Genomic DNA, 280806 nt, shown 5'->3' with positions numbered 1-280806 from the left:
AGGTGGGAGAAGAGAGTGTTGTAAAGCAGGACATACAGAGAGCTCTGGCCATTCTGTACAGCGGTGTGGAGAAGATGCTTTTTAGCTATGCCAAGTGTCAGACGTGCAACAGTGAGGGTATCCAAGTATAAACTCATTCGCTTTGGAAGAACTAGGAGTGAGGCAGAAGAAGCATTTCATGTTTCTAAGTCCAGATGGAAGACCTGAGCTCATTAATTATACCTATGGGGAATAGGGTTTGGCAGGGTGGGAGTGAGGGTTAGAGAACTCATTATTTCCCTGGAAGAAAAAGAAAGACAAAATTACAAGGTAATGGAAGGTCGAAATTATAGATAACTTCTATTTTAATTATGTATAGGCCGGGCGCGGTGGCTCACGCCTGTAATCCCAGCACTTTGGGAGGCCGAGGCGGGCGGATCACGAGGTCAGGAGATCGAGACCATCCTGGCTAACACGGTGAAACCCCGTCTCTACTAAAAATACAAAAAATTAGCCGGGCGTGGTAGTGGGCGCCTGTAGTCCCAGCTACTCGGGAGGCTGAGGCAGGAGAATGGCGTGAACCCGGGAGGTGGAGCTTGCAGTGAGCCGAGATCGCGCCACTGCACTCCAGCCTGGGCGACAAAGCAAGACTCCGCCTCAAAAAAAAAAAAAAAAAAAAAAAAAAAATTATGTATAGTAATACTAATGTAGTGAACAATAGCAAAATAGGTGCACAGGTCATTTTAGAATGGTTTATACCACTAATACCTTAATTTTAGAAGGTATAGCTATGAAATAGTGCAACTTATTTTAATATTTCAACTGAGTGTTGTCCTAAAGTAAACTTGGGGAAATTATTTTAGCCATGTTGACCTTGTTAAAAAGATTTTTAGAACTCTTTCTTAGGTATGATGGTTGTGGATTTTTAAAATTACTATTTAAAAAATAACTTGGCTGGGTGTGGTGGCTTATGCCTGTAATCCTAAGACTTTGGGAGGCCAAGGCAGGTGGCTCACTTGAGGTCAGGAGTTTGAAACCAGCCTGGCCAACATGGTGAAACCCTGTCCCTACTAAAAATACCAATAAATAAATAAATGTAGCCAGGTGTGGTGGTGGGCACCTGTAATCCCAGCTACTCGGGAGGCTGAGGCAGGAGAATTGCTTCAACTCGGGAGGCAGAGGTTGCAGTGAGCTGAAATCGTGCCACTGCACTCCAGCCTGGGTGACACATCTCACAACGAAACAAAACAAAAAAACCTTTTCTTTGTTTAAAAAAAAAAAAGATGCTTTGTCATTACAGAAAAACAGAAAATACAGATTAGCAGAATCATTTAAACTAAGTTTAGATAGTCACTAAGACCTTGCTGTGTATCTTTACAGAATCTCTTGTATCTGTCTACACACACACACACCCCCCACAGTGTTTCTTCCTTTGTTTTTATAAAAATTGAACGTACTGAAACACTTTTGAATCTTTGCAACTAATTCTTTAGAATAACCCCAATGATGTGATAAATCTTTATCTTTAGAGAATGATGTTTTAAAATTGCACAGTGCTATACACAGCCAAGACTGAAGAATAAAGTAGATGATGATCAAGCTTTGTATTTTTAATCAGACTTCTCTTGAATCTGTTCTCTCTCTGGATTCCCATTGCCATTGACCTAATCAAGGCCCTTAACATCTCTAACCCCAATTATTTCCGTAGCCTGGCAACTGGTCTTGCCTTCAGTTTCTTACCTGCTCTAATGGCCGCCAGAATGACCTCTTCAGAATATGTAATTTCTTGCCAGCCCTTTGTTTTAAAATACCGTAGTAGTCTTTCAAAGCCTTAATGCTAAAAATTTTCCCCCTAGTGTGGCATTCAGCTGAATTCTTTTCAAAAGAAGGCATTTTCTTAATGTCCTAAATAGAATCATTCCTTTCTTTCTGTTCCCAGATCATGTTGTACATACTTACCTTTATAGACCTATTACATTACATCTTAGTTTTTTGTTCCCCAAATAAGTCATGGCACAGAGGGGAAAGACTATGTCTAATTAGTCCTTGAGTCCCCACATGTAGCACACTACCTGGAGTATGCTGTTGAGGAGGCACTCAGCAAACTCAGAAGAAACGAAACAAGATGTTTTATTGAAGTGGTTTGTACAGGGGCTCTGAAATCTTTTCCAAAGATAAATTATAAAAATGCTCTGAGTGATGGACTATACTCATTCAGATGATTTGGTCTTGATATTGCTTCTTTAAAATCTTAATCTTCTAGAGCAGTGCTATCAGTAGAACTTCCCATAATAGGGGAAATGGTCTGTATCTGCACTGTCCGATATGGTAGCCAATAGCCTCATGTAGTTTTTGGGCACTTGAAATGTATCTATTGTCAGAGGAATTGAATTTTTAATTTTAGTTCATTTATGTAAGTTGTATTTGAACAGCCACATGTGACTAGCGGCTACCATATTGGACAGTAAATTTTAGAGCTGCATCTCAGCTGTAAAAGAGCAAGTCCAAATTAGTGGCGCACTAATTAATGAGCCTCATTGTATCTTAACCTCATTCTTCAGAATACATGCAAACAAATGTTCACCAAAGTAGTGAGAGCAGGTTTAAAAGAGCTCTGATGAAAGCCTGAAAGGCTAAGTAACTTCTTCATTTTTTATTGTTTCTTTTTAAATATTGTATTCACAGAAGTTTGCATTTGTTGGTGAAACCACATTTAGCTGTATCTTGATTTGACCAACTCCTATAGAGGAGTGACCTAAATTAGAAGAAAATGTTAGTAACAGTAAAAATTGAGGTGGCTGTGTGTGTTTTCCAGTTGGTTTTGGATGTCCTCTTTAGATATTTTCAAAGGAAATGCTAATTAAAGAGTTCTAATTAGTTCTAATGCTAATTAAAGAGTGCTTGATAAACTAGTTCTATAGAACTGCCACATGTGAAATTCTAATGGTCTGACCTGGATATACTGATAACTCTTCTAAATCTTAACCCCAATTTTACATTTGTTTTCTACGCAAAACCAAGAAAAACGACAACAACAACAAAAGAGTAAATTGTACATCAGAAGTATCCTATGCATGATGTACCTATTTAAATGTTTATTGAGTCTAAGTTAACTTGTGTATTCTAAGGCTGCTGAAGTCATCAAAACAAGTCAGAATGGCATATACTGCTATTCATTTTTACCTTTTGTCTTGCTAAGAGCACCCTGATTTAATTTAACATAACAGCATGCTCAAATAAAAGTGATTTCTTTTCTGGACTTTCTCGCAGCTAGGGGTGGCCATGTAACATTATTCTAGCCAATGAGGTGTATGCTGACATTTTAGGGAAAGTATTTGCTACCTTTATTCTGCCTGACATGAAGATATGATATGTCAATGTGGTGTTACAATCTTGTAACAGGAGGCTGCAAGCATAAGGATGAGTGTCAAAACACTAAGGACAGGGTGATGGAGAGAGAAAAGGAATCTGGAACAGTCCTGAAATTGTAGAACTGTAACACCAGCTTGGACTGCCTATATCTGGATTTCTTTTTTGTGAGACAAATGAATTCCTATCTTGTTTAAATCCATATTAGTTCCCCTGTCATTTGCAGCTAAACAAATTCCTGTCACACTTAATGCACGCGCATACGTGCACATGCATGAGTGCACACACACACATACAAACCCATAGTTTTTTTGTCTTAGTTCATCCCCAAACTAATCAGTTGGTTAAAATTCTACTGGTTTAACCTGTTGTTTCAGGCACAGCTTTAATCGAGTAGAATAGCTATCTTCTTGTCTCAATTCTATGATTAATAGTAGTTCAGGAATTACAATAACCTTTATAAAAACATGAATTTTCTTCTTCAGAGTTGGAAAAGATGCCTCTACACTTCAACTCAAAGTATTAGAAAGAATAAAATTAGGAATTCTGAAAATTGACTTTAGTCTTGGCTCTTCCAATTTTTAACTAATTATGTGGCTTTGGCAAAATCACTGTATTTGAATTAATTCACTCAACGTTGCATGAGTGTTGTGGAAAAAAGTGAAAAAACATGCAAAAGTGCTTTGTGAACTATGCCACATTTTAATAAATCCAACTTAATGAGCACTGTTGGTTAATAGAAACTGTGCTAAGCACTTTCCATGGATTTGTTCATGTCTTCTCAGAAACCTGCTTTTAGTATTACTATAGAGTAGGGACTCATTCCCATTTCATAGATGGGCAAATTAAGGAAGTATACCTAGTAAACTGTTCAGATTCATCTCCATACTTGCCACAAAGCATAGACTAGCTGTACGATAAATCTTTATGGGAAGAATAAATGTTCATTTTATTTATTTTGCTATCCTATAATTGCATACCATTTAGGGTATTATAAACCCATAGTTTATAATTTGGCCACATAATAAAGGACTGCTATTGGAGGCCTACTCAGCACTTCCCTGTTGTCCAGCATCCTAACAGAACATTTTCTACTAGAGATACTGAAATAATCAGCTTTTACTGAGGTAAAAATCCAGTCTAAGCATCTTTGGCTAATAACTTCTCTTGCCTACAGAGGGTTTTGAGGACATATACAAAGGATCCCTAGTCTTTAGCACACTTCCTAGCCTTCAGGCTCAACAAATATTGTTGAATGGGTAGACGTTAAATGCTTCACAGATACTGCTTTTGGGGACCCTGCAACTATTAATAGTATTATAATCATGCTGTGGTCAGTAGGGTGCATTCTGGAAAGATTTTAATAAATCTTGTATTCTTTAAACACATCAGGTATTGGAGTTTATTTACTTTTTAGTTTTTTCTAGCTTTATTGAGATATAATTGACAAATAAAAATTGCATAGATTTGAGGTATACAATGCAGTGTTTTGATATATGTATATCTTGTGAAATAGTTACAACAATCAAGCTATTATTTCCATCATCTCACATAATTACCTTTTTGTGTGTGTGGTGAGAGCATTTAAGACCTACTCTCTTAGCAAATTTCAAGTATACAATATAGTATTATTAACTATAGTCACCATGCTGTTCATTAGATCTCCAGAACCTATCTGCTATGGTTCGAATGTGTCCCTAAGAGTTCATATGCTAGAAACTGACTCACCATTGTAGCAATGAGACTTTTAAGAGGTGAGTAGGCCATGAGGGCTCTGTCTTCAGGTATGGATTGATGCTGTTATCGCAAGAGTGTATTTGTTATTGCAGGAGTGGGTTTGCTATCATGAGAGTGCGTTTCCTTATGGAAGATTCAGTTTAGGCTTCTTTTGCCTCTTTCTCACTCTTTCTCACCCTTCTGTCTTCTGTAATGGAGTGACTCAGCAAGAAAACTCTCACCAGATGCTGGCACCAGAACTTTTAGCCAATACATTTCTGTTCTTTATAAATTACCCAGTCTGTAGTATTCTGTGATAACAACACAAAACCAAAGGCATTATTTGTCCTGCATAACTGAAACTTTCTACTTTTTAATCAACATCTCCCCATTTTTCCTGCCTCCCAGGCCACGGAAACCACCCTTTCTACTCTCTGCTTCTATGAGTTTAACATTTTTAGATTCCATATATAAGTGAGGATCATGCAGTATTTGTCTCTTTGTGCTTAGCTTATTTTACTTAGCATAATATCCTTTAGTTTCATCCGTGTTGTCCCAACTGACAGGATTTCCTTCTTTTTAAAGGCTGAATGACATTCCTGTGTGTATGTGTGTGTGTGTGTGTGCTTGTCTTTATCCATTCATTCATCCCTGGACACATAGGTTGATTGCATGTCTTGGCTATTGTAAATAATGCTGCCATGAACATGAAAATGCAGATATCTCTTCAAGATACTGATTTCATTTCCTTTGCATATCTGTCTATTAATAGAAATGGGATCGTTGGATCATATGGTAGTGAGGAACTTCTATATTAATTTCCATAATAGTTGTACCAATTTCCATTCCCACCAACAGTGCATAAGGGTTCGCTTTTCTCCATATCCTCACCAACACTTGTTATCCTTTATCTTTTTGATAATAGCCATTCTCTTTTTTTTTTTTTTTTTTTTTTTGAGACGGAGTCTCACTTTGTCTCCAGGCTGGAGTGCAGTGGCGCAATCTCGGCTCACTGCAACCTCCACCTTCTGGGTTCAAGCGATTCTCCTGCCTCAGTCTCCCAAGTGACTGGGACTACAGGCGCACACCACCACACTCAGCTAATTTTTGTATTTTTAGTAAAGACTGGGTTTCACCATATTGGCCAGGATGGTCTCGATCTCTTCACCTCGTGATCTGTCCGCCTCAGCCTCCCAAAATGCTGCAATTACAGGCGTGAGGCACCGTGCCCGGCCAATGATAGCCGTTCTAATGGGTGTGAGCCGATATCTCATTGTGGTTTTTGATTTGCATTTCTCTGATGATTAGAGATGTGAGCATTTTTTTAATATAACTGGACATTTGTGTGTCTTGTTTTGAGAAATGTCTTTTTAGATCCTTTGCTCATTTTTAAATCAGGTTATTTGTCTTCTTGCTATTGAGTTGTTTGAATTCCTTATGTATTTTGTATATTAACCCCTTATTAGATGTATGGCTTGTAAATAATTTTTCCTACTCCATAGGTTGTCTCTTCACTCTGTTGATTGTTTCCGTTGCTATGCAGAAGCTTTTTAGTTTGATGCAATCTCATTTATCTATACTTGCTTTTGTTTCTTATACTTTTGGAGTAATATCCAAAAAATTCCTTTCAAGACCTATTTCAAGATTTTCCCCTGTATTTTCTTCTAGTAGTTTTACAATTTCAGGTCTCACATTTAAGTCTTTAATCCATTCTGAACTGATTTTTGTAGATGGTGTGAGGTTAGGGTCTAATTTTATTCTTTTTCTTTTTTTTTTTTTTTTTTGAGATGGAGTTTTGCTCGTTTCCCCAGCTGGAGTGCAATGGCGCGACCTTGGCTCATTGCAGCCTCTGCCTCCCAGGTTCAAGCAATTCTCCTGCCTCAGCCTCGCAAGTAACTGAGATTACAGGCATGTGCCACCACTCCTGGCTAATTTTGTATTTTTAGTAGAGATGGGGCTTGCCATGTTGGTCAGGCTGGTCTTGAACTCCTGACGTTAGGTGATCTGCCCACCTCGGCCTCCCAGTGTGCTGGGATTATAGGCGTGAGCCACTGCACCTGGCCTAATTTTATTCTTCTGCATGTGAATATACAGTTTTCTCAGCACCATTTACTGAATAGATTAACTTTTTCTCATTGTGTATCCCTGGCACCTTTGTCAAAGAACAATTGACTTTAAATGAGTGGAATTATTTCTGAAGTGTCTATTCTGTTTGATTGGTGTATATGAATGTTTTTATGCCAGTATCATACTGTTTCAATTTACTATAGCTTTGTAGTATATTTTGAAATCAGGTAGTGTGATGCCTCCAGCTTTGCTCTCCTTGATCAAGATCACTGGCTATTTTGGTCTTTTGTGATTTCATGTGAATTTTAGGATTGCTTTTTCTATTTATGTAAAAAATGCCATTGGAATTTTGATAGAAATTATATTGAATCTGTAGATTGCCGTGGATAGTGTGGACATTTTAACAATGTTAATTCTTCCAATTCATCAACATAGGATATCTTTTCATTTATGTGTGTCTTCTTCAATTTCTTTTATCAGTGTTTTATAGTTTTCACTGTACAGAATTTTCACCTCCTTGGTTAAATTTCTTCCTAAGAATTTTGTTGTTTTTGAATGGTATTGTAAATGGTATTGTTTTCTAAATTTATTTTTTAAATAGTTAATTGTTAGTCTACAGACTATTAATTTTTTATGTTTATTTTGTATCCTGCAACTTTACTAAATTTATTAGTTCTAAGATTTTTTGTGGAGTCTTTAGAATTTACTATACACACCATCCCTTATGATGGTATTACTTATTAATTTTTGACTTTACAATGAATTTATTAAGATATAATCCCATTGTAAATAGAGGAGTTTATGAATTATGATGGGTCATCTTATGATTTTTCAACCTTTTGATTGATTTATTGGCACATAACTTGATGCATTCCAACTTAGAATGTTTTCAACTTACCATGGGTTTATTGGGATGTAACCATGTTATAAGTTTAGGAGCATCTGTATATAAGATCATGCTACATCCAAACAGAGAAAATTGTACTTCTTCCTTTCCTATTTGATGAATTTTGTCTTCATCTTGTGTGATTGCTCTGATCAGGACTTCCAGTACTATGTTGAATAGAAATGGTGACAGTGGGCATCTCTGTCTTGTTCCTGATCTTAGAGGAAAAGCTTGTAGCTTTTCACCATTAAGTATGATGTTAGCTGTGGGTGTGTAATATGGCCTTTATTAGGTTGAGGTACATTCTTTCTATACCTAATTTGTTAAGAGTTCTTATCATAAAAGGATTTGAATTTGGTCAAATGCTTTTTCTGCATCTATTGAGATGATCATATGATTTCTATTCCTCATTCTGTTAATGTGGTATATCACATTTATTGATTTGCATATGTTGAATGATCCTTGCATCCCAGGGATAAATCCCATTTGATCATGATGTATGGTACCATTAATATGCTGTTGAAGTTCATTTGCTAGTATTTTGTTGAGGAATTTTTGTATCTATGTTCATCAGGGATATCGGTCTATATTTTTCTTGTAGAATCCTTATCTGGCTTTGGCTTCAGGGTAATGAAGACCATAAAATGAATCTGGAAGTGTTCCCTCCTCTTCAAATTTTCAGAAAAGTTTGAGAAAAATTTATGTTAATTATTCTGTAAAAATTTGATAGAATTTACCAATGAAGCCATCAGGTTCTGGGGCTTTTTTTGTTGGGAGGTTTTTGGTTGCCGATTCAATCTCCTCACCCATTATTGGTCTGTTCGCATTTCCTATTTCTTCATGTCTTCAGTCTTATTAGGTTGTATGTTTCTAGAAATTTATTCATTTCTTCTAGGTTACCCAATTTGTTGATATAGAATTGTTCATTTTAGTCTCTTATGATCCTTTGTATTTCTGTACTATCAGTGTAATGTTTACTCTTTCATTTGTGATTTTATTTATTTGAGTCTCTTCTTCATTAGATTTGTCAATTTTATCTTTTCAAAAAGCCAACTCAATTTCATTATTTTAAAAAAAGTTTCTTGTCTCTATTTTATTTATTTCTGTTTGTATCTTTGTTATTTCTTTCCTTCTGTTAACTTTTGTATAGTTTGTTCTTCTTTCTAGTTCCTTGAAATTTAAGGTTAAATTGTTTGAGATCTCTTTTTTTTTTCTTAATATAGGCAGTCAGCACGACAAACTTCCCTCTTAGAACTGCTTTCATTATAAGTTTGGTATATTGTGTTTCTATTTTCATCTCAAGATTTACTTCTAACATTTTAAAGAATTTCTTCTTTGAATCATTGGTTGTTTCAGAATATGCTAATTTCCACATATTTATGAATTTTTCAATTGTTTTCCTGGTATTGATTTTTAGTTTTATACCATTGTGGTTGCAAAAGATAATTTAAATCTTATATTTGTTAAGACTTACTTATCTATTTTGGAGAATATTCACAGAACATGCACTTGCAAAGAATATGCATTCTACTGCTGTTGGATGGAATATTCTGTATATGTCTGTTAGGCCCATTTGGTCTATAGTGTTGTTCAAGCCCTCTGTTTCCTTAGTGATTTTCTGTACAGATGATCTATGCATTGTTGAAAGTGGGGTATTGAAATAATCTACTATTATCAAATTGTTATATGTTTCTTCCTTCAGGTGTATTAATATTTTGCTTTATTTACATTTAGATGCTCTGATGCTAAGCACTTATATGTTTATAATTGTTATATTCTCTTGATGAATTGACTCCTTTTTCATTATATAATGACTTTGTTTGTCTTGTTACAGTTTTTGACCTATAGTTTATTTTGTCAGACATAAGTATAGCTACCCTGGCTCCCTTTAAGTTACTATTTGCATGGTATATCTTTTTCCATCTCTTCACTTTCAGTATATGTGTTGTCCATAAACCTAATGTGAGTCTATTGTGGGCAGCATATAGTTGGATCTTGTGTTTGTTTTATAAAATTATTCATTCAGCCATCTATGTCTTTTGGTTGGAGAATTTAATCCATTTAAAATTAAAGAGTTATTGATAGATAAGGACTTACTACAGGTTGAGTATCCCTAATCTGAAAATTCAAGATCCAGAATACTCCAAAACTTGAAACTTTTTGAAGGATGACATGATGCTCCAAGGAAATGCTCAGTGGAGCATTTTGGATTTGGGATTTTCAAATTAAAGATTCTGAGCTGGTATGTATAATGCAAATATTCTAAAATCCAAAAAAAAAAAAATCTAAAGTACCTCTAGTCCCAAGAATTTCACATAAGGAATACTCAACCTATACTGCCATTTCATGAATTCTTTTCTGTTTTTTAGTTCCTTTGTTTTTTTTCATTCTCTCTTGCTGTCTTGTTTTGTGATTTGATGGTTTTGTATAGTGATACGCTTTAATGTCTTTCTGTTTTGTGCAACTACTACAGGTTTTTTTCCTTGTGATTACCATGAAGCTTGCACAAGACATCTTATAGTTATAACAGTCTACTTTAAGCCAGTAAGAGCTTAACTTTGCATGCAAAACCTCTACACTTTCTCTTTCCCCTGCTCATAATTTGTTATTGATGCCACAATTTACATCTTTTTTACATTGTATGTCTATTAGAAAATTAGTGTAGCTATAGTTATTTTTAATACTTTTGTCTTTTGACTTTTATACTAGAGTTAAAAGTGATTTACACACCACCCCATTACAGTATTACAGTATTCCGAATTTGACTATATTATTATCTTTACAATGAATTTTTTACTTTTGTATATTTTAATGTTACTAATGAACATCCTTTCATTTCTGCTTGAAGATTTTCTTTAACATTGCTTATAAGGCAAGTGTAGTAGGAAGAAAATCCCTCAGCTTTTGTTTGTCTTTATCTCTCCTTCATTTCTGAAGGACAGCTTTGCCAGGTGTAGTATTTCCGGTTGGAAATCTTACTCATCTTATTCTTTCAGTACTTAGAAATATGATCTCTTCTTTCTGGCATATGAGGTCTCTGCTGAGAAATCCACTATTAGCCTGATCCACTGAAATCCCTTTTATGTGACAAATTGCTTTTCTTTTGCTGCTTTCAAAATTCTTTCTCTTTGATTCTTGACAATTTGATTATAAGGTGTCTCAATGAATATCTCTTTATGTTTAATCTATTTAAAGTTCTTTGGGCTTTGTAAAGCTGGAGGTTCATTTCATCCACATATTTGGGAAGTCTTCTGTCATTATTTCTTTAAGCTTTCTTCACTCTTTCTCTGCTTCTATTTGAGTCTCTCATAGTGCATATATTGGTTTGCTTGATGGTGTCCCATAAGTCCTGTAGGCTCTTTTCATTCTTTTGTTGTTGTTGTTCCTCTGACTGGATAATTGCAAGTAGCCTGTTGCTGAGCTCACTGATTCTTTCTTATGCTTGATTTTGCCAGCTTGTTGAAACTTTCTATAGAATTTTTCAATTGGATGATGTTTCTCAGCTCCAGATTTTCTGTTGGGTTTATTTTGGTGTGGCTTCAATCTCTTTGTTGAACTTCTAATTTTGTTCATGAATTGTTTTCCTGATTTTGTTTCGTTATCTATCTGCATTCTTTTGCAGCTCACCGAGCCTCTTTAAGACAATTATTTTGAATTAATTGTCAGGCAGTTTGTAGGTTTCTATTTGTTTAGGATCAGTAACTGATACTTTATTTTGTTCCTTTAGTGTTGTATGTTTTCTTGATCTTTTTGGCCTTGCTTTGGTGTCTGGCATTTGAAGAAGTAGGCATGTCTTTCAGTCTTTACAGACTGGCTTCAGCAGGGAAAGTACTTCACCAGTCAGCCCATCCACAGATTCTGGGTGGGCTGACCGAAAGGGTCTATTGGTGGGCTTCATACTAGAGTCCCCGAGTGGTCTGAACTGGTGACGCTTTCCATGGGTGGGTGGGCCTGGTGCCTCAATCCATGGAGACTGGCCTGGTACTGGTACTAGAGTCTACTGGAGTGAACCTAGTGACTAGATCTGGGAGGATGGGCCTAGAGCTTGGGTCCAGGAGGGCAGGCCTGGAGTCTAGGCTTGTAGGGGCTGACCTGAAGCCTATGTTAATGGGGGCTGAACTGGCACTGAGTCAGGCCTTGATTCTGAGTCTGTAGAGGCTGGCCTGTGGCTGGGGTGGGCTTGGAGCCTGGGTCCTCAGAGTCTCAGGGGGCCAGTGTAGCCCTAGTGTTCACTGAGGCAGGCCTAGTGCTGGGGTTTGCAGTGACATTTGATGCTCATTGCACTCTTCTTCCCCGCTCACAGAGGGCCTTTCTATCCATACTACACTACTCAGGCTACTACTACTTGGGGGTGGAGTGATATAGGTAATGTGAAACTGTCCTTTCTACTCTCTCCAGTGCATCCTTCCCCATCTCTATGCTCCACCATGTGCCATAATCTCTCAACTAGATTTTCCAGCTACTGTGAAGGTATTCTCATGTATGGATGGTTGTTCAAATTGATGTTTCTGTGAGGAAACTAGTGACGGAAGCTCCTATTCCACCATCTTACTGATGCAACTCTGGAGTTTACTTTTTAAAGAGCAGGCAAATATGAGATTGATTTCCAGTATCACTATTTGGGCAAAGGCATTGATATTCATGAGATGCACTCACATGGTAAATCTCCACAAAAAAAAGGAGGTACTTTAGGCCTTTCTGGGGCTACTCCATTTCTATTATATTTTTCTTCAAAGGAGGCTGATGTACTGAGTTATTTCATCAGCCACAGGATAACAGGATCCTGTGGTAGAGGATTGCCCACATGAGGACACCTTCCAGCATGTCAAGGAGTTCCTGGCTTCATGGTCTATGCTAATGCATTCTAATGATCATGGACCGCTATTTCCTATCTTTGACCCTTCCGTTCACTGTGAAGGAAATTTTCTTAGTCACAGAATGCTAAATGGCACTAAAATACCTATTTTTAAAAAATTGCTACCAATATAGAGGTATTAATATATCAGTAAAGAAGCTCATAGTGAAAGTCCAGAAGTTCCATGATGATCTTGAAACTTAGATGCTTTTGTAATTTATACTGATTATAAACCTCTTTTGGAAACACATTTCTAAGGAGAAATCTGAATTCTTGGTGATGTCCGTAACAATTTATATTGTTAGATTCTTTTATTCATTGCTGCTGATGAGACATTTGTCTATAAGCCCAGAAAAGCCAGGCTGAAGGTCAGTGCCCTCTGCTATTTCCCACTGTAGATATTGTGCCACTGAAAGTTTTACTTTTAGAAGGTTTTCCTGACCAACTTTTTCTAATGGGCAAAAGCAATAAATTAATCACTAATTGACTAACATTATTGATCACTTACTGTATAGTAGGCCACATATTTGACTTGGTTCCTAGGATATGAGAATTAATGAAACTATCCTTAAGAAGTATTACAGTACAGTGCAGTGGTCCTCAGACTTTTGTGTGCAGCAGACTCACTTGGGTAGCTTATTAAAATTTCTACTTTTAGACTTCACCCAGAGACTAGGGCTGTCAAGCTGAGAAATTACCAAGGGAGGATAAGGGAGATGGTGGCCTTCACATTGTATTCTATGAGAAGGGTGCTCCCTGAAATGTCATGTACTGTTTGTGTGAATGTAGAGTCTGAGAAATATGGGCTTTGTGATGTCTTCCCATCATCAATTTCTCCATCTCTTGGTGCATATACATCCCCCAATTCCCACCCAATGTGCTTTAGAAGAAGATGTCTCCATGTCTGCTTTTAAGAGGGCACATGGCTCAAAGTAAATCTGTGCAAGTACGTCTCTTGAGTGATTCGCTCAGGAATGGGAACTTGACCTAATTCAGGTTAGCAAGATGTGAAGTGTTTTTCCCGGAACTTTTAAGGCAGGTTGCTTCCTTACATAGAGAACTTGGAGGAACGAGCTCTTCTCTCTTCCAAGATGTGGTGGAGGAAGCAAGTTCCCAGGGAATTGGGGATAGTTCTTTTCAGAATGAAGCTGATGCCATGGAGGGCAGAGAGGAAGAAACAAAAGGAACCAGATGTGTGATGATATTGATGAGCTAGTGAACCCCTTTGACTCATTAAGTCCTCTTTCTTTGAAGAAAGAGTTTGAGTTTTGTTATTATTGTTGTTGTTACTTGCAACAAAATAAGCCCTAGCTGGTATGGCAACTTTGGGAGTGGGCCCAGAAATCCTAATTTTTAATAATCTATTCCAGGTGATTCTGAAGTAGACGGTGGTAGATCTAGTCTAATATATTTGGCCAGAATTATTTTCAGAGAGTAGTGGTGTTTACTTCATAATCTTAGTTTTGAAGACTTTTAAGGAGAACACATAGGTTAATTAAAACATTTAACTAAATTATATTTAATGAATTGTATTTTGATGGATTGAGTCATTTGTCCGTAGTACATCTGCCAGAGATAAATGCTTTTGAAAAAAATCCTACATTTTCTGCTTTTCTATCATAAGACATGATTTGATTGCAGCCACAGTGACCCCAATTATATATTTTTTATCTGTTGAAGTGGAGAAAATGGGCTCTAAGTAATCATTACTTAGTGAAAATTGAACTGTCATCTCAAATTGTCAATACTCAGATTAGAAAATGTAAACAAAACTAAGTTCCTTTACTCTTCAACTCCACACAAGTGAAAATGCTGCATAAAATTTGATAGGCACAATTATCATCATTTTACCCTTTCAGATGTCAGCTCATTCTATTGATCTAGATTCTGTTGATGTAATAGTTAAATATTAAAATTTAATGAATGCCAGTTAAAAATGGACCCCCCAAAATGTATTGTTTATTAACCTATATCTTAAAGGATTAGGCATAAAAAGATTTTATAAATGACAGTTCATGAATATTCTTAATGTGAATTGAATTAATATTCATTTACTTGAAGCTGCTCATTATATCTGTGATTAACCTTTTACCTTCCTAAAGAGATGATGTTTTATAAGGAAAAGACATAAAGGGAAAGGGATTAAAATAATCTTAAAATAGTCTCATAAAGGGCTGGGCGCGGTGGCTCACACCTGTAATCCCAGCACTTTGGGAGGCCGAGGTGGGTGGATAACTGAGGTCAGGAGTTCGAGACTGGTCTGACCAACATGGTGAAACCCCGTTTATACTAAAAATACAAAAATTAGCTGGGTGTGGTTGTGGGCACCTGTAATCTCAGCTACTAGGGAGGCTGAAGCAGGAGAATCGCTTGAACCCGGGAGGCAGAGGTTGCAGTGAGCCGAGACTGCACCATTGCACTCCAGCCTGGGCGACAGAGGGAGACTCCATCTCAAAAAAAAAAAAAAAAAAAAGTCTCGTAAAATTCCAACCTGCATTTTATTTTAATTTTTTTCGAGACAGAGTCTCATCTGTCCAGGCTGAAGTACAGTGGTGTGATCTTGGCTCACTGCAACCTCTGCTTCCCAGGTTCAAGTAATTCTACTGCCTCAGCCTCCTGAGTAGCTAGAACTACAGGCACCTGCCACCATGCCCGGCTAATTTTTGTATTTTTAGTAGAGATGGGGTTTCGCCCTGTTGGCCAGTCTGGTCTTAAACTCCCGATCTCAAGTGATCTGCCTGCCTCGGCCTCCCAAACAGATGGGATTACAGGCATGAGCCACCATGCACCGCCCCAACCTGCACTTTTAAAAGACCTTCATTCCATTAAATAAAATAATGTTATATGATTCTAAAACCCTTATCTGTGGCAATGAGTCTCTTAATGACTGTTTGAGGGAAAAATTCCACTGGTCAATACAGTAGGCAGAATTTCTAAAATCATCCCCCAAGATGTTATATCCAACTACCCAGACCCTCTGCATGTGATGAGATTCAGTCCTGTGATGGTGTTGTATTATATGGCATAGTCAACCTTAAGATAGGGAGAATATCCAGGTGGGCCTTGTCTAATCAGATAGGCCCTGAAAACAGGAACGCTTTCTCATGCTGCCAGCAGAAGTCAGAGAGATTCTTAGTGTGAGAAGGGCTCCCTGTGCCATTGCTGGCTTTGATGACAGAGAGAGCTACCTGAGAATGTAAGTGGCCCTAAGGAGCTAAAAGAGAGGCCCCTGGCTGACTGCCAGTCAGGAAACAGGGATCTCAGCCCCACAGCTGCAAGGAACTGGATCCTGCCAACAACCTGAATGAGCTTATAAGTGGGTTCTCTCTAGAGCCTCCAGATAAAAGCCCAGATGGCCCACACCTGGGCCTCAGCCTTGTGAGCCCCTAAGTAGAGAAACCGGTGAAGCCTACTTCTGACCCACAGAACTATGAGATCATGAATGTTTTTTTTTAATTAATCTACTTAATTTGTGATTTTTTTACACCATAATAGAAAACTAATATAGTCAGGAAAATTATGAGCAAAACATTCACGGTAGAAGGGATCTCAGAGAGCTTCTAACCACTGGTGTCCTTGACAAAGAAAGTCCCTAGACACAGTAGACAGTGTGAAACCCAAGCTATTTCAAAGCTCTAAGAAGCCTAAATTAAGTCATACAATTATTAATCAAATAGTGCTGTACAGACCTACTTAACCTTGATAGATAATCAAGTTTCTTTGTTTTTACCCTCACTAGAATGTAAGCACCACTTGGGCAGGGATGTTGACTCTTCTGTTGACAGTTATCCTTAATGTCAAGAACAGAACCTGATACCCAGTAGGCATTCAATAAACAAATACATAATTAGGGCCAAAATTATATCATCAGTATGATAACAATACATTATTCAACTGTTAACAATTACTTATGCTTGAATTCATTAAAGAGATAATAATAAACTTCTTTGAATGTGTAAATGCAGTTAGATTGGCCAAATCATTCAAAACATAGGCTTCATGGGTAGGAAAAAATAACAAAAGGGACATTAGTTATTAATTTGTGTTTTTTTTGAAAAACATTTTGTCCATTCCCCCTTCTAAAAATCCAGATGAGGAAACTGAAGCCAAGTGAGGTTAAGTAATAAATATGTAACTGTTAGCTAAATTGTGGTACTGGTTCTAAATGTTTGTGATAGAAAGCCATTTAATCAAAATGAATCTGTCCACATTCGAAACTGATGGGTGCTGCTGCTAAATCAACTGTGGGAAGAAAAAGTGAAAACAGACTAAAAAAAGCAGGCTTCAGAGCCACAGTTACTGGAACACAAACTCCATTCCATTTAGTTTAATTAAACCAAACTTAGCAAACATCTATGATATGAGATATTAATAGACACTCTGGGTTATGAGGATGAACAGACATGCCCAGATCCTCCAGGATTTCCAGTCTAGGAGGGGAGCTAAGGCATGAACCCAGGTAAATGCAATACAAGGTAGAATGTGAAGGGTACTACTGGGGGGTACAAATAAAGAACTATGGGAGCAAAACTGGTGGAGAGCTTTTTTGTAGCTGGAAAGGTGGGGAAAAGTTTCACAGAGGAGGTGTCATCTGTTGCCCTGGCAATGGCACTGAGTGGAGTTTCCTCTAAAGTTTATTTACATTGTACAGAAGAAATGTCACATCAGAAACTTGTCCCTTGAGGCCAGGCATGATGGCTCACGCCTGTAATCCCAGCACTTTGGGAGGCTGAGGCGGGCGGATCACTTGAGGTCAGGAGTTTGAGACCAGCCTGGATAACGTGGTGAAATCCTGTCTCTACTAAAAAATACAAAAATTAGCTGGGCGTGGTGGCACGCACCGTAATCCCAGCTACTCAGGAGGCTGAGGCAGGACAATCGCTTGAACCTGGGAGGCAGTTTGCAGGGGGCCAAGATTGTCCACTGCACTTCACCCTGAGTGACAGAGTGAGACTCAGTCTCAAAAAAAAAAAAAAAAAAAAAAGAAAGAAACTTGCTTCTTGAATTCTTGTTTCATCACTGGTCTGAAATCTAAACAGAAGGAAAACCAGCTGTAGAATTGCTATGTTCCAGAAATAAATATACAGAAACTTCTTAAATTGAAAGTTACACTCGATTTGTATTCTACTGAATTACAATTACAAGCACTCATAAATGTTTATTTCCTTGTAATTCATTTCTTTGTTAGATACAATGATGCTTAATTCCACCTTGTGGTTAACGTGGAGGATGGAGCATTCTGAGAATGTGAGAACATACAGCACTAATTTATTAGGATAGCTGCTTTCTGTCTGAGATGAATCCCATCTCCAATCCCATTTGTATTTTGTAGTTTTTTCTCTCCAGGCCAGGCAATTAATCCTTATGCTCCTTAGCACTCTGGCACTTAGCCTCTGTTTCAAGTGTTCTTTTTACATTTGTTGAATGTTTCCTCAAACTTAAATACCGAATTGAGTAAAATGCATGGAAAAATACAAAGATATGTGAGAAATATGTTATTTTTTAAAAAGTTACTTTCGTTATTCATCTGGAACTGCACCTGTGGTGTATAGTAATCTTGGTTACATTGCCCTCTAGTGGTGATAGTACGGTATAATGTGCAAGAAGCATTTCCTTTTCAGTAGTCATCTTATTAACATTTATTGAATATCTGCTGTGTAGGTAGGCTCTGAGGATATTGAGACAATTAAGAAACAGTTCCTACTCTTGTTGATTTCTCATTCTAGCAGAAGATGCATTTCAGCATAGCACGTGTGAAAAGGAACTATAGCAGGAGTACGTACAAAGGTCTATGAGTGCTCTGGGGAAGGAATAATTAATTCTCTCTAAGTGCATCCAGAAGGGCTTTTCAAACACATTACACTTCAGCAGCACCTTGGAAAGTGCATAGGAGTGTTTCAGGTATTCTGTCTTCAAGAGACCCATCTCACATGCAATGGCATCCATAGGCTCAAAGTAAAGGGATGGAGAAAAATCTCTCAAGCAAACAGGAAAAAAAAAAGAAAGCCGGTGTTGCTTTTCTTATTTCAGACAAAACAGACTTTAAAGGAACAATGATCAAAAAGACAAAGAAGGGAATTACATAATGGCAAATTCATACTCTCAGACCACAACAAAATAAATATAGAAATCAATATTAAGAAACTGCTGAAAACCACACAATTACATGGAAATTAAACAATCTGCTCCTGAATGACTTTTAGGTAAACAATGAAATTAAGGCAGCAATCAAGAAATTATTTGAAATGAATGAAAACAGAGATATAACATATCAGAATCTCTGGGACACAGCTAAAGCAGTGTTGAGAGAAAAGTACAGTGCCTTCATCACTAAATGCCTACATCAGAAAGTCAGAAAGATATCAAATTAACAACCTAATATCACAACTAGAGGAACTAGAAAAGCAAGAGCAAACTAACCCCAAAGCTAGCAGAAGAAAAAAAAACAAAATCAGAGCTGAACTAAATTCAGATGTGAAAAACCATACAAAAGATCAGTGAAACCAAAAGTTGGGGTTTTGAAAGAATAAATAAGAGTGATAGACCACTGGCTAGATTAATAAAAGATCCAAATAAACACAATTAGAAATGACAAAGGTGACATTACCATTGACCCCACAGAAATAAAAAAAAAAATCCTCAGAGACTATTATGAACACCTCTATGCACACAAACTAGAAAAGCTAGAAGAAATGGATAAATTCCTGGAAACATACAACACCCACCCCCCGCCGCCCCAAGATAGAACCAGGAAGAAGCTGAATCCCTGAACAGACTAATAATGAGTTCTGAAATTCAATCAGTAAGTAAAAAAAAAAAAAAAAAAAAAAACCTACCAAACAGAAAAACTGCTGGACCAGATGGATTCACAGCTAAATTCTACCAGATGTATAAAGAAGAGCTGGTACCAAATCCTACTGAAACTATTACAAAATATCGAAAAGGAGGGATTCCTTCAAACTCATTCTAGGAGGCCAGCATCATTCTGATACCAAAACCTCACAGAGACACAACATATTTAACTATCACAATCCAATTGATTTGTTGTATTTGCTTACATTGTGGGTGAGTGTCTTTTCTTTGTGCTGTGAAGAAGCTTGAGACTATTTCTGGCTTCTGGGAGTCCAGTCAACACCTGTGCAGACTCTTGGACTATGCTGAGCTCAGCCACCATTCAGCTGCATACCTTAGGCAGTTTCTTCTGATATGTAAATATTTTTCAGGTGTGTGGAATAGGGGACGAGTGAAAGGGTGAGCGGAATAATCGTCTATGACTTAAGATCCTTCCCTCTGCAAAGGCAGCATCCTGTAGGGAAGCGAACATGGGTTCTGGAGGCAGACAAAGCTTAGGTAAAATCCTGGCTCTGCCACTCACTGTGTGATATTGGAAGATGTTTTGGTTTATCTGAATTCCAATTTTCTTATCTGTAAAAAGGAGATACTAATACCTATCTCCAGGATTGCTGGAGGGATTAATAAAAGTATATAAAAAGCACCTGGCACAGCGAACGTACTCTGTAAAGATTAATTACCTTCCCAAGTCCCCTTAATCACTGAAACAAGCTTAAGCTATACCAAACATCCACTTAAATATAGGTACAATGAAACAAATTTTATATGTGTTCCATTTTGCCAAAACTACCTAACATCTAGGAAGGGTCTTACGATCTGAAACTTGATCTCATCTGTCTCATCACATTGGATCCTCACACAACCATGGGAGGGAGGGTATCTTAACATCTTTCACCCACCACTTACTGAGAGTCTGCTCTGTGCAAAATAAAATGGTGGGATTAAAGCACCCAATAGATGCCCTCCAGACACCCCACCCACCCCTAGTCAGGTAGGAAGAGGCGGATGATAAAACTAGATACGATTCAGCTTAATAAATGCCATGGAACAGATAAACGGAAGGTACTAATGGGGCACCGAGCAAGGACAACTAATTAAAGCTGTTCTTGAGGTAAAGTGGGCAGGTAAACGGAATCAGGCAGAATAAGTAAGAGTTTATCTGGTGGGAAAAGAGAGGAAGGGTGCATGTTTTGGGGGTGATGAAAGTGAGGAAGTGAGGGAGAGAGCTGTGCAGACAACAGATGGAGTCGACCTTTCTGTGAAGAGAAATCCCAACTTCCTGAAGACAAAAAGTCCACATTTGTGATCAAATGAGTCTCTAGGTCATCACACTTTGGTCATTTATTTATGTGTATGGTGGACATAGTGTTATGGAATGGGCTTTGTAGCCCAGGCAACTGGAGCTTCTTAGAAAAACTAAGTTACTTCTAACTGAAGTAACAGCCATGCTCCAGTTAAGGCCTGAATGAAAATCATGAGTTAAATCAGCAGTGTTTCTAATTCTAATCAGACAAGCAATAATTGTTTTTGGAGTTATGGTGTCTATACAATTATTTCATATTTTCAGATATTCCTGTGATTTTTTTTTTCCTAAAGAAAACCATATGTGTTCCAGACTATTAAAACTGCCTTTAAAAAGTGGGGAAAGTTTCTTAGCTAACCATATGATATACTTATTCACTCTGTCTTTGCCCATTCCAACCATGCAACCTGCTCTTCGGCAGATGAGGCTGTCTTGGACTTACTCCCCATTTTCTCAGCTGAAAAGACAGCTCTCAAAAATCAGAATGCCAGTACAATACCCCCACCCTCTATCCTTGGCTTTGCTTTATGTGGTTTCGGTGACCTGAAATCGACTCTAGTCTGAAAATACTAAATAGAACACTTCAGAAATAACCAATTCATAAGTTTTTAACTGTGCACCATTCTGACTAGTGTGATAAAATCTTGTGCCATCCTGTTCTGTCCTGCTCTGATGGGAATCCTCCCTTTGTCCAGCATATCCACCCTGTCTATGTTACCTACCTGTTTGCCACTTAGTAGTTACCTCGATTGTTGCTGAATCACAGTGCTTGTGTTCAAGGTCAGTAGTAGCCTAATGCTAAGTCACAATGCCTACGTCATTTACCTCACTTCATCTCATTGCATCACGCACACCACATTTTATCATCCCACATCATCACAAGAAGGTGAGTGCAGTACAATAAGGTATTTTGAAAGACAGTGAGAGACCTCATCCACATAACTGTTTAATGGTATATTGTTAGAGTTGTTATATTTTATTATTAGCTATTGTTGTTAATCTCTTACGGTGTCTAAGTTATAAACTAAACTTTATCACAGATACGTATGTACAGGAACAAACATAGTGCACATAAGTTTCTGGACTGTCTGCGGTTTCAGGCACCCACTGGCGGTCTTGGAACGTATGCCCCGTGGATAAGGGGGATTACTGTACTGTAGTGAGATAAAGGAATACAGAGCTTCCAAGCCCGGATGGTGACAGTTGTGCTACAAGATGCACAGCAGATTTTCTCTCTCCCTAACTTGGGAAGGGTTGAATTCTCTAGCCTTGATTACTGGCATGAACAACCAAACATTTACATTTTTAGAGTCTTTTTTTGGGTGAATGTTTGGTGTGTAGAACTCTTCCTTCAAGGATAATTTTAGCATGAAAAGTGCACCAAATTATTTCATATCCTGACAAGTTTCAAAATATGAGTGGGTGAGTAAGGAAGAGGGTTTATTCATGCTCAGGAAATAACAATGGTGTCAGTACAATCCAAGAGGTTTGGAAAAAGTGTACATACACATGTACACAATCACACACACACATATGCACTCTCACTTCCCAGAAAATTGAAATTAATTTTAGCACATTGAAATTATGTTACTTGGGTGTTTCTTTTAAATGCCAAGGAATAAATTACTTTGGCATTATAGACAAACAGTTCTAATCCACAGAAAAGAAGGCATAGAGTTTGGGCTTACAAAGTATTATAGCAGAATTACTGTTGCAAATGCAACATCTTTCCCCAATATACCACCCCCTTCTTTCCTGGGGCTTTCCCTCATGGAACACCAAAATATCAATAGGGCAAGTAAGGTAGAGATTCAGGGTATATACCAATTATCCTGTGTGGTTGCAGAATACACATTTGCAAGGGCAAAATGAAACAGCCCGAAAGAATAAGTACACATCTAATTTGCAGAAATAATTACTCATATTTTCTGGCATTCCTCATTCTTCTCCTTTTCATTTTTTCCTCCTACCTCCCAAGTTTTGAGAAAAGAATACAAGATGTAGTTTTTATGTACAATACCTTCCCAGGTGGGCTGCCACTGCCCTTGGTAGCAAGTAAAATAGTAGACTTGAAGTGACTGCTCTATTTCGGTATATTTTGCAGAGTACAAAACAACGTAAGATCTCAATTTAATAGTTCTACGCACTTACATAATGAGAGTTAATCTACTAATACATACAAGTTTAAATCGGGGAAATTTCATTTCTAAATGACAGGGGAAAGTAGACTATCTCTTACAATTTGAGAATTCACACCTTTTTTCTTTGACCTCAGTTCCTGACATATACATGGTAGTAAAATAAAAACGACCCACACTCCCACAGCATGGAGATGACTACCGTATGCACACATCACATGCATGACCTTGGGAGGGCCGTGGAGAGGTGGTCTCCAGGCCAAGGCTGCAAGTTTGCCCACGCACTGTGTGTTCTGGCACTTGGCTGGAGTGGAGCACCGCTGCGTGTTCTACACTTCACAGCCCACAGCTTTAAAGCAGGAGCAAAAAGAAGCAAATGGAAGTACACTGGAACTAGGAAGAATAGCCTCCCCCTCTGACAGCATCCCCCAGTACCTGCATTGATAAAGCTTAACAGTGTGTTTGCTGCAAAGGAAAAATGCTTAAAGGGTCCAGTTGTGTTATCCCAGAGCAGGTAATGAGGAGTGTATTTGGAGGTGAGGGGCAATAAATTGATAACTGGTCTACCACCCAAGCAGAAGGGAGGAAGGAAGGCTGCCCAGACACTGACTTTGGATGACTTGAGGAAGGCCAGTTTCACACAAAAGCAGGCTTCCTTTCTCTGGTTTCCCAGGGCAGAGGCTCTGAGTCCCTGAGAACTCTTAGCCCCTCATTATCTAGCCTTGGAAGCCTAATTTGTCTGGAATATCTCTCTCACAATTCCCATTTGCTCAGTCACTTACCAAACTTTTAAAGAACTTCCCACAAGGTGGAAAGAAAACAAAAAGTGACTCTCCAATGCTTGTGATCTGTGGGGCCCGAGGAACCTGAGCCCTGGCAAGACCCTCTTTTCCTCCTTTGGTTAGAGCAGGTACCTTCCCAGGCACACTGGAGATCCTCAGAGCCACTTGCTGGTCCTTTGCCTCCTAGGCCTCTCCCATATCAAATTCTCCAGAGCTGCTCTTCTCCACCTTCCCTATATCTGCAGTTTCCTAAGCTTTACTCCAAGGCCCCTCTCTTGGTAGGTGACCTGGCCGTCTATTTTATCAAGATTTCAGGCCAAATGGTTTCACTTTCTTAGACTTCTCTTTCCTCTATCTCAAATGTTCTTCTTCTTCTTCTTTTTTTCATCCTTGAAGAAGAAATACTCCTCCTTGTGGTGCCCACCACAGCCCTGCCGAGTGGACAGTGGGCAGGATCTTGCCTTTGAGCCACAGATGATTACAATATGACTCAAAGCTAGACCATTTTTTTGGCCAAGACTGGAAAATCTAGTTCTCCCATTGAAAAATTAAATAAACGCAAAGATGATAAGTAACTCCTATCTACAGGCTTGACCCCAAAACTGCTGTGGAGTCAGGATTGTGACTGACCATCTGGGCCACACGCTAGGGAAGCAGAGAGTAGAAGGAGGATGAAGCAGGGAAGCAGAGACCAGAAGAAGAAAGTCTGTGGCCCCAGAGTGAACAAGATGGTGGAAATGGCTTCCAAAGCACTGTCCAGGTCCTGTGAGGCTGCATCTCCAAACTTGGCTTCTGGAAAATTACTTAAATTATGTCAGTATCTTCCAATTTTCACTTGTGCTAGTTCGAATGAGTGTCTTTTTAAGGCTAATTTTCTGCTTAGTCTCTTTCTTGGCCAAGGTTCTCGACCTTGACATTATAAACATTTTGGGCAAGATAATTTGTTGTTGGGAGAGGTGTGTCCTATGATTGCAGGTTGCTTTAGCAGAATCACAGGTCTCTGCCCACTAGATGCCAGCCTCTCCCCACAACCCTACCCCAGTTCTGACAACCAAAAATATCTCCAGGATTCCCAAGCCTCCATCCAGGAGGATGTCAAGAACTGGGGGGCTGCCCTGCTCTGTGCAGTTTGGAGCCTTGGAGATGCAGTGGGCAGGGAAGTTAGGTGTAGGGCTTTGGCCTGGTGAACAAGTAGGGCACAGTAGGGGCTGCTCAGAGTGTGGACTGAGTTTTTCTGGTATTGTGTGTGTATGCTGCCTTTCTTTTCTAACCAATAGCTGGTTTTGCCTGTGACACCATGCTCAGTGCTCTCTCTATCCCAGCTGCCCACTTGAAGCATCGCAAGGTTTGAAGTTGGCATTTTAAAACAAGGCAGAATTCAGAAGAGAGCATAGGTGAGGCTACTTCAGGAAGCTATGGGGCTGAAGTTTTGGGGCACTGTACCAAGAAGGGCCTGAATGCAGATAAGAGTCTGAGATGAGATCAGTTCAGGTGGAGCTGGTTATTGAGATCCATTGAGATCTGGGAAGGGGAGCCTGGATCTGACTGCCCTAGTAGGACTCGGAGCCAACCAGTGAGATGATGAAAGTGTTTCATGAATATCACTTTAGTAGGGAGAGGGAAGACCCAACACAAAAATCAGAGCCTCTCCATAGCTGGAATGTGAGATAATGAGGGTTAGAATGATGACGGTGACAAGAGAAATTGGCAGAACATGATGACAAATTTGATAGTGAGAATAAAGGAGAGGATTAAATAATAGGTTACAAAAGAAAAGAAGCTGTGTGGGGCTGTCTCTAATCTATTGAGGTGAATACCTTGAAGGGCAACCTGACAGGCACTGCCGCTGTTAAGAGCCCAAGTCTGCCTGGGAAGAAAGATGGGTCTAATCTAGGGTGCCTTTTCTTCTGTTCTTTAACTTGAATATGATGCAGTATGAATGCTGAGGCATGTGGCTCAGGCAATTCACAGAGGTTTCGCCCGAGAAGCCAGCTGGCTGCCAACACACAGTACAGAGTGACATTCATTTGTGGTGAATTGGACACAGCGATGGGTCTGGCTTTAACCCTGTTGGCAAGATGAGTTTTTCTCTCTCCCCCATCTCCTTTCCCAGGACCATGGCGCACACCCAACTGCCCTCTGGGGTCAGGCGTGCACTAAGTGAGGATAAGAGAAAGGGGTCTTTTTGTCATGCCAGACCAAAAGAGCTGTAAACTGTCTGTAGCTCTATCACAGGGGGCTGGTGGGGGGTGTTGGGGGAAGAAAAGAAAAGCAGATGGAGTGGCATGATTGACAACAACTTCAAGCCAAGGAGGGGAAGAGATAAGATCAGAGACTGGGAACAGAGCGGTTTAATAGGCTGAGAGGTGGTAGGGAACAAGGAGCATTTGATAAATGAGAGCGGCTCCCCAGGGCACTGGGAGAGCGGGGACGGTGTGGGTGGCCCTGGAAATTGCAGACAAAGGCCAGGCAGGGGTGGAGCTCTAGGGAGGGTAGACACTGTTGGGATCAGAGCAGGAAGTTACTGTTCTGAACATTCTTCTGTATGTGAGACTGATCAGCTCCGCTTTCATTTGCACCGTGAGAAACTGCTTTTCAGGAGAGACCTGTAGTAACCAAAGCCACAGAAATAAAAATGTAAGCGTAATGCCAATGTATTGATTTTGTAATGAGAAAGAGCTGTCAACAGAGCAGCGTGCTCATGTCAGCAGATCTGTCAATTATCTCCCTGCAGGCAAGCCACAAGGGATGCCAAATTATGGCCAGAAGGTTGTAGATAAGCTCAGAACCAGAACAAGGGTAGCAGCTACATAATTCACGGCAGGGATGCAACCTGCACAGAGATCAACTATCTTCTGGACAGTATTTAGGTGACCCCAGCAACTTTTGCAACTTTAAATTTTCCCTTTTTATTGTCTAGGCCACTGAAAACTACCTGCATCTAAATTTACTGGGGAATTTAAATATTCAGATTCCAAGGTATCATTCCAAACTTTTCAGAATCAAAATCTCAAGGGAGGAGCCCTAGAATCTACATTTTTCATAAACTCTACAGAATTTATGAAGGCTAACTGTAGTTTTAGGCTAACCATTCACTTTCTTTTCAGTCTTTTCTCAAGTGGAGTACATTTGATTCATGAGTTTTGTCCAGTTGAACTAACTCTATGAGGTCTGGGGAGATAATGGCACATTCCTTCTTCTCTTTGGTTCTAATCCATTAAATGATAAATACTAAAAGGTAAATGAGAATCTAAGTGTCAGTTGTTGGTTTGTTTGTTTGTCCGTTTAGTGTTTTGGTTGAGATGGGGCCTTACTATGTTGCCCAGGCTGGTCTTGAACTCCTGGGCTCAAGGTCTTCTCCTGCCTCAGCCTTATCAAAGTACTGGGATTACAGGTGTGAGCCATTGTGCCTGACCTAAGTGTCAGTTTTATTTAGTAGTCACTGGTCATGCTTAGATTGACAAATGGGCTGAGGCCTCTCAGCTCTCTGTTAGGAGTTAGATCTTGGGGCTTTTGCAGGCCTGAAGCTGGAGAATGGTAGAGAGGCCCTGCCAGGGGGGATTTTTTGCACAGAGAGTGGAGATAGGGCCAGTTACCTATGCGTAGGTCCAGAGGAAGTGAGAGATAAAATGCCAAAGCTATGGTAGAATGTGGAAACACTGCCTTGTAGACAGGTGTGACCTTGTGACTTCCTCTTCCTTCTTTGCTGTCCCCAAGAGGGGCCAGTGCTGATAGAGTTCCCCTATAGAATCCCATGGAAATTCTACTTCCTGGAGCTACTCTAAATTGGATTCCACTTGACTTCTCCATTAATTTTAGACCTTACATAGTTTGGATATTTGTCCCTGCCACAATCTCATGTTGAGCTGTAATCCCCAGTGCTGGAATTGGGGCCTAGTAGGAGATGTTTGGATCATGGGTTGTGGATCCCTCATGGTTTGGTGCTGTCTTCATGATAGCAAGTGAGTTCTCATGCGATCTGGTCATTTAAAGGTTTTGGCACCTCTCCCCCTCCTCTCACTTGCCCCTGCTTTCACCATGTGAATTTCCTGCGTGTGCTTTGCCTTCTGCCGTGATAAAAAGCGCTCTGAGGCTTCACCAGAAGTTGAGCAAATGCCAGCACCATGCTTCCTGTAAAGCCTGCAGAACCGTATGTCAATTAAACCTCTTTCTTTTTTTAATTGCCCAGTCTCAGGTTTTTCTTTAGCAATGCAAGAACAGCCTAATACAAGACATCGCTTCTCCAGCCCAGTTTTTGGCTTAGCTCTTTCCTCCAGCTCAGTTTCTCCCATTGTCTCGAGTGAGGACTCCTGTTTCTCTTCTGCCATCAAGGAAGTATACTCAGGCTCTGACCCTTCAGCCACCCCTCTAGGAAGACCACTAGTAATGGTTGGTGGGGGGTGGGGGGTTGGGGGGCAGTGGGGAGCTGGGCACAGGCTGGACCTTGTTCTCAGTCACCTCTTCTTGGCCTCCTTCTGAAGCTACCTTCCCGATGATGGAGAGTTGGAGAACGATTCTTCAGTCAAGGGAAGAAGGCGACTTGTACTTGCTCCCTAGACTCTTCAAAAAGCTCTGTCAGTGGTTTTGCCACAACATTCAAAGTGAGCCTCAGGAAGACAGGGCCTAAATCAGCCTGAAAGGGTCAGGATTGTTCTCCACAGATGCTCTTCATGATGGAGTAGGAGCAGAGCTGCCCAGTGTGCTTGTGCAGCTTGTGGGGCAGCCCACTGTAGAAACTCACTGGTCAGTGGGGAGAAGGATGCAGTGTGCCTGAAATAGAAGGGCATGTTTAGGAAACTGCAAAGACTTAGATAGAGCAAAAGCCAGGAAACAAGTGGTGTGAGTCAAAGCCAAAATGTGGACAGGGGTTGCATTCTGATGGATATTCTGTTATCCCAAGCTAGAAAGTTTGGGTTTCATCCTGTGGTCAGTGGTCTCCAAAGTGGTTCTATCCAACCCTCACTGGGGATGTGCAAGGTGAACTACTGGGGTGTGGAAAGAAAACCTAAATGCAATTACATTCATTTGAACGAAATCAATCTTACCGGGGTATCTTGTGTTATCTGTTTCATCTAAAAAAAGTAAAAATAAAAGAAACATTCCTAAACTAAAATGTATAGATTGGCCATGGCCCTCTCACTTAGTCCATCTGTCCAATATGTCACATAGAGACCAAGAAGTATCATGAGTGAAGAGTGAGGGTTGGAGCTCGTAACCCAGAGCTCTCATTAGTTCCTTTGGTCTTTGTTTGCTTTCAGCATATAGCACATATTAAAATTTATATTGCCTGGTTAAATGGACTTATTGATTATATTCTGTCTAAACTAACTTTAAAAAATGGGTACATGGCTTAATATAATGTTGCAAAGAAATTACAGATTACTAAAAAGCTTTTTTTTTTTTTTTGCAAAATGGGCTGAGATACAAATAGCTCACAGCAAATAGCTTTTAACTATATGAAAAGATATTCAGTCTGGCTCACAGCAATAAATGCAAATTAAAACCACACAAAGATACCACTTCCCACCTATCAGATTGGCAAAAATCCAGCAGTTTGACTCAGTACTCTGTTGGTAAGGTTGTGGGGGAAGCCAGCACTCATACATTGCAGGGGGAAATGAAAAAAGGTACTGTCTCTATGGAGAGGATTTTATATTATCTAGTATAAGCAGATAAACCTGAAATATTTTGTCAAACCAGATAGAAGGGAAACTATCAAAGACTACTGGGGCCATGTCAAAAGGGTGGAGGAGTCATCTTGAATAAGCTCCACTGATCAGAGATAGGACAAATCAAACATTAACAAGAATCATAAGTGCAATGGATTGAAATACATGAAATATGTTTAAATCCATGAGTTCATAGTGATACAAAAAAATCTTTGGTTACATTTGGAGAATGATAGGGGAAAATCACTATTTTGAAAACTGGTAAATGAAAGGGAAAAATAAGCAGTTATCCCCCTTTTCTTATAAAATTCCTATTCCTTGCAAAAAATACTTGCAATTAAGAAGTATGTTTATAGAATATTTAGTCTACTAAGTGAAGAAGGCATGATAGAATTATAATATAGTCATGAAGAGAAGGTTGTCTTTTTACATGTATTCTAGCTAAGAAATGAAGAAAAAATGATAGAATTAAACACGGATTACAGAAATAAACATCATAATGGATCAGTGAATTTATGCAATGATCATCCAAGGCTACTAGTATCACCAACTGTGCATACTGGTAGAGTTACACACCACCCATGAAGTAATTTGATTAAAAAGAAAGAACTTGAATTTGATCAAATGTCTATATATGATTACCAATTCATGGGAAACATAGGTGACAGACGAATCTGTTAAATGACACCTAACCCCTGAGCAAAATGCAAGTGGTAAAAAAACTCGATAGGATAAATAGTTGTTTCCTTAACATATAAATTGCAGAGAAAGAGAGAGCTAGAGGAGCGTACAAATTAAAAGATACTTAAGAAAGAGATGACCAACCACAATATATGCACATTATTTGGATGCTAATTGTCTTAGTCCATTTTCTGCTGCTATAATAGAATATCACAGACTGGGTAATTTATAAAGAACAGAAGTTTATTTGGCTCATGGTTCTGGAGGCTGGGAAGTCCAAGAGCATGGCACTAGCATCTGGCAACAGTCATCTCATGGCAGAAGGTGGAAAGGCAAACAAGCATGCAAGACAGAGACAGTAAGTGAGCTGAACTCCATTCTTTTATCAGGAGCCACTCCCATGATAAGCAGCACATTTCTGCAGTAAAGGCATTAATCCATCTATGAGAGTGGAGCCTTCATGACAATTTACCTCTTAAAAGTCTCATCTCTTAATACTATCACAGTGGCAATTAAATTTTAACATGAGTTTTGAAAGGTACCATATCAGTGATTCAAATAAACACAAAAACCAAAAAGTTGGAATTAATCAAAAAAGTTTGAGGACTGATTGCATATTCATGGTATTAAGAAGTTATTGTTATGTTTTTGGGTGGGATAATGAAGCAGTAGTTTGTTTTATGGGTATACATACTGAAAGAATTATAGATGAAATAATATAATACCTGGGATTCACTTCAGGATAATCCAAGGTGAGAGAGGGCACTGTGAGAAGTAGGTGGGAGTACAGATAAGACAAAATTGGCTGTGAACTGACAATTATTGAAAATGAGTAAGGGGCACATCAGGTTGATTTTGTGATCTCTACTTCTGTGTGCAAATGAATTTTCCTATAATTAAAATAGATTTCTGCAAACAAAACACAGATTGAAGATAGTAAAATAACACAAATACCAAGAACAAGAAAATGACGGAGCTGACATATGTACTCTTATATAAGCTATTTGTCAGCCATCTAACAAGGTAAAGACTATAGCTTAATTAGAGGTGACACAAAGCTAGGGGAAATCATCTAAATTAACAAGAGCATTTGAAATATTTTTAAGGATGAACCCTGCAATTGTGTCTTAAGACATCAGCTAATAATAATACGACAACTTACTGATTAAAAGCATATTGAAAACTAAAACTCTAAAAGTATTCAAGCACTTCTATCCCTGGCCATGATGGAGGGCCAGGGATTGGACTTATTCTCCTGAGTGAAATGACCAAAAAACAGGCAAAATATATAAATCGGTGACTTTCAAACACTGAACAACAGGCAATGCAAGACAGTCATCCCTAGAAGAAGAGAAACAAATAAGGCGAGCCCTATAATTATCCCAACTTACGGCTTAGAGACAGTTTTTGGGCCACTGAACAGAAAGGACATCCCAAATAGAGCCTGCAGACACCCTGCATTCAGGAGACGTAGTTGAGATTCCAGAAAGACCAGTGTGGCTAGATTTCACAGGGCAAAGTCCTGAAGAAGAGCTTTACAGAATCAGACCTCTGAAAATCTGTAGAGGAGTCCTTCCACCTTTGACTGAGAATTTATCAGGACATGTGTGTGAGGAAACTACCAGAAGCCACCAGAAAGAAGAGAAAACAATTCTTGGACCTCCCAAAGGGCTTGAAATAGTTTTCTTTCCCCCACACTGGGATAGAGAAATCTCTGAATACACAGAGCATCAGGTAGAGCACTCAGAAGGGTATTGTCTCAGTAGTGGAACCAAAATAGCTGTAGACCATGGTTTCTCATTCTTGGCACTATTGACATTTTGGGCCAATAATTATTTGTTGTGGGGTGCTGTCCTGTGCATTATAGGATATGTAGCAGTATCTTTAGCCTCCACCCACTAGATGCCAGTAGCACTCCCCTTACCTCCCACCAGTTGTAACAACTGAAAGTGTCTCCATACACTGCAAAATGTTGCCTCTGGTTGAGATTAATTACTGAGACTAAAGCCTGCTCTAGTTCTACCTAACAGAGCTTAAAATCAAGGCACAAAAGGATTAAACTGTTTCTAAGAAACTCAACAGCATCCCAGAAAAAAGTTTAGAAAAGAACACAAAACAATCTAGCATGCCAAAATATAAAATTCACCATACTTGGCATCCAATAAAAAAATTCCGTACATGCAAGAAGCAGAAAAGACAATCTACAATGAGGAGGAAAATCAATTAATTAGAAACAGACTCAGAAATAACACAGATGATTAGATTAAGAGAGAAGGATGTTAAAATATACACGATTAATACATTCTATTTGTTCAAGTAAATAGTAATATGAGCAGTTTTAAGAGACACATAGATGATATGAAAATGATGCACAGTGAACTTCTAAAGATGAAAAATACAATATCTAACATGACAAGTACACTAGATGGGATTAATAGCAGATTAGGTGCTTCAGAAGAAAAAAAATAGTGAACTTGAAATTTTAAAATGAAAACCGTACCATTAAAACATTGAAGAGTATCGGCCAGGCACAATGGCTCATGCTTGTAATCCCAGCACCTTGGGAGGCCAAGGTGGGTGGATCATGAGGTTAGGAGATCGAGACCATCCTGGCCAACATGGTGAAACCCTGTCTCTACTAAAAATACAAAAATTAGCTGAGCATGGTAGCACGTGCCTGTAATACCAGCTACTTGGGGGGCTGAGGCAGGAAAATCGCTTGAACCAGGGAGTCTGAGGTTGCAGTGAGCCGAGATCATGCCACTGACTCCAGCCTGGTGACAGAATGAGACTCCATCTCAAACAAACAAACAAACAAAAACATTAAAGAGTATCAGAGTTTTGGAACAGCTTCAACTGACTTACCATATACATGATTAGAGTCTTGAAGAAGAAGAAAGGCTGAGGGTAAACATTTTTGAAGAAATAATGACTGAAAATTTTCCAAATTTGATGAAAACTAAATATCTAGAGATCCAAGAATCTCAATGAACCATAAGAAAACAAAAGATGAAAAATACCACACCAAGGGACACTCTAATCCAGTCAATTAAAACAAGTGATAAAGAGAAAAGTCTTAAAGAGCAAGAGTAAAAACACACATTAAATAAAGAAGAACAAAAGCAAGAATGACAGCAGATTTCTTGTTGGAAATAAAGCAAGTAAAAAAAAGGCAATGGAATAACATCTTTAAAGTACTGAAAGAAGAAAGCTCTGTCAACTTAGAATTCTATACTCAGCAAAAAGATTTTAAAAGTGAAAGCAAAATAAAGACTTTTTGCAGGCATAAAAAAAACCTGAAAAAAATTACCATCAGTAGACCAGCGCTACAAGAAACCTTAAAAGAATTCTTTCAAGGTAGAAGGAAAATAAAACCAGATGGAAGTCTAGATCTACCCAAAGGAACAAAGAGCACCTAAAATGGTAATTATGTGGGTAGTGCAAAAGGCGTTTTTCTTATTTTAAAATCTCTTTTAAAAGATCAAGATATTATTTTATGAGCCAAAAGCTTCTTTTTCCAAAATCACTTTAAGATAACATTATTTTATTTCACAATTACCTCATTCTTTAAACATTTCTGTTTTTATGTTTTATTATGTATCACTATTTCTTTCTGGTTATCCATGCACATTATTTATCAACAGAAAAAACACAGGAGTTGCACGTTCATCTTTTTTTATGACAAGGATAAATAATCAGATAAATAATCAAAGTCTTGGAGATGACTGCTGTGGCCTATAAAGACAATAGGAGTGTCTCGAATAGTGACATAATATTATTTTATTATTTAATTTGGCTTTTAGAAAAAAATCACTGGGGTTAACAGTATAGACAATTACTTGAAATCGTCTATATATTGGGGAACTTGAAATGAGATTAAACTGTTGTGCTGAATGTGAGCTCTCAAAATCTGAGGTCATTCAAGAACCCTAAGCTGGCTATACAATATTAGATTTTGGTGACAAAGTAAAGCAAAAAAGACATGTGTCTTATCCTGGATAATTGTTTCTGATTGTCCACAACAAAGATAAGCCTTTGAACTATTGAAGATTTTTAACCACCTTAGAAATGAACTAGTGCTCACTTTATGGATTTGGAAACTGAAGCCCACTGAGATGAAGTTACTTGCCTAAAATCACACTGTAATTTAATTGGATTGCAGTTGGCAATCATTCACCTTATGTAGTAGTCTGTGAGGATACTGACACACATGAATTTCTTTTTTTTTAATTATACTTTAAGTTTTAGGGTACATGTGCACAACGTGCAGATTTGTTACATATGTATACATGTGCCATGTTGGTGTGCTGCACCCATTAACTCATCATTTACATTAGGTATATCTCCTGATGCTATCCCTCCCCCCTCCCCCCACCCCACAACAGGCCCCGGTGTGTGATGTTCCCCTTCCTGTGTCCAAGTGTTCTCATTGTTCAATTCCCACCTATGAGTGAGAACATGCGGTGTTTGGTTTTTTTGTCCTTATGATAGTTTGCTGAGAATGATGGTTTCCAGCTCCATTCATGTCCCTACAAAGGACATGAACTCATCATTTTTTATGGCTGCATAGTATTCCATGGTGTATATGTGTCACATTTTCTTAATCCGATCTATCATTGTTGGACATTTGGGTTGGTTCCAAGTGTTTGCTATTGTGAATAGTGCCACAATAAACATACATGTGCACATGTCTTTATAGCAGCATGATTTATAGTCCTTTGGGTATATACCCAGTAATGGGATGGCTGGGTCAAATGGTATTTCTAGTTCTAGATCCTTGAGGAATTGCCACACTGTCTTCCACAATGGTTGAACTAGTTTACAGTCTCACCAACAGTGTAAAACTGTTCCTTTTTCTCCACATCCTCTCCAGCACCTGTTTTTTTCCTGACTTTTTAATGATCGCCATTCTAACTGGTGTGAGATGATATCTCATTGTGGTTTTGATTTGCATTTATCCGATGGCCAGTGATGGTGAACATTTTTTCATGTGTTTTTTGGCTGCATAAATGTCTTCTTTTGAGAAGTGTCTGTTCATGTCCTTCACCCACTTTTTGATGGGGTTGTTTGTTTTTTTCTTGTAAATTTGTTTGAGTTCATTGTAGATTCTGGATATTAGCCCTTTGTCAGATGAGTAGGTTGCAAAAATTTTCTCCCATTTTGTAGGTTGCCTGTTCACTCTGATGGTAGTTTCTTTTGCTGTGCAGAAGCTCTTTAGTTTAATTAGATCCCATTTGTCAATTTTGGCTTTTGTTGCCATTGCTTTTGGTGTTTTAGACATAAAGTCCTTGCCCATGCCTATGTCCTGAATGGTACTGCCTAGGTTTTCTTCTAGGGTTTTTATGGTTTTAGGTCTAACGTTTAAGTCTTTAATCCATCTTGAATTGATTTTTGTATAAGGTGTAAGGAAGGGATCCAGTTTCAACTTTCTACATATGGCTAGCCAGTTTTCCCAGCACCATTTATTAAATAGGGAATCCTTTCCGCATTGCTTGTTTTTCTCAGGTTTGTCAAAGATCAGATAGTTGTAGATATGTGGCATTATTTGTGAGGGCTCTGTTCTGTTCCATTGATCTATATCTCTGTTTTGGTACCAGTACCATGCTGTTTTGGTTACTGTAGCCTTGTAGTATAGTTTGAAGTCAGGTAGCGTGATGCCTCCAACTTTGTTCTTTTGGCTTAGGATTGACTTGGTGATGCGGGCTCTTTTTTGGTTCCATATGAACTTTAAAGTAGTTTTTTCCAATTCTGTGAAGAAAGTCATTGGTAGCTTGATGGGGATGGCATAGAATCTATAAATTACCTTGGGCAGTATGGCCATTTTCATGATATTGATTCTTACTACCCATGAGCATAGAATGTTCTTCCATTTGTCTGTATCCTCTTTTATTTCATTGAGCAATAGTTCGTAGTTCTCTTTGAAGAGGTCCTTCACATCCCTTGTAAGTTGGATTCCTAAGTATTTTATTCTCTTTGAAGCAATTGTGAATGGGAGTTCACTCATGATTTGGCTCTCTGTTTGTCTGTTATCGGTGTATAAGAATGTTTATGATTTTTGCACATTGATTTTGTATCCTGAGACTTTGCTGAAGTGCTTATCAGCTTAAGAGGATTTTGGGCTGAGATGATGGGGTTTTCTAGATATAAAATCATGTCATCTGCAAACAGGGACAATTTGCCTTTCTCTTTTCCTAATTGAATACCCTTTATTTCCTTCTCCTGCCTGATTGCCCTGGCCAGAACTTCCAACACTATGTTGAATAGGAGTGGTGAGAGAGGGCATCCCTGTCTTGTGCCAGTTGTCAAAGGGAATACTTCCAGTTTTTGCCCATTCAGTATGATATTGGCTGTGGGTTTGCCATAAATAGCTCTATTATTTTGAGATACATCCCATCAATACCTAATTTATTTACAGTTTTTAGCAGGAAGGGCTGTTGAATTTTGTCAAAGGCCTTTCAAAAAATCAACGAATCCAGGAGCTGGTTTTTTGAAAAGATCAACAAAATTGATAGACCGCTAGCAAGACTAATAAAGAAGAAAAGAGAGAAGAATCAAATAGATGCAATAAAAAATGATAAAGGGGATATCACCACTGATCCCACAGAAATACAAACTACCATCAGAGAATACTATAAACACCTCTATGCAAATAAACTAGAAAATGTAGAAGAAATGGATAAATTCCTGGACACATACACCCTCCCAAGACTAAACCAGGAAGACGCTGAATCTCTGAATAGACCAATAACAGGCTCTGAAATTAAGGCAATAATTAGTAGCTTACCAACCAAAAAAAGTCCAGGACCAGACAGATTCTCAGCCAAATTCTACCAGAGGTACAAGGAGGAGCTGGTACCATTCCTTCTGAAACTATTCCAATCAATAGAAAAAGAGGGAATCCTATCTAACTCATTTTATGAGGCAAGCATCATCCTGATACCAAAGCCTGGCAGAGACACAACAAAAAAAGAGAATTTTAGACCAATACCCCTGATGAACATCGATGCAAAAATCCTCAATAAAATACTGGCAAACCAAATCCAGCAGCACATCAAAAAGGTTATCCACCATGATCAAGTGGGCTTCATCCCTGGGATGCAAGGCTGGTTCAACATACGCAAATCAATAAACGTAATCCAGCATATAACCAGAACCAACGACAAAAACCACATGATTATCTCAATAGATGCACATGAATTTCTAGTAGCAAAATGACTCTTGGTTGTGATATCCTCAGGGTACCTTGTCTGCTGTGCAAAATATTGGTCACTAGGTGGCAATCCAGATGACAGCACCACCAGATCCTATGATTTCTCCAGTTTTGAATATCCATTTAAAGCAAGCTAATACTATTCACTCTTTGTTTGCATAAAATAAAGGAATTGCCTAAAAATTTACCTGGCTGTGACAGAATTAAATAAACATGATATTCAAGGATTGATAACAAACAGAAAAAATACTTGTAAACACATTTAGGAAGGAATGTTGGTTTGTTTTCTACAGTGGCATCCTTTTTGCAAAAACTAAACAGTTTAAAATTCAGATTACTCATAGACGTCACATAGAATCATCCAATTTCCCCATTTAGCACAGTTATAGGTGTTTACCTTGAACTGGCCTACTTACCACAGGAAGAGTTTTCCAGGTCCAGTCTACCTTACAAACGTCTCATAAATCTGTCACCTCCTCACCATCTCTACTGCTGATTCCCAGTCCAACTCTTACTATTGCTCTCCTGGATTCATACACATCCTCCTAATTTGGCTTCCTGCTTTCATTCTTAACCCACTTCAAACTCATTTCCCACACTGTTGTCTAAGTAGTCTTTTGAAAATATGAATCTGGTCAAGTTAGTCCCCTGCTGAAAATGCTTAATAGGGATTTCTGGGTTATTCACCACCAAGAAAATTCAAAAAGTGACTCTCATAAGTTACTAACACTATCAGTTTATCAAACAATATTATTTGGAATGACGCTAAGAGGCAGAAGCATGGGGCTACGCCCCTTACTTCATAGACAGGAGCATTTGACCCTGGGACAAGAGTGTTGGGGGGGAATGGGGGTGTGAGGATGGGTGGGTGACTGTGGGGAGAGAGAGAGAGGGAGACATCACCTCTATTATACAAGAACTACTTTCAGGCTACCAGACTCATGTACATTCTCCCTTCTCCCCACACAGAGCTGCAGTTTCTGATACTGTGAGATGGCTGGGAGCAATTATACTTGGCATGTGAAGTTGGTAGTTGCAAGGGACTGAATCTGAAAGAAGTGTTTCTGGAAGGGAAAGAAATATAGAGGGTTTCAAAGAATTCTGGAATATAGTCCACTTCTCATGGAAAGATAATCAGGCAAAAAGATCAAAAGACATCTCCCAAGGACTGCAAATTTATAGCAAGTAAAAGGCATAAAAATTCAGAAAGTTATCTAGGACATAGCCTTCTAGGTTCTGAACAAAGAGGAGGATTTTGATGGTAACCATGTGAATGGTAAGGGAAACAAGGAGAAACTATAAGTTTCCCTGTTTGTGCACAAATGCTAGGACTCAATAGAACTTTCTTTTTTTTGACATGAGTAAACTTAAAACAAACACAACACACAAATGTTTCCTAGCTTGAAAGATGGTAACATAACACTCTACAGGCTGAAAAGAACTAACTTTTGATAAAGACCTACTTCAAGGAACTAGTTAATTTTATAAATAATCTATTTTGTACTCTTAAAATGTGAAGAATGTGGACCTCCTTCCTTCTTTTTGAATAATTAGGGTAATAAATGAAACTGAAAAGGGAAAATGTTTTCATTTACTCTGATCTCCAGACCCTTGTAATAACACTATAGTTTGGCAGTCTGTGCAGACCAGATGCTGATAGACACTCAGTCTCTTCGGCTGTATTCAGAAAATGACAGAAGAACACACAGCTGAGTGTAACAATGACATTCATATTTGAACAAATTTTTCTGTGTGAATCTTTTCCTAAATAGAATAGGCAGTTAGAAATCATATAAAAATCACATAAGTACTAGTAACAGAAGAATGGAAGGAAAGAAAGAAAATAATAACTATCATCATTTAGCATATAAGACAAAGGAAAATACCAGAAATGATTGTTGAAAGCTTCTAAATGGCAAGAAGTGGAATAAAATGTGAATCACAAATCCCACTGTAATTGTATTAATAATGCACAGTCACAGATTAATTTGTAGTTCTTTGGCTTTTTTTTTTTTTGTAACTTTACTTCCTGGGAAGGAACAAGAAAGAAATCCTCATGACACTCGTGCTTTAGCCAAAAGTAAGAATCCCAGAACTAAATTCTGTTCTTTATCCTGCCATTAACCTATAAAACCTTTTGAGTCCAGATTTTTTATTATTTCACTAGGACAGGGGTAGGGTAGGGGCTGGATTTGCCTAGAGTGGTGACATGTTAGTGCTAACATCTAAAAAGATGTTAATGCCTGGTTCTTGTGAGTATTCATGACTTAGGCTTAGTGGTGAAGTTAATCTCATAGACCAGCAGGATGTCCTTGGTACTCACAATTCTGAAAATTTCCTGTCTACAGACTTGTTTAAATTCAACACTGAATGCTTCCTTTGGCCGGTCTAACTTTACTGTTACAATACTACCATATAGACTGCCATGTCCCCAGTACAGTAGTTGGATTGCCAACTTCCCAACATTTAGTCACATGGCTGAGTGTTGGAGGACTGGGTGTCCTATAGAGTGATATTAACACATAAATATAAATAGATGACAGTCTATTTAAAGCACAGGTAGATTACCAAGAAAATATCCAAACATATAAACTAAATCTATCTAATCTGTTGTTACCAATGACCTGAATAGGTTTATAGTGGGTCTAGAAAGTTTCAACAACAAACTATTGGATCCCACTTAAGTTTTCAACACCCATAATTCATGACGTGTAAACAGCATGCTGCCTTATCAGTAGTCACTAGATGAGAAGCTTTGTCTTCAAATAGGATATGGTGTTTTGATTCTCATCAGGAGGACTAAATTTCAGTAGCAGCTTGTTTCTAAAAGTACCCTGTACTTGAGTTGTGTAAATCTGTCCCTGTTATATTACAGGGAGCAAAGGGGGTGGGGGTGGGGTGATTCAGGCATACAGGAATAGGAAAGAACAGTGACTTCTTAGAAATGAAAACTTGAAATAAAATCCTTTGAGTCAACAGGGAAGATGTTACAATTGTGTGCATTTACACATATGCAAATCTATATTTAGAGATATGATTCACAGCCAGGAATAGAGACTTTAAATTCATACCTTACAAGATGCCTTCTTTTCCAGTTCTTCATGTATCAATATGAGAAAATAGGTGTTTTTGTTCCTTGTGACGTTATAAATTATGCCAACATTATCCTTCACAGTCTCTAGTAAGTTACAGAATCTCAAGATTTTGGTCCAAAGTACATTCATAAAGTAACTCTGGATTTACAAATTCATCACATCTTGAATGCAACAATGATATTTTACACATTGACATCTTACAATGTAGAAGTTCCTGTCTACATTGGAAGTCTGCAATTGATTTTGTTTTCCTAAGATGACTCATCCATATCCCAAAGGTGTTAATTTCACCAGATCCTTTGTGAATGGTTCTCATTCTGAGTCTGTTTGGAATCTGTAGGGAATGAATTCAACCTAAGGAAAGCCAAAGAGGCCATACCCAGGACACTGGACTTGTTTAGGTCATAACTAAAAAGTGGAGCATATGTAGGGTCAATGAAGGAGTTCAGAACTCACTGCAGAGCTGACTAAGGCAAAAGACTGGATTGAACTTAGCCTGGACTTAAAAAATCCCTGGATTCTGCTTTAGGCATATTGTTACCCATGCCTTCTCAGGTTCTTTTGGCCAAGAACCAATCAACCAGTGACTGGCTTATACACCCATGAAATCTCTGAATCAGTGTATATCTCAGGATAGCCCTATGGTTACCACCACATCATTATTATTACTATTATTATTTCATTGTTATGAGTTCTTTTTTTAAACTATACTTTAAGTTCTAGGGTACAACCTGCAGGTTTGTTACATATGTATACATGTGCCATGTTGGTGTGCTGCACCCATTAACTCATCATTTACATTAGATATACCTCCTGATGATATCTCTCCCCCTCCCCCCACCCCACAACAGGCCCTGGTGTGTGATGTTCCCCTTCCTGTGTCCAAGTATTCCCATTGTTCAATTCCCACCTGTAAGTGAGAACATGCGGTGTTTGGTTTTTTGTCTTTGAGATAGTTTGCTGAGAATGATGGCTTCCAGCTTCATCCATGTCCCTACAAAGGACATGAACTCATCTTTTTTTATGGCTGCATAGTATTCCATGCTGTGTATGTGCCACATATTCTTAATCCAGTCTATCATTGTTGGACATTTGGGTTGGTTCCAAGTCTTTGCTATTGTGAATAGTGCCACAATAAACATATGTGTGCATGTGTCTTTATAGCAGCATGATTTATAATCCTTTGGGTATATACCCCGTAATGGGATGGCTGGGTCAAATGGTATTTCTAGTTCTAGATCCTTGAGGAATCGCCACACTGTCTTCCACAATGGTTGAACTAGTTTACAGTCCCACCAACAGTGTAAAAGTGTTCCTATTTCTCCACATCCTCTCCAGCACCTGTTGTTTCCTGACTTTTTAATGATCGCCATTCTAACTGGTGTGAGATGGTATCTCATTGTGGTTTTGATTTGCATTTCTCTGATGGCCAGTGATGGTGAGCACTTTTTCATGTGTTTTTTGGCTGCATAAACATCTTCTTTCGAGAAGTGTCCATATCCTTCACCCACTTGTTGATGGGATTGTTTGTTTTTTTCTTGTAAATGTGTTTGAGTTCTTTGTAGATTCTGGATATGAGCCCTTTGTCAGATGAGTAGATTGCAAAAATGTTCTCCCATTCTGTAGGTTGCCTGTTCACTCTGATGGTAGTTTCTTTTGCTGTGCAGAAACTCTTGAGTTTAATTAGATCCCATTTGTCAATTTTGGCTTTTGTTGCCATTGCTTTTTGTGTTTTAGACATGAAGTCCTTGCCCATGCCTATGTCCTGAATGGTATTGCCTAGGTTTTCTTCTAGGGTTTTTATGGTTTTAGGTCTAACATTTAAGTCTTTAATCCATCTTGAATTAATTTTTATATAAGGTGTAAGGAAGGGATCCAGTTTCAGCTTTCTACATATGGCTAGCCAGTTTTCCCAGCACCATTTATTAAATAGGGAATCCTTTCCCCATTTCTTGTTTTTCTCAGGTTTGTCAAAGATCAGATGGTTGTAGATGTGCAGTATTATTTGTGAGGGCTCTGTTCTGTTCCATTGGTCTGTATCTCTCTTTTGGTACCAGTACCATGCTGTTTTGGTTACTGTAGCCTTGTAGTATAGTTTGAAGTCAGGTAGCATGATGCCTCCAGCTTTGTTCTTTTGGCTTAGGATTGACTTAGCAATGTGGGCTCTTTTTTGTTTCCATATGAACTTTAAAGTAGTTTTTTCCAATTCTGTGAAGAAAGTCATTGGTAGCTTGATGGGATGGCATAGAATCTATAAATTACCTTGGGCAGTATGGCCATTTTCACAATATTGATTCTTCCTATCCATGAGCATGGAATGTTCTTCCATTTGTTTGTATCCTCTTTTATTTCCTTGAGCAGTGGTTTGTAGTTCTCGTTGTAGAGGTCCTTCACATCCCTTGTAAGTTGGATTCCTAAGTATTTTATTCTCTTTGAAGCAATTGTGAATGGGAGTTCACTCATGATTTGGCTCTCTGTTTGTCTGTTATTGGTGTATAAGAATGCTTGTGATTTTTGCACATTGATTTTGTGTCCTGAGACTTTGCTGAAGTTTCTTATCAGCTTAAAGAGATTTTGGGCTGAGATGATGGGGTTTTCTAAATATACAATCATGTCATCTGCAAACAGGAACAATTTGCCTTCCTCTTTTCCTAATTGAATACCCTTTATTTCCTTCTCCTGCCTGATTGCCCTGGCCTTCAGGGCCTTCAGAACTTCCAACACTATGTTGAATAGGAGTGGTGAGAGAGGGCATCCCTGTCTTGTGCCAGTTTTCAAAGGGAATGCTTCCAGTTTTGGTCCATTCAGTATGATATTGGCTGTGGGTCTGTCATAAATAGCTCTTGTTATTTTGAGATACATCCCATCAATACCTAATTTATTGAGAGTTTTTAGCATGAAGGGCTATTGAATATTGTCAAAGGCCTTTTCTGCATCTATTGAGATAATCATGTGGTTTTTGTCTTTGGTTCTGTTTATATGATAGATTACGTTTATTGATTTGCGTATGTTGAACCAGGCTTGCATCCCAGGGATGAAGCCCACTTGATCATGGTGGATAAGCTTTTTGATGTGCTGCTTAATTTGGTTTGCCAGTATTTTATTGAGGATTTTTGCATCAATGTTCATCAAGGATATTGGTCTAAAATTCTCTTTTTTTTTTGGTTATGTCTCTGCTAGGCTTTGGTATCAGGATGATGCTGGCCACATAAAATGAGTTAGGGAGGATTCCCTCTTTTTCTATTGATTGGAACAGTTTCAGAAGGAATGGTACCAGCTCCTCCTTGTACCTCTGGTAGAAATCGGCTGTGAATCTGTCTGGTCCTGGAGTTTTTTTGGTTGGTAGGCTATTAATTGTTGCCACAATTCCAGAGCCTGTTATTGGTCTGTTCAGAGATTCAACTTCTTCCTGGTTTAGTCTTGGGAGGGTGTATGTGTCCAGGAATTTATCCATTTCTTCTAGATCTTTTAGTTTATTTGCGTAGAGGTTTTTATAGTATTCTCTGATGGTAGTTTGTATTTCTGTAGGATCAGTGGTGATATCCCCTTTACCATTTTTTATTGCATCTATTTGATCCTTCTCTCTCTTCTTCTTTATTAGTCTTGCTAGCGGTCTATCAATTTTGTTGATCTTTTTGAAAAAACAGCTCCTGGATTCACTGATTTTTTTTGAAGTGTTTTTTGTGTCTCCATCTCCTTCAGTCCTGCTCTGATCTTAGTTATTTCTTGCTTTCTGATAGCTTTTGAATAAAATCCTTGAAAAAAGATTAGATGAATGGCTAACTAGAATAACCAGTGTAGAAGTCCTTAAATGACCTGATGGAGCCGAAAACTATGGCATGAGAACTATGTGATGAATGCACAAGCTTCAGTAGCCGATTCAATCAACTGGAAGAAAGAGTATCAGTGATTGAAGATCAAATTAAAGAAATGAAGCGAGAAGAGAAGTTTAGAGAAAAAAGAGTAAAAAGAAACGAAGAAAGCCTCCAAGAAACATGGGACTATGTGAAAATACAAAATCTATATCTGATTGGTGTACCTGAAAGTGACGGGGAGAATGGAACCAAGTTGGAAAACACTCTGCAGAATATTATCCAGGAGAACTTCCACAACCTAGCAAGGCAGGCCAACATTCAAATTCAGGAAATACAGAGAACACCACAAAAATACTCCTTGAGAAGAGCAATCCCAAGACACATAATTGTCAGGTTCACCAAGGTTGAAATGAAGCAAAAAATGTTAAGGGCAGCCAGAGAGAAAGGTCAGGTTACCCCCAGAGGGAAGCCCATCAGACTAACAGCATATCTCTCTGCAGAAACTCTACAAGCCAGAAGAGTGTGGGGGCCAATATTCAACATTCTTAAAGAAAAGAATTTTCAACCCAGAATTTCATTTCCAGCCAAACTAAGCTTCCTAAGCAAAGGACAAATAAAATCCTTTACAGACAAGCAAATGCTGAGAGATTTTGTCACCACCAGGCTTGCCTTACAAGAGCTCCTGAAGGAAGCACTGAATATGGAAAGGAAAAACCGGCACCAGCCACTGCAAAAACATACCAAATTGTAAAGACCATTGACACTATGAAGGAACTGCATCAACTAAGGAGCAAAACAACCAGCTAACATCATAATGATAGGATCAAATTCACACATAACAATATTACCTTAAATGTAAATGGGTTAAATGCCCCAATTAAAAGACACAGACTGGCAAATTGGATAAAGAGTCAAGACCCATCAGTGTGCTGTATTCAGGAGACCCATCTCATGTGCAGAGACACACATAGGCTCAAAATAAAGGGATGGAGGAAGATCTACCAAGCAAATGGAAAAGAAAAAAAGGCAGGAGTTACAATCCTAGTCTCTGATAAAACAGACTTTAAACCAACAAAGATCAAAAGAGACAAAGGCGGCCATTACACAATGGTAAAGGGATCAATTCAACAAGAAGAGCTAACTATCCTAAATATATATGCACCCAATATAGGAGCACCCAGATTCATAAAGCAAGTCCTTAGAGACCTCCAAAGAGACTTAGACTCCCACACAATATTAATGGGAGACTTTAACACCCCACTGTCAACATTAGACAGATCAGTGAGACAGAAAGTTAACAAGGATACCCAGGACTTGAACTCAGCTCTGCACCAAGCAGACCTAATAGACATCTACAGAACTCTCCACCCCAAATCAACAGAATATACATTCTTCTCAGCACCACATCACACTTATTCCAAAATTGACCACATAGTTGCAAGTAAAGCACTCCTCAGCAAATGTAAAAGAACAGAAATTATAACAAACTGTCTCTCAGACCACAGCGCAATCAAACTAGAACTCAGGATTAATAAACTCATTCAAAACAGCTCAATTACATAGAAACTGAACAACCTGCTCCTGAATGACTACTGGGTAAATAACAAAATGAAGGCAGAAATAAAGATGTTCTTTGAAACCGATGAGAACAAAGACACAACATACCAGAATCTCTGGGACACATTTAAAGCAGTGTGTAGAGGGAAATTTATAGCACTAAATGCCCACAAGAGAAAGCAGGAAAGATCTAAAATTGACACCCTAACATCACAATTAAAAGAACCAGAGAAGCAAGAGCAAACACATTTAAAATGTTACCACCACATTATATCAGTTACAAATATGCATCATCATGGAAATTGTGGGGTTACTTTGCAAAGGAAAAAAAATCAAATAAATTAAAGACAAAAAACAAAAGGTAGGAATATGAGCAGTTAATGGAGTCCTAAATAATGGAATCTCGAGGGATTAGAGCACGACTAGTTATTCCTTATGATCAGGAACACACTGAGAAAGGACATCTGTAGTCAACCTTCTAAGTTTGTAGGAGATATTAACTTGTTTGAGGGAATGAAATGTCAACCAGTGAAGATAATCACAAGCCTCACAAGAAAATTAGCAGCAGAGTGTCAGCAAGGGTGAATGTGAAGTGGAGTGTGAAGAAATATAATGATTCAAATTTTGATTATGAGCATGAATGTTAAACTATCAGATATGCTCACAGAAGTCCTAAAGTCACTCTGACCTAGTAAATAGCTTTACTATTTACTAATGAAGGCTGGCTGGTCATCTTTGGGAAGATCTCTGGAAGCAAACTGAAAAGAATATGATCTTCCCTGGTTTCAAAACCCCAATTCATCTGTATCTAGAAAAAAGGAAACATAAATGATCATTATGACAAGAAAAATCAATAGTACTAAAGCAGGTCCAAAGAAAGGCAATTGGAAAAGTCCAGCAGATGGGGAAATATCTGGACAGTTTGAAAACTGTACTCTGATTTGGATATCTCAACACTAAAAAGAGATATTATCTTTGTCTATGAATCTGTTAGATAAACATTAAATATGGATAATGATTTGTTTCCAAATTCCTGGAATACCAGATACCACTTGAAATGCTACTAGTAACAACAATGACAATGATGACGATGATGATGACAATGACAACAATGATGACAGCACATAATTTTGTGCTTGATAAAGAATTCATACTTAGTGAATGCCTGTTGAATGACATGGGTCATTTTTTTTTCATATTTCCTAATATCTCAGAAGCTAAGCTTCCAGGACCTCCCTCAGGGAAAAAGGAAGACTTTTCTGGACCTGTTTAGACTCACTTTGTCATTGAATCAAGTCTCCCAGTGCAGTAGGCAGCCATGTACTGCAGCCCAAGACATCCCAGTCCTCTCGTGTATTTAATGGTGTAGGATGGAGTTTGTTCATTTGGGAAATGGGAGATTCACAGTTTGGTTATTGCAATTCAGGGTTCCCAGGAAGCAGATCCAGTGATTGAGACTGACATTCAGGAGATTTTGTAGGACCTTTTGATGTCAATGCCTACGGAAGGAAGGGAAAGTAAGCAGGATTGGGCCAAGAGAGAAGCTGACCTGTAATGCAGTCTCAACAGATGACTTAGCCAACTATACAGGGAGTTATGGAGACAGAGTAAAAGTACAGAGGTATCTCAGGAGAAACTTTATTCACCATGTTAATCAGTCATTAGATGTGAGGCCCCTTGTGAGGGAGATGTGATCTTGGTACGGTAATTTCCTTCAGCAGAGGCAATCCCCACAAAGGGCTAAAGGTGGAGTGCCAGTAGCAGTCCCAATATCTGGGGGGTAATTGGCCCTTCGTTCTCCAAGACAGACCTTGGAAGCATATCCCACTGTCCCCCATACTGGCCTCCCTCTTGACCTCCAGTTCCCATTTCTGATTTACATGGCTGAGCAGCAAGAGGCTACTACTAAGGCTCTGTTTAGTGAAAGACAATGGTTTAGTTGCCAAGTACAAGACCAGCCCTTGGGGAAATCAAGGAGCTGACAGATCTGCCATCAGTGGTCCTGGCTTCCCTTCCCAGACTCCTTTCTCCCTTTGCAATACTTTTTCCTTTTCCTGCTCCTCCCTTCCTTGCCCAGTGCACTTCTTCTCACCTCCCCCTACCTCTACCATACACACCTTTCCAGTGGAAATAATTGGATAATTTCATTCACCCAAACTTGTCAATGACAGGACTAGATTTGCATTTCAATTTAAAACAGAGTCTTAGGCTAAAAGAGTGAAACCCTTTGCAATTTCAGGCTGTCTTGGGTGAGGAGAACACTTTCCTGAATCTTAAGAATGAAGTGGTATAGGGAGCCATCATTCCCTTGGAAAGTTAAGTGTGGTCCTGCAGAGAGCTTATAAAAATTGGTGTGGATGGGGCCAGCAAGAGAAAGGAGAAAAATAATCTTTTTGTGGAGGTTCTTGCCTGCCAGGCATGATTGACAACTGCTGACAAAAGCAAGAGCTGGATCCCTCAGAGCGGTTACTGCTGCTGTCTAGCAACTCAGGCTAAAGAATCAAAGCAGAGATTTTTCTATCCTGAACTAAGAATCTGTCCCTGGTCAACTGCAACCAACTGGTTAGAATAAATCCAAGTAGACAGATGGAGAATCCAGACCTCTGTTAAAATGAGGATGGTGAACTAAAGATGGCATAGAACTAAAGACAGTTTACTAGTCTTCTTTCCCATCAATGATCCCAGCTGTTCTACCTGCCAGTATTCCACTTTTTACTGGTAAGAACCTTTGATACCCTAAAAGAGGACTTTAAAAAGGAAGAATCTTAGAAGATTTTATTGATACATTGCAACCCTCTGTTGTTTCAGGCTGGGCAACTTTCTCAAAGATCTTATGTACTCAAACATGTCGTAAAATTTGTGCCTTTACAGCTCCAACTAATCCTATCTTATTTGGGAAAACTCATCTGTCCCTTTAATAGTTCTTAACTTTTACCATCACCAACAAATTTGGTATTGTGTTTTGAAGTGTTACCTATGTTTTACGTATCAGTGGGTTCTTTCCTAGAAGAAGCATGTGTAAAACAAGTGAGTTACTGAAGGAGTAGATTTGAAAAAATATTTCCAGCTGGATTCACTGTCAATTCTGCTTCACATTGTACCTCTTTATTTTCAGTATAATTCTTCCGTACCACTAGTAATTTTTTTATATTCCATTTGAATGTAAATTCCATAAAGGCAGGGATTTTTTGTTTCTTTGTTCCTAGATGTATTCCTGCACTGAGAATGGTGCCTGGAATGTAGTTAGGGAATCAGCAAATATTTGTAAAATAAAATTAATATTTCCTGTTACCATCTAAAGGCTGGAAAATTCTCAAGCTGCCTTTTGGCTTCTCAGAACATCTTATTATATCGCATCAAAATGAAACTGTCTTTGCTCCAATCTCTCTATTTGCTGATAATGACATAACTATTAGTTCTTTTGGTTTAGTATATTGGAAAGAGTCAACTAGGAGTTATGATTTTCAGGATTAATCAATAATTAGCTGGAGGAACATTGGGAAAGTCATGTAAATTTTCTGGGTCATTGTTTGTTCACCTGTAAAAGGTGGTTTAACGATGCCTTTATGTCGTAGGATTTTGAATTGGATCAAATGGCATAGCAAACAAAAAGTTTAATGGTTAAAAGCAAGAACTCTTGATCCAGACTCAAATCCTACCTTCTCCACTTTCTAATTGTATGACCTTAGGCAAGTTATTTAATCTTTATAAGCTTTAGTTTCCACATATGTGAAATGGAGATAATTATAGCACCCCTCCCATAGAATTACGGCGTAGATAAAAATAGTCAATATATGCAAAACACTTAAAACAGTGCCTGCCACATAAAAGTTCCCATAATGAATGTCAGGTATTATTACTATTAAATGTAAAACACTCTTGGAAAATTGTGAATTGCTGTACAAATGGAAGGTAATTAGATTGCCATTTTAACAGGTCATTGATGGCTCAAGCTAAAATGAATGACTAATGCTGAAATTTTAGGCCCTGTGATTAGCAAGGAATGAGCGATTTGGCATCTCTCAAATTGTACCTCATACTTGGCTATGTATTCTGCCTATTCGCAGAGCTGGCCTGTGGTGTCCATGTACAGGGAATTAACTGCTACATTTATTCACAGTGACTTTGCCTTTCTGAGTTCTGTCGTCATCTACCTGTGTTGATGTTGGATGACTCAATTAACTGAATTGATTCTGAGTTTTGTCACTTGCAAAATGGGAGCAATAACAGCTTACTGCCTTTTTCAGAGGGTGAGTGAGAGGCCCAAATAAGATATTCACTATTCAAATATGAGATAGAGTCATTTTTTGCTGATTCTCCCTGACATTTTGATAGAACTTTAACTGTCCTGCTCTACAAAAATAGTGGGCTGTTCAAACACCTTTTCTATCTAGACTCCCCTTTCATCAAAGTTGAAAACAGACCCAGTAAGTGGTCCAAGAAGCTACAGCTCAGTTCAAATAGACTGTATGGGCAGGGGTAGTAGAGAAAGGCTTACAGACTAAACATTCAGGCTGAATGACCAATCTTAGAACAGTAGAGTGTTTGCAAATAGCCAAGTGGCTTAGTTTGGAAAGTTTAGTATATTAAACTCCTTACTGAATTAATGCATTTACATTCTTATTATGGTCCAGAAATATGAATTTTATAGGGTTTGGAAACTGGAGGTAGAATATGGAAGAGATTCAGGAAATGTCATTATTATTATTATTGGGATAGAGTCTCACTCTGTCACCCAGGTTGGAATGCAGTGGTGCGATCTTGGCTCACTGCTACCTATGCCTTCTGGGTTCAAGCAATTCTTGTGCTTCAGCTTCCCGAGTAGCTGGGACTATAGGAACGCACCACTATGCCCGGCTAATTTTTTGTATTTTTTTTTTTTTAGTAGAGATGGGGTTTCGCCATGTTGGCCAGGCTGGTCTTGAACTTCTGGCCTCAAGCAGTCTGCCTGCCTCGGCCTCCCAGAGTGCTGGGATTACAGGGATGAGCCACTACGCCTGGCCTGTTTTTATTTTTGTTTCAAATCCTGGTGAACTTCTGCTTTTGGCTATGATGGAATAACTGGTATTGGATTGTTCCTCCTGTGGTAAGCAATCATAAGACTGGACAAAATGTGTGAAGGAACTGTTGTCAAACATTGGAAAACAGGCAGTACAAACCATGATCCCTGAGAGAAACTCATGAGGTAAGTCCCACGCTGGTGCAGCTTTCTGCCTAGGGACATTTTCCCAGCCACGGTGCAGGGAGTTGTGATCTAAGCAAAGTATAGTAGTCCTGCTGAGCTGAGGAAACCTAGATCAGAGTTTGGGGTATCTGAAGTGCCTGGAGTCTGCAAAGTAGGGCACCAGAGTCGAGAAGCAACACAGAATAGTGGGGAGGTCTTGAAGGGACTTCTCCCTAAGTTTTTGGCTGAGGATTGCAATCATGTATTCAGCGAAAGACTGCACAAGGCTTACCACGCAACTGCGAATAAGAGCAGAGAAAGTAAAGGTTGAGAAGAACTAAGTAATGCTGGAGATCCTCCGCAGCCACAGTGGAGGGACATCATTAACATCTTGTTACCACCTCAAGAATCCAGCTTTGACACCACAAGGGCCACGCCCTAAGAGTAATGCCCCATGCCTTAGGGTAAAGCCTGCTTTCTCAATCTTCTATACAAAAGCCTAATATCAATCTTTCACAAGATGCACAGTTGAGGAGCTTTCCACACATCCACCCCAACAAAATATAAAGCCAAACCTACACAAGTTCAAGGTGGTCAGCGAGAAATTGATCTGCCTGTGAGAACAAAAACAAGATTCTTTCTCAGAAGATAACAGAATGCAGAGTTTCTACCATGTATTATGAACATTACCCAATATACAAAAAGATTACTAGAATGTAAAGAAACAGGAAAATGTGATCCATAGTCAAGAACAAAAGAAATCAATGAAACTATGTCTTAATGAGTGAGTAGATAGGGAATTTCAGCAGAGAAATGGAAATATATATATGAAGCAGCTATTATCAAACATTGGGAAAAAGGCAACACAGATCATGATCCCTAAGAGAAACTCACGAAGTATACCTCACATTGTTGTCTTTCTGCCTAGGAAAATCTCCACATTGAACTCCACATTCAGTTCACTCCAGAACTGAAAGTCTTCTCTAATATGAAACACAGAAATAAACTAATTTGAATAAAAATAAGTAGAGCTTAAGAATGGCATGTTTAAAGTGAGAAACAAAAGCAAAGAAGAGACAAATAAAAACCTTGTTAGCCCACAATTCTATATCCCGTGAAAATACATTTCAATAACTAGGGTGAAATAAAGACATTTTCAGATAAGTAAAAGCTTAAAGAATTCATCACTAACACACCTGCAACATGAGACAAGCTAAATTCTTTAGGCTAATAGGAAAGGATACAGAAGGAAAGTCATATTTAAGGGAGGAAAGACAAGCTCCAGAAATGGTAAATAAGAGGTACATTTACAAGAAAATATTATTTGTTCTCATAATTTTCTTAAAAGTGAGCTGATTACTAAAGCAAAATTAATAATGTTGTAATTGGATTTTACAACGTTTATGGAAATAAAAGATATGGCAATGATAGCACGAAGAAACAGAATTATACTGTTGGAAGTTGATTACAGACTGGAGACAAAAATTTATAATACATAATCTGACACAGGATTATATCCAGAATATATAAATACTTCTTATAGCTCAATAGTAAGAAGTCAAACAACCCAATAAAAAAGAGCAGATTTGGACACTACAGAAGAAGACATACAGATAAGCCAACAAGCACATGAACACATGCTCAACATCTTTCATCATTAGGGAAATGCAATTTAAAACAAGAGGCACATTCTCTGACGAACCCACTAGAATGACTATAATTGAAAAGATTGACAACAGCAAATGTTGGTGAGGATCTAGAGCAACCAGAATTGATGTAAAATGATACAATCTTTTTGGGGAACACTTTGGTAGTTTCTTATAAAGTTATGCATACACTTATCATCAATTCCTCTTCTAGGTATTTGCCCAGAGAACTGAAAGCATATGTCCTCACAGGCTTGTATACATTTGTTTTGGCAGCTTTGCTTAAAATAGTCAAAAACTGAAAATAATCCAAATGTTCATCAAAAGGGGGAATGGATAAACAAATTATGGTGCAGCCACTGAATGATTTTCAGCAATAAGAAGGAACAAGTATCAACATACACAACAAGATGGATAAATGTCAAAGGCTTATGCTGAGCTAAAGAAGCCAGGCACAAAAGAGTATATACCATATGATTCCATTTATATCAAACTTCAGAACAGGCACAATTAATCTCTATTGATAGAAAACAGATCAATGGTTGCCTGGAGCCAGGCGTGGGTGGTTGCCTGGAGCCAGGCGTGGGTGGATGCCTGCAGAGAGACATAAGGGAATTTTTTGGGTGATGAAATGTTCTATATTTGTCTTTACTAGGGTGGAGGTTTCACAAATTATACATTTGTCAAAAATCATTGAACTGTACCCTTAAAATGGGTACAGTTTACATTATGTGAGTTATACCTCAATAAAGATGGTTTAAAAATTGACATGGTCACGGTATTGTGGGTTGCTGTCACATGGCATTTATACTTTTGGACATAGCTCTAGATACTCATGTCACCCAGAAATCCAGTTGAAGATAAAGGAATAATAACATGAAAAAGGAAAAAGAGAAAATAAAAATTACAGTTTATAGTTTCTAAATTCTTGTTAGCTTAGAAATACAATGACAGGCCAGGCGCAGTGGCTCACGCCTCTAATTCCAGCACTTTAGGAGGCTGAGGTAGGTGGATCACTTGAGGTCAGAAGTTCAAGACCAGTCTGAGTAACATGGTGAAACCCCGTCTCTACTAAAAATACAAAAATTAGTCATGTGTGGTGGCATGTGCCTGTAATCCCGGCTATTCGGGAGGCTGAGGCAAGAGAATTGCTTGAACCTGGGAGGAGGAGGTTGTAGTGAGCCGAGATTGTGCCACTGAACTCTAGCCTGGGCAACAGAGTGAGACTCTGTCTCAAAAAAAAAATATATATATATGGATATATATGTGTATATATATGTATATACATATATATGTGTATATATGGATATACATATATATGTGTATATACATATATATATATGTATACACATTGGATATATATATATCCAATGACATGCTATATAATCTTCGAAGGGTAGGAAATGGCTGTTGAATGGTGATGGGAAAGTGTATTAATTCATTCTCACTCTCATGGTGCTATGAAGAAATACTTGAGACTGGGTAATATATAAAGGAAAGAGGTTTAACTGACTCACAGTTCAGCATGGTTGGGGAGGCCTCAGGAAACTTACAATCATGGCAGAAGGAGAACTGCAAACACGTCCTTCTTCACATGGCAGCAGGAAAGAGAAGTGCTGAACAAAAGAGGGAAAATCCCCTTATAAAATCATCAGATCTCATGAGAACTCACTCACTATCATGAGAACAGCATGAGGGTAACTGCCCCCATGATTCAATTACCTCCCGCCGGCTCCCTCCCAAGACATGTGGGGAACAATTTCAGATGAGATTGGGTGGGGACACAGCCAAACCATATCAGAAAGTTAGTTTATTCAAGTGAATGTGGGAAACACCTTCTGGAAATAGAAAAACTGGCATCCTATCCTGGTGTGTACCATCACATAAAAAGCAATAAATCCATGATTATCAACTTTATGTGAATTAGAAGAGAGCTAAATGCACTCAACATTAAAACTCTGCTGAATAGAACTGGCTTTTGAATGACTCACCACGCTTGTCATCCCTTGGGCCATCATTTATAGACATTGTGCTATCAAAGAACTGAAGAGATTCATACAGAGATTAACAGATATCCTCTTAGTAGAAGGTGGGCAGCAACGGAGTTTAATGCAGTTGTGTTTAAAAAGAGGCTATTCTGAAGTATAAAAAAGTGAATCTAATGAAGGAGATTTCAGGAACAATGGAGCCCAGTGAGGTGGGCCTAGTTTTCATCACCCTGGATCTCATATCACCATAAGCAAGCTGTTCTCCCTATTTGCAGAGGCCAGGAGGTGTTTTTCTCATCTGGTAAACATGTTTATTTTGGTAAACAAAATAAACAATTTGCATGTCCTTGGAAAAAATCCCATTATTTAAAGACGTTTTGGATTTTACCTTTTAACCACTCAAAAAAAAAAAAAAGTTACAAATGAAAAAAGACAAATGAGACAATCAACCAATTAAAATGTATTAAAATGCATTAAATGTATTAAAATGTATGGCCCTAATAATTTAAAGCCTTATTAGAATAAATAAAATGTAAAAGCAAAGAAAAAATGTATAGGGACATGTGAATACTACTAAGTGAACATTGAATAGTATTCAGAAATCATTGTTAAAAATGTTTAGGTGTGATGACGGATTTGGGGTTTTGTTTTTAAAAAGTCATTTTTATGTACATACTGACATATTTATAGATGAAATAATGTAATGTGTGGCATTTGCCACTATATAATACCGTATATAGTGGCAAATGGGGAGGAGAACTATAAAACTTTGACTTAATATCAGATTCTTAAGGGAAAATAGCTCATGGGATTAATTATTATGGGTAAGTGTGAAAGTTTATTCTAGTGTGATGCTCTGGGAAACAGCTTTGGTGTTTCCTCTTCAAGCATTTGAAGCATGCTCCTAACCAGAGCCATAGAACAATATCAAGAGCCCTCATAGCATTTTATTCTTTGGTTCAGAACTGCCTTATGCTCCACTGCCTTTTCCTTTTGCCCATGACACTCAGTCTCCATCTTTCTTGGCTTACAGCTGGCTACCCTGTCTTTCCCGGTTCTGATTCCAGGTTGATGGCTCTGATTAAGCCTTGGCACTTCCTTGGCATGCTGTTTCCGGCATGGACTCCTTTATCTCTGCATACACCCCAACCACAGCCAAGTGGCATGATGTTCTCCAATGTTCCCAACCTCCTGGGTAAAACACTGGAAGAAGCTCCAAAGAACCTGTCTGTTTGACAATGTAGAAAGGAAACTGATGTAAATACATAGTTTTCACATCTAACCATCAGAATCGAAAGAGAAAAGAGTGACACTATAGGTGCATTACAATTTCACGGAGGAGTTGGATAAGCAGAATTACAGATACCAGAGGAACAATCCTGGAAACTGATTAAATTCACTTTCTAGTTATACTTTGAATTTCATCAGAATGCTATAAATTGTCATTTAAAAACCACAGTTCAAGTAATATAATATTTTTCAAACTGCAGGACATGTTCCTTTCATGGGTTGCGAAATTAATTTAATAGGCAGCCAAAAACATTTTTAACAGACTAGACTAGACTAGTCTGGAAGGAAATAAATGGAAAATATTAAAGTGAATCATACAGAGTAAGAGTGAATATACTTTCTGTAGAACTTTTGTTTTAGTTTAGCAAGTGTGTGTGTGTGTGTGTGTGTGTGTGTGTGTTGTCACAGTATAAAATCAATTTCTTACTGTGGCCATTTCCAAAAATATTTGAAAATCCTTATGTAATGAATTTCTATATATGATAGCAAAAAACCAAAAGGATTCAGGGGGCAAAAAAGGTAACTCTGAAGGAAAATTTCTGTCAAAACAAAATCCTGGTAATTCAATAACTAACTTGTTACCCGAATCAGAGAGCTAATCCATGCCAACCAGTCAGAAACTGTAAATAACCTGGCAGAAGGAACAGGCTACTAGATGTCATCTGATTTGTTCTTTTTGTGTGGTTTTGCTGACTATGTTTTCCTGTTGAATTTAAAAGGCCCCACTCATTTTTGTTACTTGGTAACTGCCATTTTCAGACTAGCTTTTGTCTGTTTCTAGATGCAGCCTGCAGGACACCAGCTGACAGTGGAAGGACTGAGGAAGGTTGTATAATTTTATGCAAGGTCCACCACAAATCCAGCTGAAGAACTGCTCCAAAGTTTAGGTCATGGCAAGAACAAGGTAAGATGACATTAGTCACTCAAACACAGACTCAAGCTGCAACAACTAATGCTCCTATGAGACTGGCTATATGCCGAAGTCATATTTGGCCAAAGAATATATGCCCTTTGAAATCCCAGCAGGCATAGACCTACAAATTCTCAGCTAATGAGATGTTCATTCATTTTTATAGCTCCAAGCTGGAGAAAACAATTTCCCCCTTGCCAAATTTTTCTTTTATGTAAAACTTTAAATAAGAACTAAGAGATATCATAGTGTCTGCAAACCTGGAAGTTTTTAATACAAATCCTCTAAAAGTTTGTGTCACTCACAGCTTCTTGCTGGGTTTTTTTTTTTTTTTAGAGCCTCCTCAAAATGGACTTGCATATTCCCCTTCTAGAAGGAGTAGGTTATTCAAACCCTTTAAATCAAAGCTGGGCATGGTAGCTCATGCCTGTAATCCCAGCACTTTGGGAGGCTGAGGCGGGCGGATCACTTGAGATTAGGAGTTTGAGACCAGCCTGGCCAACGTGGTGAAACCTCGTTTCTACTAAAAATACAAAAATTAGCCAGGCATGGTGGTGGGCAGCTGTAATCCCACCTATTTGGGAGGCTGAGGCAGGAGAATTGCTTGAACCCAGAAGGCGGAGGCTACAGTGAGCTGAGATTGCACCCCTGTACTCCAGCCTGGGTGACAGAGCAAGAATCCATCTCATAACCAAAACCAAAACCAAAACCAAAAACAACAAACTCCTTAATTCAAGAGGTGAATCCTGAATCCCCATCTGGAAGGTTGTGGGAGGGCATAATTGTGATAGAGAATCTATCTCAAAATGACATTTGGGAAATGAAATGTTCAAATTCTGACCAAGGGATTCAGAAGGGAATAAGTCTGAAAGTCTTAAAAGGGGAAGGTGGGGTGGGGAACACAATTGGAGTGAAATCACAAGAAATGTGAAATGTACTTATCAGTTGGCTTCACAATGTGCTCTTATTGATTGTGTGTCCCTGGGCACCAAGGAGGCCAGTCCTACCATATTGAAAGCAGAATGGAGGGGAGCTCAGCATGGCTCCTCTGAGTAGTCACAAGTGATTCATACAGGCCCAGCTGGGACCCCAAGAAGAAGGGAGAGGTTGCAGTAGTGTGGACACTGAGGGTTTCCAGGAACCATAGCAATCCACAGCTCCAGCTCAACAATGATGCAAACCAGGACCTTGCCAAGCTGTCTTCTCTCAGAGAACAGAGTCTGCTCAGGCTTATGTTCTTGCCTCATTGCAAGTTTCAAATGAGGTGACAAGAATGGCATCTGGAACATTTCCTGGCAGAGAGGGCATTTCTCCCCTCCCCTCTCCCAGAGCTTGTTCCTTTTCTTACCTCTCTCTGTTCCTGCTTCACACTGAAAGAGGCTGGCAATGAAATGAGACCAAACCTTCGTTCAAATCCAGCCTCGCTACTTGCTTGCTTAGAGCAAATCACTGGACTCCTGTAAGCCTCAGTTTCCTCAGCAATAAAAATAACAAATAATAACACTTACCTTATAGAGTTGTATGAGGATTGGGAGAATGTACATAATGTGCTCTACAAACATTCAACACTCAAAGTCAGGGCTTCTCAACTTTGTACTTTAATAATTCGGCCAGGTCATTCTTTGTTGTAGGGAGCTGTCTTGTGCATTGTAGGATGTGTAACAGCATCCCTGATCTCTACAAACAGGATACTAGTAGTACCTTCCCTCTTCTCGCCACAGTGTGACAACCAAGAATGCCTCTAGATATTGCCAAAGATCCCCTGAGGGCAAAATCAGGCCTGGTTGACTATGACTTCCATCTTGTTTTCCTTTCTCTCTCTCTCTCTCTCTGTCTGTCTCTCTCTCTGTCTCGGAGTCTTGGGAAAGTGAACTGTCATGTTATGAACAGCCCAGATCAGAAGTAACTAATGTCCTAAGCAAATAGCTAGCAAGGACCTGAGGCTTGCCTGCAGCCAAATGAGTGACTTTGGAAAAGGACCTTTACTCGGTTGAGCCCTGAGATGTGCAGCCCTAGATGATGCACTGATTACAGCCTTTGACAGATCCCGAGTTAGAGGCACTCAGCTAAGCCATGCCCCTGCTCCTGACCCACAGAAACTCTGAGATAATAAATGCTTAATCTTTTAAGCTGCTAAGTTTTGGGGTCATTTGTAATGCAGCCATAGGTAACTAAGACAAGGACCAACAATGATCAAGTAATATATCAGCGTTGCATGGGAAGCAGATGAGTCAGGTGGAGTCTATGCACGTAAGAGATCTCAGAGGTGACCCCACAGGCAGATCCTGAGGTTTCCATGGTATTGGGTGGGGAGGACATTTACATTCTTGCATCAGTATTGTTTGGTTGTCCCATATATATTTAGTGCTCTTTCTGTATATGACTTATTGAAACATCCCCTTTATCTTTGTAGGGCTGTGGCTTACCATTTAAAAATGTTGAACGAAATGTCTCTTATTCTAAATTAATTTTATCCTCTTATTCACTGTATATGAATACATTTTTCTTGGCTATCATCAGTGCTATACTAGTTTGTGTTCTCATTTTCCTAAACATGTTTTATTATAAATGTAACGAATAATTAATATAAAGAAATTGAAACAGTGGGGGAAAGCAGAATTTTTATGAGAATTAACCATTGTTAACAATTTAGTATGTATCTTTCCAGATATTTTCCATGAAACACAATTATGCCACATAAATACATATTTTTTTCAAGATTCTTTGGTTTCAAGGGATATAAACCAAAGCAAACTGGCTTAAGCATAAAGATTTACTTGGCTTGGATAATCAAAATTCTGGAAGCATATGAGTAGAGTTATCTACCTTGGAGATGATTGAAGCCAGGACTAGAACATCCCCAGGAATCATTCTTTTTGTCTCTCATCTGTATGTCTCAAGGTGTGTTGGCTTCATTCTCCCACATTGGGTTTTCCATGAGTCAAGGATGTGGCCAGCACCTCCTGGCTCTGAGTCTCTTACAACTTTATGTCTGAAGTAAAAAGGGGTGTTGGTCTCCCAGCTTGAAAAATCCCAGGGAATGTTTCTGATTGGTTTAGCCTGTTGATTAACCACTCCAGTCAAGGGTGTGAGGTATTATGAGAAGCTCAGCTGGAGTCACATGTCTAATCTATTGCTGGAGAAGGTTACTAGACAAAGTAGGGGAAGCAGTGCTTGGCAGCCAATAACAATAGGCACCTATCACAATCTTTTATCCAAGTATTATCATGATGTGCATCATTAGTCTCAATTTGTTTTAATAAGTAAATTACATATCACAGGCTTCTTTACATATGAACATATATTATGCTCAGTCTATTCAACAGTCTACACTCAATAGCACAGAAATATGAACTGTTTTAGTTTTTTTCTCCAATCATTTATTTCAACCATATTCCATGAAATCTCCCTTTCCTGCCCTTAAGAATATCTTGGGCAGATCTCATAGCTTTCTGGTTACTTTTTATTATTAAAATGCGCTTTCCTATCTAGAGTAGTTTAAAAACTAAATCTTATATCCAATATGATGTTCATTCTCTTTCTCAAACCACCAGGCCAGGGTAAGCTTCAGGAAGGGGCTTGAGGTAAAGAAGGGCATGGCTCACCTTTTCACTTCTCCTGCCTTCCCTCTTTTGTGGTTGGAGTGAGAAGGAGGGAGAATAAGAAAGACATGTGTCTTTATATTTATGTGACTGTTGTGGAATGAACTGCATTCCCCTAAAATTTGTATATTGAAGCCCTAACTTCCTGTACCTCGGGTTGTGACTATATTTGGAAATAGGGCCTTAAATGAGGTGATTAAGTTAAAATGAGACCATCAAGGTGGACCCTAATTCAACCTGACTGGTTTCTTTGTAAGAACAGGAAATATGGTCATAAAAAGAGATACCTTGCATGCATGCCCACGAGGATGACCATCTAAAGCAAGCTAGAGAGGCCGCAGAGGAAACCAGCCCTTGATTAGTTCCAGTCTCCAGAAATGTGAGAAAATAAATTTCTGTTTTTTAAGTCATTGGTCCTCAACCTTTTTGGCACCAGGGACTGGTTTCCTGAAAGACAATTTTTCCATGGATGGGAGGCAGGGATGGTTTTGGAATGAAACTTTTCCACCTCAGATCATCAGGTATTACTTAGATTCTCATAAGGAGAGCACAACCTAGATACCTTCATGTGCAGTTCACAATAGGGTTCGTTCTCCTATTAGAATCTCATGCTGCTGCTGATCTAACAGGAGGTGGAGCTCAGGTGGTAATACTGGCTGGCCCGCCACTCACTTCATGCTGTTTAGCCTGGTTCCTAACAGGCCATGGACTTGTACCGGTCTTTGGCCCAGGGGTTGGGGACCCCTGGTTTAAACCAACCAGTCTGTGGCTTATACACAAGTGTTCACAAAAGTCCTTATAAGCAGGAGACAAGAGTTGGGATCAGGGAAGGAGATGTGATGTAAGGAAGGGGGCATGAGCCAAGAAGTGAAGATAGCCTCTAGAAGCTGAAAAAGTCATGTAAGATAATAAATTTGTGTTGTTTTAAGCTAATGCGTTTGTGACAGCAGCAATAAGAAAGTATACACTCTTTATTTATGTTCTTAAAAGAGATGTATTGAATGCTGTGAGATAGGACGTTTAAACATTTTTATTGTAATACAATTTCAGACTTTCAAAAAAGTCACAAGAATAATATAAGAAACACTTGTGTTCCCTTTATTCTGATTCATCAGTTGTTAGTGTTTCATTCCATATGCTTTATCATTTGCTCTTACTCACTCTTTGTTTTCCTAAACCATTTGAAAGTAATTTTCGCATATCTGCTAGCCACAAATTCTTTATAGTTTATATATCCTAAAAGCAGGGACTTATCTTATGGAACCACACTGCAATGATCAACATCATAAACCATAACTTTGATATAATACTATAACCTAAAATTCAGATTTGAATTGCTCTAATTGTCCCAGTAATGTGTGTTTTTGTGGTTGTTATTTTTCCTGGCCCAGGACCCAATCCAGGAGCATCTTGTAAATTTAGTTGTCATGTCTCTTTAGTCTCTTATAGTCTGTAACAGCTTCTTTATCTCTCCTTGTCTTTCGTGTTTGTGAAAATTGTGGAGTAAAGGCTAGTTATTTTATAAGATAGTTTCAAATTTTACTTTGAAGTTTCTGCACAATTAGATTCAGGTTATACATGTTTGGCAGATATACCACAGGCATGATATTGTGTCTTAGTCTGTGCACCATATCAGGAGGCACACAACATCAGCTTGTTCCATTATTGATGATGTTAATGCATTACTGATGATGTAAAATTGCTATTAATATTTTCCCCCTTGTAATTAGTAAGTAATTTGTAGGCAGAATACTTTGAAATTACCTTCTCAACTCCACCAACCACGGTGTTGATTCTCGCCTTTTCCTATTTCTATTTGTTAACTCCTTTGACATTGAGACACATGGCTTCCATTATGTAATATGATATTTTAACCTATCTGAAATGATTTTTCATGCCAGTATTTTCCCATTATTTACTACTTATAGTTCCTATGAATAGAGAAAATGTATGTGCATTTAATTATAAAATCTTGTTCAAATGATTTTTAAAGGTTCTTTTTGGGACTTTCATGTTGCCAAAACATTGTTACTTTTCTACAATGTTAATTTTAGTTTTATTTTGTGATTTTTTGGGGGCGGGGAGGGGAGACAAAATTTATTGGAAGATATATAAAAGGTTTACAGCTTAGATAATAAAATAAATTACTCTTTAGTTTAAGAATTTCAACTGACCTAAGGCGTTATTACCTGGAAGGCCCCAGGGTTGGTGGCACAGCTATGGTTATTCAAGTTCCTGTTACTCGCGTCCATATAAGAGACCACCTGAGCAGGCTTAGTGTGAGCAACAAGACTGTTTATTCACTTGGGCGCAAGTGGGCTGAGTCCGAGAAAGGAGTCAGCAAAGGGTGGAGGGATTATCATTGGTTCTTACAGGTTTGGGATAGGCGGTAGAGTCAGGAGCAATTTTTTGTGGGCAGGGGATGGATGTTACAAAGTACATTCTCAAGGGCGGGGAGGATGTTACAAAGTACATTCACAAGGGCAGGGAGGGTGTATTGTCACAAGGGCTGGGAGGATGTTACGAAGTACATTCACAAGGATGGGGAATATCATAAAGCACATTATCACAAGGGTGGGGGAATGTCACGATGGCTTGACTGTGGTGTGGCCAGCTCAGAGGACCATACAGTTCCAATGAACATCACAGAAGGGCTTCTTCCATGGTAAGCGTTTTCCTTTATTGCACATGAGGATGCTTTTGACTTCAGTGAGAAACTTCTGATGGGTTCTAATGATGTCTTAGTGACTCTAAATGGTATTTTGCCTCAGGGCTGCACTTTCATCCACTTCAGGTTTCAAACTGGGTCAGGCTTGGGCAGAACTGATTTTTCTATAGGATCATCTAAATCAGGGGTTCCCAACCCCCAGGCTGTATACCGGTACTGGTCTGTGGCCTGTTAGGAACTAGGCTGTACAGCAGGAGGTGAGGGGCGGTGGGGGGACGAGCATTACTGCCTGAGCTCCACCTCCTATCAGATCAGCAGTAGCATTAGTTTCTCACAGAAGCACGAACCCTATTGTAAACTGCGTTTGAGAGATCTAGGTTGTGTGCTCCTTATGAGAATCTAACTAATCCCTGATGATCTGAGGTGGAACAATTTTATCCCAAAACCATCCCCACATCCCCACCTCTCTGTGGAAAGATTTTCTTCCACGAAACCAATCCCTGGTGCCAAAAATTTGGAGACCACTGATCTAAACAGATTGGTGGCTTTCCATTTCCTGAGGGTGGTAAATTTAAAATCAGAATCCACTATTTGATATGGTTATCTAGCTTGCCTTAAGGACAGAAGGGCCAGGGAACAGAATAGTCATGATACAATTATTCTGATGAAGAGTCTCTCGATTATGGGAAGAACTGTTTTGCTCAGAGCACACTGTGGAAGAGAGGAAAACCAGGGTGCAGTACCAACACACTATGAACCTAAACATCAGAAAAGATTCCTAAGGATATCTGACGTGCATTTCCAGGAAAGAGCAGAATGGCTATACATGTGGACTTGACCCCAGAAAGATTTGGTTTGAGTCCTGGTACCACTATTTGTTTACTGAATGACTCTGGCTGGCCTAGTTACTTAACTTTTTTAAAGGTTTGGTTTCCTGCTCTATAAAATAGGGATAATAAAGGTGCTTATATTGCATGGTTGTTGTGGATAGTTCTTAATATGTATCCCAAGCTCAGCAAATGTCAGTTCACTGTAATTTTACAGATTTTACCCAATAAAGACTTCAATTTGTCAATTCTTAGTTTTGTTGAATCTTGAGGGAAAGGGTCAAAAGTGATCATTTTTTCATTGGCAGGTTGCTCTTTAAAACAACAGGATCATGTCCTGCAACCAACCACGTGGGTGGGGAGAATGTGTGAACTCCCTATTGATGATCATGATGCAGCTGAATAAAATTTGTCACCTCAATGTGCTACAATGTACCTACCATGATGCTAAATATCTTGTGGACACATTCCAGGACACAGAGAGTAATACTGTGGCACAATTGTGTGCATGTAAATTATGGATTTCTTCTTTTTTTTTTGTAATAGTTGGTAGAACTACCATGTTTCCAATATGAAATGTCATGGGGAACTATACATGAAATAATATTAAGAGAATAAAAAGCAGGATCCTACCAGCTGCTTTTCTCAATCACTATTGGTAATTCAAAGGCACATTGAAATAGTTTGGCTCGTGTCCCCACCCAAATCTCATCTCAAATTGTAATCCCCATGTGTGGAGGGAGGGGGGTGATTGGATCATGGAGGTGGTTTCCCCTATGCTGTTCTCATGATGTGAGTGAGTTCTCACAAGATCTGACAGTTTTATAAGTATTTGACAGTTCCTCCTTCACACGCTCACACTCTTCTCCCTGCTGCCGCCCTGTGAAAGAAGGTGCCTGCTTACTCATTCCCCATGATTGTAAGTTTCCTGAGGCCTCCCCAGCCATGTGGAACTGTGAGTGAATTAAACCTTTTTCCTTTATAAATTACCTAGTCTCAGGGAAGTTCTTTATAACAGTGTGAAAATGAACTAATACACAAATAAATTCAGGTCAAAGTCCTCGCCTGTCCACAAATACCACAGGTCCTGGGCACCGGAAGTGCTCAGTTCTGTAGATCTGGGGACTGTTCCTGCTTTTGGCCATGGTGGTCAGGTTTGTTCCCAGCTTAGTCTTTGAATTTAGTTTTTGCTATATGTTCTCAAACTCTCTTTCCCAGGGTCTACAAGTGGCATCCACCAATGGTCTCTAAAGCATCACGCTCTGTGTCCAGGTCTAGGACATCATAGGTGTTTAAAGGATATCTAGAATTTTTACCTCCTCCAGGAGACATCCAGGGAGGGTGGGCCTTGGTAGGAGGGGTCTTCTGAATCCACAGGACCTCCATAGGCCTTGTCTAGAGTGAGACCAAACCACCTGGTTGAGGAATAATCCCACTCCAAGACTTGATGTGGAGTCTAGGACCCAGAACTTGACTCATTATGGCTCCCTTGGCTTCGTGATACTGTTATAGAACCAAAGTGGGGTCCACTGGCCCGGCACAGTAAGGCCAGACATCCACACTGAGGTTTGAAGTGGCAAGAAAGGAAGGTATTTATTCGCAGGGCACCAAGAAAGGAGAATTGACAGCTAATGCTTATGTCCTGACTTCCCCAATGGCTTGCAAGTAAGGATTTTTAAAAGCAGGGGTAAATTTCAGGAAAGCAGAAGTTACAGGCAAGATCATAAATCAATACATGGAGGCTACACATGGGTTTTGGCCTGAAAGGGTGGGGTATCTTGAAGCAGGAGCTTACAGGTCATAGGCAGCTTCAAAGATTTTCTCATTTGCAATTGGTTAAGGAAGAGAAGCTTTGTTTAAAAATTTAAGGTCAGCAGAAAGAATGTTAGCTCTGGCTCATGGGTGTGACTTCCTCCAGGACACTCAGGAAGAAATTTAGAACAAAGAATGGTTGTCAGAATTCAGTCCTCAGTTCTACATTATCTGAGGTCTATATGCCAGTGTATCCATTTGTTGGAGGTCCAGGTTTCTGAAAAATAACTCGGGTACATATGTTAAGATGTTATCTTTAGTTTCTATAGGGAACCAAACATCTCGGGACTCTCAGTTCCTTGGCTATTGTTTCAGGCTACCATTACCTTCTTGTTTATCAAGCTGCTTATTCACTCTCAGGGCTAGCTAGGCATCTGGAATTTCCCTTGAAGGAGCTCAAGATTTTCCTTTATTTCCATGCTTGGTGGCCCACAGACCCCTAAAAGGGGTCCCTGCTCCATCTCAGTACCTGGATTTTCACTTCCTTGCTAAGTCAGTCAGTTATAAAAAGCAGATTCAGCTCTAGCCCACATCTGAGTAACTGAGAAATTATCATCTCCACTTGGCAAAAACGGAAGTGTGAAATGTGAGTCAGTTGTTTTATTCCACTTCCTAGTGGAGAGAGACAGTTTCTCATCCCGTGTGAATCGAGTCATTCAGGAAGAAACTCAATCCCAGAGAATTATTCAGATGGCGATTGCAGCCTGCTCCTAATTAGACACAGGCTGACTCAGGGGCCAGGGCCTGATGCGGCTGGCGAGCAGCTGTCTCACAGGCTCACTTCTTACTCAGTCTCCTGGCACCTGTGCCTCCCTCTATCAAATAAATACAATTGTAATTACTCCCTATTTAAGGGCAGCACAACCTGATTTCCATGTTATTTATACTCCGCACCCCCAAAACACACACACCATCTAATGAGGAGGTGGGTTCCAGCTGCTGGAGGGCCCCTGAAGTGTGCAAGGCTGGAGGTGAACTCCCAGGCAGAGCTGAACTGCTCACCAGGAACGGAACAGGGTGGCGCTACAAGAAAACAAAATTTCCAGGGGGTAAAAACAGGAGAGGGAGACACAAGACCACAAGGTCAGGAAACAGGTCCAGGGCAAAGAAGAATCCAGCTTGGAGACCAGATACTTCCAAAGAGAACTGAGGATGTCAGGCTGAGATTTTGCATAAGAGTTTCCTATAGGATTTGTATAAGAGATTTTGTGTAGGAGCTTCCTATAGGATTTGTATGGGAGATTTTGTAAGATTTTGTGTAGGAGTTTTCCATAGAATTTGTATAGGAGATTTTGTGAGATTTTGTGTGGGAGTTTCCCATAGGATTTGTATGGGAGATTTTATAAGATTTTGTGTAGGAAACTCCTACACAAAATCTTGGTCAACATCTATACAGTTCATTAATGCTTTTGGTGCAGAACAGATTATTTATTTACTGGAAAGGAGAGAGATGCTGTGTCCTGCATCAAGGTTAGCAAGAGATGAAAAGAGAGGCTGAGTTACTTGTGTAGTTACAGTATTTTTTAAATGTCAGTTTGCCAGCCTAATATGTGAGCTACATGAGGATAGGGATTGTGTCTCTTGTTAGCAGATCCCCAGTGCCTAGCACAATGTGAGCACATAATAGGTGTTCAAACAGTTACTGTGTGAATACGTTGAATGCCTCCACTTAATGGCTCCATACAACTTCTGATTCCCAACTGAACTGAAGTCTAAAATAATGTTTTTTGTCCCTTTGCCTAGGGTTCACAGGGCACATTAGAAAGCTGATGATTTGGAGCATGGTAGGAGTGGCAGCAGCAGCTTTAGGGCAATGCTTTCAAAAAGATGCTCTTCAGCCCTCAGGAAGTGGTACTGCTGGCTGACAACACAGCTGGAACCCCACATAGAGGAAATAGCACGGGCCATCAAGATGCCCACTCTAACAAGGGAGACCAATCTGATTTCCATAAGTATTAAAGTCAAATGTTGCTAGGGGATTTTGCATGCTGATTCATAGAGAAAAATAAAGCTTTGCTTAAAGAGTGCGTACATTCTTTCTGTTTACCCTCTGGAAACATCCATTATAAAGAGAAATTGAACTCTAATTGTACTCAATGGTGACACTTAGAAAGAAATATAAAGTATATGTAGTTGCAACAACTTTCAGTCTTTTCTCTAGGCTAAATGGAACATACTAAATTGAGAAGGAGGTGCTATAGGCTTCATGGTATCCCTAGAATAAAATGGTATAAATAGTATTTTGAATCAGAAGATGTGGCTTGAAGGCCCAACTCAACCACTTACCAGTGATGTGAGTTCCAAGGCTTATTTTAATAACCGATTCTGATTTTGCTTAAGTTCTTAATTTCAATAAAAAGTATAACCTTAACTGTATAAAACCAGTAATCAAATTGTGGGAAGATTTTTTAAAAAGAGCAAGAAAAATATTCCTAATTAATGACATTTTAATATTTCTTTATATTTGTAGTTTTTCTATCGTGTCTAGGTATGGCTCCTGTAGTCCCAGCTACTTGGGAGGCTGAAGCAGGAGGATCAGCTGAGCCCAGGAAGCGGAGGTTGCAGTGAGCCGAGATTATGCCACTGTACTCCGGTCTGGGTAAGAGAGTGAGATCCTGTCTTGAAAAAAAAAAAAGACAGACAGACAGAAAGAAAGAAAGAAAGAAAGACCTGAGACTGGGTAATTTATAAAGAAAGGAGGTTTAATTTGCTTGTGGTTCTGCAGGCTGTGTAGAAAGCATGGAAGCTTCTGCTTCTGGGGAGGCCTCAGGAAACTTACAATCATGGCAGAAGGTGAAGGGAAAGCAGGCATGTCTTACATGGTGGAGCAGGAGAAAAAGAGAGAGTGGGGAGGTGCTACACATTTTTAAACAGCTAGATCTCATGACAACTCACTCACTGTCACAAGAACAGCACCCAGGGGGTGATGTTAAACCATTCAGGAAGGATCCACCTCCATAATTCAGTCACCTCCCACCAGGTGACTAACACTGGGGATTACAATTCGACATGAGATTTGGGTAGGGACACAGAAACAAGCCATGTCAGTGAATAAGAGATAAAAGCAAATTAGTTCCTCAACTGAAGTTTTGGGTGCTAATAAGTAAGGTGAACTAATATGAGGGGAAGGTGAAAGAAATACTTTGCTATATCACTTGGAGTGAAGAGTATTAGAACCCAGAGTTCTTGCTTGAGGAAGAATAAATACACACTAACCTGTCTTTCAAGTGGAGCAGGCCTTCACAGATACCTTGTTTGCTGGGTAGAATATGCAGGTTTGGGGCCAGAGCTTAAGGGAGACTATGAACTATCCTGGTGGTCTTTCGCCATATTTCACTCAACCTTCCTTCTAAATGAAAGTAGAGTCTGAAGTAGCATCATGTTTTCCCAGCCTGGGTAGAGAATCCACATGTTTCCATCCAGGCCTGTTTGACGGTAAATTTCTCCTGGCACAGGCCCTTCCTTTTGTCTCCCAGATAATCTGTTTATTATATTCATATTTAGTTTTCTAGTTTTTATTCTCTGCTGATATTTGTTTCTGGGTCTCAGCCCTTTCGGGTTCCTATTACGCCTTTTTGTCACCCTACACATGTGGCTGACTGACCAACAACTAACAACTCTTTTCCTGAGTGGTACAACTTCATAGTAGTTCTGTAAATCAAGGGGGTAGAATTGCCAAGGAGTGGATAATGTGCCCCTAGGAATTCTAGCCGGAGTCAGGTTTTCTCTAGCCAGTCTGTGTACTGGGCACTCTCTTCACTCAGCTTTTAATTTTTTGTTTTTGTTTTTTTAGGTTGGGGGTTCTTTGGGAGAGCACTGCCCTGACTGGTTTTAATTTCAGGTGGTGGAAAGAACTCTCAGACCTGAGAATCATGAGATTTGGGTTAGAAGGAGCTATATAACACTGAGCAAGTAATTCACTTTCCCACCTCATTCTTTATGTTCACATCTGGGAACAAAAGAGTTGAAATAGAATAGTAGATTTAAACGTTCTAAGATGCTATCTTCCAAGTAAGTTTTAAAAGGCAACCCAATAGATAAAAAGAGAGTTGCTGTATTTAAAGTGGAGGTTTGGGCTATGATAGTGGTGAGTGCTAGCCCCTTTCCTTTACTCGCCATGGAAGTCGCAGAGCACCCCTGATGAACTGCTCCACTTTAAAGAACAAAGTTGTGAAAAGAGAGATCTAGATCAAGGGCAAGAAATTTTTTTCTGTAAAAGGCCATATGGTAAATATCTTTGATTTTGGGCAACATTTTGGGGCATAATAGGTATTTTTTTATTGTAGTGATGGTTTCGCAACATACATATTTTAAAAATTATCAAATTTTACATTGTTTAAAAAATGATGGGTTACTGCTGTGTTGTCCAGGCTGGAGTGCAGTAGCTATTCACTGGTATGATTGCAGCCCGCTACAGCCTCAAACTCCTGGGCTCAAGCAGTCCTCCTGCCTCAGCCTCCTGAATAGCTGGGACTACAGGCATGTATGCCACCTTTGCTTAGCCAAATTTTACATTTTAAACATGTGTGGTTTGTTGTGTGTCAGTTATACCCATTAAAAAGGTCATAGTATTTGCAGAAATACTAGACTTCTGTAGATGTAAAAAAGGGAATAATTGGGATTGATTCCTTCTATCAAGTCTCTATACTCAGTTATAGAATTTAATTTAGGCTGTAGTGACTTTCAGTAGGACACAGACCCTTGGAATGGAATATGTAGTGAATCTCAATTGTTTTTATTTGTTCAGCTTTCCTTCTTTCTTCTGTTAACAGCATCCCTACTCCTTTCAAGAATCTTTTTCTTTATGGTTACCTATCTATGTGATTACAGTGAGACTGCTAGTCACATTGTCTTAGCAAAAGAGGTAATGGTGCCCTGTCCCCTTTCAATTGTTAGTGGTCCAATGGGTTGGCACAAGACTCAGGCAATGAAAACCCATTCCTGTCGAGAGGCTGAGGTGGGTGGATCACTTGAGGTCAGGAGTTCAAGACCAGCCTGACCAACATGGCAAAACCCCATCTCTACTAAAAATACAAAAATTAGCTGCGCATGGTGATGCACACCTGTAATCCCAGCTACTCGGGTGGCTGAGGCAGTGAGCCGGGAGGCAGAGGTTGCAATGAGCCGAGATCATGCCACTGCTCTCCAGCCTGCACAACAGAGGGAGACTCTGTCTCAAACAAAACAAAACAAGAACAAAACAAAATCTCATCCTGGAAGACATATACAAATATATATATGAATATAATTCTGGACATGGATAAAGATATACAGAGATCTAGAGGTTTACTGAAGACAAATGAAAGAAGACTTTTCTTGCCTTTGGGGTGAATATCTGGGTTTTAAAACCCAAGATATTGATTGTGGGTACCTATATGGAAGAAACCTGAGGGCATTAAGAAAGAACTTACACATTCACTCATCTCATTGCGTGTGCATTTTATTGCATCCTTACTATGTGTCAGTTACTGGTCAAGATGTTGGGAGCAGTGGCAAATAGGCAGAAAGAGAGGCATACTTGATGATGATTGAAAAGGAAGTCCAGGTGACATTGACTGGAATCTTAGATCTAGTCTCACCTGAGAACACATCCATTCTGCCTTTCACAGTTACGTAAGGCTATGTGATTTTCTCTTTGCTGAAGTTAGCTTGAATGTTGTTTCTGTCCCTTGCATGTGAAAGAATATTACCAACATAGAGGTTGAACAATTGTCTTGGCAAGAATATAAAATGGGCCTGTGTAATTTGAAATGATATATTCAATAAATGTGCATTATTTATAATGCAAAACACAAAAAGTAGAGCTAAAAATTTTTGGCTAGTGGTGATATACATAATACAGAGTGAGAGGGTAATGTAAACTATTGTTATTGTGCTTTTTTTCTGAAATAATAGTAATAGGCATCATTTTTAAGGCACCTAGTATGCCAAATACTTCTCAAACATTTCTTTTTCAATCTTCAAAACTGTACTTCAAGGAAGATAATAATAGTTGGTTAACATCTTGAGAGGATCAAATAAATAGCACCCTGTTTCTTTACCTAAGTTCTAAATAACCTGAGAAATAAGACAGTGGAGAAGACAGAAGCAAAATATCACTTTTATTACTGAAAAAGATTAAGTTAGATGACTTAGATTAGCACAAGAGCCAAATGCTCCTGCACTGAACTTACCTAGTCACTTGAATGCTGTACCAATGTGGACTTCTCATTGTGGAAGCTGTCAAGGGAAGACTGAAAACAAGGAAAAATAGTTCACTCCCAAATGGATAATCTGAGCCAAGAACATTTATTTTTACCAAATGTACCAATTAGATAAGTCATTTCACCTCCCCTGCGATAGACAAATTATAGGATGGAGAAAGGCTATAAGCACATCCCTATTTGAACCTCTCCTACTAGAAAGGAAACTTCAAAAGTGGAGAACTCTTTCCTCAACATAGTTTGATTTTACACATAATGAAAATGAAGCTCAGAAATGTTAAATGATTTGGCCAAGATCAGACATTTAATAAATGGCAGAACCAGGAATCAAGGTCTAGTTGACAACTAAGTTCTTCTCTTTCCATCACACTCTGCCTCTTGTCAACTTCTAAATGTTTGTGGGTAGCCCAGCACTGCCACTGCTAGGAATTTAGCCATCTATCCTCATTAGTGCACAAAGATATATCTAGAAAGATATTTGCTGTAGCGTATTTTTAGTGGAAAAAATCAAAGAAACCCAAATTTCCTTCAACAGGGAATCATGAAATAAATTATGACTCATATGAAGAATAGAATGCTTTGTAGCATTTTTTAAAAATGAGGACCAATTATCTGCATATCAAATGGGAACAAAATAAGATAAAGTAAAAAAGCATGTGACAGGACACTGTGTAGACTGTGTTTCTGTTTGGGCATATTTCAAAAGTATCTATTCATATATAATTAGAACATTTCTGTAAAAATATTTTTTAAAAGTTATGGTTACCACTAGGTGTTCGAAGGAGTAGTGATCAGGGCATATTGAGTTTCTACACTTCAAACATTTCTCTAGTGTTTTTCCCTTCTTTTTCTTTTTTTGAGATATAATTAATACAGCATAAAACTCATGCCCTTACGGAACACAGTGCGATTGGTCTTAGCAGGTTTAGAATGGTTGTGAAACTGTTACCACTGCACTAATTCCAGAACATTTTCATCTTCAAAAAGAAACCCTCATACCTATTATCCATCACTCCCTGTTCCTTCATTTCCCCAATCCTGGCAACCACTGATCTACTTTATAATATCTAAGGATTGCCTATTCTGGACATTTCATATAAATTGAATCATATAATATCTGGCTTCTTTCACTTAGTATAATGTTTTCAAGATTCACTCATGTAGTATTGTTAGTACTTTATTCTTTTTATGGCTCAATGTATGTGTATAGCACATTTTATTTATTCATTTATCAGTAGATGGGTATTTAGGTTGTCTCTATTCTTTGTCTATTATAAAAATGCTGCTGTGGACATGCATTTACAAGTTTTTGTGTGGACATGCATTTTTAATTCTCTTGGGTATATACAGAAATGGAATTGCTGGGTCATATAATAACTCTATGTTGAACTTTTATTTATTTTTTCTTCTGATAAAAGGGATACATGTGCAGAACGTGCAAGTTTGTAATATAGGTATACATGTGCCATGGCAGTTTGGCGCACCTGTTGACCGTTCCTCTAAGTTCCCTCCCGTCATCCCACAAGCAGGCCATGGTGTATGTTTGTTGTTATCCTGTCTGTCTCCATGTGTTCTCATTGTTCAACTTCCACTTATGAGTGAGAACATGTGGTGTTTGGTTTTCTGTTCCTGTGTTGTTTTGCTGAGGATGATGGCTTCCAGCTTCATCCACGTCCCTATAAAGAACATGATCTCATTCCTTTTTATGGCTGCATAGTATTCCATGGTGTATATGTACCACATTTTCTTTATCCAGTCTATCATTGATGGGCATTTGAGTTGGTTCCATGTCTTTGCTATTGTAAATAGTGCTGCAGTAAACATACGTGTGCATGTGTCTTTATAGCAGAATGATGTATATTCCTTTGGGTATATACCCAGTAACGGGATTTCTGGTTCTGGATCCTTGAGGAATCGCCATACTCTCTTCCACAATGGTTGAACTAATTTACATTCCCACCAAGAGTGTAACAGCCATCCGATTTCCCCACAGCCTTGCCAGCATCACTGCAACCTCTGCCTCCCAGGTTCAAGCGATTCTCCCGCCTCAGCCTCCTGAGTAGTTGGGACTACAGGCGCATGCCGCCATGCCTGGGTAATTTTTGTATTTTCAGTAGAGATGGGGTTTCACCATGTTTGCCAGGCTGGTCTTGAACTCCTGACCTCAGGTGATCCACCCGCCTCGGCCTCCCAAAATGCTGGGATTACATGCGTGAGCCACCGCACCTGGCCTGTCCCTGTCTTTTAATAGTTTGATTATGATGTATCCACATATTTATATCTCTTTGACTTTATCCAATTTCATTGTGTTTAGCTTCTTGGATACATAGGTTAATATTTTAAATTAAATTTGGGAGGTTTTGGCCATTTTTCGTTCAAATATTTTTTCTGCCCCTTTCTTCTCACTTCTCCTTCTGAGACTTTCATTATACATATGTTGATATGGTTGATGATGTCCCATAGGTTTCTGAGGCTGTCTGTCTCTCTGTCTTTTACATCTTTTCTTTCTGTTCCTCAGACTGGGTCATCTCAATATTCTTCTTTTCAAGTTTGCTGGCTTATTCTTCTACAAGCTCAAATCTGTAATTAAGCCTCACTTCTGACCTTTTCATTTTAATTATTGAACTTTTCAACTCCAAAATTTCTACATATTTCTTTTTAATAGTCTTTATCCCTTCATTGACAGTCTCTATTTAGTGAGACATCATTCTCATACTTTCATTCTTTGAAAGTATTTTAAATCACTGATTTATATTCTTTGCTTACTGATTCCAATATCTGGGCTGGTTCAGCTAATAGTTTACATTGAAGGCTTTTTGCTTCTGTGTATGAGCCAAACTTAATTGTTTCTTTGTATGTCTGGTGACTTTTTGTTAAGAACTGGACATTTAAAAAGTATAATGCTGTAACATTTGAAATAATAGTTGTCCCTTCCCTAAGGTTTGTAATTGTTGTTTCTGCATGCTTGTTTAGTAACTTTCTTGAACTAATTTTGTAAAGTTTGTATTCTTTTAAGTTTTGGCCAATAAAGTGTTTCCTTGGCTAGCTTAGAGGTTAGCTAATGATTGAACAAAAATTATCTTGAATGCCTGGAACCAGTAAGTCTCCCAACCTTTGCTAATTGGGTCTGTGTGCGATTTGGAGAACACTCTTAAAAAGTAAGGCGGGCAGTTTTTAAACTCTGTCTTAGCCTTCACTTCCTGTTCTTCCTGTTTATAGAGAGCCTCAAGATTAGTTAGTGGTGAGAGCTTAGAGTGAGGCCTTTTCAATTCTTTCTTGGACATACACACAGCCCTGGGCGTATGTACAACTTTACATATGAACATAGTTTTCTGAATGCCCAGGAATATCTCAGAGCCTTTTAATCACTGCCTGTCCCCCATGGAAATCTCATTCCCTATTTTTTCCTTTTATGTTTTTCATTAGTTTCTAATTAGCCACAACTGTTTTTGCTACCCTAGACAACTCTGATGTTAAGCAACTGCCACTGATTGTTTTCAGCAAATACTCCCAGGGGAAAGGCTGTTTGAAATGAAAGAGTTCTGAGTCATGTCAAATAAAGATAAGCCCCACAATTCACCATTTTTAGGTAGCTGCCATATGAGTCAAATGATGACAACTCTCCAAAAAAGGTGTTTTGGGGGAACTTAAAACCCATTCTGCCACTTCCAATGGTTGCTAAGCTGCTGGGTTTTACTGAGTTTAGAGTGCCCTTCTTAAAACTGCTGTGGTGCTAAGCAGAAGGGGGAGGGAACAGGGCAAATCAAAACACCACAAATCTTGCTGTTCTTACTAAGATTCAGCCATTTATTTTAATGAACACTTCTTGGATTATTGTAAGTATTTGGTTAATTTCTAGAGTTTTGGAATTAGTGATTTTGACAACTTTTGCCAGTGTTCTTGTTGTTTTTATAGAAGAGCAAATTTCAGAGGTCTTTACTCCATCATTCCTGCCGATGTTGTCCTCTGTAGTGTTTAATTGTTTTAAATCCATGATCATGTATAGATTTTAAAATAAAACAAATAATACATAAAATAAATGAGAAAAAAACGGGGGAGGAGCCAAGATGGCTGAATAGGAACAGCTCCGGTCTACAGCTCCCAGCGTGAGTGACGCAGAAGACGGGCGATTTCTGCATTTCTATCTGAGGTACTGGGTTCATCTCACTAGGGAGTGCCAGACAGTGGGCGCAGGTCAGTGGGTGCACCGCACTGTGCATGAGCCGAAGCAGGGTGAGGCATTGCCTCACTCGGGAAGTGCAAGGGGTCAGGGAGTTCCCTTTCCTAGTCAAAGAAACGGGTGACAGACGGCACCTGGAAAATTGGGTCACTCCCCCCCGAATACTGCGCTTTTCCGATGGGCTTAAAAAACGGCGCACCAGGAGATTATATCTCGCACCTGGCTCAGAGAGTCCTACGCCCATGGAGTCTCGCTGATTGCTAGCACAGCAGTCTGAGATCAAACTGCAAGGTGGCAGCAAGGCTGGGGGAGGGGCGCCCGCCATTGCCCAGGCTTGCTTAGGTAAACAAAGCAGTCAGGAAGCTCAAACTGGGTGGAGCCCAACACAGCTCAAGGAGGCCTGCCTGCCTCTGTAGGCTCCACCTCTGGGGGCAGGGCACAGACAAACAAAAAGACAGCAGTAACCTCTGCAGACTTAAATGTCCCTGTCTGACAGCTTTGAAGAGAGCAGTGGTTCTCCCAGCATGCAGCTGGAGATCTGAGGATGGGCAGACTGCCTCCTCAAGTGGGTCACTGACCCCTGACACCTGAGCAGCCTAACTGGGAGGCACCCCCCAGTAGGGGCAGACTGACACTTCACATGGCCGGGTACTCCTCTGAGACAAAACTTCCAGAGGAACGATCAGACAGCAGCATTCGCGGTTCACGAAAAACTGCTGTTCTGCAAACACCGCTGTGGATACCCAGGCAAACAGGGTCTGGAGTGGACCTCTAGCAAACTCCAACAGACCTGCAGCTGAGGGTCCTGTCTGTTAGAAGGAAACTAACAAACAGAAAGGACATCGACACCAAAAACCCATCTGTACATCACCATCATCAAAGACCAAAAGTAGGAAAAACCACAAAGATGGGGAAAAAACAGAGCAGAAAAACTGGAAACTCTAAAAAGTAGAGCACCTCTCCTCGTCCAAAGGAACGCAGTTCCTCAACAGCAATGGAGCAAAGCTGGATGGAGAATGACTTTGAGGAGTTGAGAGAAGAAGGCTTCAGACGATCAAACTACGAGGTACAGGAGGAAATTCAAACCAAAGGCAAAGAAGTTAAAAACTCTGAAAAAAAATTAGACGAATGTATAAATAGAATAACCAATACAGAGAAGCGCTTAAAGGAGCTGATGGAACTGAAAGCCAAGGCTCGAGAACTACGTGAAGAATGCAGAAGCCTCAGGAGCTGATGCGATCAACTGGAAGAAAGGGTATCAGTGATGGAAGATGAAATGAATGAAATGAAGCGAGAAGGGAAGTTTAGAGAAAAAAGAATAAAAAGAAACGAACAAAGCCTCCAAGAAATATGGGACTATGTGAAAAGACCAAATCTATGTCTGACTGGTGTACCTGAAAGTGACGGGGAGAATGGAACCAAGTTGGAAAACACTCTGCAGGATATTATCCAGGAAAACTTCCCCAATCTAGCAAGGCAGGCCAACATTCAGATTCAGGAAATACAGAGAACGCCACAAAGATACTCCTCGAGAAGAGCAACTCCAAGACACATAATTGTCAGATTCACCAAAGTTGAAATGAAGGAAAAAATGTTAAGGGAAGCCAGAGAGAAAGGTTGGGTTACCCACAAAGGGAAGCCCATCAGACTAACAGCAGATCTCTCAGCAGAAACTCTACAAGCCAGAAGAGAGTGGGGGCCAATATTCAACATTCTTAAAGAAAAGAATTTTCAACCCAGAATTTCATCTCCAGCCAAACTAAGCTTCATAAGTGAAGGAGAAATAAAATACTTTAAAGACAAACAAATGCTGAGAGATTTTGTCACCACCAGGCCTGCCCTAAAAGAGCTCCTGAAGGAAGCACTAAACATGGAAAGGCACAACCGGTACCAGCCGCTGCAAAATCATGCCAAAATGTAAAGACCATCGAGACTAGGAAGAAACTGCATCAACTAATGAGCAAAATAACCAGCTAACATCATAATGACAGGATCAAATTCACACATAACAATATTAACTTTAAATGTAAACAGACTAAATACTCCAATTAAAAGACACAGACTGGCAAATTGGATAAAGAGTCAAGACCCATCAGTGTGCTGTATTCAGGAAACCCATCTCACATGCAGAGACACACATGGGCTCAAAATAAAAGGAGGGAGGAAGATCTACCAAGCAAATGGAAAACAAAAAAAGGCAGGGGTTGCAATCCTAGTCTCTGATAAAACAGACTTTAAACCAACAAAGATCAAAAGAGACAAAGAAGGCCATTACATAATGGTAAAGGGATCAATTCAACAAGAAGAGCTAACTATCCTAAATATATATGCACCCAATACAGCAGCATCCAGATTCATAAAGCAAGTCCTCAGTGACCTACAAAGAGACTTAGACTCCCACACATTAATAATGGGAGACTTTAACACCCCACTGTCAACATTAGACAGATCAACGAGACAGAAAGTTAACAAGGATACCAAAGAATTGAACTCAGATCTGCACCAAGTGGACCTAATAGACATCTACAGAACTCTCCACCCCAAATCAACAGAATATACATTTTTTTCAGCACCACACCACACCTATTCCAAAATTGACCACATAGTTGGAAGTAAAGCTCTCCTCAGCAAATGTAAAAGAACAGAAATTATAACAAACTATCTCTAGACCACAGTGCAATCAAACTAGAACTCAGGATTAAGAAACTCACTCAAAACCGCTCAACTACATGGAAACTGAACAACTTGCTCCTGAATGACTACTGGGTAGATAACAAAATGAAGGCAGAAATAAAGATGTTCTTTGAAACCAATGAGAACAAAGATACAACATACCAGAATCTCTGGGACACATTCAAAGCAGTGTGTAGAGGGAAATTTATAGCACTAAATGCCCACAAGAGAAAGCAGGAAAGATCCAAAATTGACACCCTAACATCACAGTTAAAAGAACTAGAAAAACAAGAGCAAACACATTCAAAAGCTAGCAGAAGGCAAGAAATAACTAAAATCAGAGCAGAACTGAAGGAAATAGAGATACAAAAAACCCTTCAAAAAATTAATGAATCCAGGAGCTGGTTTTTTGAAAGGATCAACAAAATTGATAGACTGCTAGCAAGACTAATAAAGAAAAAAAGAGAGAAGAATCAAATAGACGCAATAAAAAATGATAAAGGGGATATCACCACCGATCCCACAGAAATACAAACTACCATCAGAGATTACTACAAACACCTCTACGCAAATAAACTAGAAAATCTAGAAGAAATGGATAAATTCCTTGACACATACACTCTGCCAAGACTAAACCAGGAAGAAGTTGAATCTCTGAATAGACCAATAACAGGAGCTGAAATTGAGGCAATAATCAATAGCTTACCAACCAAAAAGAGTCCAGGACCAGACGGATTCACACCCGAATTCTACCAGAGGTACAAGGAGGAACTGGTACCATTCCTTCTGAAACTATTCCAATGAATAGAAAAAGAGGGAATCCTCCCTAACTCATTTTATGAGGCCAGCATCATGCTGACACCAAAGCTGGGCAGAGACACAACAAAAAAGAGAATTTTAGACCAATATCCTTGATGAACATTGATGCAAAAATCCTCAATAAAATACTGGCAAACTGAATCCAGCAGCACATCAAAAAGCTTATCCACCATGATCAAGTGTGCTTCATCCCTAGGATGCAAGGCTGGTTCAATATATGCAAATCAATAAATGTAATCCAACATATAAACAGAACCAAAGACAAAAACCACATGATTATCTCAATAGATGCAGAAAAGGCCTTTGACAAACTTCAACAACCCTTCATGCTAAAAACTTTCAATAAATTAGGTATTGATGGGACGTATCTCAAAATAATAAGAGCTATCTATGACAAACTCACAGCCAATATCATACTGAATGGGCAAAAACTGGAAGCATTCCCTTTGAAAACTGGCACAAGACAGGGATGCCCTCTCTCACCACTCTTATTCAACATAGTGTTGGAATTTCTGGCTAGGGCAATTAGGCAGGAGAAGGAAATAAAGGGTACCCCATTAGGAAAAGAGGAAGTCAAATTGTCCCTGTTTGCAGATGACATGATTGAATATCTAGAAAACCCCATTGTCTCAGCCCAAAATCTCCTTATGCTGATAAGCAACTTTAGCAAAGTCTCAGGATACAAAATCAATGCACAAAAATCACAAGCATTCTTATACACCAATAACAGACAAACAGAGAGCCAAATCATGAGTGAACTCCCATTCACAATTGCTTGAAGGAGAATAAAATACCTAGGAATCCACCTTACAAGGGACGCGAAGGACCTCTTCAAGGAGAACTACAAACCACTGCTCAAGGAAATAAAAGAGGATACAAACAAATGGAAGAACATTCCATGCTCATGGGTAGGAAGAATCAATATTGTGAAAATGGCCATACTGCCCAAGGTAATTTATAGATTCAATGCCATCCCCATCAAGCTACCAATGACTTTCTTCACAGAATTGGAAAAAACTACTTTAAAGTTCATATGGAAACAAAAAAGAGCCCGCATCGCCAAGTCAATCCTAAGCCAAAAGAACAAAGCTGGAGGCATCACGCTACCTGACTTCAAACTATACTACAAGGCTACAGTAACCAAAACAGCATGGTACTGGTACCAAAACAGAGATATAGATCAATGGAACAGAGCCCTCAGAAATAATGCCGTATATCTACCACTATCTGATCTTTGACAAACGTAAGAAAAACAAGCAATGGGGAAAGGATTCCCTATTTAATAAATGGTGCTGGGAAAACTGGCTAGCCATATGTAGAAAGCTGAAATTGGATCCCTTCTTTACACCTTATACAAAAATCAATTCAAGATGGATTAAAGACTTAAACGTTAGACCTAAAACCATAAAAACCCTAGAAGAAAACCTAGGCATTACCATTCAGGACATAGGCATGGGCAAGGACTTCATGTCTAAAACACCAAAAGCAATGGCAACAAAAGACAAAATGGACAAATGGGATCTAATTAAACTAAAGAGCTTCTGCACAGCAAAAGAAACTATCATCAGAGTGAACAGGCAACCCACAAAATGGGAGAAAATTTTCACAACCTACTCATCTGACAAACGGCTAATATCCAGAATCTACAATGAATTCAAACAAATTTACAAGAAAAAAACAATCCCATCAAAAAGTGGGCGAAGGACATGAACAGACACTTCTCAAAAGAAGACATTTATGCAGCCAAAAAACACATGAAAAAATGTTCACCATCACTGGCCATCAGAGAAATGCAAATCAAAACCACAATGAGATACCATCTCACACCAGTTAGGATTGCAATCATTAAAAAGTCAGGAAACAACAGGTGCTGGAGAGGATGTGGAGACATAGGAACACTTTTACACTGTTGGTGGGACTGTAAACTAATTCAACCATTGTGGAAGTCAGTGTGGTGATTCCTCAGGGATCTAGAACTAGAAATACTATTTGACCTAGCCATCCCATTACTGAGTATATACCCAAAGGACTATAAATCATGCTGCTATAAAGACACATGCACACGTATGTTTATTGTGGCACTATTCACAATAGCAAAGACTTGGAACCAACGCAAATGTCCAACAATGATAGACTGGATTAAGAAAATGTGGCACATATACACCATGGAATACTATGCAGCCATAAAAAAGGATGAGTTCATGTCCTTTGTAGGGACATGGATGAAATTGGAAATCATCATTCTCAGTAAACTATTGCAAGAACAAAAAACCAAACACCGCATATTCTCACTCATAGGTGGGAATTGAACAATGAGAACACATGGACACAGGAAGGAGAACATCACACTCTGGGGACTGTTGTGGGGTGTGGGAGGGGAGGGATAGCATTGGGAGATATACCTAATGCTAGATGACGAATTAGTGGGTGCAGCGCACCAGCATGGCACATGTATACATACGTAACTAACCTGCACATTGTGCATATGTACCCTAAAACTTAAAGTATAATAATAAAAAAAATGAGAAAAAAACATAAAGCAAGTTCCAAAATTTGGTTAAGTTTTGGAACTTTGAGAACACAATTGCTCTTTCTGTATAACTTGGGGGTAGGAAGCAAACTCTAATCCCTGGAGAGGTATGTGTAGACCCAAGTATACCACATGTAGGAGTTTCAGGCAAAATACCCAGTTAAAATGGAATTTCAGATAAAAGCAAATAATATTCTAGTATATGTATGTCCCCATTATTTGATGGAATATGCTTATACTAAAATTTTTTTTGTTATTTATCTGTAATTCAAATTAATTGGGGCATTCTAGGTTTATGTTGTTGTTGTTGTTTGTTTGTCTTTGCTAAATCTTGCGACCCTACCCACAAACAATACAAGTTCTGGCACTGCAAGAAACAGGAAGGCCTTCCCCTCCTATGTGTGGGCCTCTGGGAAGGCTTGCAGAGCACTTCTCAGCTGTCAGTGGAAGCCACGATGGAGGTAAAGAAGCTACTGATTGTACATTGGCCTGAGGGCAGATGAGTTTCCCCACTGTGGGCGAGGAGAGGAACAATGCAAGCCAGCTATGTTGTGAAGCTCTGATTCTTCAGCCTTCATGCTCCCAGCATCCATTCACACCCCAAACAGAACTCCAGCCTGGGCATCTTTCTTGGGAAAGCCCCTTGCTAGGAAAACCACATTGTCCAAGATTCCAGAGGTCCACCTCCTCTTTGCCTTTGTTTCTCAAACTTCTGCTGTTTTCAGGTCTGCCCTTGGATTCTACATATTTTTTTGCCCTTTTTTTAACTTTTAGTTTTAATTGGCACTTAATTGTAAATATTTATGGGGTACAGTGATATTTTGATACATATCTACATGTGTAATGATCAAAACAGGGTAATTAGGATATCTATCACTTCAAACATTTATTATTTATGTTGGGAATATTGAAAATCCTCTTCCAGCTATATAAAAATATACAATAAATTAATGTTAACTGTATTCATTCCACAGTGCTGTAGAACACTAGAACTTATTCCTGCTAACTAGCTATAATTTTTTTTTTTTTAAAGATGGAGTCTTGCTCTGTCATCCAGCCTGGAGTGCAGTGGCACGATCTTGGCTCACTGCAACCTCTGCCTCCTGGGTTCAAGTGATTCTCCTGTGTCAGCCTCCTAAGTAGCTGAGATTACAGGTGCCGGCCACCACACCTGGCTAATTTTTGTATTTTTAGTAGAGATGGGGTTTTACCATGTTGGCCAGACTGGTCTTGAACTTCTGACCTCAGGTGATCCACCCACCACAGCCTCCCAATCTAGCTGTAATTTTTTAACCAACTTATTACTATCCTTCCCTCCCCCTCCTCTTCCCAGTCTCTAATAACCATAACTTCATTCTCTACTTCTATGATTTCAACTGCTTTTTAGCTCCCACATATGACATGGACTCTATATTTTATTTTTGAAGAAGATCCCATGAATGTGGGTTGGTTATGAGCCCCAGCCAAAGCCCCACGTTCATTCAGTGTTAGGAAAAGTATAATGTCCACTAAAAATAACTAGTTTTGATCTCATTTATGTAATATATACACATATCATATATTATATACACATATATTATGTGTAATACATAGGATCTCTATCTTGATCTGTATCTATCTGTTTAAACTATTTTACAAATGTATATTTCTTAAAATTTTTTTAATTGAAGTTTTATTGAAGTGTAACATATATGCAGAAATCATTAGTATAAAGCCCAATAAATTCTCATGAATGACTCTTGAATTATGAATGCACTTTTAACCAAATTCAAGATGGAGCATCTAGACTGTGAAAGATTTTTTTCTCTCCTCTTTCCCAGAATCCTTACATGTGCTTAGAGACCTAGCTGCTTCTCTAGTCCCAGGATTTCTCTCATCTAAAGCACTAAAGTATTTTTTGTGTACCATTACGTATCAGCTGTCAAATGCTAGTTTGAATCATGATCTATCTTGATATGGATGTGCCCTGTGTCCTCAATTGTACTGTGAGCTCCTTGATGTAGGAACCAAGTATGTTCCTCTTTATACCCCCACTCCTTAGCATTGTGCTGCACAGTTCAATGAGTTTTGAGTGATAATGGTATGACTGGCATTGATGCATAATACATAGAATTAGCTCCATAGGTAGCCCTTGGGTTGTCCAGTCTTGATTTTAGTTGAGTCAAGGAGAGAATTCTTTCTAAGTTCCTTTTAGCCCTAAGATTGTTTTTTGTCTTAATGAACAGAATTTCATTCTGTTCCAGCACATGAGGCAATACCATAGGTTTGAGTTGACCACAAAATACTTCTTATATTGTTTACAATGCCAATTTCCCATCATCCCCTAACCTCATATGGAAGATTGTTTCTGATGAAGTAATGGGCAATTTCCAAACCTTTGAGGCTTATTTAGAAAGCCTGTATCCAGGGTACCAAAAGCTGCCAATCAGTTGAACCTCTGGATAATGATGATCCCAAATCTTGTTTGATTTTTAAAAAGGTATTACTGCCTTTCAAACTGAGCCAGAAAATCAATGCAGTGCAATTTACAATTATTCCAATAGGCTTTCTCATCACAGCATCCCAGTTTCTTTGGAAGATAAACAGCCCTAATTAAAATGTCTTAAGAAATTTTTGTCTTGAGCTTCTCAAGAGCATTCCTCATTTTTGGTTTATTTTTCATAAAAATTTACTCAAAGCCCTATTTTATTTATCTATTATTAAATTCTTCATTTATAGCAGTATGAAGACTATTAAGAATTGGATTATCACCATGACCCATGGGCATTTTAATTTTTAATGGAGACCAGGGGTTTACCCCAGTCTTGATTGTGTAAAATGTCTTCCCAACTTTGAATTGTGAAAGATGCCCAGGAATGAGCCATTTTCATTAGAGCAAAGCAGAGGCTCTTTTGCTGTTGTTCATAATCCATTACATGCCCCCAGGCAGAAGCAATTTTCTTTCACAGAGCTCCTTACCTGGATACACATTTCCAATTTTTTGTTTGTTTGTTTGTTTGTTTTTGAGACTGAGTCTCGCTCTGTTGCCCAAGCAGGAGTGCAGTGGTGCAATCTCAGCTCAGCTCACTCCAACCTCTGCCTTCCAGATTCAAGTGATGAATGTGCCTCAGCCTCCCGAGGATATACATTTCTAATCTGTTTTATTTTATAAACTGGGGAGGCCTTTGTTTATAGTAATAAGAAGATAGTTTTCTGAAGAGTTCTGTTTTTGGTTAAACCCCTCAATACCAGTTGAACCCAGAATGGCTTTTCTATAGAGAACATAAACACAAGCTATATTTGTTTGAATCCTTTCAAGAGCAACAATACTTTCTTCATATTCTCACAACCTCGGGAGTCAAGATTCCTGAATCCAAGCATATCGCTGGTACTTACCAGCTGTGTGTCCTTGTGGCAGATTGCTTAATCTCTTTTGTTTCCTCCTCTACAAAATGAGGATTATAATAGTACTGATTTCACAGCAGTGTAATAAGGATTAAGTGAAAGAACAAAATTAGAGTGCTTAGCACACTTCACTCAGTAAAAGCTCAACAAATGTTAGCTATTGTTATTTCCACTGTATTGGGCTTTTTATTCAAATCCGTGGAGTTTTTAGAGACAGAAATTCAGAGAAATTCCATAGTTACAGAGAACCACCATCAAATCTTTCAAACCTTTGCTCCCAGAAATACTCATATTTCTATTGAGGCCTTGATGTTTTTCCAGCTAACTTACTGTTGTTTCCTATACTGGTATCCCACGAATAATACCATTCCCTTCTCCATTTCTTGTAACCAAATATGGCAAAACCTCTCCAACAGAAAGCTAGGAAAAGGGGGTGAAACAGAACCAGAGCAAAATTAACTAAACACTCTTTGTCCCTTTTCCAAGTATTTCTGGCAACTTGCGGTTAGTGTCAATACTAGTTAAACTGAGTGTTTTCAGAGATACAGGTAAATGCCTATCTTCACACAGAGTTGACATTTTCATCTCAGTAGGAGATATATATATATATATATATAGAGCACTGTGACATTAGGTTGAGTTGTTGGTACTCTCCCAAGATAGTTTATATTGAAAGAAGCTGTGGAGTTATTGAAAATGCCTCTTTTGTCTGCATAGATTCCAAGCAAGATATACCCTGGGGGTGGATAGAAATACTCTGAGTCAGGGGGCAGAGAACAACTTCTGTATGACTACAGAAGTTAAATGCACCAACTGATATCACTAACAATAATGAATAAGTACCCTGGGAAAATTATACTAAAGATTACACAGATACATGACAGGGCTTATGTCACATGACACAGCATGTTGTCAAGCCCTGGAGCAGCCATCCCAGTTGAAGAAACCAATGATAACCTGTAGCTTTTATACATTCATGTTTCTCAGGCAATGGATCATGTTGTCCATTTTCAGTATAATGAGATTAATTAACCCATTTGTCATTTCACATGTATCTATCTTTTTGAAAATTATTTGTAAAGGGATGGCCAAGACTCATTGTGGTGAATATTCCTGCTGGAATCCTTTTCCAATAGATGCTTTACTTTTCCCTTGCTAGATAACAAAATTTTGAGAAAGCAATGGAATTGCTGGCTGTGACCTGTGGAAACTTCTAGATTTATTGTTAGAAGGCAAGTCAAAGCACATAATAAATGGCACTATCTATAATTGTACGGTGAACATGTGCAATTGTACATGATGGCTCATAAGTTGCCTGAGTGACTTATCTGTTAGTGAGTTTGAGTAACTGAGTAGGTGTAACTCATTCTCTTCATCCTTATTTATTTGGGATCTGCCTTTCTGCAGGGACATTTTCCATGTTGTAAATTTTACAAGGGAGCCCCCATCTCTTCTGGAGGCCTACAGATTTCCAGTTCTGCTTGTGATTGAGATGGTGAGTTTAATTCTGGGGTGCAATATTAGAAAGCCCTCTGTTGCCATATAGCTAAACCTCATTCTCCAACTAGATTGCTCCTTTAGGTCTTTATCTGTGTTATTTCTTTTTTTTGAAACGGAGTCTGGCTCTGTCGCCCAGGCTGGAGTGCAGTGGCGCAATCTCAGCTCACTGCAAGCTCCGCCTCCCAGGTTCACGCCATTCTCCTGCCTCAGCCTCCCGAGTAGCTGGGACTACAGGCACCCGCCACCACGCCCGGCTAATTTTTTGTATTTTTTTAGTAGAGACGGGGTTTCACCATGTTAGCCAGGATGGTCTCGATCTCCTGACCTCGTGATCCGCCCGCCTCGGCCTCCCAAAGTGCTGGGATTACAGGCGTGAGCCACCGCGCCCGGCCTATCTGTGTTATTTCTGAGTCTCTTTCTTAACCAATTCTGAACTTGGGCAGAGAAAAAGAGAGCCATATTACTGAACCTTTAAATCCCCAACCTTTATCATTTATTGAGCAACTACTATGTGCCAGGCTCTCTGATCACATCATCTCATTTAATCTTCACTATGCCTGTGAGTTTTACATTGTTATCCCCATTTTGCAGAAGATTTGGGGCCAGGGACATTCGGTGAATATCAATAAGGGGTGGAGCTGGAATTTAAGTGCACAGCCTTCTGATTTCAAAATTCATCCTCTGTTTACTTTGCAGCAGTTTCCAAACAATTTCTACAAATAAAAGATTTCAAATCCATCATGAGAAACAGGAAACAGATAAGATGCTTTGGGTTGTTGTGTGGGTGGGGTCTCAGAGTTCCACTCATCTCATTCCCCCACCCTTCCTTCTCTGTGGCAACCCTGAGTTGTGTTCCTATGGCTTTTCTAAGCATAGTTTGCAAGACACTGCCTTTCTGGATTTCTAAGGGATCTTTCCAACAAGATTGCTCAAGCAGGGGGCTTCCAAGAATTGGTGTACAGTTCTCAGTTCTCAGTCCCAAGTAGAGCCAGAGGTATACTTAGAAGAAGTCACTCCTAATAATCAGATCCTTGCCTGTGTGTGCTTAGACATGAGCTGCCCTGGTCCTGGCCTGCCAGGCTGTGAGGAAAGATGAGATGTGATGCAGCTCAGCTCTTTGAACTACCCCAAAGGCCAGCCCACTCCTTCCCACATGTGGGGAGTGCTGAGGGCTGAACAGAAAAGAGCAGGGTCTGCAAGGAAGGAGACAGCCTCTAGAAGGCTCTTCATTACGCTGAAGGACAGCCACACGTGGATGGGGCACATTTCCAATGGAAAGGAGTACAAAGCAAGGAAGAACAAATGGTCACATGTACAATTATTTCCTTTTGTGCAAGTGAAAGGTCTAATTTACAAATCCTGCAAACCATACTGACTGTGGAAAGATTTGTCCATATGGAAAAGTTTCCTACTGTTGCCTTGGCTGGAGAATATTTGTAGTTTAGACTGATTGTCAGAGATTAGTCACGGGGATGTACAACATGAAGTCAGCCTTGCTCCCCTACGTGGGGGCAGAGCTAGCTTCAATCACAAGATGTTTCTGTGAATGTTTACTCCCTCATTTCCTCTCAGAGGAGAATAATTTCTGAGCCTTTCTAGTAACCAAGTCTTTGTTCAGTAACTAAGAAACATCACTTTGTAGAAGCCTTTAATAATTATCCTCATGACGCTCATCTTAACAGGTGTTACACTGCTTGCCTTAATTAAGCAGAGGCTGCTTTCATTCCAGAAAGCTTTTATGATTTTAATTTACATTCTGATGGATTCTACATGTGCATGCTCTGAAAGTGTTTTGTTCTTTTTTTTTTTTTTTTTTTCTGAGTTGGAGTCTCGCTCTTGTCCAGGCTGGAGTTCAATGGCGCGATCTCAGTTCACTGCAACCTCCACCTCCCAGGTGCAAGTGATTCTCCTGCCTCATCCTCCCAAGTAGCTGGGATTACTGGCATGTGCCACCATGCCCAGCTAATTTTGTATTTTTAGTAGAGACAGGGTTCCCCATGTTGGCCAGGCTGGTCTTGAACTCCTGACCTCAGGTAATCCATCCACCTCGGCCTCCCAAAGTGCTGGGATTATAGGTGTGAGCCACTGCGCCCAGCCTGTTTTCATTTATGGAGTAAGACACTCACTGATGAATGGTCCTATGCTTGTATGTCTTTGCATACGCTTGGTCTGAAAATTGACAAAGGGCTCAACAGCCCCATTCAAGAGTAGAGAAGAAAAATTCAGGGTTTTTCTACAGTGGTAATACCCAGAGGCAATTGGTCCAGTTATTATTAATGTGTAGTGAATGTCCCCATTATTTAGCAGCTTAAGACAATTATTGTATTTTGAGAGTCAGGTTTAGAAACAGTTTGACAGTTCTCACTGTCTCTCATGTGGTTGCAGTCAGATATTGGCTGGGGTTGCAGTCACCTGAAGGTTTGACTGAGCTGGATGTCCAAGGTGGCTCATGCACATGGCTGATAGTTGACACTGGCTGGGTTTTTTTTTTTTTTTTCTTTTTAACTTTAATTTTTTGCAGAGATGGGGTTCTGCCATGTTGACCAGGTCAGTCTTAAACTCCTGATCTCAAGTGATACCCATCATGACAGCCTCTCAGAGTGTTGGTATCACAGCATGAGCCATTGTGCCCGACACTGGCTGTTGACTGGTTCAGCTGGGACTGTTGACCAGAGGCCCACAAACACATGGCACCTCCAGCACAGCAATCCTATGGTCCCAGGTTAGTCCAAGTTCTTACATGGTGGCAGAGGCAGGCTCTCCTAGATTGAGCACCCTAAGAGAATCAGGTAGAAGCAGCATGGCCTTTGCTGACAGCCTCAGAAGTTATGCCACATCACTTCCATTGCTTTCTATTGGCTACAGCTGAGTCACAAGATAGGCCAGAAGTCAAGGGGAAAACATATAGTTGACCTGTCTCGATGAGAAGCGTATCAAAGAATTTCACTTACTATGGACATTCTCCCAGATGACTGAGCCCAGAGATAAGACTTTTCCCCTTTGCTGCTTTTCTAGCTAAATAGTAGATTTTCCCTGCCTTTTCCCTTCTTTGTCCAGTACTGAAGAAAGGAACTTTATCCAGTATTCATTTTTTACCTTTAAATTCTCAGTTAAAGAGAAGGAAAAATGCATCTCTGTTGTTTATTCATTGATTTGACAAATGTGTGTTATTTATAAATGGGTGTCTGCCTCCAACAAACTCATGACGCAGCACAGCAAGACAGAAAGCCATGTGTTTTTAGTAATTCTATGTCCATGTGTGCAACTTGCAATAATAGTTACTATATGAGTGCTAAGAACAACATTATAGGAATTGGAAGGCAGCGGTTATTTCTGAGATTGGAGGAAGGAGAAAGGAAAGGCAGCTTTTAAGGAGCCTCATTGGAGTCAATCATTGCAGTGTTTGGGGGCTGGATCTCACAGACACCTGGCTTAGAATCAGGTATTTGAAGTGGAGGAAGAAAAATGTAGAAAGAGATTTATTCTGGAATTTTTAACTTTCTGCCTTGTGCCTAGAGCTCTGCCTGGGAGAAAGTGGATATTAATAAATGCTATTTGACAAGCAAGACTCAAAGTCTAATGAAACTATAAACTATTTCAAAATTACAAACATCTGGCTTCCCCATGTGTTCGTTGTTAGTAAACTGCAAATAACTTAATGTGACCAGCAAAATATTCAAAGCCAAGGCTGTCTGAGCTGCTCAGTGGCCATGTCTTTTTCATGTATTCATCTATGCAGTAAGTAGTTATTGAGCACTGGCCATGTGTCAGGAATGTACTAATAGGGATAAATTTGTGAGCATGATATATTGCATCAACCTTGGTTTTGGAACATGGTTCTGTTTTGTTCAACTATGCTGAACTTATATAAAGGGAATTGATTAACATTCAACTCAAAACTAAACGGGAGTACTCCTTTCTGGGAGGGAAGTTGATATGGCTTAGATATCATCAAACCTACGCATGGTGAGAATTATACCATCAGAACCACATAGTGAAGCCCCAGATGCTGGTGTTAGTGCTGGTGTTTGTGCAGCATGTTACCAGATTAGAATTTTGACTTTGAATAAGAGTGCAGAGATCAGAAGGATCAATGGTGAACCCTTCCTCATATTTTCTCCCAGTGTCATAGAGGAAAATCAATTGGCTATTAATGGAAAACTGAAGACAAGCTACTGCCTTAAAACAAACCAAACTTTAACTGGCACTGTCCCTAATGAACAGAACTTCATATTATGTTTTCTAAAAGTTAAAAATCTCAATGAACAAAGACATCCTCTCTTTTTTTTTTTTTTTTTTTTTTTTTTGGAGATGGAGTCTCACTCTGTTGCCCAGGCTGGAGTGCAGTGGAATGGTTTTGGCTCACTGCAACCTCTGCCTCCCAGGTTCAAGTGATTCTCCTGCCTCAGCCTCCTGAGTAGCTGGGATTACAAGCATGTGCCACCATGCCCAGCTAATTTTTGTATTTTTAGTAGAGACGGGGTTTTGCCATGGTGGCCAGGCTGGTCTCGAACCCCTGACCTTAGGTGATCCACCTTGGCCTCCCAAAGTGCTAGGATTACAGGAATGAGCCACCATGCCTAGCCAGACAAAGACATTTTCAATGCTGTGTTCCCTTTAGTTCTTCTCATCAAAATGATATGATCCTCCCCATGTAAGCCATATATCCTGATCTATTTTCAGATTTATATTTTATATTGTTTGCTGTGATTCATCTTGTTTTCAAAATACATATTCAAATCTCTTTTTAAAAGTATGTTTACTTATGAGGAAAAGAGCCTCCCTTCCCTGTAGATCCTAAAAGAATTTCTGGAAAGGTGATGTAGGCAGAGGGAAACTGGAGTTTACACATGTATATAATAGAGAAAATGTGAAACTGGGTGTGATAGTTCCTGACTTCAGCTGGTGGTCAACTCCTTCATTTCTCTCTAAATGTAGCTCTTATGTATTTTATAACAGTAAAAGCCATATTTCAAAATTTCTGAGTCTGTAGCTTTTGGTTATTTTGTCACAAGTTGGACTTTGGGACTCTGCTCTTGTGCCTATAGACACTGTAGGGTTAGAGGTCTTGGTAGGAAAATTGGGGATATTGGCACATGCTCATTATTGCTTGAAGCCTTTGAGAAAGGGATAGTCTAAGAGGCAAGTTTAGGTGAAAAGTGACATGCCTGAATGCAGAAAGGGAAGACAGTTGAGTTTTGCTAATACAGACTCCTCCTGCCCATAACCTAGAATCTAAATCGATTTAAAGGCCATAGTTTGGAGATTTTCAAGCTTGCAAATCCCAATTTTGTACAAAATTGATGTCCTTCTCCTACTCACCTCCCAAAAGGTAGAGAAAAAAGAAATTTCTCAGGAGATATGACTGATAAAATTGGGACAAAAGCAAATCTGATTCCCCATGCCTCTCCTTAATATCCCTCACCACACATCCTTTGTAAGACAGGAGGCACTATCTAGCTTAGGTGCACCCAGGAGGGCTGGGATCACAGGTGACATCAACCCTGCTTCACACCCTCTTCCACCACATGGCTTTTGTTACCAGTTGCCTCAAGGTGGAAGCCATTAAACTTTGTGCTTGAAGGTGGGAAAATCATAGAGACATGTGGGGAGAAGGAGGGATTGTGGCTCTCACAGGCCTCGTTCAGACAAGATGACTGGCTGTTATCAGTGCCTGGACCTGACCAGAAGTGAATTTCAAACTGCTAAAAGTCTGGAACAATTCAAGCCCTATTGTCCTGAGCCATAGAATCTGTATCTACTGGAAGTGAGCTGTTAAATCTGGCAGCATCCAGGAGGGCATCTTCTTCAACGCTTACCCCAGAAATGGCCATGGAAGACAATGGGCAAGGGAGGCTCCAGTGGAGTGGAACTAGGGACGTCCATGGGGCTGACAGAGAAACTCACTTGATTCCTGGGTCATGGAACTAGTATTTGCTATTGATGTCCTTCAGGAAATAACATGTGCTATGGATCAGTGATGACAGTCACTTTTCTGAATGAAAGGTTTTATTGGGTTTATCTTGTGTTTTTCTTGATGAGACTTTAGGTTCTTTTCACCCTTGGAAGGACTATGTGCATTTTGTGGAAGTATGAGCACTTTTTGAACAATGTATGGAAGCTAGGAAGTCAAAGAGGTAGACTGTGGAAGATAATGGTTGGGTAGTTGTTAGCCCAATAATCTTTCTCCCTGTCTCCCTTGCCAGAAGAGCCATTGTTTTGTTTGAAAGTCACTCAGGCAAGGGGACTGTAGTCCGCATTTTAGGGATAAACACTGTTGTTATATGCCAAGTATGGTAATCTCATTCCCTTTGCCAGTGGTTGATTTTTACAACGGACCTGGATATAATTCTGGCTGATAAGAAGTGGTAGGTTTCTAAGAATTGGGGTTCGTGATTTGCATTCTAATTCTTACAGAGGGTAAAGAAGAAAAACTACAGGTGTTGATGGAATTTATATTCAGAATTTGTATCTCAAGGCAAGTGAAGAAAGGTCTACTAGAACAGCCCTGGGAATAAACTACTGTTTGCTTGCTTGGTAAAAATTAGAATAGTATTGTTTTCCAAAAATTATGTACAAATTGCAGTAAGGCATTATTTGTCTTTAGAGTCATTGAATGCTATTTGCTGAAATAAACAATATGCAGTCTGATTAGGTTTTTTGAAAGGGTCACTTTTAAGGACAGCTGCAGCATGCTTTTCTTTCAGAAGCTCTGTTCTGCGCAAGGGCAGGAGGTGGGTCATTTGTTTTTCCTACTTCATAAGGAGGAAGCAGCCCGTGCCCTCACTTGAGCTGAGCAGCATAAGAATCTCAATGAAGCCTCCAACTTAATAAGAGCAGTTTCTTTCTTCTGCGAAGTTCCAGGCAGCTTGTATGATTTAGATATTTTACCATCAGGATCAATAGATCATCAGGAGAACAAATAGCTACTTCTACTATGTTTCTATTATTGATTTCTAGCCTACTTTAAGAAAAATAACATTTAAATACAAAGCTGGGGATACTACTCAGCAATAAGGATGGACTACAGCCCCATGCAACAACATGGATGCATCTTACCAATGAGAAAGAAGCCAGACATGAAAGAGAACATCCTGTATGATTCCTTAAAGTTCAGAAACAGGCAAAATGTTCTATGATGTCAGAAGTCAGGAGCATGGCTACCTTGAGGTGAGGGGATACTGACTGGGAGGGTTGCTAGATATCTTCTGATTCTTTTATGTTTTTTTGTTTTGTTTTGAGACAGGGTCTTGCTCTGTTACTCAGGCTGGAGTGGAGTGGCATGACCATGGCTCACTGCAGCCTCAACCTCCTGAGCTCCAGTGATCCTCCTGCCTAAGCCTCCTGAGTAGCTGGGACTAATGGCAGGCATCACCATGCCCGGCTATTTTTCATTTTTATTTTTAGTAGAGACGAGGTCCTGCTATGTTGTCCAGGCTGATCTTGGACTCCTGGGTGGGGTCAAGTGATCCTCCCATCTTGGCTTCCCAAAATGCTGTGCTTACTTACAGGTGTAAGCCATCATGCCCAGCCTGTTCTGATTCTTAATCTGGGTGTTGGTTTTACAGGTATGTGTATTTTGTGAGAAGTTATGATTGTGCAGTTTTTTTAATATGTATGTTATCATTCAATTAAAAGTTTGCCAAAAAACTACAAAACTGACCCTTAAAGGGTATCTGGTAAAATTCATGTGTTTAAGAAAGACATGAGGTGACAGAAACCAGAATGTCAGAGCTATTGGTGGACTTCCCCCTTTGTATTCATTTTAGTCACCCTAAAGCTGTTCAAACACCTGTTTTGGTTAGGGCCATGGTTACAAGTGACAGAATCAAATCCTAATTAGCTTCATCTCAAAGGGGAATTGATTTGAGCCACAAAAATCTAAAAGAAAATGTTGAAAAACCAAGTATGGGAAAGAGTGAGGATGCAGATGGGCTTCAGGGATAACTAGAGCCAAGTTACTGAGGTGCATGAGGAGCCTCCCCTCATTCCTCCTGTGCTGTGTGTGTGTTGCCAACTTCCTTCTCTTTCCTTGCAGACTGGATCACTCCATGTCAGTGGAAATATGTCCACCAACTTCATCATTGTCTGTTGTCATGGTTCACTTTAGATGTAAACTTGACTGGATTAAGGATTCCCTAAAGTGTCAGGCCTCTGAGCCCAAGCTAAGCCATTATATCCCCTGTGACCTGCATGTACACATCCAGATGGCCTGTTCCTGCCTTAACTGATGACATTATCTTGTGAAATTCCTTCTCCTGGCTCATCCTGGCTCCAAAGCTCCCCTACTGAGCACCTTGTGACCCCCACTCCTGCCCACCAGAGAACAACCCCCTTTGACTGTAATTTTCCTTTACCTACCCAAATCTTATAAAATGGCCCCACCCCATCTCCCTTTGCTGACTCTCTTTTCAGATTCAGCCCGCCTGCACCCAGGTGATTAAAAGCTTTATTGCTCACACAAAGCCTGTTTGGTGGTCTCTTCACACAGATGCGAGTGAAATTTGGTGCCGTGAGTTGGATCGGGGGACCTCCCTTGGGAGATCAGTCCCCTGTCCTCTTGCTCTTTGCTCCGTGAAAAAGATCCACCTACGACCTCGGGTCCTCAGACCCACCAGCCCAAGGAACATCTTACCAATTTTAAATTGGGTAAGCAGCCTCTTCTTACTCTCTTCTCCAACCTCTCTCACTATCCCTCAGCCACTTTCTCCTTTCAATCTTGGCGCCACCCTTCAATCTCTCCCTTCTCTTAATTTCAGTTCCTTTCCTTTTCTGGTAGAGACAGGAGACGCACTTTATCCATGGACCCAAAACTCTGGCGCCGGTCATGGACTCGGGAAGACAGTCTTCCCTTGGTGTTTAATCACGCAGGGACACCTGCCTGATTATTCACCCACGTTTCAGAGGTGTTTGACCACATGGGGATGCCTGCCTTGGTCCTTGACCCTTAGCAGCAAGTACCTCTTTTCTGGGGGGCAAGAACCTCCCAACCCCTTCTGCTTCACCCTTAGCGGCAAGTAGTGCTTTTCTAGGGGGCAAGAACCCCCCAACCCCTTCTCTCCGTGTCTCTACCCCTTCTCTGCTTTTCTGGGGGCAAGAACCTCCTGATCCCTTATTTCCACACCCCGACCTCTTATCTCTGCACCCTGATCCCTTATTTCCACTCCCCGAACTCTTATCTCCGCACCTCGATCCCTTTTTTCTGCACCCCAACCTCTTATCTCTGTGCCCCGATTCCTTATTTCCACACCCCGACCTCTTATCTCTGCGCCCTGATCCTTTATTTCCACACCCTGACCTCTTATCTCTGCACCCCAACCCCTTATTTCCATGCCCCAACCCCTTTCCTGCTTTTCTGGGGGGTAAGAATCCCCGAACCCCTTCTCTCCATGTCTCTACTCTCTCTTTTCTCTGGGCTTGCCTCCTTCACTATAGGCAACCTTCCACCCTCCATTCCTCCTTCTTCTCCCTTAGCCTGTGTTCTCAAGAACTTAAAACCTCAACTCACACCTGACCTAAAACCTAAATGCCTCATTTTCTTCTGCAATGCCGCTTGACCCCAATACAAACTCAACAGTGGTTCCAAATAGCCAGAAAATGGCACTTTCAATTTTTCCGTCCTACAAGATGTAAATAATTCTTGTCATAAAATAGGCAAAAGGTCTGAGGTGCCTGACATCCAGGCATTCTTTTACACATTGTTCCCTCCCTAGTCTCTGTTCCCAATGCGACTCGTCCCAAATCCTCCTTCTTTCCCTCCTGCCTGTCCCCTCAGTCCCAACCCCAAGTGTCACTGAGTCTTTCTAATCTTCCTTTCTAAAGACCCATCTGACTTCTCCCCTCCTCACCAGGCCCAGCCAGGTCCCAATTCTTCCTCAGCTTCTGCTCCCCCATCCTATAATCCTTTTATCACCTCCCCTCCTCAGACCCTGTCTAGCTTACAGTTTCCTTCCTCGACTAGCCTTCCCCCACCTGTCCAGCAATTTCCTCTTAAAAACGTGGCTGGAGCTAAAGGCATAGTCAAGGTTAATGCTCCTTTTTCTTTATCTGACCTCTCCCAAAATCAGTTAGTGTTTAGGCTGTTTTTCATCAAATATGAAAAACCCAGCCCAGTTCATGGCTCATTTGGCAGCAACCCTGAGATGCTTTACCGCCCTAGACCCTGAAAGGTCAGAAAGCCATCTTATTCTCAATATGCATTTTATTGTATTACCCAATCTGCTCCCAACATGAAATAAAGCTCCAAAAATTAAATTCCAGCCCTCAAACCCCACAACAGGACTTAATTAACCTCACCTTCAAGGTGTACAATAATAGAGTAGAGGCAGCCATGTAGCAATGTATTTCTGAGTTGCAATTCCTTGCCTCCACTGTGAGACAAACCCCAGCCACATCTCCAGCACACGAGAACTCCAAATGCCTGAACTGCAGCTGCCAGGGGTTCCTCCAGAACCTCCTCCCCTAGGAGCTTGCTACAAGTGCTAGAAATCTGGCCACTGGGCCAAGGAATGCCCACAGCCCAGGATTCCTCCTAAGCCATGTCCCATCTATGCGGGACCCCACTGAAAATGGGACTGTTCAACTCACCTGGCAGCCACTTCCAGAGCCCCTGGAACTCTGGCCCAAGGCTATCTGACTGACTCTTTCCCAGATCTTCTCGGCTTAGCAGCTGAAGACTGACACTGCCTGATTGCCTCAGAAGCCTACAGGACCATCACAGATGCTCTAGGTAACTCTCACAGTGGAGGGTAGTAAGTCTGTCCCCTTCTTAATCAATAGAGGCTACCCACTCCACATTACCTCCTTTTCAAGGGCCTGTTTCCCTTGCCTGCATAAGTGTTGTGGGTATTGATGGCCAGGCTTCTAAACCTCTTAAAACTCCCCAACTCTGGTGCCAACTTAGACAATACTCTTTTAAGCACTCCTTTTTAGTTATCCCCACCTGCCCAGTTCCCTTATTAGGCCGAGATACTTTAACTAAATTATCTGCTTCCCTGACTATTCCTGGACTACAGCTGCATCTCATTGCCGCCCTTCTCCCAACCCAAAGCCTCATTTGCGTACAAGCCTTACAAGTTAGTTCAGGATCTGCGCCTTATCAACCAAATTGTTTTGCCTATCCACCCCATGGTGCCAAACCCATATACTCTCCTATCATCAATACCTGCCTCTACAACCCATTATTCTGTTCTAGATCTCAAACATGCTTTCTTTACTATTCCTTTGCACCCTTCATACCCAGCCTCTCTTCGCTTTCACTTGGACTGACCCTGACACCCATTAGGCTCAGCAAATTACCTGGGCTGTACTGCCACAAGGCTTCACAGACAGCCCCCATTACTTCAGTCAAGCCCAAATTTCATCTTCATCTGTTACCTATCTTGGCATAATTCTCATAAAAACACACGTGCTCTCCCTGCTGATCGTGTTCGACTAATCTCCCAAACCTCAATCCCTTCTACAAAACAACAACTCCTTTCCTTCCTAGGCATGGTTAGTGTGGTCAGAATTCTTACACAAGAGCCAAGACCACACCCTGTAGCCTTTCTGTCCAAACAACTTGACCTTACTGTTTTAGCCTAGCCCTCACGTCTGCATGCAGCAGCTGCTGCTGCTTTAATACTTTTAGAGGCCCTAAAAATCACAAACTATGCTCAGCTCACTCTCTACAGTTCTCAAACCCTCCAAAATCCAGGAATTTTCTTCCTCATACCTGACGCATATACTTTCTGCTTCCCGGCTCCTTCAGCTATACTCTTTGTTGAGTCTCCCACAATTACCATTGTTCCTGGCACGGACTTCAATCCAGCCTCCCACATTATTCTGGATACCACACCTGACCCTCATGACTGTATCTCTCTGATCCACCTGACATTCACCCCATTTCCCCATATTTCCTTATTTCCTGTTCCTCACCCTGATCACATTTAGTTTATTGACGGCAGTTCCACCAGGCCTAATCGTCACTCACCAGCAAAGGCAGGCTATGCTACAGTATCTTCCACATCTATCATTGAGGCTACTGCTCTGACCCCCTCCACTACCTCTCAGCAAGCCGAACTCATTGCCTTAAGTCAAGCCCTCACTCTTGCAAAAGGACTAAATGTCAATATTTATACTGACTCTAAATATGCCTTCCATATCCTGCACCACCATGCAAGAGATTTCCTCACTACACAAAGGTCCTCTATCATTAATGCCTCTTTAATAAAAATGCTTCTCAAAGCTGCTTTACTTCCAGAGGAAGCTGGAGTCATTCACTGCAAAGGTCATCAAAGGGCATCAGATCCCATCGCTCAGGACAATGCTTATGCTGATAAGATAGCTAAAAAAGCAGCTAGCATTCCAACTTATATCCCCATTTTCCGTTTTTCTCCTTCTCATCTGGCCACTCCCACCTACTTCCCCACTGAAACTTCCACCTATCAATCTCTTCCCACACAAGGCAAATGGTTCTTAGATCAAGGAAGATATTTCCTTCCAGCCTCACAGGCCCATTCTATTCTGTCGTCATTTCATAACCTCTTCCATGTAGGTTACAAGCCACTAGCCCGTCTCTTAGAACCTCTCATTTCTTTTCCATCATGGAAATCTATCCTCAAGGAAATCACTTCTCAGTGTTCCATCTGCTATTCTACTACCCCTCAGGGGTTGTTCAGGCCTCCTCCCTTTCCCACACATCAAGCTCAGGGATTTGTCCCTGCCCAGGACTGGCAAATTGGCTTTATTCAACATGCCCTGAGTCAGGAAACTAAAATACCTCTTGGTCTGGGTAGACACTTTCACTGGATGGCCTTTCCTACAGGGTCTGAGAAGGCCACCACGGTCATTTCTTCCCGTCTGTCAGACATAATTATTCGGTTTGGCCTTCCCACCTCTACGGTCCGATAGTGGACCGGCCTTTATTAGTCAAATCAGCCAAGCAGTTTTTCAGGCTCTTGGTATTCAGTGAAACCTTTATATCCCTTACAGTCCTCAGTCTTCAGGCAGCCACCAACTTAAAAAGGACTGTACAATACTTTTACCTCTTTCTTTTCTCAGAATTCAGGCCTGTCCTCGGAATGCTACAGGTACAGCCCATTTGAGCTCCTGTATGGATGCTCCATTTTATTAGGCCCCAGTCTCATTCCAGACACCAGACCAACTTGGACTGTGCCCCAAAAAACTTGTCATCCCTACTATCTTCTGTCTAGTCATACTCCTATTCACCGTTCTCAACTACTCATACATGCCCTGCTCTTGTTTACACTGCCGGTTTACACTGTTTCTCCAAGTCATCACAGCTGATATCTCCTGGTGCTATCCCCAAACTGCCACTCTTAACTCTTGAAGTAAATAAATAATCTTTGCTGGCAGGACTATGCTGAACCTCCTTAGGCACTCTCTAATCAGATGTCCTGGGTCCTCCCAATTCTTAGACTTTTAATACCTGTTTTCTCCTTCTCTTTTTCCATTTAGTTTTTCAATTCATACAAAACCATATTCAGGCCATCACCAAGAATTCTAAATGACAAATGTTTCTTCTAACAGTCCCACAATATCACCCCTTACCACAAAATCTTCCTTCAGTCTAATCTCTCCCACTCTAGGTTCCCATACCACCCCTAATCCCTCTCAAAGCAGCCCTGAGAAATATCTCTCCATACCATCCCCCCAAATTTTTGCCATCCCAACACTTTACCACTATTTCATTTTATTTTTCTTATTAATATAAGAAGACAGGAATGTCAGGCCTCTGAGCCCAAGCTAAGCCATCATATCCCCTGTGACCTGCATGTACACATCCAGATGGCCTGTTCTTGCCTTAACTGATGACATTATCTTGTGAAATTCCTTCTCCTGGCTCATCCTGGCTCAAAAGCTCCCCTACTGAGCACCTTGTGACCCCCACACCTGCCTGCCAGAGAACAACCCCGTTTGTAATTTTCCTTTACCTACCCAAATCTTATAAAACGGCCCCACCCATCTCCCTTTGCTGACTCTCTTTTCGGACTCAGCCCTCCTGCACCCAGGTGATTAGAAGCTTTATTGCTCACACAAAGCCTGTTTGGTGGTCTCTTCACATGGACACGAGTGAAATAAAGAACAGGTAAATAAATGATTATTTCTGATTATGTCATGGAGGCTGTTTCCAGAGGAGATTGCCATGTGAGTCAACGGACTGAGTGGGGAAGATCTGCCCTCAATGTGGGCAGGCACCATCCAATCAGCTGGGGACCCGAATAGAACAAAAAGGTGAGTTCCTCTCTCTCTCTCCTGGATTTGGGGTATACTTTTCTTCTGTCCCTTGGACATCAGAACTCCAAGCTCCAACTTTTAGGCTCTAAAACTTACCACAGTCCTCCACCCCACCCCAAGTTCTCAGGCCTTCAGCTTCGGACTGAGAATTACACCACCTGCTTCCCTAGTTCCAAGGCCTTTGAACTTAGACTGAGCCATGCTACCAGCATCCCAGGGTCTCCAGCTCACAGACAACCTGTCTTAGCCAATTCCCCTAATAAATTCCTTTTTATCTATCTATCTATCTATCTATCTATCTATCTATCTATCTATCTATCTATCTTCTATCTATCTTCTCTCTCTCTCTGTAGACACACACACACACACACACACACACACACTATTAGTCCCATATCTATGGAGAACCCTAATACTGAACCTTCCAGCTTCAGTCACCATAGGGAGATTGCTCAGTGTCAAGTCCAAAAAATTCTAACCAAAGGAGTCAAGAGTCAGTAGCCCACTTTGGACTGAGTGCCAGTTAGGTTGGTGGGTCATGTACTATATACAGAGAGAGAGAGAAAAAGAGAGAGAAAGAGAGAGAGAGCTCCTATGAGAAATACGGACGGGAAAGGCGGCAGTTTCTAGAAAAACAAGTATGTGAGTGTGGAGGAGACAATCCTATAGATCTCCATCCACTCTAACAATTAGCCTATTGTTTCCATAGTAAAATGGAATTTTATAAACATTAATATCATAGAACCCATGATTCAACATTCAACCATTTGCAAATATTTTCCATTCTTTGCAAAAGCAATATCATTGGCAAGGCTAGCACAGGCTAGGTGTGGTTGTGATTTTCTTTTTGGTTGCTGTGCCAGAGGGACCCTTGCTTTTCAGGATTCCCAAGGATTAGAGCTTCCATGTGTCAAAGGTAAGGACAGAGTAAACAGGATGCATAATTCTTAGGCAGCATGAATGGCTGCAAAAATGCCTTGAGGTTTCATCAGCCAGCATTTCTGAAGCATCTCCTATGCAGCAAGCATTTTGTAAGGTGATGCCCTCAGCAGTAGGCTGGTACCTCAATAAATATTTATGCAATAAATATTTGCTGAATGGAATATGTGTGTGGCATTTAGTGACCTTTGGTTCATTCTCGCTGAAGAGCCCAGCAGCTTCTCACATGCAAATGATGCCACAGTCACCCAAGCCCCTGTCACCACTGCAAACACAGACCTTGGAAGATGGGAACCTGAAACATTTTCATGGGCTTACTTAGTTGATGGAGGTGATGGTGAAGGTGGGAGTGGAAGCTGTGGAGGTGTGGCAATTGAGAACACTGGGTCTCAAACTGTAGCATGTATTCAAATCACCTGGAAGGCTTGTTTAAACAGATTCCTGGGCTCCGCCCTAGTAGGTCCTTGGCAGGCCTGAGAATTTGCATTTCTAATAAGTTCCCAGGTAATGCTGATGCTGCCGGCTGACTTTGAGAACCACAGAGCTATCAGAGTGGCCCTTCTCAAGCCTGGCTACACATTAAAAATCACCTGGTAGCCCCCTCCCCACTACCCTAGCAGAGACCAACTAGATGAGAATCTCTGGGAATTGGTCTGAGGTTATGTCTCAGCTCTACAGGTGATTCCAATGTGCATCCAGAGGCCATAATCAGTGCCTTACATCAACCAAGACAAATGTAAACATGATAGGGCAGAGAGAAGGCCCTTGGAGAGAGCCTTAGACACATGAAGTATAAGCTAAAATTCTTCTATGTCAGTTAGTTTGATTAGTACTGACTGCCAAATAGCAAAAGAAGCCCCCACAGATCCATGGGGTGGGGGGAGGCTCAATACTTTTAAGATTTGTGAAGGGGTCCCAAGAACAAAACAATTGAGAACTAGCATTATTAGCTCTATGGTGAACAATAGGACCCTCAGGAAGTGCCAGACCTGGGAGGGGACTTGGGTACCCTACAACCGGGCTCCTCATTTTACAGATGAGAAAACTGAGGCTCGGCTCTCTAGCGGTTTGCCGGCAGGTCACCCAAGGGGCAATGACAGAGCCAGCCCTGGGCTCTGATGGCAGCTTCTGTACTTCCTGATTCCCATCCCTGGGATTGAGACCGGGGCAACGCTTTTCCATAGGTGTTCCTAGATTAGCAGAGGATGCTGGGAACAGCTTTCTGTGGCTCATTCTTGCATAGAAAGAAAACCCTCCTAAAGGTTTTGGAATCTCGCCCTTCATGTTCACTGTGCTCACACAAAGCTCTTCTTTTCAGAAGCAGTTCTTTTCTCAGAACACTTCAAATGTAACAAATATACATCCATCAGCGTGGAGCGGCAATCAGCTCACTCACTATTCATTCGAGCCGGTGACCCAGGGCCTCCGCGCCCTGGAAACGCTCCACGGGGACACCGCGCCGTGCCAGAGAAGCTGGCCTCCACACAACCCGCTGTAAACAGCTTTGCAGAGATCTTCCTCTGGAGGGCACAGATCCCTGGGATTGCTAGGATGAGGTTTCTCATTCTTTCCGAAGTAAAGGGAACTGGCAAAGTTAAAGCAGGAATGAAAGCGCTTTGATCTTATGAGGCGGAGGTGCTTATCCCAGCTGGGGTTAACAAGGAGGACGTTGAAGCACTGCGAGTGGTCCACTCCTCGTTCTTGCATGCCCCAGCCCTGAAGGCAGTGGGTTGCAGCTCTCGTTACCCACCCTCCAGGTGGATCCGCTTCCTTCTGCCCGCCCTCAAAAGGCAAAGAACCACTGCGGGCTGATGGCGCCCTCTGGAGGCCGTGATGGGAAACTGTGTGCCTCAATTTTGCAGCCACGGCTGCCTTCCCCTCCCCCACTTTCCAGGGGCTCCTACCCAGGTCGGGCTTCCCAAGGTCTCTTCCCCAGTACATTACACACACTCCTTCCTATGTGTGAGCACATAGATAGCAAAGCACCCAGAGGCACGCATACCCTTCTTTAACCCCCCGGTTCATCTCAAGTCTTACCTGTCAGTTATCTCACGTTAAAAAAAAAAAAAAACAATTCCACCTCCCTCTTTTCATTCCATTTGTGTTGCCCAGAGTTTAAACACATCTGACAAGACTCACAGGGGTGTTAGTGAAAGAACTCTACCAAGGGAAAGAAACACCACCTGCAATGAAGTAAAACTGAGTGCAGTCAACAGATGTAATCCTGTAGGGCCTGGCGGGGGTGCCAGGCTCCCAGGTAGAGGAAACCACCATCGCACTTTGCAGAAGACTAGTGGAGCTCCCGGGTCATGAGATTATTAAGTGCTAAAACTGGGACACTCCCATTAAAACTGTGGCAGTGGGTCGCCCTACTTCAAGGACTTGGTGGTCCAGAGGTTTCGCCTTCCTGGGAGATTTCTCCTTGATTCATTCGGGAGAAATGAAAGAACTGAGTGGGGAAGGAAAAATGAAAGTAAGTATTAAATAGCTCTTATAAATTACAGGCATTTGGGGAGCACCCATGCTCACGCAGACATGTAGGCAGGTGTATAGAGTACACCGATTTGGATTTAATGTAGGATGACTATTGATTCCGTTTTTGAAGCATTCATACTAACAATGTCCCTTAAATAAAAGCAATCTCACATTTTTGTCAAAGAAACATTAATAATTTCCACTTATGCATGTTTGCGTAATTTCTTATTACTCTAGTAAAAAGCTTATGCATCTCATAAAAGCTAAAAAGTAATAGATACTTTTAAATTTTATTTTTTATTTTTATGAGTACATAGTCGGAGTATGTATTTATGGGGTATATGAGATGTTTTGATACAGGCATACAATGCATTATAATCACATCAGGGTAAATGGAGTATCTATCACCTCAAGCATTTATCATTTCTTTGTGTCACAAACATTCCAATTATACTTTTAGTTATTTTTAAATGTACAATAAATTACTGTTGACTGTAGTCACCCTGTTGTGCTATCACATTCTTATTTATTCTATCTAACTATATTTTTGTACCCATTAACCATCCCCAATGTCTTCCACTCCCTACTGCCCCTCCCAGCCCATGGTAATCATCACTGTGTTCTCTATCTCCATGAATTCAACTGTTTTAATTTTTAGTTCCCACAAATGAGTGAGAATATTCAAAGTTTGTCTTCTGTGAATGGCTACTTTTTATTGAGCACTTGACTACTGAGAACCGCACTGTCTTTTTATCATACACAAATGATGGATGAGGAAACTGAGCCTTAGAGAGGCAGGTGACTTGCCCAAAGTAAATGGCAGAGAAATATTTGCATTCAGGTCCCTGACCACAATGCCTGTGCTCTAAACCACACATATTAAATTTGTTTTGTATATGGTCTCTTACCTCATAAAAATAACACATTGCTTAACATTTTATAAGCATCTCCCTCCACTGTCATCCCAATAGTCTTTCAGCCTGCAATTAATCCTCCTCCAGTTTGTTTCCTGTGGCTTAGAATTTTTTGCCTGGTAAAGGGCAAGTATCCCCTGTAAATTTCCCAGTTGACCAGGAGAGATCAGACTTGAGCTGCAGTCACACCTTGAGCTGATTTTTTTATGGGGGAACATTGGTGAGAAGCCACAAGCCCTAGCTGGCAGTCATGGGACAGGGAATTGACTTCCTGAGAAAGAAACCCAAGGGACTTATACAGCATTTGGAGTACACCATAGATTTTGCCCTTTCTGAGATCACTTTTTATCTCTTTATGTTTGTTGCTTCCTGATACGGGGAACAAATTTGATGATATGGAACAGAATGAAGCTAAAAGTGAAAGGGTCTCGTTACTTTCTTCTCACCTCAAACCAACTTTCTCCTCACCTCAAACCACATGCTTCATTTTATTTTTCTGTAAATATTACCTTGAAAATAAAATTCAATCACAACGTTTTCTACTTATTAAACTTACTCTTATACATTTATTTTAAAGAATCATTTAACTTTCACCCACATTGCTTGAGATCACATTATGCTGGCATCACAACTTAAGGGAAAAACAGTAGGTTTCTCTTTTACAAATAAAGATTACAGATAAAAAAGAATCATTGATTAAGCTGGAAATTCTTTAGGCTGTTTGCATTTTATTTCCATTAGCCTCTAGCAGTTAAATTCACAAATGACATTTTTCTGCGGCTCTATGCAGGGATCAAGTGTACCTGCTATCTTTCGTTGAGCATTCCTTGAGTATCTTTCTGGTTGGCCATGTCCAGGCTATGACCCCTGCAGTAGCCTGTTGATACAGTAAAGAGAAAACCAAAAGCACAGAAGTAATAGATTAAGTAACTGTAAGATGCAAGAAATGAGGATTCCCAAACCCAGAACCATCTGGTCCAGGCGATATGACTGACATATTCCCTCTTTTCTCTTCCTTGTTTGTCCACAACATGAAACCCCTAAGTTCTGAGATCTTTGGACCTGACCAGTTTCTCTCTCTGCATCATAGTCCCCAAACTCTAGAATTCCACTCGTGAAGAAAAGGCAAGACAGCCCACGGGTCTTTGAGATTATGTGCATTCCTGAGCGGCTGTATGTTGGTTCTGCAGTAAAGCAAAGGGAAAGTTAAAGAGAAGCAGTAACCACAGAATACAATTTAGTGCATATTTTTGCAGATCTTTTCCTAAGCTATAATCTATTATATTCTTGAGGTTTTGTTGGACTCTTCTAAATAGGTCGAATTATCTGGTGGTTAAACAGTTGTGACCTTTCAATGACTGGATAGACAGCACATGCTTTTGTTCCTTGTCTCTAACTTAATATGTTCTTTTTTAGCTCTTACTTTTGAAGGAATTAACTTTAAACCATTATCAAGATTTCTCTTTTAAAACAACCCATTCTTTGTTACTTGAAACTCTATCACTTAAGAACTTTGAGTCTTTTTCACATTTGTATGTAGGAGGCCTTATGGGTTTTCAACCCATTTATAATGGGAACCAATGATACAGGGAAGAGGCCAACCTTAATTCAAGGCCCACCATATGGAGGCAGAGAATTTCAGATTCCTCAGCACCCAGTCACTTCACCAATAAAAACTTGGAGGAGTTGGGGAGGGGGATATGAAAGATAGGTTTTGTCAAAATGGAATTTTCTTTTTAAAAAATTGATCTGTCACTCAAAAAATATGCATTGAGCACTTCCTGTATTCCAGGCACTGTTGTAAGTACAGTGGAGATGGTGGTGAGAAAAGGTGGACAAAGTCTCTGCTTATATGGAGTTTACATCCTAGAGAGGAGAGAAAGATCATAAACAAGCAAATTAATCACTTACATTACTGGAGATTTTAAGCTAGAAATATAACATATTTTTGTCACAAATTTGGATAATACAGAGGAGTATAAAGCAAGAAGTAACAGTGACCTTCCCAAGCTCCCTGCAAGTCCTTCCTGAAAGGTAACCATTGTTGCAATTTAATGTGTAATTTCTACCACATGTATGCAAACATATACGTTGATTGTGGGGGAGGGATCACAATGTACATATTACATGGCAACTTGCCTTTTTCCTCCTTGGCCAGGTATTAGATGCAGCTTTCCTCATCAGAACATAGATCTACCACATTCTTTGCAAGGTCATAGTGTGAATGTATGAATCCATTCCTCTATTGGCAGCCATCTTGTTTCCATTTCCTTATCATTACAAACACTGCTGCTGTGAACACTCTTTGTATTATGTCATTTGTAATGATAGCAGTATTTCTAGGAGCTAGAATCCTTCAGCTGAAAGATCTGGGTCAAAGGGCATGCATATTAGATTGATTTTGCTGATGATGAATGCATTTGAAAAACACATAGGAGGGAAAAAGAGAAGAAGAGATGAGGACTCATAAAAAGTATCAGGGAAAGCAGTGCTTAGTAAAGAGTGCAAGCAGAGCAGGATGGGAGCAGAACTGACCACAGAATGTAATTATACCATCTCTTCATCGGCCTCCCATGAATTCCCCATAAATTCCATAGCTGGACAGTTATTTCATTTAAGCTCCACAAAAATACATGTCAATGGTTCTCATTTGGTACTATTTGCCTTAACTCATAGTATGTTTTATGGAAACCCAATAAGTGTTGGTCAAATTCAGGCCATGAAATATGTATTGAATTTATCCATACATCACATTGTATTTATTTAATTCAATCAGTAAATATTCCTGGAGTGCCTGCTATGTGTCAGACACTGTGCTGAACCCTAGAGATTCAGCCGTGAATCCAGTAGAGCCCATCAAACTCAACAGCCTAGTGTGGGAGAGAGTTATCAATCCAATACCGGAGCATAAAGTTGCCAGTGTGACATGCTAAGAAGATATCTGATATTTACAAGAGCCTCTGATGGGAGGCTTGATCCAATTGTGAAGGCCAGGAAAGTTTTCTCTGAAGAAAGTTCTCCTGAGTTGAGTTGGGAAAGGTTTGCTTATTAGGTAATGATGTGTAGGCTAAGACAGGAACGGCTGCTTGGATTTACTTAGCTATGTAGATTAAGAGGGAGGTAGGAGGGGACCTGATCCAAGCCTCAGTACGGGGATAAAATTGGCAAGGATGGGGTGAAAGAAAGCCAGGTGGGTCTGGATGGAACTTATAGTTCATGACTAAGCATGAGACTTTGTGGAACAATGTCAGCTTCACTGGAGAAGCTGATGAGGACAATGAGATCCTTAAAGAACCTGACACTAGCACAATATCCAGCACATAGTAGGAACTTTAAAAAGATTGATTAAAAGCACAAAGGAATGATAGCTCATGACTAATTAAGCCTGAGCATTGAGCAACCATGCAGATACACCCCTGAATTTGCAGGGCTTGAAGCAAGTGTACAAATGAAGCCCACACAGCATGTGCCTAAATATTTTAAAGTTGTATATAATGCCACATCCACAGCCATCCTCTGTTCTTACCCAGTGCCCTACAGTGTGATCCCCAGAGAATGACGCTGGTGTTCTTCCCCTGGGCACTCCTGCTGCCTGTGAACTTGAGTGATTTCATGGCCCTATCAAGGCAGGTGGGGCAGAAGGTGGCCCAGGCTCCCAGGTTACCTGGACCCACCTGGACCCACTGGACCTGGGATGGAGGCTGACTTATCAAGCTGCCCAGGAAGCCAGGGTTTCCTGAAACTGTCATCCAAGCAAAGGTGAAGTAGAAGGCACAGTGATCTGTCTGCCTGGACGTCCACTTGGGGTGATTTGGGGTATGTGACTTGAACCAAATGGCAGCCCTTGTACATTTCCCAGGGCAAAAACCGTAATCCTTCACTTCCCCTCCCTACAACCTCCTGTGGCCTGAGAGGCCCAACTGGATGGCATGTTCTCTTGCCCCAGTCTAGGGGTGGTGTTGATACGGAAACTGTTTCTGGATTAATAATAGCATCATTGAGTTTATAGTGTAGGAAATTTACTGCTCATGTTATTCACTCAGGTGCTTCTTTTTTCTGGAGACCTCCCATGGGCCAGGCCCAGCCGGGACAATAGGGTTGAACACCAAGGCCTGGTCTGTATGCTCAGGGAGCTTGCACTGTGGCTGGGGTGACAGATTCTACACAAGCAGTTGCAATTGAGATGAGTGTCACGAGAAGGGAAGTCCAGGGTGAAGAAGAGGGGAAGCGACCTACCCATGGTCACAGGGCTAGTCCAGTGAGTGGCTGAACTATGAATAAAGCCCACCTTGGTTGGACTCCTGGATCCTTTCTCACCTCCCCATCACTGCACCGTTCAACCCGGAGCTATGGGGCCGCCTTGGAGGGGAACTCCAGTGGCAGCTCCCGGACGCCCCTCAGTGAGCACATCTTGAAGAATCACAGACACCGTCCTTGGGCTCTTTCCGTCTCACTTCTGGGTCAGCCCAAAGGGGAAAACTTCCCCAAACACATCCTGCCCCTTCAGCAAGTGCTCTCCAACTGCTTCCATGTGGGGAGCTTGAGAAAGGAAGGGCGTTTGATGCCAGTAGGCAGTACTGATCAGCCCAGAACAGCTGGCACCGACTCCGTGGTCGGGGCAGAGCCCTCTGCATTTAGATCAGCAGCAGATTTGGCCCATGGTGCGTCGGACAGAGCTTCACTCTCCCTCTCTACAGGCCAGCCCTCGGCTCTCAGGGTGGCTGTTCTGAAAGACCCTGGACTGGACACCGCAAAGCAGAGCAAGAGTGGCTCTCTCTTCATCTGCTTTTGCCATCTGGAGCTGGATTATGCTTGAAGGGCTGTATGTCCTCTTGCATCTGGATGAGGTAACCATAGAGAGAGCCATGTTTTTCTGGTAGCCTGGACAACCTCTGTTCCTCTGGCCATGAAGGTGGAAGAAATGCAGAGGGAGAGTCTGCTCAGATCTAGCGATGATAAAGTATCCAGGGGCTCTGGTTGCCTGGATGGCTGGGACTCTCTTTCCAGTTTTCAAAGATATAGTCCAGGAACTAAGGAGAGAAACCTTAGGCAGAGGCTTTGTGCGGTGTGAGCTGTGCTGTGAACACCGTTCCTCCAGGCAGAGGGGTGGAGGGTGCTGTTCCCTTCTCCCAAACGAGTGGGAGTGGGGCTTCAGCAGCACCTTGGGAAGGCTTGACATGTGTGACTACAGTTAAGGGAGGCCTTGCCCGGAGTCAATGGACCCAGAGGGATCTGAAGACTAGAGGCTGTGCCCTCGGCCAGAGGCATGGGGCAGAAGAAGGGAGAGAGAGCATGGCTGCTGCGTGGATAAACACAGACTCTTCTTTGAGAATGGGTCAGTGTTGCTTGACTCTTGGGAATGGTGTGAGGACTTGCAGTTGGAATATCAGTCAGGAGCCACTTAAGAGGAATCCTGCCCAAGATGGTGGCCTATGGGAAGAGCACATCCCTGTAGAAAGAGGCTGTGGGCTCTAACCCTGGAATAGGTGAGGGTTATGGGAAACTGCCCACTGAGATGGAGGCATGGCCCCTGGCAAGGTGAGTGGCAGCTGAGAGTCAGGGAGAGGACCCTCCAGAAAACCAAGAAAGATTTCTGAGAGCTTTAAATATCAGGCAGGCCCAGATGGCCTGGAGCTGGTTTACAACCTTCTCTGCTTTCCATTCACCTTCCTCCCCAACCACGTACCACAACTAGGAAGGAGAGGAGAGGGAGGGCAGCAGAAAACGTCCAGGGACTGCTGAAGTTTTATCAGTGGAGAGGGTCTGTGAGAGGCACAGATAAAATAAGCAAATGTTTTAATTACGTCTTTTGGGTTCCGTTAGTTCAGTGTTGCATTTACATTTGTGGCACATTGGCTACTTGGGAGAGATTATGGGATTTACCCATACTGCAGCAGGTCAGTGGTGGAACCCAAACTGGAATTCATGGCTATGCCACTCCAGTGCCGGTAACAGGGCAGGATGTGCAAAGGGCTCTGGAGGGGAGCAGGCAAGAACCACCTCTGGGGAGGGTGGAGAGTGGGTGGCACTGAAGAAGGCATGGCAAGGCAGGTGCTGGGGCTGGGCCTCGCTGGAGGGGTGACGGGCTGAGCTGGGGTGCTTGGCAGGGCAGCTGGTTCTGTGGGGAGCCCCTGGATAGGGCTAGTGGAAAAGGCTTTTCAGAATCCTTTCTCTCCTTCTCTCCACTCTCATCTAGAGCTTCACCCATGACCTAAAAACTCAGGTTACATTGAACTGAGGTCCCGTGCACCGGGCTGAGGTGCAGAGGACCCCACTCTTCTCCATCAGCATTTATTTTCATCTTGAGCACCACCGGCACCGCCCTGGGCTCCTTGCATTGTTTGCTTTTCACCTGGACTACTGCACTAGGCTTTTTATCTGTTTCCATTTCTATCCTACCCCTACTCCCTGACAGTCTATTTTCCACCAAGCTCCCAGCGTGATCATTTAAAAATATAAATAAGATGATGTCAGTTCCCTGTTTAAAAATCCTCTTACTGTGCTCGGAATAAAATACCAGCTTTTAAATATGGCCTGAAAGTGTCTCCGCGACCCGGCCCTGCCTCTTTCTGCAGAGTCCTCTCCCAGCCCTCCTCTTTCTGCAGAGTCCTCTCCCAGCCCTCCTCCTGCTTCCCGCTCTGGCCACACTGGCCTTCTGCAGGTCGCTGGGCTGCTGGAGCAGTCATCGCAATGATAACTTTTTCTCAGGAATATTCTTCCCCCTGCCCTTTGCCTGGCTAGCTCCAGCTTATCTTTCGGGTCTCAGCTTCAATGCCATTTTCTTAGAAAGGTCCTCTCATTCTCATCATGCTTATTCTCTTCAGAACATTCATCACCAGTCTTTTTATTATGTGTTTATTGTATGTGTTTACCATACAATACTACAAGCTCCGCTTTTGTAAACGTGGAACCTGCTCAGCTTACCACCAAATCCCAGAGCCTGGCACAATGCCTGGTATGTTGTGGGTACTCAACACAGTGTGACCACGTGAATGATGTACATGTTGTCTTTGACACACGCTGGCCTCCAAGTGTCTGTCTTCCACACTGTCCCTCTTCCAGTGGCCAGGAGGGCCTAAGTACAGTCTTCTCTAGATCTCTCAGCTTTCAAACCCAAAGAGCCAGTGCCCCTGAGGACAGGGCTACCCTTGGAAAAAGACAGACCCATGGTGGAGACACAAATACATCCCTGGTGATTGTTTGCTAGTTACTTAGATTCAGATTCACATCAATGAGATTGAGTTAAGAATGCCTGCCTTGTAAGTCTGTTCTGATGACTAAATGAGTGTGAGAGAAAGGGAGGACATTTCTAAAGTGCTTACTATGCACTAGACCCTGTGCTATTAATAGGTCCTTTATGTATCAGGACATTCAGTGGGAATGACTTTTATGAACCATCCTGTGAACGGAAAAGCTCTAGGCAAGCAGGATTTTGCTTACTTGGCAGAATTTTAGGTCTTAAAGCAAATCAAATACAGAACATTGATATAACTAAGGGTAGCAATCTGCAGATGATCAGATAGAAAGAGATTGAAAACAAGAGTGCTGTCTTTTAGTGTGTCCTCTGGCATTGCTCTGAATGCTTTATAACACATTTCATTCCTCCACAAACCTATGGGATACATTATAATGATTTCTGCTTCATAAATGAGGAAACTGAAGCTCAGTGAGGTTAGGTAAATTGCCCAGTTATACAACAGAATGACCCTGCATTTGGAGCCGGTCTGTAGGGCACTGCATAGCTCTGTTTTGGACTGAATTTGTGTCCTCTGCAAATTTGTATGTTAGAGCTCTAAGCCCTAGAGCCTTAGAATGTGACTATATTTGGACACAAGGCCTTTAAAAATGTGGTTTAGGTTGAATGAGGTTATAAGGGTGGGCCTCAGTGCAATATGACTTGTGGCCTTAAAAGAAGAAGAGATATTGGGGTGCCTGTGAGCAGAGGCAGGGCCATGTGAGGACACAGGGAGAAAGCAGCCATCTGCAAGCCCAGGGGAGAGGCCTTAGGAAGAACTGAACCTGACAACACCTTGACTTTGGACTTCCAGCCTTTAGAACTCTGAGAAAAATAATTTTCTGTTGTTTAAGCTACCTAGCCTGTGGTATTTTTTTATGTCAGTCCTAACAAACTGATCTTACCTTCTGAGAAAGGCTGTTATCTTGCTGGCCCTTGGGCCTTATTAGAGAGGTCTGGCTGGAGGTTGGAAGCATTTACTGAAAGATCCAAGCTCAACTGCTCCTCCAAGATGCTCTCTGCTGTTTCCATTTCCCACTGTATGTGTGTGTGAAGTGAGTGGAAATCTGGTTTACAAAGGAGAGTGACTCCTGGAGTGGGGCAGAAGACCAAAAGGAAAGAAGAATTGGATCTGGAAGAGGAGGGAGAAGAGAAAGAAAAAGGATAAAGAGAATGAAATGAAGCTATAAACAGGAGTACATGAAATGACAGAAACGAACTGGAAAAGGGAGAGGCAAGGAAGAAACACGTGGGAAAAGGAAGGGAGATTGTTGGAAGTGGCTGAGGACAGAGAAGAGACCAATAGAGGAGGGAAACAGGTAAAACAAAAGTGCAAGGTAAAGAGGGAAGAAGAGGGAAAACAGAAGAAGAGAGGTAGGAGATGATAGTGAGGATGAAAAAATGCAGAAAGGAGGGGAGAGAAAAGAAGACAGAAATAACAGGCTCTGCTTTCCCTGAGAGCCGGCTGGCGTGTGCTGCTGTATCTCCTCTGCTCAGCCTCTCCCTCCTCCCACTGAAGTCGGTGCCATGCAGTTGTGGGCCAGTTGCCTGGAGTTAAGAACACAGAGCTGGACCTGGGGAAGGGGAGGAAGCCACAGGCTACTGGGCAGCAGCCCTCGCCTGGGCCCCTGCTCTTCAGGCCTCTGTGGTCTAGCATGAATGCCTAACTTTGCTCCCAGTAGGTCCCACGTGCTAAGAACTTCAGTAAGCTAATTTCAGTGAAGAGGAAAAGGAAGGGAGAGAAAAAGACAGGGAAAAGGAGAGGCTGGCTGGGGACTGGCTGACACCATGATGTGAGCAATGACCAGTATGAGATCCCCGGGGACCACAGCTCCATGCCAGAGCCCAAGGGATGGGAATTTGTTTCTTCACCCATTCATTCCAGTATAGTCTGGCGTATGAATCTGGGAATATGGTGAGAAAAGGAGGACAGTTCCTGCCTTCCTAGTACTTAATAAGCCAGTGGTGAAGAGGGAAGCATGTTTGCAAGGGGAGGAGGTACACAGTATATCTAAAAGCTCATGATCTAACAGGTGACTGCTGAGATCCTGTTTTCCTTGGCAGATAACGCTTCACGGAATTGGCTTCCTTTCTAGGGCGCTACTTCCTGCTTGACCAGGGGTTCCACTTGGGCCATTGGTTTCATGCCTGTCTACTGACTAATGATCACTAAGCCAATTTTAGCTTGTCACCTCATTTGAGGCTCACCAAAGCAGGTGGGACAAATGATCTGATGCTACACAGCCTTCCTCTGGAAACTTTTATTGTAAGAGGAGACGTTGTCCACCCAAAGGAACAAATCTTAATACTGGGATCTTACACAAGAGGATCAGGGTGTCTATTTTTAAAGTGAAGAGATGGCCACCTGGAACCTTGCCATCTTTCACATACTTACTATACCAAAGTTCTGAAGTCAGAGATGGAGCCAGTCGGGGGACAGAAGACTGTCTGGGAAAGTCCTGAAGTCTATGTCAGCAACGCTTGTCTTTCTGAAATTCAGTTTCTTTCCCCACTGTATACTGGTGCCAGTAACTATGCAAGTGTGTGTGTCTGTGAGGGTGGGGATAGACCACAATAACTAAGTCAGCATTTCTTCCAAAGCTCACAATCTAATGAGAGGGCAAACAAACATCAATGACTGTGGTTGTGGTAACAGAACTAAGTGTTATAGAAGGGGGAGAAGTCTGGATAAGCTTGAGATGATGGACTATAAATTGGTCTATGTAGCATGAACAGGGCTTTGTAAAGAGAAACAGGCATTGGTAGGAAGAACAAGCTTTTGAAAGGTGGAGCAGGCTTGGTAGGAGGAGCACAATTTCTAATGAGAAGGGGTGTTATGGTGCTGAGATTTGTAAGAGGAGTTGCACTTTGTAACGAGGCATGCGGGCTTTGTAGGAGGCACAGGGATTTAGGAGGAGCAGGGCTTTTCTAGAAGGAATAGAGCTTTGTAAGGAGGAGTGGGCTTTGTAGGAAGAGTAGGGCTTTTAAATAAGAAACAGGGTTTGTATGATGGGTGGGGCTTTGCAAGGAGAGGCTGGGCTTTGTAGGAGAGCAGGGCTGTATAAGTAGGAGCAGGTCTTTGTGAAGAGGAGCACATATTTATAAGGAGAAACAGTGCTTATAGCAGCATCAGGACTTTGTAAGGAGGAGCAGGGATCTGTAGGAAGGGCAAAGCTCTATAGGGAGAAGTAGGGCTCTGTAAAGGAGCAGGATTTGTAGGTGGATTGGGGCTTTGAAGGAAGAGCAGGACTTTGTAAAGAGGAGTTGGACTTTGAAGAAGCGGGGATTTCTAGGAGCAACAGGACATTGGAAAAAGAAGCTCTCTTTAAAAAGGAGGACTTTGTAAGTAAGAGCAGGGTTTGCAGGAGGAGCAGGGCTTTGTAAGGATAAAGTGGAATTTGTAGGAGTGGTGCTTTGTGAGGAGGAACAGTGCTTTGTAGGAGAAACAGGACATTGTTAGGAGGAGCAGGGCTTCTTAAGGATAAGTTGGGATTATTGAAGAAGTAGGACTTTGTAAGGATGAGCAGGGCTCTGTCTGAGGAAAAGTGATTTGTAGTAGGAGGAATGCTTTGTATGAAGAACATTGCTTTGCAGGAGAAGCAGGGCTTTGTAGGGGAAGCAAAGCTGTTTAAGGAAGATCAGGGCTTATAGGAGGAGCAGAACTTCACAGGAAGAGTAGGGTTTGCTGAAGGAGCAGGACTTTATATGACAGCAAAGTCGTGAAGGAGGAAAAGGCCTTTGTAAGGAGAAAGAGGCCTTTGTGAGGAAGAAGAGGTATCTGTAGAAACAAGTTTTGTAAAATGGAGCAGGGCTTTGTAGGAGCAGCAGGCTCTGTAGAGAGGAGCAGGGCACTGTAAGAAGGAACAGGACTTTGTAGGAGGAGCAAGACTTCCAAGGTTTCCTTGGGAGGACTAGAGATTCTTTGGAGGAGCTGGGATTCCTAAGAAGAGCAGGGTTTGTAGGAGGAGCAGGATAAAGATAAGCAGAGCTTTTGAGGAGGAGCAAGGCACTATATACAGAAACAGGGCTTGTAGGAGGAGCAGGGCTTCCTAAGAGGATCAAAAGTTCTTTGCAGGAACAGGTCTTTTCAGGGAGGAGAGGCTTTTGTAGTGGAGGTGCTTCCTGAGGAGCAGTTGGGCTTTGAAGAGGGAGCAGGTTCTGTAGGGATGAGTGGGGCTTTGTGAGGAGGAGCATGGCTTCTTAGAAGGAGGACTGTGTAAGGAAGGCTGGGCTTTGTAAGGAGGAACAGAGCTTTGCTGGTTTCTACTGGTAGTGATCGCTGCATATTTGTCCTCTCCAGGCATTATTCTCTATTTGATTGCTAGTGGCAAATCCTGGCACTGCAAAGTCCACGGCAAGGGTTGGGGTGCCAAGTGGGGTTGTACATGGCTTCCAGCAAAATACTACCTGCATGTTCCCCAGCCACACGAAGAGCAGAGTGACTCCCAAGCTTCTCACGCCTGGCCTGAGTGCAAGACCCCTCTTTCCCTTTCCAAACCAGTGAAAAGATAAGTGCTGAGCCTGTGTGGACAACACACTTCTAAGACCTAAGGCAACTGTGACCTCTTTTTGCAAATGTAGGATGTGGCAGACATTAGCCGGTCACAAAACTTTCCCCTTCCTCCTTGGGATGTGGCTTCACTAGGTCCTCCGGCCTTGCTTGCTGTTAGGTGAGGCCATGTTCTGGCCAGTGACATGTGATGAAAGCAATGTGTGCTACATGTTCCAGCACTTCCCATGCGCTGTCCTCCACATTCTTTCCCATTCTGCAGCAGCCTTGAAGAGAGTGGAGCTCAAATACAGAAGGAAGCCAAATTCTGCTCAGAGGAAAGCTGCTTTCCCTATCTCACTGAAGGACTGGGGTTTCTAGCTACCTCCAACGTTTCACTAACATTAAGACAAAGCTTCAGGCATCAAAATCACAATGGGGCCGAGCTAGAAACCATCACAGTGTTCCTGACATAAATGTCTTGCTTTGGCCTAATAAATTCCTGAGGCAAGTGCACATGGAAAGTATTAATAAACAAAGCTTAGCTGTCTAACTGGCTGAAGGAAACAGTCTTTCTTTCAATTCACTTCGGCCTGCCTTTGATTCCTAATTACTTTCAAAAGGTTCTTTTGGATTTGATTAATCTAACAAAACAAAAAATCCTTCAAGGGTGTGTGTGTGTATACACCTTAAGTAGTATTTGAGGGACAGTGTGCCATTTTAAAATAAACAGCTGAAGAATCCTTAGAAAATATTTATGATCTCAAATACTCAATAAATTTCAATAAAATTTGCTACAGGACTAGTACTTAAAGGAGATATTTTTAATGAAGGCTGCAATCTACAGTGACTAATATTAAAGATGACAAACAATAATAAATTATGCAATTTAATTTTTAATAACAAAGATACTGTATTTTAACATGGTGAAATATACTTGGCTAAGTCCAGATAAAAAAAAAAAAAGTATCTAGCCCAACAGTACAATTATACAGCTTTGTACAGAACATTCCATAGATCAACAGAAAATACATTTGAGCACAAAAATAAAAAATATTTAAAGAGAATCTCTAAGCAGCATTTTATTTCTGCAAAAGACATATCTTGTACTGATTAAATATCTACAAGTGCTTTTCCTTTACAAAAATACATATATTCTTAATAGACTAAGTCATTAACAATGACCTGGTAATTCTTTCACTTCAATTTGAATGATTTATAAGCTAAATCTTACAACCACAAAAAGGTTTTTATTTGTATTAAGATGTTACCACTTTTGACAAAAAGCTTAAAATATTTTATATTTCAAAGGAAAATTAGCAACATAACTTTACAATATATTCTATGATATTTTGATTGTGAGGGCTACTCTATTTAAAACTGATGATCTCTGTTGTGTTGCTCAGATGCAGGAAAGCAGCAGAACCCTGGTACTCCCCAAACAAGCTCCTGTCGTGGACCACAGCTTCATAAGGACACTTAGGCCCCCACCCCCATTCTAAAAAATACAACAAAAGAAAACCAAACAATGCTAGGCTGATCCCATTACATTTTTAATGTGTAGAACTCCTGCTCCAGTTGACTGATGTGCAGAGGATGGATAAATAAATTTGTTGACTATCTCTCCATCACCCAGAAATATTTAATCTTCATTTGCACTAGATTAGTTTCTTATTCCATGAAGCTCCATAAGATGGAAGAAAACTAGATTCAGTATTTAACATATCTGTTTCACTTGATTCTAGATTTAAAATTATTAAAATTAAAAATCTCTGAAAAATCAGTCTCAGTTTGGAATTATAGAAAAAGGGGCATAGCGAGTATACAGACACATTTGAATGAGCATTTAAAATAATTATTTTTAATTTTATAACTTTCTGAAAGGAAGTGCTCAAGCATTTTAATTTTATTTGAAAATAAAAAGAAAGCAAGTAAACATTATTTATGAAAACTGTATTATACTAGGAAGAGAATTACTTAAATTATTGGAAAAACATCACTGCAATAAAAACTATTGAACACTGTATTGTACATTTAAGTACATTTGAATGAACTTTCAGTCTGATATTTTCCGTCAAAATGCTACTCAACTAGGTTTGTCAGGTAAATCCAGAAACAGTTATTGTGTGCCTTGAAAGGGTTTGAGTCTCTGGTGTATTTAATATTTTTCACTTTTTCATAAACCAGATCTAGCAGACATGTTCCTTATTTCTACCCAAACTGTAGGAATATATATTACAAAATATTGATAATTGCATTTCAAGTTTTGTGTTTCTAATCCAGAAAATTAAAGTTATGGCAAACTCATTCATTTTTGAAGTTCCTACTACCAACCAATATCTTATTAGTATAAAGCTTAGCTTTCTGGAAAATTCCTTATGATAAACCAGAGTATGTAATAGAGTGTGCATCCATTTTCACCCTATCCAAGGAGTTTTACCTAGTGACCTATCAGAAAGACTCCATAAGATGAGTTTTACCTTTAAGGTAGCCCATAGCATGAGTTCCCAAGGAGAAATGGTACAAGGGGGATATGGAACTTCCTCTTGATGTACATGCTTGTTCTGTGACCCATTTTGTCAAAGTTGGCTGTATGGCTAAATTCTAATAACAATAAACTAAGTGCTGAGAAACAAGACCAAGAGTTGCATTTTTTTTGGAGATGGAGACTCGCTGTGTCACCCAGGCTGGAGTGCAGTGGTGTAATTGCCACTCACTGCAACCTCCACCTCCTGGGTTCAAGAGATTCTCCTGCCTCAGCCTCCCATGTAGCTGGGATTACAGGCACGTGCCACCACACCTGGCTAATTTTTGTATTTTCAGTAGAGACGGGGTTTCACCATGTTGACCAGCTGGTCTCGAACTCCTGACCTCAAGTGATCCACCTGCCTTGGCCTCCCAAAGTGCTGGGATTACAGGCATGAGCCACTGTGCCCGGCCTAGAGTTGCTTTTTAAGGGGAAAAAAACCACAGGCCCTTATGAAATATTTTGAATATACAGAAAGCACTTACTTATATAAATCCCACAGAATGAAGTCTTTTCTATACAAGTAAGTGTGTTGGCACTTTTACCAAAGTCTGCCTTTAATAAAATTTCTCATATTATGAAGAATACAGGAGCTAAATCTAAGCTTAATTTTAGTTAACACTGCCTCCATGAAATAAAAAGCCTCTCAAATTAAAAATCTGAACTTTCTTTTCAAAGTATGTATTTCTCTCACTTTTCATGCAGAGGAAGGCTATTTGTTGTGTTTACCTCTTTCTCATCTTTGAGGATTCACTAAGATCTGTTAGATGATGCTGAAAAACAATGAACATATTTGAAAGGAAGTGTGTTCTGATTATTGCAAGAAAAGCCTGCATTTGACTGATCTCACCAAGAAAATTCAGTTTAAAGCCTTTCTTTGGTGATATTTTAGCAATTAATCAAGGTTATTGCCTAACTATATAAAATTAAATTGCAATCTAAAAATTTCCAACCTCCAAACTGTTAAAACCGTCTCTTCAACATGGTTATTAATTTACTGTAAAATGTCTTTGGTGATATCTATATTCTTATGAAAATCTTCCAAAAAAATTAACTTACAAGAGCCTATTTAGATATGAAACCATTCATAAGAGACAGGTACAGATAACTCAAACTTTATGCAGTAAATTTAAAACAGAAATGCACTTTAGTAATGAGGCACTTTCTCTTAAATATTTCAGTAAAGCTAAACAGTTCACAATATTATATAACATACTTTTTTTCCTTAAAGAATCAGTTTAAATTTAGATTACATTTGAGTGTGTAATGTAGTTGAGCAAAGTCATTACGTTTATAAAATGTGGCACATTACTATGGGATAGATGTTTAATGTATAAAGAAATAATATACTCCTCTAAGAGTAGTTAAAAGGCATTACCCAAGTTACCTGTACTCCAGACTGAGTATTACCTCATCAATGAGCATTTTAGTTTATTTTTTCATACTTTGTAAAGCTGTTTTGCTAATCTAGAGAAAAGGCCATACATATTTTGATTTCTCTATTAACTGATGTGATTACTTCAATTAAAGTAATGTTTATAAACCACAGTCATTCTTTATATCTAAGTTCCCTTGACCCTTTTATACTTATAATTTCTAAGGCAGATAAAAGAGATAACAAAATCTTTTATGGAAGTAAAGGTCTTTCAGTTTATTGCTTAAGAAACAACAGATTAAAGAAAACTTTTAGTTTTAGTCTCTGATGTTACAGATTCAGATGATTCCTATAGGTTATTTATATAAAGAATTCATTTTATCATTTTATAAGCACCCTAAATTTATAAAGCTAACCACAAAAGTTGCCTGTACATTTTTTCTATACCTAGTTTCTTGCAAATTCTACAATCTGACTTAAGGGATAATTAACGGGGAATACAGTGTATTACTAGACATGAAAGTAGTCCTATCCTTAGAAAGCTGTAGTCGAATATACCACAATAAGTCAGTTGAAGAAATCTGTGATTCTAGTAGTAATACCATATCACTTAGGACCATCAAAAAAATGTGTACCTTTCTCCAAACGACAACTGATGCTTTTCTTTATGTAAGCTTTTCACATGTTTTGGCACATATTCCATTGCATTTCAATAAAAATGTTAATGCATTATCAGTAAATAAAAGAATTCTATATAAAACTATTCTCAGTTTCATAATTGCTTCCTATATATTTCCTTGGAAAATAGTGAAATTACATATGACAAGGCAACCAGCCAAATTTAAAGAGATTTTGTAGATAAAATTCATTTATGACCATTAAGTTTTGGCTGGGGGGCCAAAACATCCCAAAGTCTCACTTGTGATTTTTAAAATGCACTCTTAATTCATTTTGAGTTAATTAAAATTCTATTTGCAAAACACTATTTTAATCGCTGACCTAGGTGTGACAAATTTATAATCATTTGTAAAAGTTCTTAGGGATGTCTGGGAACAGTTTCACAGCATAGAAAAATAATTTCTGTAGCTAGATAGTAAATTCAGTTTTTTCAGCCATTTATAGTTAATGAAAATCTGCCTTTTAAATTCTGCTTGTGAGCCATTCCAAGAACAAAAACAATGTAACAAAACAAAGTTAAAGTATTGCCATAACCTTTTTCACCAAAGTTGGAACAACAACAGAAAAATGTAATAGACTTTTTGACTCAAAAAAAGAGAGAAGGAACAGATAATTATGAAGTTTCAGCCTTTTACATAGTGAAATATATTAAGATTTAGCTGTACTTTGTATGTTTGCTAGAGTTGTACAATATCTTATTTCTAAGAATCATTTTGAAATTCAGAAGGCATTGATTTCTGATACATTTTACTGGAAAATGTGACACATTTACCACATGTGCAGTATAAAAACTAAGTGTGTGTAACACACAGATTGTGCTTGTCATATTTCTCAAATATTTTTCCTAACTTTCAAGATTTTTTCCTAAGTTTCAAAGGTTAGCTTGTTTGTTTCAAAGCAATTTCCAAGTAAGGTTTTTGAAAACTGTAAATATTAAAAGATTTAAAATGACAGTTTTCATATAATTTAAGGTAACAAGACTTTCTTTGACTTGCAGACTAATCCTAAAACGAATGGAAGACTTAACAAAACTGCAAAATACAAGACATTTTGTATTTCTGATCTTAATGAACTCATGTATAAAATAATAATCTTCTCATTTCCCCAATTACTACAGGATTTAAAATAAAATACCCTTAACCTATTAATTTTGGTTAGCATAGTTCTATACTGCATTTATTCTATTTTATGCACATAGTTTGGAAATGTGAAAGGTAACTAACAGTTTTAATCTACAACTGTTTTGAGACTTTTGAAATCCATAAAATAGCTAATGTTATGTGCTCTAAAAATCCTAATATTTAAAATTGTCATAACCCTCTGCATGCCACAGTGACATATACCTAAGGCCAACTTAAAAAGAGAAATAATGCACTCATTAAATAACAGCAACAATGTAATGATACATGAAATGGGCTATACAATGACGTTTCATGAAGCAGCACCTGCTTGTCATAAGGCATTATGAAAGAAGATTAACCTTACTTACACATTAATTTTATCAGAAGTAAATGTGATCAGCTGCCAACATTTTGAATGGTTGGGAATCTAACTTCAGTTCAAGAGGTCACATACATTTTCAATCTGGAGGGCTAACATGCCTTCCTTGTGCAATTGGTAGACTACACGGACAGATGCTTAGAATGTCTACAATTATGTTGTGCTCTAATGTTACAGAATAATTGGAATTCTTGGCAAAAGGACTTGCACACTCAAGAATGAACTTTTTTTCACACAAAAAGCTTACCAAGAACAAGACAGTGGCTCAAAAACCACTTTTCTAAATATATTTCCATACAAAATAATTTCAAGATATAATTATTAGTTTCTTGTACAGTACGCTATTTAAACAAGAATAAAAGAGTAAGTATGTGAAAACTGCAACACCACAAAAATTGAGCCGTTTTACTAGTGTAATTAAACATTAGAACAATCTTGGAACAGGCAAGCAAAATATTCAGAAGGGTGAATCATGGCGGCACAGCTAACTGATTTTTACCATGACTTGCACACTTTGAGACAACACAAATACCTTATGCAGATGGTTCAGTAGCAGAATGGCACTTGGTTTGCTCCTAATAGAAACAACATGAATGCAACTGACAATTTAGAGATAGACAATGGCCTTATTTGCATGCTGAAAATCTGGTTGTGTTCCTCTAGTCCACACACCGTTAACTGTGCAATCTGTTGACGAGTAAACAAATAGTGCAGGATTCATCTCAGTGAGGTCTGGGCCCCTTGGTCTAACCGAAATCAATTCTTGGTCGATATTGCAATACCATAGGGTATGACTACAAAATAAAGACAGATAATAAATAAGACTGTATTTGGATAAAAACAATACAGTTTATATACGAAAGATTTTAAGAATTCAGAGTTATCATTTACAGTATTTCCTGGTACTAGTGATTACAACAGTTAAAATTTGAGTTACCATTAAAACTCTATTTCTTTTGATTGCCATTATTTTTCTAGAATCAGTCAAGTTTTCAATAATATGCAGCAGAGGTCAAGTTCAAAGGCCTACAGACATCATACAGGTTGTATATATGACTAGTGCTAGCACAACACTTAAGAGAGGCAAGAACTGGGAAGGACTGAAAGTTACACACCCTGCTTATAGGCATTCAGTTAGTAACCCTAGGAGGCGAACAAGACAAATCAGCAGCCTGGATTCCACTAAAGCTTAGGCTGGTGAGAGCCCACTAAATCACAAATCAACAAAGAGACCCCCTCTGCTAGGAACCTGTAAAACTGGAGTAGTGTTCACAAATCATATTTCTTACAAGTTTGAAACATTTTTTAAATTTAAAATTTATTTTAATGATCCTTTAAAAATATTGAAAAAGTAGCTGATTGTTACATGAAACATTTAGGTCACTACCTCCTTTCAACAGTTGATACTAATAAACATTTGGATTTGACTATTACATAAAATCACTGAATGGTTCATATTGTTTTTCATGTCACTATGTAGAAAAGGTATCATATATCTGGCTATCACACAGAACTAGAGAGGAAACAGCTTCTTTGGGATAAAGGCATATGGCATATGCCACGCTACCTCTGTGTTTGTTTTTACCCTGTACCATATCTTATAGAACCAAAACATCAGTGGTTTTCCTTTTCTTAAAGCTGCAGATACCCCCTCTTAAAATGAAATTTGAGGAGCTACTTTTATGGAATCAAGAAGGGGCTGAGATGGTCACTGACTAATGTTTCTCCATCTTGGTATACATGAATATAAAAATACGGTATAGAGAACTTTGTATTCTTTCATATAGATAAAAGGGCTAGACTGAGATTTAACAATCCTGAAAATGACCATTTCAGTGCTTACTATAGCTACGCTACACACTGGGAAGACTCAATGTTAGAATCTGTAACCATTCAGCTCAGGATGGAACTAGAGGGCAGGAATACAAATGCCCTAGGTCTTGCTCTCCCAGGTGAAGTACAGCAGATGCTACTACAGCTGTCTAAGGGCTGGAGTAAAAGTCTCAGACAATCTCTCAGGGTTTCCAAGGTCTAAAACTTCTAAAACTGTTCTGGTTTTACTTGTTTTTATTTTAAACTTTATTTAGTTCCCCCTGCATCAGAATACCTGGGAGGGAGCAAGACACAGATTATCTCCATTTTACTAAACTCTGGATGTTTCTGAAGCCCAGCGAGATTCTGAGACGACCAATATCCTTTCCATTCTACCTCACCCAACCCACAGCTTGCCCTTCACTATACTAACTGCTCTAGTTTTGCGTTTGATTCCTGATTCTATTGAATCTGCACACTTTCTGCAAATACATAAGCCACTCATTTTAGAATGCATTCATCATATATGGAAGTATCCATTAATTCTACTAGGGATAAAGGTACAGAGGGAAGTAAAATGGCTTGACTGGCAATGCTTGGGATTTTCTCAGTTTCAGGCTGAAAATGATTTTGTTTTCTCCTCCAAGTAGCCATTTGTTGTGTGTTCTATAAGAACATATGAAGTTTAATAATTTTATTGAAATGTGTCACAACACTGAAAATTGTAAAGATATATTTTAAGTTCTATTTGTGTTTTGGTTTGTTTTCTGAAATAAAATGGCACCACACTAACAATAATCAAATATGGCTTATAATTACCTCTTAGTGTTAAGTGACTGCACTAAATAGACCTGCGTTTCAGTTTCTAGTCCTCAAGGCTCATTATGTAATAAAAATAAAGAACAGATACTTTCAGAGAATACATTTCAAATAATTTTAGAAAATGATAAAACTGTCTTTGATGTACTTTTTTCCTTAAAGAATGAATTATTTTTGTCAAAACTTGTTTTTAGTGTAGATTTGGAAAATACAGAATGGTATCAAGAAAAAAAGGAAAAATATTTAAATCCTACCATCCAAAGATAACTACCATAATAATTTTAGTGTATATTCCTCCACTCATTTTATCTACATTCGTTTTTTTTTTCAAAACTGGAATCATGCTAAACATATTATTTAGTATTATTTAAATTTTTTTTTTTTTTTTTTTTTGAGACGGAGTCTCGCTCTGTCGCCCAGGCTGGAGTGCAGTGGTGCAATCTCGGCTCACTGCAAGCTCCGCCTCCCGGGTTCACGCCATTCTCCTGCCTCAGCCTCCCGAGTAGCTGGGACTACAGGCGCCCGCCACTGCGCCCGGCTAATTTTTTGTATTTTTAGTAGAGATGGGGTTTCACCGTGGTCTCGATCTCCTGACCTCGTGATCCGCCCACCTCGGCCTCCCAAAGTGCTGGGATTACAGGCGTGAGCCACTGCGCCCGGCCTTATTTAAATTTTTTATCTATTTAGCAATTCCACAAACCTATTTCCATACCATTTGGTACGGTGCTAAATAATTTTTAACAGCTGTATATTATGCTGTTATAGAAATGAACTGTGAGTTATCAGTAAGTCTCCTTTTGCTGTACATTTGAGTTTAGTCCTTTTTTCCTTTGCTATTATAACTTAATCTTAACCCACTGATCTATTTCTTTTGCCCCAGGATAGATTCCTAAAAGTAGAACTGCTAGTTCAAACAGCATACATATTTTAAAGAGCTTTTTGATAAACACTTTTACACTGGTCTTCAAGAAGGTAGTTCTGGCTGGGCGCAGTGGCTCACGCCTGTAATTCCAGCACTTTGGGAGGCCAAGGCGGGCAGATCACGAGGTCAAGAGATCAAGAACATCCTGGCCAACATGGTGAAACCCCGCCTCTACTAAAAATACAAAAAAAAAAAAAAAAAAAAAAATTAGCCGGGCATGGTGGCGCATGCCTGTAATCCCAGCTACTAAGGAGGCTGAGGCAGGAGAATCACTTGAACCTGGGAGATGGAGGCTGCAGTGAGCCAAGATTGCACCACTGCATTCCAGCCTGGCAACAGAGCAAGATTCCATCTCAAAAAAAAAAAAATAAAATGTAGTTTTATTTTTCTACATTTTTAAAAAAAATTTGAATGCCCATTCCTCTATAGCCTCATCAATAATGAGTACTATCTTTCCCCACCTCTTAATTTGGCAATTTAATAAGCATAAGATAGTATTTTTTTTCATTTCTTGACTGCTAAGAAAGTTATTTTTATATGTTTATTAGCCCATTGTGTTTCCTTCTTGTGTATCTTGCCTGATCATGTCCTTTGCTCATTTTTATGAAAAGCTGAGCTTTTTCTTACATATTTGTAGGAATTCTTTATGTATTAATAACATTAAACCTTTTTCTATCATATATTGCAAATATATTTTATGATATTTTTGCCATGTGCTTTTAATATTAATAGTCAATTCAATTTTTTTAGGTACAATGTGAAAGGCCATCCCCACTCTGAGATCAGTTCTTCAACTATATTTTCTTCTTGATCTTTTATAGTATCATTTAAAATATTTACCATTTTAAGCCATCATAAACCTATACTGATATAAAATGTGAGGTAGAATTGAATTCCCCACCCAGTCTCAGTATAATTAATTAAAAATAAGCCCTACTAGATCTGCACTGTCATGCTCCAGCCCCACTGGCCTCCTTGCAATTCTCAAATAACCAGACATAATCAATTCTCAGGGCCTTTGCAGTGTGTTGCCTCAGGCTTCAGTGCTCTACCTCAGATATTCACATAGCAACGTCTCTCAATTTCTTTTGATCAACAATCCACCACCTCAAAGAGGGCCTCTCTTGGCTATCTTATCAAAACTATTCTATTTATCTATTTTACTTTTTCTTCTAACACTATAAATTTTAACCTGTTTATTTTTTGTCTGTTACCATCATTAGTGTAAGTTCTATGAAAGAAAAGATTTGTATTCATTTTTACTTCTGTAACCTCAAAGGCCTAGAAGACTGCCCAATGCATAATACTCAATAGATATTTGTTAAATTAATCATTTTACTGCATTAATTTGAAATACCCTCTTTATAGACTCATACATACTAGGGTCTGTTGCTGAGCTATTCTTTTTATTCATATGTCTTATGTTTAAGGCGAGACCTTATTTTAATTACTTCAGCTTTAAAATATGTTTTAGTATGTGGTAGTACACATTCCCTCTCATTACTCTTTGTAAAAACATGACTGATAGAAGCACCTGCTGATATTTCCTTATGAGCTTTAGAATGACTGACTTTGTCAAGTTAAACAAAGATCTGGTAAAAGTGTGTTTGGAATTACATTTAACTTTATAATTTAATTGTGGGGTGAACTGGCATCTCTATAACATGTAATGTACTATTACATATATATATATACATACACAGATTAATAAGGAGATGAGAAGAGAAAGAGAGGGGAAGAGGAGGCAAAAAATGTGGCAAAATGTTAATTGATGAATCTAGGTAATCATAAAGAATATTCCTTTGTATAATTATTTCAATTTTCTGTTGTTTTGAAAAATTTTTCAATAGGAAAACATCAGTACTTCACATTGAATTTTATCAAACACCTTTTCAGTATCTACTGATGATTTTTAACCTAGAGTATATATGTATAAAATATATAAAATGTATAAAATATTTTATATTATACACTATATAATATACACTATATTATACACTATTATAATACACTGTATTAGTGTATTATTTATCATCTACTTATATTCAAAATCAGATTTGGTACCAGTTTTCTAATTGTGGGTTCTCTGTCAGTTTTTGCTATTAAGAATGGCAAAGTGGAAGGATTCCACCTTTTCTAATGATTAACAATAGATACAGCATAGGAATGACATATTCCTTGAAAATTAGAGAGAATTCAGAACATAAAACCATTTAGTTATCCTTTCAGGAAGTTAAGGGTGCATCCTATTAGCTACAAGTTCAATTTCCTTACAGGACTATTAATGAAGACTATTAATGAGCCATTAATGAGGTGTTGAAGGAAGAAGAGGAAATTCGTATGGATTTAGAAATTTGGTCTCACTCCAGTTTTTCTCTAATACTTTGGATCACGGTTTAAGGACATCTTCATTTGTAAGGAAATACATAGGCATCAATACCAAGAGTAAAAGCAGAAAGCCACATATTGCACAGGTTATAGCTACAGGCAGTGTTATCGTTACAATTCAGCATTCCCAAATCAGCCATGAGGCTAAAGCAGCTGAAACATCTATACACCTCGGATATACACAAATCTCACCAGCTCAGTTAAATTATTTACCCCAGACCCTTATCTGCATAAAGAGAAGAATGATCTTTCTCCCTCAGACTTGGCCTTCAGAGATGTTAAATTTACTTACTAGATTGCTGAAAAGCTAGGACTTAAAGAGTATGTATCAAAAAGCACACATTTTAATGAAGGCATGAGAATTCCCATATCATAGCACTGACAAAAGGCTGAAGAAAATTCTAGATAAACTGCTAATTAAACATTTTCAATTAGCAATTTCAAGTGATTCTTTTAATGCTTAACATACATTCATTTGTCCCAACTCCAAAACTGTAACACTGGAGGTAAGTATGCCAGTTAAGTTTGTTATATAATTACAATTATCCTTTCTCCCTGGCTCCAAGGAAATAAAGATGAAGACTCATTTAATTATTGAAATAAAAGAACGATGGATTTTATTATTTTATTATTTGTTTGTCTGAGACAGAGTCTTGCTCTGTCACCCAGGCTGGAGTGCAGTGGCACAATCTCAGTTCACTGCAACCTCCATTTCCTGGGCTCAAGCGACCCTCCCGCCTCAACCTCCTTAGTAGCTGAGACTACAGGGGTGTGCCACCACACCCAGCTAATTTTTGTATTTTTTGTAGAGATAGGGTTTCACCATGTTGTCAAGGCTGGTCTCAAACTCCTGGACTCAAGAGATCTGCCCGCCTCAGCCTCCCAAAATGCTGAGATTACAGAGGTGAGCCACCGTGTCTGGCCTAAAAAATAAATTTTTTTTGTCTTGCTATATTGCCCAGACTGGTCTCAAACTCCTGGCCTCAAGCAATCCTACATCCTCAGCCTCCCAAAGCACTGGGATTACAGGCATGAGCCACCATGCCTGGCCTAACAATGGATATTTTAAAGAAATGGTATGATTAATTCACAGGGTTAAGGCTGATCATCAATCACATCTGTACCCAACAATAATCTTTACTATACCCTTGTCTGTTTCCCAAATTTTTAAAATGTATCTTTATCAGATAAACTTTCCTCAGACACATGTTCAACTTTTCTTAGTGCATTACTAAATTAGCTCACTATCATTTTTAAAGAGGTAACTCAAGTAAAGTACTAGGGAAGGGCTAATAAGCAAGCTCATAATTAGAATCAGCTGTTGCTGTTATTTAGCTTCGCCTAATTTGGCATTTTATATTTCACTTGTGGTTGAATGATTCACTGAAAAATAACATTCATACAAAGAAAGTAACGTCTCAAAATCCAATATGGAGTAGAGATTTCTCAAGGACTGAAAGTAGTAATTATTAAAAATTCCTGATTCATAAGTAATAGCCTTAACATTTCTAATTTTTTAGTTCAGTAAAATTAAATAGATAATTCAGGAGAACTAAAATAACGGGAAATCTTGGGTATATAAGTTGAAAAGATAAGTTTTTGTAGCTCCAGTAACAGTTTTACAAAGTTAAATGTCTTAGGAATTGAGTTTGGGATGAATGTGCTCACCGCCATGGTGTCATGATGGTCATATGTACAGTCGTGAGTGCCTCTTACCTGATACAAAGGGCCATCCTGAGAGCAGACTTGCGAAGCTGAGCAGTTCAGACACCGAAACTGCGGAGGAGATGAACTCATCAGATAAGAGGCATCCACAACTGGACACATATTTAAAATTGATTATTTAAAATAGTTTAACGTCAAACACAAGAGTCAACATGATTAATGGTAAATAAACACTTTCCAAAAAAATGGTGGTTGTTTTTGAAAAAAAGATTTTAATAACTTAGTAACTGGTAAAATTTAGCTTGAAGTAATTTTAGTATCTAGATGAGTTTTGTTTAATATTCTGCAAATGCAAAAATGGTGGCCTCTCCTTTCCATATCCTTTACAAATACTATTTCCTGGGAAAATCTCACTTCTTGCATACACGAGGGACATCCTCTTTCTTCCATCCCTTCCTCTGATCACTGTCTCCTAGATCTCTTCTTCAACTTCCCCTGAAAGTAATACTGTTCAAGGAAATCAGAGCTCTGGGAGGGACGTGGAACTCTGCTCAACCTGTAAGGCATCTATTTTCTGTTTTATAGTAGGTTCCTTATGTTGCTTTATATTGCTGATTATATTAGCATTAGATTATATATATATATTAGATTATATATATATATATATATATATAGCATTAGATCTATATTTTAGTCACATTTGTGGTCTTAATAGCTAAGGCCCAGAACTGGCATATATCAGCCATCAGATGTTTTATGAGTAAAGCAATGAGTGAACACACTTTAAAACTATTGAGTAGATTCATTTGTAAACCTACTACTTTAAAACAGTTTATTCACATTAAAAAAAATCATTCCCAAATCCTAATTCTTAAATACTATGCTAAACTCTTATTAAATGTAATTTTAATTGTAATTGGACTACAAAACATAAAATGTATAGTTTAAAATTATGCATATATGAATTCAACATTGCATACTTTTCAAAATGGAAAAAATTAAATACATAAAAAATATAAGGCACAAATTAACCAGGATATTTCTAACATAGCAAAGTAGGTTTTTAAAAGATATACTTTGAAAGATTTAAATAAGCATTGATTAAAACAAATATATTTGTAGCCTTTTAAATAAAATTTAAGGAATTTTCTATTTTCCCGAAATACTTTAGTAATTTTTTTCTCTAGCAGTCAGTCCTTGATTTTAGGTACAGTGTGCATCAACATGCTGTAAGGCGGGCTCAGCTCAGCTCTCTTTTAGCAACCTTCTCCTTTCTCTCCAAAGAGTCCCGAAGCTCTGGTCCATCAGACTTTGCATAACATTGAAAATTCTAAACAGGGTCAACAAGAGTAAGCTGGAAAGTGGCAATTTCACTAAGTGATTCTTTTTTTTTTTTTTCTATTGATCTCTTTGGTATCAGTCAAGATGTATATACTTGCTTTTCTTACAATTGCCTACTAATGCAAATAAAGCAAAGGAAGACAAGCATGGTGTAGTAACTTTAGGTGCTGGACTGGCAGAGGTTGCTGGAAGAGATAAAACTAAATCAGGATGAGCTGGGAAAAGGGGGCTGTACTGAGAACTACCCAAGAAAAGGTGAGCAGGAAGAACGTGAGTACACGATGAAAGCTAAGGCTGGATAGAGATATTGACAATAAGCTCTCAGGGATGAAACTAAGTGAAGGAGAAGAGAATTATAATAATAATAAATGTTAATACGCATAAGCTATTAATAAAATAACATTTATCATGTCAGACACTCTGCTAAACACTTCAGTATATAATATTTCATTAATTCTTAGTTTTACCCAAATTTGAAAGAATCAAGAAACTGAGGCAAAACTAGGAAGCAGGACACAATTGGAATAGCTGTAACACATAACAGCAAAAGATTCATATTAAGAACACATAAAGAGATTATAGAAGTCATTAACAAAAAGACAAACATGATGAAAAAGAACCAAGGGAATGAATATGATAGGTAAGTTCACAGAAGAAATATAAAATAGATGATATGCAGTGTTGGGGAGAATGTCAGAAAACGGGCACTCTCATTCATTATTGGTATGATTATAAATTTCAAATAATATCCACTAAAACCTTTTCAGAGGACAATTCGTATCTATCAAAATTTAAAACATGCATACTCTGCTGAAAATCTACTTCTAAGAATCTAGCCAATGGATACGCTTGCATATGTGTAGTAGGTACTGGAACACCTTGCTTGTAATGTCAAAAAATTTGAAAAAAATCTAAATGTCCATCAAAGGGGTGTGTTAATCAAATTATGCTACAGCCACAAAAGTATTATTATTAATGTATTAAAAATTGTTTCAAAGTTTACTGATTCTGCACAGGACACATTATCAAATTTTAAATAAGTTGTAAAACAATACATATGATTCCATTTATGTTTCAAAAAATGTGATGACCCCTGGGTATGAATATTGTGAAGAAAGTCCAAGTATTAGATGGATGACAGATCAGATGATATGACATAAGTCCCTTCCAAACTGAGATCTGATTCTGTAATTCTGCATCCTCAATTTATAGATGTGGAAACTACAGGGAAAGTCAGTAGTCACAGATCACATCTCCTGAAACACTATTACTCAAAGGATGGTCCAAAGATCAGATGCATTAGCATCTCCTGGGAGTTTGCTGGAAATACAGTATCTTGAGTCTTATTCCCAGACCTACTGAGTCAGAATCTGTATTTTACCAAGATCCTGAGATGATCTGAATTTGCATTAAAGATCAAGAAGCATTTTTTTTTCCTTTTTTCTCCCACTAATAAGAAAAAGATTAATGCCAAGCTTGAGTATAGAAACTTGAGGTGGCAATACTGATATGAACTGAAAAAATTTTAAGAGCTAAGTCTGACCAGCTGTTTGCTTTGATTCCTAAAGATAAAAATCTTTCAAAAATGCATCACAATGGAGACAAGGGTCTAGAGACGGCAGGGACCATAGAAAACAGGCTTAGCCTGAAGTGGAACTACCCCAAGACAAAGGAGAGCAATGGCACAGAATATGTATGGTGCAGGTGAAATACTCCACTATACTTGAGAAATTGAGGCAAAATCAATTATCCTGAGATTCTTCCTAAGAGGCTAGAAGCAGAGCAAGATAAAGGGGTAATCTGAATATGGAGTACCCTTGTCAGAGATGAAAGACTCCACGGGGCAGAGAGTGGTATCCAATATGAGGAGGAAAGAAAATGACAGATCTACTCACAGTGTGTAGAATAGATGAGGAGACATCCCATAGTACCAAATAGAATAAAAAACCCGCAAAGATGCCAATTCCAGCCAAATCAATCTAGAAATATAACCCAATGCCAGTCGCAATCCTATTCTAAAGCTCATTTGGAAGAATAAATGGGTAAAACTAGTCAACACAATTTTCAAAAGAATAATTGGGGATTTTTCCCTAATAGGTACTAATACACATCATAAAGCAACCTAGAAGGCCCAACTATTTGCCTTATAAAACATGTTTAAACTTCATCCAAATTTATCCCAAAGAAAGTAGACAACTGGAGGCTTTTAGATAGGGGTGTTAATGTGGCCAGATCTTTATAAAAGGTAGATGATGTGTAATGCTGGTACAGAGTAACACCTGCTCACAAGAACAAAACAATGTCTAGGAACACACACACACACACATATGCACACACACACATATACACACATACACACAGACATGGTGACATCTCAAAACAATAAGGTTAAATATGGATTATTCAATATTCAATACATTGTATTTGATTTAAAAACAATTTGAAATAAATTAGAATCTTAACCTTGTGTTTTTGTATAAATAAATTAATCTTGGGTAGCTTAAAATGTTTAATACAAAAAAGCAATAGAAACAAGTAAAAGAACCACATAGTGGTCATTAGTTTAGGAAATAAGCTGACTCCAGCCCAAGGCAGAGCTAGTTAGCCAATAGGTAGACTAATAAGATCTCTTCAGACATCCTGGCATCTTGCTGGCAGCGGATGATTAAATAAGAAGGGATGTGATCACAATAATATGCTACAGGAGCTTAATCAAGAAATGATTGTTTTAGTGATACTGCTGCATTCGTCCATGTCACTCAACTGTCAGAATTCATCTATTAATATTATAATAATTTGTAATTGGAAGCTGAACAAAAATTGAAAATTTAACAGAAAAAAAGGAAGCTGAGATTCAGATAAATAAAAATTATCTGTAGGATATATTTTGCATAACCATTACCTTGTAAAAGATAACATTTTCATTCAATTTATTCTTTGAACAAGTATTGATTGAGTATATATGCTGGGCACTGCCCTAGGTGCTGGAGATTTAGCAGTGAACAAACAAAAATCCCTGTCCTCAGATTATATTTTACTTGGAGGACAAACAATAAACATAAATAAGAGGCATAATATGCTGGAGGTGGTATGAAATACTATGGAAAACAATAAGGCATGACAAGGGAGTACGAATGCCATCGGGAGAGGGGGTTGTAGTTTTAGAGGAGGTCAGAGGCCTCACTGAGAAGGTGAGGTAGAAGCAAAATTATTTAAGTGAAGGCGGTAAAGGAAACGAGGTAGGTGGATACCAGGGGAGGTGAGGGCAAGTGGGGTGTGGTTGAGAAAACAGGCCAGTGTGGCTGGAGTGCTGTGAGGCCAGGGAGACAGAATAAACGAGGAGACAGAGTATCTGGGGAAGACGTATGGGGGCCACATATGTAGGTCTCTAGAAAGATTCTGAATTTTACCTAAATTAAACATTATTGGAGGAATCAGAGAACGGAGTGGGCATGTTCTAACCTGTCTTAAGAGGATCACACTGGCTGCTGTGTGAGGTGAAGATAGAGGTGGGACAAGGGTGGTGGCACAGAGCCTTGTTAGGAGAATGGCGATGGTGGGTTGGACTAGTAGTGAAGTGGATGTAGTGAGACATAGCTGGATTCTGAATGTATATTTTGATGGTGAAGGTTACAGAATTTGCTAAGAAAGGATGGATGAAAGAAAAAGGCAGCAATCAGTGCTGACATCAGGGATTTTGGTCTGAGCAACTGGAAAAATGGAGCTACCAATCTTAGAACTATTGATGTTGTGATGACTGAGGGTGAAACAGGTTTGGAGAAGGAAAGCAACTAAAAAACAGGTTTGTCACACCAAGAAATGAAATGGGCTAATATATTACTTTACTGTTGCACTAAATGTAAAAGGTAGTAATTTTTCTGTTTATTGGTTTAGTTTCCACCTGAATTATGAACCATAGCTACTGAACCACTTTTTGAACTTTTATTAAAATATGCCTTAAACAACCAAAAAATTTAAACTATTCACAAATATGTAATCAGAAATGTAATTACAGTAAGGACTGATTTAAATCATAGTCTCTTACTAAAAATGTCTATAAATCAGCTCTTTCATACTTTGACATTAAAATAATGGCAGCTGGGGCAACTTTGGGAGGAGTTCTTGTAAAGAACAAGTGAGCCACTTGTAGAGGTCGTGCAGTGGATGACCACTTACATCTCTTTAACCTTAAGGCAAGTCTATTCATCACGATGATTTCAGTCACTAAAACACACTGCAATGCCCGCTAAACTATCAAAGAAAGCTGAAGTTACATTCAACACAATATTATGTGTAATATCATAATATCCATTCCTCAAGAGTATTGGGTAAGAAAGAATTTACTACCTGTGCAATCTGTACCTGGTACCTGGAACATTTTGGTTGTAAGGATTAACTGAGGGTGATTGATGTATGTACAATCATTTAAAACATTATAAAATGTTACAGAAAGGCAGGTTGTTAATTTACCAAATACAAAGGTAGTTAGATCTTTAAAAATATGAGCCACAAACATGTATGATGAGTTCTTCAAGGGCACACACTATTTGGTGGCTGGTGTTAAAATGTAATTTTTTCTTCCTGCTGCTAGCGAAAGCGTTCAGTCTCACAGAGAAGGCTTTAACCAGGGCTTTTACTACATCTCAAGCAGGAAAAAAACTTCTGATTTACAAATGTAGGTGCTTCATTTATTATTATATAATATCAAGACATTTCTTCTGCAAAAGAGCCAAATATCTTACCCATAAGACAATGAGTTTTTGAGGCTTGTTTTATAATAATTCCACAAATGTTTACATTCAATATAAATATGTTTTGGAAATATGGTAACATGGCAACCCTCATTATATCTGGATTCTTATTTCTTATTCTTGTGTGAGGTCAAATTTCTTAATTTTGTGTTTTTTTATGATTTACATTTTCATGAGAAAATATAATAAATCTAGTTTACAGAATAAATTACACAGAATATGGCATATTGCATCATAAACACAGAATCTTAATGTCCAAAAGATAATCTTAGATGTTATCTACTCCAACCTTATAGCCAATCTTAATTCATATTTATTTATGCACTCAGATTATGAAGATAATTTCTGATAGCATTACTGCTATATTCCTTAGTGTCATATATGAGTCCTACAATCCCTAGTACCTCAAATTTGCCTAATATCTCATGCTTGAACCTAAGTTATAGTTACTACTATAGAACTTAGTGGAACCTAAGTTACTACTGTATTCCTTAGTTTGATATCTCAGTCTCATATATCAGTCCTACAGAATTAACCAGAATCAAAGACATAGTTCAAAATACAAAATTCACCTTTTGGGTTTTTTGGGTTTTCTTTGGTTTTCTCCTTTGAATCATTTCTCCCACACGCTTAGGGCCTAAGGCACAATAATCTAATTCTGGCATCAGAAAGCACTGCAAACTCACTTACCCTTAAGTCCGAGTTTATATTTTCAACGAAAAGGAGGTACCTGAAAGAAGATTATTTAGATTCTACCCTATGTGTCCCCTCTACCACAACCAAAAATAAACACCCTTATCAACCATTAATCATATTAGGGGAGAACTTAAGTTTCCCCCACTCCCATTCCATATACATAAATGTTCCAACAACTTATTGGGTTTAAAAAATATGTCATTTTCTCTGTCTTGGTTAGTAGAGTCCTGAACATATTTAGATAGGGTTTTAATCTCACTTTAAATCTAATACAATCACATCTACCACAGACCTTGATTTTATACATAGGACCAATTATCAGAGTGCTAGGAGAAACAGTAGCAAGAAAAACCAGTTTCTTCTCCTTCCCAAGCTAGTTAGTCTTTTTTAGTTTCTAATATTGTTAAATTTGAGTAACATAATGGTATATAACTAAATAAACACATAGGTAAATATAAAAGCAATTTACGTTTTCGCCTCTTAGTCGCCATCTTGTCATGTAGATGAATTCCATAGTATGATCCTTCCCCATAATTTCACCATTGCACAGCACATCCAACTTTAAAAAGAATCATTATAGATCTATTAACATAATGTTGAATTCAAAAGTATTTTGCATATTTTTTGAAATTTCAAAAAATATTCAAATAGTTGGAACAAAAGTATTATCCATTATTTTAAATAGGAGGCATTTATTCTCCTAAAGCATTAACAATTTGGATATGTAACTTACATACTGTTACTATGCTGTATACTATATACAAGATACTGTTTATCTTGTCCCATATACCTGTATCTCAAGTTCATGCACATAATTTACAAATGCAATGTAACCCTTCTTAGTCCAAATCTCTGTCATGTCTCTTAGAGGTTTAAGGCATAGTTCTGTGACTGCCCCTTTCTGAACAAGAACCTGCAGAAACCTCACAGTTCCTCTCAGCTCCTTTGGCTTCTCAATTCCTCTCTCAGAATTCTTTCACCTTCCTGAGATTTGAAGGGGTTACTATCTTCTTATTAGTTTGGGGTTGAAGAGGGAAATTAATGAATGTGGATACAGTGATTTATGGGGCCTTAAAGGTATATGAGAATTTTCAGTAATTACCAATAGCTAATTTGATACAAAAGTCACGACTATGCCACAGGTCTGTGTCTCTTAGGGCTGTCTGGCTTCTCTGGTTTGCCTGGTCGGTGATTTGCACAATACTTACAGGATCCTCTTCCCACTTTGCACAAAGCTTCAAAAAAGCGTACTTATCAACGTTAAGTTTTGCTCCAAGTTGCAAGAACCGAACAACCCCTAAATCTTTAAGAAGGCTACAGGAACTGTGGCTATAATTCACTAATTCAAGAAAGCATAATTAAGCAAATGTTTATCATCGATCCCTATAAATAATATAACATTTTAGTTCTCTAGCTATTAAAAACAAACTGGAAAGATTTCATTTGAAGTGTGGGAGGGGAAGAAGAATGAGTTTTAAATAATTCTGCATCCGGCTAGACAGAGACTACAGTTTTGAACTTTAAGATGAGTATAGTTTCAGTTAATTGTATTAGACATGTGAAGCAAAATTATTGATTTTTTGATGATTTATGATGACTTATACAGACCTCAAAATGTTTTTCAGGCATCATTTTATTAACTTTTGAAAGAATAAAGGAGATAATTTCATTTTTCTTTATCTTTTTTGTAAATTAATTCATAAGCAAAGTAAAGGGTCTCACTTAGGATGCATTTTGCTAATCAGGTATACTGCATCTGTTAATGTTGTTTAATAACTAAACTATCTTGCCCCAGTTAGCAATGCTGTTACAAAAGCTTCAGCTGTCAGGTATTTCATTAAATAATCCCCCTGCATGCTAGGCAGCAAAATAAGGGGGGAACTGAAAAAGATTCCCAAAAGTCACAGGAAAAGTCCTTTGCATTGGGATACATAAGCAGGTGTCAGCGTACTGAATCTCTCCCCCTTCCATCTTTGTTTATAGCGAAATATATAAATGCCAGAAGTAAGACTATGTAAGAGTAACAGTTCTCTTAGTAATAACAGCTTTCTAAAAATTAGAAAATGTTAACTCAATGAATCAGACTTAAAAGGAAATAAAACCGTACATGGTATTTTGCGTGAAGAAAATAAAGTGCAAACCAAATCATAAAAACAATTTATTGTCTATTTTTCACTGTAGTTGTATCCATACATTGTTACTATCATTTATTTTTACCAAGTACATTGGGCTTTATAGTTAACTTCCATAATTTTTCCTAATACAAACGTTGATGTCTCTAGAATTTTAAAAAATATTTGTAGAACCATACCATAATAACAATTTCCAACCCATAGACTAGTCATCTGAGACAAATTTTCAAATAAGCTCAGGATCAGCGGCTTCCTCAAAACATGGACATAATGCCTATCAATGTCTATCACATTTTATTTCTCCTATGATGACTCTTCATGATATTCATATTACTGCAGATAAGCCAGAAAAACTATGCTGCCTTTTCTTTGATGTCTTTGTTTATATAGGAAACTAGTCCTGGTCTTTAATTTTCTTTTCTTTTCTTTTTTTGAGATGGAGTCTCACTCTGTCGCCCAGGCTGGAGTGCAGTGGCATGATCTCGGGTCACTGCAACCTCCGCCTCCCAGGTTCAAGTAAGTGATTCTTGCCTTGTCCTCCTGAGTAGCTGAGATTACAGGCACCCGCCATCACACCCGGCTAATTTTTACATTTTTAGAACACACAGGGTTTTACCATGTTGGCCAGGTTGGTCTCAAAACTCCTGACCTTGAGTGACCCCACTAGCCTCAGCCTCCCCAAGTGCTGGGATTACAGGCATAAGCCACCACGCCTGGCCTGGTCTTTAATTTTCTAGATGCTACTATCAGAACTCGAAAGGGAAGAAGGGGAAATTAATGAGTTGTAAGATCATCATTTAGGCAGGTGAGAAATGATATTTCCTTACTATGTTTTAGTCATAACTCTAGGATTAAAAACATTCTCTAAACGTGGAACACATAAAAAGCTATGCTGTGATCAATATCAGGGCAGTTTACCTCTTCTGTAAATAAACTGGTAAATTACATCTATGCAGCTATAATATGTTGGTTATATCTAGTGCTAAACAAAACCACTTCTGCATTTCACGGAAATGTGATTACTTATGAAACTCCTTGTGATAAAAAGACAATGTTTTACATTCTGAAGAAGTCTATAAAGAATTGGTAATAATGGATCTCAAAGATCTCAGATAAAAAATGACATGCCCTAAGGCATGAATACATTTAGCTGGTATATTTATTTTGGGAGTACTTAATGTTAAGTTCTTTAAATATCTCCTCTAATTATAAAACACTAAATGTATTAGTATCATAGTTTATTCAGGATATGTTCAATTAGAGTATACATATTACCTAAGTAGAATAATACATTCTGAAAATTAAATTTTTAACACAAAAATAATCAAAGTTTCCACAAAAATTAATTTGAATATATTATCAGTTTTCACTTTTGTTAGAATTTTACTTCAAATCAGAATTATCAAAATGATCAAGCTATTATTTAACTTACCTCATAAGAACTTGGAAGTTTTAGTTTTAAACTTAGAAATTTTTTAATAGTTCCCACAGTTACACGTGTAGAACATCGAATGAATTTCTTCATTAAACCCTAAAGGAAATAAAGATTACCAGTTAAAATGTTCTATCTTGCTTCTGGTGAAACCATAGCTACCAGTTTCACTATCATTTTGAGTATTTTTAAAATGTATTGTGAAAACATTTCAATTTATAGCTTTTTAGTATTTGCGAGTAAAAATATTCCTAATTATTGGATACTTACATGACATTCTTCAAGAATATATTATCATGTGTACTAGGAAAATCCTGGCAAATAGGCAATCTGCTTACCTCTAGACATTTTAGTAAAGAAAACATGAGCTTAAATTAAAAAGAAAAAAAGGTCACAAAAAGCATAAAAATATATATATTTTTTATTATTTAAGCTTTTTATTATTATTATTATGCTTTAAGTTTTAGGGTACATGTGCACAATGTGCAGGTTTGTTACATATGTATACATGTGCCATATTGGTGTGCTGCAACCATTAACTCGTCATTTAGCATTAGGTATATCTCCTAACGCTATCCCTCCCCCCTCCCCGCACCCCACAACAGTCCCCAGAGTGTGATGTTCTCCTTCCTGTGTCCATGTGTTCTCATTGTTCAATTCCCACTGTGAGCGAGAACATGCGGTGTTTGGTTTCTTGTCCTTGTGATAGTTTGCTGAGAATGATGGTTTCCAGCTTCATCCATGTCCCTACAAAGGACATGAACTCATCATTTTTTATGGCTGCATAGTATTCCATGGTGTATATGTGCCACATTTTCTTAATCCAGTCTATGATTGTTGGACATCTGGGTTGGTTCCAAGTCTTTGCTATTGTGAATAGTGCCACAATAAACATATGTGTGCATGTGTCTTTATAGCAGCATGATTTATAATCCTTTGGGTATATACGCAGTAATGGGATGGCTGGGTCAAATGGTATTTCTAGTTCTAGATCCCTGAAGAATCGCCACACCAACTTCCACAATGGTTGAACTAGTTTACAGTCCCACAAACAGGGTAAAAGTGTTCCTATTTCTTCACATCCTCTCCAGCACCTGTTGTTTCCTGACTCTTTGATGATGGCCATTCTAACTGGTGTGAGATGGTATCTCACTGTGGTTTGATTTGCATTTCTCTGATGGCCAGTGATGATGAGCATTTTTTCATGTGTCTGTTGGCTGCATAAATGTCTTCTTTTGAGAAGTGTCTGTTTTTACCCTTTGCCCACTTTTTGATGGGGTTGTTTTTTTCTTCTAAATTTGTTGGAGTTCATTGCAGATTCTGGATATTAGCCCTTTGTCAGATGAGTAGGTTGCAAAAATGTTCTCCCATTCTGTAGGTTGCCTGTTCACTCTGATGGTAGTTTCTTTTGCTGTGCAGAAGCTCTTTAGTTTAATTAAATCCCATTCGTCAATTCTGGCTTTTGTTGCCATTGCTTTTGGTGTTTTAGACATGAAGTCCTTGCCCATGCCTATGTCCTGAATGGTATTGCCTAGGTTTTCTTCTAGGGTTTTTATGGTTTTAGGTCTAACATGTAAGTCTTTAATCCATCTTGAATTAATTTTTGTATAAGGTGTAAGGAAGGGATCCAGTTTCAGCTTTCTACCTATGGCTAGCCAGTTTTCCCAGCACCATTTATTAAATAGGGAATCCTTTCCCCATTTCTTGTTTTTGTCAGGTTTGTCAAAGATCAGATAGTTGTAGATATGCGGCATTATTTCTGAGGGTTCTGTTCTGTTCCATTGGTCTATATCCCTGTTTTGGTACCAGTACCATGCTGTTTTGGTTACTGTAGCCTTGTAGAATAATTTGAAGTCAGGTAGCGTGATGCCTCCAGCTTTGTTCTTTTGGCTTAGGATTGACTTGGCAATGCGGGCTCTTTTTTGGTTCCACATGAACTTTAGTTTTTTCCAATTCTGTGAAGATTATAAAGTATAACTTCTGAAACATGAGGGACATTTTCTAAAACATGGTATCACAGCTTTTAAATAGTTTTAGAAAGAGCAGTGATGTCAAATGAGACTCTGAGGAGCCATAGGGTTCAACAGAGGGAGGCTGGTTAGGCCACAGCATGCCCCAGAAATTAGAAGTTGCATAGTGTGGACCTTGTGTTGGGGAGAATAGTGTCTGATAGGCTGTGCCAGTACTTTACTGGAAGAACAAACTTCTCTGTGCCTGATGTGTCTCATTTGTAAAATGTGCAGAGCAGTACTAATTCACTCTTTAAGCTTGACTATCACTAAAATATAAGAACCAATCCAGAAGGGACACCCAAGCTGAAAATGAAGTAAAGTGAGGTTGTAGACATAATAAACATGAACCAATATGTGAAACAAAATTACATTCCACAACCTCAAAAGTTATCAGAATACTAAAACACACAAAACAACAATAGAATCTTTTAAAGATATTACTCCTATTTGTATGTATAGGAAATGAGGTCAGCATCACTAAGTCACAACTGTTCAGTCAATGTTTATTTCCTAGCAAATATTTTCCTAGCAAAACATATTTCCTGGCAAAGACCAACAGAAATAAACTAACAAATAACAACCTGGTCACAATACAGATGATAAAATATCCATTAAAAGAAAACAGAAGTTAAAAGTTACATCTAAATCAACACATATTCTACCCATTTCGAATGTGAAGACGGATATTCTAGACAGCATGAAAACAAAGGGATAAATGTACAAGTCTATCTTCTCTGTTATCTGTTCACCTTCTCAACTATCCCAAGGTTTCCTGTCAATTTTCTTCTTGCCCCAAACAGCTTACAAAGAATCATTAGCACATTTTTAGAAGCCCCAGTTAAGTCAGAGAAGAATATAAGGGTGTAGGTTGATCATCCCCAGTCTGAAATCTGAAATGTCCCCAAATCTGAAACTGAGGGCTGACATGACACTCATTCATTTCAGATTTGGGAGGTTCAACTGTAAGTATATACAATGCCAATATTCCAAAACCCAAAAAACTTCTGGTCCCAACCATTTTGGATAAGGGATACTCAACCTGTACTGGAAGACTCTTAATTTGTGTATTTTTCATCTGTCAAGAAATCAGGAAGAATCTCCAGAAATTATGTTGGTATCACTACTTACAATCTTTCACAGATTATAGTTTTTATACTATTCGCAAAGTTGTACAACCATTACTATGATCTAATTCCAAAACATTTTCATCATCCTCAAAAGTAATCCAAATCTATTCACAGTCACTCCGCTACCTTCCCTCCTCCCATCCCCTGACAACCCTAATCTACTTTGTCTTTATCCTTGTCTGGACATTTCGTATAAATGGAATCACATAATATGTGACCTTTTGTGTCTGGCTTCTTGCACTTAGCATAAAGTTTTCAAGATTCATCTATTTTGTAGCATGTATCTGTACTTCATTGCAGTTTATGACTGAATAGTATCACATTTCCTTTCATTCTGCTTTTCCATTCATCAGTTGATAGACATTTGGGTTGTTTTCACTTTCTGGCTATTATGAATAATGCTATTATGAATATACATATACAAGATTTTGTGTGAACATGTTTTCAATTCTTTTATACAGTAGTCCCTCCTTATCTGCAGTTTCACTTTCCTTGATTTCAGATACCCAGTCAATATATCACTGTCCAAAAATACAAAATGGAAAATTCTAGAAATAAACAATTCATAAGTTTTAAGCTGCATACAATTCTGCGTAGCATGTTAAAATCTTGCACCATCCTACTCTGTCCTGCCCAGGTTGTGAATCCTCCCTTTGTCCAGCATATTCATGCTGTATAGGCCACCTGTCCATTAGTGACTTAGCTATCTCAGTTATCAAATTAAAAAAACCAGTATATACAGGATTATTTGGTACTATCTGTGGTTGCAACATCCCCTGGGGGTCTTGGAACATATGCTCCACAGATAAGGGGGGGACTACTGGATATGATCACATACTTGGAAGTGTAATTACCACGTCAACTCTTTGAGGAACTGCTAAAGTGTTTTCCACAGTAGCTGCACTTTCACCTTCCCACTAGCAACGTATAAGGTTTCAATTTGTCCACATTCTCTAACATTTATTACTTTCCTTAAAAAAAATTTCTGGCCATCCTAGTAGGTATAAAATGATATCTCATTGTGGTTTTGATTTGCAGAGCCCCAGTGACTAGTGATATTTAGCAACTTTTCCTGTGCTTATTGGTCATTTTTATAACTTCTTTAGAGGAATGTTTATTCAAGCCTTTTGCCTTTTTCCAAATTGGGCCATCTTTTTATTGTTGATTTATAAGAGTTCTTCATATACCTGTACATTAAAGGCTTATCAGACATGATTTGCAAATATTTTTTTCCCGTTCTGTAACTTTTTTCACTTTAAGTGTCCTTTGATACACAAGAGTTTTACATTTTAATGAAGTTTTACATTTACAATTTATCTATTTCTTTTCTTTTGTTGCTTGTGCTTTTGGTGTCATTTCTAAGAATCCACTGCCAAATCCAAGGTCATGGGAATATCTTAATTTCTCCTTCCTTTTGGAAGGCTACAGATTTTTGATGAATACAGACTTAACTAGTTGACAGTTTTCTTTCTTTGAGCACTCTGCATATATTATCCTATTGCCTTCTATCCTCCACAGCTTTTGGTGAGAAATCAGCTACTAACCCTACTGGGTGTCTTTTGTGCATGAGTCACTTTTATATTGTTGCTTTCAAGATTCTCTCTTTGTCTTTCAATAGTTTGATTATGATGTGCCTAGGTATGAATTTCTTTGAATTTATCATACCTGAAGATTGTTAAGCTTCTCAAATGTTTAATATTTTTCATCAAATTTAGTTGGTTTTTAGGGGCCATTATTTCTTCAAATATACTTTCTGTCCTTTTTTCTCCATTTCCTCTCCTTCTGGAACTTCCATTATGTGTATGCTGGTAAGCTTGATGGTGTCTATAGGTCTCTGAGGACCTGTTCATTTTTCTTCATTCTATTTTTCTGTTTCTCAGACGGAATAATCTCAATTCATTTAACTTCAATTTTACAGGTTCTTTTTCTTTGGCTCAAGTCTGCTGTTGAGCCTCACCAGTAAAATTTTCATTTCTGTTGCTATACTTTTCAACTCCAGAATATTAAAAGACATTTAATATTCTGTATTTGGTGAGATCATTCTTGTATTTTCATATAGTGCCCAGACCATGGTTTTAGTTCTTTGCACATATTTAAATAGATAATTTCAAATCTATGCCTAATAAGTACAATGTCTGGGCTTCCTCAGCGACAGTTTCTATTGACTGCTTCTTTTCCCGTGTATGGGTCAAACAATCAGCTCTCTGTAACTGCAGTCCTGCATTTGTGAATTCAAGCAATCACAGATCAAAAATATTTTTAAAAACAATAAAAATAACAATAAAAATAATATAGTATTAACAACTATTTACATAGCATTTGCATTGTATTAGGTATTACAAGTAATCTAGAGATGATTTAAAGTATATAGCAGGTTGTGCATACGTTACGTGCAAATACTACACCATTTTATATAAGGGACATGGGATCCACAGATTTTGTTATCCATGAAGGGTCCTGGAATTAATCCCCAACATATACTGAGGGACCACTGTATTTGTTAGTATCTCTCATATTTTGTTGTTGTTGTTGAAACTAGACATTTTAAATAATATAATGTTGCAATACTGGAAATCAGATTCCTGCCTGCTCTTCAGTCCTAAACTAATTCCATAAAGTCTGTATTCTTTACCACATGTAGTCATGAAAGTTTCTGCCTAGAGGTCAGCTAATAATGGAACAGAGATTTCTTTACACATCTGGAGCCATTAAGTTGCTCAGTCTCTGCCAAGAATCTGGGTATGTGTTTGGGGGCATACCACCAATATTCAACTAAGGTGTTGACAACTCTGCCTTAGTCTTCACTTCCTATTCGTGCAGACCACCTCAAGGTGAGGCAGAGGTGAGAGCTTAGGGCCTTCTCAGGTCCTTCTCGAACATGCATACAACTCTACATATGCACGTGGCCCTCTAGATTTCGAGGAATATGTCACAGCCTTTTGAAGCTCCTAGGGACATCTCACTCTCCAGCTTTTCCATTTAAGCTTTTTGGTTAGTCTCTTGTTTGCTCCAGATGTTATCTATACCTCAGGCAGTTGTAAAGTTGAAACATTTGCCTGTAATTGTTTTTGACAAATGCCCCTTTCCCCCACCCACAGAGAAGGCTTTTTCCATGGGGGCAAGCTCCAAGTCAAGTCGAATACTGACAATCTTGTAAGTGGGGTCTCCGAGGAAACAACCAGACAAGTCAAATAATGACCATTCTTTGACAATGAGGCTTTGAAAGAGCTCTACCTCTGTTCTTTCCCTTTGGTCCCTGAGAGGCTGCAATGGGAAAGCAGGCTGTTATTTTCAAGGCTACTGCAGAATTTGAGCAGGGGCTGGAACTAAAGCAAGTTAAAATGCCACAAAGCTCACCCTTTATACTGACAGTTAGTCATCTTCTTGATAAAATGCTCTATATGCATCTATAAGCCTTTGTTTAATATCAGATCTCTGAAAAGGCTGACACTGAACATTTTTGCCAGTATTTTTATACTTTTATGGAAAAGTGAATTTTCAGAGATACTTACTGTACTCTTTTTATTGACATCCCACTCTTGACTTTGACTTCTGTATTATAAAAGCAGTAGATATTCTGTATAAACTATACATGCAACTACTGCCCCACCACATTTGTGAATCACATCCTACTGCAGAGGAATGAGATGGCTGAGAAGGCTATAAAGCAATACAGACATTGTGTCTCTGCCACTAAGGGATTTACAGTCTAGTATCAAGGACAACACACATATAAAAAAAAGATAGTATCAGTGCCTAGAGCTCTTAGGCGCATCCTTAATAGATAATAAACTAATCCCTAATTGACAGATAAATATAAGTACTACAGAATTTCAGAAAAGGGATTCACTAGGTTGGGAAAAGCGTCACAAAAAATAAAAATCTCTGGGTCTTGACAGAAGCATAGGATGGTGGAAGAGGAAAGAACACGCCAAAAAGGAAGGGTTGTTCAAAGTTTTAGAGGTCTTAAATATTCGTAACACAAGCTTTTATATAATCTAGATACAGATCTTTTGTCAGATATATGCTTTCCAACACACACACACACACACACACACACACACACACACACACACAAGGTGGAGGGGAAGAGACAGAGAGAGAGAACGAACACATACATAAAGGAATAATCACTTGTTTTGAAAGGACAATTTACTAATGGGTTTAATGGGAGACAAACTTATTAAAAGAGGTGCTTGTTAGTGAAGGGCCTTGAATACTAATGTAAGGAGTTATGACTTAATTGTACAGGCCAAAAGGTGGCAAACTTTTGGCCTGTACAATGGCCATGTCCTCAGGCCAAATCTGGCTGGCCATCAATTTCTGTAAGTAATGTTTTATTGAAACACAACCATGGCCATTCATTTACTATTGTCTGTGCTGCTTTAGTGCTATAATGAATAAGTTGAGTAAATTGCAACAGAGACCATATGGCCTACAGAGCCTAAAATACTTACCATCTGACCCTGAGATTGGTCATGGCCCTCACTCTGGGCCTTACACACACTCAGGCAAGTGGCCCTAGCCCTGGATAACAAAAGAAAAATTAAGGGTACAGAAAACACTTAATAACTACTTAAAAAATGTAGACATAAGGGTGAGCAGCACTAAACTGGGGGAATTTTGCAGGACTTGGTGACTGGTTGAAAGAAAAGAGTAACAGGTCAAAGATGATGCAAAGCTTCTGAACTTATTTGATTGGCTGAAAGACAGCAGTCATAACTAAAACTGCATGTTTGGACCAAAGTTAGATGAAAGTATAATGAATTAGACAACTTAGACAAGTCAAGTTTCCGGTGTTAGTGAAACTCTCAACTGGTCTATTTAAAAATAGAGACATAACACTTCAGCTTGGGAGAAAAAGCAGGGCTGGAAATGAGGACTTAAAAGTCCTTTGCATAAAGAAGAGAACAACAGACACGAGGCCCTACTTGAAGGTGGAATGGTAGGGGGAGAGACAGGATTGAAAAACTACCTATTGACTTTATGCTTATTACCTGGGTGACAAAATAACCTTATGCCAAACCTGTGACACACAATTTACTTATGTAAGAAACCTGCACATGTACTCTTGAACCTAAAATAAAAGTTAAAAAATCCTTTGCATAGTTGAAGCCACACAGAAAATGGAGAAGATCTCCTAAAATAGTTACAGAGAAAGTATTAGGACATACTTACATATATCAAGTAGAAGGCAAGAAGTAGAGGCAGTGGAGACAAAACAGGAATGGCCCAGGAAAAAAAGGAAGAATCAGGGTAGCTTAGTAAAAGTCATTTATAAACTAAGAATGAAGGTACAAGGATGAAGAAAAGTCCATAAAGGAAAGAGTGAATGGATAAAAGGTCAACTAGAATAGCAAAGTGTCAAAGATGTCAAAAAGGAGAACAACAAGCAGGGGTGGTTAATTTTTCAAATAAATTTCTAAAATTCAATCTTTTATACTTTCATATGAGAAATCATGCAGAGAAGTGGACTTTACGTTTGTTTATGAGAAGATATTCAGCCTTTCCATTGATTTAACTTTCAGTATGAGCTAACTCATGTATTGGAGAGCTAAAGGATGACCATGAACTCTATGAAAAAGAACTTCCCAAAAAGGGGGATGACTTTTGGGAAAGACCATAAGAAACAACTGAAAATACTGTAAGGATAAATAGGTACAGTGATCATTTCTCTAAAGATAGATGCACTTTATTACATGCCCTGTCCAATAAATTCCCCTTAACAAAATCAATTACCTTAACTATTTGTATGTATAAAACCTAACCAAGTTCCTTGAGTGAAAGATGTTTTTTCTTACTACTTACATCTTCACTATCTACTATTCACATAGTGGATAAATATTCACTGAATTACTGTGCTCATATATGTTGTTATAAGATGCTAGGAAAACTTAATCTGAAGTGAAAAATTGTTTTTCACTTCCTAATAGGAAAATGCCATTAAACGTATTAGTAAAAAATTCAACCCACTAGCCTATAGATTTACACAGAGGAAGTAAAAGAAAATTAGAGACAATGAATATAGGCATTTGAATAAAACACAGAATACAGAGAGATAAACAATATTCTCAGTGGCTGACATTTGCTAGGATAAAGTGACAAAAATCTAACAGCTGAAGTAGTGAAGATTTGTAATAAAAATAAAAGCTGCTTGTAATAAAAAGGTAGAAAACATTATTAAAGTAACACCATTTAAAGACCAAAGAAAATCTATAAAAGCAGAGTGTTTTAAACTTCCTATAAAGATCCTCTAAGGAAAGATTCAATTAGCAGAGGCAGAGGAAAACAGTACCAGAAATGGAGATTAATGGAGATTCTATAGGAAATAACTGAGGGCCTTCAAGGAATTTAAAAGTTCAGAGGCATTTTACAACATCTAATTTTACTTCAAAACTAATTGATTAAATTATTCACAAAATATGTTAGCTCTGACATGGAAATCTTGTTGAGTTGCAAATAAAAATAGAGAAACAAAGGATAAAATTAGAAGAGAATGAATAAAAGGGCTAGAACTACCAGTGACATGAAATTCTCTAAGTCTAAGTTGGTCACCACTCTAAAAAACAGAAACCATGCATATGAATTCCCAGCAAAGGTATAAAAGGAGAAACAGAGGTGTGATTCTGGGCATTAGCCACTAGATGGTGGCATTGGCCCAAGACAGTTCAGTTGTGGGACTTGTAATCATTTGTAAGAATAGGATTGTCAAAGAATGGCATTTTATTTAATTATGTTAATTAAAACTTTGAAAGCAAATATTTCGAAGCATTAGAAAATTTGTCAACAAATTATCAAGGGTTTACTATAAACTGATCATAAAAATACCATAGTACTTGTTCACTCACCTTTACTACATTGTCCCCTGATTGCCCATTATTTCGTAAACAATCTAGACAGATAGCAATTTGTGGGTCACTTCTGTGATAATCTTTATCATCTTCATTTTCATCACCTTCTTCATCTACTTTCGGTTTGTCAGCTTTTGAAGTATCATCTGTATAATTTAAACAAAACTAAGTTAGCTATAAATCAAAGTTGATTTTAAAGTTAAGCAATCATACATTGATAATCAAAACAAAAATCAACTTTAGAAAATTTCCTAACAGTTTTTGAAGAAGAACTTAGTATCTTTAAAATGTTCCAACCAACTCAACAATGGAAATATTTTGTAAAAAAAAAAAAAAAAATTGGAAACTTATTAACATAGCTTAAGATTTCTAGGCTCATTGGGACATCCAAATGAAAGATTCAGGACTAGCTGTATTTAGCCAAAAAAATGATTACAATTAGTAATTAGACTATGTTAGAAAGTGGACAGGTTATACAAAAATACTTCCAAATTATTTATAGGTGTATATACAAATTATACTCAAGTTTATAAATAAGTATATATTCAAATTAAAACCAAATACTTTTCAAATGATAAAATTAAGTTCTCAAAATTTCAAATTACTATTCATAAAATCAGCCAGTGAAAAAAATGAGTATAATGAATTAGCTTTTTAACATGTATATAGCTATTAATACATAACATGTTACAACTCCATTAAAGAAATCTCAATGGCATACTTTATATTATATACAAATGTATTTCACCTATTACAAACCTGTAGCCTATAAATAATGCAGCTATATTTACCATTCATCTGTTGAGTAGTTTTAACTGTATGTTGGATACACATCATACAAGGCCTAAGGGAACAATACTGAAACTAGAGCTATCATCCTCTCTCTCACAGTGGTCAGGGTATGGAATCAAATAAAGGCAAATAAAAAAAAAAAAGAAAAAAACCAGACAAATACAGGATGTGAGAGGTAAAATGGACTATGCATGCACATATAAAAGAGACAGTAAACCCAAACTTTGGGAGTGAAGCCGGGACGATTTCCAGATGAGATACCTCTAAGCTAACACTTGAAAAAATCAGCCAGCTAAACATTACATTGTAGAAAAGCTTCCCTGCAAAGTGACTGGCCAGATCCTTTTTGATGACTGTAGTAAAAGCACTACAGGTATACCATAGAGCGGGGAGGTGGGTTCTCTTTTTTCTACATGTTTTCTTCTCCTTATTTATAGAGAATATACATAGATAGGAGTTGCCCTCTATGAACCAAACTCCTAGCTCCAACAAAAAAATCCGAATTCTCCACCCAAGCTAAAGACCAAATACCAGAAATACTTTAAAATGGGAGAAACAATAGGAAAAGGGAGATAAAATTCACAAAGTAGGCTACAGCCCTTCACAAGTTAAACTGTGATACGTAGAACCATAGAGTAAACCTACCACGTAACTTCTGATGACAATCCCTCAGGCTCCTGTCCTCTCGAATAGGCAGTCAAAAACTGGAATATTTAATTAGCCTTATCTTATCTGTATTTTTACTAGAGCACTACTACTATAATTGGTTGTTATTGTTTAATTGCAGTGTACACGTGGGTAAAACAAGCCCTAGTTATTTTTTTGGCCAGGCTTAGCTTCTTTGCCATTTTTTTGTTTTTGTTGTCACAGATAAAAAATAGTCTCTTGCTACCTTATTCTAGTCATCAAAACTATTCTCAAACTTCCCCTGCTCTAACGGCCTTGCACAGTTAAACTGAACGAATAAAATGATAATCTCCATTTTACAGAATAAAAAAGAGAGATCTCATCCACCTTAATCATGTATAATTGACAATCCTATGATCTTATGGGAAAACCAAGATTGGGAGGCTGAACTTACAAGTGACCCTATAAGAACACACACACATTCTTGAATAACTTTAAATGATATTTAGGACATCCTAAATTAAATCTCATATTTAAAAAAATGGGAGCGATACTAGTTGCTTATAATTTTAATATCCCTTTGTGTATATTTTATACATATATATATACATATACACTAAAAGCCTTTTATCTGCTCAGTGTTTGCCCCTTTGCTGAAATTATTATTAAAAATTACTAATTGCTGAGTCTTTTGGGACCCAGAGGAGAAATCTGGGTGATGGAGAAAATTCCCATAAGCACCCAGAAATACTTTCTAAATTTCCATGATGTATAAGTTTGTACCACCTGAGCTCTACTTATAAAAACTTCATTCCAGAATATCAGAGCATAGTAAAATCTCCTGATCTGGCTCTCAGCCACATCTCAGCTCCCTCTCCTTTAGAGGCAAACATACAAAATAAACAAAACAAAAAACTCTTCACTGTTTAGTTGCAAGCTGTGGCTATTTCTTACTTCAGCTTCCTTTAGCTCCCTAGAAGTTACCACTATAAACATCTAGCCAATCTTCTCTTTTATCTCCCTTTTCTCTTCCCAAAGTCCAATTTCCTCTATTTCCAATTACCTTCACTAAAGTGACTTCAGATTTACACTCATTTATATAAAATCTCATATAGAGAAAAAGGTTCGTAATGTAAATAAAAGGGTGCATGAATTTTGTGCAGGAAAAATGTGAGCCTGAAGAGACATATTAGTTCACCTAAACTATGAAAAGCTGACCAGTTTAAGAGGTGCTGTCAGAAACAGACATAAGAAAAAGTCACCTTGTCCATTTTCTTGAGGCTTATTTTTCTTCCAAAATTCAGATTCACGCTCAAGTTCTTCTAATTTAAAAGAAAGAGTATAAAAGTAAAAGTCATGAAATCTTTAACAGAAGTGTTGATTTCATAAAACACAAAAGTCTGCAAGAACCTAAAGAGCCACTTACGTTCTCGTAGTCCAGGGACCAGCTTAAATATAATTTCCTCTAATGTATTGTCCAACCTTCAAAAGGGGGGAGAAAGAAAATACTAACAATGAAGACACCAAGATCTGACATGTAAATAGTCTGAGATGTATAATCTTATATATGTTACAAAATACATACACAATTTTAGCACATCTACTATACCACACTCTTCTGTCCATGGAACACACTTATTTACAGCCTTCCCCAGTAGTAGACTGATAACAAAAATGGTCCCAGTCCCCAGCTCTCTCTATATCCAGACTCTTGAGCATGACTTTGAAATTCCTCCCTTGACTAAGGATGGAGTTTATTCCCCTGCCTTGGAAATACGGTCTGGCTTTAAAACTTGTTGAGGCCAGCAGAATGTGGCACAAGTGACTGCTTGGTTCTAAGCCTAAGCCTTAAGAGGCATCAAATGCTTTTGTCTCTATTTCTCTCTCTCAGAATCCTGCTACCATGAGAACAAGGCTGGAGGATGAGAGACCATGTAGAAGAGAGCCAAGCTGCCCTGCTGAGGCCATTTTAGACCAGTCCACAGACAGCCCATCCCCCAAGATCAGCACAGCAGATTGCCCAATGCACAGCTAACTGCAGTTGCATGAGTGAGCCCAGCCAAGACCAGATGAACCACCCAGCTAACTCAGGGAACCAGGAGGAATAATAAATGCTTGCTTTTTCAAGCATCAATTTAGGGGTTGTCTGTTATGCAGCAACAGCTGATACGCCCATTCTCAAAATCTCTACCACAGCTCTGGCTCTTTCCTCTAAAGGAAATAATCTCCATTCCTCTCTTCTGAGAAATTTAGACCACTTTATTGTTCTACCTTCTGAAATGAAAACTTTAAATGTTTATCTTGACATTTTTCTCATTTTCTTTCCTGCCATATAACTCATCTTTTTCATGGCCTTTTGTCTTCAATCCCATTCTCTTGCCCCCACAGCACCCCCTTCCTGCCTCATCTCCTTCATCCTGCTCAACAACATTACTCTTCTACAAGACTACAAACACACAGAGGCTTCTCACATCTTAAAAAAACCCCAAAACCTTTCTCAACTCATTAACTCTTTTCAAACTATTATTGTTTCTCAATCTTTCCTTCTAACTGGAAAAAAATGTGAAAATAAAACCTACATTATTTCTGTCACATACTCTGTTTTGCTTCTTTTACTCTACTGAATTCTCAAAATCATCTATAACTTCCATACTGAATAGGTTTAAAATTTTTAGAATTAAAATTTAAACTTAAAATTATTTTTTAAGTTTATATTTCTTCTATATTGCTCTGCAGCAGTTTGAGTGTTGTCTAACACTGCCTGCCTCCCTGAAAATTTCCTTTGTTTTTTTTTTTAATGTTCAAGTCTGTTCTTTCTTTATTACTAAGCATTTTTCTTTTTCCCAGCTACTTTTAAATCTGATACTCTCCCTTGCTTTGTACTCTGAACGCTTTGACCTTTTCTGTCTTCCTTATGGATTTCATCTGCTTTTGTGGCTTCAAAACTAACATATAGGCAGATTATCTATCTATCTATCTATCTATCTATCTATCTATCTATCTATCTATCTATCTATCTGTCCATCTATCTATCTGCCTGCCTATATATCACATCTCTCTGCTGATTTCAAGTGCCACATTTCCAACAGATGCTAAACATTTCAAGTACCTCCTTTTATTAATCTATGTCAAGATTGTCTCATCTATCCTCCTCCAATAAAATACTAAGTACCCCAGTCATTGTCTTGCTTTTTTTAAACTAAATTTTTAAGTGATACCATAATTCTTCCAAATCAGCTCAAAATATGAGAATGATCTTAACTTCTCTCTTTCCCTTCATTTACACATTTACTCACCAAGCCACATTCAGAGCTCCCTCTCAATATCTGTCCCACCTATTCTCCCAACAATTCTTCCATTCCTTCAATTAATTACCATTCTGCTTTGAGCAGAGCAGAGACATGTTCATAATCAATCTTCCTAAAGTGCTAATCTGATTGTGTTAGTTCCCTGCTCAAGGACTAATTTCTCTCTATTACCTGACTTCATGTGTTTATATAACTTGAGTCCAACCTACAAACCATAACTGGTACTATTTGCTCACTGTCTCCCTTCTCTAGCCAACTGGCTTATTCAATTATCCCAAGAATTCCTTGTCTTTTCCAATTCATTTTTCTCCCTCATGTTTTACATCCTGGCTCAAATACTCTCTGTACTCTCCGACCAAACCAATGCTACCTTATTCTTCAAGACAAGGTCATTCGTAAAGTTTTCCCAGACTATTTAATAGTAGGAGTGCATAAAAAACAGCACTTCTCACTACATACAAACAGATCAGGAACCAACTTAGTTTCATTTCTGTTTCCTCTGAAACATTACTTACTACTTTGATGCCCTTTCTGTCCTTCCAGCCCAATTTAGGACTAATCTGTTCTATGGTCAGTCATTAAATCACTTCCTTACATGTACCCTTGATTTGTCTCTCTCTTACTTGCTCAAAATTATGTAGTACAACTCAGGTTAAATCCAACTTTCCATCAACTCTGCACTGGCACCCATGGCTGGATAAAAACACAACCATACTCCTTCAAATTCCTAACTACAACCCAAACATGCATTTAAGTTTGCCAGGAATCATACTACACTCACAAGTGCACTGATCCTCTCACTCCCCTGGACAACACGCTTTTTTCTCGCCCTAATTCTCCAAATCCCTTTCCTCTATCCTTAATTTTGACTGACAAACACTTTCTTCTCAATGAAAAATGTCAAAGCAATGAAAAACAAACTTCCACAGGCCCCGGCCACCATACCTACCTATAGCATCTGCACCATGTACTCGCTGTCTGCCTGCCTGTTGCTACAATTTTTTTTGTCAATGCTCCCACTGAAAACCAGTGCCTCTTCTTAGGCTGTGAGATTGCATTCCCTACTCTCCCACATGATTAACTTTCTGCTTTCTACTGGATCATTCCCTTCAAATATGCCATTATTTCTCCTATATCAAAACAAAATAAAGAACCTTCTTGGCTGCACTTGACAGCAACCCCCCACCCCATTTCTTTGCTCCCATTTGTAGCAAAACTCCTTGAAAGAGTTGTCAATACTATACTCACTGTTGCTAATTCCTCTCCCTCCTTTCCTCTCTTAAACAATCCAGTTAGATTTTTGGCCTCACAGCTCTAAAGAAAGTGCTCTTTTCAAGGCTGATGACCTCCATGTTGCTAAATCCAACCATGAATTCTCAGTTTTCACCTTACTTGTACCCATGAACAACAAATGACACAGGTGGATCACTCCATCTCCTTTGACATACATACTATCTTCACTTGACTTCTAGAGCACCACACACTCCTGGATTTTCCTCTACCTCACTGGTTGTGCCTTCTCAGTTTCCTGTGCTGGCTCCTCCTCTTCTCTCTGAACACTTAATGCTGGAGTTCTCCAGGGCTCAATCCTTGGTCCTTTACTCATGCCTCTCTGTACTCACTCCCTGAAGTGATCTCATCCTGCCTTACAGTTTGAAAGACCTTCTATATGTTGAAGACTACCAAATGTTTTTCTCCAGCCCAGACCTCTCCCTTTGAGTTCTAGACCCATATATCCACTTACCAACTTCCTCTCTTCTCTGAAATGAATAACTCAGCATGTCCACAATTGAAGTCCTGATCTACCCCTTCCTTGCTCTATTATTAATCTTCCCAACTCAGTTAATGGCAACTCCATTCTTCCAGTTGCTCAGGTCAGAAATCTTAAAGTCATGTTCAACTCTTTTCTTTATCCCATATCCTATATCCAATCCATCAGCAAACCTTGCTGGATCTACTTTCGAAATATATTCAGAATATGAGCATTTCTTGTCCCCTCTACTGCTACCACCACTCACCAGGGTCATTGCAATTACTTTCTAACTGTTCTCCCTGCTTCTACCCTTGCCTTGTTATACGCACGGTGTTCTCAACACAGTCATCAACATGTTCATATCGGATCAATCCTCCAACCAAAATCCTGCAGAGGCTCCCCATTTCATTCAGAGTAAAAGATAAACTGTTTACAGTGGCCTACATGGCCCTTCATAATCTGGAATCTCATGATCTCTCTGCTCTTGTTGCCCAGTATTCTGTCCCTCACTCACTGTTCCCCAGCCGCCCAGGTCTCCTTGCTGGTCGTCCAACAAGGTGTAGATACACTCCTGACTTAGGCACTCTGCACTGGCTGCTCCCTTTACCTGGAATAGGCATGCTTTCCTAGACCTATCCATGGTTAACCTCTCACAGTCTCCAAGTCTTCGCTTAAGTCTCACTTTCCCACAGAAGACTATCATCACCATCTTATTTAAAATTGCAATCTGCCCCCCCTTCACACTCTTGACCTCCTCACCCCACAACACTTTCCTCTTTCTTGCCTTTGCAATTTTCACTTTCTAACATACCATATAAATTACTTATTATATGGTTTATTGACTGTCTTTCACTACAAAAATATTAAATCTACAAGGGCAAAGATCTTTATTTTGTCTGCGAATGGACCTCAAGCACCTAGAATAGTGCCCAGACATAGCAGGCATCCAGTAAATATTTGCTGAATGAATGATTCCCCTCATGGAGCTCTCCATCTTCCTTCTATTGTCTATATAAGTGATGTCCAATAGAAATATAATGTGAGTCAAATATGTAATTTTAAATTTTTAGTAGGAACATTAACACCAGTACTTTATACTTTTTATATAAAACTAACTTTAATGTTTTGCTATATATTAAAATATCTTTAATAATACATTTAGTAATTTTTATTTATTGAACAATAAAGTTATATTTAGTGGAAAAATATTTACACTGCTTCAGGTTTTAATTGAAATTAAATTAGAAATCTCATTCCTCAGTTGCACTAGCAACATCCAAAGTGCTTAAGAGCCACATGTGGCTAATTGCTACCGTACTGGAGAGTACAAATACAGACTGCTTGTTCCCCAGGCCTGCTGCACAACTGTCATATCCCTTCACCTCTCTGCTATGCTAGAGTCATTTATTCTTTCTTGGTTTATGCCCCAGCACATCTCCCAATAGCTTACTGAGAAAAAGTACATAGAAGGTAAATTTTTTGCTGCATGTGTCACAGGCAATTTAGGCTTCTAATGAAGGAGCCTAAATTCCCCTTATTTCTGGCTAACAAAATCCAATTATGTTCTGGCTGGAATGTGGCCACCTTCAGGGATAATTCATGATTTGTTAAAGCATTTCAAAACCCACCACATCACTTTACCTAGTGGCTGTCATGTGACCTAGTTTTGGCTAATAAGAAGCCTGCTGTAGGAAACTTTGGTAAAGATCTTCCCCTCCTCACAACCTCCTTAGTCTCCTGGTATACTCAGGCCTCTGAGGTCCACTCAACTATCACCATCACCAGTTTGCTTTCTAGCTTTCAGTTTCTGCGGACATCTCTTCTGCTACCATTTCTTCTTATCCTTTAAAAAGTGTTTACTGAGAACCTATCATGTTTCAGGAGCTATCCTAGCTGTCAAAGATACAGGATATCTTGTTTTTATTATCTCTGAGTTTATGTCTTTAAAAAAATTCCTTTGTGGTAATTTTGGTGGAATTTTAGGAGGAAAAGATCTCTATAAAGGACATCATTAAATTAAGAAAACTGGAATATGGAAGTTAGGTTAAAGTATTATACCAACGCAATTATACTGTGGTTATGTAATATAATATCCTTATTCTTAGGAAATATACACTAAAGCATTTAAGAGTAAGGGGCCATGACACATGTAACTTACCCTCAAATAGTTCAGAAAAAAATAAAGCATCCAATACACATATGCACATGATAAAGCAAACGAGATAAAATGTTAATAAGAAGCTAATCTGGGTGAACAGAATGCAAGTGGCTCTTGTACTACTTTTATTTGGGGGATTCTAAGTTTGAAGTTATTTCCAAATAAAAAGTTAAAAAATATATGATGTTATACTTTAGCCAAGGGAGCGGGTTTGATTAAACAGTGACTGGATTCCTTCAGGTATCTAATGGTCAGAATCAAAAGATTAAGATAAATTGCCTTATGATGTGGCCCTTTAAGAACAGAGAAGGTAATAATTATTAACTGTCTGTTTTTATTAACAGTTTTTTATTTTAATAAAAATAAGTTATTATAGATTTTAACAGTTGGTAATAATCTTTCATTACAACTGGATATTAACAGCTTTTTATTTTAAAATTAAGAAAAGAATTACTTGAGAGAAAATGTTTGCTTTATTCAGTTTCCTTACTGCAGTACTACTGACATTAGAGGCTGGATAAATTTTGCTGTGTGGGGCCTATCCTGTGCATTGTAGGATGCTTAGTAGCATCCCTGTCCCCTGCCTACTAGATGCCAGGAGCACCCACCCAGATCTGACAACCAAAAATGTCTCCAGATATTGCTAAATGTATCCCGGGGGCAAAATCACCCCTGGTTGAGAGGCACTGATATAGATCTAACCAGAACAAGGCTTACTCAGAATTACAGACCGGAGTTGACCAGTGGTTCCCAAATGTTAGCATATATTAGCATCACCTAGAGAGCTTGCTAAATGAAGTGATCTCCAATCCCAAAGTTTCTGAGTTAGCAGGTCTGATGTGTGGTCTGAGACCTGTCACTTCTAACATGATACTAATGGTTTGGGAACCACACTTTGAAAACCACAGGGCTAGACATTTACCTGTAGACAAATTATCCCAAACAGGCATTAAACTTGAAAAACAAAAGGCTGAAATGTAAGATTTGCAAATCCAGATTTATAGAATGATGGCAAATATCACACAGATAAGAGAGTTATGAAAGGTTCCAGAGACTATCTAGCTCTATCTTTAGATGAGTAGCTTTTTTTTTTTTTTAAGTTCAAAAGTACTAAAAAGCTAACTCCGGAATTGACCCCTTTTGTGCTTTTCACTGGATTCTAGACGAGTAGCTTCTTAAAGATCACACAGGTGATCTGCCTTAGAGCTATGGTGGGAACAATGAAATGAAAATGGGTCTAGTGGTGAGGACATACGGCCTGTAGCTGGGAAGTGGCATTTGAGGTATTCTGTGAAACCTTAAGTCAAGTCATATCACTTCTCTAGATTTCCTAATTGGGAATAAAGGGATTTGGATTAGAATCTCATAGACCACTTCCAGTTTTAAAAATATATGATTAGGCCAGGTGTGGTGGCTCACACCTTTATCCCAGCACTTTGGGAGGCCGAGGTGGGCAGATCACCTGAGGTCGGGAGTTTGAGACCAGCCTGACCAACATGGAGAAACCCTGTCTCTACTAAAAATACAAAATTAACGTGGTGGCGCATGCCTGTAATCCCAGCTACTCAGGAGGCTGAGGCAGGAGAATCACCTGAACCTGGGAGGTGGAGGTTGCGGTGAGCTGAGATCGCACCATTGCACTCCAGCCTGGGCAACAAGAGTAAAACTCCACCTCAAAATAAATAAATAAATAAATAAATAAATAAATAAATAAATAAAAAAAATATATATTATATATATATATGATTATACTGCTAAAGTTGAGGGGTAAGTAAATGGTAGTCTTAAAAAAATCTTTTAGGTTTTACATAAATGTTTATATACTTTTTGAATATATGGTAAATTAAAAAATTAACAGTCCTAGTATCAGTCTTTCTATGAGTTCTCCCTCTTTCTACTACCATGTAGCTCAACATAACATAGACTATTAAAATACTGAAAATACCTGTAACCTAAAGTCACTCTTACAGCCTAAGAGAAAGTTGTACTTTTAGTTTGGAAATGTATTTCTTAAATATTTAAGACGTAAAACCTTATTTTTAATACTCCTTAATAAAATACTTTAAAATAAAATGATTTAAAATGAAAATCATAAGTCCTATATTAACTGAGTCAAGACAACATGAAATATTATGACATACAATAAAAATTAAGAGCCTATTCAATTTATGTAAATTAGATGAACTGTAAAATATAACATCCTTACCTCAACATTTCTAATGGATTTGTCTCATGAACTTGGTTGCCACACCTTGGGCAATCATTGCTATCTTCAAAGTGCTGAACAATACAAGTCTTACAGACTAAGAAGAAAGAAGATGTTAGGTTAAAACGCATCATATGAACGCTCATTTAATGTTAAACTAAGTGTAATTAGAAACAGACCTTAAAACTACCTACTACAAGTAGAATATCATTATTTAATTAAGCTTCAAAAACCTTACAATTGTAACACTGTAATAAAACCCAACTGAAATAAGTCTACTGCCACAAACAAAAAGCATACACTATTTTGCTTATTGTTTTCTTAAATGCATTCACACACCAAATACTACTCTACTCATCATCATATTAAACTAAAAAAGCTGGTGTATTTACATAAAATAGGTTTTTCTCATTTAAAGAAGTAGGACAGAAAAAGGTAAAAACTAAGTCTGCATTTATTTCCTTTGCTAAACATTTATTTAAATGCAACATAAATAACTCAATACAACTTGAGAGTTTTCAACCTGTTTGCATTACTTTTATTGGCAGGGTGCTCCAGGGACAAACTGGGAGTTACAATGGACTTTGCTGGCCTTGGCAGGGTGTAATGAGTTTCTGCTCATAGGTACTATAATTCCATGGAGCACAAAGTATGAATAATGGTGTCAAGTTGGGACAAAGGCATGAGAGGTAAATTGGAAGAAGGACTGAAAAACTGACAGGGATAAATAAAATTTCAAATAAAGATTCTAAACAAAGACAATGGAAATATGACTTGTGGATTTGGGGCCACAAGCCTATATAGCCCACATTTCCTACAAACACTACTAATCTCTCTGGCTATAAATCTCTCTCATCTTTCACCTAAGCTTCTACTACATACTATGCCAATGTTTTGCCCCAAAACCTTAGACGATATTTACAGTACCTGAACTATAAAATATTAATTCAATTCCTCATCCCAATACTCCTCCTCCATGCTATTACCCTGTATAACCTGAAATTTTCACATGGTATAGATTGGCTCTCCTACTCCCCTTTCACAGCTGCATTTCAAGCTACTTCTTTCTCCTCAAGATCGACACTATCTAAAAGTTTACTTAAATGATTGGTCAAAACTAAACACTAGGATTCTTACAAATGAGATTAGGTTTGAAAATGTGACATATCACATATACTGACCAAAGCAACAATGGTCATGGAAGAACTCTACCAGGTATCTAATTTTAAAATCATTTAGTACATACAGAGATTAGCAGCATTTCCTTTTGTTTGTTTATTCATTGATTCAATAGGAATTTACTGAATGCTAGACATTATATTAGGAGTTGGGGATGCAGGGGCCAACAAAACAAAGCCCAAATTCTTATGGAGCTTATACTTTATTTAGGAAGGCAAACAAACAATTTTAGTTAGTGATAAGTGGTATTTTTACCTGCCTCCCCCTCTGCCCCCCAAAAATAAGATAGAGACAGGGTGCTGGGAGCTGGCAGCTATTTTAAATAAAGTGATCAGGATAGGACCCCTTGGCGACCCCTAAGTTGGTGACATTTGAGCAGTTTTGTTGGATGAATGTACCTGAATCCCATATTCTCTCTTTTCACCATTACACACAGCTATTAGGATAACACTGCCTTCATGACAATTCTCACAAAATGTGGGTAAAAGACAGTATCAGAAAACCTTAAAAAAAGAAAAAGCTTAGATATAAAAGCTTGGCCTAGAGCTATTATGTACAATTGAATACTTTGCCTTCTTCCCAAATTTCTTGTCCCCAAAAGGGTTTCTAAATGTCTTCTCAAGTCAAAATAATCTTTGGGAAGAGAGGACTGCCTTATTATGCCAAGTTGAAGTAGAAGACAGAGAAGCTGAATTCCTTCAGAACACTGCTGGTATTTGCTCTTTTCCCAGGGATGATAAATAAGTCTCTGAAATTTGGGAAAGAGGCAAAAAAAAAAAAAAAAAAAAGGGAAAGAAAGAAAGAAATGAGAGTGGAGGGATTTTAAAAGCCTGATCCTGACATGGAGCTCTGATCTTTGTAGTTCAAAAGGTTTATTGTACTCAACGGGTTGGCAATCCTTGGTTGTCTACCAGGCTTGACCAAATAGAGAGGTATGTGACATGCCCAGAACAAGTCCTCACCTGGATCAGCCAAAAGGCTAAGGGTAGGACCCTATCCTCCCAGAAGCTATACTAAGCTAGGCTGCTCATGAAAGAGTTGTAGGGCTCAAGCATCCAAAGGTGCACACATTAAAGAGTAAAGTTATGCTAATTGCTTAAAGTCAAAGCAGCACCAGTACCCAAGAACAGTGATGGGGAATACTAATCTATATTCTAGATCTGGACTGCCCAATAGAGAAGTCACCAGCCACATGTGGCTACTAAGCATTTGAAATGTGGCTAGTTTAAGTTCAGATGTAATGTAAGTATAAAATACACACTAGACTTCAGACATAACCTGAACAGGTAATCTCAATAATTTTATATTAATTACATTTTGAAATGATAATATTTTAGAGATATTGGGTTAAATATATTATTAAAATTAATTTTACTTGTTTCTTTTTTAGTGTGGCTACTAGAAAATTTTAAATTATACACATGGCTCACATTTTATCTCTACCGAAGGGTGCTATTCTAGACGGAGACAGAATCCCTCCTATCAAGAGGTGAATTTATTTTCACACCAACAACTGATATGCAGTATCTTAATCCACTTTTGCTGGTAAAAAAGAGGTTTCAATAGGCCCAGTCACCTGCCTATTCTGGTGAATGGCAGCAAAAAGACCTAAATTCAGGTTTTCTGATGAAATTTTTTTTTTTTTTTTTTTTTTTTTTTTTTTTTTTTAGATGGATTCTCACTCTGTCGCCTAGGCTAGAGTGCAGTGGAGCGATCTCGGCTCACTGCAACCTCTGCCTCCCAGGTTCAAGTGATTCTCCTGCCTCAGCCTCCCTAGTAGCTGGGATTACAGGTGCCCATCACCATGCCTGGCTAATTATTTGTATTTTTAGTAGAGACAGGGTTTCGCCATGTTAGCCAGGCTGGTCTCCAACTCCTGGCCTCAAGTAATCTGCCCACCTCGGCCTCCCAAAGTGCTGGAATTACAGGCGTGAGCAACTGCGCCCAGCGTTGATGTGAATTTTTGAAAGCATTTTTTCAGAGGCTAATACCAAAAACTGTCTTTCCTGACAATTTTTTTTCAGATAGTTTTAGTAAAAGACAACTTTAAGATGCTGAACAATGTAATATTCTGACTTGCTTTGTTTTTCATTTGGATGATTTGGTAGTAGTTGTCATTACTGTTATTATCATAGTTAACACTTAATGGGTTTACGTACCAGGCATTATCTTAAATATGCACACGTATCCAACATATTATGTCCATGTATGTCCTAATCAACATATATTTAATTCAATACAATTTAATAATCTAATCTTTACTACATTCCTATTAATTAGATAGCATTTGGCCTCTTATAGATAAAAAAATGAGTAGAGAATTTGAGCAAGTTGTCTAAAATTATGAAGCTAGTAAGTGGTTAAAACCAATATTTGAATCCATTTTCTTAACCAATGTATGTGTGATACATTTTCTTCACACTTTATTTACATAGATCTACAATATATAGAAAAAGAATGTCTTATTCCTTATTTTAGGAGCCTTAAATATGTCTAGTTGTACAATTAGATCTTTTAAACTGTATAGAGCCCTTTTCAGTAGCTTATTTGTTCCTTTAAAAAAATCTCTAGAAGATACATCTCCCACATGGCTTTTAAAAACTGTTAAAGCACAACCTTACATAAATTAGAACCTGAGGAAATCCAGTCTTGAAGCTTGGTGAAACTGGAAAAGTAAAATGAGGATTTGGTTTCCCTTAGATGCTTAAAAAACTTCTCATTACTACAAAACTCACTTCTAATTCTTAGTTTATAATTTGAAGTCCATACTTGCAGTACAGCACATTTTAAAAATATCTTAAAGATTTAATGCCAAACTCTCTAACTGCTCAACTGCTGTAGTGGTTAACCCAATTGGTCCAAGAATGATGTTAAAAAGGTCCTAGTCTAAGGTTAAGACTATGTATACAGACCAAGTAGAGTCTTCATTCTCAACAGCTACTCCACACAGATTCTATAGCCATAAGAAGCACCTGGGTCAGAAAGGGAGTTAGGTTCACCAAAGATGTCCTCAGGTGGGAAAACACTTAAGTAACAACTTAGCTAATATTTAATGAGCACTAACCAAATATCAGGCTTGGCCTCAGGACTCTGTATGGATTACAGCATGGACAGTTACTATCCTCCCTGGGCAAGTGAGGAATGTAGTGCTGGAGAGCCTGAGTAGGCTGCTCACAGCTGCACAGGTGTGCAGCAAAGATGGTATCCATCCCTGGGCTGCACAGCTCCAGGCTTAAAATCCAAACCACTATGCAATGCATCTTAGAATTAATAACATTTGGTCCCCGGCATCAAAATCAAAAATTCATATCTTTTTTTTATTTATTATTATTTCTTTGTTTAAGACAGGGTCTTACTCTGGTCATCCAGGCTGGAGTGCAGTGGCATGATCATGGTTCACTGTAACCTCAAACTCCTGGGCTCAAGTTATCCTCCTGCCTCAGCCTCCTGAGTAGTTTGGACTACAGTCATGGGCCACTGTATTAGTCTGTTTTCACGCTGCTGATAAAGACATACCTGAGACTGTGCAATTCACAAAAGAAAGAGGTTTATTGGACTTACAGTTCCAAATGGCTGGGGAGGCCTCACAATCAAGGCAGAAGGCAAGGAGGAGCAAGTCACATCTTACGTGAATGACAGCAGGCAAAAAGAGAGAGTTTGTGCAAGGGAACTCCTCTTTTTAAAACCACCAGATCTCGTGAGACTTATTCACTATTGAGAAAACAGCGTGAGAAAGACCCGCCCCCGTGATTCAATTATCTCCCACTGGGTTCCTCCCACAACACATGGAAACTGTGGGAGTTACAATTCAATTTGAGATTTGGGTGGGGACACAGCCAAACCATATCGGCCACCATGCCCGGCTAATTTTTAAAATTTTTGTAGAGACAGGATCTTGCCATATTGCCCAGGCTGGTCTCAAACTCCCACATTAAAGCGATCCTTCTGCCTCAGCCTCTCAAAGTACTGGGATCAACCAGCACACCTGGCCCTTTATACTTACCTCATCACAAACATCATTAAACTTTTGCCTAATGTTTACTAAGTGAATTCCCTACATTTACCATTTGTTAGATTTGAACCAGGTTGTTGGACAAATTAATAGAAAAATGGCCACTGCATCATCTAAAGCAGTGGTTCTAAAATTTAAATGGGCATCATGATCACTAATTAGAATTTTTAAAGAATTGACTCACAGGCTCCATCCCAGACCAATTAATTCAGAATATCTAGGAGATTAGCACCAGGACTATAACTCTACAAAACCCTCTCACTGATGCAGCCAAAAGAAGACTGGGAAACATTGGCCAAGGGAGACTAGGAGGTAGTCACAAAAATCTTACTGACTAGTACCATTGTTACGGTGCCCATTCCAGGATTTGGCTCTCTGCTAAACCATCATCAGAAGTCACTTTATTATCACCATTAAGAAACCATTATGACAGGACAAAAAATAATTAAAGAATTTGTGATCAATGTACTGTCCCTATAATGCAGATATACATGAAAAACCAAGGTAGTATAGCATAGTTGTTCCAGATAATCTTGAGGCAGACTGCCTAGATCTGAATCCCAGTACTGCCATTAGGCAAACTACTTTGTGTTTCTGTGTACAAGGGACATAACAAAGGTACCTATCTCACAGGGTTCTTGTGAGGCTTAAAGGAGATAATATATGTAAAGTTTACTGGTTTACAGTGTCTGGTAACTTGTAAGTATTCAATAAATGTGAGCTTTACCATAAATTAGATCACTGGATGAACATAAAATGATAAGGAGAATCAGCATCACAATACTGAATAATATCAGACTATGATTAGTTTGATGCACTAATCATAAATAACAGATATCATGCTGATAGAACTTGAAATGTGTATCATTCACTGGTATTAATTCCCAGCCACCATTTCTACCCTAGCCATTTCTACCCTAGTGATAGTCTTGCAACTCAAGTATGAAATTTAAGACACATTGCTTCACCTGAATAGGAAGAGCCTATCTTTGAATGCAGTACACTTCTTTTACTGGGGTAGGGTGAGGTGTGTGTCCAAGATTGACCAATGCTTTTCTATTATGCATTCTTTCCTTCACTTTATGTTTAATTTATGTTAAAAATAAACATATGTTTAAATTCCAGTACAGTCCCACTGGTCTAGAAGCTATTTTGTTTTGCCTCTTCCCAATTCCTTTGCATATACCCTCTCTGATGCACTATTACATGTTGATTTCATAGTTGAACTATTATAGAGCTATCCTATTTCCTATTTTCAAGTTCTTGAGGGTGTCTACACAAAAGGTACAAGGTCATTTGTTGTTGCTATCTTAGATGTATGTGTGGTCCACCCAGGTCTCTTATGTATCACAGAGAGTGAGCTTCCCAGCTTTGATGTCAAAATATACAAATTTCTGCTCTTGAGTGCTAATTCTGCTATCATTGATGATAAAACAATAATAATCTTTTCTCTCATGTCTTTAAGTGTCTTCATTCATTAGTAATGCTCTGTTTATTAAAACTGACCAAACGCTGACTTCCTTTGTTAAAATCTTTTAGATGTGTTGGTTTTATCTGTCAACTCAGATGCATATTTTTTCTTCCTTCCTTAAGCAGTTCACAATCTTCATACACATTTCTTGATAATGCTCATTTTATATACATTTTTGTCTTGAAAACTCTTATCTGTTAACAGTTTATAAGTAAACTGTGGTCATGTTCAAAGAGAAGAGGCATCAGTTTCCTGCTTTTGATACCTATTCTTACACGTGAAACTAACACTAATTTAAAAAATCCAGAATAGCTGTAATTCGCTTCCATGCATCTTCTTGTTTTATTTGTATAATGAACTAATTATTCTCTTATGTATGTATATGTGTATATATATTACATAATGTGCCATATATTGGCATGTTTCTTTCTTTCAAAGGCCTACACGAGTTGCAATTTCACAGAGAACCCTAAGGACAGCATTTTCTTCTACCGAGTACAACACTTTATTTTTTTTTATTTTTATTTTTTGCTAAGACAAAGCAACAGGCAGCGAAGCACACCTTGCTTGAACAGGGTTAGGAAAGAGTCTGGGGGTTTAAGCATGGTCTGGGGATCTTAGACTGAGCAAGCCAGCAGACCTTGAAAGGTCTAGGAAGGCAGAAAAGGTTAGCCTACTTCTGTAGGCTGGCTTGTAGAGTCGAGTGGGACCCCAAGGTCATAGAGGCTGGTAGCTCAGTGGTAAGACTGGGATGGCCCCATTCCCCGTCTTACCAATATAAATTCCATGATCAATCAAAATAATCAATTCCTCACACATACCCTTGATAGTGTCACTCTTTTGTACTTTGACTCCCCTTCCCCTCTCTTCTTTGGTCATACTTGCTCCACTAAACTCTAATCCTGGCTAACTCTATCTAACTCTCTATGTACTTTGCCTCTACAAGATTACAGTGGAACTTTGTGGAAGAAAAACATGCAACCATGCTGACTGGTCTCTCACCTTAAATTCATGACCATGAACCTCAAGTGAATCCTTCATCTGCCAGGCTGTCATACTCAATGTCCCAAGTCCATTACGCTTCTTGCTAGTATTTCACACTTTCTCCTCTCTCTTCAAACCCCCAACATATCCTCCTCCATCCTCACTCTCCACTGAGGACCTCACTTTCTATTTTACTGAAAACAAAAGGAAATAAAATAACTGAAACAAAGAGAACTTTTACTACCACACCTATTCACCTACTAGCATCTATACTTTGTGTTCTTGCCTATTTCCAGAACTTCATGTACCTATCTAAAGCCATCCTCTGCCCTATATGCCAGATCCTGTCACCATGACCTAAGAACACTGATCAAGTAATTGTCCCCTTTCACTTACATCTTTTGCCATCTACTGAAGATTCTTAATGACATTTAAACATATTTCCCCAGCTCAAAAAGAACCCCCTAAAACCACTTCTGTTGACCCTACTTCCCTTATTAGCTATTTATTTGCTTTCTTTTGCAGTAAAACTCCTTGACATAGTGGCACTTATTCTCTTTAACTCCTCTCTTCCCATTCTTTTTTCACCTCTTCTTTACTTTATTAAGATTAAATACTTATGTATTCATAGTACAATATTCAAAACCAGAAAATAAAAAAATTTCCATTTGCTGACATTATCCAGACTTTTGCTCCTACCACTTCATTGAAACTGCTCTTGAAAAGACCACCATGACCTATGCATTGCTAAATCTAGGAATCTATTCTCAATCCCATCTTACTCAACCCACTTAACACAGTTGATCCCACCTCCTCAACACTATGTGTTTACTTTGCCTTCCAGGACCTACTATTCCCATTGTCCTCCTATCTCACTGATTTCTTCTTTTAGTGGTACCTCAGGGCTCAGTCCTTGGTCCTCCCTTCAAACTTTCATTGTTTAAATAATGATGCATATGCTGATCATTCCAGAAGTCATAAGTCCAACTCCCAAATGGACATCCCCATTTGAATATGTTATAGCTTACATTCCTTTTTCTTTTCATGACCCACATACAATTCATTAGCAAATATGAATTTACCTTCAAAACCTATTAAGATTCTGATCACTTTTTACCACCACCTTGATGCAAGCCATTACCATCTCCTGCCTGGATTACTGCAATGGCCTCCTAACAGGTCTGCTTTCAACATAGTAGTCTGAGTGATTCCTTTAAACATAAATCAGATCATATAATTCTTCTACTCAAAACCCTGCCTGAAACGGATCTTCATTTCTCTCAGAGTAAAAGCAAAATCCTTAAGATGGCTCTACAAGAACTGCACCATGTGCCTGCGGCCGTGCCCAACCCCATCACCTCTAACACTCCTTCACTCACTGCTGTCCAGCCATATGGGCCTCAGGTCATTTCTCAACAACTCAGTCACATTCCTGCTTTAGAGTCTTTAATCTTGCCATTCCCTCTACCTGAAACACCTCTCCCCTCAGATATCTGGCTAACTCCTTTACCTGGTCTTTGTTCAAAAGTCACTCTTAATGAGGCCTACCCTCAACACAAGTTTACTTAAAATTGTAACACCTCACTGGCCAAATTCCTTTACTCAACTTGACTTTCCCCTTTTCTACAGTATTTATCACCTAATATAATACATACTATCATTTGTTTATTGCCTACTAGGTTGTTTGATGAGTCTCAAGTGCCCAGAATTGTATCTGGAAGACAAAGTGCTTAGTAATGATTTATAACATAAATGAGAACACAATGGTTAGGAATACTAAAGGGAACCAAAATTGTAGACCCTACACGTGTTACTATTGCAGTCAAGTCAGAAAGAAGCTTACATTTTCAACTAAAGCAAGGGAGACGACTGAGTTTACTAGTAATTTTTTTGACAATTAAAGTAAGTTAGGCCAGGCACTGGTGGCTCATGCCTGTAATTCCAGCACTATGGGAGGCTGAGGTGGGAGGATTGCTTGAGTCCAGGAGTTCAAGAGCAGCCTGGGCAACATGGTAAGATCCCGTCTCTAAAATAAATAGGCTGGGCACGGTGGCTGACACCTATAATCCCAGCACTTTGGGAGGTCAAGGCAGATTGATCACTTGAGCCCAGGAGTTCAAGATTAGGCTGGGCAACATGGCCAAACCCCGTCTCTACACAAAATACAAAAAAAACTAGCTGGGCATGGTGGTGCACACCTGTAACACAGCTACTCAGAAAGCTGAGATAGGAAGATCGCTTGAGACTGTGGGGGATGGAAGTGGGGTAGGGAGGTTGCAGTGAGCTGAGATCTTGCCATTGCACTCCAGCCTGGGCGACAGAGTGAGACCCTGTCTCTAAATAAATAAATGTTAGTTCAATATAAACTAAAATATAACATTGATCATTTGCTATTAATTGAATGTCAGTGGTTCTCACATTATATATTCATATATGTATATATGAATACATATATATTCTGAGAAAATATAGCTTTGCTCACTGGCTTTAAATTTTTGACATAATACTGGTAAAAATCAGTACATATAAAACACCAGAAGTCTTCAGAGTACCCAAATGAAAATTATCTTTTGTCTTTTTTACAAAGTTAGACTAATTGTTTATAATGCTTATATTGAACCCTTGTGCTAGACTCTTAAACATACCTGTATACTGATCATGATTTCTAACCATGAATATTTTTGTAGTTTAGGTTACACACTTTTTCTCAACCCAATCCTGATATCAGTTCCAACTCATTCTGACCAAGATATATTCTCATAAGTCAATATAGAAGATTTCACTTTTTTACGTCTGTTGTCCTTTGGTTTTGTGCTTTAGTGTCCACTATGACGTTTTGCTCAACTATTTAAACATTCCTTGCTATCTAATACATAGTTTCAAAAGCTAAAAGAACTATACACATAACTTTAACATTATTACTAATAATAGATGACACCGAGATTAAGACCTATAATTATTCTTTCTTATTTAAAAAACGTCTTCAAAATGAACATTATAATCATTTTCATGAATGAATGACTAGTTTCTGCCAAAATACTGTTTGAAATATGTAACATCAGTATACCAATGACATCATTTCTAGTATATCTTAAAACATTATATTTGCACCTACTGAGACGATAAATATAATTTCTATTTTGGCCTTTTTTATTCCAAAACATGTTTTTTATTCTTATTAAGAATACATTATTGTAAAGTTCAATTTATATCTTTTTTTCATTAAAATGGCTATTCATTCAGAATCATAAATTCAGATCAGTATTGGGTACATAACAGTTACATAGTCATGAAAACAGGTTTATTTTATAAATATTAGCTATAATTTTAATTAACATGTTGCTTAAAAATTTTTAGAAAATAAAGCTAAGCAGAAAAAAGAAAAATAAAATTAGGAAAATGTCATAACATATATTATGTAGATGTACCTGAGTCACATATCCAGGATTCAGAACTCAGCTCTAGCACTTACTGGCTGTTACTTAACCTCTCTCAGTCTTACCTCTGGAATAAGAATCTGAAATACTCTTCCCTTAAACCTTTTCATAGATTGATCCTTCCTATTATTTTAGTCCCTGCTCAGATGGCCACTTCCAAGAAAGACCTTTCTGTTTTTAACTCGTAGCATTTGTCATGTATAGCACCTGAAATTCCACTTTACTTACTTATTGTCTGTCTGTCCTATTAGAATGTTAAGTTCTAGGAGGGCACAGACTATGCCTGTTCTATTTATTGCTGTGTTGCAGTGGCTAGAGTGATGACTGGCACATGTAAAGGTTAATGAACATCTGTTGATGCTTAAATAATACCACCTAACTATAAGGGTTCTTGGTTGGGTAAAATAAAACAATGAATATAAAGCTCATGATGCCCCATATAACAAACATTCAATAAAACAATAGCTAATATTTCATTCCTTTATTAGCATTTATTTTAACAATTCTATGATTAAAAATACAAACTGCCTACTTTAAAGGATGCTAGTATTATAAATGTCTGATCTAAAGCAGTGCTTCTTAAACTTTAGTGTACCAGAGAATCACCTGCAGGGCTTGTTATTACAGATTTCTGGCCTTCTCTCCAGAGATTCTGATTCAGTAAGTCTACAGTGAAGCCCCAAAATGTGCACTTCTATCTAATAAGTTCCCAGGTGATGTTGCTGATGTTGGATGCAGCTAATTCAGAGGTTTCACTTTGAGTAGCATGTGTATGTAGTGTAAGATTTTCAAATATTGAATATCAAAGCATCATGAGTTTTCTGTACCTTAAGTACTTGTATATTTATGATATTTGTTCAAAAACAATAAATGGTTGGTAATACTTAAATTCTGTCATCTTAGGAAGAAGTTATTCCTTCTTACATATTACCACATAAAATCGCCGAGTCTCTTATCACGTCAACTATATTATCAATTAATCCTTCTTTGTAGAAGTTAAAAAATTAGTATAACAATGTGTTTCTGCAAATAATTTATTCTTAGGTTAGGGATTACTGCCATAATCTCTGAAGAGCAGAAAGAGGAAAGAAAGCTTTCCTTTTCTGTACCACAGAATTCTATGTCTATAAACATCCTTTTTTTTCTGAGGAAAGAATCACCAGATTCTTAGAGGGGCCTCTGACCACAAAAGGGTTAAGAACCAATACACTGTATTGGTCACATTTGAGCTGCTGGAACATAGCCCCTTTGTCCTTAGTTTAAGTAAAAAGTCTTTTGTTTTAAATCAACAACCTATACCACACCCAGCAGATACATTCTAAGCAGCTTTAAAGTTTCTCTTTTCACCAGCGTCACCTGGTGAAAGAGACAGAACATCCCTTAATCTAGGGCCATCAATTTCTAGTCCCCAGTCCAGAGTCTCTCCCTCTCCCTAAGACCCCAAAGATGCCTATGTAGATCCTAGGAGACAGTTTTCCTAAATTTGTAATTCCTAACCAACATTGCCTATATGTTTCAAGTTACCTATCACTGCATTTGAATCTTTGAAAGGAAAAATACACAATAAAATAACTTATTAGCCATGCATTTATTCATTTAAGATTTTATTGAGACACTTAACCCAAATCTGCACGTGGTAGGGCACATCTTAGAGGGGATGAGTTTTAAAGGATGGGTAACTGCTAGCTGGGCACAGAGGAGGCATTCATTTCAAGGAGAGCAAACAGCTGAACCAAGTATTTGTATGTGTGAGTGTTAGGTGGTAGGGGAAGAAGTGGTAGGCAGAAACCAGTCACCACTAAGTAGCTTTAATGTATCCTGAGGTCTACGGGATACCTTTAGGAAATTTTAGGGTGGGTTAAGAGTGATAATGATAAAGACAGTAAGCTGTTTTTAATTATTACCACTTGGACACAGTTAAGAATGTGCTGCAGTGGCTTTGGTGAGATGTAATAAGAATCTGAATGAGAACAGTAACAGAGGGATGAAACTAAAGGGACAGATCTGAGAAGTATTAAAGAGAAAGACCAGCAGGACTTTGCCCAGTTTTGTTAGTAAGGGTAAAGAGTCAAGCATGGAGCATATTTCTTGCTTGGATAACTGAGTGCTGGCATCCCATTTGATCATTCGTAGATATGCTGAGTTTCAGGTGGCTTCAGGACATCCAAGTGGACATCCAGTAGGATTCTGCAGCTAAGAAGAAAAGCGTAAGCCAAAAATAAAGATTTGAGAGGCCTCAGCATAGGTAGCTGAAGTCTCAGAATACATGAGTTCACACAGGAAAAAAAAAAGAACATACATCTAAATACATGTGTTAGAAACTTCTTCTTGGCATATAAGTTTGCTCAATAGTGTATACATTTCACATTTATCTTATTTACCACTCTACCCCCAGTGGCTAGCAAAGTGCCTGATATGTAATTACTTAGTTTAAATAATAAAATAATTATTTGTGCAGACGTGTTTATTTCCTTTGGTTTGTTAGGCTATTAAAATTATCTCACAGCCATGTAAACCATGGTTAATGTGGATTTAGTTCATCTAGTATTAAGTGATCATTTAAAGCTAAAACTCATTTGTGTTTGAAAATTTTAACTCGTTTGAAAATTTTAACTCATTTAAAAATTTTATCTATTTATCAAATGTCCCTGGCCTACTGAAGGGAAGAGGTATTAGTAGGTAAAAAGAGTCTAAATATGTGGTTTTTATGATGCTGATTTGATCATGTCATCAAATGTGATCATGTGATATGATGATGTGATTTTTTGCATCTCCTGCCAGGACCCTGGGCTGCCCCACCATCTCTACCTCCTATTTCTTTTTGATGAGCTCACCTTTTGGGCCCTTCTTTCTATATCTACCTACATCTACAGGGCAGCCCAGCAGTGCTGGATCCAGAATTTCTCTCTGAGAGAATGGGGAAGCACCAACCTATCTGGTTTGAGGTGAGAAAGAGTTGAAATGCACTTGCATAGTCATCTGAAAGAAGACTGAAGTAACTTCATTTACCCATATCAAAGCAGAGAGAGCTACTAATAATCCCTGCCTCCCGCCCATAAGTAGTCCTCTGCACCACTACTCAAGGGCTACTATCTGCCTGAGATGGCATATGGTCTGTAGCTTCAGGAATTTCACAAAACACGAGTTTCTTCTGCATATCATTCTGCTCCAGTATCCTGATACACATCTGCTATTATATCACAGTCTGTCCTTCCTCATTGCACTTAACAGCATTTTTTTTTTTTTTTTACATTTCTTAACTTGATTACTCTTTCTTCACTTGACCAGAGAGTCCAGAAGGGCAGGTTCTATGTCTGGTTTTGCACACCAATTATAAAGCTTCATTTATGTATTTCAAACTTGAATAGTAAGACGAAAATCTTTATATTTTCTTATCAGTCTCCATAAAAACTAGTGTTTACTCATTCTTAACTCATTCTTTATAGCATCATAACATTGTAGACTTTGTATAAAATAAGTAAGATACTCTTTGTATATGCCTAAGTCAAGATCTAACATATTATATGGTACTACAATGTCACTTAACATTTCTCACTTTCTGCCTTTCCATTTGGTTATTTAATTTTATAACCATCCCAAATCACAGAACAACTGTATCTATCCTACATTATATATAAGAAAACCTTGTAGAAGAGTTGAAACCCAGGATATCACCACATATCAAAGACCCAACCAAAGGCTGAGGAATACTGCTTTGCAGTACAATTTATGTTATCAATATTTGTTTGTATTTATATTGAGGCTTAGAGGCAAAAACTATCCCACTTGCAAAGTATTCTTTTATTTGTATAAATATATATTTGTATTTATTTGTATATAAATATTTCTAACAAGGGAATACCTTGCAAGTGGGATAGTTTTCACCTATAAGCTTCAATATAAATACAAACAAACAATACAGAAATCAAAGGACCTGAGAGCACATAAAGATTAGTGCTACCGGAATCCTCAGATCTCCTCAGAGATGCGATGGAGTACCTGACTCCATCATTTACTCTACTTTGTGTGTTCTCTGTTGACGATAAAGGCCACATTTGGGACTTACCATTGTATTTAAATCACATTTCTACAATGTTCATTCTCTCTCAGTAAAGGGGCTTGATGGCCACCAAGGGATCTTTCAGGCCAGGATCACATGTGCAGTTAAACTGTCATTTAATTTACCCCTTTAGGCTTTAAATTGCTGTTGAGAACATATATATATGTTATATATATATGTTATATATATGATATATATCATATATACGTATATAAATATATGATATATATCATATATATGATATATATGATATATATCATATATATCATATATATGATATATATCATATATTTATATAAATATATGATATATATCATATATATGATATATATAAAAAAATATATCCTTTTGCTTATAAGCTAATTGTTTATACTTCTATAATCTTTTGTTTTCCTTTTTTTAAAAGTTACATTTAAATTGGGATTTCACTATGACCCAAAGAAAATTTTCTTCCAAAGGACATATATAAAATTTGTAGCATATAGATAGAAATGCGAGACTTTGTGCTTTCTTCTCATCATCCAGAGTTGACAGTTTTTGCTGGATGAATCCAAAAATTAAAAACAATGAACAAATGTTCAAAGAAGCAAAACAAAACACAATGTGGACTGGGTCCAGGTTCCATGTTTGGTGCAACGGGAAACAGGGAAGTAGAAAATAACTCTAGGGTAGCCAATTGGTTCTTCCTTCAAGGTATGTCCACAATACAACCACCCTTCACCTCCATTTCATATCTTATAGCCTTGGTTGAAGGCCCTATAATCTTTTAGCTTTCCTACAGTAATAGGCTTCTAACTGATTTGCTATTCCTTAAACTGGCCAAGTGTATTTCCATCTCAAGGCCTCTGTACTTGATTTTCCCTTTACACAGACTGCTTTCCCATATATCCACAGAGTCCTTCAGTCCCTTCAGGTTTCTGTTCAAATGTCATCATATCAAAGAGGCTGACCCACTATAAATTACCTCCATGTCTCCCTATCTACAATTGTGCTTTGTTCTTTTTCATACTACTTATCACTAATATGGCATTTTTTAAAATTAGTTTTCCTATTAGAATTATACTTCTTGAGCAGAGACTTCTTTATTATCTTGTGCCCTTCTTTATTATCTCGTGCCCCAGCACAGTGCCTGACACACAGAAAGTACTCAATAAATGTCTGTTCGATGACAGTTAATTAACTGTTCAAGTTAAATAACAATACAGGGCAACAGCAAACTAGTAATACAAGATAGTACATAGTTAATTGCTAATTGAATAAGATGTGCCAGTAATACCCCAAAGGAGTATACGTCAGCATCACTTGGGGAGCTCTTCCAAAATATGCATGCCCAGGCCTTGCCACAAGACCCACTCTATCTCCCCAGGCAGGGTCCTGAGCATGTGTACGCTTAAATAGCTTCCCAGATCATTCTGTTTTTTATTGTGGTAAAATAAATGTAACATAAATGTAACATAAAATTTGCCATTTCAACCATTTCCAGATTATTCCATCTAGCATTCATTTAAAACTACTGGTATAACATTAAATCAGTTCAGCAGAGCAAGAATAGCTGAAAAACGAGGCTTACTAACAAAAATAAAAATAAAAATAATGTACCATGGTATATTAAAGAGCATGGGTTTTGGAGTTGAATATAGGTCCACCACTCGTTAGCTATGAGACTAGACAAGTTACTTATCCATTAGTTTCCACATCCATAAAATGAAGATAAATCTCTATACCTTCTCTCTCCCCCTACATCTACTCCAAACTGCTCCCAGGTCATTGTAAAGCTAAGATGAAATCACATATATCTCTATTTTGGTGCACATACTAGGCATTAAACTATAACTTACTGGAATTACTTTCACTGAAATAAAAAATGAAATCATGCTGGCAGAAAAACAAAGACTATGTGTAATCTTGGCATAAGTGGCAGTAAAAAATGCCTCTTCGTCTTCCAGTGGGACAGTTGAGAATGAAATCTGCTAGGAGCTCCACAGGTATACTACTACTAGAACAGTGATTCTCAAACTTAAGCATGCTTCAGAATCACCTGGAGGGCTTGTTAAAACAGATTGCTGGGCCCACTCTCAGAGTCTCCGGTTCATTAAATCTAGGGTAGGGCCTGATAATCTGCATTTCCAACAAGTTCCTAGAACTTGTAATGACACTGGTGCTGCTAGTCTAGGAATCACACTTTGAGAACCAGCGAATTAGAGTCTGTATATCCTAAAAGAATCTCTGAGATTAATTCCTTGAGTATAAATTTTTAAAATAAAAAAACCTGAAATAGTTCACTTAAAAAAACCATAACTGATAATATGCTTATGATTTTTAGAATATTTTACAATGTGATAAAAGTCAACTACTGAGATTCAAATAAAAGCAAAATTTCATGCCACTGGCAACCCAATGACAAATATTCTGAAAATTCAAAGTTAAAATAATTATTAGAATACTCATTTCTTAAAAGTTACAACATAGATAAAAACAAAACATGGCAATTTTAAAAGAACAAAATGTACATATAAACTTTGATAGGTATAATAACCTAAAAGAATACTTACATGTATGGAGGCATTCCGTCACTGTTGTTGGCTTGATCAGATACCCTTTACAGATATAGCAGGTAATGTAAGGATTAAAATCTTTCACCAAGTGTTTCCTTTGGGTAGCCATTCGTGGCTAGTGAAGACTGGCTTTAGTAGTTTGGGCAAAGAGGGGTCCTAAGTAGATGAAAGTCTGATCCCAGGAGCTGGTGTGTCGTTCCCAGTAGGATGTCCTGAGGCATGAGAACTAGCATCCAGATTTATCATGAGATCGTTGATCATCACTCCTTTTGGTGGTTCCGCTTTCCCATGTCTGTTTCCACAATCATTTCAAAAAGATGAGAGAAAAAAGCGTCAAATTCCTCATAATGTATTAATGTCATTCTATTAACAGCAAGTGTTACATGTTCCCAATTGGGTGAATAGGTGAATAGAACATATCCTTCATTGTATCATTAACTTGCAAATCTGCTATAATTCAGAATAATGACAAATTCATCCAGTCCTGGAACCTCAACTATCACCTCTATACTAATGACACCCAAAGCTATTAACTACAGTTTGATATCTTTACCTCTTCACTAATGCATTTTAACTATCTGCTTGACTGCTCTATTAGGAGTCCCTGCCAATACAAGTTAAAAGATTAAAAACTGAAGTAATTATCCTCCCTATCAAAATGTTCCCCATTTCCATTTTTACCCCTTCATCCAGTTACGAGTCAAACCAAGTTGATATCCTCTGCTATTCCATGCCCGGCTGCTCTACCTGTATATCACCTCTCCACCTGCAGTCCATCTTATATTCTGCTACGAGGCACATTTTATTTTGTGACACTTGGGTCTTCTTATCAACGAATGTCAGTGTCTTCTCTTTACAAACAGAAAAATGTTTCTCATTCTGTCACATAAGACCTTCTACAGGTTAACCTTAATATACCCTTCAACAACTTTCTTCAACCTGAAGGGATCACTCCTCTCCCACCGTCTCCTCTGCAGGTTCTAAGCACTCTATCCAACACGCCCTTTCTCTCCTCTGTCTGCATGCCACCTATCCTTCAAGCCCTTCTCCAATGCTATCCTCAGTGCAATCTTTCCCTAGTTTTTAATGCTTACTTCTTTCCTACTACATTTGCCTTTTATTTTGATTTATAATTACATTCATTCTTTACCTTCTTTATTAGACCAAAAACTCTTCAATAGAAACTGGTCATATTTAGTAGATATATAACCTGGATAATGCTACTTTCCTGTCTCAGGTTTTTTTTTTTAACTGTAAAATATGTATCCTCTCAGAAAACACAACATGAAAGGTGTTGATTTTCCTAAGTGCATTCTACAAACAGGAACTTTCCCCCATCTTAGCTGTTAACTCATTGGTAAATATAAAGCAACCGGAAAGGTAAAAGGCATTCCATCAACACATACCCACTGCGAATGTGCAGGGAATAGGCTCTGCGTGTAATCATCCTATCCTCTTGGGAAACCGTATTCGTGCGTGTAACAGAAAGCAAGCATAATTAAAAGACAGGGAATCAGGGTTCTGGCCCTTAGCCCTGCATGACCTTCAGCAAAGCGTTTCATATCTGTGCCTAGGTCTCGGCTTCCTCCTCTATAAGTTGGGATTAACTGCCTTGCCTTTCCCACAGGTTTGCCATGAAGCTCCAAAGTAAGAGAAAGTCCTCTGGAAGAGGAAATGCACGGTCCCGACCTGGGGTGGTGCTAAGATCCTAAGGCACAGAGCCCTGTGACCAAGACAGTTAAGGGAAGCAAGAACTTGCAATGACGGGGCGGGGGCAAGGGGGAACTTTTCTGCGTTCTCCGGCAGGACCCAGCGGTACAGCCCCGTGGGGTCCCAGCACAGCCGCGCCCGCCCGGCAGGTGCGCGGGCCCAGGCCCCGCGGGCGCGCTGCTCAGGCCGGGGAGAGCGAGCAGCCTTTCCCGGGGCCGGCGTCCGCAGCCGGCCGCTCTCCCCGCCGAGGTAGGCACAGCTCCGAAGCCCCCGCCCGGGTCGGTAGCCCCCTGCACCCGAAGGGCCCTCCCGGCTCCAGGCTGGGCCGGCCAGGGCAGGTGTCTGGAGGTGTCGCTCTCGCCTGAGGCGCAAACTTGGGTGAGGAGTCTGGCGTCCCTGCAGCTCCCCAGCCCGCCCGGTACCTACCCAGCGGCCGCCACCGCCGCCGCTCCTTGCCCGCCAGCGCGCCGGCCTCAGAGTGAAGGAAAGTGAAACAGAAACAGCACCCGCCGCGGCCTGGCCGGTCCCCGCGCCCCGTCTGCTCTCCCCCTGCAGGCGGGAGCGCGCCGGCTCTGTGGGGCCACTCGGCTCAGGCCCGACAGGGAGCGGCGGGCCTCGGGGCCCAGGTCCGGTGCCGCCTCCAAGGGCAACTCCACCCACTTCCAACCGGCGGCTCCGCCCGCCCCGCCGCCCGGCCACGCCCCCGCCGCCCGGCCACGCCCACCACCACGCCCGGAGGCCGCGCCTGCTGCCTGCGCTGCTCGCAGGTGCAGCTGCCGCCCTGGCTCCCTGTGCTACACGTAGCTCTGGCCAAATATTATCTCGGTTCTTCTTATCCTCACCGTCCACCCCTTCGGTTGTTTACATCATAACAATGACTGGCATATTTTCCCTGGAGGGTTTAAAAGCAACGGTCAGTGATGAGACTGACGCACCCTGAGAATTTGTCTCTTCAGCTGCGTCTTCCCCAAGTGTGTCCCACCTGCGCCGAAGTGGGGACAAAGCCATCCCTTGATTTGCACCTTATTTGAAAATGACTGACAAACTTGTTACTGTAGCGTGGGTCCAGAGATCATGGTCGTTGACAACTATAAGCGAACGGGAACGTTGTGGAGGTTGAGGGTGGGGGGAGGGTGAGTGGTAAAGAAGCATTACTGTTTGCAAGGTTCAAAACAAACAAAAACCCAGTACTCTTTCTAGTGGACTTTGAGATCTACAAGAGACCATTCACTGCAAAAACCTTCATTCAAAAACGTGTATTTTAGAAGCCAGAGCAGTGATGGCTTAAGAAAATGACAATAATAGAGGGTAGGGGAGACTGTCAATGCAAAATATTTGCTTTTTCTCCAACTGATAGGCGTTAACTTCTTACTAAAGTGATAGATGACTCTAAGTGGCAAACCAACAAACTTAACAACCGCTAGTCCAGCAGCCATACAAGTGTTCAAAGATCCATTTCAAATTTAAAATGCATCAAGCAGTAGACCAAGGCAGCTTTTTAAACTATCCATTTTATAATCAAACTTTGACATGTTTAAAAATTGCCATTTCTAATATCACAGCAGGAGCAATACATTTTCTGAAACAGCTTTAAATGACCACATTCGTATAGTCCTTTAAAGAACCATTTTGCAAAATCATACATGCCAATGTCCAAGCTGGGATCAACTTCATAAGTTGCAGCAATCACAATGAGTAAGAGAAAACAAGTGAGGTCAAATGACTTCATGGCAGTAGGATTACTCTTTATGCTTCATGTCTTTCATTTCAGAGACTAAACAGAACCGTATGTGAAAAATCACACTATTTCTAGTGTGTTTAAAATATGCATTGGAGGATATTACTGTATATATACCACAATATATAAAAAAGACTTGGTATTTTCCTATTTTGTGTCTGAAACTATTTTAAATATGTTTTAAAAGAATAACAGTGGAGTCCAGGGGGCTTAAATGTGATTGGTGACCAATCACAAGTGCGGTTAATCAGTATTCCTGAAGGAAACGAGCTTGAAGGCGGGTTTTAGGATGACATATGTCAGCAATGAAGGAAGGGGTCACAAACATGTGATATAGCAGTACCTGAGGATGAATGTGGAGGTGGGGTTGCCAGAATGGACTTGGGATGAGGGAGAACTACAACTTTTGTAAGGCAATCTGTGCTTTGTGTCTGGAGAGGCAGCAATAGTTTGCAGTTAAGTGTTCTGTGGTTTTTCCTCTGCCTTCTTCAGCAACCATTCCATCTCTCCCACCCCAATTTAAAAAAATGCACACATACACAAAATAAAAACAAGTTTAAAAACTCAAACATTTGTCTGGTTAAAAAAATAATAATAGGCCTGGCACAGTGGCTCATGCCTGTAATCCCAGCACTTCTGGAGGCCGAGGTGGGCGGATCACGAGGTCAGGAGTTTGAGACCAGCCTGGCTAATATGGTGAAACCCTGTCTCTACAAAACAAATATCAGCCGGGCATGGTGACATGCGCCTGTAGTCCCAGCTACTCAGGAGGCAGGGGCAGGAGAATCGCTTGAACCTAGGAGGTGGAGGTTGCAGTGAGCCGAGATCGCACCACTGCATTCTAGCCTGGGAGACAGAGCAAGGCTCTGTCTCAATAATAAAATAAGAATAATAACAAAAGTAATGGTAAGAGGGAGTGTTGTGAAATGGCGACTTTCCTGTGTGATGTGTATGCAGATTGTAAGTATTAAAACATGGGACTTTCAGCTGCTGTGCTGCCTCTCCTTCTCCCCTGGGGCTCCTTACCAGTTACTTATCCTAGTCTAGTCCCTTGGTACTGCCAGTGGGGGCAGAGGACAAATGACGGAAGCTACAACATGAGGGGGTAGCTCTGATAACAAATCTCAAGTACCAGTGGGACCCTCAAGTAAACAAAGGCCTGAAAGCAACTGGATATAGGACCAGGGGGAAAAAAAAGGCAGGATAAAGGAATCATAGCTGGGAGTCCCCTTATCAATAATGTACTTCAGCTTTCTCATAGATGTAGAAACTAAGATCCTGAGACGTGGTGAATTCATAATTACAGAGCTGATTCTGGTACAGCCAAGACCAAAACAAAGGTGTCAGCTTCAGTTTTCTTTAATACCTCTTGAGAGTACTTCTCAAGTCCCAGAACTTAAGGGAGGTCTGGTAAGAAACAGATTAGGGCTGTGCACGGTGGCTCACGCCTGTAATCCCAGCACTTTGGGAGGCCAAGGCGGGCAGATCAACTGAGGTCAGGAGTTCAAGACCAGCCTGGCCAACATGGTGAAACCCTGTCTCTACTAAAAATACCAAAATTAGCCAGGCTTGGTGGCAGGTGCCTGTAATCCCAGCTACTAGGGAGGCTGAGGCAGGAGAATCACTTGAACCTGGGAGGTGGAGGTTGCAGTGAGCCAAGATCGCGCCATTGCACTCTACTCTGGGGCACAAGAGCGAGACTATGTCTAAAGAAAAAACACACAGATTAACTTTTTTTGTTGTTGTTAAACAAGGAAGAAAGAAAGGGAAGAATGGATGAGGAGAGGGAGGGAAATAACTGTCTAGATGGCACTTAGGAGTGAAGTGGCCACTGGTGATTCCCTATCAAAGAAGCATAATCCCAAAGTGATAACTGTTGCATTTGAGTATTGGCCCAGACTCTTCCAGAGAACCACAAATGGCTCTTAATAACTCCTGGAACTACTTGGAGCTATCTGTATATCTAACAAATGTTTTCATTACTTTATATTTTATATCTAAATTTTTATTTCATTTATGGCTGGGCAATGGGTGGGTAGGTAGTTCTATACTAAAAGTTCACATTCCTTTCCTGCCTAATAAATACATCATTAATTAACTGACTTTTAATGGCATAAAGTGATTGAAAAATGTGGTTATATATTTACATCTCCCTGAAATATTAAATAAGGTGAATTTTTCAGCTGGGCGCGGTGGCTCATGCCTGTAATCCCAGCACTTCGGGAGGCCGAGGCGGGTGGTCACGAGGTCAGGAGATCGAGACCATCCTGGCTAACACAGTGAAACTCCTTTTCTACTAAAAATACAAAAGATTAGCAGGGCGTGGTGGCAGGTGCCTGTAGTCCCAGCTACTCAGGAGGCTGAGGCAGGAGAATGGTGTGAACCCAGGAGGTGGAACTTGCAGTGAGCCGAGATCGTGCCACTGCACTCCATCCTGGGCGACAGAGCGAGAGACTCTGTCTCAAAAAAAAAAAAAAGGTGAAATTTTCATTATTATAAATTATGTACCTAAGAATGCTGTTTAATATTTTAACATAGAGTGCCTTTAACATATAAACTACTCTCTGTAATATAAAGGTCTTCCTATAGAGATTACAGAAAATATTACAATTGAACATAAATATCCTATAAGGCCCACATATATTTATTTTATGACCATGAATATTATAACTCTAAATCTATGTTTGCCTAAAATCAATGATGGATGAATGGTAGGGGGAACAGAGAATTGAAGAGAACTTCCAATCACCCTTGACCATGTCTTTCTCTTACTGCACCCCTCTCCCACAATCCAATAATTTTCAAGGACTTCCCTTGTTAAATGTCTCTTAAATCCCTCTGTTTAGCCACGCTGTTCAGATCCACTATCATCTCTACTCTCTATCACTCAACGAACTCTTAAGTAGTCTTCCTACAGCTCTTTTCTGCCAAAGCATCTTCCACAGCACAGCCAGAAGACTCTTTCTAACTATATAAATGAGGGTCATGCTGCTCTCTGGCTTTAAAAAACCTCATTTCTAGAATAATGCCCAAACACTTAATAAGGCCATTTCAGATCCCTGTCACTTCTACAGCCTCCCCACCCCCACTTGAACTCTGTGCTCCAGCCATAATGTACCTCTTTACTCTCTAGCTAGATAGATAGGTCTTCTTCCAAATGACCACCCTGTCTTTATCCCCTCACCCTTCCCCACCTCTGCTAAGTCTGACCAACCCTTATATATCCTTTCACGTATTAGCTGATTTCAAAGGTCACCTTCTCAGGCACCTCAAAGCTGCCAAAGAGCCTCCTGTATACACACAGACCATATTCATACATTAACAACTCACATTTATCCTCTCAAATCAAATATCACACTCTTAGATTATCTGATTTACTCATCTGGATCTCCCACTAGAGTGTAAGCCCAGTGGATCCACTGCTTGGCTATGCATATCCCCAGCAGAGTGGACGGCATAAAGCAAGTGTTCAAACAAACATTTATTGAAAAACTGAATAATTTGCAGCATACATTCTAAGAACTGATCCTATGTATTCTTTCTTGGGTTTCTTCTTGAAGGGATCCTTACAAAGGATGTGTTAAGGCATAATCCCTGCCTTCTTGGATTATTAATTAAAATCACACCAGGGAGTACAGACTTATCCACAAGAAACAATTATGGAGCAATATATCAAAATTTATTAATAAAGTGTTAAATGGAACATGATCAAGTGACAAAAACTCTAGTTGAAAGTAGCAGCACTATGGGTGGACAAGAAATTAGTCCTAAATGCCTTCTCTGCCAGTTACAAATGAATGGTAATGGCATATGAATGATAAATGAGAAGGCCAGAAGAAAAGTGTGTTAGCTGTCAACTCCAGCCTCACCATGGCCAGTATCAGCAGCTCTGAGAAGAGGCCCTGAAGGGCTGGGTGGTGAGATTTCCCCATCCCATCTCTTTTCAAAGACAGCAAACTCAGCAAAAGAGGGCACGTTTGAAAATAAGAATATTGCAGCTACGGGAACTAGATCAGACCTGACAGCCTCCTAAGGAGAAGGACGTATGTTTTTATTTCTATGACGTTAAACAAGGGAATTTAAGCTGCTGACGGGTATTCTCCTTTTCTAGCTTTTTGGATGACTATTATATGCATATTAAGAAGAATCTGTGAACAGGGAGTTTCACACAAGTCACCAAGGCCGAGGTCTGTTCACTAACTATATTACTGAATTATAAAAGACGAGGCTTTGATACCAGATCATTTCAATATCACCATTTTAATTTATTAAGAAAACTGAAGAAAAATCCAAGGAAGAGAAGTAATTACATGTATTCATTTATGCTTTTAAAAAGCAAATTTTGTCAAGAACTGTCGTTCCTGATTTGAACAACTTACAATGATATTTCACTTCCCAAAAATGTTAGGAGGGTGATGCTTATTACAAGTACTGATGAGGAAGTTAATTAGAACTTCATGATTATAAATTCATAGATCACCATTTCCTTTACAATATTTCCGTAACTATTGATTCTTTAATCCTTTTTACCAGTGAAGTCTGAAATTTTAAGTAGAACACTCATTTCTACTAGAAAAGGAAAGACTTTCTGTAATGACAACCTGAACTTATAAGCATAAATTGATTTTAAAATAACTGTATTCTGGCTTATATCCCCATTTGGGGATTCTCTGCTCCTTCCTTTCAATTTAGTTTAATCAACCTTTCTCTGGATCCATTTCCTTCCTTGTCTTCCTCAGACCCAATGCAATCATCATTAACTTTCTCCCTGTTCTGGTTATCATATTTTATCTGCAGTTCTTTAGCCTTTTGGCCGTTCATCTGTTTGTCGTGCTCCTCTACCAGTGTGCTTGTCTGCAAATCAGTACTACTAAAAACATGCTATCCCGGTCAACTGGGTTCTTAATGCTGCGTTTTGTTTTGCTGTGTTCTTATAATTACTCCTGTATATGTCTGGACAAATTGTCTCCTATTGCTCATAGCCATGATTTTGAATTTGATCAGTTCCCTTAAATTCTCTAACCCAGAGGTAGCTAAGTATAGTCCCTTCTTCTGGTAGCAACCTCCCTGGAGGAAATTTCCCCTCCCCTACAACATGCAATTGTGCTGCTGCTCCAGCAGTCCCATGGCCGTCTTCTCTCTGTGCATCTATCTTCGCATGACATTCTCCTTGTCTGTCTCTCTCTCCCTTTTTTTTTTTAACATATATTTTTTAAGACAAAGTCTGTCTCCCAGGCCAGAATGCAGTGGTACAATCACGCCTCATTGCAGCCTCAACCTCCCAGGCTCAAGTGATCCTCCCACCTCAACCTCCAGAGTAGCTGGGACCATGGGTACATACCACCATGCTCAGATAATTTTTGTATTTTTTGTAGTGACAAGATTTCACCATGTTTCCCAGGCTGGTCTTGAACTTCTGGGCTCAAGCAATCCACCCACCTTGGCCTCCCAAAGTGCTGGGATTACAGGCATGAGCCACCATGCCTGGCCTTTTCCTCTTCTCATAAGGACATGAGTCTTACTGAATTAAGAGCCCAAGCTGATTATACCTTCAAAGAATATTACCTTTCCAAATAAGGTCATATTCACAGGTAGCAGAGGCTAAGACTTCACCAGTTCTTTTTGAGAGACTCAATTCAACCCATAGCAGGCATTTAGAATAAATCTGTTTAATGTTTAACATGTAGTACATAATACTTAATGTGGCACATTAAAATAATGAAGTGGCTGGGTGTGGTGGCTCACGCCTGTAATCCCAGTACTTTGGGAGGCCGAGGTGGGGACCTCTCTGAGGTCGGGAGTTTGAGACCAGCCTGACCAACATGGAGAAACCCCATCTCTACTAAAAATACAAAAAAAAAAAAAAAAAAAAAGGAAAAAAAAGCCTGGTGTGGTGGCACATGCTTATAATCCCAGCTACTCGGGAGGTTGAGGCAGGAGAATTGCTTGAACCTGGGAGGCAGAGGTTGCAGTGAGCCAAGATCACGCCATTGCACTCCAGCCTGGGCAACAGAGCAAAACTTCATCTTAAAAAAAAAATTTTTTTTTAATAAAATAAAATAATGAAGTTAATGAACAAAGTACAGAAACGTACTTATAATATCTGACATAGAACTAATTTGTGCTACTTGTAGCCAAATAGAGATTACTTATGCATACGTATATACAAATACATACATATATATCCACACATATGTAGAGTATATTTTAAGGACTGCACAGACTAAGAAATATATGTGTTCCTTCAAATATTAGTCATACTTTTGATTCATCTCTCTTACATTTTCTAAAACACAAATAGAATTAATACTAATTAATAACTATTCATGCCAGTAAATGCATGGCATTATATTTGGAGTGCTAAACAAGAAACTATTAGCATTTACAAGCTTTGACCCTTGAAAACACTTAAATTGCACATAAGAACACTCTCTATACCAGATATGGAAACATCTATAATATTCAGAATAAGATACAGACGAGCAGCGCTTAGGAAGTATAACTTATTGTGATTAAAATGTGAGTGTAATATTATCCTTTGAAGATGCTATTTCTTCATATAGTATAACACATATGCTGTACAATTTTTCATAGTTTCTACCATGAAGATGAGTCTGAAGCACAACTTAATCAGATCTTTACAAAGAGAGAAGACATCAAGCTTAATAAAAATCCAAACGTCCCAATAGATGAATTAAACTTACTTCCAGCTAAGAAAAAAATCTTAAGATTAAAGAAAAACTTTAAGCAAGGGTATTAAAACAGAACTCTTGTTTTTATAGAGAGCTGCCTTCCATTTTCTTACCTACCCAAAGTGTGAACACAACAAACAGAATTAGCGGGCATGCGTTATAGAAGTTAGGCTGTACAATTCTTCTAGGGATATTCAGTTATTTTCCACTTTGATTTATTCAGATTCAATTCTCTATCTCATTCCTGTCAGTACAGTAGCCTCTGAGTATACAATATAAAATATTAATCAAGAAAAAAAAGCAAACCAAACTTCCAGCTACTTCTGGTCAAATAATTCATTTCCTCTAACTGACCAGAATAAGAGTTCTTTGTGACTATTAAGAGACACTCCAAATTACTCTGATCTAATTATTTCTCAATGGCTTTTAAGCATGTTCATCAAATCTGTGAAACAGGGATGTAGTGAAAACAGAATGGCCTCATGCAACACATTACTTCATGTATCTTCCCGTGCCTTCTTGAACAGTGTGGAAATTATGGTGACACCTCTAACACCTCATTTTCAACTGCATGAAGGCAAAAAGCAACTCTACAAAGCTTTCTCAAGCTTCAATTAACCTATTTCTGAGTATCAGCTTTATGTCTCTCCCTTGCCTAATAACTAACAATGGGATGAGCTCTTCCAAGTACACAGTACTTTGCTAAGCATTTTATATCATTATTGTTTCATTTATTATTTATAGCAATCCTGTAAGATAAATAAAATCATTGTCCTCATCTTATAAATGAGGAAACCATGGCACAGAGTTTGTGCAACAACCAGTATCACACCGCTCCTGACAATGGAGGCAGGAGTGGAACCTTGTGGTGCAGCTCCTGAACCATTCTAGTGCTGCTCAACCACCTTCCAGACCACTTTGCTCTGCAGCACTGCAACACCTCTGGGGCCTGGTTCCAGATAAGCTCTATAACCTTGTCTCCACTCTTTCCAAGACAAAACCTCTACTTTAACAACTAGACCAGGCTTCTCACTATCCCTTGAACACAGTGTGAATGCCAACCTCTAGCTTCTGCTTACACTGAGCCCTACTAACTGGAATGCTCTCCCCCCTCCTCCTCTTCCTCTTCTTCACTATTCAGTTGCAATTCTACATCTTCCTAAACTGTTCATTCTTCCAGCCTTTCTACCTCATAGGAATCTCTCTTCCTATGAAGATAGAAGAACTGCTGGAGACCCATGAACCTGATACCTAAGTTGGTTTTGTGTCAGTACTGACGTTTCACATTTATGCAGATCAGGTCTGATAGTAAATGACCTGAAGGCAGGGACAAGTATGGCCCCTGCAAAGGTCTGGGAACCTGGCAGGAGTTCAACAAATGCTGGCTGAATTTACAATAACCCCTATAGCAATACAGTAAGAGTAACACAGCACACTGTCATGGAGAAACACTCTAAGAAATCATTTCAAGACTTTCAGACATTAAAGGCACCACCTAACTTTCCAGAATATTCTTTAACTTAACAACTAATCCCCCCAGCTAATCACATCAACAAAGTATGCATTTCTGTGTCTGGATATAGCCAAGTCAGTATTGTATACATGTGCATAAACAGCCAGGGACTGACATTCAAGCAATGTTCAAACATAGCATTGGAAATCTAATGAGGAATTTTAAGTTTGCTGTAATCAAAATAATGCTTGCAAAAAGCTGATAAGATGGGAAATAAAAATAAAATGCACTCCATTACCATTCCTTTTTGCTTTGGACCACTTATTTAACAAATGCCTCCTGGTACCTAATGCATGGTAAACACTGCTTTAGGCACTGTAAAGGATGCTACTATAGTCCTTCTGGGTTTTTGTGTGAAGCAGCTCACCTGTCTGATAACTCTTCATGTCAGAAAAAATGAGATATTCTTCTACATTTAAATGAGAGAATAGGTGAAACTTGCTCTCCTACTTACTACTATCTCCAGAATACATACACATTTTTGAGACGTTACAGTGATTTGAGTTAGAACTGGAAACATTTCTGATTTTCAGTGATTATTTTTAAATGTAGCTCACAGGACAGAGAAAGGGAGAGACCAAACAACAGAAAGCAGGTGTGGTCTTAATTGGTACCAGGTGTCTAGCACTAGAGGCACTGAAACAGCCTTTCTGCTTTCCACCAGGTGTTGGCACCCAGCCATGACAAAGCCCTTGAATACTGTGCTAGTGGCCTCCACAGACCACAGGTTCTGCTGGCCCTGTGCTTCTATAGCAACCACTGAACCTCTGTGGGCCAATGATCTCTTACCAAGCTAAGCCAGTTATCCAGTTTGACATTAGAGATCTTCAGGTGGCATCCTCTAACAAAGATGACTTAAAAGGTACCACCTTGTGTATCTTACTAGATTTGCAGGTTAGCATTTAGAAGTAATGAGTAATGTTTTCACAGTGTGGCTATGTTAAACACCCTTCTATAACATATACATAATTGAGAGATGGGGAATAAAATTCATACTAACTCCACATCGTTCAATGAACACAAGCGTGTGCTGTGACCAGGAAGCACAAGAGCTGTAGCACTCTCTGGCAGAAAAAGGATCTCAAGCAGCAGGTGGACTGTTTGCTATAAGGGGAAGGGCATCCAAATCTCCCAGCAGACAGGTGGGGGCCCATCCCTCTAGGAAGAAGGAAGCGTTAAGGGAGAGCAGTGGGGCATATGAAGTTGCAAATCATTTATATGTCAGAAATTGCCCAAGCTTTATAGATTGTCTAATGCTATGATCTGCTATCCATCTAAATGCCAGAAGTGGCAAAAGACACAAATGGTAGAGATTAAAAGGAACAAATAAACAACAAACAAAAACACCCATTTGGGAATCTCAATTTCCACATGTCAATCTCATTGAGTTGACACGTGCATATTGGTTCCACATTCATTCCTTCATTCCCCAATGCCCATTGATAGCTACTAAACTGGGAGACTCTACTCCTATCAGCAGATATCCTCCAATTCCTTTTTCTTTTTAATCTAATTTTTTTGTAAAGACAAAGCCTCACTATGCTGTCCAGGCTGGTCTCAAACTCCTGGTCTCAAATGATCCTCCTACCTTAGCCTCCCAAAAGTTCTGGGATTACAGGTGTGTGCCACTGTGCCCAGCCCCATCCTCTGACTTCTGACAGATGTCTAAAGAGGAAGTCCCTCACTTGTAAAGTTCTCTTCTTCTACAAGGAAGATTCCATCAATTAACATAATTAATAGACTAAGGGAAAATATTAGTCAGATAACAGATGAGTAAATGAAATTATGTCAGAAAAAAGGATTAATGATAAAATGTAAACACATTAAACAAAGTTACTAAGCAACACAAAATACTATGTATATTTGGAATTCTGAATAAATGAATTGAATGTAACAGTAACAAACTACAAATGGCCAGAGTGCCAACAACAATCTGCCTATAAATTACTTCTAAAGGGAAAAAAAGTATTTGACCAAAAGCCACTGAAACCTACCAATGGCAGAAAGCTCACACTCCTGTAGAGCGAGAAAAATGAGAATTTTCTTTTTGATTAGAGCTTAAACTGCCTAACTTCCCTTGGTACCAATAAAGTTTGGTTTGACTAACAGAAAACCAGTAGAGACACATCCAACACTGAAGGTGTCACTATTTCCCATGGTCCCAGAAACCAGGAACTGAAGCCAGCTCCCTGAAAGGTCAGGATTTCAAGAGAAATGCAAAATAAGCATGAGTGTGAGGCCAGCATTCCTCATTATCATGATTTCTGGGACTCAAGCAGGTGGGGTACACGTCCTCTCTCCCCTGTGCCTGCCAGAGTTCATATATTTTCCAAGAGATCATTTTCTTCCATGATAATGAGGTGAATTTTTCATACTAATACAGGGAGAGCAATGTGTTTTGGCTCTTCCCAATGAGCCCATAGATGCCTACAGCTTTGTTACTTCAGCCAGGGTCCACAGATCAGCCAGCATCAGCAGGGAGCTTGTTAGGAATGCAGAATCTGGGCCCTCAGGTGATTCATACACAATTAAAATTGAAGTGGCACTGTGAATGAATTAAAAATGTTTCTTACTCCCGGATTAGGTATTTCTCTCCCCAGATGCCAAGGATCAGTGCAGTTAGGCCAACTCTAGGACAATCTGAGCATCAAAATGAGCAAGAGGAATGGATCATACACACTGAATTTAAAGAAAATAATCCATGAGTCCATATTTACAACAAGCAAGCAAATAAACAAATGGGAGGAAAAGAAGAATCCTTCTTTTCAAGACAATGTCAACTTATGTAAGGAATGAAAGAATTATAAAATCACTATTTTATAACCATGTTATTAATTGATTCAGGCAAGAATCTCCAGGGATCCTAAAACTATTAAGAAAAAATTGTTGGGTAGAGGATATTTACATAGTTGTACAGTGTCTCTCGACAGAGATAGTCTAATTTCATGTAATTAAAATTGATACTATAAATTTATGAATTACAAAGGGGAAAAGGTACCCTTACAATGGAGCAATCCATTGGATGCTACCTAAACAGTGATTGCATTTAACAGCACTAATAATGGGATAATCTGACATTATGTACCTGCTGAGATGATGCTCTTAGGAGGATACATTATCACCTATGTAATGTTTCTGCCCAAAATGTCTATCCTGACTATAATCATTTGGAAACATATAATAAGTCCACATTGAGGGCCATTTTACAAAACAAATGGCCTACACTTTTTGAAAATATTAATGTCACGAAAGACAAAGAAAAATTGAGAAAGATTAAAGAAACTTGATAACTAAATACAATGTGTGATTTTAGACTGTTTACTGAATTGGGACTTCATTATTGTTACGGTTATAAAGGATATCATTGGGACAGGTCTGCACATTAGATACTATTATAACAATGCCATATTTCCTGAATATAGTAACTGTATGTCCTTTCTTAGGTGATACAAACTGAAGTATTCAGAGGTAAAGGGTCATGTCTGCAACTATTCTTAAATGGTTCATTGAAAATTGTAGTAACATGTATATACAGAGATAAAGCAAATGGGGCAAAATGTTAAACAGTGAATCTAAGTGAGAGATATACGGATGTTCATTGAAAGATTTTGGCAACTTTTCTGTAGATTTTGAATTTCTCAAGAAGCTGAAAGTAGAAAAAATGTGTAAGATCAAAAGTAATGCAATGACAAATGGCTCATCTCACAACTCTCTAGTAGAAGAATACTACCACCAGCTGCACATCCCTCACCAAAGTGGTCTTAAACTTAAATACAAGTAAATGATAGGCTGAAAAAATTCCTCTTTAAAAGGTTTTTAGGAAAAGGGTCTTTCTATGCTAAAAGCCCCTTCTTAGAAAATGCACCTCCTAATTCCTTCTACAGTGGGCCAGGCTACGTTCTCAGCACAGGAAATATAGCACTGAACCAGACAAAGCCCCTGTTCTCACGGACCCTGCATCCTAGAAGGAAATAGGCAATAAACAAATAAATAAGGTCATGTAGTGATCAGTGCTGTAAAGAAAAATAAAACCAAGAGGGACTCTGGGGCAGTGCTATTTAAAACAGGGAGGTGAGAGAAGGACTTAGGTGACATTTAGCACAGATCTGAATGAGGTAAGGGACTAAACTGTGCAGGTAACTGGGGGAAGAGTGTACCAGGCAGAGAATACAGAATGTAAGGCAAAGGCATGGAGGCAGGATCATGCTCAGGTGCAGATAGCAACAGAGAAAGCACAGGAAAGGAAGTCAGAGACCATGCAGTCCCCCACAGGCTGTTACTGAGACTTCACCCTTTACTCTAAGCTGATTGCTGCCTCCTACCATTTCTACCTACCCAGTGTTCTTGCTCCAGACTGGCAACTATGCAGTTTCATAATGAAGGGACCACTGTGGGGAAATGCATCCAAGTGTACTCTCCTAAGTGCATTGAGGCTCCATGCAGGCTTTCCCTATCTGCTAGTTTCATCCCAGGTGATATCTTCCTCATACTCTGCCTAATTCCTTTCTCCCTCCCACTCTCTTTTAATCCTCATTCAAAGGCATCAGAAATTGTCTCTTTGGTTTTTGAGATTTAAAAAAAAAGTGGCTTATCATGGCTGACATGTTGAAGAGTCTTATTTATAACATCTAGTGCTTGTTTTCACAGAAGTCACCATCCTTTCCAAATGTTACATCTGTACCTACCTTTCCATTCTCCTTTAATCAAACCTGCTTTTTCTCCGAGTTCTGCTGTTCAGCTCCTTGACGGCAGGAGCTACCCTGTTCATTCTTTCATTCCTAGTGGTAAGCACAGACTTTGGCACATAGTAGTTCTCCGATAAATATTTGTGGTGTGGCACCATTTTATAAATAAAAGATTAAAAAGCCAATTTATTGTTAGGCTGTTGCCAAAATTTGCCAAAATGTTGGTATACCATGTCTTTTAGTTTTTTTGTTTGTTTTTTGACAGAGTCGCAGTCTGTCACCCAGGTTGGAGTGCAGTGGTGTGATCTCAGCTCACTGAAACCTCTGCCTCCCAGGTTCAAGCAATTCTCCCACCTCAGCCTCCCGCGTTCAAGCAATTCTCCCACCTCAGCCTCCCAAGTAGCTGGGATTACAAGCATCAACCACCGTGCCTGGCTACTTTTTGTATTTTTAGTAGAGATAGGGTTTTGCCATGTTGGCCAGGCTGGTCTCAAACTCCTGACCAACAAATGACCACAAGTGACCCACAAGTGATCCACCTGCCTCGGCCTCCCAAAGTGCTGGAATTACAGGGGTGAGCCACCACGCCAGGCCTCAGTTTTATTAACTGTAAATATACTGTCAATGATTCTGATGTGGTCCGATGCAGGGCAAGGAGTCTGGCATAAAGTAGAAACTCTCTAGGTGTTTGACGGATAGAGGAATAGTTCAATGGACAAACACAGATTAGATAGGACTTGTGTGGCCTGGCCTGAGAAACTCATCATTTATAATGTTTACAACATTGTTTCTTCAGGAAAAATGTACTTTGAGCTTGGCTCAGTTTATGAATGAACGCTGGAATATAGCCTTGTCACTTAAAATACTAATATCTAGGTCTGTGGGTGTGTTTTTATTCACAGATTATCTGTGAAGGATTTAGAGTACCAGGTCTGACTTAGGGAAGGGTGGCAGATAATTTGCTCCATGTTAGCTGGGCCATGTGTGTGGGTGTGTGTGTGTGTGTGTGTGTGTGTATTTAAAATGTCTAGTCATTTAGATTTAGAAACCCAGAAAAAAGAAAAATCATTCCATAATAGCCTTTCAAAATATTTGGGAACAATTGCGCTCAAGGCTGGATGACAGGGAAAATCAAAGAAATGAAGATTTTGCCCAACTTAGTGACTCTAGTGAGAGAGATAAATATATTTTATGCATTTAAAATAACTGTATTTACATATCTAATCTCACTGGACCATAAGAATTAGCATCCTAAACTGTGTTACATATAACTTAGTTTACTCATAAAATTTTAAAAAATTGTTTATGTAGATAAAAATTACAAATTTACCAGATAGTTTATAGATATATTTCAATTTAAATATAGCTATGTATTCCAAATTTTAAGAAACATTATTTCTGGTATTTTATGAGAAAGAAGTTAAAACTTGAACATCAAGGAAATCTTTCACCATTGTGCCCAGATAAAGGCATTTATTACATTTCTTGATCTTGGTGACCTACACAGAATCAAAACAATACCCAAAGTACTCATTTTCACAAAAGACAGTGAGGCAGTGAATGGAGGAAGGAATCTGAAGAAGAGAGAGAAAAAGGGCAGGACGTGGCAATAATGAGTTGGCAGTGGGGAACTTTTGCTATGTACAACTATTTTTATCCTTGGAGCTCTCCTTCTTTGCACTTTCTGGGTTCTTATGTTTATCATCTTCCAAGACTTGAGAACCAAACATTTGTCTGGAAAGGAATGGCTCTACCATTTCATATCCACTTATTCTGTGTTTTAGTAAATTCCAAACAGGCTGTTTGTAAAAATGTGCCTGGAACACAATAGTAAATAAAATAGACTTGGCCTGGTCATCATAGAGTCTGCATTCTAGAAGAATTAAATTAATATCTATGAAGTAAATATTAGTTAAAAGTATATAAGACAGTTACTTGAGTGCAATCATCTAACGAAAGGAGGAAAGACTAATGTAAGGTTTTTTTTTAAATGAAAACCTTAATTCAGATTAAGGTTTAATTAAAACCTAATCCAATAAGTTCAATTTATTATCCAATGCTGGAATCCCATCTAAGACATCCCTAACAGCCCTCTTCCCTATTGCAAAGCTTGTCAGAATATTTTATGAGCAGTAAAGAGTAGACATAAACTTATGCAAATTAAACATTATATTCATAATTCTAAAAGTTTAATCTTTATAAAAGCAAATCACTATTCAAAAACATGTTCTCTAAATGTTATCACTACCTTATCTGTAGTTCTGGTTACAGATATTAGAACATTTTTATGATTTTGTGGTGTCATGCTTCACAAACTCAACAATAAACATCAAATAGTTGTACAATCACTTATGAAAACTGCATAAAAGTGTTAAATTAGCTTACACTGACATAACGCTCATTTCAGAAATGTGGGCCTGACTGAAATCATTAGGTTCACAAAAATTAAACAGCCTAAAACAATCAGGTTTAAAACTTTTAAATATATACACTTGTTTTTGTTGTTGACAGATTTCCTATATTAAAAGAATAAAGGATCTATAAAATTTATTTCAATTTCAAAATTACAATGGAAATGAAAAATGTTAAGAGAATGGAGAAAACAATAGGAAAGAAAATTTCCATTAATATAGGTAATTGGTTTATCAGGATGTAGTTTTCAAGAAATTAAAAACATGAGTCTTGTACAAATATATATTAAGCATATGTCAAAAATTTATTTTAACTCAGCAGGATGGCACATCTGGTTCAATGTAATACAGGAAAGACTAAGTGTATACAGTCAATGAAATACAGAATACTGAAATAAGATTGCTAATTTAGATATAAAACTAGTTACTATCCTATAGGGCAATAAAACTATAACCTTTGGGGTTATCTTCTTTATCAGACAGAAATCATTTGCAGGGGATCAATCTACAAATTAACATCTAACTTCATAGAATCTGGATCCTAATCAAAAGTAAGTTAAACAAAGGAACACTTTCCTAGAGAATTACATGATCCTTGGCTGGTGTCTTAAGTGCTCCAAGAAAACGCTAAAAAGACATGCAATCATCCTGTGCCTTATTCCCAAATGTTGGATAATTTTTCTAAACATTTTAATATGCAACAAAACCTTGGCTATACAAAGCCCTCCTGAATGGGTTAGTCTTGATAGTGGCATGCCCTAGAGACCTAAATTAGCCCTTAAAATGCTTAGTACCAAGGGGTTTGCTGGTAGATTGCGGCTGAACACTTACCCTGCCCCTACCTCCATCAAGGCTGCAAAGTCACCATTTTTGTTTGTTTGCTTTCTTGCTTTTTTAAATCATGTTTGGCCTGTATTCTGCATCAGAAAATTTGCTGCTTACCCTGTATCGTTTCTAGTCATTTTCACCAACACATTTCTTTACTGTTTTTCTTCCTTTGAAAATATCCCCTCATCTGAACATTAATCATGTCAACCTTTTAAGCAAAGAATGATCTAACTCCTTCAACATAAATACATCTAAAAGTTGAGTCACAGTTTGATAGTAAGCATATTATATAGCATAAATGGCCAATCTTTTCGCCTAACTACCCCTTGCCCCAACATTAAGAAGCACATTGAAAATAACTTACTATTTAAGATCAATAATTAGTTAATAACCTCTATTTACTGAAACCAATTAAGTACAAGAAGGAAGTTTTCAAGGCTTCTAAGGAGTCAAATATAGTAAAAACTTCTGGCTGTATATTATATTACAGTATCCCTCATTTAGACTCTTAATAATTAACAGTAACGATGACTACTAGGCAATGACTACTCACTGTGTGCCAAATACTGTGCTAAGAGCTTACAAATTTATCCTATTTAATCCTCACAACAATCCTGTTAACTACTTTGTATTATTTGCCTCATTTTTCAGAAGAATAAACTGAATCACAGGGAATTAAATTAACTCTCTCAAGGTCACAATGGTGGGTTTTACTGAAATCATTAGGTTCACAAAAATTAATCAGCTTAAAACAATCAGATCACAATGGTGGTGGATTCAAATCCAGGTTATTTTGCTTCAGAGTCTATAGGCTTAACCACCATACTACATCAAAAAAGACAGAAGAACCATAAAAACAGATACATCGACCATCATCATCATAGCACTTATACAGCACATTTTATATGAAGGCATGGTTCTAAGCAATGAACATATAAAAACTTATTTATTTCTCACAATAATCGTAGGGGGTGAGTACAATTATTCTTCTCAATTTGGGAAAGAAGAAATTGAGGCAAACAGTGGTTACCCCGGGTCACAATGCTAATAAAATGCAAGGCTTGGATATAATCCTGGACAGTGTAGCTCCCAAGTCCAGGACCCTCCCTTGATGCCATCCTGCTTCTTCTAACAATTTCAAAAGCATAGTGCCAGTAAACAGTCCTAACACTTCAGAAACTCTGAGGGTGGAAATCACCACATTAAAGCACAGAACCTTAACCAAATGTTCAATCACTATGATCAAAAGTCATCAAGAACAGATTAAAAGGTTTTCATTCAGCCTTGTTAAGAAGGCAAAAAAGTGACACACTTAAACAAAATTTTCATCCAAGATGGGTTTCTTAAAAAAAAAAAAAAAAAGGTTTTCTGGAAAATGAACTCAATACAGAACAAATGAGGTGTTACAGTAGTGTTAAAAAATCTTTCTGCAGACATTGTTTTTGTTCTTGCTGCCTTGGGGTTTCTCAGAATTCCCTCAGGGGCTGTGGGTGGAGGGAGGAGGGGAGAAGATAGTTCTCCACTCCACCTTCAAACACATAACTCTGTTTACGTATTTTTTTTACACATTGGGCTTCGTGGTAAGCTTTCACTTTATGGGACCTAAGCTCCTGTTTATGATTTGAATGAGTTCCCCAAATTTCATGTGCTGAAAACTTAATCTTCAAATTCATACGTTGATGGCATTTAGAGGTGGGGCTTTGGGAGGTAATTAAGATTAGTAATGTCACTGGGGGGACCATGATAGGACTGGTGGCTTTATATGAAGAGAGACCTGAGCTGACACACTCAGCCCCTCACCATGTGATGCCCAGCTCAGAACGTTGCAGAGGGTCTCCACCGGCAAGAAGGCCCTCACCAGATACCTCACCCTTGGATGTCCCAGCCTCCAGATATGTAAGCAATACATTTCTTTCCTTTATAAATTGCCCAGTCTCAGGTATTCAGCTGTAGCAACAGAAAACAAACTAAGACAGATCCCATGAAAATGTGGTCTAAGTGGGCAGCTCTTCTCACTTTTATAAAACTTTCCCCATCACCTCCCTGGTATCTCAGGAGTTCCACTTTACACTGTTTTTCCATTTGCTTCTTGAATCTTGTGCTTGCCCAAGCTCTGACCATTCTCCCACCTGACCCTCCCTTTCCACTTCCCTCTGTCAACAGTAATCACGAACACAGCTAATGTTATCAACCTCCTACACAGCAAGCTCTAGGTTAATATTTTTACACCAAATTACTTCACTGAATGCTCTCAACACCCTTATGAATCGGGTTCTATAATTGGCCCCACCGTATACAGGAAGAAACCAAAGCTTAATTTGCCCACTGTCCAATGACCACAAAGTGATGAATATAGGATAAACTAGATTGCCCACTAGAAAGGCCCCCAACTCTTCACCAGTACACAGTCCTGCCTCTCAGCCTCTGCCAATTATGTTCAAATTTCCCACTGAGACTGCGTTCAAGACTCAATATCTTAAAAACAAAACAAAACAAACAGCACCTTCCCTTCTGGCACAGCCCCTTATAGCAGCACCTCAACAATGACAAATGCAATGCACAGCTTTCAATGCAATCTCATCCATACCTGTTGATATTAATGCTTATAAAATCTTCTCTTCTTCTTTCAAACATATATGTGCACTTCCCAGAAAGGGGCTACATCCCCTGTTCTTTCTATACCCTCACTCTCTCTTAACTAGATTAGTTGAACAATTTTGGGCACTGAGTAGGAAGATATTAATAATCAGCATAAAGAACCCTGGTCAGTAGTCAGGATACCAGAGTTCTGGTTCAGTTTCAGGCAATCCCCTATAGCAGACACTGTCACTGTCTCCTCCTCTCTCTTATCTCCTCCACGCTCATCTCTACATGCTGAAGGCAGCATTCTTGAACACCTGTGGCTTTTATTCTGGCTCTGGGAGCAGGCTGGGCCCTCTCCCAGAGTGAGGCAAAAATGCAGGGAAGTTAGCATCTCCAGGAAACAGCCCTCAGTCAAGGAGGATGGATAGTTGATGGGCAAGTAACCCAATTTCCCTGTCCTTTGGGTAGGATAGCCTGAAGCGTGTAGACTAGTTCCTAGAGTTCCTTAAACGGATTGAGCTCCAGTTGCCCACAGCAGTAATTCTCTTGAAACTATACCCTTTATTGCTTTCTTTTTCCTCCCTGTCCCACTTCTCTACTTCCCTGTTGATATTTCTTGGGAGAACCTCTCAAATAAACCACTTACTCTCAAATTCTTGTCTTGGGGTCTGTTTCTGGGGAAACCACACTAAAATTTATTCTCCTTTGTTTATTTACTCCACTTCCCTATCTGTCAAACAAGAGGGTTGCATAAAGGATTTTTATGGCTTCTTTGGACTCTAACATCCTAGGATTTCAATGAACTCAATCGAATTTCAGTATTAAACTAAAACTAGCCTTGAATGTTACTTCTTAACTAAAATACTGCATCATATTTTGGAGCCGTGGCTGAATTTCACGTACATTAATGTGGAAGATGCTGGGAAGCAGAGATCAGATCCCTCTTCAGAGAAGCCTTTGGGCTGCACTTGATGGGGATGTTGTTGGCCCCTTGCAGGCATGTCCTCAGCTGCAAAGATCCTCCTTGCCTAAGGTCACTTTCCCAAGGATGCAAGGACTGAGGGTTGCTGGAGTGTAAAGGCCTGGCCATCTTGGCCCAAGTCAAGACAACTCTGAGGAGTCATTCTAGTTCCAGAGCTCCTGCCATGCTGGCTCTACAGCTCAACTCCTTTTCTGCCCCCCTTGCTGCCTTCCCACCCTTCAAAGGGCATTCCCTAATAAACATCCTGGATACAAAACTACACCTGAGAGTCAGCTTCCCAGGGAACCCAACCTGTGACAAGCACATTTTCTACTTGTTTATTATGTCATAAAATTCACGGACTCTGGAACTTTGCTTGTGGAAGCAGGGATGATCCCTTGAATGCTGTAAGACCCAGAAAGTGGTAGAGACACAGAAGAAAAAACTAGGCTTTTAATAAAATGGGAGAGACAGATACAAACCAGCATGTATGTGATGCAGTTTCAGTTTCTGAACAAAAACAATAAATACATAAAAGGTCAGCATGGCCAGTGAAACTGAAAGCTAAGAACTCAGATGAGGCAATCACAGAGGGTGATGAAAGAGAAGAACATCTGAGAGAGGAGGAGAACAAGAATGGCCTGGCAAGAAAAGGAAGAAGACTAATACGAAACACACTCAGCCAAAGATCATGGGGTAGAAATAACCCATCTGAAGAAGGGCTCTTCATCACACAAAACTACATCCAATCCTTAAGAGGTACTGCCCCGTGGTATGACAAGGCCAAAATGTCATCCTGGGAATTGCTGCTAATTAAACTCAGGATTGAATCAATGCTACTGAATAGGCCAGGGAGATTCCCATGGTGCTGCCACTAATCAGGGCCTTTACAGAAAACTCCCAAGAAGATGGAAGGACAGAGACAAGCTTGAACTCTGCAGCCCATAGGCAGGTCTGCCTTCTAGAGAGAAAGCCAGTGATGCTGCTTTGCCAATGGTTATGCTGAAATAGTGGTTCGGGGTGACCTCCAGGAGAGTAGGGGTACTAGGGGTAGGTAAGGAGGGTGACTGAAATTTAAAACAAGGTGTCAGCAAAGGCATTACTGAGAAGATGGCATCTGGGTAAAGACCACAAAACAGGTAAGGAAGTTGGTCTTATAGTTATCAAAAGGATGAGTGACTACACAGAGAGAAAGGAAAGTGTCCTAAGCAGGAACGATGCTGATGTCCAAGGTTCCCCCAGCAAGCGGGCCAGTGTGGTTGAGAATGAGCAGATGGGACTGAGGTCAAGGAGACAGGATGGGTCACGCAGGTTCTTCTGGGCCACTGTAAGGACTGTGGGTTCAATTTAGAGAAGACGGAAATCCAAGGAAACATAATTACATAAAATGACGTGATCTGACACTTCTCTTCCCCTTCTCTGGGTTTACTTTTCTCCACAGTATTTCTCATTGCCTGAAAAGTAAAAATGTTATATATTTATCTCTACCCATTAGAATGTAAGCTCTGTGAGGGCATGTATTTTTTGTCTGTTTTGTTCACTGATGTGGATTCACTTCCCCAATGTCTGGCACTTAGTAGATAATCAATATTTATTGAATGAATGAAACATCTTGAGAACCAGGAGAACTCTTTCCTAAATGGCAAAATGAATCCAGACAAAGAAAATCTTGTTTCTATTTCCTTGGAACGTCTGTTTTCAAATAAGTGTTATGAGGCTGAAACAAAAAAAAAATGTACTGTCTCTTGTAGGTTCTTGGGAGGGGCCCTAAAACTAAATATGTTTCTAATTTCTAATAACTGGATGCCACGGTTCAGGGGGAAACCACAGAAGCATGAGCAGTTTGGGAGATGTTACATTTATGGGATTCATTCATTAAACACATATTAAGTAACAGAATCTAAGAGATCCTCAATACTGAGATTTCAAATGCACTGGATTCCAGGGCTACTGCCTTTCTGGGTGGGGCAGGCAGGTCATTCTTAAGGCAGGAAGAAAGATGTGGTGGGGAGGGGAGCATTTACAAAGTACACTTGTTCCCTCCCTATCAGGATGAGGACTCTCCTTTGAAAATCACTGAACCAAGTGATTCTCAGAGTACTCCGAATGCAAAAAGTTTGGGATTCACTGGTAAAAGAAAATGTGTCATTTTTTTCATATAAAAGTTTCCAACATACCTATAGTTTAGGATCCAGAAAGTTTTTTGTAACCAGTTTAGATATCTTTTCATGATACTTATGTTTCTAGATCAATCTGGACTCAATACATGACAAAAATGATTTCTGTTCACAATGGAAAAGGGCACAGGTAAAATATAATTGAAATTTAATATAACAAAATGAAAATTTACTGAAAATAGGAAGGAAAAAGGGGAATATGGTGGGAGAGGATGATGTCCAGTACCGGTTGACAGAGGAGTCAGTAAAGAAACCCATTTTCCCTCTGGAAGCAAGGCTCCCATGCACTCTCTACCACCATTAGCCCTTTCTCCAGTAAATTCAAAAGTTCTTTGTGAGCTCACACCAGTCATTTAACTTCGGTGAGTCCCCATTGCTTCACTGTACAAAAGGGCTACCTTACAAATCCCACTCATCAGGGGTTAGATAATATAATACACGGAGAATACTTAGCACAATGCCTGGACCACAGGAAGCCCTCATCCTCAATAAACATCAGCAGTTGTGATAACACTGCCCGTGGAGATTTTATTTTCCAAAGATATACGTCTGTGCAGCCACCCTCAGAAAATAATACATCACGGAGCAGTCACATAGAGAGAGGGACGTGCCCGAGGAGCCCAGGAGTCTCAGACTAGACCCAGGACATGACAGTCAGCTCGCGAGCCTTCAGAAGATTTCCCCATACTTCAAGCCTCCCCTGCTGATGCCAAGCGGAATGGAAACAGGCTACGCTGCTGACCAGACTCCAAATTCCTGACTCACAGAAACTGTGAGAGATAAATGATTACTGTTGTTTGAAATCGTTAAGTTTTGGAGTAGTTTGTCACTCAGCTTTAGACAACCAGGACATGCCATTAACTGGCTCACTTGTCCACGTCTAATATAAAAACCACATCATGTTTTTTTTGTTGTTGTTGTTTAAAAAGAGATTTGAATGGTTCCACATCATGCACAGGATAAAAAGAATCTGGAGGCTCCTTGACAGACTGTGAGACTTGAGGTGGGGATTATATCTCGTCCACCAGTGAATTCCCAGTACTTCAGCAGTTCCTCATCTAGTAAGTGATTTCACTGGCTGGGATGAAACCAGATGACAGGGAAAGAGTAAACAAAGAAGATGAATTATGATAACCAGGTATTCAACAAGTACAGACAAGGGTCCTTCCATGCAGTGCTGGGGATACTATTGTCAAGCTGCCCTCATAGAGTCTGTGAGGGGCACCAACAAGAAATACACAAATAGCATTTGTCACCCTCTGAAATATGGAAAAACACATCAGTGTAATGGAAAGGAGCTGGGCAAGTGTGGGTCAGAGGTGGGGGATGGGGTGGGATATTTTGTCAAGGTAGTAAGGAAACTTTCTCTGAAGATACAACATTTCTGCTGAAACCTGCATGACTGTGAAGCCATGGAAAGATCTGGGAGAATAAAGGAACAAGAAGGCTTAGCAAGTGCAAAAGCCCTGGGGTGAGAAGGGACATAAAGCTCTGCTTTGTGCTTCAATGATACTGTGGGGCTTGGGTGTTTCAATGTGCATGCACAGGTTTCTTGCTTAGAAAGTCTAATATATAAACATTTGAACTTTGTAAACTGAAATTAGGGTCTGATTATGGTTTATTGGCCAAAATTTTAGGAGATACTTTTGTAATTAGCACATTTCTGCATTGGACATCTTTGCCTCACATCACTTCTCTTGGCACTGACATTCTAGCCCTTGCTGACAGAATGTCACTTCAGCTGCACAGTCACACGTGCTTTCCACTCTGGGCCTTTTCTGCCACCATGTGGAGTATCTGTAGGAAACCAGTGAGCCATTCTGACAAATGTGCAGTCCCATGATAGACTTAACACCCCATGGGGCAACACTTGACCAGTAAGGGATGGGAGAAAGTGGACAAATAATGAATATCACCCACCCCAATTTTATCTAGTAGCCAATTTTAAGGCACATTCTTGGAGGGTGTCCTGTAGGAACAGGTCCCAGTTGCCCACAATAGTGACCAAGTTGATGAACAAACCTTGGATTGGGTTTCCTTTGTTCCCTATTAACTCTTACCAGTCTCAAATGCTGTTCTTTGGGATTATTCCTCAAAATAAACTAATTGCCCCTAAGCCCCTGTCTAGGCTCTGCTACTTTAAAGAACCAGTCTAAGATAGCATTTAAATTTCATTAAAAAAAAATATGATTTAGGCCAGGCATGGTGGCTCATGCCTGTAATCCCAACACTTTGGGAGGCCAAAGCAGGAGGATTGCTTGAGCCCAGGAGTTCGAGACTAGCCTGGGTAACACAGTGAGAACCTCATCTCTACAAAAAAATTAAAAAATGAGGTGGAGGATTACCTGAGGCCAGGAGGCCAAGGCTGCAGTGAGCCGTGACTGCACCACTGCACTCCCGTCTGAGTGACAGAGACCCTGCGTCTCTCTCTCTCTATATATATATACGCACGCATATATATACGCATATATATACACGCATATATATACGCGTATATATACGCGCATATATATACGCGTATATATACACGCATATATATACGCGTATATATACACGCATATATATACGCGTATATATACGCATATATATATGCGTATATATATGCATATACACGCATATATATACACGCATATATATATGCGTATATATGCTTATATATACACGCATATATATATGCATATATATGCATATATATACACGCATATATATATGCATATATATACACGCATATATATATGCATATATATACACGCATATATATATGCATATATATACACGCATATATATATGCATATATATACACGCATATATATATGCATATATATACACGCATATATATATGCATATATATACACGCATATATATATGCATATATATACACGCATATATATGCATATATATACAAGCATATATATATGCATATATATACATATGATTTATATTCAATTATTTAAGAATATTATTAACCCTCTAAGGCAAGCGATCTTCTAGGAGTCTAGACAATGGATAGGAAGGATTACAATACTGGGCTTTTCCTGTCTAATTCCACCCTAAATTTTCTTTTCATATTTGACTTTTTTTTTGAAGGAGGTGATAGCTAATGTTCAGAGGCACTTTTTTCAACGGTGTATGGTGGCATTTACTCCTTTAAATTCATAACCACAAACTTTAAGTGGGCCTTTAATGCTGCAGGCAATCTATGTGACCCTCTTCTACTAATCTCCCAATTTCCCGATGGACTATTTCTCATCTTTTCTCTCTCTTAAACCCTCAAACCACCTTCCCCATCCTCACTCTCAGCTGCTTCCTATTCCACTGAGAAAACTGAGTCATCAGAAGAGAACTCACACACACTCTCACCACATCTACTCCCCCTATACTCTCTGCTTTCACCATAGTGAATCACAAATGCCCCCACACACGGTCTGCATCTCATCTTTATTGCCCTACTTGAGGATAACACCCCAGACACTCTTTTCTTTCCCTTATATCATCAACTTTTGGTCTCTGAGGGACAGCTCTCATTAGCACACAAACATATCCTTAATACTATCTTTTTTAAAAATGAAGACAATACAAGTTCTCTTGACCCCCACCTTGATCCTCTTCTCTTCTCTATCTCTACTTATGCTCTTGGTGATCTCATTCAGTCTGTGGCTTTAAATCATCTCTATGCTTTTGAATTCGAGACCTTTTTTCTCCTCACCTCCAGACTCATATCCAACTGCTTACTCTGTGTATTCATTTTATATTGCTGTGATAACAAATTATGACAAACTTAGTGGCTGAAAACAACACAAATGTATTATCTTATAGCTCTGCAGGTCAGATATCCATCTCCCTGGGCAAAAATCCAGGGTTTGCAGGGTTGTGTTCCCTTCTTGAGGTTATAGGGGAGAATTTGTTTCCTTGCCATTTCCACCTTCTAGCAGCCACCCACATTCCTTGGCCAGTGGCCCCCTTCCTCCATCTTCAAATCCAGCAACGTTGCATCTCTCTGGCCATTCTCCCGTAGTCACCTCAGCCTCTGACCACCATGGGAAAGATACTCTACTTCTAAGGACTTCTGTGACTAGGTTGGGCCCACCAGATAATCTAGGATCATCTCTCCATCTCAAAGTTGTTATCTTAACCATCACATGTGCAATGTCCCTCTGGCTCCCTAAAGTGACATATTCACATTTTCTGGGGATTAGGATGAACATCTTTAGAGGCCATTATTCTGCCTACCACACTCTGCATCTTTAACTGGATGTTTAACAGACATGTCACACTCAGTATGTCCAAGCTGACCTCCAATTCTCCCTCCACCACAGATCTCTCCACCCAAAGTTTTCTGCATCTTGGTTGATAACAACTCCATTTTTCTAGCTATTCAGGCCTGAACCCAAGGAATCATCCTAAACTCCTCTCTCTCTTACGTCCCAAATCTAAGTCACAAAGAAATGGACTTTGTCTTTAACACATATCTAGAATCTGATCACTTCTCACCATCTCCACTACTGCTGGTCTAAGCCATCACCCTCTCATATTAGGATTCCTGCTATCACTTCCTAATTGGTCTCCCTGCTTCTCCCCTTCCTCTTTACAGTCTACTAGAGTCTATTTTCTGAGCAGCCTTCAGCCAGTTTAAGCATGATCCTTTACAAAATAACATCAAATTATATTGCTTCTGTGATCAAAATGCTGCAATGACTCCCTAGCTCACTTGGAACAAAAGCCAAAGCCCTTCATGGTCTCCACCCTCCATCCAGGGTGGAGGGCCTTTCTGACCCTATCTCCTACTCATCCCCCTGCTCTCTCCCCTCCAACTACCCCTCGCCACCCCTCAAACACGCAGGTGTACCTCCCCTTAGGACTTGGCTGTCACTGTTCTCTCTGTCTAGAACACATTCTTATTCTACTATCAGCTTAATGTCCCACCCCCCATCCCTTTTAGTTTTCGATTGCTGCCATGACAAATTACCACTAACGAAGTAGCTTAAAAACAATACCCACTTAGCATCTCACAGTTGTGTAGGTCAGAAGTCTAAGTACAATTTGGCTGAGCTGGGTCCTCTACTTAGTCTCACAAGGCCAGAATCATAGTGACAGCAGGGATGTATTCCTTTTGGAGGCTCTAGGGATGGATCTCCTTCCAAGCTCCTTTGGGTCTTTGGCTGGATTCAGTTTCTTGCAGCTGCAGGACTGACGCCCCATTTCATTGGAGGCCGTTCTTTGCTCTTCAAGGCTACATGCCTTCCTTCTTGCGTTTGCCATGCACTCTCAGCATGGGTGGGTGGAGTCTCTCTCACATTTTGGATCATTCCAACTGTTGCCACAACTCTCCAACTCTAGCCAGTATAATTTCTCGACTTTCAAGGGCTTATTGATTAGATTGGGCCACCCAGATAATCCAGGTTAACCTCTATATTTTAATATTTGTAACCATAATTAGGGCTGGAAAGTCCCTTTTGCCATGTAATTTAACCTAAATATTTACAGGTCCCAAGGATTAGGGTATGGACTTTTAGGGGTCACTCTGCCTGCCACATCTCCTTTCCTGACCATGGTATTTATACTACAACCCAGCTCCCTTCTTCCTACCCACTTTTGATTTCTCCTTTCTCTGCTCTATTTTAAAATTTTTCCACCACTGCTCTTACCACCTTATAACAAACCATATAATAAATGTTTACTATGCCTGTTTTATTGTATGTCGTTTCCTGATAGAAAACAGACTCCATTAGATCAAGAATCATTGTTTTGTTTATTGATATTCCAAAGACTATCTGGTTGGTACTCAATAGGTATTTCTTGAATAAATAAATGAACTTATCTTTCCATAGGGTTATTTTTACTTTCAACAGTTTGAAAATGCTAATTAGAATAAAGATTCTTAATTGATGATGAGCAAGATGGATAAATACCAAAGAATTACTTTCTTAATATTTTCCCATGGCTGTGGTCAATAGCATCTGACTAGCTTAGTTCTTATTAATGAAGACTCACAGCAATGTATTTAATTATTGTTTTTATGAAAATAAGAATGCTTCATTTTTAGACTATTATCCAGGTATACAAGCAAAACACCTTGAGTTGTTGAGTTAATCTTGTCTCAAATATATAGAAAAATAAACTAAAATAGTCATAAATGCTTTTTTAAAAAAATTCCACAAATGCCTCTGGGGTGGAAAACTGAACCATTTTTGTTTAAGGAAGTACTATCAGAAATGAGTGAGACTTGCTTAAGTTTAAGACTACTAATTGCCTTCAGGCAGTTTAAGGCTGGAAAGAGGATGACAAAACTATAAAGAAAAAAAATAATTTTGGAGCCAAAATCACATTAGAAATAAAATCCAAACTTTATAGAGGAGGAACCTGAGGCTCAGAGAGGGTAAATAACTTGTCTAATCTCACAGCTCACCAGTGATGTGATACTTTGGATAAAGATTACTACAGGAGAGAGAGTGAAAATTAAATTTCTGTTATTCCTTTAAGCATTTAAAATATTCACTTAATGAGCTGATTCTCTACTTCAAAGGGCTGGATCCAACATGAATGCTCACAGACAGTGAGACTTTGACACCAGCCTTGTACTTGTCCCAACTAGGTCAAAATGTCTCATTTTGGGTGGAGTGTTCTGGACAGGGGATAATCCCAAAGAAGCATGGCCAAAGATCTTGCAATCAGAGTGATTCTCAGAGGGCTACATAGGACATCACTGTACTGAGGACAAGCTTATGATAACACACATCAAGAAACCAAAAAGCTTATGGGGTAAAACACAATTGTGTCTGACTAGATTACCTACATGTCAGTAGGAAAAAGTGCAGTACTCCCTTCTTATCTGGGGTTTGCTTTCTGTGGTTTCAGTTACCCATGGTCAACTTCGGTCCAAAAATATTAAATGGAAAGTTCCAGAAATAAACAATTCATAAGTTTTAAATTGTGTGCCATCTGAGTAGTGTGATGATATCTCATGCGGTCCCTCTCTGTCGTGAATCATCCCTTTGTCCAGTGTACCCATGCTGTCTGTGCCACCATTCTTAGTCACTTAGTAGCCGTCTCAGTTATCAGATTGACTGTCGCAGCATCACAGTGCTTGTGTTCAACTAACCCTTATTTTACTTAATGGCCCCAAAGCATAAGAGTAGTAATGCTTGCATATTGTTATACCAGTTCTATTTTATTAGTTGTTGTTGTTGTTAATCTTTTACTGTGCCTAATTTGTAAATTAAACTTCACCATATGTATGTATACATAGGAACAAAATATAGCATACATAGGGTTCAGTATTATCCATGGTATCAGGCATCCACTAGGGGCCTTGGAATATGTTCCCTGTGGATCAGGGAGAACTACCGTAACTGTCAGCGTAAGGATTTTGACAAAACCTGTAAGTATTTATAGATCTGGACTCGTTGCCAGCAGAAAGGCAAAAATGAAGTGAAGCATATTTTAAGGGAAGAATAAATAAGATATATTTTGAATAGGGTTCTCACACAAACACAAAAGACAGCAGGAACTGATGTGAAATAGTTTCTAAATTTACCACATCACAACCTTCTGCTTTTTGAATACCTATAACAGGAATGAAAACCAGCACAATAATCCAGATCTACATTTAAAGAAACAGCTCATTTGTTTGGTATTTAAGACAATCTTTCATTCACTTTTGAGCACTTAGCATTAAGGGGAAAAAAATCAAGAAATTGGTTTATTTAGGCAACATCCAGAGAATGATTCAATGGGAGAGCATCAATGTTACACAGAAGGAGAAAATAAGTCTATTTCTGGAGCCACCAATCAACTTTCCTCACCATGGTTACAGGCTGTGTTTCATAACTTTCCAGAATCACAGATGATTCAAAATGACCTTGGTAATAATTTAGACCAAATCTCATGTTTTATACATGGGGAAACTAAAGCTTAGAGAGGTGTGGCAGATTATCTGACACCACTGACCTTTAGCGACACATCACAACCAGAACTCAAGTCTCCTCACTCCTAAGGAAAAATGTGAAATCACTTACTGCTGTTGTCTGAATGTTTGAATTCCCCCAAAATTCATATGTTGAAATCTTAACCCCCAAGGTGACAGGATTAAGAGGTCAGACCTTTGGAAGGTGACTGGATCATGAGAACATGATTGGGGTTAGTGCCCTTATAAAAGAGATGTCAGAAAGCCAGCGAGTCCCTTCCACTATGTGAGGTCACAGGGATCAGGTGCCACCTGGAAACCAGGAAGTGGGTCCTCACCAGAGACCAATCTGCCCATGCCTTGATGTTGGGTTTTCCAACCTTAAAAACAGTGAGAAATAAATTTCTATTGTATATAAACCACACAGTTTGTGGTGCTTTGTTGTAGCAGCACAAACAAACTAAGATATTAACCTCAGGAAAAAAGGTACACTTTAATTTCTGTCTGGCTTTTATTGATTTGTAAACTATTTGAAATTGCTTCGGCAGTTAAAATCTCTGTATGTTTCCACATGGTTGAGGAAAACCTTTCAAAACTACATTTTTATACTCATAACTTCAGTGCAACTTGAAAATATAGACATGTTCAATATGAAAATATTAATGTGCTCAATACTGGCTCAGATGCTTCTTAGGATTTTAACTGTTTCCTACCAGGCAAGAAAGCCTAAGTGAAAAAGAACAGATAAACCCCATGCATTGTGCAGGGCTCTATGAAGTGTGTTATCCTAGATACTTAATATTTATGTATATTCTTTGGTCTTTTTAACTTTCTTCCATTTTCATGTAGATATGTATGTATATATAGAAAGATCTTAACAGCTTGGATATTTGGTAAGGGTATATCAGAATAGAAATTAAAGCAATACAATTTTTATGTCATATATTACTAAGTAGAATTCATCTTGAACCTCAAACAGCAAGTGTAGATTCTCAATACTTTACAGAGAAATCTTATATTCATTTATCTAGCATATATTATTATGTGTGTCTACTATGTACCAGGCACCATGTTGTAAACTGGGATTTCAAAACATCACCTCCCTGCCTTTGCTGAGTGCACTGTCTAGTGGAGATAGGTATGAACAGATACCTTTCATGGCATGGAAAAATGGGGACAGAACACAGGGAGATGACCAAGAATCATGAGGGTCAAGAGAAGATGTCTAGAAAAAGGAGAAAATTATCAATCAGGGTTGTAAGAGAAGATTTTGCCAGGCAAAGAAGAGAAGGAATGTGTTTCAGATGGAGGCCATGGCCATTATGCAAAAGCACAGATGAGAAGTGGAATGTCTTAGTCAGCCCTGGCAGAATGCAAGACTCCACCTTCTCCACACCTGCATTCCTGCAGCCACATGCTACCTAATCTTACTTTAAATCCATAATCACCTATTCTCAGTAGACCTTAAATGCTGCCCAGCAATCACACTTCATTTCCCTAGTGCTATCTACTCTCCCTTTCTCGCAAACCACTCTGTATGCCTCTTTACCTTTCTCTTCAAGCCTCCAATATTTCTTTCCTGATGCTCCACCTCAGCTAAGGAATGAATAAACTGCTATCTAGGGAAATGACAAGTGACAAGGGTGGAAAAAAGGTTGGGTAGGTCAGCAGGCTCCAAATGACACTCTGCAGATCTGGACTTTTTTCTCAGACAAGGAGCCAAAGACCTACTACCTCCATAACAGAGGACTCTGGCAGAAGATTCCTAAGGGGCAAGAGGGGAGGTAGCGAGGGTCAGTGAGGAAATTAACGTGAATGAGAATCCAAATGAAGGCGGTGGCCATGAAGTAGACAAGATAACATTAAGGAAATAAAATCAAACTCTACTTTATAATGAAATAGTGGGTACATAAGGGAGAAGATTCCAATTTCTTAGCAGCAAAATTATATTTAATTTTAATCCACTGGTTTTAAAGTTTACTGTTCCTAAGAAATTGCAATTAGCATAATTTTAATATATATAAAATTGTATTTTCTGCTTCTAGGGTCTTCCTTGTAATAATAATAAAACAACATTTGAACTGAACTAAAGCCTATGATTTTAGAGCCAACAGAATCATCCATCTGCTTTTCCAGGTGCCATCTGTCACCCCTTTCCTTGACCAGGAAAGGGAACTCCCTGACCCCTTGCGCCTCCCGAGTGAGGCAATGCCTAGCCCTGCTTCGGCTCGCGCATGGTGCGCTGCACCCACTGTCCTGCGCCCACTGTCTGGCACTCCCTAGTGAGATGAACCCAGTACCTCAGATGGAAATGCAGAAATCACCCGCCTTCTGCGTCACTCACGCTGGGAGCTGTAGACCGGAGCTGCTCCTATTCGGGGGAGTTAATGGGTGCAGCACACCAGCATGGCACATGTATACATAGGTAACTAACCTGCACATTGTGCACATGTACCCTAAAACTTAAAGTATAATAATAATTAAAAAAATTAAAAGTTTAAAATAAAAAAAAGAATCATCCATCTGCCATTAGTATAGAAAGAACTTAGGAATAACAACAGTTCTTTCATCAAGATGTTAAGTCACTTAGTTTTTAGGACAAGTAACTGTATAGAAAATACTCTAAGTTTTTTCTAAATAATTAGCAAAGGAAAAATAAATACTAGAATTCTGGCTACACAGACATTTTTCAGGTACATATATTTATAGGTAAACATATACACACAGATAGTAAGAAGTAAATATATAGACTTCTTTGAAGAAAACATGAAGCATTGAAGTTGTGTATATAATACACTTTCCCCATGATCTCTTACTGAAAGGATGCAGAAAACAGAAGGACCCCATGAATCAAGAGATACCAACTTTGCATTCATTTATCACTTCAAACCTCTTTCCTATATCAAGCGATAGCTGGGTTTTTGTTTTTGTTTTTTTTTAATGAAAAGACTATTTGTTTTTCCTTAGGTGTGCTTCTCTGATAGCGACCTCTACCTCATCTCTGGGAATCTAGTAGTGAAGAGGAATCCCTTCTCTATGGACTGTATCCACAAAGCAGGTGCATTCACATCATAAAAGCTCAGTAAGGTGCCTGCCAGATCGCTACAAAATCTGCACATGAAGATCTTTATCTATCACAGCAAAAGTGTGCAGAGCTTGTAACAGTGGTTCCCAAACCGATTTGCACATTAGTGTCAAATCTTATATATCTATCTTATATATCTATATATCATGCTGAGGCCCCATCCTAGAACAATTAAATCCGAATCACTACAGATAGGTCCCAGATACCAGTATTTTTTAAAAGTCCCCAGATAATTCTAATATGAAACCAGGGTTGAGAACCACTAGCCTGAAGCTTCTCTAATGTGGTCTGCAGACCAGTTGCATCTCCTGGGAAACTTAGAAATGCAGAATCTCAGACCCCGCCTGAGACTAACTAAACCAGAATCTGCAATGTAATACCATTCCCAGTATTTCTGTGCACATTCAAGTATGAGAATCACTGGCCTAGCGATTTTCACCGGTCTTGCATTGTGTGGGCAAGTTCTAAATGACACTCATAAGATGAAGCAAACCCTCACCTTGAAGATCACACTTTGATCCAGCAGTATAAATGTATATAAATGTAAAGCAATCCTCCAGAAACCAGCTGGGACAGCTCCCTATACATGGAAAGAATGTTAGAGGCAAGTCCTATCAATATATGGAGCAGGGCATTGGCTTGAAGTGAAAGTTACTAGTACATCCCTAGTTGAATCTAGGGAGGCAGGGGATGGAACTGGTGAAAGGTACAAAAGAAACTTTGTAACTTAACATTTTAAACATTTTAATTTGTTACATATATATGTGTGTATATATATATACACATATATATATACACATATATATACACACATATATATATACACATATATATATACACACATATATATACACACACACATATATATACACACACACACATATATATATGAAGTTTTTCCCTGAGGTCTAAAATATTTATTTCATCTACACAATAAACATTTCTTTCAAGTATACAAAATTTCTTTCATTGAAAGTTCAATGCAACAAGACTTCCAACCTTGTGAAATCATGCAGCTTTTATATTCCTTCATCTCTTGCTTGCTAATCACCTAAGAATTCTCGCCATAGACAACTAATGAGCTATGAAAACTGCTGGTGATCCCAGTTGCAACCTGGCAATACTGCTACTGGTGAATTAACGCCTGGTAGACCACAGCTGTGAGAGTCGGGGCAAAATCCAGGTGAGATCAAATAACTTGAGGGCAACCTGAGGGTACAGCTGATTTAGCCCAAGAGGTAACGTTAAAAGTAAAGAAATACCAAAATGATTTTAAGTTAAAATTTACTTGAACTTGAGCTCTAAAATTACTGCACAGGAAATTCAAGATGTCATCAATTTAACTACTGTCTGCAAAACATAAAGAAATAAATATTAGAGCAGGGAGTGGCCAAGATGGCTGACTAGAAGCAGCTAGGGTGCGTGGCTCTCAAAGACAGGAAAGAAAGGGGCGAGCAAATACAGCACTTTCAATTGAAACATCCAGGTACCTGCATTGGGACTAATCAAGGAAACAACCTGACCCACAGAGAACAGAGAAAAGCAAGGCAAAATGATGGCCCACCAGGGAGCCACACGGAGTCAAGGGAATCTCCCCTGCCCAGGGAAGCAGGGAGTGAATGTGTGACCCAAGGAAACCACACTTGCCCCACCAATCTTTGCAACTCCTGGGTCAGGAGAACCCTTCATGAAACCACTCCACTAGGGCCTTCAGTCCGACACACAGAACTATGTGGAGTCTTGGCAGAGCAGCCACTCAGGCATACACAGAAACCCAGGAGCTTTACATAATCCAGCTCTGGGCTTCCTGGCAAAAGTAACTACAACTCAGGCAAAGAGGGAGGTTAGACCTCCATACATACCCCTAGGAAAGAGGTTGAATCCAGGGGGCTCAGCAGTGATGATCAGCGGGCCTCACTTCCATGGCACCTCACAGGATGACACACTGGCTTGGAATTCCAGCCAGGCATGGACAACAGTGTTGCATGGAGCTGTGACACAGTTCCTGGGGGAAGGGGTGGCTGCCATCTTTCCTGTTCCAGCCTGTGGGCTTTGGAGAGTCCAAACCCACGGGGGCGGAAGGGATCCCCCAGCACAGCACAGCTGCTCTACCAAAACATGGCCAGACTGCTTCTTTAAGTGAATCCCGGATCCATTCCTCCTCACTGGGCGGGACCTCCCAACCCAGGCCTCCAGCCACCCCCCACTGGTGTTTTCTGGCTGACAGAGATTTGAAAACCTCCTGGGAGAGAGTTCCCAGAAGGAGGGGTGGGCCTCCATCTTTGCTGTCTGGGTGACTTAGCTGTTCCAGCTTCATGCTTGGAGAGCCCAAGCCAACTGGGGGCAGAGGGGGTACCCCTAACACAGTACAGCTGTTCTAAAAAATGTGGCCAAACTGCTTCTGTAAGCAGGTGCCCTATCTTGTTCCTCCTGACTGGGTGAGACCTCACAACTGGGGTCTCCAGCTACCTCCTACCGCTGCATTCAGGCTGGCAACAGGTCCATAACTCCCTGGGATGGGACTCCCACAGGAAGGGGTACACTGCCATCTTTGTTGCTTTGTAGCCTTCACTGGTGATACCTCCAGATACTGAAAAATCCAAGGCCACTAGGGACTGGAGCAGACCCCTAGCAAACCACAGCAGCACTACAGAAAAGTAGCCAGATTTTAAAAATAGGAAAAAAAAAAAAAAACAGCAACCTCAAATACTGAAGGTAGATAAGCCCACAAAGATGAGAAAGAATCAACACAAGAACACTGAAAACTCAAAAAGCCAGAGTGCCCTCTTTCCTCCAAATGACTGTATCACCTCTCCAGCAAGCGTTCAGAACTGGGCTAAGGACAACATGACTGAAATGACAGAAGTAGAATTCAGAATATGGATAAAACCAAACATTATGAGCTAAAGGAGTACATTATAACCCAAGCAAGGAAGCTAAAAATCACGCTAAAACATTGCAGGAGCTGACAGACAAAACAGCCAGTAGAGAGTACTGTAACCAACCTGACAGAGACAAAAAACACACTACAAGGATTTCATAATGGAATAAAAAGTATTAATATCAGAATAGACCAAGTAGAGGAATCTCAGAGCTTAAAGACTGTGTTTCTGAAATAAGACAGGCAGAGAAGAATAGAGAAAAAAAGAATGAAAAGAAATGAACAAAACCTCCAAGAAATACGGGATTATGTAGAGACTGAATCTACCACTGACTGGTATACCTGAAAGAGATGGGGAGAATGGAACCAATTTGGAAAACATATTTTAGGATATCATCCATGAGAATGTACCCAACCTAGCTAGACAGGCCAAACTTCAAATTCAGGAAATGCAGAGAACCCCAGTAAGATACTTCATGAGAAGAACATCCCCAAGACACATAATCATCAGATTCTCCAAGGTCAAAACGAAACAAAAAATATTAAAGGCAGCGAGAAAGAAAGGCCAGGTCACTTTCAAAGGGAAGACAATCAGACTAATAATGGACCTCTCAGCAGAAACCCTACAAGCCAGAAGAGATTGGGGGCAATATTCAACATTCTTAAAGAAAAGAAATTCCAACCCAGAATTTCATATCCAGCCAAACTAAGCTTCAAGCAAAGGAGAAATAGATTCTTTCAGACAAGCGAATGCTAAGGGAATTCATTACCACCAGACCTGCCTTACAAGACTCCTGAAGCACACACTACATATGGCAAAGAAGGACTATTACCAGCCACTACCGAAACACACTGAAGTACACAGACCAGTGACACTATACAGTAACTACATAAACATGTCTGCAAAATAATCAGCTAACATCATGATGACAGGATCAGATCCTCACATATCAATACTAACCTTAAATGCAAATGGGCTAAATGCCCCAATTAAAAGACACAGAATGGCAAGCTGGAGAAAGAGTCAAAATTCATCGATGCGCTATATTCAAGAGACCTACCTCACATGGAGAGACACACATAGACTCAAAATAAAAGGATGGAGGAAAAAAAAAAAAAGCAGAGGTTGCAATCCCAATTCCTGCCTAAAACAACAAAGATTAAAAAAGACAAAGGGCATTACATAATGGTAAAGGGTTCAATTCAACAAGATCTAACTATTCTAAATATATATATACCCAACACAGGAACACCCAGATTCATAAAGCAAGTTCTTAGAGACCCTAATAGAAACTTAAGACTCCCACACAATAATAGTGGGAGACTTTAACACCCCACTGACAATATTAGATCATTGAGACAGAAAATTAACAAAGATATTCAGGACCTGAACTCAGCACTGGATCAAATATATACACAACACTGGATCATAGAATATACATTCTTCTCATTGCCACAAAACATGTACTCTTAAAATTGATCATATAATCGGAAGTAAAACACTCTTCAGCAAAAGCAAAAGAACTGAAATAGTAACAAACAGTCTCTTGGACCACAGCACAATCAAATTAGAACTCAAGACTAAGAAATTCCCTCAAAACCATACAATTGCATGGAAATTGAATAACCTGCTCCTGAATTACTTTGGAGTAAATAATGAAATTAAGGCAGAAATCAAGAAGTTACTTGAAACTAATGACAGCAAAGATACAATGTACCAGAATCTCAAATAATGAAATTAAGGCAGAAATCAAGTTCTTTGAAACTAATGAAAGCAAAGATACAATGTAACAGAGTCTCCAGGACACTGCTAAGGCAGTGTTAAGAGGGAAATTTATAGCACTAAATGCCCATATCAAAAAGTTAGAAAGATCTCAGGTTAACAACTTAACATCACAAATAAAAGAACTGGAGAACCAAGAGGGAACAAATCCCAAAGCTAGAAGACAAGAAATAACAAAAATCAGAGCTGAACTAAAGGAGATTATGACATGAAATACCATTGAAAAGATCAATGAATCCAGGAGCTTGCTTTTGAAAAAAATAATAAAATATATAGACAACTAGCTAAACTAATAAAGAAGATTCAAACAAACACAATCAGAAATGATAAGGAGGGCATTACCACTGACCTCACAGAAATACAAACAACCATCAGAGAATATTATAAACACCTCTATGCTTATAAACTAAAAAATCTAGAAGAAATTGATAAATTCCTGGACCCATACACCCTCCGAAGACTGAACTAGGAAGAAACTGAATCCCTGAACAAACCAATAACGAGTTCTGAAATTGTACAAAGAAGAGCTGCAACCATTCCTACGGGAACTATTCCAAAAAATTGAAAAGGTCAAACAAACACAATCAGAAATGATAAGGGGGACATTACCGCTGACCTCACAGAAATACAAACAACCATCAGCGAATATTATAAACACCTCTATGCTTATAAACTAGAAAATCTAGAAGAAATTGATAACTTTTGGGACACATACACCCTCTAAAGACTGAACTAGGAAGAAACTGAATTCCTGAACAGACCAATAATGAGTTCTGAAATTGTACAAAGAAGAGCTGCTACCATTCCTACTGGAAATATTCCAAAAAACTGAAAAGGAGAGACTCCTCCCTAATTCATTCTATGAGGCCAGCATCATTCTGCTACCAAAACCTAGCAGAAATACAACAGAAAAGGAATTCAGGCCAATATCCCTGATGAACATTGATGCAAAAATCCTCAACAAAATATTGGCAAACCAAATCCAGCAGCACATCAGAAAGCTTATCTGCCACCATCAAGTGGGCTTCATCCCCGGGATGCAAGGTTGGTTCAACATACACAAATCAGTAAGTGTAATTTATCACATAAACAGAACTAAACACAAACTAAAGACAAAAACCACAATTAACTCAATAGATGCAGAAAAGGCTTTCAATAAAATTCAACATCCATTCATGTTTAAAACTCTCCATAAACTAGGTATTGAAGGAACATACCTCAAAATAATAATAAAAGCGATATATGACAAACCCACAGCCAACATCATACTGAATGAGCAAAAGATGGAAGCATTCCCCTTGAAAACCAGCACAAGACAAGGATGCCCTGTCTGGCTACTCCTATTCAACATAGTATTCAAAGTTCCGGCCAGGGCAATTAGACAAGTGAAAGAAATAAAGTGCATTCAAATAGGAAAAGAGGAAGTCAAACTATCCCTGTTTTTAGATGACAGGATCCTGTATCTAGAAAACCCCATTGTTTCAGCCCCAAAGCTTCTGAAGCTGACAAATAACTTCAGCAAACCTCAGAATACAAAATCAATATGCAAAAATCACTAGCCTAAAATCAAATTCCTATATACCAACAAGGGTCAGGCCAAGAGCCAAATCACAAATGAACTCCCATGCACAATTGCCATAAAAATAATAAAATAGCTAAAAATACAGCTAACTAGGGAGGTGAAAGATCTCTACAAGGAGAACTACAAACCACTGCTTAAAAAAATCAGAGATGACACAAATTGAAAAACATTCCATGCTCATAGATAGGAAGAATCAATATTGTGAAAATGGCCATACTGCCCAAAGCAATTTATAGATTCAATGCTATTTCTATTAAACTACCATTGACATTCTTCACAGAACTAGAAGAAACTATTTTAAAATTCACATGGAACCAAAAAAGAGCCTGAATAGCCAAGGCAATCCTAAGCAAAAAGAACAAAGCTGGAGGCATCATGCTACCCAACTTCAAACTATACTACAGGGCTACAGTAACCAAAACAGCATGGTACTGGTATAAGAACAGACACATAGACCAATGGAACATAGTAGAGAACCCAGAAATAAGATCATACACCTACAACTATCCAATCTTTGACAAACCTGACAAAAATAAGCAATGGGGAAAGGATTCCCTATTCATAAATAGCATAAATAAATGGTGCTGTGATAACTGGCTAACCATATGCAGAAGATTGAAACTGGACCCCTTTCTTACACAATATACAAAAATTAACTCAAGATGGATTAAAGGCTTAAATGTAAAACAAAAAATATAAAAACCCTGGAAGACAGCCTATCATTCAGGGCATAGGCATGGGCAAAGATTTCATAATGAAGACACCAAAATAACTGCAACAAAAGCAAAAGTTGACAAGTGGGATCTAATTAAACTAAAGAGCTTCTGTACAGCAAAAGAAACTACCAGCAGAATAAACAGACAACCTACAGAATGGGAGAAAATTTTTGCAACCTATGCATCTGACAAATGTCTAATATCCAGCATCTAGAAGGAACTTAAATTTACAAGAAAAGAAACAAACCACTCCATTAAAAAGTGGGCAAAGAACATGAACAGACAAATTTCAAAAGAAGACACACCTGCCGCCAATAATGTAATGAAAAAAAGCTCAACATCACTGATCATTAGAGAAATGCAAATCAAAACCACAATGAGATACCATCTCACACCAGTCAGAATGGCTATTATTAAAAAGTAAAAAAAAAAATAGGTGCTGGTGAGTTTGTGGAAAAAAAGAAATGTTATATAGTGTTGGTAGGGGTGTAAATTAGTTCAGCCACCATGGAAAACAGTGTGGCGATTCCTCAAATACCTAAAGATAGAAATACCATTCGACCCAGCAATCCCATTACTGGGTATATACCCAAAGGAATATAAATAATTCTACAAAAAAGACACATGCATGCATATGTTTATCACAGCACTATTCACAGTAGCAAAGACATGGAATCAAACTAAATGCCCATCAATGATAGACTGGATAAACAAAATGTGGTACATACACACCATGGAATACTATGCAGCCATAAAAAAGAACAAGATCATGTCCTTTGTGGGGACACGGTTGGAGCTGGAGGCCATTATCCTTAGCAAACTAACACAGGAACAGAATACCAAATGCCACATGTTGTCACTTTTAAGTGGGAGCTAAATGATGAGAACATATGGACACACAGAGGGAAACAACACACACTGGGTCCTTTTGGAGGGTGGAGGGTAGAAGTAGAGAGAGGATCAGGAAAAACAACTAATGGGTACTAGGCTTAATTCCTGGATGGTGAAATAATCTGTACAACAAACCCCACGACACAAGTTTACTGATGTAACAAACTTGCACTTACCCCTAAAGTTAAAATAAATTTTTAAAATATTAATTTTTTTTTAAAAAAAAGAAACAAATACTGGCTCCCTGACAGCCACTCTGATTATTCACGGGTAATCTAACTCACCTCTCCCATGTCTCTCCCTTGCTTTCTTCCTATTCCTCTGACTTAAAAGAGACCACACTAGTTCAGATCTGAGGATAGAGAGGACCTGACTTGAAACCAAAGTAATGAGAGAGGACAGGATGGGAAGAATACAAAAGATGTTTAGGAAGCAAGCAAAGATGTTTAATCTACCTGGGCTAGAGGAATTAGCCCTAGCTCCTTATCAGAAGCAGCTAGCAAGCTTTTAAAAATTACTAATTCCCTAGGGCTTACCCAAAGCCAAGTAAGTCAGAATCTTGAGATAGGAGAGTCATTTGAATTTTCTAAAAGCTCCCCCGAAAGATGTTGAGATACAGTGAGTGCTGAAATCAGTTGTAGAGGATGAATCTAACTTCCAAATAATAATGCTTCATGTATTACATTGGTGCAAAAGTAATTGCAGTTTTTGCCATTAAAAGGAATGGCTCTGGACACAAGTAAATCATTTTCCAAACTACTCATCATCATTACATTTTTTTTTACTATTTTTAATCAAAGTAACCCATGAAAATTATTTTTAAACTCAAAGTGTACTACTATGTTTAAAATGAGAAACAGCAGGCCAGGTGCAGGGGCTCACACCTGTAATCCCAGCACTTTGGGAGGCCGAGGTGGGAGGACTGGCTGGCCCAGGGGTTTGAGACCAGCCTGGACAACATGGTGAAACCCTGTCTCTACAAAAATGTTAAAAATTAGATGGGTGTGGTGAATTGCACTTGTGGTTCCAGCTACTTTGGAGGCTGTGATGGGGGTATTGCTTGAGCCTGGGAAGTCAAGGCTGCTGTGAGCTGTAATCACACCACTGCACTCCAGCCTGGGCAACAGAGCAAGACCCTATCTCGAAAAAATAAAAAAAAAAGAAAAGAAAAGAAAGAGAAACAGCAATACCCTGCTTCACCTCTCCAGTCACTCCCAAAGGCAAACTACTTAAAATTTTAGCAATTTCTTCTGACATTTAATTGCATATTCTTAAATGTTTAAACTGCTGTCTTGATTTATTAATTTTAGACATTATTGATATAATTATGGCTGTCCTATTGTACACTAACTTATTTTTTTCCATCTCATAATACTGTATAGTTATGTAAATGTTTTTTCCCAGCCTACCTTGCAGTCAGGTATGGCCAGGGTCAACATTTTGTCTGTGTCTTTTGGTACAGCTATACCAATTGCTATTAAAATACTTCCAGGGACAGTTCCAAGATGACTGAATAGGAACAGCTCCAGTCTACAGCTCCCAGTGTGAGCGATGCAGAATATGGATGATTTCTGCATTTCCAACTGAGGTACCAGGTTCATCTCACTGGGGATTGTCGGACAGTGGGTGCAGGACAGTGGGTGCAGTGCACCGTGCACCAAGTGTGAGCTGAAGCAGGGAGAGGCATCGCCTCATCCAAGAAGCACAAGGGGTCAGGGAATTACCTTCCCTAGCCAAGGAAAGGGGTGACAGACGGCACCTGGAAAATTGGGTCACTCCCACCCTAATACTGCACTTTTCCGACGGTCTTAGCAAATGGTGCACCAGGAGATTATATCCCGCGCATGGCTTGGAGGGTCCTACGCCTACGGAGCCTCGCTCATTGCTAGCACAGCAGTCTGAGATTAAACTGCAAGGCAGCAGCGAGGCTGGGGGACGGGCGCCCGCCATTGCTGAGGCTTGAGTAGGTAAACAAAGCAGCCAGGAAGCTCGAACTGGGTGGAGTCCACCGCAGCTCAAGGAGGCCTGCCTGCCTCTGTAGATTCCACCTCCGGGGGCAGGGCATAGCCAAACAAAAGGCAGCAGAAACCTCTGCAGACTTAAATGTCTCTGTTGGACAGTTTGGAAGACAGTAGTGGTTCTCCCAGCATGCAGCTTCAGATCTGAGAATGGACAGACTGCCTCCTCAGGTGGGTCCCTGACCCCCGAGTAGCCTAACTGGAAGGCATCCCCCAGTAGGGGCAGAGTGACACCTCACACAGCCGGGTACCCCTCTGAGACAAAACTTCCAGAGGAACGATCAGGCAGCAACATTTGCTGTTCACCAATATTCGCTGTTCTGCAGCCTCCGCTGCTGATACCCAGGCAAACAGGGTCTGGAGTGGACCTCCAGCAAACTCCAACAGACCTGCAGCTGAGGGTCCTGACTGTTAGAAGGAAAACTAACAAACAGAAAGGACATCCACACCAAAACCCCATCTGTACGTCACCATCATCAAAGACCAAAGGTAGATAAAACCACAAAGATGGGGAAAAAACAGAGCAGAAAAACTTAAAATTCTAAAAATCAGGGCCCCTCTCCTCCTCCAAAGGAACGCAGCTCCTCACCAGCAACGGAACAAAGCTGGACGGAGAAAGACTTTGACGAGTTGAGAGAAGAAGGCTTCAGACAATCAAACTTCTCCAAGCTAAAGGAGGAAGTTCAAACCTGTGGCAAAGAAGTTAAAAACCTTGAGAAAAGATTAGATGAATGGCTAACTAGAATAACCAATGCAGAGAAGTCCTTAAAGGACCTGGTGGAACTGAAAACCATGGCACAAGAACTACGTGATGAACGCACAAGCTTCAGCAGCCGATTTGATCAACTGGAAGAAAGGGTATCTATCAGTGATGGAAGATCAAATGAATGAAATGAAGCGAGAAGTTTAGAGAAAAAAGAATGAAAAGAAATGAACAAGGCCTCCAAGAAATATGGGACTATGTGAAAATACCAAATCTATGTCTGATTGGTGTACCTGAAAGTGACAGGGAGAATGGAACCAAGTTGGAAAACACTCTGCAGGATATTATCCAGGAGAACGTCCCCAGTCTAGCAAGGCAGGCCAACATTCAAATTCAGGAAATACAGAGAACGCCACAAAGATACTCCTTGAGAAGAGCAACTCCAAGACACATAATTGTCAGATTCATCAAACTTGAAATGAAGGAAAAAATGTTAAGGGCAGCTAGAGAGAAAGGTTGGGTTACCCACAAAGGGAAGCCCATCACACTAACAGCTGATCTCTCAGCAGAAACTCTACAAGCCAGAAGGGAGTGGGGGCCAATATTCAACATTCTTAAAGAAAAGAATTTTCAACCCAGAATTTCATATCCAGCCAAACTAAGCTTCCTAAGTGAAGGAGAAATAACACTTTATAGACAAGCAAATGCTGAGAGATTTTTTCACCACACCAGGCCTGCCCTACAAGAGCTCCTGAAGGAAGCACTAAACATGGAAAGGAACAACCAGTACCAGCCACTGCAAAAACATGCCAAATTGTAAAGACCATCGAGGCTAGGAAGAAACTGCATCAACTAACGAGCAAAATAACCAGCTAACATCATAATGACAGGATCAAATTCACACATAACAATATTAACCTTAAATGTAAATGGGCTAAATGCTCCAATTAAAAGACATAGACTGGCAAACTGGATAAAGAGTCAAGACCCATCAGTGTGCTGTATTCAGGAAACCCATCTCACGTGCAGAGACACACATAGGCTCAAAATAAAAGGATGGAGGAAGATCTACCAAGCAAATGGAAAACAAAAACAGGCAGGGGTTGCAATCCTAGTCTCTGATATTTTTATTTTCTTTTCCTTGCATTTCTGCTTTCTGTGATTTTTTATTGTTGTTCATTTGTTTTGGGTTTTGCCTTTTTTATTGAAGGCCTTCTTCAAATGTCTCCTATTCATTTACATTTAAGAACAAAGCATCAAAAAGCTGACTGCAAGTTCCATGTTCACAGGGGTAGGGGGAGGAGGGAGGAAGGTTATAGGGTTGTTGAATGATGGGCTCACTGTAGAAAGAATGGGTGGTAAGTCATTTTTTTCATTGTCGGACCTCAAATGTCAGTTTCTGTAAGTCCTTCTAAGGCTGCTCATTTTACCCAGAGAAGAGTCCTCCATCCTAACTGAATTACCTATCCTAGGTTTGGGCTTGGGGAGGAGTATGGAGTCTCACTGTTTAGTGAGCCGAATTTCATTAAATTCCTTTTTCAGTTGATCATTGTACCTTTCTCTTCTGTTTTGTCTGGCATCCCTACATCCAGAACCTCTATTTTACTTTAATTTCTTCAGAAAAAACATGCCCAGTCTCTGTTAAAGACTTCATCTTGCTGTATGGCATAGGAGAAGTGAAGTGAGGATCTAGTTCCCTTACAGATTTTCCACCTATCCCTCATTTTCAGGCTTATGCCCCACTCCAAAGCCTCTAATTCCAGAAACTTTCTGGAATTCTTAGGGATACAGTGACTGTTTCTTCCCAGCATCTCCTCTCAACCTCAGTTAAAGGCACTTAGGTATCAACTTCCTCTGTTACACTAAGGCAGTTGCCACAGGTCTATTTGCTTTTCATCTTCCAAAAATTTGCTGATGCCTCTTCTCTACTGTTGCCTCTTCTCATATTTACCATGACTGTAATGGTGTTGCAGGAGAGACTGACAGTAAACACATGCGTTCCATCCACCAAATTCTAATCTGAAGTCCCATGAACTAAATCTCATAACCACAGAGATTGCCACCAAAGATGAATCCTTATCAATTTCTTTTAACAGCCATAATTTTTCTGTATTTTACAGACATGCCTGATTAGATAAGATACTTTCCCAATTAATGTTTATTATCCTTTATTTTTTGATCATAAAAAAAATTCAAGAGAATCCTTCTAGATGCCACAAGACTTTTAACCTATTTTTAATCTATTAATTCATTAACTTAGTCTTAAAGCATGATAGGATTTATTACAGTAGATTATAATCAAACAAATAAAAATACAGTTTTTCATTTTTTGAGACACAGTCTCATTCTGTTGCCCACGCTGGAGTACAATAGTGTGATCTCAGCTCACTACAATCTCCACCTCCTGGGTTCAAGTGATTCTCGTGCCTCAGCCTCCCCAGTGGCTGGGATTACAGGCATGCACCGCCACACCTGTCTAATTTATGTATTTTTAGTAAAGACAGGGTTTCACCATGTTGGCCAGGCTGGTCTCCAACTCCTGGCCTCAAGTGATCCACCCACCTCAGCTTCCCAAAGTGATGGGATTACAGGCATGAGCCACCGTGCCCAGCCTGAAAATACAGACTTTTTTTTTAATGCAATGAAGCTTTTTCACTGAATCCTTCATGCCACTTCATATCCAACCTACAGTGGCCCAAGTTGTAGCCCAATTACAGTTAAGTAGTAACTTGGGCCACTGTAGGTTAGATATGAAGTGGCATGAAGGATTCAGCGAAAAATCTTCATTGCATTAAAAAAATGCAGGGGCCCAAAGGTATTTACCTTGATAACTATCAAGCATTTTCCAAGAAGATCTTTGCTGCCCAAAATCATCATCAATACTGGAGTCTTAGCTGTTTTACTTCTAAAGACAGGCAAAGGAAGGAAATCAGAACTTTTAACAAATAATCAAGCACGAGGACTTTTCTCACATATGAGTATCACAATTTTTTTACTTCCATCCAAAGGACACAAATCTGAAGATCCTTAGCCTGAACGATTTAATCTTTAAGGCTGAAAACCTAGCATTTGTCCTAAATACTAAATTCACAGTTTAAGAAATAAGAAATAAATTACCAGAATAACTACTGAATAAAACACTAATATTATACTTTTGATCTTGCTCCACTTGAAAGAAGTGCATATTTTGGACTTGCCAAAACTTATAATTGCCTCCTGCTACTACTCATGGCTTCTGTGGAAAAAAAAAAAAAAGCCAACTCCCTCTAGCAGAAGAATAAAAGATTCCCATGGAAGGAAAAACAAATTAAATTGGTCTATTTCTTGAGCTGGGTGGTAGTTACATGGATGTTCACTTTTTAAAATTCATTAAACTGTGTATTTACATTTCAAAACTTTTCTGTATATGTGTTATATTTTACAATACAAAAACTTTTTTTAAGGTTAAAAGAGAAATAAAAAGGCAGAAATTTCATTTGTCATGAAACACATTGCCTTAATCTCACTTGGCCAGAATTATTACACACTATCACAGGGATAACAAGAGAAAAGTTGTCATAATTTACTTCAAGGGCCTAAACCAATCCCCCACCAAATTTCAATAGTCATCTTTGTTGTTTTATTCAAAACACTTTAAAAATTAAGCTCTTAAACATCACAGTGTGTGTTGCATCCCATATGGTAATAGTGATAACTTACCTTTGCATAACACTATTTACTTGCAAAGAGTTTTCACATTGAATACCTAGGAGATAGACCAGATGTAATTTTTTCCTACACTACAGATGAGGAAACTTAGGCACTTATTATTGATTAGTAAGATCACAAATAGTGACAGAATCAGGACTAATTCCAACTTCCATACATCTAATTAAGGGTTCCTTTAACATTTTATGAGGACAAAGAACTTTCTACTTTTCAAAGTTCTGAGTTCAAAAACAGGATCTCAAAGCTAGTAGTCCCTGTCATGGCATTTGTGAGTTTCCTGACATTCCCAGTGAGGAAGGAGAGATCCACTAAATATGGCTGTGAAAGCAATAAACTAAGGACCTATGCGCAAACCTTTTTCAGTCATTTAATTCACTTCTAGTTGACATAACAATGTGTCTGCAGCCACAAAGGTTAGTTTAACTTGGGTGCAAACATAAAAGTTATGAGTACTCAATAACCTATGTTCAAGGGTAACCAACACCTTTTTGCCATTGAGGAAGTGTTTAAAGGAGAGATATGACCCATCCATTCCTGGCTTCTTATATGACACCATACTATTCCACACAGATGTGGAGTAATTTATTTGGTTGGTGTATGACAGTCATGGGTCTACTTCACAGTATGGTAAGGAAGTGTTCTAAGATTTTTTTGAGTGGATACTTTAATTACTTCTTCTGCCCTAGAGGGCATTTTTTTTTTCTCTGAAGGGGAGTTTCATTCTGTGGCACAGGCTGGAGTGCAGTGGCACAATCCCAGTTTACTACAACCTCCGCCTCCCGGGTTCAAATGATTCTTCTGCTTCACCCTCCGGAGTAGCTGAGATTACAGGCACATGCCACCATGCCCAGCTAATTTCTGTATTTTTAATAGGGTTTCATCACATTGGCCAGGCTGGTTTCAAACTCCTGACCTCAAGTGATCTGCCCGCCTCCTTCTCCCAAAGTGCTGGGATTACAGGCATGAGCCACCGCGCCTGGCCCTAGAGGGCAATATTAACTGAGATTCAGAGATCCCAGTTCTTTCGAGAGCTAGCTCTGCCACACATGTCTGTAATCCTGGGCAAACCACATATATCTAAAAATGTTTAAAGGATTTTAAAGCTTCCTCATCTTTAAAATAAAGGAACAACTTCCTTATCTTTAAGGTACTTTCCATCTCTATGGAATAAATGCTCAGAAAGGCTTTGGGAGGTGTATTCCATAGTTTTAAAGGCAGACACTGACACTGATACAAAATCATTTTGATATTTTGGCCTCATAGTTCCCGAAGACCAATGATCTTCTACCTCCATTGGCTTGTGTCACTCAACATCCCCAAGCTCAACCGCACTTTGAATTTTTGTCATTACTCAGAACTGATCCCTCCACAATAACCCTGAAAGTTCCTCATGCCCTTCACCACTACCCTCAGAACCTCCCTCCACATTCGTTTTTCCCTTTCCTTCACTCTTGCTGAATCAGCCATTACACACTCTAATCTCATATCCCCTGCTATTCTCCCAGCCCATTGACACTCTAGTGTCACTTGCCTTCCTACTCAACCAAGGGCCCACATGGAGTTGGCAGTTTCAGTGATACAGCATCTCTACTTCCAATTTTCTGAGCATTGCTGGAGAAAGTCATGAAATACAGGAGTGATTCATCCTATCACTAGGCTAAGCCTTCTAGCAACTTGTCAAGCCCTCATCACCTTTGGCTCCCCACTGCACAAACCCAAAGTTTACCAAACCTTTTCAACTCTCCTCCACTTCAGCTTTACACTTTACTCCCCACTTACTTTTGGCAAATCAATATAAAAAAACCAACCCACTTCAAATGCAGCCACCTCCCAGCCATCAACTTTCCTCTTCAGAACTCAAAATTTCCTTTTGTTTTCATCTAACTTCTTTCTTCCTCCATGCCACATCTGTATTTTGTATTCTTCTACATTCTAGGGATTTGGACAAATGTATAATACCATGTATGCACTGTTATATCACAGAGTAGTTTCACTGCCCTAAAAACCGTCTGTGCTATACCTGTTCATCCCTCCTCCATCCTAACCCTTGGCAACCACTGATCTTTTTACTCTCTCTATGGTTTTGCTTGCCCAGAATGTTGTGTAGTTGGAATCACACAGTATGAAGCTTTTTCAGATTGGCTTCTTTGACTTAGGAATATGCATTTAAGCTTCCTCCATGTCTTTTCATGGCTTGATAGCTATTCATTTTTAGCACTAATACTCCATTACCTGGATGTACCACAGTTTATCCTGAATGACATCTTGGTTGCTTCCAAGTTTTGGCAATTATGAAGAAAGCTACTATAAACATCAGTGTGCAGGTTTCTGTGTGGCCACAAGTTTTCAACTCCTTTGGGTAAATACCAAAGGACACAACTGCTGGATTGTGCGGTAAGAGTATGTTTCGTTTTGTAAGAAACCACCAAGCTGTCTTCCAAAGTAGCTGTACTGTTTGACATTCCCACTAGTAATAAATGAGAATTCCTGTTGCTCCACCTCCTTGTCAGCATTTGCTGTTGTCAGTGTTCTGAATTTTGGCCATTTCAATTGTGTATAGTGGTATATCATGGTTGTTTTGATTTGCATTTTCCTGATGACATATGATGTGCAGTATCTTTTCATATGCTTATTTGCCATCTGTGTATCTTCTCTGGTGAGGTGTCTGTTAAGGTCTTTGGCGCATTTTGTAAATGGGTTGCATATTCAGTTTTAAGAGTTCCTTGTATATTTTAGATAACAGACTATTATTTGATATGTCTTTTGCAAATATTTTCTCCCAGTCTGTGGCTCATCTTTTTATTCTCTTGACAATGTCTTCTGCAGAGCAGAAATTTTTAATTTTTATGAAGTCCAGCTTATCAATTCTTTCATGGCTGTGCCTATGATGTCATATCTAAAAAGTCATCACCAAACCCAAGGTCATCCAGATTTTCTCCTATGTTATCTTCTAGGAGTTTTACAGTTTTACATTCAGGTCTGTGATCCATTTTGAATTAATTTTTGGGACAAGGGTGAAGTCTGTGTCTAGATTAACTTTTTCCTTTTTTTGCATATGGATGTCCAGTTGTTTCAGCCTCACTCATTTGCTGAAAAGACTATCCTTTCTCCACTGTATTACCTTTGCTCCTTTGTCAAAGATCACTTGACTGTATTTATTGGGGTCTATTTATGGGCTCTCTATTCTGTCCCATGATCCATTTGTCTAATTTTTTGCCAATACCACTGTCTTGATTACTATAGGTTTATAGCAAGCCTTGAAGGTAGGTAGTGTCAGTCCTCCAACTTTGTTCTTCTCCTTCAGTATTGTGTTATTTTAGGTCTTTTGCCTCTGCATATAAACTTTAGAGTCAGTTTGTCAATATCTACAAAATAACTTGCTGGGATTTTGATTGACATTACATTAAATATATGAATACAGTTGGGAAGTCCTGACAATATTGAGTCTTCCTACCTATGAAGATGGACTATATCTCCATTTACTTAATTCTTCTTTTATTTCTTTTATCAAAATTTGATAGTTTTCCTCACATAGATTTTATACATATTTTGTTAGATGTATATCTAAGTATTTTGTTTTGTCTGAGGTGCTAATGTAAATGGGATTGTTTTTAATTTCAAATTCCACTTGTTAATTCCTGGTATATAGAAAAGTGATGAACTTTCATACACTAGCCTTGTCTCTTACAACCCTGCTGTAATTGCTTATTAGTTCCAGGAGGTTTTTTTGTTGTTGTTGAGTCTTTCAGTTTTCTACATAAACAATCATGTCATCTTCAAAAAAAGGTTTATTTCTTCCGTTCCAACCAGCCTATCTTTTATTTCTTTATATTTTGCCATATTTTCCCACAAGTAACTTCTTTATTTGCATCATGATTAGGGTAATCAATTCAATTATTCAAAAATAGGCTCTCTTTTAAGATTAAAAGTGGGCATTATTATCCACTTTTATCCTGTATCCTGTATCCAGATATTATACTGTAAATAAACTGGTGTGAACTAGCACTGCCCTGGGCAATTGCATGTATGGTTACCCTATCCTATCTCTCCTGCTTGAGGAGAGCCTAGTGTATTAATTGCCCTCCTATGTCCTCCCTCGATCTTCATTCCTTTCCTCTGCACTTGCAACCACTCTACGCACAATGCACAAATGTTCTCAAGCCTACTTTTTTTTTTTTTTTTTTTTTTTTTTCTGAGACGGAGTCTCGCACTGTCGCCCAGGCTGGAGTCCAATGGTGCAATCTCGGCTCACTGCAACCTCCGCCTCCCAGATTCATGTGATTCTCCTGCCTCAGCATCCCTAGTAGCTGAGATTACAGGCACACACCACCACACTCGGCTAATTTTTTGTATTTTTAGTAGAGACGGGGATTCACTATGTTGGCCAGACTGGTCTGGAACTCTTGACCTCATGATCTGCCCACCTCGGCCTCCCAAAGTGCTGGGATTACAGGTGTGAGCCACCAAGCCCTGCCAGTTTTGTTTTTAAGAAAGCTTCATTGACACTTTTCTTGCCTCAAGTCATTGCCTTCTCCCTATCCCTAGTCTCTGATTTTCACAGTCCAGTCACAATTTACATTTGCTTTCTCCATTTCCTTCCCAAGCCAGCATTCTTCAGGTAACTAGCAGACTTGTCCCCACTAATCCCCACTGCCCAACTGACTCTGTTCCTCGAAGGCTATTGACAATGGTCTCACTGACAAATCTAATGTCCTTTTCCCAGTCTTCAACTCAGCCCATCCTCTACCCTATCAGGATCCTTCAAAATCTCCTTCCTCATCTTTCTTTGCCCAATCTTTTCCTCATCCCCCTCCTGCTTCTTTCTTCTCAGCATCCTGTCTACCTCCTCCTGTCTCCCTCAAGTCCACAAATACTGGCTTTTACAAGGCTCTATCCTAGCCTTTTATTCTGCTCACCACACTCTGAACTTTCTGACAGGTTCACCATCCCCCTCCATAAGGATGCCCCAAATCTTTCTCTATTTTTAATGGCTCTCATCCATCTAGATGGTCCATAGCCACATACAAGTTAACACATCCAAATCCAAACCAATAATCACCTCCATTAATTAGACAAATATTTATTGATTGCAGACTACTTGCAGGTGCTTTACTAGTGTCCCTTCCTATTTCAATCCTTGCCAACATCAACTTAAGTGACTCAGCTTCTGTCTTTGATTTCTTCCTCAACTCCTACATCCAATTGCCAACAAGTTCTGTTTCATTTACTTCTATAGTATCTTGCCCAACTCATCTGCCTCCACCCTAATTTAGGTTCTCACCATTTCTCTTTTGGAGAATATTTCAACAGCTTAAATGGACTACCTGCAGCTCCTGTGATGAAGATTAATCTCTTAAAGCATAGTCTTGATCACATCATTCCCTCATTTAAAATATTTCTGATACTTATCTACTGCCTACTAAACAGTCTCCTTAGCCCAGCATTCAAGATGCTTCACAATATAGTCCTAATTTCCCCTCCCCATGCAGCATTCTCTCCCATTATACTGCCTCCAGGCTCCTCAACCTCCAGTTTAACCACATTCTTCTCAAATCCTGGACATGCTCATATATCCTTACCTTCAAGTCTTAGCACAGACTGGTCCCTACATCTCTGCCGACTGAAGTCGTCTCAATTTTTTAAGCCTTGCTCAAAATTCCCTAATTAAGTCTTACCTTTTTTCTGGCTAGAAATAGTCTTTTCCTCCTCTGAATTCACAAAGTATTTTCTTTATGCCTCTCTAACAGTTCTCCCATGTAAAACAGCCTTTAGTTATCTGTCTTATGTGCTCTACATGACTCTTAAGCCTCTTAAAGAAAGAGTATCTATGTCTAATTAACCAGTATTATTCTTATATTGCTTTATATATATAGTAAGCTGGATGAGAGGTTGAAATATTCAAGTTAACTTCATATTCATCATATAGCATATAAAATAATGAAAATGTACTTATCATAAAAGTTAATTTAGACAAATTCTTAAGAAGGTCTAGAAACTAACCATTTTTGTAGTTATTGTTGGATCAAGGATATATGAATTACCTTTAACTAAAATTGCAGGAGAACTGTATATTTCTTTATTGGTTTCTGAAACCATAGAGCTGGACAAGATCTTAGAGATCGGTAATTCCCCTCCCCCATCCTGACCACCTATTCTCCGATTGAAAAAACTGAAACTTCTGAGAGATTAAGCTGCCCCCATGGTCACACAAGTCTGTAGTCATAACTATAGCAGTTACCATTTATTAAGAGCCTTTTATACACCACACACGTTATATATATACATTATCTCAGTCTCACACAATCCTTCAAGGTAGATGGCATTATCCCCACTTTAGAGATGACAGAATGCTCCAAAAAGTTAAGTAACTTGCTGTGGAAAGCTCTACTTATTAGGGGCAGAGCTGTGTTTTAGCCCCAAATCTGACTGGCTGCAAAGTCTAGGCTTTTCTATTGGATGCTGTGACAGAGGCAAGACCCATCAGATGTCCTGACTCCTATCTCCTGTTTCTCCAGTAAATAATTATACCAAGTAAGCAAACATGCACACTTACAAGTTTTAAGCCTTTAAAAAAAACTGAAGGCATAAAAATTAAACAGTAGTTTCATTATTGTAAAAGTTCTAAGGTTAATTCTAGGTTATTTGCTGCCAATATCTAATTCTGTTGTCAGAAAACTTCTTCAATGTGGAAAGGAGATATGTTTTCCTGCTTTTTCACTTCCTAAATATATTTTCAACTTAAAACCCATTTATCCAACTGCTTTCAATAAGCATTTGTTGAGCCCCTAGATGTTGCAGGCACATGGGAGGATACAAAGGTGAATAAGACATTATTTTTCCCTCTGAGAGTTCACAAGCAAAAGGCAGACAATCAACTAATGATAGAAACCATTCTTCTCCACCTATAGCAGCTCTGGCTAATTCAGGAACTTCCAACCACTTAAGCTCTTTATGAGAGTCAGGACTTTTGGTTCTGACTCTTGCCCTGTACCTTAGGCAAGTCATCTCACTATGCCTTAGTTTCTTTAGTGAAGGGATTGATTAAAAAGGAATGAACTGCGCCAAGTAATTTCAAGGTCTCTTTTAGCTTTAAAATTCTATCGTCTCTGAGCTTACTCTTGAGATTATGCTTCTGCAAGTGATCACAGCTACTATTACGGAAAGGGAACTGCTAGAAGCCCATTCTTCTTCAGCACTAACTTCAGAGGTACTGAGTTCTGAAAATATTGCTATAAGACTGGGACTAATTAACATGCCTCCAAAGTTTATTTATAATATAAACTTTATCAAAGTTTATCCTCTAAAGGGATATTATTAAATATGACATACAAATCCTTTTTACATTATATCACTGACTTATAGCTGTAATTCTTTAGAATCCATTTAAGATGTTTAAAATATAATTTTAAATAACTCCTTTTATGTACTCTTCTGTGGCATTACCGACATGAACAACAACAAATCAGAGTTAAGGCCTCTGCAGCATAAATCCTGTTTTCATTTGATTAAATTAATACTTCATATTGGATCACTTGAGCCTGGGAGGTTGAGGCTATGATTGCGCCACTGCACTCCAGCTTGGGCAACAGAGTGAGAGAGACCCTGTCTCAAACAAAAAACCTTCATATTAAGTGGTATTTATTATGAACCTTCCCAAACTGCAGCTAAACTTCAAGCTGTTTTCCAGGCAGTGGGGAGGGAAGATATGGAAATATTAGTATTCCAAATGAGTGGAAACATAGGACTGTGAGATTTGACTTTGCTGATTCCATTTCAATATCCTGCACCTTTTCTTCAACTAGCACAGATAATATTTTTAATCATCCAGAAGTTACATAATAACATACTTTCTCTTGACAGAGCTCCACATGCTTTATCTTTTTTCATACTAAGTGTCTTAGGATATGATGCTCAAACCCTTGTTGTGCTGTAGGTTAACATCACAGAGGAGAAAATCAATCAAAAGAAAACCAGGAGGAAAAAGAAGAAAATTAGAACTGCACCAACTTGGTGACTTTCCCACAAAAAAAAAAAAAAAACACTGAATTTCAACTGTCAAAAACAGTCCTACCAAGAAATCTGGAAAAGAGTTTATTCATTCACGATTCAACAAATACTAAGTGTTTCATACATGCCAGGCACTGTTCTAGGTGCTAGGGTTATAACAGTGAACGAAACAGCCCAAATCCCTAGCATAGTGGAGCTTACATTCCAGTAAGAAGAGATCAGACTAAAAGAACTCCTAAACAAAGTAAGATCAGATAGCGATTAAGCGCAGTGAAGAAAATAAAATAGTATTATGGGGTGGCTCCTGGGGGAGGGGACAGGAGATAATGAAGGCGATCAAGAAGGCCTGGCTGAGTAGATGCCATTTGAGGTGAGTTTTAAATGATGAGAAAACTTTATTCAGTCTTACTAATGCGAGGTGGGAATGAGTCAAGCTAATCTTTGAGAGTGATCACATTAGGAAAAATTCTGTATTCATGAATGGCAACCGAGGTTCCTTTTAGGATCTGGCTTTTTAAAAACCCTCAAAAAACTAGTCTTAAGGAGTCTTCTTTTAAGATCCACTTTTAAAATTTTTCTAATTACTTCAGAACTACTTAGGTAGACGCAATTACTAGGAGGATTCCTTCAGAGTCTGATACCTCCCTCACTTGACACCAAATACTGAATGAGACAGGACCCAGCCCTGCAGCGAACCAGCGCTCCTCAACCGATTAATGTAGCCAGGTGGAATTTTGTAACTCTTTCGAGAACGCAAAACAAGCCTGGGGAATGTGTGGACCCTGACCCCCCAAAAGTTAGTGTGGAAAAGGGGACCCCGCTGCCCTTTTGCACTAAGTCTCCCCCGCCCCTCCGGGCGTCCCTGACCCCCCCCACAAGTTATTGTGGAAGGGTGGGACCCCGCTGTCCTTTTGCACTAAGTCTTCCCCGCCCCTCCGGGCGTCATCACTGCAGAGGGGCCACTCTCCCTGGGTCAGAGGTACATAGCGAGTACGCGCGCGCGTGTGTACCCCGCATGAATCATCGGGGCCCGGTCCGCGGGGCGATGATTCATTCACCGCCCTGGAGCTCACGGCCACACGTTCCGGGTGTACTATGACGGCCGCACACGCAGCTTTCTTAATATTAAACAAATGTTTCAAAGTACAAACGCCTGGGGCCAGAAACCTGTAGACCCAGGAGAGGTGGCAGCGAAAAAATAGCACGTTTCGGCCGCTGCCCGAGTGTTGGCGGGGAGGGGATGGGAGCAGCGGGCACGTCCGTCCGTGCCCCCCCACCCCCCCACCCCACCACCCCGGCACGCGCGCGGGCAGCGCCCGCAGGGGGCGCGGAGGGTGTACAGGTGGGTCCCGCCGGGTCCTGCCTCCTGCCCCTCCCTGCCACTCGCGGAAGGCCACCGCGCCCTCCCCAACGCGCCTCTCGCTCGCCCCTTTCCTCTCCGTGACATCTTATATAATAACCTGAGCTAATCAAAACGGAAGCGACGCGCGCAGCCGGGAGCAGATGCTCGCGCCCCGAGCCAGCGGCCCCCAAACTAGGCGCCCGAGCGCGCGGCTGCCGGCGGGGGAAGGGCCGGAGAGCCGACTCAGGTCGTCCCTCCTCGGCGGAGGCGCCGCTGCTGCCGGTCCCCATCAGGAAGCCGTGAGCGTCACAAACTGCGTCAGCTTCTTCGAACACATTTCATGGTCTCCCTCCAGCCAGGGAGCCGCTGCTCCCGCGGCGGGGCCGCGGCCAGGACTGGAAGGCGTCCCTCTGGGGAAGAGAAAGTTCCTCGGGGCCCTCCCCTTGCCCGCCCGGCGCCCGGCCCCGCCGTGCCTCCAGCCCCTTTCCGCGCGCCGCCAGCCCGGCCGCGCCGCCCACCGGCCCGCACTGAGGTCAGGTTAGGCAACTTGTGACCCCGGGGCGCCAGGCGGCCCCCTCCCGCCCGCCGGGCTCGCCTGGCTCCCGGGGCCTCCCCCCGGCCCCGCGGAAAACAGCCACGCCAGAAACTTCCCTGGGCCGCGTCGGGCGGGGAAGCCGCCTGGGTCCCCGCGCATCGCCCTTACCTTGCTCTCGAGAGGCCACGATCCGGGCGGGCCGCGCGGGGCGCGTGGTGCGCGAGCGCGCGCGCGTGGGGCGGTAGGTGAGGGAGCCCGCGCCGGCGGGGGCGGGGCGGGGCAGCGGGGGTGCGAGCGGCGCGGGGCGGGGGCTGGGCCGGCCCGGCGGGCGGGCGCGAGGAGAGCAGAGCCCGCGGCGGCGGCGGCGCTGGCGGCGGCGGGCGCGGGGCGAGCGCGCCGAGGGGGCGGAGGAGTTACCGTGGGTTTGTTTACGCATTGCTGCCCGGCTCGGGGCACAGCCCGCACTCCCTGATTGGACACAAACTGGGGCACAGCCTCTCGCCGCCGCCCGCCAGGCCTCCTCGAGCCGCCGCCGCGCAGCTCCCGGAGCGTCCTGCCGGGCACGGCCCACGGCGGTGCCCAGGCCTGGAGGGGACGAGCCGCGGCGGCTGCCCCGGGCGGGCGTGAAGCCAAGCGTTCGCTCGGGGCTCGCAGTCGCCCACCTGTAGTGGCCCGACCTTGGCAAGGAGAAATTCGAAACTTCTCAGGCTGGAGACTTCGAATCGTACAGCCTCTGAGGGGGCACCTTCTCTCCCCACAGACGGAGGAAGCGTGCCCTTGAATAGATGGAAGGCAGCTCGAATGTCAGTATGCCTCTCTGGCGATGGTCAAGTCCAGGCTTCCCGTATAAGCTGCCCTCCACCCGAGAGCTCGCAGTTTATTTTCCTGCCTCCAGCTTCTTTGCTTCTAATCGCAAAGTCCCCCCACCCCCACCCCACCCCCACCCCCGCCACCCCACCAGAAGTGACCTTGCCGCCCTGATGCTGAAGATCCTCCAATGACTCACCATGGCCTCGAGCCTTAATGCCTCATTCTCAGAATCCTCAATAGCTGGGCCTCCATTTTTCAGTCTCCCCTCCACTTCCCTACCCTCACCCCAAAGCCTCCGTTTACAGACTACACCTGAAATGTGTCTGTCCTTTGACACTTTATTTTGATCCTGCTCTGTTCTCTGCCAGAAAACCCCTTAGCCGCCTCCACCTGTCAAACTTTCTTGGACTCAGCTCCTGTAGCCGTCTCTTACCATCTCTGTGCAGTCTTCCTGCTCCCTCAAGCAGAATCCCCCCTTGTGGCTGGCATCATTCTGACTTGGGGGTCAGTTGTGTGCCTGTGCTGTACCCTCTCTGATCTGTGGATTCCTTAAAGAGGAGTCTGCTTTTAACACAGCTCTGGTGATGGGAGAAATGAAAGCTGTAAGACTAATATTGCCTCCGAGTGTCTGCAGCTGTGGTGAGACTGGAAAAGTTCAGGAGTCTTTATCAAGAGGCTCTCCTGATAGGTCCGCAAACCTCATCTTGCAGGAAGCAAACACTTCCAAAAACTGAGCATGCCCTCCATTTTTCCTGCGTCTCTATATCTCCTCCCCACCACACCTAGCTATGTGCCCTCCATACTCATAATGGGCACTTAAGTAACCCTTGAGGAATAAAATTGAATTCTACAGAGATGTTCTTTAGGCCAAGGCTGGCGGTGATCAAAGAGAATAGAGTAAATCATGAAAAAGTAGACATGAACCCAGTCATTTTACAGCTAATTCCTAGGCTAAGAGCCTTCCGGCCCTGTTAGGTAGTGTAGGTTTGTCGCTGTCTGATCAAACACTGAAGTAGACCCTGACCCTTCTTGACTCCTGGGACTGCTAGATTTTTTTCTCTGATGCGCTGCTTGCAGTCCCATTAGGAAAAGTGTCTTTGAACTCTGCAAGTGAATCCAGTGAAAGTAAAGTTTTCTTTCCCAAGCGAGTCAATAGCAATAATTTAATGCAGCAAATTAGTTACAAGTGTTGAAAGAACTGGACGTTCAACTAGGGTAAGGTGAGGCAATCCTGAGGTTAGCAACTGCTGGACGTGCCTTCTCCCCTGAGGCTGGAGGGGCAAAGAGAGGAGACAGCCAGAACCCTGGAGGGCTTGTCCAATAGGAGTTGGAGCCACAAAGTTAGTGCAACTACTGTGGCAGACATCTTCCAAAGTAGGGGATGAGAGTCCCCCTGGCTTCTCCCTTCCTCCCACCCTCCAAGGCCACCCAGTGGTGGAAAGCAGGAGAAGCCAGTGGACAAGATGACAGAGGGCAGGGCTCAGAATCCCTACAGAATATGTGACAGCCGCAAAAGGAGAATGGGTCTGAGAGCCCAGCGGCAAATGAGTGGCACCTGGGCTTGGGTGCTGCACCTGGTTGCCTCTTCCTTTAGGCCGGATTCCGCAGTGCAGCAGGAACTTTCTCTTCCCAGGTCCTAGAATTCTCTCCTTCTTACTTGTCCCTCTTTGCCCTTCTGCTTCCGTTACCGTTCTATCCTCTTCTTCGCCGTCACTCCCTTAACATTTCTTTTTTCTCTCTCGTCTTGTGTACTCTGGCTCTCATTTTTTCTTTGTGTTCCCATATATCTCCGCCTGACTTCTTTTCCCCCTCAGAGTCTTCTCCCCTCTTCTTGTCCTACTCCTCCCTGGGCAGGATGGCAGCTTTCTTCAGCATGAAGGAGATGACCAGTTGCCTATGGAAGGAAGAGATTAGGAATTATCATGTTGCTGCCCTTCCAGACAGTGTAGTAGATATTTTACACGTGTTATCTCATTTAATCTTCATCTCACTCCTACTAGCTGGGCAACATTTAATATAATCTGGTGACTTTGCTATTGCCTGTCACAAGGAAGGCTTTGTGCCCGTCACCAACAACACTGCTGACAGTTCTCTTACCTTTCCTGTACATGGTTCCCTGCAACCTTTCTTCTTCTTATCCTACATCTTTTCCTTTCATTAGCACAGATACTTCGCCCAAATCCCAACCCCCAACAGTCTAATACATCTGCACTTTAAATCCCCAAAGACTGAGAATGGCTATTTAGAGGAGGTGCATTTCAGCTGGCACTTGAAGGATGGATAGATTTTCAACAGATGGAAATGGAGGAAGGGTGTTCTTGGTGGAAGAGTAAATTATGTGGCTTACCTTGACTGAAACAAGGGATAACTAAGAAATGAAGCCATATTTCAGAAACTTGTCTTCAGCTCTCAGTTCTCTGAGACTATTCCGAAACACAGATTAACCATGAGCATATTAAATATAGATATGATTTATATAATTAGAATCATAGTGTTTAAAGCCAGAAAGAATTTTCAACATTGTTTGGTGCAACGTGTCCAGTTTTAAGTGAGGGAACTGAAGCCCAAAAGACTTAATACCTGGGATATCATAATGATTAAACATGGGCATTAGAGTTTGACTACCTGTATTCAAATCCCTACTTTAACAAATTTTAGTTTATCTGACCTTGAATTATCTGTGGTTAAGTTTTCTTATCTATAAAATAGAGAAAAACGATAGAATCTACTTCAGTGGGTTGTCATGAGAATGAAATATCGTCATATGTAAAACACTCTTGCCCAGTTCAGACTGCCATAACAAACTACCATAAACTGGGTGGCTTAAACAACAAACATTCATTTCTCACAGTTCTGGAGGCTGGAAGTATGACATCAGAGTGCCAGCACAGTCAGGGGTTGGCTGAGGGCCTTTCTTCCTCCTCTGGAGTGCTGACTTCTCATGCTATCCTTACATAGTGAAAGGACACTGAGCCTCGGAGCTCTCTGGGGTTCCTTTTATAAGGGCAGTCATCCCATTAATGAGGACTCCACTCTTATGACTTAATTACTTCCCAAAGGCCCCACCTCCCAATTACCATCACACTGGGGGGTAGGATTTCAACATATGAATTTGAGGGGAGCCATGAACATTCAGTCAGTTATAGACATGTTATAGGTGCCTGGCATATAGACAGTACTCATTAAATATAGGCAAAAAAAATTATGACTTCCTGTGGCTATCCAGCTAGTAAATACCAGAACTAGAACTGGTACCCCAAGTTTTTGTGGCCCTAATTGTATGTTCCCTGCATTATTTGAAGCTATGTCTTATGATGCTTGTTTAACACCATCTGTGAAGATATGGTGCTCCTCTAGTCTGCTGTTTAAAGAAGTGTTCAGTTATGTTTCTAGCTCCAATTTCTCTACATTTCCTGCTTCCTGCTTCCTGCTTCCTGCTTCTGCTAGCCCCTGGTTCCCCCCACCAGTCCTCAGCAATCTTAGCATACTGTGAAGTTCCAGGGGAGGAAGGGAGCAGGAAAAATTATCAGTAAACCTGTATTTTATAGTCAACTGTTTAGGTTACAAGTTCTGATATAGTAAAATTTTACTAATTTAAATTTCAAAGGGCCAAAAATATTGAGTTAAAGATATTCAAATTATCTATTATTCTTCAGCCTACAGGGTGTCAACTCTACCAGCTTAAATTTTAGTAGTTCCTTAGGGGGATTCACTGGGACCAAGAAAAAGCATTGTTTGGGGTATCTAATTCTTCAACAAAGTTGTGATGGAAGAGAACAAATTTCTTTGTCCCTCTTCCTTTTTACCTAGTCGCTGGTCCCACTTTTCAAAACTCCTCCAGCCCCATGACCTTTATGTAGTCCACTCTCTCTTGACCATAAGCATCTTGAGGCAATGAACCACAACTTACTTGCCTTTTAATGTCTAGAACCTAGCTCAATATCTGGAGTATAATAGGCAGCCACATGTTGTTGAACTGACTGACTTGAGTAATGCTGCACCAAATACCAAAGGAATTCCTTCCTCCTCCCCCTTCAAATCTTTGTCTCCTCAGTTCACCGTAGCTAGTTGTCATCCTGTTACCCTAATGCACCGGAAAGCATGGTAACAGCTGAATGTGAAATAAATGTGCATTTTATATTATGAAGTACATTTAAAGAGGTTTATTTTAATGGTGTAAAGCCAGGCAGTATTTTAAGAAGATCAGGAAGACATTTTTGGGGCAGCTGGACTTTCCCAACACCTTCGTATCACACCACACAAACTGAAGCTTATCTCTCCTATAAATAAAGGCTACTTGACTTTCATTGTTACACATTTTACTTTAGATTTCTTAGGTTAATTGTCGACAGCCTGTATTCTACATATGGGTGTATTAATTAATCCTGCCTAAGTCATTTCTTAAAAGGCACCATTTGTCTTAATCTTAAAAAGTAAGTAATTGTCCCACTTCTCTCTTTTACTTCAAGGCCAGACTAATGATCCAATACCTTGATCACTCACTGCCTCTTGAATTCCTGAAATCTACCTTCTACTTCCTCTAATTCATTTACATGCTTCCTCTAGGAAGTTGGAAGGAATCCAAAGGATTAATTCTAGATCAACTTATCATTTTTGAAAGAGGAAATTGAGGAACAAAAATGTTAGTGGCAGAATCTCCAGTTCCCACAGCACTCATCCCATGCTCCATCCTCTTATCATGTGTCTGCCTCAGAAGACAATTAAGAAAGGGAATCTCCCCAGTGGCTTCCCAGCAAATAATTCTTTTGGTTTCTACTATAGTTATTTTATTTCTTGCCCCTAGGGTATCTTTTGCACCACAATCATCAAATGGTCTTATCTAACCATCTTCTGCCTGCTGACGATGCTAAAAATAGAATAAAATGCCTTATTACTGGTTTTGAAGTTCCTTTCCAGGTACCCATGAATTATTATATTTCTGCCTTGTATGTAGCACACCATACCCTCCCTGTTCCTTTCCTTTCCTCAACGGTGTGTTTTCCCCCTAAGCATCTAGCTGTTTATATTTGAACATCTAGTCTTTTGGATTCATAGCAAAAATTGACCTTGCCCTTCTAATAATGAGATTTTCATAGATCCTAGAATCATAAAATGCTAAGTCTTGAAGGAATTTTATAGGTAACAGAGGCCAACAGATTCCTTTTCTAGTGAGGAACCAAGACCCAAAGAAGCCAAGGGTCAGATGCAAGCTACAAAGCCTATGATGGGAGGAAGCCAGAACCATACCGAAGACATCTGCTCCACTTGTTTCTTATGAGTTGGAGTAGGATACCTGGAAATAATGAGGAATTCACAGTGTATTTTCCCCAAATGTTTTAAGTTTTTTTATCAGTGGTTTTCTTAACACATTTTCAGGAGACCTGGAGGAATAGAATTCCATGATTTAAAAAATTGAGGCATAGAAAGACAAGAATTATAGAGCTGGGATTGTGTCCCTTAAGGATCATCTTTCTTTCCCAGTGGTACTTTGTACAGTGCTTTGCGCACAGCCAACCCTCAACAATGTTGATGACAATGATGGTTAAGGATGACTATGTCTCATATTTCTCTGTTCTCAGTCCTTTTCTACCATTTTGTTCCCCTTAGCCCCAGCTATTTCTGTGTTTCAAGCCTTCTAGAAACCTGCCTCATCTTGTTTGGAGTTTAATGAGGGCATTGGGTATGTATTCTGTAGCTGCCTTCCATAGTTATGATGATAGTAATAACTTCAAATGGTTAGGGATCTACCCTCAATCACACATATACATTTTGAAACCTTTCTAAACTTGAGGAAGTATGTTCCTAATATGTTACCAGTTATTGCAAAAAAGAAACATTCTCTGGTTAGAATGTTTCTAACCAGAGAATGGAAATACCAGATGAAACAAAATTAAACAATTTAATGTTGATTTGTGTTTATAGAAATTTTCAGGATCTTTAGAACACTAATGTGAACCCTGAATTTCTAAGGAGACAGGGTGATAAAATATGTAGAATTCCCCAAACATATTTGACCATAAAATCATTTACTCATTGAACATCTTTCTAATGGGACTGTTTCAAATTATCAGATACCTTTCCCTAGGGCTTGTTTCCTTCTGAGTAATGTCTAAGACCGTGCCTCTTCTCATTATTTATCATTTCAGGACAGATGCTGTTATTTCTCAGCCTGAATTTCTGTTATTTCTCATCCTGATTTTCTCTAACCATAAGCTGTTTAACTCTGACCTCATATGTGAGCTGCTCAGTTCCCATAATCATCTCAACTGTCCTGTTCTAATCTACAGTTTTCAAGGTGCAGAATCAAAAAAGTTAACGATAATTACAGTGATGACAACTAATATTTATTGAGTTTATGCTGTGGACCAGACGTTGAGCTAACATATGTTATAACATCCTACTTAATTGTCACCACAGCCCTATGAGGTAGTTATTAATATTTTCATTTTACACATGAGGAACCTGAAGAGAGCTTATGTAACTTCCCCCAAGAAAGTGGCACGCGGAGGAATTGGAGCTGGGTTTTTAACCTGTGTTCAACTTTTACCTGATACCTGGCATTGCCGTTTCAGTGCTAATTCTCTCTCTCTCTCTCTCTCTATATATATATATATACACACACACACATATATGTGTGTATATATATGTGTATATGTATATATGTGTGTGTGTGTGTATATATATATATATATATATTTTAATAAAAAATGTGCTGCCTTTCCAAGCAGAATCCTTATAAAACATAGGGCCCATGGTCCAGCCTTCAGTTCACTCTTTTGTGCTTGGCACAGTACTTGGCATTCTGTAGCAAATACTCCTATGAAAAGCGAGATTAAGGAACTTGCCAAAACCATTCAGGTAGTAAATGATAGACCCACGTTTTGAACACATACTCCGCTCATCACACCCTCTCATGGAGTTCTCATTAGCACCACGCTCAGTGTACCAGGTGAGTCCCCCTTGTTTTTTGAGGCCACCCCCACTCGGCTTCTAAGCATCCCAAACAGGGAGTTTTGTCCACTCCTAACCCCACGTTCATTCTGCCCTCTCCCTAAGAGAAAGCATCCTAAACCTTGCAAACTAAATTTTCTGGTAAATGGCTAGTGGGCTAATGGCACTTTGGTGGTTGTCCTTTGCTAATTTTATTGTTGTTAGGAAGATGTCCTCAACCCCAGCACTTTCCATTTGGGAGCTTTTCCAGAGGTCAAAATCTCTCAATTTACAACCAAAACGCCAGGGCGGCAGCGAGAGTGCGCCCCCGGTCGTGGTATGCCCCTGGCAACCCCGCGGCACCGTTACCCCCACGCACGAGCCATGGGCGCGCCCCGTTGTAGCCGTTGGAGACGCCACACGGCCTTTTAGGAAGGCGGGCCATCAACTGGTGTTCAGGAGAGAAACGTGGCCACCTCCCCGCGGGCGGGTGCTGATCTGCGGTGGAGACTGCGCCCCCACGCAGAGAGCGACCGAAATCCCCTCGGGCCACTAGGTCTTGCTTGCATGGCTGGATGCCACCTGTCCAAGGCTTTAGCGACCGTGTCTCCCTTCATGACCTTGGCCTCTGTGACAGGCAGGCCCGGCAGCTGCCCCAACATCCCGGCCAGCTGGAGTCTGTTTTCCTCACATAGGTTTTCTCTAAACTTCATCACCTCAGGTTCGAAGCGCACTGCTGAGAAGCCCCACGAGAAGGCCCGGACATCTCCGTACCCTGGCTCCAGGGTGGAGCGAAGCCTGGTTCCCCATGAGAAAGTGAGCTGGCTGGTCGAGTGGCGAGAGTAACGCCCGTGGAGTACACTGCCAGCTCTGTCTTGCCTGGGCCCGTGTGGGCAGACCCTCAAGTGGGTGAAAGGAACTTGTCTCCTAAGTTTAACGAAAAGGATGGGCATGTGGAGAGAAGGAACCAGCATGGCTTGTATGAGATTGAGAAGGGTAGACTTAGAAATCCTGCACCTCGGACAGGACTGGTTGGCCAAGGGCCTCTGGGGTGTTGGGACCCCAATCATGCTGTAGATCCCATCTTAACCAGATGGAAAAGGGATAGCAAGGGAAACGAAATTACCCACCCTATTTCTGGAAAAAATATCCTGCAATTTGTAGCCATCAAAAGGAAGGACTGTGGAGAATAGGCAATCCCAGGGGGTATGGTGGATCCAGGAGAGAAAATTAGTGCTACACTGAAGAGAGAATTTGGCGAGGAAGCCATGAACTCTTTACAGAAATCTAGGAAAGAAATGCAGGAGTTGGAGAGACAATTGCACAAACTCCTCAGTCAGGAACATTTTGTGGTCTATAAAGGCTACGTGGATGATTCTAGAAACACAGATAACTGCTGGATAGAGACAGAGGCTGTGAACTACCGTGATGAAATAATGGACCATCTTCCTCTGGAAGCTGGCGATGATGCCAAGAAAGTGAAATGGGTGGACATTAATGATAAACTTGAGCTTTATGCCAGCCTCTCCCAATTTATTCAACTTGTGGCTGAGAAATGAGGTGCCCACTGATGTAAGGATATGTATCCTGATTGCCAGGGATAGTAGCTTGGAGTCTCATGTGAGCCAAAGGCCTTCAAATGATCAAGAGTGGATAAGAGGCAAACAGCACATAACTCCCACTAAACAGGACAGGGAGGGTCACCTCTTTGGTGATTACTTCCAAAACTGTGCTGTGTGAAGGCTTTGTATTAGGGAATAATAATAGACAAATACGGGGAAATGGGATCACAGAATTTTTGGCTTTCCTGTTAGAAGAAGAATATACTCATATGCTGTATATATTGTATACATGGTTTAAACTAACTTACACAACTACTGCTCTTTGGAGAATTGTAAGAAAAACAATGACATCTTCCTTAACAACCATAGCCTCTACTTTTCAGCCAGTTTGCATTTGTCAATTCTTCTTTCTCCTGATGTTTTAATGTGGCATAATCTAATGTATAATCTGACTTTTGAGTTAACATTTATTTTTTAAATTTAGCTTTATATGGTCTTGTATTCCTTGCTTTTGAGTATGGGAGCTCTCTGGCTTTTCTTTTTTGTTTTTTTAGAGATTCAGTTTTATGGGAAAAGTTCAATCTCTATTTTGGTCCACAAGGATCAAGTGCTTATGAACCAGACCGAAAAAAAAAAATGCAGTGACAAAATGAGCTTAGATCCAGCCCTCTGGTTATCAGAACTCTTTCTGTCTGAACAGAATAAACTAAGCTGAAGATACTGATTTCTTCTCATCTCAGGAGAAGACCCTACAAATGCAGATTCTTGTCATGCAGGTGCCTTTATCGGGACATGTATGTAATCCAAGCCTAATGAAAACACAATAATTCACACCTACCTTTTCTCAATTAAAAGAAAAATACAATATGCAAACAGAGAAGATGCTTATAGTCAGGTTGCAAACACAGAGACAGCCTCTCTGACAAGAATGTGGGGATTCCAATAGCAACAAATAGGTCAGAAACCTGTTTTCTTCTTCCGTTTCTCATCACCTAAAGCCAGTTAAATTTACTTGCAACATATGGAAAATTAACTCAAGCCACTATAACAAGCCTTTTATGACTGAGGGAAAAATAAAGACAATTGCAGGAGTTGATAGCTTCATAAGAGGATTGCTTCAATAATAATAGCTGACACATTCCACTTACTATGTGCAAGCACCCTTTCACATGCTTTATGTATGGTGACTTATTGATTCCTAAGGATCAGCCTATAAGGAAGGTACTCTTATGTTTCAGGTCAGGCTCCCTGGGAAGCAGACTCCAAAAGGGAGATTAGATTACAAGATGTTTACTAGGGAGTGGTCTTGGGATCAACACCTGGGGAAAGAAGGAGAAGAAAGCAGGATTGAGCAAAGTGAGCAGTTGAGCTGGAATGCAGGCCCAATGGAAGCCTCAGCCAACTCCATCTGGAACTCTGGAGCTGGGAAGTCCCTTCTAGCTTCCCTGAATTGGAGTGATGGGGCCAAGCCTTTATACCCTGTGTTGATCAGTCATTGGATATGGCTGTCCCTGGAAGGAGGTGTGACCTTGAGGGAGAGAATTTCTTCAGCCAAGACAATCCCCCAAAAGGACTGACAGTTAAGGGCCATCTTCTGGTAATATTCCCAGCCACTGTGAAGTAGAATCTGGGAGGAGGGGGTGTGGGGTGCATTGCAGGGTCTACTACATATTATTATCTCGGTTTACGGATGATATAACTGAGGCACAGAGAGAGGTTACAGAACTTGAACAAAGTTATACAACCAGTAAGTGGTGGAGATAAGAGTAGAGTATAGATCACTGGGCTCCACAGTCCACACCCTTGACTGCAATACCATAATCTCTCAATAATTACCCTCCTATAGTTTCCAGATTCCCTGTGCACTGTTCCTTTAAAGAAAAAGAAAGAGAAGTTGTCATACCATTATATCTCTTCCTACATGCACATTTGAGCAGAGTTCTCTTTTCTAAACTTGAAGGACAGTTGGATGATTTTGTTTTTCTTTTGAAAAATTTTGTGTTTATGTGAGTGATGACAGTTGTAAAAAGTTCACTTCTGGATGCTCATCATTGTTCACGCCCAGGAACAAACTTAATACATCACTTGTGCATTCTAAAACTGCTTCTTTTTAGGATGGAGCCTTTCGTCCTATATATTAGTCTTCTCTCATTCACTTTTCCAGGTGAGATATACCCCTTATCTTTATTTAAATAATTTAAGCACCCAGTTTGCCTAACATTTTTGAATGTTCCCAAAACCAACTTCATTGTTTTTCCCAAAATGTAAAGCTCCTAAAAAATACATTTACATATATTTATTACTCAATCATTGCAAAAACATAAAATAATGGTCTTTAAAAAGTCTCAAATTTAATTTTTTTTAGCATAATCACTACTAGGCAGTAAATAGAATATGCTATATATTTTTAAATGTCACTGTGGAATTTCCAGTCACCTTGTATTACTTTTGACTCACATTTTTATATTTTTATGCATGCACACACAATATTTAACTTTCCAAGTCCCTTCTCTGTAAAGGACTTGAGGTCTAGGAAGTGCTAAATTTCATTACCTATCCTCTCTATTCTCTTCCTTCAAGTTCCTGAGATGACAGTGAATGCTGTGTTATCCTGCTGTATCAGTTACCTATTTTCATACAAATACTTCAATCCCAAAACACACTGGCTTGAAGCAACAAACATGTAATTAGTCTGTAAGTTTAAAATTTGACAATTACGGCTTGACTGGGTGGTTTTTCTGGTCACTGCTGGGCTCATTCACATGCTTGGGAACTGGGTGGCTATTGGCTGATCTAGGATGACCTTAGATGCGATGATTGAAGAGAAACTTCTTTGTGTCGTGTCTCTCATTGTCTATCAAACTAATCCAGGGATGTTCTCATGGCAATGGCAGAGGAGCAAAGGCCAAATGCAAACATGCAAGAGTTCTTAAGTCCCAGGCCTGGAAGTGACAGCAAATCATTTCCCTGCACTCTACTGGACAAAGCTACAACATCAACCTAGATTCAGTGAATAGGGAAATTACTCCATGATATAGTTTGGATATCTGTGCCTCCATCACATCTCATGTTGAAATGTAATCCCTAGTGATGAAGGTGGGGAGGTGTTTCGATCATGGGGGTGTATCCCTCATGAATGGCTTAGTGCCATCCCCTTGGTGATAAGTGAGTTCTCATGAGATCTGATTGTTTAGAAGTGTGTGGCACCTCCCCCAACTCTCTCTCTCTCTCACTCGCTCGCTCTGGCCATGTGACATGCCTGCTCCCGCTTCACCTTCTGCCATGAGTAAAATCTCCCTGAGGCCTCCCCAGAAGCCAAACAAATGTCAACAACATGCTTGTACAGCGCGGAACCGTGAGCCAATTAAACCTCTTTTCTTATAAATTACTCAGTCTCAGGTATTTCTTTATGCAATGCAAGAATAGCCTAACCCACCCCATGAGAGAAAGTAGAAAGTCACATGGCAAAGGGCATGGATACAGAGGGAGTGAAGAATTGGGACCATTTGCACAGTCAATAACCCCACATCCATTGTGCCTTTTTTTCTAACAGCTTTGAGATATAATTCACATACTATACAATTCCCCCAATTAAATTGTTCAGTTCAGGCTAGGTCTGGTGGCTTATGCCTGTAATCCCAGCACTTTGGGAAGATGAGGTGAGAGGATCACTTGAGGAGTTCAAGACCAGCTTGGGCAACATAGCAAAACCCTGTCTCCACAAAAAAACAACAACAGCAAAAAACAACATTAACCAAGCATGGTGGCACGCACCTGTAGTCCTAGCTACTAGGGAGGCTGAGTTGGGATGATCACTTGAGTCCAGGAGTTTGAGGTTGTAGTGAACTATGATGTGTACTGTACTCCAACCTGGGTGACAGAGTGAGACCTTGTCTCTAGAAAAAAAAAATTAAAAATGCAGTGTTCAGTTCAGTAGTTTTTACTATACTCACAGGTTGTGCCACAAAGACCACAGTCTCTTTTGTAGAATATTTTCAAACCCCAGAAAGAAACCCCACACCTATTATTAGTCACCCCCATTTTTCTCCCTCCATACCCTCCAGTCCTGGCAATCACCAATCTACTTTTTGTCTCCATGGATTTGCCTTTTCTGGACATTTAAAATAAATTGAATCATACAACGAATTATCTTTTGTGACTGGCTTCTTTTGCTTAGCATGTTTTCAAGGGTTTTTCCATGTTGTCACATGTATCAGTACTTCATTGCTTTTTATTGCTAAATAATATTTATCTGTATTGCTGTATCACGTATTTATGCATTCATTAATTGGTGGACATTTGGATTGTTTCCACTTTTGGTTATTATTAATAATGCTGTTATGAATATTTACATACATGTTTTTGTGTAGACATATGTTTTCTTTTCTCTTGGGTATACACTTATACCTAGGAGTGGAATTGCTAGATCATATGGTAACTCCTATGTTTAACCTTGAGGAACTGCCAAATTGTTATTCCAAAGTGATTGCACCATTTTACATTTTCACAGTCATGTATTAGGGTTGTAATTTCTCCACGTTCTTGTCAACACTTGTTATTGTCTGTCTTTTTTATTAGAGTTATGCTTGTGGGCAAGATGTGGTGTCTCATTGTGGTTTTGTTTTACATTCCCTTATAGCTAACGATGTTGAGCATCTTTTCAAGTGCTTATTGACCATTTGTATATCTTCTTTGGAGAAATGTCTATCCTGATTTTTTGTGCATATTTAATTTGTTAATTATCTTTTAACTATTGAGTTGTAAGAGTTTTTGTTAATATATTCTGGATACAAGCCTGTTATTAAATATATGATTTGCAAATATTTTCTCCCATTCTGTAGGCTTTTTACTTGCCTAATGGTGTGTCTGAGAAAGCACAACAGTTTTTAATTTTGGTGAAATACAATTTTTAAAAATATTTTTGGTCAATTGTGCTTTCAGTTTCATATCTAAGAAAGTGTTGCATAATCTACAATCACGAAGATTTACCCCCATATTTTCATCCAAGAGTTGTAAAGTTTTAACTCTTACATTTTAGGTCTTTGGTCCATTTTGAGTTGATTTTTGTATATGGTGTTAAGCAGGGGTCCAATTCATTTTTTTTTCATGTGGCTATCTGGTTGTCCTGGAACCATTTGTTGAAAGATTGTTCTTTCTCCCGTTGAATTGTCTTGGCACTCTTGTCAAAAATCAATTCTCTAAATGTGAGGGTTTGTTTCTGGACTCTCAATTCGATTCCATTGATCTGTTATGTTTATCCTTATGCCTATACCACACTGTATTAATTACTGTGGTAAGTTTTCAAATTGGGAAGAATCTGTCATGCTTTTGCACTTGGTTGTTCCTTATTTTTTTTCTGATAATTTTCCGATTCATCCCATAAAACTCAACTCAGACATCTCCTTCTCTAAGAAGCTTTCTCTAACTCCCATTGGTAGGGTTAATCTTTTATTCCTTTGTGTGTCCTTATGTATTTCTCCATTGTAGAATTCCATTATAATTTATTTTTATTGAAGTCAAAGGCTGTGTCTTACTCATTTTTACATTCCCAGTGTCTAGTGCAGTGTCTGATCTACAGTAAGTGCTCAATAAATGTCTACCAAAAAGCATAGAAGAGATAGAGGTTTTGTCTGCTCAACACTGCAGTTTTATCTGTTAACATTGCTGGGGCTTTTTAGCATAAGTCCAAGAGTATTTGTTCATGTTGGTGCAACTTTCTGCCACTTTTCTCATCTAGCAATGGTTGGGCAATTGTTCACTTTGATGAATCGTTCCAGTTATTCTCAGCATGCTGCTGAACATTCTCTTCTTTTTATCAGGGCCTTTATCTAATAGGATGACAAACTGATGAAAGTAAAATTATGGGAATTACAAAGTAACAGGGTGGTGTGATTTGCTTCATCACTTGCTTAAAGTTTGGTACACACTGTCCCTGTGCACCTCCCTTTTCATTGCTGCACAATAATGACAATAACATACATTTACTGCATGCCAGGCACCATGCAGGCATTATCATGAATGCTTCTTATCCCAACCAAAGGAAAGTTTTTAAGATTGCTTTTTGTTTAGCAAAGAAAAATCTATGTGTGCCACTTCAAACTCGCAGCTTTTTGAGTCCAGCAGCAATTTTTCTTCTTTCTTGGAGTCTACTATGGCTGCATATATATGTAGTAAGAACCCGAATGAAATAGAAAAGCCAAGAAACATTTTTCCCTTTATCATTAAATAATTTAGAGTGAATAAAGGAGTCAAATACAAATAAAAGCCATTTGATTCAGCTCTGATGAGTTTTATAATGCTAACATTTACATATGGCAGTATACTTTCTAGGTGAGAAAATTGTTGCCTTTTAGGAGTTCTTGAAAGGTTTTGATAGTATACACTTTAAGAAATGGAAGATTGTCAAGACTTTCTCCATGGTTATATGTCACTTGAATGCTAAAAACCACATTTCAGTGTGGTAAGTTTTGTTCCTGGATTTGTCACTAGCTGTAGGAACTTGAGCAAGTTGCTTCACCTATCCAAGTTTCCTTAGAACTTATAATTCTATAAGTGTTATACTGACAGATATACACAACAATTTTATGCATTCATAATTGGAGACAGTATATAGACTTACACTTTTATAAATATTATACATTTATAAAAAGCAACCTTTTCAAAACAGGAATAAGGATTTATATATGTGAGAAACCTGAATCGTATTATGCTATAGTTTCTTTTAAGAAGGTATTTTAAGAAAATTGGTATATTAGTTATCTATTGCTGCTTAGCGCTATTATCAAAAATGTATGGCTTAAAACAGCACACATTGATTATCTCACAGGTCCTGTGGATCAGGAGTTCAGGGGTAGCTTAGCTGCTTCAGGGTAGCAAAAGGATGCAATCAAGGTGTTGCCTGGGGCTGCTGTCTGACCTGAGGCTTGACTGGGGAGGGATCTGCTTCCAAGCTCATGTGGTTGTTGACCACATTCAGTTCCTGGCAGGCTGTTGCACTAAGGTCCTCAGTTTCTTGCTGGCTACTAATCAAAGGCTGTCCTCAGTTGTGTGCCACTTGGCCCTCTTTGTAGGCCAGCTCACAACATAGCAGCTTGCTCCATTTGTCAGAAGCAAGTCACAAGTCCCATCCCTACTCAAGGGAGAGGAACCACAAGGCATGAGCACCAGTAAGTTAGGATCATGGGGGCCACCAGAGCATCTGTCTACTGCAATCCGAAAACTACAAAAGGTACAAGAGCAGTGGAGTAGGATAACATTCTAGAAGGCACACCATCTCCAACACACACACACACAGAGAAAGACAGAGAAAGAAAGAGAAAGAAACTTTTGCAACAGGGGGAGCATTTGGTTTTTCCCTTATTCTCTATTTCAGGAAATGCTGCCATCCATTGCTCAGTCCTCAAACCCAGGAGATACCTCTGACTCTGTTCTCTAGCCAGCCAACCCCCTAATCCAATCCACCAATAAGATATTAAAAATGACCGTTCTCTTTATTTTCACCGTTCCTTACCACTCCCAGTCACCACTGTCTTTCCCTAAGATATTGTTCCACCACGTCTCTCAACTGGCCTCATGGATAACACTCTTGCCCTCTCCTTTTTAATCCACCCTTCATATAGCAGCCAGGGTGCTTTTCTTAAAACATAAACCAGAGGATGTTATGCTCCTGCTTAAAATCTTCCATTGGCTTCCCAATGAATATAAATCCAAGCATTTAAATCTGACCTATAGGACCCTATATAAACTGATACCTGCCTATTTCTCTAACCTCATCTGTTCTATTAAATTTTTCTTTATACCCAATTACATTTTTTGATTTGTTATAATTACATAAATTTATTTCATAGTCTAAAAATAATTTTAAATAAATAAAATTAGTATTATTAAGTAATCTAACAAATAATATGGTGTTACCAATATCACTTGAACAGGGTAAAGTAAATTTTAGTAAAGCCAAGCATTTGAGGCAAAGTTGTTGTTGTTGTTGTTGTTGTTTGTTTGAGATGGAGTCTCGCTGTGTCACCCAGGCTGGAGTGCAGTTGTGCCATCTCGGCTCACTGCAAACTCTGCCTCCTGGGTTCAAGCAATTCTCCCATCTCAGCCTCCCGAGTAGCTGGGATTACAGGCATGCACCAATGCACCACCATGCGTAGCTAATTTTTGTATTTTTAGTAGAGACAGGGTTTCACCATGTTGGCCAGGCTGGTCTTGAACTCCTGACCTCTGATGATCCACCCGCCTCAGCCTACCGAAGTGCTGAGATTACAGGCGTGAGCCACTGCACCCAGCTAAAAGTGCTTTGTTTGTTTGTTTTGTTTTGTTTGTTTTGAGACAGAGTCTCATTCTGTTGCCCAGGCTGGAGTGCAGTGGTATGATCTTGGCTCACTGCAACTTCTGCCTCCCAGGTTCAAGCGATTTTTGTGCCTCACCCTCCCAAGTAACTGGGATTACAGGCGCACACCACCATGCCTGGCTAATTTTTGTATTTTTAGTAGAGACGGGGTTTTGCCATGTTGGCCAGGCTGCTCTTGAACTCCTGACCTCAGGTGATCCAACTGCCTCTGCTCCCAAAGTGCTAGGATTACAGGCATGAGCCACCATGCCTGGCCAAAAGTTGTTTTTTTTTTTAAATGTAAGAAACATTTAGCAGTTGTGGCTTTGTGATTCATGCATTGCATCATCTGTCACATAATTTGATGCAAAATGAGATAACCTAAGTGAGACAAAGTTTTGAAATAAGATAAAATCCCAACTGAAGCTACTAATATACATTGAAGCTGCAATAAGAGAACAGGTTTATCTACAAAGTAGTGAGTTTTATTCTTTTGAAGGGGACAGGCAAAGTTTGTATTATATATAACGTTATCTGAGGTTAATAAAAATTTGAAGTTAAAAACCATGTCTGACATAAAACCTAAAATTGATTACACATTTACACAAGTTAATTTTCTTATATGGCATATTTGTTAAAGCCAGAAACATTCACTTTTCAATGATCTGGGTCCACATCATTTATTTATCATAGTCTACCCAAACCAACTTGGAGTATTCACTGGAATGAGATATAGCAGGAGAGCACATCCTCTGGAGGTAGACTGAAGTTGAATCTGAACTCTAGCTCAGTAGCTGAATGAACTTGCTCAATATGTTCAAACTTACTGCACCTCAGTTTCCTCGTAAGTAAGCAGAGACATTAATACCTACCTCTCAGAGTTACTTTAAAGATTAAACAAGACAACTTGTTTAGTAGCACACTGTGGAGACTTAGTATGCGTTTTTTTTTTCTTTTTCCATCACTGCTTGGCTAATCCATCCAAAGTACCCTAAATTTATCTGCTTTCTGTTTCCATTCCCATTATAACAGACAGAGAATCAACATAGGCAGAAGAAAAGAATTATAAAAGTATTATAAAGGTAGAGTCATCAAGATGTGTGTAACATAGAGGAAGAATGAGACAGAAGCCACATATGAAATAAAGATTTCAGCTGGAATTGATAAGTCCCATGGGGATGCTGTAAAGATACAGGAAAAACTAATGTGCTTTTTCTACTCATAAACCACTCACCACTTCTGACACCAAAATGGGTGTGGGAATGTTTCTCTATACACAAAGCAATCAGTGACAGGAAAAACCAAACTGTTTTTCCTACTCTGTTACATAGTTATATATGTAATACTCAAGAAAGAACACTTGTGTGACCAGATGTGTGGGGATTTTCCCCTACACATGAAGCAATTCTGCAGCAGACATCAGCTGGGTGTCCTACAATTGGATTCAATTCTGACACTATGTACGACGTTGAGATAGAATGAGATCCCATGAGTTGAGGACTCAGTCCCACAAGACTGCCCCCTACTTTAGATGCCAATTTCAAGCCACAGTTGTGGCCTATGCATCTGACTGACCAGCTCTCTAAGTTGGAGTTCCCATGACCTCCTTGGGCTCAATTAATTTGCTAGAGTGGCTCACGAAAACTCAGGGAAACACTTTACTTATGTTTACCTTTTATTATAAAAGATACTACAGAAGATATAGGTGAACAGCCAGATGGAAAAGATGCATAGGGCAAAGTATATGTGGATGCATTTGGAGTTTCCACGCACTCTCCAGGTGAGCTGCCCTCACGAACCTCCATGTGTTCAGCCTGTTCTTTTGGGTTTTTATGGAAGCTTCATTACAGTCATGGTTGATTAAATCACTGGCCATTGATTATCAACTTAACCTTCATCCCCTCTCTTCTCCCTGGAGTTTGGGGGTTGGGGATGAAAGTCCCAGCACTGTAATACTGCCTTGATCTTTCTAATGACTAGTCTCCATCCTGAAGCTGTCTAGGGACACCAATCACCAGTCATATCATCGGCATACAAAAGACACTCTTACTACTCCAGAGATTCTGAGTGTTTTTAGGAGCTGTATGTCAGGAAACAGGGATGATAACCAAATATATGTTTCACATTATCACAGATGCTGAAGAAATTTGTGTTTATTTGTGAATAGGTAAGTCATGGAAAATGACAGGACAATTTTCTGGTAAGCAATATTGTCTTAGTCTGCTCCTGATACTATAACAAAATACTTTAGACTGGGTACTTTGTAGACAACAGAATTTTATTTTGCAGGCTAGGCACAGTGGCACCCACTAGTAATCCTGGCACTTTGGGAGGCCAAGGTGGGAGTATTACTTGAGCCCAGGAGTTTGAGATCAACCTGGGCAACATAGTGAGACCCTGTCTTTAAAAATATTTATTTTCCACAATTCCGGAGGCTGGGAAGTCCAAGATAAGGCATTGATAGGTTCAATTGGTGGTGAAGGCTCATTCTATGCTTCCAAGATGGTGCTTTGTTGCTGTGTCCTCAGATAGCAGAAGCGACAGAAGGGCGAGGAAGCTCTCTGAGGCCTCTTTTGTTAGAGCATTAATCCCATTAATAAGGGTGGGATTAGTCTCTGATGGCCTAATCACCTCCCATAGCGCCACCTCTTCATATCATCATCTTGGGGTTTAAGTTCCAATATATAAATTTTGGTGGGACACATACATTCAAACCATAGCAATATTATTTATTTATTGAATAGTCTATGTCACTGTTTCCCTTCTCTACACTTTGAATGTAATGAATATTAATTTGAAATAGAAAATCTGTACTGTTCTTGAAGATGTTTTAGAAAAAATAATTTTCAGGTATTAAATGTAATGGAAATTAATTACTTATCTTTCTCATCAGAGTAGTTGTTTGATCAGACAAATACTCTTTCACTGTTATTTTCAGAGTAGCAGAGCCTTTTGATTTTTTCAGGTTCTTTTGGGAGAAAAGATACTGCAGTTACTTGCAATTTAATGAAGACAATTCTTTTATGGCTTCTCACTTCGGAATGCTGTTAGATTGTGTTAGGATGGTGTAGGAAGAATCATATTTATAAGCTCTACATGATCTTGGTGGTTTTAATGGTGTCATAGATTCCAAAATATCACTATACAAGTTTTATTATAGGGAGGCACTGTTTCATACCCCACTCATTCACTTTAGTTTTATTTGGTTAATAACCCGTTCACCCAAAATTCATTCACTTTCTTGCTTTGTTAACCCCGAAAGCAACAACTTATTCCTTGGTTAACCACAGACACTCAGATTTTCCCTTCCATTTGGATTTTATTGACAGGTAGGGTGACCAACTGTCCCGGTTTGCTCAGGACTGTCCTGGTTTTAGCACTGAAATTTCCATGTCCTGGGAAGCCCTCCATCCAGGGAAATCCAGGACAGTGGTCACCCTATCAGCTTTGTTGTTCAAAAATATGTATTGAATATCCTCTACGTGCCAGGCGTTAGAGTCACAGTGGTGAACAACACAGATATCATTCCTGCCTTCATTGAACTTAGAAATATGCAGCTAGTCCATCTGGATCACACGGGAAAGATGCTGGGGTAGACCAGGCTTTGTGATAATTAATATTCGAAAAAACTTTTTTTTTCCTAATTAGTTACTGTTGTTATTCAAGAAGATCCCATTGATTTCTATATGCTGGTTTTGTATCCTGCCAACACATTTACATCTTTTAAACTTTTAATGATTTTAGATGCTCTGGGATTTTTCTATATTATGTAATCATATTGTCTGTGAATGACAAGTTTTCTTTCTGTCAAATTTTTTATATCTTTTTTTGATCTTATTGCTCTGACTAGGACTTCCAGAATGCTATTGAATAGAAGCAGTGATAACAAACATCCTAATCTTATTACTCAAAGGGAAAGTTCTAAGTTTTACCGTTAACTCTGATATTTGATGTGAGTTTTTGGGAAGATAATCATTATAACATTAAAGTTTCCTTCTGTTCCTATTTGCTAATAGTTGTATTAGAAATTGCTTTTGAATTTCATTGAATAATTTTTCTGTATCTATTAAGAGAATTAGAAACATTTTCCCATTTTGCTGTTAATAGAATGATTTATGTGACAAATCTGTATTCCTCCTCCTGCCTCAGCCTCCTGAGTAGTTGGGACCATATGCTACTGGCCCAATTTTTTTTATTTTTTGTAAAATGGGGGTTTAGCCATGTTGTCCAGGCTGGTCTCAAATCATGTGTTTGTAAGATAACCCAAGTTGTTCATGATGCCGTGTGTGTGTGTGTGTGTGTGTGTGTGTGTATGCATGTGTGTATTTTTGGATTCAGTTTGCTAATGTTTATGTATGTTTATGTTTTTGCATTTTTGTCAAGATGTAAAGTTAATCTAAAATTATTCTTTCTCATGCCATTTTTTCCGGAAAATTCTTGTGTACAGTTAGCTTTTGCTCCATAAAAAAACACTTCAAAACTTAGTCGCTTGAAACATAAACATATATTATTTCATATAATTTTCTGCCAGCTGTGGGTGGTTTATCTGGTCTGAGCTCAGTCAAGTGGCAGCTTGGCTGGGGTCCAGATGACCTCAGGTAATGGCACTAATATGTCTGGTGCTTGGCTGGATGATTGATTTAGGAGGCCTTGGTTGAGAAGCTTATCTCTATTCCATTTGGTCTCTAAACCTCCAATAGGCTAGCCCAAAGTTTAGCTTTTTCACATGGTGGTCCAGGGTTCCCAAGATCAGCTAGAAAAATCAAGCCAAAATATGTAAACTTCTCAAGTCTCTGCTTGTGTCACATTTGCTAGTGTTGCATTGGCCGAAGAAAGTTACGTGTCCAAGCCCAAAGACACCTGAGAAGATAACACAAAGAATGGGAATTATGGTGGTCCTTTTTGCAAATAACTTACCACATCTTGACTCTTCCTTGATCCTGAGATAGTTCTAGGCCTTCTAAGGACAAGGACAAAAATTTCTTACAATACTTTCCATCCCTTCATAGCCTGGCTCCTAGACCAAACTAAGATGTCTTTAAGCAGCCTACATTCATGGAGAGTGGTAGAAAAGTCACATTAAAGACATACAAATCGCAGTTAATAAAACAAAGACTGCCTGGAAGAACCTGCTTCCCTCCCTCTCTCCCATTCTCTTCCCTTCCTTTCCCTTCCCTCTCCTCCCCTCCCCTCCCCTCCCCTCCCCTCCCCTCCCCTTCCTTCCTTCCTTCCTTCCTCCCTCCCTCCCTCCCTCCCTCCTTTCCTTCCTTCCTTCCTTCCTTCCTTCCTTCCTTCCTTCCTTCCTTCCTTCCTTCCTTCCTTCCTTCTTCCCTTCCTTTATGCTTATTGGGTTCCTATTAAGTGCCAGGCATTGTGCTAGGAATTAGGGATACAATGATGACACGTAGTTCAGATTTTGGGCAAACAAAGGAACAGAGAACTACCAGGCTATGAAAAACTCTTGATGAAGGATGGGAGCAGACATATAGAAGGGGTTGACGTATTGTATGTGAGGAGCAGCATGATTGGTAAGAATCTTAAAATCTTGTGATTTTGGAATTATCTATTTTAAATAGATATTTTAAATAAACATATGTATATACATAATTGGTCATACAAGATATTCATTGTAGGCCGGGCACGGTGGCTAACGCCTGTAATCCCAGCACTTTGGGAGGCCGAGGCAGGCGGATCACGAGGTCAGGAGATCCAGACCATCCTGGCTAACGCGGTGAAACCCTGTCTCTACTAAAAATACAAAAAATTAGCCGGGCGCCGTGGCGGGCACCTGTAGTCCCAGCTACTTGGGAGGCTGAGGCAGGAGAATGGCGTGAACCCAGGAGGCGGAGCTTGCAGTGAGCCGAGATAGCGCCACTGCACTCCGGCCTGTGTGAAAGAGCGAGACTCCATCTCAAAAAAAAAAAAAAAAAAAAAAAAAGATATTCATTGTAGTATTGTTTGAAAAAAATGGAAGCAATATAAATATATTTGAGTGGAAGAAGGATTATATAAGTTATGGTACTTCCATACTATGAAATTCCATAAATCGGGCACGGACTTGGTGGCTCACACCTGTATTCCTAGCACTTTGAGAGGCCGAGGTGGGTGGATCACCTGAGGTCAGGATTTTGAGACCAGCCTGGCCAACAAGGTGAAATCCTGTCTTCACTAAAAATAGAAAAATTAGCCGGGCAAGGTAACAGTGAGCCGAGATCCTGCCACTGCACTCCAGCCTGGGCGACAGAGCCAGACTTCGTCTCAAAAAAAAAAAAAAAAAAAAAAAAAAGAAGTAGAATGATATGAATTGACATGGTAAGAGAGTAACATATTGTTATTGGAAAAAGAGAAGTTTTAAAACAATATGCATATATCATTTTGTTAAAAAAATATGTAAATATATATGTGCATGTGTGTGTGCGTGCGTGTGAAAATAGAAAAAAAAAAAAAGACACCAAATTTGAAATAGTAGCTATCTCTAAAACTCCGAGGAGTAAGATTAGTGGGAGGATGTGATGGGACCTTTTTTTTTCGCTTTTACTTTATATATAATTTGAGTACAATTTGAATTTTGAAAAATAACATGTATTACTTTTTTGGTAATTTTAAAAATAAACTCTGTTTTAGATTTACAGAAAAATTGAGAAGCTGGTACACAGAATTCTCATACACCCCATACCTAGTAGTCCCTATTAACATCTTTCATCCATATGGCAAATTTGCCGCAATTGATGAGCCGGGATTGACACATTATTACTAACTAAAGTCCTGATAATTGAAAAATCTTACTAGAAAAGTACAGAGAGGATGGGATGCGGACCTAATCGGAATGCCTGCCTCAGAAACGCTGGGATAGTCAGGCATCCCTCAAGACACCTATTAGCATGGGGACCTGGGATACATGGTGAAGGCCTCTGAAGCTGATGATCAGATCCTGGGATCCCTGCGTCACACAGCTCAACCAAGAGGACATAAAAAGGTTCACAACCTCGGATCAGTATGGCTCCAGGAAGGCAGATAATTTACCGTGAGAAAAAATATATTTCTGAGTGCTCAACACATGGATGTGGTTGGCGACTCTTAAGCTCGCTCTCCCACTCCATCCCCACACTCCAGAGCTCGTTTCAAGTTCTTCTACAAAGTAGGCTAAGCAAGACAGGCAGGGCATCCTAAGAGCATAAAAATAACTGTAATCAACGGCTGTCCCAGACCTCAAAGACTGGATGAAAATATTGTCCCAGCTTCTGGAACTTCTTCAGTGATGGCAGCAAGGGCAGCAGAGCCCAGCACCACAGGCTCTGGCAGGCATGGCCACAGTGAGAGTGTGCAGTGGGATCCAGCCACGGGTAGAGGAGGCAGTGCAGACAACAACAATCAAAGTGCTCACAGGAAGAGGATACGCTGGGAAGTTTAGGGCGCCAATATAACCTTTTGAGATGGATAGATGCAAGTGTCTTTGCACTTTTTACCCACGCCTCATGGATGCCAAGACTGGTGTAGCTCAGGGAAACAAGGACTAGACGGAGAGTGATAGAGAACCTTAAGGCACAAGCAGTCACCTTCAGTAATGCAGCCACGGTAAGAGGAGCTCCTGCACCCTCCCCTGTGCTCCCCAAAGCACTGGGTATGTGCCGATTGGAGTTGCTCATATCGGCCTCTATTTCTCCCATTAGACTGAACGCCTGAAGGTTAAAGGCCAAGGCATGTTCAGTCTTTTATATTGTCTTCTATATTTGTATTTCCTATAGCATTTATTCCAGTATGTGCTTGACACAGGTTTAGTGAATTCAGCAATGAGCCTGCACTGATAGGTTACAATAAGGAGGGAAGCTACAAAATTAGACCAAGTGATAAGAGCCAGGAACTTACCCCCAGAGAAGGACTTAAACAAACTGTAGCAATTCTTGAATCAGGACCACATACAGAAATAAAAAGTTTGGGATAATACTAATTCTTTCTTAGAAAAGCTAGCCTTTGAATCCGCAAGGAAAGAAATATATTGCATTTTATCCTGAGTGGTGATCAGGAATAGCTACGGAAAGTGGCTGTGGGTGAACTGTTACATAACAATGACAACATGATTGAATTCAGAATCTGGCAAGGGAGGGGGAAGTTTTTTTTTTAAATCCCATTAAGATGCTTAAGTTTTAAAAGGAAATGAAGCTAAAGTGCTAGATTGAAATAAATACCTGTAGTTACATTTTTAAAATAATACAAAGAGAATCTGAAGACTTTAAAAATACTTTTGTGAGAAATGAATGTCACCAATTTTACAGATTAGATGTTGGAGGAAAAAAATCACATTTTGTTCACTAAAGGAAATCACTGGAGGTAAAATAAAAGGGTTTCATGGGAGAAGGGGAAGATTCTACAAATGAAAGAAACAGAAAAGCATATAACTTCCGTCAGATCAAGTTCATATTAGCAATTAGGCAGAAATTAAAGAATCACATAGAACAAAGAATACCATTTTTAATATGAACCAGCTGTGAGTGACTAGGACCCTATGGAATAAGTCACTTGAGCTGTGAGATCAAGGACTACTAAATTAAGCATAAACTACTTGGGGGAAGTTTTTCTGTAAGGAGAAATCGTGTTTGAAAAATCCCTTAGGAATCCTCAAGGGGTTACATCTACTTATATTGAAGGGAAACTGTGGATGTGGTAGATTTGGTCTATTATCAGCCTTTGTCTAGATTCACACACTATAGACATGTTGAGATTTTGTGAAACTGAGGACAATGTTTAGTCAAGGGCAGATAGTTGTCTTTGAGACAGGAAACATGTAAAGCTAAATAAATGGATGCCTTTTAGGGGTGATAAATACAGATGGCAATCCTACTCAATTTCTTTATGAATGACCTGGAAAGGCAAAACCTCCAAGTTTTCAAATAACAGTTACTCTGTGAAAATGAAACCTAGGATGTTCTTCAGTTGAGCCCTTGTAACCTGGTGTAAGCACACCACAGGAGCCTCAGGGTAAGCAAGGGTTAGATATGCACATGGGCCAAATAATCTGGTTTATTCTTTAAGGATGTTGGGCTTGTGCTTTAAAGATGTTACTCCCTGCCTGTTAGTCTGATCAAAGAAGGAGACCTACAAATTAAAGTCCCCTGGATAAGTAGTTCTCAAACTTTTTGGTCCCAGAACCAAAACATTAACATTTATTGAGGACTCCAAAGAGTTATTTATTAGTTTATTTAAGAATCACAATAAACCCATTACCTGTTAATGTAAATAAAACAATTTTAATTAACTATATTTTTCAAGTGAAAAAATAGTGAGAAGAATGGTATTGTTTTTTATTTTTATCTTGTGAGATAGGGTTTCACTCTGTCACCCAGCTTAGAATTTAGTGACGCAATTTTGCCTCACTGCAGCCTCGACCTCCTGGGTTCAAGCAATCCTGTCAGCTCAGCCTCCCAAGTAGCTGGGATAGCTGGGACTATAGGAGTGCACCACTCCCTGCTAATTTTTTATTCTTTATAGAGACGGAGTCTTGCCATGTTGCCCAGGCTGGTCTTGAATGCCTGAGCTCAAGCGATCTGCCCACCTCAGCCTCCCAAAGTGCTGGGATTACAGGCATGAGCCACTGCGCCAGGCCCTGTATTGTTTATTTTTGTAAGTCTCTTTAGTGTATGACATGAGTTGTATTTTTGTAGATTTCTTTAATGTATGTAAGAATTGGATGAATACATTTGCTTCTACATTCAAGCTGTTGCGATGCTGTTTTAAATGAAGTATATGAAGAAAATCTGGCCTCATAGAAATGTGTAGTTGGAAAAGGAGTTTATTTTCATAGCCTTTTGAGATAATTGTGGATATTCTTCTTTGATATACACCAAAACTCAACAAGTGGTAGTTTTTTAGTTGCAGTGTAGAATCTGTAATCATATCAATTAACTTTTCATGTTCTGTTATACTAAAATTTATTGGTTTATATCTTTCATTTTGAATGTTTTTAAAAATATTTAAATGTGTACATAATTTTTGTAACATAGTGAATTATTCATTTGGAAATTATTGATTACTGAGTTCTATAGGTGTTGCAAATGTTAATATGTTTCATTCTACAATATCAAAAAAATGCATTTGTTACTACTGTGGATCTCATCAGGAAAGTCTTTAGATATTCAGAAGCTGTTCAGTTGTCAGTGAAGAATACAAGTTTTCCAAAACTCTAATTTTTGCTTGAAAACTAGAATTTTGTCATTGCCAACAAATTCCTTCAGTTTTATTTTTTTCGAAGTGATAGGCTCACTTCCTTCATTCTGGAAAAAATGTGTGCCAGCTCCTATAGTCATATTTTGTTTTTCTTTCAAGTAAAACTTGTGTTCCATAAAGAAAAACAACCAGTGTAGCTCACAATTCAATTGCACGAGTGCGTTTTCTCAAGACAACATTCATATTTCTAATGATGCAGAAGTGATTTATGAGTCGTTCTCATTTTGTCACCCAGGATATTGAAAAGACATGTTCTCAAGGTCAAAACTTAATAAAATTAATTATTTGTACTGCTTAATCAAGGACATCTTAAATGAAATTAGATTTTTTTGAAAAAACTCTGAGTGTATGGTGGTAAATACAATGAGGACTAGTGCTAAGGCACCAGCAGTTTTATCCACCATTGCTTTTGCACCATCTGTATTAATCCAGCACAGCAACAAATACAAATGATTTCTTAGTATTATTATGAAAATACTTTGTACTTTAGTAATCATCTGAGAGGGTCTCAGGGACCTGAAGTGTTGTGTACCACACTTTAAACACTGTGTACATTGCTTCACTTAAGATAGCCAAGAAAATGTTCAGTCTTATCAGACTAGTATTAGAAACTAAATACAAGGAATTTCATAAAAAAAAAAATCTGCTCCTCTAAAAACGTCTCTTCTATAGTTGACATGTCTGTCTTTACACATAGGACAATGATTTGGAGAAAAGTAACTATAATTATTCAGGGTTGGAGGAACCACCTATAAGAGAAGAAAGACTAAAATAATTAGAATGTTACTTCAGAAAGAGAGGGGGTTTGTCTATAGTTTAAAAGGTCATGATTTCATTTGTTTGGTATTTTTCAAGCACTTGTAGAGTTCTATGTATTATATAAAGAGGCATATCCCTAGGGCCCTGCTCTTATAAGAGAACTTGACTGTAGTTGGTAAGGCAGGATATGTAACTGTAATAAGGGAAATGAGAATCCAAGAACTAAATAGAGACATAAGACAACAATATCAGAATTTGCCGCAAGCCAACATGTGATTCAAAGCTTAATGAATGGTACAGACGATCAGGGTTCTGCAGTCCCAGGTGAATCTCACCAGTCCTAGCCTCAAGATAGAGCTGCTGTCTTACTGCCAACAGCCTGCCCTTGCCTTCAACCTCCCTTCCACCCAATTCTGCCACCAGTGAGATTTCAGACTAGCAAGGCAAAAGCTTTCTCCTGACTGGTGTGGCAGGGTAATTAGGGAGCTCTGAACATGTGTTTGTTCCTGCTAGGCCTTCCTTGATGGTCCCAGCCTCTAGTGTGTTTGCAGGGCTACACCTCAGAAGCTTCTTGAGGTCACACGCTTTTCCTTACTTTTGTGAAAGCCTAAATGTTTAAATTGAGAGGATGATGCCAAGTGGCGTACGTAGGGAAGCATGAAGCCAAAGCAGGTGAGAGGAAGCAATTCCTGAATATGGAACAGGGCTTTAGTTGGTGAGGCAGACCTCCAGGCAGAGGGTGGGACCCCAGAGGGGCTGGCTGTGGGGGCACCGAGGGAGGCTGCCTTGTGTCTGTTACTGAACCAACATTCATGGAGCGACCACTATGAGTCAGGCGCTGTGCGAACAGAACCCTGGTGATGAGGGTCTAGTGGCTGCCCTGAGAACCTGCTTAAACTGTTGCTAAACTTGGTTATTTAACTTTCTCACTCCAGATGTCTTTATGTACTGACAAGCTAGAAAGCTCTTTTAATCCTCTGCATACTCTGCAGTGGCTATACTGCCTCTCCCACCTAGATGGCACTCCCCATATTGTTTTCTAAAAAATATTGTGGGTTCATGGAGAGTTGGTGAGCTTTTAGAGGTAGAGGAGAAAAACCTAAGAATACTCCAAGGTGACCCTGAAGGTCTGCTTGGGAAGGTTCAGAAGGAGATAGAGTATAATGTTCCTTCTGTTGAACATGAAGGAGAAAATAAACAAAACAAGATTACAGACAGGTACTTTCCTAAAAGCAATGCTTTGAAAAGGTCTAAGTGAAGGCAGACCTTCAGGCTGTGTAACAGCAGGCATGTCAAAACCTGCTCAATAGTTCCCACCAAGATTTTGGTTGGACACTTGGTTATTTGTCAATGTGATGGAAAAATGCCTTATGCCAGGCTGCTGGGGGTTTGCCATGAAGAAGAAACAGGACTACCCTAATAAAGAGACAGAGAAAAACAACAAAAACAATGGAGACTGAAGAGTGGGAGAGAGAGGTGGTTTTCCAGTGTATGTACCAAACCCATACTTCATCCTTCCAGCTCTCTGCAGGTTGTTGGTCTCCTCATCACTCCAATTGTGGCACTGGAAGACCTTTTCCATTCACTCACTCCATTCGTGGCTTGTTTGGCCCATTCATGGTGGCACAACTTGGAGAACTAAGGGCCTTTTCCAAGAAACAAGGATTCATAACTTTCTGGGCATGTTGCAGAATGAGTGAACTTACTGGGAGTCTATTTGAATAAGTGTCTCTAGCCTGATGGAGAGGAATTTTTCCCAAGAAAGGGAGTTGAGGTGTACAAACTTGGTTGCAAGACAAGAGATTGGGTTTGGAGAAGTGGGGTCATTCTCAATATAATTAGAGGTATAGCAGGGTGATTTAGGGAAAGAATTTAACAAGTCTAAAAAGATGAGCCATTAACTGGGAGAGAAGCTATTTTCAATACATATAACTAACAAAGGACAGATTCCTGATTATGTAAAGAATTGTTAAAAATAAAAACTCAGCAGAGTTGAGCAAAATATATTCACAGACATTTCACATAAGAATAAACAGAAAGGATTAATAAGCTTAAGAAAATATTAGCAACTCCATTAATGAGTAAAATGCCCATTAAAGCCATAATGAGATAATAATTAATGGTCACCAAATTGGAAAAAATTAGCTCAATGATGTCACATGTTGGCCCAGATATGGAGCAATGAGACTTTTCATACAATACTAGAAAGAGGGTAAATTGGAAAATAGTTTGGTATTATCTAGTAAAGCTGAACATTGTGTACACTATGACCCAGGAATTATTTTAGGAGTAGGAATATACCCTAGATGAACTCTTGTGTATGCATACCTGAGAAGATGTTAAAAAATAGTCCATGGCAGCATTGCTCATAATATTTTTTAATAAATTGGAAAAACTTAAAATCCAATAGTAGTAAAATGTATAAATAAATTAATGTATATTCACACAATGGAAAACTCTATAAAAATGAAAATGAAAAAGCTACAGCTATACACATTAATATGAATGAATCTAAAAAGCAATACTGAGTGATGAAATCAAACCACTGAATGATTTATTTTATGTGAAGTTCAACAAACAGGCAAAACTAAGTAATACATAGTTAGGCATACCAACTCCTGTGGTAAAACCCTGGAGAACACAAGCGCTGGGCACGGTGGCTCGTTCCTGTAGTCCCAGCACTTTGGAAGGCCAAGGTGGGCGGATCCCTCGAGCTCAGGAGTTTGGAAGCAGCCTAAGCAACATGGTGAAACCCCGTCTCTACAAAAAATACAAAAATTATCCAGGTGTGGTGGTGCATACCTGTAGTCCCACCTACCTGGGAGGCTGAGGTGGGAGGATTGCTTGAGGCCAGGAGACTGAGGTTTTATGACCACAGCAGTGAGCTGTGGTCATAAAAACAAGAACACAAGGGAATAACAAGCATGAAATATAGGGTCGTGGTTACCACTAGAGAGGACTGGAGAGAGGGGCACTGATTGTGAAGCATCTAGGTAACTTTCAAGGTATTGGGAATGTTATATTTCTTAAGGTAGGTTAGTTTAAGTTTAAAATTATTATTCTTTTTAAATTATACATTATGTATACTCTTACATAATACAGCTTATGATAAAATTATAACTTGGAAAATAATTTGATTAAGAAATTAACAGCATCTTTCTTTGTTGGCTAGAAGTTTATCATGAAAAATTAAGAGATATTTTATATCCCCCCTCCTCTCTAGTAGATTGTTTCCAAACATGGGACAATGCTTTCTATTTTGCATGTCATTTTGCAATATGACTTTGCCATGTCACCCATCAAAAGGTGGAGTCTAGGCCAGGCGCGGTGGCTCACGCCTGTAATCCCAGCACTTTGGGAGGCTGAGGAGGGTGGATCATGAGGTCAGGAGATCGAGACCATCCTGGCTAACACGGTGAAACCCTGTCTCTACTAAAAATACAAAAAATTAGCCAGGCATGGTGGTGGGCGCCTGTAGTCCCAGCTACTCGGGAGGCTGAGGCAGGAGAATGGCATGAACCCGGGAGGCGGAGGTTGCAGTGAGCCGAGATCACACCACTGCACTCCAGCTGGGCAACAGAGTGAGACTCTGTCTCAAAAAAAAAAAAAAAAAAGTGGAGTCTATTTTCTTGCCCCTGGAATATAGGTTGACCCTGTGACTTGGTTTTGTCAACAGGTTGTGGTGAATATAACATTGTGCAAATTCTGAGGCTAAGCCTTAAGAGAACACACAGCTTCTGTTCTTACCCTGTTAGAATCCTGAGACCACCATTCCATGAATACAGCCAGAGGGAAGATCATGTGGGAAAAGAGGCCCAGTCATCCCAGCTCTCTCATCTGAGCCAGCCCCTAGCCAATGCACCTGCTGAATATAGCCACATGAGTCAGCCCAGGCAAGACCAGCAGAAGAATAATTCAGCCAACCTCCAAAATCATGAGATATAAGAAAATCATTGTTGTTTTCAGCTATTAAGTGTTGGGGAGGTTTATTAAACAACAATAGATAACGAGTACAGTCCCGCATAGTAGAACCTGCGATTGGTGAAGTTCCCCATAAAAGAACATGAAGCCAGCCCACCCAGAGGAGTACCTTGTGCCAGACAGACATTGGAGAATCAGCACTGGACAGAGGCATCGCACTGTAGAAAGACCAATGATAATAATAGCAACTACCTGGAATTAGATCCAAGTACTACCACCGTTTTCCAGGTGCTTTATGAGCTTAAGGATTGTTACATGAGCCTGCTAAATGGGAGCTACCACCACTCACTTATAACAGACACCTCTAGCCTCAGGATATGTAGACTTAGAGTCAGATTTCATTCATTTAGAAAAAGTGAGCAAAAGTGCTATTTCTTTCAGTGAGTGTCATGAACAATTCACGTGTCATATACCAGCATACATGGCTGGGATTATCACTGATTCCTCTCCTACTTCCTGCCACATCCCAACCCCTTTAGGATTTAGGCCAGAACCTTCATAGAGACGATGACAAGAAGAGGTATCACAACCTCTGAACTAAATGGAGAAACTAGGAACACAAGATGAAACTGCTTATGAGCTGGACACATTAGTTGGGGTTGAGGGAATTTTCTTCAATCCGGGAGTTGACTGTTGCCAAAGCTTGGATTTGGGGATTAAGAACAAAAGTGAACAATGTCTTATACAATGGAAAGGAAAAAGGAACAGTGGTGGAATATCTGGGGTATCACTGCAGTCTGGGCAGTGGGCCTATATTGGGACAGCACTCGGAAAGAGACAATATGGAACCTGTGAGAGCTCTCATTCTGATCCCAAGGATAGACGTCTAGGGGGAAATTAAGTCTGATGAGGCCTGAGGAATCGCAGGAGTCAGCTATGCTTGTGGTAAGGACATTATTGTGGGAGAGCCCTGGAGAGTCAGTAGGAGTAATGTAAGCAGGTAGTGAGTACTAAGGGCCAAGATGTGTACAGCAATGTGAGTATCTATCTGTCCGTGACTCAGCAGGAAAGAGATGGCCCACTCAAGCTGGGTAATTAAAGAGAGTTTAATAAAAGGTTGATTTCAGTGGTGTGGACAGGGCTTAGCGAATGTGACAAGGGATGGTGCAGAATCCTGAAGCAATGAGAGAATAGGGAGCCTTTACCAGCCTAAAGGGGAAAGGGGAAAAACCAGTTACAAGGGCTTAAGGAATGAGAAGTACAGAGAAAGCTGCCTGACAGGAGCTGTGAAGCTATGGCTTTCCAGAGACCCTGCTGATACACACCACACCTTGGCCAAATCCAACTGATGCCAGAGGGCTGAGGAGCCTGGTTAACGCAGACCTCTACAGATCAGTCTACAGGGCCACAGAGTGAAGTGGAGGGGAGAGTGGAACTGGGGAATCAAGTAGAAGATATCAGCACAGAGTACATAGCAGGGCCAGACAGTATGGCTTTGCATCTTCCTCCAACAATGAGGCTCTACCTTCCAAAGATAAAAGCAGAGAAAAGGCAGGGTGGAGATGTGGGGATGGGTGGTGGCTTGGGGCCTGGTATGGTCAAGATTATTACTTATTTTTTTTGTAAAAAAATACTAATACTTGTATCTTTTTTAAAAGTTTACTGTTTATTATTATAAAAAATGCATGCTCATTTGTAGATGCAACCAATCAACAAAATACAGAAAAATCGGAAGAAGGAAACAAAATACAATGGTAATCTTTAATCTCATCACCCAGGGATAATAACCATTTGCATTTTGGTGTTCCTCCTTCTAGTGTTTTTGTCCGTGTGTATGTATATGTGTGTGTGTGCAAAGGTGTATATGTACCTTTGTGTTATATATCTACAGGTTACTTAAAAAATAATTGAACACATTACAAAATTCATTGTACTGTACAACTTCTACTTGTAGATATACATCAAAAACTTTATGTTTGTACTGCCTTTTCTTTGTAGACTTAAGGAAACAAAGAACAAATCCTGGCTGTCACTGGTGGTGGCAATATGCTGGGATGAATAGACCACAGAACTGATGAGTGACATGTGGCAGAAGGGGCACGTATGAAACATTCGTAAGAGGAGTGAAATAACTCTGAGAGTTTCTTTACAAATAGATTTTGATTACATGTTCACATACAACTTAGTTACTGAATAAGTCATTTTGGTAAATATCCATTTCTTTATGAATAACTGTATTTTCAAAGTTAAGATCTATCATATGTACAGTTTATAGCTTGCTCTTCACATCTGCCATTATACTGTGACTGTTTTCCTGTGCCATTAAGTATTATTGTGTGAAAAGTGTTATCACTCTGTTCACAGTCCCCGAAAGGGACCACCCTGATTACCACAAGATGCTTCTCCTCTCCTAACCCTTTCAGTCATAGCTGTTTGGACCAGAGATAGGCCAAGGGAGAAAAACCATGGGCCCAACTATGCCAATCAGTTAGTTTCAAGATTTTAGCCTGAGGGACACAGGCTGTGGTGAACATCCTGTTCATAAATTTTTGTGTTATATGTATGATTATTTCCTTAGGGCACATTCTTGGAAGGTCAATTACCTGGTCAAAAAAAAGGGTGAGGTTAAAAATCTTGATATGTATTGCCAAGTAACTGTCCAGGAAAAATGTAGAATGCATATCTTTATGTGTCATAAAATGCCTTGCTGATATCCCTTTTTAAATTTGCGTTAGGATAGAAATGTTAATTTATTTCAGAACTCATCCATTAACACAGTTCTGATAAAAAAAAGCCATAAATAAAAATCTCACAAAAGGGGCTTTATCAGGCTGTGTTTCCCTCTATTGATCAATTTATACTTTTCTAACTTTAATGGAGCCCGTTGCTTGAAAGGTTAGCTTCAAGCAGTTGCCATGGGATCTAGATTGGGGAGAGAATCTTGCAGCACTGGGAAGAAAACAACAGAGTGTGCAGATGCCCCAGTGAGGAGGCAGCCAGGTTCTGATGGATGTGTGTGGAGGGTGGGAGCCAGCGTGATTCTGCAGGCTCTGGCCATCAACTTTCCATCGGTTTGTTCTTTGCCCCTTACCAGGGTTGAAAATGCCAAAGGGGTAGTCTATTTTCCTTGCAAGATTCAGCACAGTAGGGACACTTAGCAAAGATTTTTTTATTTCATTTTGTAGCTGAAGAGAGAAAATGAGATATTAGAGAGGAAAGGGTATTCTTCTGGGGACAAGGTCTATGGCCTGAGAAGCCTGCCTTGTGGCTATTGTGGAGTGGAGGCAAAGGTTTTCTGAATGCTGGCATGGGGTCAGCAAACTATGGCTCTCAGACTGTGAGCTAAGAATGTTTTTTGTATTTTTATATAGTTAAAAAAAAGAAGAATCTTTTGTGATATGTGAAACTTTTATTACATTCATATTTCATTGTCTATAAATGAAGTACTTGGGCAGTTGAGTACTTGTGACAGAGACTGTGTGGCTCACAAAGCCTCAAATATTTACTATCTGGCACTTCAAAGAAAACATTTGTCTACCCCTGTGATAGAAGAGTAGCTCCCACGCCTTGAGCACTTACTGCATGCCAGGTATTGTAGTAATCACTTTATATGCGTTTCCTCATTTAGTTTTCCCAACTTTTCCTATGAAATAGTGGGTATGTAATTTATTTATGTTTTACCTCTTGAAAATGAAAAGTTTGAGAAGTTAAATTTTTGATACCTGGTAAAATGGTGAAGCTGAGTTTCAAAGCCAGGTTTCTGACCAGAGAACCTGAAGGTTTAATTGCGTGATCTGATGAATAGTCAAGAGACATCTTTCTACAGTGTTCTTTAGGCCTTCCTGTCTTCTCAGATTCCTAAACTGTAGTAAATCTGTAGCTGGTGTAGAACAGGATAGAGCACAGAAAATGCCTGGTGTGGCTCCTGTCACTAAGCAGGGATTAATAGATGCTAGCTAAGACTATTATAAAAATATAATGATTTATAATAATGAAGTGTCCAAATAATTTACTTTGTCCTTGATATCCTTAGGTCAAATTATCATTGTTTGTTTCTCTCTCTCTCTCTTTCTACACACACACACACGCATAGATACACATGCTTACGTCTTCAAAGGCAACAGTCTTGAGATAAAACTTTGTTCACCATTTCCCCTTCTTAAAGTGCAGCTTAGTACTGTTTTCTTTCTCTGCTCAGCATATCCATTCTTTTTGATTTCTATTGTGGCTCTAATCTCTTCCAGCTGTTGCTGCAAATCTTTCCCTTCCTTCTCCCTCCACCTCACTTCCCTAATCCATCTCCATTTCTGATCTCTCTGTAAAACTCAAAGGGCTTTCTGTCCCAGGAAAAAAGAAGGCTTTCAGCATAGGAGGTTTGCCATGCCCATGCTCCAGTAAGTGGGGCAATATAACGACACAATTACGTTTTTGACATTTAGATGCCTTTTATGAGCCATCTAGCTTTGTGAACTCTGTTTTCTGAAATCAGGGGTTTTCAAAGGTGGAAGAGATTTTATACATTCTTTAAGTCAATCTCATGACTATTATTAGAAACTCTTCTAGCACCTCCTTGACCCATGGGTACCCAGGTTCATTTGGATGCTTCCAGTGTCCAGGGGCTCACTTTTCTCCCAAGGTAATCTATTCCTTTGTGAGAAAGCCAATTATTAGAAAAAGCTCTTCCTTAAGAGTTTGCCACTCTGTTACATCTATCCAGCAGTCTCAGGAGTCAAATAAAAAACCCTACTCCTTCTTCCACGGGATAGTCATTCATACATTTGCAGGTTGTCACTATGTCTTCCTAAACCCTCCCTTCCACCCTTCCACATAGACATTTGTGTCCAGTCCTCATGACAGTTCTGATAGCTGTCATTGGAAGGAGTTCAGTTCATTGTCATGATCTCTTTTAGAGCACCTGGAGCAGTGCTGGACAGAAAATACTTTACATGGTCTGCCCAGCACCAAATTACATAGATTTGGACTATCGGCAGTGTGACCTTGCAGATTGGGATGAAAAGCAAGGCAAAACCTGGAGAGATACCGAGAATTTAGTTGTAAATACAAATTGCAAAAGTTGTGTGATCCTAAAGCAATCACCAGTATATGAAAAAAATTAGGATGTTCCACCAAGTACAAGGATTTTTAGAGTTAGATGAAAAAGCACTTAATTATCTTAAGAACCAAAGAAATGCAAAATACAGTCAAATGATCAGTTTGGGTAGGAACTGCAGATATCTAGGCGAATAATAAAAACTAGGGATAGTATAGAACTTGGATTCAGGGAAATGGGTTTCTTGTCTTCCCTTCTCCCTCTTCTCTCATCCCATAAACACTCTGACATTATGTAGTATTACAATAAAAACTAATTGGGTACACAGCATTTCATCGAGTTTTCCAAAAAAGAAAATACAAATGGCTCCCCACTAAAATCTCTGATCATTTTGTAATTTCATTCTGAGAAGGTAATTTTCCACATTATACACATATGAGGGGGTAATCCCAAAATTTGTACAGGATAATAAAATAATTAACTTAAAGGCTAAACACTTTCCTATCTTGGAAGATTTCCTATCTTGGAACCAAAATTAATCCCTCGAGTAGTCTCGAGAAGTGTGTAGATATGTTTTAAGAAGAATCAAATGTAGTATATTAATATTTTTATATCATGAAATTGGTGTATAGTTAGCAATTTGCATATTTGAAATAATTAGAAAAATTTTTGAGGGTCATTCTTGTTAACCCAATTTAAAATGTGTAATTGAGAACTTGACTTAGACTTACAATTTTAACTGAAAATCTTACTAAATTTATATACAGTATTAGAACATTTAAGAAAATTTGAGACATCATATTTATAAATATATTATTTTAATATTAATTGCCTAGGAAGTTTTGTCTTCTAAATCAGTGGATAAAGATATTTGCCAAAAAATAAGAGCTATATTAAATTTATAAATACAGTTCAAATGTTTTAAGGCCTTTAAGTTTATAAGTAGGGCCAAGTATTATTTCAAAGTCCTTTTAAAAATGATTGTTAAGGCCGGGCGCAGTGGCTCACACCGGTAATCCCAGCACTTTGGGCGGGCGAGGTAGGCAGATCACGAGGTCAGGAGTTTGAGACCAGTCTGGCCAGCATGGTGAAACCCCATCTCTACTAAAAATACAAAAAAGAAAAAAAAAAGATTGTTACACGAGTTTACCTGTATAACAAACCTGCACATGTATCCCTGAACCTAAAATAAAAGTTTAAAACAAGATTGTTTAAATTTACTAGAATTGAGTGATAGATTTTGTCACCTTAACTTAAAAGCTTAAGAAATAGATTTTTTAAATACATATCTTAAAGTATCATATATTAAAATTTAGAACCAAAATTAATCCCTCGAGTAGTCTTTTCAAAAGTCACTTCAAGGGTACTGAAAAACCTCACAGTGAACAATGATCTCCCTGATGGTCAGCAGCCTCCTAGGTTGGGTTGCTAATTTCAGCCCAGGCTGAAAAATTCTTATTCATACTGAGCTTGCAATCAATTGATCCCTAACTTACCCTTTCCTGAATTTTTGTCATATGAACTACTATCATGTTAGGGTTACCAAGTTCTGAACTTGTGCAGTTCACATTTTGGACATGAGAACAGGACTTTGCATTTATCCTTATCAATTGTCATCTTGCTGGCTTGGGACCATTATTCCTTTCTTGCTAAAATTAAATGCGGGCTGACTGAACTAGTTTTGTTTCTCTCATCAACCTAGCTTTCTATACTAGCTCTTCTTCCCCAGATGCTATGGCTGTGGGTGAAATATGAAAGCTTCCCTGTGTTTAGCTCCTCCCACATTTCTCCAAATCAAATTTTCCTTTACAGCATAGCTCAGTTTCCTAGGCCTCAGTCCCTACTGCTTTCCCCTTTTCTAACTTCCTGTAACTTCCTTTCTAATCAATCATTTTGTCCCTTAATTGTATGATAGCGTGTGCTGACTTAACTTTCCCTTTCAGGGCAGTAGCTCCTGGAGTGTAAGAGCTTTGACTTATTTGTTCTTCAACAGCTAGCACAGAGCCAGTGGTTGATCTATAGGCATTTGTTCAATGAAAGAATATCCATAGAAGCATCATTACATACAGTCTCATTACCACCTGTGTGCAGACACCTTTTCAACCATACAGATATGACTGACTTCTCAGACTCTTGCCAGGGCATCTCTCTAGTTATGTTAGTCATATTAGTAGCAGCAGCAGCATCAATCATAGCAAATAATTCCTAGACACTTAACGTATGTGACAGACATTGTTCTAAGTGCTTTATCTGCATTAACTCATTTATTCCTCACAATATGCTTGTAAGACAGGTACTATTATTATTTCCACTTAGCCAAGGAATGGATGAGTAACATACCCAAGCTCACACCCTAGTAATTGGTAGAATACATTGGTATCTGCATGCAGATTGGTTCCAGAACTTGCACTTTACAGGGTGCCCAGATAGTGCCTTAAATGTGAATTATATGGAATATGAATTATATGGAATTTTATATTGAAAAGAACTTCAAGTATCTTCTAGTCCAGTGATCTTCAAACTGGAGCATTTGTATCTCTAGAGGAGTAGAAGTATTTTTCAAAGGGTACTTGAGCACAGATATTTGAAGAGGATCCATTTCTAGATCCTGAACTTTCATATTATTATTATTAAACTTTATGTTTTATTAAATTAGGTCTGCGTAAGAAGTGGTTCCTGTTCACAGTAGTCATTTTCCCACTTTACAAAAGAAAGACATGTTCCTCACCCACCTAAGATC

General features: G+C 39.5%; 1 protein-coding gene, 1 long non-coding RNA gene and 1 pseudogene across 11 annotated transcripts; 1 reads left to right on the top strand and 2 right to left on the bottom strand.

The window, feature by feature from the left end:
• Positions 1-118262: 118262 nt before the first annotated feature.
• PCGF5 (polycomb group ring finger 5) lies at positions 118263-241381 on the bottom strand. Of its 10 annotated transcripts, none has more exons than XM_063710316.1 (11): positions 240650-240804; positions 180027-180321; positions 166867-167011; positions 162332-162428; positions 154333-154388; positions 154169-154228; positions 151485-151633; positions 141498-141596; positions 138403-138492; positions 131197-131256; positions 118263-124333 (listed from the first exon to the last, which is right to left on the bottom strand). In XM_063710316.1, exons 3-11 carry the CDS (start codon positions 166901-166903, stop codon positions 124286-124288), a joined length of 696 nt encoding a protein of 231 aa, XP_063566386.1. In that variant the 5' UTR covers positions 166904-167011; positions 180027-180321; positions 240650-240804; the 3' UTR covers positions 118263-124285. The 10 variants fall into 10 exon arrangements, with proteins under 10 accessions (XP_063566386.1, XP_063566384.1, XP_055208442.1 ...); XM_063710314.1 differs by lacking the exons at positions 166867-167011; positions 240650-240804 and adding exons at positions 181436-181484; positions 182166-182367; XM_055352467.2 differs by lacking the exons at positions 166867-167011; positions 240650-240804 and adding an exon at positions 241144-241381.
• On the top strand, positions 240181-253171 carry LOC101136422 (ADP-ribose pyrophosphatase, mitochondrial-like; annotated as a pseudogene).
• On the bottom strand, positions 242441-249040 carry LOC129524947 (uncharacterized). The gene is made up of 2 exons (XR_008668936.1): positions 248938-249040; positions 242441-243185 (listed from the first exon to the last, which is right to left on the bottom strand). It is a non-coding gene; the product is annotated as an uncharacterized lncRNA (long non-coding RNA).
• Positions 253172-280806: the final 27635 nt, after the last annotated feature.

Source organism: Gorilla gorilla, chromosome 8, assembly GCF_029281585.2.
Source record: "Gorilla gorilla gorilla isolate KB3781 chromosome 8, NHGRI_mGorGor1-v2.1_pri, whole genome shotgun sequence".
In the NCBI taxonomy this organism is placed as follows: Eukaryota; Metazoa; Chordata; class Mammalia; order Primates; family Hominidae; genus Gorilla; species Gorilla gorilla.
This window is presented reverse-complemented; position numbering and strand designations above follow the sequence as displayed.

Coding starts and splice junctions, on each gene's coding strand:
- PCGF5 (XM_055352467.2), bottom strand. CDS start 180,138: ATGGCTACCCAAAGGAAACACTTGGTGAAAGATTTTAATCCTTACATT. Junction 138,493..141,497: donor AACTTCCAAGTTCTTATGAG/GTAAGTTAAATA, acceptor TTCTTTTTAAAG/TTGGATGTGCTGTGCAATGG. Junction 131,257..138,402: donor GGCGACTAAGAGGCGAAAAC/GTAAATTGCTTT, acceptor TCTCCTCCGCAG/TTTCGGTGTCTGAACTGCTC.